This window comes from Ammospiza nelsoni, chromosome 6, assembly GCF_027579445.1.
Source record: "Ammospiza nelsoni isolate bAmmNel1 chromosome 6, bAmmNel1.pri, whole genome shotgun sequence".
Taxonomy (NCBI): Eukaryota; Metazoa; Chordata; class Aves; order Passeriformes; family Passerellidae; genus Ammospiza; species Ammospiza nelsoni.
In genome coordinates, this window is record NC_080638.1 from 7,192,217 (window position 1) to 7,458,123 (window position 265,907).

Sequence of the window (265,907 nt, forward strand, 5' to 3'; positions counted from 1 at the left end):
AAATGATAAATGTTAATGCAATTGGAAAATGCTGACTGTTATCATCCATCTGGGACTGATTGTGAAAAATAACAAATTCATTAATTTCCTCAGGATCTAGAGGGTAAAAGAAGCATAAAACAGACAAGGCTGTGCAGGTGGTGCAGTAACAGGGCTTGTAAGGTCACCTAAGCTGGAATCACATGTGAAATGAGGTCAGGATTCTCTGTGCTTATGATAAACATTTGTCCATGGCATCACCTCATTGTCTGGCACTGCTCTGCCCAGCTCTTTAATGAGCACCTAGAGGGCTGTAGCTCCCAGGGGGAGAGTGCCCCAGTTCCCTGTGCCACCCTGTGCCCTGGGCTGGGATGGCCAGTGTGCCCATCCAGTGTGGATATCCAGAGTGCCCATCCAGTGTGCCCATCCAGTGTGCCCATCCAGTGTGGATATCCAGAGTGCCCATCCAGTGTGCCCATCCAGAGTGGATATCCAGAGTGCCCATCCAGTGTGGCCATCCAGAGTGCCCATCCAGAGTGCCCATCCAGTGTGCCCATCCAGTGTGGATATCCAGGGTGCCCATCCAGAGTGGCCATCCAGAGTGCCCATCCAGTGTGGATATCCAGACTGGCCATCCAGAGTGCCCATCCAGTGTGGATATCCAGTGCGGATATCCAGGGTGCCCATCCAGAGTGCCCATCCAGAGTGCCCATCCAGTGTGGATATCCAGGGTGCCCATCCAGAGTGGCCATCCAGTGTGGATATCCAGAGTGCCCATCCAGTGTGGATATCCAGAGTGCCCATCCAGTGTGGATATCCAGACTGGCCATCCAGAGTGCCCATCCAGTGTGGATATCCAGGGTGCCCATCCAGAGTGCCCATCCAGTGTGGATATCCAGACTGGCCATCCAGAGTGCCCATCCGCAGCTCTCCTCCAGCCTGGGGGCCCTGCTCTTCCTGCAGGACTCTGCTTTGGGCACTGCTTCACCTCCATGGATCACTCCAAGCCCTGGCAGAGTGTCCTGGCTGGCTCTCCATGGCATGGAGCACATCATAGGCATAGGAGCAGAGAAGCCAGAACAGAGAGAGCATTTGCACTCAGGATTAGGCTTTGTAGCAGCCACTCTATCCATTGGAGCTCACAAAGCTGTAAAACCCGGAATTTTAAATGCATTAAAGAGTTGTTTTAATTTCCAGCGACACTGTCAGTCCAGTTAGTGTTTGTCATTTCAGGAACATGAGAGGAAAAGCAGTGAGAGAAGAGACATCTGATGCTGAAGTGGGAAGCGTTTATCCTGTTCTGATGATCCTGTCCAGCCAGCCCCAGTGGCTCCTGCATCTTCAGCTGACTCTGTTTCCACCCCTGTTTCTGAGCTGTCTTCCTGAATACTGGCTAGAGGAAAAGCATTTGAGGTTCCCCCTGGGAGGGAGGAGGAAAGGTCAGGATTTACATGCTGATATTTACTGCCACAGATTCTGTACCAGCCATTCCAGAATTGGGGCTCAGTGCTGCTCAGCCCTCTGAGTGAGCCCATCTAACTACATACCCACACACCATCAGGGTTTCCCAGCAGCTTTAGGTAATTTTTTCTTCTTTCATTACCAATCAACTGCAAATTACTCTTTGTAATTTTCCTACAAAAAAACCCATGTAAATCTGGCCTTCAAGGATTAGTTGCAGTAGGGAATGGGTTACCTCTCTTTAGATTTCCTTTTATACTCACTTGAACACCTAAAAAGTTGAGTCTAAGAGGAAATGGGAATATATTCTTGTAAGAGTCCCCTTCCTTTGCCTCTCCTCTCCCTCCTTCCCCCTTGGAAGTGCAAAGATTGAATCCTGCTAGTTTTGTGCTGCCTGAGAACTGGTGCTGTGCTCTCAGCTGCCCTGCCCTGCTCTGAACAAACCCTGAGCTGTTCAGCTGTCTGGAACAGGTTTGTGTTTTATTAGAGCAGAAGAAAACACACAGAGAAAAAAGAGAAGTGTGAGAAACTCGGGTACTCTTTGCAAGCCTCATGATGCAGATGGCATGGAAGACTGTGTGACAAGAGGACAGAAATCTTCTTATCTTCTGGCTTCTTCCTTCTTAGCACCATCACCCTTAACATCTCTGCAGGGCTCAGACCTTCTCACTTCTGTTTCCTCTACATTTTATTTACCATGTGTGGTTCTACCTGCAGCATGAGTGGAGAAATGGAAAAACCAGTGTAAAATAAGGATGACAACAGTATTCTGCTTGTGCCTTCAGTGTGCAGTCTATCCTACCTGGGGAAGCTGCCTGGCTGTTCCTGCAGTGAAACATCTTCCATTTCTTGTGTTGGGGTGGCAGAATGCCCCTGCCTGCAGAAGGCACCTGTGGAGTCACTTTGGTGAGCTGAGGGGATGCTTGGGAATGATCTTTTGCAGTAGATCTCACAGCAGATGGTGCTTTCAACTGCTCTGAAATATTCCCTGGATGTAGGTGTCAACCATGAGCCAAAGGAAGCCTCGAAGGGTACCTCAGTGGTTAAGGTAAGAATTAACCTTTGTTATTACTGTTACTGTTATTTTTATTGCCATTTCTACTATTATTATTATCATAGTGTCTAGGTAAGCATGAGGAATTCCCAGAATAGAACTCCCACCTAAAGCCCATTGAAACCAAAAGAATTAGGCACTTAGATACTGAAGAGGATTAAAAATTTCTGCACCTAACATCAAGCATCTAAACAGCATTAGAAATCTGGGCTGAAGGGAAGGGAGAGAACAAAATTTGCCATTTGCATATTAAGCAGGCTGAGAAATGCTCACAAACCTGAAATTTTTATAATCAAAGAGATACTTTGGGAATTTGAATGGGAATTTTTTCCCCTGTTTTGTTTTGTTTTGTTTTTTTCTCTCCCAGCACAGTAACAACACAAAATTTGTAGTGCAAAATATATTTTTGAAAGCCCAACCACACAAGTGGCTCTGGCAGCAATTTGTTTCAATCAGTGGCACTGGGAATTATTGCTGTCAGGAGAAGGAAGGGGCTGCTGTGCCTACATTGTTTGCTCTGAAGCAGGACCAGAGCCACCCCATTTTGGTGTTAGTGATTTCATCAATGGCACAAATACACAGCCCTGCACTCTGCTCATGCCATTTTAAAAAGCTCTCAGTTCACCTTTAGAAATAAGCACCCAGGATTGTCTGAAATTATATATTTCCACTCTCTGTACTATTTTAACTCAGTTGGGCTCTGAGGCCGTGGTTCTTGTCCTGGCTTCCTCTCGACTCAATTATTGTAATTCATTATGAAATTGTTATTTGTTTTCATTCTTTACGCTGTCTGCTGCTTTACAAAGCTCAGCAGCTAGATTTGTAATGTGGAGAGCTCTGTTCCATTACATTGCAGCCTCCCCACAGCATTGTTTTGCTGGCATGTTCAGCAGCACATTGATTTGGATATTTAATTCTTTGCACACTATGGATTAATCCTAATCTATGGACTGCTTTAAGCATTTCCTGGGATTAGCATTTTTCCTAATCTGAACTTCAATCCAAAGACAAAGTTTTAAAATTCTTGCATTGTTTGTAACCAAAACACTGAGCCCAAATGTTGTTGAGCTTTCAGGTTCATTCCAAGTCCAGAATGGGCTCTGGATCTAGAATTTGCAAAGTCCATCTTGTTTTCATCAGCCAGTGCTCTCTGGGCAGATGAGAGTTTACTTATTCCTAGAGTAAGCAAGGAATTCTGTTCACCCTGTGTCTTTGGGTGCTGCTTCATTCTCCTGGAGACCTAAAGCACCCTCTGGTTCTGGGTGGCAGGGTGAAATGTGTAAATAAATCATGTTCCCTGTTCCCAGTGCCCCCTGCTATCAGTGCCCTCATTAATAAAGACAGAAGTGGTTCCTACAGTGAAGCACAGTCCAGCCCTCACCTTATCTCCAAGCATGTTCACACTTGCCTCTGCCCCAGACTCAATAGGACTTGCACTCTAAGCAGTCTTCCACTGACAAATGCAAGACTTGATAGTGCTGCAAACCTTTATTCCCTAATTCTTTTGCTTGCCTTTTCTGTCCTCCCTTACCTTACTCCTTTCATGGTGAAGCTAATTCCCTTTCCTCACTGTTGTCTCCTGTTTCTGCTCATTCCTATTTTTTCTTCTCTTAAACTACAGTTTCCCTTGCTCTCCCAGCTGGTTTCCTTTCAGCTTTTCTTTCTGCCCCATCAATTCCTTTTCTTTTTCAACTTTTCCTTTCTCCATTTTATCACCCTTTAAAAACTTTCATTTTCTCTGTCTTCTGTCTGTAGTTTCAAAAATTATTCTCACTTTCTCTGTCTTTTCCCCCAGTCTCTCTCCCTGAAGTCCTTTTATTGGACTGTCTCTTGAATCCCATTCTTTCTCCTTCTTACCACATTTTCCCATATTCCCCACTTGTATGTCTCATTTCTAGCTGAGATAAGCATTTGTCCCCAGGAAATGCCCCTGCCTGGGCTTGTCCCAGTGTCCCTTTGTTTCCTGCAGCTTTTGTGATTCTCAGTGCACCTGTGTGCCTGAAGAAGCCATTCATCAATAAACAGAGGGCAGGCAATTCATCAAACTTCTGTCCATGAATGTGCTGCCAGTGTGCTTTCCTTCTCTATCCATTGAGCATCCAAAGCCTGCCCTGGCACGGGGACAGTGGCTGGACTCACATCAGGCTGCCTGATCCTGATGTTGTTTCACCTCGTCTCTACCATCTGTCAAAATGCACAGATCTCTCTCTCTCTCCCCAGTTCACCTCTTTTTTTTCCTGTCACAAAGTCATGGGCATTCCAGGTATGTGTTTTTTGAAGTGACTGCCAGTGTGGTGTGGCTTGACAGGATATTCTCCAGGGTTTGTGAGAGAGAGACCCGTGCTGGACAGAATTTCCCTCCCTCAGTGTTCAGAGGACGTGGGTTTTGTCTGGGGCTTGCTGGCTGTGCTTCCCAGGGGCTGAGGTTCAGTCACCACGCTGGTTTGCTGTTCCTCCTGGCCTCAGTTTTGGTGGTTTCCTTGGCATGTGCAGAGCCTGGGAGCAAGATGCTGCCAGGAGCCAGCCTGGAGCTGTAAACTGCATTGTGGATGAACCTCTACAAGGCTTCCAGTCTCCCCCAAGCATCTGGTTTTGCCTTTCTTCCACAGGAGAATTTCTTCCTCTGAAGGACACTAACAGAAAACTTCAGAACCCGGGAAATAGAACTGCCTGAGCCTTCCCTGCCGCTTGCAGTGAGGCATCAGGAAAATTTAATTATTATTCCACAATTCTTCTGAAATCTGAATTGCAAAAGTGAACTGTCTGTCTGCAGATACAGCAAACAGCTACAGCCTTGTTTGAGTCAGATTTGTGCTCATCCACAATGATGGCTGCAGAAGCAATTCTCTTTTTTGTTTTCTTTGCCACGAGGAAAGCATGATCCTGCAAAATTTGCATCACTTGCATTTGTGAGAACTGCTGTGGGTAAGAAGTTTCCAAACTCTATTTATCCATTGTCCAAAGATTTGCTGCTCTCCCTCCACATGTAGAGAGCTGTGATACCTTTTGGGCCCTGCACATGCATAGAATTTAAGAGTCACTATTCTTGGTACTTCCTCTAAAAGCCTTATGGGAAAAAAAGTCTCATATTTAAAGACATTTCTGTTTTTGCAGTGAGCATAGCAGAGGGAGTTTAAAGCCTAGTGACTAAAAAAAAAAATCTGTGTTATAGGTGTTGGGGGGCAATGTTTTGTCCCATTTTTCTGTTCCAACTTTGGAAAAGAGTTGGTAATCTTTAAGTGCACTCAGGAGACCATAGCTTTTGTGCAGACATCTGCAAAGTGATTGAATTTTACCAATTGTGCAGGCACTCAGACGCTTATTAGACAATATTGCCAGAGTTATTTGGAAAGAAGGAGTTGGAGAGAAAAGAAATTCTGCATGTGTGAAGGGGTTTCTTGCAGCCTGTTTTGGGGAAGAAATTTTTCAGCCAGTGTGGAATGGCGTGGGGGAAAAAAATTTCTCCTAAAATACATTTGATTTTGCATTCTCACAGTCCTTTGACCAAGACCCGCTCAGACTTTGGCTTTGTTTGGTATTGTTGCTTGTTGCAGACTTTTCTGCAGGGCTGTTTTGGCAGGTTTCGGTCAGTGTCATGTGTGTGACCAGCGGGAACCCTGCACCTTCTGCCCGTCACCCACACTCTGTGCCTGCTCTACAGAGGTACAAAACAGCTGCAGCTCCCTGTAAACTGCAATGTGAGCTTCAAGGGGCTCTGGGGTCAGCCACAGGCTGCAAGGATGTCTGTTAACAGCATGGCTGTCTCATGGGAGTGGGACTGGGAAAGCAGCGGGACAAGCACGCTCCTGGCATTCCCAGAATGACACGCTGGGCATCTCTTCTCAAAGTTGCAAAAAATTAATATGCAGGGCATTTATTGAGGATTCCACCAGCATGTCATGGACTTTGGTGCAGTGTGAGCATGTAAATGCTGCCTGGTGATGCCGACACATTGCTACTCTGAGGCTGGAACGTGATTTTTGTGATCGCTCCCAACGCGGTAGCCCTGCTGGGCAAACTTTCAAAGGTGGGTAGAAATGTGTGTTTGCACATCAAAGCAGGCAATTTATCTCACAAACACCAAGGTGTCCAGTTATCCCTTTTGCTTATGCAAATATGAATTGTCACAAGCACAACAGCTGTGCCTTCCCTGCAATTATTTCCATGAGGTAGTGGATTGTTCAGTGAAGGAGACGTGCCTGTGATGCTGCCTGGGGAGCGTTTCTGGGGGATGGGTTGCACAAGACAAGAGGGGTGCAGATAGTCCAGAGGCACTCAGGCTCACTCATTCGGAGTGGTGCAAAACTGGCATTGTGAAATCTGCATCTGGGGACAGTTTTGTGAGAAAGGTCAGGATTTGGATTGAGGGTGAAGACTGGACCCAAATTGTCCATGTCAATTTGGGGTGTGATGTCTTCTCATCCCATGCTGTGGGGCTCTGTTGGCGCTTTTGGACACAGACCCGCGTTCCTTCGGCTTTGCACAGGGCTTTGCATGGCACCCGGGGGTTGGATGTGAGCGTGTGTACACCGAGCATCCCCGAGGAGCCTCCCCGCTGTTTCCCCGGCCGGACCCCGCGCATCCCCCCGCATCCTTCGGGACTCCGTTCCGCAGCACCGCCCGCGCGTTGCGGACCCTGCCGGGGCGCCGGGGCTCCAGGGCGGGCGGGCCCGGCCCGGCGGTGCCCCCGAGCCGCGGTGGAGCCCCGGTGGAGCCGCGGAGCCCCGGCCGGGCCCCCTCCCGCGGGCTCCCCTATGAGGTCAGCGCGGCGCGGAGGCCCCGCCCGCGGCCCCGCCCGCCCGCCCGCGGCCGCAGGGGGCGGCGGGCCGCGCTCCGCCCCGCGGCCGCCCCGCTCCCGCGTTCATTTCATTCCTCCCCTCATTCCGCGCATTCCTCGCATCGCTGGCGCCGCGCAGCCCGGCCGGGAGCCCGGCCCGCCCCGCCGCCGGCCGGGCAGCAACTCATCCTCGGAGGGCTCCGTCCGCCGGCCCGCGGCAACCTACGGCCGCGGTATAAATAGCCGGGCGGCGGATTAAAAATAGGCGCGGGGCCATAAATAGCCGGGGCGGCCCGGGGGCGGCGGGCGAAGTTTTGCCGTCGGAGCGCGGCGCGCTGGCGGTGCGCGCAGGGGCCGCGGCGCGGAGGTAAGCGGGGCCGCGGGCGCTTTGTGCGGCGGGGCGGGGGGCCCGTCCCGGCCGGGGGCGGCCCGAGCGGGGCCCGGAGCCCCCGCAGGTGCCGGGGCGGGCCGGGCCGGGGGCCGCGGCGGGGGCAGAAGTTGCTCGGCGCGGAGTTGCGGCGCTGCGGGGCCGCGGCCGGAGCTGCAACAGGCGCTGCCGCCCGCCCCGCTCCGCTGCGCTCCCCCGCTCGCACTCCGTGGCCTGAGTCACCGCCCGGCACCGGGCGCGCTCGCACGCCGCTCGCACTCTCTCACTCTCTCTCACACACACACAGGCTCTCCCCCTCGCACACGCGCGCACCGATCCTTGGCATTTTTCACATATTTTGTTGTTTTTTTTTTCCCGCGGGGAAGCACGCACGCCGGGAGCAGCCCCGGGCCGGGCGCGGAGGCTCGCAGCGCTCAGCAGCCATCCCCGGCCTGGCGCGGAGCTCCCGGCGCTGCCTCCCTCCCTCCCCGCGCTTGTTTTCTTCCAAAAGATGAAAGAAGGAATGTCCTTTTTCGCTGCTGCTTCTCCTTCTCCAGAGCTGCTGCCGCTGCCACCGCCGCTGCTGGTTAATTGCACATTCAAGTGGAAAATTTTCGGGAGTCAGCAGAAACGTTGTATCCAAAAAAGACAAAGTCGCAGTTACAGCAACGCCGAGGAGATTGTCCCTGGAAAACTTCCTTTCGGTAGGAACCGCAAGTGTTTTTTGGTGGTTTTTTTGGTGGTTTTTTTTTGTTAATTTCTCGGCGAGGTTTTGAAGAGCTCCATCGCCCAGCTGGTGCGGAGGGCCGGTGGCAGCCTTTGTTCGCGGAGGAGCGCTTTCAAAGGAAGTACACTTCCAAGGGGGAGGGAAAACTTATACAGTGCGCCTTTTGTACCCAAATTAAAACAAAGCGGCCCCCTCCACACAACCAAACAAAAACAGCGAGGCGAAATAAAGCGAGACGAGGGGGGAAATATATCTGTTTTCACCAAGGAAAAAAGTTTGCGCTCCTGCCTCTGTGTCGAGCACGGTCCTAGTCGTGATTTTTCTCCTCTTGAAATCTGTTTTAAGTTGAACGGTGTTACCAGTATAAAAATATTTATGAAACAATGAAATACCAGCCACCCACGTTTCTCAGGAGAGTTGTTAACTTATTAGAAACAAGTGCCTGCCTTTGATATGGAGAAATGAAAAGTGACCTCCAGAAGTGCTGGAAAGTTAGGGAGCAGCTCTGCCCTGCGCTCTCTCAATGGAAATGGCTCCCAGGATTTTTTTAAACTGCTCCTTTCTAGGCAAGAAAGGGCAAGAAACATCCGATTGTACCGGTGTTTTCTGACTTAAAATAGCGTGTATAAGAAGAGTAAGCTGAAATGGCAGAGCCTCAGGGAGAAAAAGTCCATGTGCAGCTGTATTCCTGTATTAGCAGGAGCATATTTGCTTTCTCTTCGTGCTGATAAAGTTTGGAAATGCAATCGTGCAGGTTAGCGGTTCTGCAGGGCTGGGTAAGGGCTGACTTGGGAGCTGTGTGTGGATAACATGCCTGGCTGCATGCTCAGTTATTCTGCAGCACATCTAATATGGAAATCTCTGTGGGAATGCCTCTAACAGGAAAATACATGTAAATAACTACGTGCTACCTGCAATTGAATATGAAAACAAAAATGATTATAATTACATTAGGACTTAATTTAAAATTATGTAGGGTTCTTCTTACAACCCTAGATTGGGAATGTGTGTCTGTAACGTATGATGTATTCTACCTCTATAAATAGTTGGGGAATACCATTACAGAATATTAGATTGTATTGATGGTAAGATGGTGCTGTTAAAAATGACACAGACCTGGATATTGAATTACTTCTGGGGGTGGGAGGGAAGCTTGCATGTTTGTTTGTATGGGAACATATGTATTTTTATATACACACGTATACACACACACGCTTTATTTGGGAATAGAAATACAGGAATTAATACAGCAGATGTTCTTGAAACACAAAACTGAAGATTTTATATTTGAGTCTCGTTCTGAAGTTGCAAGTTTTTAAAATTCACTTTTTGAAATTATTTTCACAAAGGGTAAACATTTTAGAGGTGCATTTATTTTTTCACCTTTGTGGGAAAACACATCTTTTCACGCTGCCCTGGTGTTTAATTACATCATAAAGAGTTTCCTATACCAGTAGGGATAATTCTGCATTTTGTTTGCTCCAGGTTTTTATCAGCTGACCAAGCAGAAATTTTAGATGCAAAATTCTTTCCATTTTTCTTCTTAGCAATCTAGAAATACCTTTGGGAAGTTCTTTATTGCTAAACACATTCAATGTATTTTGAGCATCCATCCTGCTTACAAAGCTTTGGTGAAGTAAATATTATTGGCCCTTTCAGCCAGGAGAGTGGAGCAGCAGCTCTTGAGGTTCAAATTGTGGTTTTATATTCTCCACAGTTTCTTACTCTGTGCTGAGTGGGGTGTGCAGGAGCACTGAAGCCAAGGAGAAATGTTGATTTGACAGGAGTCTTAGTAAAGACAGAGTGTGCTTAAAGGAGTTTTAATTAAACAGGAGAAAAGAACAGCAGAAACTTAATTACGAAGCAGCCGCGGCCATGAGTGTCCAGCTGGGCAGTGATAGCGTGTGGGGATGTGTGAGCATGTGTGTGCTGTGTTTGGTGTCCCTTGGAACCACTGGGTTTTTGTTGTTGTTGCTGCTGCTGGATGCTGTAGTGGTTTTGGATATTGTTAAAGCGGTTTCTGGGCTTTGTTTGTCCATGCCTGAAAAAGTTAAGTTCAGTTGAGTCACATGCTGAGGGAAAAAAAATCCATTTCTTCCTTCTTTCTGTTTAAGCTGCCTTTGTGATAATGTTGTAAACAAACTTTCAAGGTACATTACAGGCAATACAGGAATAAAAGCTTCAGAATTATAGAGAAATACTGGCAACTTTCTTTAAAAAAAAGTGAAAGGTAAAGACCTGCAGTTGTGTATTATGATACAGCTGTCAGTTTTCAGTCTGTAAAGTAGGATGGTTACACTGCTGGAAGAATGTCACCAGGAGTAATCTCATTTTATTAGGAGGTGCCTAAGATTGTTCCCAAAACATGGAGATTTACCGTGCAGTTCTGGATGTGTGTGTTTGGGAGAAGGTTATCTTCAAACCTGTTATGAGCACTTGCTTTCTTACTGGGTACACACCATATATATATAAATATAAAAATATGCACATCACTCATTCTAGCTGGTATTTCTTCATGTCATTAATATTAACCCTGTACCCCTCTGGAGATGGTTTAAAAACTGTCTTTCTGTAGTGATTCCATTTATTTAAAAATAAAGTATTGGCTGGATCCAGTCCTTGCTCAGGTTAAAGTGACCAGGATGACTCATAGGAACAAACATTTGCTGGATCAAATACTGAGATATTTACAGCATGTGCTTTATGTCCATGGTTGGTGCGATGTTTGATGTGTAAAGAAGGACATCTTTGATTTAAAAGAATATTGATTTGACACACATACTTTTTCAAATTTCTGCTCGGGGCTTATGTTCTGCTTAACTTGTAATCTGCCTAAGACTGGAAGGCAAATTTCTATTAACAGCTGATCATTCATTCCATTTGGGCTCTTACTCATAGCATGTGCAAATATGAGGCGAGGGCTGACTTCTGAGAAATCTGGTCTAAATTCAGGCTAATTCCATCAACTTCATACGGCCTGTTGCTGGATTACATTGGCTGTAATGAGGGTGCAAATTGGCCCTTTAAAAATGATTTTGAAGTCTCCAGCTCATCAGAGGGCCCTACCTTTTCATGAGAGAAATAATCCTTTTTTCTGGGACCTGAGGTTTGATTTCTGCTGTGGTGCCGTGTTGTGCTCTGCCATTAGCGCTTGCCGCAAGTGGGGATGGTTTATATTCCTAAACTGCAGCCCTTTTCTGTTAAAGAATTGTTTGAATCTCAACAAAATTTTAGAACTTTCAGGAGGTAAATCATCTCCCTGCCAGCAAGGGCTGTTACAGGTTTTGTGGCAGTTTGTGCAAGTGCTCTGTAATTTAGATTGCATCCTGTGATGTATGAACAGATGAATGGCATTATTAATTGGAAAGCCAACTGACTCTAAGCTGTGCTGAAGACACAGTTTTAGGAAAAAAAATCTCTGCAATAAGTTCCCACTTTATGACCATATCTTGCTCTCTGTTCTTGGACAAAACTCCTTTTGACTTCTGCAAGTGGAACAAGGATGGAATAATATTTCCTGGAATAATTTTGTGTTTGGTTTAAATGGTTGCTCATTTCCAAAACAGAAGAGAGTGAAAAGTTGCAGACTTAAGTCCTTTGAGGCAGCAACTTCAAATTTGCTCCTCAGATCTGTCACATAATATTCAGCTAAGTGTTTTCTGATTTAATACAACAAACCTCTCGTTTTTGTGATCCCACTGCAGTCACTGTGAGTTTCATCTTGTCATTTGAAAAGCCAAAATTTCTGTCTGTGCTGATGCAGATTCAGCAACTTTTATACTGGATCAGGTTATTAATATTCAACCAGAATTACATTAATTTCGAAACACCGGGATTGAAAGTCAAAACCTGGCTCCTAACAACTAACTGGAGTTATTCCACCCAGGAAGTTCTCAAAGAGCAACCCACCACAGCTCCGTGCCCTGGTTGCTGGGGTGGATTTCGGTGCGCGGGGCCGGGACGCGGTGGAAATCCGCGAGTGTGGGAAGGGTGTGCGCTGCTTGCCCGGCTGGCGCAGGGCTCTGACCCCATTTCCTGGTCCCTCCAGCCTGTGCCTGCCTTGTCAGAGGCAGCCTGTGTTAGTCTGGCTCCTGTCCAGTGCGAGGTATCACCTACAACTTTTTGTTCTTTGTCTCCTGCTCGTTGTTTACTGGAGCGGCGTGATTATTGCCCTGCATCCTGCCGGACCTTGGCTGGCGTTTCCAGCTCTCCTTGGGCTTTCCCTGAGCCCGGGGCTCAGAGCCCCTCTGGGCGGCTGCAGGAGCACACGAGCACAGAATCCAAGTGTGTTTGCTAGCAGGTCGGGAGGTAGAATGTGAAATCTCCATGTGTGGGGAGGGGGAAGGGACCAAAGTTTGGGATTATGTGTAAAACTATTAAAATGCTATTGACTGGGAATCTAAAACAATGACGAGTGCTGTTGTTTTTACAGATACATGAACTGAAAACTGCTGCTAATGATGGGAAATGTTAATTATGTGAGAACATATTGAACTTATATTCTCTGGCATGAACTTTTTTAAATGCATCAACTGTGCTGCCTTTTATGCGCACAGCTTTCTAATTATCATAATTCAGTACAGCTCTGGCTTTTGGAAAGAGTTCAAGTGCAATCTCAACTTAACATGAAAGGAGTTTTTATTTTTTTTAACGGAGAATGTTCAAGAACAATTTGAAAAGATAATCTAAAAATGCTACATACTTAGCTGGGTATAAGTCAGAAAATAAATATGTTCCCATAACTGCCTATCAAAGCAGAACAGATTATTAGAACAGAAAGTTATCTATTTTTCTCATTATGTCTTTCACACTCCTACAGAACACAGCTAAAAGCACATTTTCATAATTGAATATCATAGACAGACCTACTATATATTGATTGACAGTCGTTTTTATTTTGTCAATTTTTATAATGATTGAGTAGATTGCTGCGCTCTTATGAAAAGATTATTTCTCCTCAAATACTAAGATTTATTTTTTTAGATGAATCAGGAAGACAACTTTCATGATACATTTGGTAATTATGTGTTTCTGTAACATATTCAAGTCCCCTTGCAAATGGTTGTTACTGGTCAGTTTTGCTTGTCTTTGTGGAACTTGAGGGGGTTGTAAATATCAGGTTTTCCTAAAGCACTCAGAAGTGGTTAGGGTTTTTTTTTTTGTTGTTGTTAGTTTTGTTTTGGTTGTGTTGGCTTGTTTGGTTTTTTTTGTTTTTTTTTTTTTTTTTGAGAAGGAAAAGTAAATTTCATGTAACTTGCGCCTTAATTGTCCTTTCAATTTTTTTTTTTTTGAATGTGATCAAATTGCTGTTTTCCACATCACACGCTCCCCACCAATTTTTGGTCTTTTCCGTTACTACAGTACATGCTACATTTCTGAAATGCAAAGAAAGCCCCAGTGAAACAAAATGACTTCATTTGAGCTGGCACTTAAGAGTAGAATTCACTTCCATAGTGCTGAAATAAAAGAAGCCAAGTGTTTTAAATAGCCACTCCCCCAGGCCAGAGTGTTTTTAGAAAAGCTCATTGTCTAGATTTGAGCTGTAGCAGTATGCCTGCCTCTGTTAAATCTCCCGATCCAGACAGCTCGATTTCTAAAGTCGACATCTGGTTTACTCTTTGTTCACCTGTTTAAAAAAAAAAAATGCAAATAGGCGAGTGTGCCATTGCCCTAGAGCTCTGCAAAAAAAATAAAAATGCTGTTGACAGTTTGTCAAATAGTGCTTCCAGTCTAAGACTGCAGTAGCCTATTGTTATGCCAGCAACAGGCAACAGAAGTTGTGGCACCATATGGCCAGTATATGCTTCAGATAAGCTATCTGTTAATTTAGCTTATCAGTGGTGGTTTGATATGCTTCGTGTTTGAATCGCCAACCAGTATGGCCTTGGGTACTTTTGGTGCCAAATTATTCCTTAACATTATAGACATCACAATTATTCCCATGGTGGAATCTCTCACCATTCATTCACCTCATGGTGCTGTGAACAGCAATGCTTATTTTTGGAATTAGTTGGCATGGTTTGTTTGGGGTTTTTGTTTTTGTTTTTTGTTTTTTTTTTTTTACATGGTTGTCTTTCTTATTGGGAGATTATAATTCAGGAATGACATTTTGGTTTTGAGGGGAGAAAATGTCAGAATAGCTTTTGGAAGAAAAGGTAAATTCATAGAGGTTTAGGGGATTAAAGCTTCTGTTATGTGTATATCAATTGAAAAAAAATATGATGATCTGGGACAATAGTTAATGGGAAAAAGGAAATTTTATTCACACCTAATCTATCACCAATATCAGTGCATACTTTTTTTTCTTGTCCTAAAGGTGGTTTACAGCTTAAAATAGAAAAACAAAACTGTAAACAGTTTCCACATCCCTGGTTTTACCTTCATTCTTTCAAAAAAATTAACCTTTAAAACCAGTCATGTCCCTATATCTGCTGCCAGCTGATCTTTGAAGATTTTTTTTTTTCCCCTGCTTTTTCCACAATCAACTGAAAGACAAGAAGACTGGAAGAGCCACTGGAAGCTCCTTCATCTTGCCCCTAGCCCTGCCTTTCTTTGGGAGTAATTATTTTGTAGCAGGAGGAGTTTCCAGCCATAAATAGAGTCTTCCATTCAGTTCTCTGTGCTGTCCTTAGGGCTGGATGTGCCTGTGCCGCTCTCTGACCTTGCAGCGCATTCCTGTCTCCTGCCTGTTCCTTGCAGGGCACCCCAGCTGTCCCTGGACCCTCCTCTTCCCTTGGGAACACATTCTTGCTCCTGGTTCAGCTCTCCTGCCCTTGGATCCCTGTGATTTTTTTGTGTCTCTCCTGCTGCAGTCAGGTGTGCCAGGTGCTCCTTGCCCCTGCCCTCTGCTGCTGCTCATGGTGTCCTGTGGGGTCCCTTTGCTGCTGCTCCCAGCCCGTCCTTGCCCTGGAGATTGGAAAGAAAGGGCCACTTGTGCTTGCCATGCCTTTCATGTCCAGGTCCTTAATGACCAAGAAAAGGACTTATATTCTCTCTCAAAGAAATTCACAATCATCTTCTGAACCTGTTTGCTGACACCACATTTTTTGTGGCAAAGAAAAGTAAATTTTTCTCCATTTGTGTGCAATGGAGTGTGAATATTTAAGAAAAGCATAAAGGGTTGAACGCTTTCCAGGTGTAAACACATTGGGACCAACATTGTACCAAACCTGAATCTGGCCCCATTAGTCTCCATTTGTGTGAAATGTGAGCAATTTGAGCAGTGGGCCACTCTTTACCATTTCACTGAAGTCCACCCAGATGAACTGCCTGGAAAAAGGCAGGAGCTGACCCAGGGGCCAGCTGGGTGGGCAGGGAAATGAGAGGTGATGCTCCCACCTTGCTGCTCTGCCTCCCTGCGCTTGGCTTGGCATCTGAGGCTGCTGCAGGGCTTCTGTTTTCTCTGCAGGGACATGAAATGTGTCTGTCCACTTTGGGCTGGTTTGGGCTTGCCCCCAAACTTTAAATCTGTTTTGAATTCAGATTTGGAGCTGAGGTCCATGGTGTGGCTCGTGCAGTCTGGTGGCAGCAGTGTTTTTTGGCTTCTGGGCATTGCAGGTTAGAGCTGTGATCTCTCATCCTGGTGTGACTGGGGGCCAGGTAAGCAAAGGGCCTGGGCAAGGAGGGCTGCTGAGCCTTTCAGCTCCCTGAGGCATGTGTGCATCTTCCCTGGGAGTTATTTCTGAGCGCCTAACTGTGAGAGGCAATTTTCAGTTCACTGATATATCCAGTTACCACCCATAATGGTTATGGCTGTCTTTGGAGTGCTGGCTCCCTGAAAACATAACAAATCTATGTTTATTTAGTACCATAGGACTCATCTTTGTGGGGGTTATTTTGATTAAACTCCAGAGCCTGTGAAGTTTTAGTTTATTTGGTATCTCCTCAACTTGGCTTTACTGGTGTTCCCTTGGTTTCAGCCACTGCTTTGTGATAGGAAACGCACAGCTCCAAATAATGTGTATTTTGCTCATTAAATTGACTATTACTTATGCACAGTAATTTCTTGCTTTGCTTCTTGGCATATTTTCTGTATGCTTACTGAGCAGCTGTAGATAAGCAGTTGAAGGGGCACATTTGGAAGACAGTATAAAATATGCAGCTTCCTATACAGATTCACTTTAGCCTCTAGCATTAGTAATTTTTTTGCTGGTGAAACAGTGACCCATAAATAACTTTATCATCCAGAATCTCTAAAAACAATATGAAGAAGTCCAAAGGGTAGCAGAATTATTATAGTTCTTGGTTGCTTGGAAAATTAACTAATATTCTGGCTTCTGAGATTTTGGAAACAAATTAAAGAACCCTTTTTTTTAGGTAGCAGGCTGCTTTTAATGGTTCTTCTGTATTAAGGAGAGTACAGTATTGTAGGTTATTTATTTCTGGGCATGCAGTACAGGGTGAAGAGCCTGCAATTCAGCTTGCAATGCCTCTGTGCCCTGAGGTAAACTCTATTTCACAAAGGGAATTTTGATTATGGTCTACTGCTCTGTAGCATAGTGGAGGCTTCAAGAGGCAAGTGGTAAATGCTACCAAAGAAAAGCTGGATTGGAGCCACTGACGTCATCTGAGTAAATCTGCTGTAGGACTATAGCCATAAAATGACTGCCAGCCACCGAGCGCACTTTGGCCTTTTCTTGTCAAGTGTTTTAACTGCTGCTTTTTTCTTTGCTTTGCTTTTTTATTTTCCTCTGAGCAAGATGCATTTTGGTTTTGTTTTTTTTTTTTCCCCCCCCTTTGCTGGTTGTGCACAGGGGTGAAATGCAGAAATGCCAACATCCCCCTCCGTCCCCAGCACGCTGCGAGCGGCTGCAGCTTGCAGCTCAAAAATTAAAAAGTAAACCAGTACTTTTCCATACATGAGCCTGGCAGAATTCAGCTTCCATCACCAGCTATTTTTTAGGTGCAAGAGCCTGGCAGTTCAAGTTACAGCATACTGATGAGATTTGTGTTGTGGGCAAAAAGGGTTTTGATGCTCTGGAAGGCGTGCTTTCCTCTGGAAGAGCTCAGTGCATAAAAACTGGGCTTGAATTCTGAATTAGCACAAAATGCAGGGGGGTGTGTGTGAGAGCACTTAAAATCCAGTGTTAGTCATTGCTGTAGGGTTGACCTCAGCAGTTTCAGTCACTCCTGGAACAAAACCTCCCTGGCTGTTTGTTACCAGCCAGTCTCTGACGGTACTCTGTGTCCACAGCTGAAGACACCAGGTGCATTAACAATGGCAGCTCTAGCTCTAATCATTGATTAGACTAGCTCTAGTCATTGATTAGGGTGTAGCAGCCATACCTGTACCTAAGGGTATCTCTAAAAATGCACTGATATCCCAGCTGCCCTCCACTTGGATTTCAGCTCTGTCAGGACTGCAATGAAAGTACTCAAGTTTTTGACAGTGGATTTTTAATTCAATTGTCAACATTCTCTTTAAATGAATTTCCAGGATGTTTAACACACCATTTTAAAAAAGCTGTAAAACACATTAATAATTATTAGCTTATTTGTCCCATGACAACATTTGTTTGCTTGATTGATGTACCTTTTTTTTTTTTTACTTTAAAATAAAAACTAAGCATCCCTGTTTTTGAAGTTTGAGTCTTATGATCAGAAATATATTAAAACCAGTATCTTATCCATGAATCATTAGATGAGTCAGTTCCTGAAACCACTACAAGCCTTGCCGTTCTTGGCTTGGGCTGAAAGCAGGAAATCCAGGCTTCAATAACTTCCTTTCCCAGTACTGGCTATAGCAGCCTTCGTGGTTAGTATATGCTGCTTTTGTAAGCAATAGGAAGATGTATGTCTGAGGAACAAAGGCTCTCGAGTCAATTTGCTGAAACTGTTTATAATTTGTGGTCTTGATTTGAATGTCAGGATGCACTGGCATATACTGCCTTCTGTGCTGCAGTACATTTTCCAGCAGTCATATTCAGCGTGTGAAATAAAGGGAACACATTATGGGACAATTCTTGGACAGAACCCATCTAATCAGTTTTCCCGAAAACGGGAAGATGTTTTTGTGAAATCATCCAACTCCTGAAGACTAATGGGAGTGAGAACTGAGCACATAGGAGTAAATTCAAAATGTTTATTTAGCAGTTACTTTGTTTTATGCTTGTGCAACAAGCTATTTTTATTCTGTTTCAGCACTCCAAAAGGGCTTGAAAAAAACCCAACCCCAACTTGGAACCTATAAAATAAAAACACATGATTTGTTCTCAGTCTCTTTTTTTTTTTTCTTTTTTGGTTTTTTTTTTTTTTTTTTTGGTGAAAACTGTTTGCCTCCTCATAATCAAGGACACATTGATTGTCTCTGTGTCAGTGGAGCATTGTTGGCTGCAGAGTCTGTCCTTTAAACTTGGAGTGCCTGTATGCTCTGACATCTGTGCAAGGGGATGAACTATTTGCCTTTTGGAGCTAATGGGGCCAGATTCAGGCTTGGTACAACGTTGGTCCTAATGTGTTTACACCTGGAAAGTGTTCAACCCTTTATGCTTTTCTTAAATATTATGAAAGATAGTTTGGTATCTTGTACTTATTATTTGGTTAATTAAACTCAAATTAATTAGCAGCACATAAAGGCCAAACCCACCTTCTTTAATTATTCTTTTTATTCTTCCCTCCAAAATACCATTTGTTTTTAACAAACCAGGAAGAATAAGAGTATTGAGAGCAACAGATTAGTAGGTACTACATTAAAAAAAGAAAGTCTACTTTTGACAGGGTTAGTTAACCTGTATATGCAGAATTGGTCAAAAACAAATGCAGAGCTCTTTTAAACAGGCAGAACTGGGATTTTTGACAAAGGCAGCATTCCTTCCCTGCTCTGGGCTGGTTCAGGGGGTGCTGGAGCCCCAGCTGTTGCTGCTCAAGGGAGGAGAAGCTCTCTCAGGTGTGTCCCCTGTGCCATGGAGGCAGATGCTGGTGCTCCAGGGATTGCAGTGCTGGGCATCACACAGCCCATTGTGGGTTTAGCTTGCTGCATTGTAATTAACTCCTTGTAATAACAATAATTATAATAATTAACTTACTACAATAACAAGGATGTTCTTCCCGCTGCTCCAGCTTGCTGATTTTGGGACAGAAATCTCACTTCTTCCCTGTTTTCTGCTTGAGGGAAACTGTAAGCGCTTGAGCAGTGGAGAACAGCAGTGGCTTTGCACAGCATCAAAGCAAATGTAAAAAGAATTGTTCGTGTTTGTGATCGTAAGAAGTGCAATTTTCTATTAATTAATGTTAAACAACAGATTGTTTAACACAGGGAAGGAGAACAAAGGGAGGAACCTTCAAGTGGAATTAGCATCTTAAGTTTAGAATCGGGTTATAGTTGTGCTTGATTTAATTTTTTCCCTTTGCAAAGAAATGTAAATGATTTAATATTGCTTTTCTAGTTGAACAGTCCTGAATTTGGGAATTGTAATGCATAAGATCTAGAGATACATTTTGATCAGGTTCATACACTTTAAATGTGTATGAACTGAACATCTTTGTGCTGCCATCGATCAGAGAGATGTCCTGTTGCTCTAATGTGGATTTTGGTTTTGGATTAGAAGCCTGGGGCTTTGAATTGCTTGCTGTCTGTAGACCAAGTCATCAGTGGCTAGTGATTGATTCATTAATTAAAATCAATTTAAATGGATTTGTAAGCCTCATGTAACAGATTATCTTATTAGCAGCATGAGAAAGGCACTGTGATCTGCAAGGAATCTGTCGCTTTAGACAAAATATAGCATGATTTTATGGGAGAAGGTAATGAATTGCTGCCGCTGTAAGTGATCTATGCAAATGGAAGAGCCTTGCTTAAATCCTACATTAAACGGACTCTTCCTGTTGAACATATTTTATTTTTTTAAACCTCCTCTGAAATACTTGACTTTAATTGTGTGTGTGTTTGTGTACATATTCATGGTCACAATGACACATTAAGTATTCTCAAGTTTCTGATATATTCTGATCTTGGAGATTTTTATTTTTTTTTTCTGTAACATCTCCCTTGTCTTATTGAAAAATATCCACAAGGAGAAAAATGATTTTCTAGATTAGTGGGAACAAACTGACAGAAAGAGCATGTAATGCTGTTTAATCCGTGCTCTGCCTGCTCAGCAGTGCTGTCTGCAGGGGACACTTTGGACAGCTGGAGGGGCAGGCGGGCAGAGGGCACTTCTGGCACAAGTGAAAGTGTTGGAGAGGTGGCAGCAGAAGCTTTCCTGGTGGGAGAGGGGGGCTTGTCTGTCATCTTTGTGCTCATTTTGTGACTTCTTTACATCGGGCTGTAGAACAAGTCATTGCAGGCACCTCTGTCTGCATTAATGTGCTCTGGGATCAGGCCTCAAGGATATCTAAGCCAAGGTGTCAGCAAAACCAACGGGAATTTTGGATTTGGTTTCAGAGCAGGGTTGTTGCCTCTGAACCATTGCCTTGCCCACAACTTTTCCGTAATCTCGGTACCATGTGTGCCTCATTCTGGTTTGCAACCCAGACTCCTTCAGGAAAGGAGATTTTTAATTGTGGGAGCTAGGTTGCAGCATCACTTTACACCTTCCTTCCTTAGCTTGTGCTCTCTGAACATTTGTGATTAGGGAGCAAAGTGAATTAAATTATGAGATCACTTTTCCATTACAATGAAGCTAGTTTCACTTCATTTCCTCTGCTGTATTGAAGAAATGGAAGAATCTATTATATCAACTGAAAAATTTTAATGAACTTTTTAGGAAAAAAAAAACCCTCACAACAAAATATCAACCTTCACAGAGCCCTGAATTGCCTTGCAGATATCATCCATTCCATGTGTAGGTGATCCTTCAAAGCAAACCAGTGTTGGTGAGCTTTGTTTGCTAGGTAATCTTACTGTCCCTGGCCACAGAGATTACAAATCTTTAACCAAAAAAGATGTGAAACTGGATTGATGTGGCAAACCCAGCTGTAGCTGCATTTTGGTGAAATGAACTGCATTGCCTGAGATGTGAGGAATTTGTCATGGCAGGAAGCATTTTTCATTGCTTGTGGAAAATCAAACAAGGTATTCAGTAAATATCACACTTCCATAAAATACTGCATGAGGTCTTGGCAGTGGCCTCCAGTTTGCTCCATGGTTATCTCTTGGTACTCTCTGGGGTTTGACTTTGGGGGATGGGTGCTTTGCCTCACTGTGCACTGCTGCCCATCAATCACTCCGGTAGGAAATTTGGATAACACTCGGAAGTGCACAGGGACAGTGCCAGCTATGAAACCAGCAGCTCTTGCACGTGTGCACCTTTGACAAAGCCTGAGACCCTGCCTGCACCATCCCTTTCCCTCCCTGAGCGTGCAGCAGGTGCAGATGTGTGAGAGTGGAGGTTTCTGGCTGGGTCACTCCAGCCTGGGAACTTGGAAGGCATTGCTGGAATTCTGGGCGTGATGAGTTATTTCATCCTGGACACAGCCCTTGAAACCAGGGAGAAAGTCCTGACTTCCACCAGGTCTTACATTAGCATGCCAGTTTGAAATTAGAGTAGTCATGCAACAGTTATTTATTTAGTGAACCCTTTGGTTTGGAAAGGAGCAAGGAGACTCCTGAGCTTTGAAGAAATGTGCTGAGCTGCAGCGTTTTCTTAGAAGAGAGTAAGGCAGATGTGCTGCTCTCGGCTGGGATGGAGTTAATTCTCTTGATCATGTTGGTGTGGGGCTGTTTTGGGTTTGTCAGCTGGGGCTGAGCCACAGCAACATGCCATAAGCAGGATGTAGCCCCCTCAAAGCAGCAAATTGGCAGAGAGGGAACTCCAAGGTGGCAAACCTGGGCCTAGCACTGTCAGGTGTGCCAGCGTGGTCCTGTCCTTCCTCTGCTTTGTCTTACACATCCAATCCCTCTGTTGTAGAACCACAATTTGAATTAATAGGTTTTCTTCAATTTATTCTCTACCATGGAGTTCGGGCTAATAGGAAGAAGACATTGGTGAATAGCTTTTAAATAGCATACTACATAACCCTGCCATTATGGCTTCGGGGAATATTTTCCATTCTGCTTTTGTCTATAACGTGAATCTTGGTAACATTTGTCTTGTATTAAGGCTGCAAATATTTTTTTTGTGTATGTTGTAAACCTTGTGAAATGTTTTTTATTCTGCAAATTATAAATAGTTCAGTTGGCTCAACTATCCCTTTTGTAAGCACATGATTTTTTTGGTAATAAGACATAGTTCTGTGGCAGTGTTGTATGACTCAAATTGAGTTGTACAGTAGTAAAATTTCCATGGTGTTCTGTGAAGGTCAGTGGTATGCAATTAATTGCTGGACCCATGACAGGTGCTGAGTAGGAAGTGTTGCTGTCCTAGACACTAAATATAATAATTAATCTCGTGGGTTAGTATTAAAAGCATGGAAGAGACATGATTCTCATTAACACGGAATTTGTGCTGATATTTGTTTTAACAATTCAATTTGTAGCTTCCATACTGGAGGGACGTGTCTGTTCTTAAGCTTGGAAGATGGAACCAAATTAAGAGGACTGTGTGCTGAAATTATTGCAGAATATTTTGGTGCATGGCAAGCCAGTCTTAGCCAGGAGAGTCTCTAATTGTCAGTATATTCAGAGGAGAGAGCTGTGTGCCTTTGAAGGCTTCCAGAGGCAGATCCTGATGCAGAAGGTTACCTGGGAGAGGGTAAAGCTGTCATTAGGGGTGAGGACTCATTCGGGTGAGGGTTTGAACGTCTCAGCCTTCTGAGTGGCCAGGCTATCTCTGAATGGTTTACCCTGTGGCTGCCCTCTGCCAGCCCAGTGGAAATATCCCTGGGCAAAGCAGGGGGAATGCTTTGCTGCGTAAGGAAGAATGGATGTTTGAGAACTGCCTCATTTGACTGCATCTGCAAATCCTTTGGTCTTTCAGGCTCAGCAAAGTATTTTCTGTTTTACTTTAAAATGTTTAGAACAACTACAAGAAACAGTCAAAACGCTAATGTTTATTTTGCCTTTAATTTATTTATTTATTTTACAAGGCAGTCCTGTGAATGCAGCCTGCCAGATCCCATTGTATTGGGTTCTGCTGCCATGCCATGAGGCTCACTTGGGGAAGTGGAGAGTATTTAAAATAAACTGTGGTGCATTACAGCGTGTGAAACACGCGTGTCAGGGTGTGATGCAAACAAGGCATAATTGCCACGAGCACAGACTGCATGTTCTGCTGGAATAGGCCACACTGAGCACAAAATGTCACAACTGTGAAGGCTGGGTGAGATCTTGGCTCCAGAGCAGTCAAAGTCATAAATGCACGGAGGCTCCTCCACTTGCATTTCCACATTTATTCTTTTGTAGAAGACTTTACTCGCTGGTAAACAGGGTAAAAAATTAGGGAAAAATCCAGTCTGTTCAATATCTCTCCCCAGTTTTAATTAGGTAGACTCACTTGAACTCGTAGCCCTCTTCAGACAAACTGCAAAAGATAGTTGCTCTGGTTTCAAATGTGCACATTTTATGGGAGGATCAGTTGGTAGTAATATAAAAAGGCCAGTTTGCCTTGGCTTAGTCCATCTTTGTAAGAGCCTTCACTTGGAAATTGGAGAATGGTTCCCTGTGGAATTCTGCTGTGTTGAAGGCATTGAAATGTGTTGTGAGTCCCTGTGGCTGAATGCTGTGGGAAATAGTGAATTAATGTTTCAGCAGAGGGTGTTCACAGATACTTCAATGTAAGAAAAACTTTTGAAGTGATGCTTTAGAGGATTTACCATTGCCCTTGTGGGAAAAGCTTCAGTGAATAAAATTGCTGTAGATTCAAAATAAATAGAAAGCTGTAAATAGTTTGTAGTATCGATATATTTATCTCTATCTATCTAATATATCAATTTTGATCTGTCTATCTAATATACCAATTTTGACCAACCCTTAAAATCATTGGATTAGAGTTCTTCTAATCTGGTGATTTTAACGTGCCTGGAGATTTTATTTTACTGCTTCTGGGAAGGAAGGTGATCATGTGATTAAGGCCCAAGTCAGGGAGCAGAGATTTGCACTTGGTTTCTGGGGCAGAGTTGAGAGAGGAAGCTGGGAGAAGTGATCCCAGCTCAGATTACTGGTGCAGGGACAGTTGGGAAAAATCAGAGAAAAATCCATCCTGATGCTTCAAGTCAATATTTGCTAAGTTGTCTTACATACCTGTGTGGAAATGTTGTCAGTGTAAGTGATTGTCTCCAAGACAGATTTCCCTGCTTCTGTACTTTACCCAATTTTCCATAATTGGCTTGGAGTGGTGAGATTGAATGTAATTAAGTCTCATAATTAATTAATATGAGCAAGCCTACGCAAAAGCAGAGTAAGTTTTTCGGATTCCATGATTTGTTCCCTTCTGTGAAATTGGAGTAATAATACCTTGTTACTTAATGCTCCAAGCAATAATTGGGTAACAGTTATAAACTGCTTTATTATGGAAATGCATGTGAAGAACCATTTTTAAGTGCAGAAATGACTGCATAGGTCTCAGTCCTTGCAGACAAGCTGATTCTCCTCTGAAGTAACATACTGACACTGGTGTGTCCCAGGACCAGAAAATATATCATGTCCATATTTAAGGCTGCTCAAAGAATGACCACAGCTTTTTTTGAAGTATGTTTTTTTTTCTGAGAATTGTCTTTTTAATTTTTTCCCCTCTTTAATTAAAATAATGGTTTAAAAATCCTTGGTTAGAGGTGTAACAACAACGATTTAGATTTCCCACCGCACTAAGTCACCAAACAGGCCAAACAATCATACACATAATTCAGGACATAAAATCTCAGAGACTGTTTTATGATGAACTGTTAATAGACTGCTTTCATCATATGCAGTGATTCCAGATCCATGAGAAGAAGGCAGCTTACAGAGCCCTGGATCCCTTCTGAGAATGACCCACACCAGCAACTTTTCTTTTTTGTTTTGTGTTGGTAGAATTGAGTGCAGGTGTTGGCCTGGGAATTCACCCACTGGTCAGACTCTGAATGTGAACCAAGGGCTGCTTGCAAAAGTCTGTCCAGCAGCCTGTGTGCAGCAAAACCCACTCGTGCTGCCTGTTGGGCAGACTTGTCCACAGGTGAGCAAAGTGAGGAGCAAGCAAAGTCAGCTGCCCAGGTGGGGCTGGGGAAACCAAGCAAAGGTCAGGGGGTCTGTGCTGAATGCTGTGTTTCTGGGAGTAATGCTTGGACTAGGGATGGGCCACCAAAAAGCTCATTCTGGCTGCTCCCTGAAAAGGTACAAAAAGCCATGACAGTTGGCCAGGACAGGCAGAGCTGGGGATTTTCAGTGAAACTGCAGAGGATGCGGTTGCTGAGCCAGGAAAAGGCAAGCTGTCCAAAGCCATGCCCAAGCCATACTTCTATCAGCTCCTTGGCTTTACTGCTCCAGCTGTGCAAAACTGAAGAAGTGCAGGGCATTCCCGAGCAGGAAGAACAAACTTTGAGTAATTATCCTCCCAACTGCACAGCAAAGGGTGTTTGTGCCCAGCATGAGGCCGAGCCATCAGCACAGGGGTGAGCACCTGGGAAGGGAGCTTGCTTCCAGCTCTCCCTGAAAGCCCTGTGCTCCTGGAGGATTCCCTGAGGGATCACTCATGGCCCTGCTCAGTGCTGGAGCTCTGCAGCACTCTGCTGTGAGTCACACTCCAGTTACCCTCCATGGGACTGTCCATCCTGGGGTGATCCATGTGCCTGCTGCTGAATTCCAAAGGAACCTCCAGAACTGACCATGGGCAGCATAGGAAGGCCACTTTGGGATGTGCCTCCTCCTTTGGGATGCAGCATGACTGAAATGTGAGTGGCATAAATGTAAGTTTTGGAAATGCATAATCTTGTAGGATGAAGTTTGGCAGAGAAATGCGTGGTTCTCCTTTATTGTTAGCTACATCCTTTTCCTGTGAGAGCTTAGGAGAATGTTTTCATACTTAACATGTTTCCTCTCTTCCCTGCAGTTCATCTGCCAATCTGACCCTCCCAAGGAAAGTAAGCTGGCTCTGATTGTGAGGCAGATGAAGGGAAAAGAGCAGGGAAATGTACAGCCTAACCCTTTCTGTGGGCTGGGCTTTGGCTGGGTGTAATGTAGAAGGTGAGAGTCAAAGGCCATCTGTGGATCTGCCCAGCACTGTAACAGACTCAGATAAATACACTGTCCCTTTTGTAAACTTGTGAAGAGAACTCCAGAGCGAGCTGTTGTTTATAATGGAGCAGCAGCAGCTGCTGCACAGCTCCATCTGCAAGTGAATTGCCAGAGTAGATGAGCCTCTTGGTGTGCCCCTCATAAAACTGCCCTGAAAGAAAGTCATATTTATCTCAAAAGTGGCAGCCTTGGCAGGATGCCCTGGTAACTTTTTGCCAAGCAAACCTAAAGTGAAACTGTCTCACCCTGACTCTGCTTGGTTTGGGTTCACCTATCCTCCTCTGAGAGAGGCTGCAAGAAAGGAGGGGTAGGGACAGAGGATTACATAGTTCTTTTAGATTTCCCTGGCACATTTCCACTACCCCACATGAAAGTGCTTTTTAAAATCACAGCGAAGCTTGAAATATATTTAATAATTAAATTAAGATTGTTCCTATTCAGTTTTGGCTTTGCTGAGTTTAATGCAGGAGTCAAATAACTGCTGCAGACAGAAGAAAAACAAATGCTTGGCACTTTTCCCTGCAAGGCTGAAAGTGAGTCAGTATCTAAGAAGGCTTCTCAATGGAAAATGAGAAAATAATCTTAATAAAAAATTCAAATTATTCAGATGAGCTGCTTGTAAATTATGCCCATAAATACAGTAGTTGCCACAATGAGAAACTTCTCTAACATTTTTGGCAGACATTAACTTGAAAATAAAGACCGAAAGATAATTATTATTATTATTACTACTACTGCTGTCATTTGGGTTTGTGCTGCATTAGCATTAAGAGGCTCAAATAAGCATCCAAAATCCACTGTTCCAGAATCTGCCCTGCTGCAAGGAGATATTCCCAGCTCAGGAAAACTTAGTTTTTAAAGACAAAGACCAGGATCAAGATAGGGTCTCAAGGCAAAGCAATTTAGGGGTCTTGCTGAAAGCCCCACAGGAACTTGTGGCAAAATCAGGGTTTAATCCTGATCTGCTCAATTCCAGCCCAGCCTTGTAACCAAAAGCTGCATCCCTGCTGTAAGCCTTTCAAATTCCTTAACAGGATGAGGCTTTACACTGCTGCAACATCAGGACAAGGTATTGACATCTTCTTAGGAAGGTTATACCAGATTCCAATTAAATAGATCTTCAGGAGGAAGTCATGTGACATCAGGACACTTCATGGGTTTTTTCCCCTCTCTTTTCCTTCCCCCCTCCCTTTTTTTTTTCTTTTTTTTAGAGAAAAAAAAACTAAGATCCACCAATTTAATTTGATTTTTTTTTTCCTGAGAGGCTACACCTCCTGCTCAGGACTTGTCACACGCTGTGGAGTATGGAAGTACAGCATCCAGAACCAAAAGAGGAAATGTGCTGATTTTGGCAGATGACCAAAATGACCTCATTTCTTTGCTATTGGAAGTTTGTGCACTTTTCTGGCAGGCAGCACAGTTAAAAATATGATTGCCTAGCTCCTAGCATGTCTTCATTGAAGAAAATGCTTGCCAGATACTTCAGTGCTTTATCCAAATCCCTCCTAGTAGCAGAATGTACCTGACAGGCAAGGGCAGCCTGCTCAGAGGGAGCAGGGATGGGGTTTGGGGGCAGAGGAAATGGGATGAGCTTCCTGGGCTCTGTGGGTGAGCTCTGGTGCTTTCAGGGCTCTGCTATGGGGGAGAGGAGCAGTGCAGTGGAGCAGCTGTGACCTCACACCTGGGGCTCCTGTGCCATCCCATCCTGCCAGGTTTGGGAAATGCTCCCTTCCTCTTCTCCAAAAGAAGCCTGGGACTGGAAAATCCTAGTGAGTGGTGCAGGTGGATCAATAAATGAGATTATTGTAGGCTTGTGCTCTGCCCAGAGGCTCTGCTGTGAATAAAACCCACTGTTGCAAAAGGCACAGCAGCCTGACAGTCTGCAAGGAAAATGGGAATTATTCAGAGTTGTAATTGAAGAGTCAGTTGGAAATGAAGTCTTCTCCTATGTTAAAAAAAAATCTGAAAGTGCTTAATTATTCCAGGAAGAGAAAGTAATAAAAATCTGCATGGAAAAATAGCTCTTTAGATCTGAATGGTGATTATGTGATTGTATCAGAGGCACAGATGCATGTGTACATCACAGTCTCCTAGAAATATGTAATCTTCCCAGAAGAACCTGACTGCAAATCACAGAAATCTTCTTTTACTACTTTCCACCCCTCCTGAAAATGTCTTGGGTGTGTCTTGTGCATCAGAAGGGGATGAGATTGTTGTTTGAAGGTTTGGCCTTGGAGAATGCAAGGGCCACTGAAATAGTTTGGCAGAGGAGTTGAGCAACAGCAAATGGCCTATTTCCTTTCACCAGGTTAGTTGTGTAAGAGCTTTCTTCTGCCCAGCATGATTGATTCTCTTTTTTTGATTTATTTTGTGAGGATTCAAGTTTTGGCAGCTCACTTGACTATTTTGGAGACTGAAAATAAAGTGACAAAAGCAAACCTGCTGCAAACCCACAGATGTATTGATGGACAATTACCTTGCAAGGAGCTTTTTCTGGGTAGACTCTCAGAATCTGTGGAAATACTTGAGAACTCCTGCATCAGGCTGAGTAGTCTGGAGTTAAATTATATCAGGCCCTTCCTTGTAAGGACACTGTGAAAAGGCATTGCTGCTTTTGGGACATGGAACAGCTAAGTCATGATGTTTGTTCCATCATAGATGCAAAACTTTCAATTCCAATCAAAGCTTTTTAAAGGTTGGCTAGATGTTAGCTGTTTAATCATACAATTTTAGGTGTAATGGTAAGCAGGTAAAAAACCTCAGTTAAGGATTCAGATATTTGAAATGCCAATCAATAAAAACCCTGTTCAAAGCTCCTTTCACATTAGCTGAGAGTGACCATGAAATTGTAAACTGCCTAGAAATAGCATATTTAAATAAGTCATTTATCATGTTGCATGTACCATACAATAGAGCTATGTGATGTTTTTGAAAGACAAGAATCAGATTATCTTTGACTGTGTCACCAGATGGTGTGTAATGGGCAATAGAATTATGGATTATGAGACATAACTTTCACTCCTAGGTAACCTGGCTGACAAAACCTTTCTGTCTTGTAAAAACAAGGCACTCAAGGACTGAGTGGATGACAGAATAATTTTTTCTACCTGCAAAAATTCCCCTTGACCAGGAAACAAGTTCATCCGTGTAGTCAGAGAAAGAAGCAGGCAATCAATTTAAAATATTCTCCCTCACTCTTATTACTGCATTTTTTTAACATTAAAACCAAAATTGTTCTTAAAAAGGCTCTCTCCCTATTAATGTAGTTAAATTTCATTAATTGCTGTAACTTGAACCTTGTGGTAAATAGAAACCTGTGGGGAAAAAGAATTGTAATCTTAGGATGGAAGGCCAAGCTGTGATTGGGACAAGTCTCTGGTTACCTGCATGGACTGGTGCAAGTTTTGATTCAGCAGAAGCTCTTGCAAGGACGAGCCAGGAACAGGGAAGGAGGGTGGGAGGGCCAGGAGCTCCTTCTCTGGGTGCTCTTGGGGGTGTCCAGGTGCTCTCCCGGAGTCAGGGGAGCTGCCAGCACCAGTGATTGAGCTGCCAGCCCGTGTTGGGTTTCAGTGTCTGCAGCAGCCGCAGGGGCTCAGCCCCACCTGCCTGGCACCCAGGCACAGCAAACCCAACCCCTGGCTCTCCCTGAGAGAGGGGGAATGGCAGGAGCCTCCCTGGCAGCCAGGAGGCCTAAGGATAGGCACATTTCTGACATGCATGCAAATGCGCATTCTGAACAGACACATTTGGTGGCCAGAGAAGAACTGCCTGCCTGGAGCAGCACTGTGCCTTTAAATTGATGCATTCACATTAAAGAGAGACATTTAAATAATGCAAAGGGGTAAACTAGCTTGAGTTATGTGTGGTTTGAGCTGGGTGACTCTTACTGCCTTTTATGGGAATCTCTCATCTCAAGTCCTGCACAATTATCCCCAAGGGCAAGTATTAACCCCATAAAAGAGAGGATATCACCAGTTATGCATCACTCATGGTGTATCTGTGTGATGGCTGTGGTTGGCTTTGGCTGGGGATGGAGCTTTCCTAGAGCTGGGTAACGGGAACCTGCCCTGGCTTCCTTTATTCATGGAGCAGAGGGAACTCCTTGGGCAGGGTGATTAACCCATAGCAGTAATTAGGTGCTCCTATCACTCTGCAGTAATGAGGTGTTGTTCATAAAGGAATGGGGAAAGAAAAGGACTCACAGTGGCCTCATTTTTGAGGGCCACGAGCCTGGCTGTGCTCTGTGGGGTGCAGGGTGCTCATGAAGGCCGTGGTGCTGGGCAGGGGCTGGGCTCTGTGCAGTGACAGTCACAGACTCTGTGTCACCTCCCTGCTGTGGCACTGCCATGGCCAGGTCAGGATGACATCCTCAGCACCCCCTGTGTCCCCCTGGCCGGGGCCAGGGGTGGGAGCTCTGACAGCAAGGTTTGGTGGCTGCTTGAGGGGCCCTTGGGGCTTGCAGAAGAGGCCCTGTAAGGAGGTGGTTGCAGGGGGCTGGTGAGAAAGTTGTTTATTGAGGGAAGCAGTGCACAGGGCAGTAGTTAGCTCTGCATTATCTGATGTGTGGCTGCTGCTCTCCCACGGGCTGGCTGCCCGTAGCCAGAGCTGCCAAACCTTCCTTGGATTTATTAATCAGGTGATGTCACGAGTCTGGGCCAGTGTGTCTGCACTGTCAAAACTGATCTCTGGAAAAAACCAAAGTGCATGTGCAGTGGCAGCAGGGAGCCCCAGCCTGCTCCAAGGTGTGCATCCGTGCCTCTGGTCACACCTCAGGAAAAGCACTGGCCTCTGCAGAGGGGGTTTGCAGCTTGTTTGGGAGCTGTGTCTGTGTGTGCAATACCACATTAGAGCTTCTAACATCAGGTAGCAGCAATGTGCTTCTCTCAGCCAGGAGGAGAAGGGAAATTTAAATGTCCCTGGCTGAAATGGAACTCCAGGAGGGATGGAGCTGGAATCTCTCTCAGCTCTCTCTAGCTTAGAGCTGTCCAGAGTGTCCCAGCCACATGGCCATGCCCTGCTGGACCCTGCCTGGGACCATAACAACTGCCTGGCCAAGGCACAGGGGCTGAAATCCTCTGTGGAGGGGTCACTGGGGCTTCAGGCAGGTGCTGTGCCTTGCCTTTCGCTCTGGCTTTTCCCAGCCCTGGGGACACAGGCCAGAGAGGCAGAGCAGCAGTAGCACACACTGCAGGTATTTTTGAACCCTCGTGCTTTATGTTAACTCTCTGCTCTCATTAATTAAAAAGTAATTTTCTGTGCTAGATTGAGCTCAGCTTCTCTCGTCCGTTCTTTTTTCTGCATTTTCTCTCTACAGCTTTTCTATTTTCAGGAGGTAAAAGCAGGAATACATAATTACAAAAAAAAATTCTTTGAACTTATAAAATGCAGGTTGCTTAAATTATGCAGTTAAAGGATAAAGAAAATCACAGAGCAATTTTAACAAATTGCCCTTAACTGTATTGCACAAACAAACCTCTCATAAGAAATCTTAGAAAGGTGTGTTTGAGGGTGTAATCTTAGCTTGTGGCTAAGTAGAGTTAAACTTGTTTTTCAAGTTGGTTGTGTATAACTTTCTCATGCTAAAGATTGTGAGCATTCCAGAAGGAAAACAGTTCATCTGTAGCAGAAGTTTGATGGTAAATGTTGATTATCCAGTAATTCTGGCCCCTGGTCCATGTACAGTGCTTTACTCAGTGGCTTCCCTTTTGATCTGTTTTCTCATTGTCTTGAGTTGCACAATACACCTGTGTGAATATTTTTATGAAATAACCCTGATGTTTGCAGGTAGTGCAGATTTTCATATTCTGAATTATAAACCTGAATGTAGCAGAGTGGACACAGTCCAGCTCACACTTCCAAATACACTTGCCACTCTTGTCAGATGCGGGACAATCTGTACATTTTGCCTATGTGCAATAGCGTCATATTCAAAAGTCTCTTTTTTAATAAACACTGCTACCTCACTCTTGGGTTCCAAAATCCTGTGCAGTCTCTGAATAGACCAACATCCCATACCCTTACTCCAACTTTAATGAGTTTTTTCCAGCATATACAGTTTTTGTTGGTGTTTCTGTAGTCTATGCAAGCTAATGTGAATAGCTGAAGAGTTGCCATGTACATTTGTAAGGATTCATGATACCTGCAAAACCTTTCTATACAACAGCCAAGCTTATGTACATAAGAGAACTTGTTGATGCTCTATTACAGTTTAATTTGTTAATGAAACAAGATGGACTGAGCTCCTACTACACCTCTCTGGATGTTTGAGGCTAGGCACAATTAATTTATTTGTACTGTCTGTGTAGGCGTATGCCAGCTAATGTACTGTAAGAGCTTTTATCTTTATGTTCATAATGAAGAGGGGCAGGTTTTTGGCAACGAGACAAGGATTTTCTGATGACTCATCCTCTCTGGATTGTAAAACACTTTCTTGTAAAATCAAAGAAGAAAAGTAGTTCCTTAGAAGTAGGCTCAACCAGAGTAGTTTGTCCTTCAAAATGGAGCTGCGAAGCAGAAAGGAGAAAGGCTTAGCTGCTTTTTATTTAGTTGTAATTGGACCTCTGCTGAAAATTAAATCATTATTTGGGAGGATGTTCTCATATAAGATATTAAAGCGTCCTTGGAGTAAAGGTGCTGTAGGTTGCATTGTCAAGTACCTGAGTTTATGCTGCTTTGTTGTTATATTGGTGTTTTGGTCATGCTGGCAATGCACTGGATGTTTAGTGAAATTGCAGTCCTTGTCAGTAAGTTGTACTGTTGGTTTGTGCTATTCACCTCCCTGCTCTCTAGGAAGAAATGTTGAGTCCAGGGTTTGGTAGAAGCTGGAAGAGAGGTTGGGTGTGGGTATCTGAGTGCAGAGCTAAATCCTTTCAGTACAGCATTTAGTACTGGTTTAGTATACATTATATACTATTTATACATTTATTATACATTTATACTGTTGGAGTGACACTGACTAAATGTCACTATCAGGCAGACAGAGTGTGCTTCATCTTCCTGCTGATGGACAAGTGTGAGCATGGACTGACCAAGGGATCTCAGTGCTAAACCAAGGAAGAGTAATTGGAATGCATGGGTAATTGCTTTATTTTGTGTGTGAGAGAGAAATCCTACTTTTAATGCAAAATTACCACCATTATTTTACCTCACAGTACCTGTGCATGTTTTTCCACATGCACACTCCTGTCCACACTTCTCCCACTCACACATTTGCTCTCTCTCTCTTTGGGCAAAATGGGAGAGTTTGGGCAGCACAGGGATGTCCATGAATGAACTTCTTCAGTCTCCTTTGTGCTTCATCACAGTTCTCTTCCTGAATGACTTGGGTGATGTAGCTACTGCTCTCTCTTATTAAGGTGGTGCTTATGCAATCCAGAGTGGATTAATTTAAATCCCTGATTTTAATCACAATTTAAATCAACAAGCAGAGCACTTTGATTTAAATAATTAAGTGTAATCTTGTTTTGCATTTTTGCTTTCCAGTTACTTTCCTAAACAAAGGCTCAGTTTTATTGGTCAATATAATTTGCTAGTCAGAGCTGCTTGTTATTCACAGTTGGGTTTCTCTAGGCACACGTGTGGACATTTACATTCTACATTTTTACACTCTCCTTTTGCTAGAAAACAGTGATTCGCATTTCTTAGTAGAAATAATAGATCTTTTTAGTCTCATGTGATTCATTCATAGTAATTTGAATTAAATTAAAATACTCAAGAGTGATGTTTCAAGACTGCTTTAGTGGTCTATGTTTGATGTTTCAGAATACAAGGTGAACATTTTTCCTGAAATATGTTGTGCTTTTAAAGCTGATCTGTTACATCAAGCTAATATCTACAGCTATGGCATTGGGCCCATTGGTTCTGAACACCAAGTGCCTCAAAATCTGTGAGCCACTTATGTAGTGTATAATTGCTCATCTCCATTTTATTCATGAATGCAAAGAGGAAAACAAATGTTCCTGCTTTTCTAATTGTTTTCCTAAGTTACAGTGAACTAATTATAAACTGAACTACCTGAAAATTAGGAGAGCTGTTGCTGTAACTTGCAGGAAAAAATACTGTTGAAAAAAACCCCCAGGGCAAAGCTTCAGTAAGCCGTTTTAGATGCCTAGGCAGTGAAAGGTGTCCACTCAGTGGCCTGGCTTTCTCCAGAGAAATTAAGAGTGAGCAGTGACACATGCATGAAATCATGTGATTTTTTTTAAAAAACAAGTTTAGGATAAGATAGAAGTGGTTTAGGTTACCATAACTTAATAGTTTAATTTGGAAAAACAAAAAAGTGCAGTGGATAGGAGGGTTGGTATTTTAATAATATATATTTAAACTTCTTTTACACTTCTTTTAATACAGGCTTTAATGTTCATGCTGGAACACTCCTCATCCATCCCTTAGAAACCAAGATTCCTATTGTAGGTATCTTCACACCTAATTTCATGGCAGCACTTTTGGCCACACGTTCCTGGCTGTGACAGTCCATCTTGCCCTAATGCTCAGCTCATTAGAAACATCCCAGTCTGTACTCTGAAATTACTGCCAGGGACTTGGGGGTGGAGTCAGAGAGCAAAAGATTAAAGGATTATCTACTCCTAGGTGCTGTCGTGGAGCACAAAAATGTTAACAGCTCCATTCACAGAAGGAGAGAAGGCTGGTTTAAGGATTTGACGCAAAGTATTTAAATTGTAAATTTAGACTCATTTTGCTCTAAATGAGAGAACAACAACCAAATCTAGATAATATGCACTCCAAAACATTATTTAAATGTTCCCTTCCACTGATTACTCATAAGAGGACTGTTAAGACAGCAAGTCTGTAATACTGCACATGGAAATTGCAGTATTTAGTATTATCAGGAAGTTGCACAGCAGAGATGGAAGCTTGCTCAGTTTAAGATGTCTGAATTTCCTTCTGTTTCTTCCCTAATTGTAGATTTTTCTCTTCTGATAGTGTAGCTAAGGAGTGGGAGGTTGATTAAATTTAATTCCCATTTATCTGTGTTCAGTCATGTTATCTCTTAAAATGTGTCTCTAAAGGTTAACAGTCCTTTGGCATTTTCATCTTTGCTTTCCTACCCTGAAGGAAAACTTAGTGGCTTGCACGCCTAGGAAGTTGAAGATAGCTGATTGTATTTTTCCATATCTACAAAGCAATATTATATCTGGATTCATATCAGCTCCTGGAAATTTTTTTAGGCTTAATGTTTAATTTCCATATGCTTAAAAGGGAAAGTTGTCCAATCCCAAGGGTTTCATTTCACTTCGCCTCCAGGCAACCTTTCAGTCCAGGCAAGGTCCAAAAGTGCTGCAGAGCCCCTTTTTTTGTGTTTTGCTTCCTGCCCCACGCGGTGTGGAATAAAAGCTGGGGACAAAAGGGTGTGGGTGGTGCCTTGGTGGGGGGACAGAGGGGGAGAGGTGATGGAGGCAGTGGGGATGGTGCTGCTGCTGTGCTGCCCACCCTGCCCTGTGCCCTGTGCCTGGCTGGGCACAGCCTCCTTCCCTGGCTCTCTGCTGAGCTCCAGTGATGGCAAACCCCAGCAATCCCAGCTGTGAGCTCCAGGGAATGTAATTAACCCCTGGGACTCTACTGGTACTCCAATATCTCTTAATCACCCTGTGCTCTCCCAGTTTGTGGGTTTTGCAGAAATACCAGGCATCTGCAACGTATTTTGAATGTATTTTTACCTGTTACAGAGGTTTTCTTTACCTGAAAAGAAAGAAAAGGGAAATGAACCGATTTTGGGGGCTCTTTTTTTCCTCTCCCAGATGAGAGGATCTGGTTTATTTCATAATGAGTTTTTTTAAAGTAGAATTCCACCAGACAAAATATTTCTGGAATGCAACACCTGTGCAAAGAAAATGAATTACCACGTGCCAAAATCCTTCAGTAAATGCTGTGTTGTGTGGGTAACTTGACAAAAGTTTTGCAGCAAACCATAAACATCTGCAAAACATTTGAAAATCTGGCCCAGACTTGGGGCTGCTTGAATTCTGTGGCATTTGTAATAATTTACTGTTCCACAATATGTAATTATTTGCATGCACCTTAGGACTAATTTTCTTGGCAAGACTAAAAAAAGGTCTACTTTATTAAAGATGTAAGAATGACTGATATCCTTTAGCTGTACAACTCCAGGTTTATCTTTTCCCTCTGGAATGCATGTACTTGTCCCTGTGCACTTGTCTGTGCAGGGTGGTGAGGGATGGGAGAGGGGCAGCAGGCTCACTCTGAGCTGCAGACACACGTTGGTTTTTTTTCCCTTTTTCCTTTGGAGAAGCACTGAGAGGATTGAAGTTACTCAGCCAACTTTGTTCAGCTGAGCTGAACTTTGAAAAAAAAAAAACCCCATGCCATGTGTGCTTTTAGTGACCTCTGGGCCGAACGCTGAATCTTTGGAGTTCAGTGACAGGTTCCAGTGCCCAAGGAGTGAATCATCCACGGGCTGTGCCACGGGGCATTGTCTCCTCGGCCCACTCGTGTCAATAATTACCCATGGGCTCACGCAGGGGGCTCAGCTCAGGCAGGGCCAGCTCTGCACGGAGCCCAGGGACCAGCAGAGCCTTTTTGTGTCACTTTTTCCCGGGAGGATCACCCAGGCCCAGCGGTTTCACCAGCCCAGCTTCCCGACACGCTCTCGATCTGCGCTCGCTGCCAGATTTCTACAGACCTCCGCTTCCTGGAAGGCACCTAAATAAGGGTCAGGTTTTGAAAAGAGCTTAGCATCCAGCCTGGGCAGCTTTTCAGAGAGTCTGGCAGTGAGTGTCAGAGCTGGGGCTCGCTGGGGATGCTGGAGGAGTGCGGCCTTCCCTCATGCCGGGCCTGCGCCATGTGCTTCGCGGGGCTCGCCCTCATAGCACGGCCCAGGAGAACCCACAGTGCCAGGGAAAAACACAGGACAGGGAAAGAACCCCCCCATGATGGGGGAAGAACTCCCCACAACAGGGAAAGAACCCCCCACGGCAGGGAAAGAACCCCCCACGACAGGAGAAAAACCCCACAACAGGGGAAAAACCCCCCACGGCAGGGAAAGAACCCCACAACAGGGGAAAAACCCCCCAGGGCAGGGAAAGAACCTCACAGCAGGAGAAAAACCCCACAACAGGGAAAGAACCCCCCATGGGAGGGAAAGAACCCTACAACAAGGAAATAAACCCCCCATGGTAGGGAAAGAAACCCACAACAGGGAAAGAACCCTACAACAAGGGAAGAAACCCCCCCATGGCAGGGAAAGAACCCCCACAACAGGGAAAAAACCCCACAACAGGGAAAGAACACCCCATGGCAAGGAAAGAACCCCACAACAGAGGAAAAACCCCACAATGGGGGAAAAAAACCCCCAACAGGGAAAGAACCCCCAGGCTCCGCTGGAACAGACCCCGGGGGTCAGGGCGGCCGGGCTCCTTTCCCTTTTTAAAGATTCAGTTCAGGCATTGTCCAAAGAAATAAACAAAGCAGCATCGTTTGAAAGCTTTGGGAACAATGGTCTCTTCCACTTCCCTTCCTCATTGTGGAGCCCTGGGCCCGGCTTTTGTTTATTTTGTGCTGCCAGCCTCATGGTGCCGGATTGGTCGGTGTCTGATTTCATTCCTATGGGTGATGTCAAAAGCTGACCCAGAAGTTCTGGGCAAGTTTGCTTTTAGCTTTCGGTTGTTGTTTTTGTGCGTGTATCCGTGTGCACAAGAGTACTTTTCAGTCCTAGGAGGATTCTGTTACAGGCTGAATATTATTCAGCTGCAAAACTAATAAGGAATAATATTTGTGCCAGGAATTGCGTGGCTTGTTTCCTACAAATACTAGGAATAGCAAGCAATTCAGGCATGGTGATATTGTGGAAGTTGTAATTAATAGTAATTACGGTTCTGGTATTACTCTAAGATATTAAAGTAAATTCAAAATCTGTATGAGAATTTTGTAACACAACTCAAATTTGTGATGATTAGCTAGAAGGCTGATTTCACATTCATATTTAACACTAATACCAATTTCCTTTTTATAGATGTATGAGAACTGTAATGCTACTCTTTTTTTTTTTACTGTTTTTTTTATTTGTTGTCAAACTGGCAATTTCAATATCAGGTTCTCACATAGGTGTGCATGCCACTGACAACAATATTCCATGGTTATTTTAATAGAAAAAACAAGCTGTGTTTAAAGGGGTTTTCTGTCTGCTCCATCCACAAATATTCCTATATTTGTGAAACTTTGTTTTCCATTTCTCTGGCCTTAACACTTTGGGGTTTTTTTTTCCTTCAGCAGCCTCTGACCTCTCTCCTGTGTTTCTTTTTGTTAGATAAGTAAAAGATGAGCATTACTTTATAAGGACATAGTTTCATACCCTTGTCCTCTCTTAGAGTACAGTCAAGTTGCTTGTATAAACATGGACAGTTTTGCTTACTTTTCAGTTTATTCGAATGCCAATTTAAGGCTCTTGAGCTGGGTGTCCTCACCTCTGCCCTGCTCTTGTCACCTCCTTGTCCCTTTGCCTCTTTGCTTTGTCCAACATCATACACAAATGTAGCAGTGGTACGTAACCAGCTCCAGACAGTACAATGTTATGGTCTGAGAGAATATTGTAAAATCACCTTCTCTGTCTCTCTCAATATGCACGTGCCTTTGATAAAGGTTCATTGTTGTGTGTCAGATTTCACAGCAAAGTATGTTGATCAGGATTTGATTTGAAGAGAATAAAACATCAGTGTTGTAAAATTGCATCCAGCAAAACATCCCTTGTTTTCCTGCCCGTGGTCTCTTTTAAAATTGTCAAGGCAAACAGAATTCTTGCCCTGAGATTCCTTGGAAGCAAGACACTTGGTGAAATTTGGATGCCTCAGAAATAGTCCAGTATAAAGCAGCAATGCTAGGCTGAAGTACTTTTCACCTAAAGATAATTGATTGCACAGATTCAAGCATGTTATTCCGATTCCCTCAGCCTGGTGTATGGCCATGGAGGATGCCATTCCCCCAGGGAAGGCTGTACGAGCCCACCGAGGCACCCAGGGGCTGGGATTCCAGAGGCTGTCCTCTGGATCTCGTGGTGTCCTCGCTCAGCCTCCTTTCCCTGGGTGGGAGCAGTTCCCAGCCAGGGCCTGGGGCTGAGCCTGCCTGGCCCAGCTCCAGCTGCATCCCAGCCTCGCCTCCCAGGTGCTCCGTTCTTTTAGGGTTGGCTGCTTTTAGGGACAGCCTCCCTCACTGTCCCTGTCCGAGAGCAAACCCAAATGTTAAGGAGGAAAAATGATTTTATCTGCATTCTGAGTCTGTTTTAAGTACTGTGCTTTTTATGATTTCCATATGATTCTTGGGGATTTTAACATCAAAAGACCCAGATTATCCTAATTGGTGTAAGAGGCTGGAAAGGTTTTCTTTATGCTGGACTTAAGTAGGATTCCTGCTTGGACGCTTTTGCACTGGCTTAGTCCTTTTGTGGCATGAAAGCCAATTGCAGTTAAGCAGATTCCCCCTTTCTTTCTTTTTTTTTTTTTTTTTTTTTGCTTATTAAACCGAAATAGCCATACTGTTAAGTATTAAAATGCAGAAGCATCATGCATTTTTAAAGCTTCCAGAAATAGCCTACAACGCATTGCAGAAATTAGTGAAGCCATACATGTAATGAAAAAAATTTGGTGATGGACTCTGGATTGCTTAGTGCCTGCTTTACTGCCCGTCCTGCGTTTCCCCTCCTCTCCATAAACCACCATTTACAGACAGCAGCAGCGAGCATTTCTTGGAAACTTTTTTTCTTCCGAGGGGAGCGGAGAACCCCTCAGATGTAAAAGTGCAGCAAGTGGCTTTGCACAGGCTGCTCCCGAGCGCTGCTTCCCCCGTTAATAGCGGGAATCCAGCCTTTCCTGCAGAAGGATCGTGCCTGGGTCGCTGCTCCCGCACAAAGGGGGCTCTGCAGGCACAGATGGCCCAGCCTGGGCTGGGACTGCCCCAGCTCAGCCCCGAGTGCCAGCGCTCAGGGATCGCTGCTGCCAAGCGTCCCAAAGTTTATTCGAATGCCAATTTAATGCTCTTGAGCTGCGTGTCCCTACCTCTGCCCTGCTCTTGTCACCTCCTTGTCCCTTTGCCTCTTTGCTTTGTACAGCATCATACACAAATGTAGCGGAGAAGGATCACGCAGGAGAGGGATCATGCTCCGGGGAAGGCCAAACCCACAGGGAAAGGTCCGGGTGTGTTGCGTGATAAAAACGAGAGCAGGCTCCCGGTACTAAAGGGATTTCAGCTTTTATTATAAGAAAAAGAAAGGCCTAAAGCAGGGGGGCTGGGCCGAGCAGGAGCATTCCCATCGAGGATGCTGCAAAGCCATCGCTCTTTCCAGCAGCAATGGAGCCATGTCCCCGATGGAGCAGCACATATTCAGTGGGTCAGAAGCCCCTTTTTATCCTGTTTTTTGTCCCTTTGGATTGGTTTCTGTTTGGATCCTTCATTTGCATGAAGGTTTAAGGCGCTGGATTGGCCCATTACAGTTCTGTCCAGGCTGGCTCATTTCACTGAGGGTGGTGCACTTCACTTAGTTGTAATATGGTATATTGAGTACCCTATTTCTTACAGCTACCCTTTTAACCCTTTTACAATATAATAACCACACTAACGATCTATCAGCTATTTTACAACAGTTTCTAACCTATTTTTAACACTGCATCTCTCCGTGTCCTGGCTCTGTGTGTCTGCACCTGGAGCAATGGCTGTGAGCTCCTCCCCAAATGCCCTCTGCTAATCTGATGTCTGGGCATGAGTGCCCATCTGAGAGGCCTGTTTGCTTCCTGCTGAGTTATTGGGTGAGCACTTGAGGTAAAATGATGCTCTGCTGTCCCCTCTGCTGTCCCAGCAGTTGCAGAGTCTCAAGACACAGATTTTTCCCCTTGGTGCCCTTTTGCACTTGGCCATACTTGCTGAAGGCAGTTTCAGTAAACTGTGTTTAGCCTGCTCACTACTGGCAACATCCTCTTAAAAAAACTGGGCACCAGAACTTGTTTTGGGGCTGTAGAGAATATCTTTGTGGTTTTGAATAAAATCCAAAACAAAAGAACAGAATAAAAAAGCCCAAAACAAAACCTTCCCCCCCCCAAAAAAGAAGATGCAGGGACAAAAGGAACATCTATGCACACAGGTCAAATTTTCAGCATTGAACTAAATACATGCTTTGCTGTGCTGTAGCTTCTAAACTATCTCTGTAAAACATTTACTTGATTTACTTGTCTGGCTTTAATCGTACGCTTTGCTGTTTGCTTTGCACGTGGAACAAAGCCTTCCTTAAGACTGCAGTGAAACCATTAGTTAGGTTTCATTTTCAAAACAGCAAAAGCCAAAATGAAGTTAAACATTCAATCATCAATCAAGAATTAAAATAATAGCAGAGTTTCTAATGTGGAGTTCTCAGTGGAAATCTTGAATAAAATCTGCAATGCTCTCTGCAGGTTTTTACTGATTTTGGCTTCTGTGACCACAGGCCTGAGGTCACAGCAGTCTCCTGATGTGTCTAACAAGTGACAGTTTTTATTATCTACATAATTCTTCTTATTTTTATTTCTGATTTCCATCTCACAGCATGTAGTTACTGGACTATTTCTGCAGTTATCTAGGCATTTACTTGCATATTTGAGACTTGCTCTTTCCTTCTTCCTCTTCACAGGAAAGTAAATAATTGAAAGGAAAAGTCTACCAGATAGATAATTTATAGAACAGAAAAAAAAAAATCAAAAATAATAATAAAAAATAGAATCCTGAAGACCTTTATGCAACAACCATCTTCAAGAATGGAAAAAAGAATGAAGTGGAAAAGCAATTGGAATTTATGTGAAACTCTCAGAGGGCTCATAGACATAGATAACAATTCAGTGCTAAATGCCTGGAAAGAACATTTCCTAATTTTTTGCCCAAAGAACTGTTGTTTGCAGAACATACAACATTAACATGGTGGGAGAAAGATTCTAGGAAGATGTGGAAGATACAGCAATCCAGATATTCTGATTTTTCTTTTTTTTAGGAAAGGTTTTCACTAAATAGCAAAATACCGTGCACACACTTTCAAGTACCTGGGAAAGAAATCTTGAAGTTTTACTGTGAGGCAGAAAAGACTGACACCATTTCTGCAGTCTGACTGAGCTTATAAAGCATGCCTGGGAAAGTCCCTCATGCAAATCATTCATAATCACGTTGGTCCAATTGTACAAGCCAAGCTCCCTGAAAATCAGAGCAACTTTGTTGGAATAGGATGTAGAAATTGAACCTTCTGTGCTTCACAACGAGTATGAAGTCACTGACAAGATCTGACACTTTCTTCACTTTGCAAGATTAAACTCATCTTTTCCAGCTGTGCATGAATGTGTCCATGGATTTGGTTTTTTCCTTTGTTTCCCACGAAATCACAGCACATGTTAAAGAGAGCTTTTGTGTGCTGCCAGGGCCATGTGCCCCCGTAGAGATCTCCCAGGTTGGGTGAGGCTGTGGAGTCCCCAGCACTGAGACCATCCCTGTGGAGTGCTGTGTCTCTGGGAGCTGCTTGCCAACAGTGTCCTGTCAGCTGCAGGGTTCACTCTGGGATGGGAAGGAGCCCCTGAGGACCAGCTCTCCATGCCCCAGCAGGCCAGGGACAGCCATGTCCTGTGCAGCTGTCCCAGAGCTGCGTGGCTGATGCCCTGAGCCCAGCATCCTGCAGGAGCTCCATTACCTGAGAGGAGGCCAGGCTGCAAGCCAAGGTGCCCTTCCCCTGCTTGGAATATGCTGAAAGCCTGAGAAAGCCAGAGGGGAAAGTTTTTTGCCAGCTCCTGACTGATGCAGTGGAGGGTGCAGGGCAACAAGAAACCACTTGTGGCTTCCTTCATCTGCATCCCCCAGTGCTGGTGTGGAGCTCTGCTCTGAGCTCTGGAGAGAAATCCTTCTCACCCTCAGCTGCTGGAGTGGAGCTTCTCTGCCTCTGGATCCCTCCTGGGCTGCCACCAGCTGCTGTGGGTGTTACAGCAGAGACAGGAGCCCCTGAAAATCTGGTTTAAATTACATTAAGTGTGGCAGATAGAAAGCACCCTCCTTGCCTCTGAGATTTCACCCTCTTTTTCTGGTACTTTCAGGCTTGAAGCCACCAGTGCCCATGTACTCATTGCTTTCCCCCCTGGCCTGCTGGAATATCTGAAATTATTTGAAGAAAGGAGCAGAAGATACAAGAATGACTTGAGGATTTTTTTCAAAATTTGCTATAAATTTGCTGTGGTAAAGTCTCAAACCATCCTCAAATCTTTTGCTTTTTACATCAATCCTGATGCTGCCTGGGAAGAGAGACCTATAATTCAAATTATTGTTCTGTCCTCCAAGGGTGTAAACCTTTTATTCCCGCTCTGCACAATATCTAGAAAGGAGTGTAATCTGGACATGAAGCAGTTTCCTCCTCAGATTTCTTCTTTAGCCGATCCATGGTGGTTTCTCTGCGGGAGAATCATCAGGATCTTCAAGAGGCATTCAGAGTTTCTGCAGGCCCTGTACATCATTCTTGTAGCCTGGCTCAAGGATTTTGCTCATTAGGAAGGAGAAGTCTGAAATACAGAGTATTTGTTGCTGACTTGTCTTCCTTTTTTTCCTCATATTTCAAGTGGCTGTGGCATAAAGAAGTTTGCAGAATCTCCATAAAACACAGAGGCTATGTTTGACAAGACCAAATCAGAGAAGATTAATTGTGCAATTCTAAGTAAACTTTTTTATTTTTTGCAGTAGCAAAATGGTTTTCTCACCCTTTTGTGCTGCGAAATGTATCCCCAATTTGTACTTTTACTCCAGAACAGTAGCTGGGCTGCCTGTTTGGGCTCCACAAGAAGAAGGCTGTGTGTGAGAGCCAACCCTCCACACACACTGAGCTCCCCTGTGCCTGCATCTGCTCCCTGGGGAGACCTGCCCATCTTCCTGTGTGAGCCGTCATCTGTTTGAGAAATAGAGAATGACCAGAAAGGGTTTGGTTCTGGTGGTATCAGACCTTTGCTCCTGTTCTGTGAGTTGTTTGTGAATTTACTAACGGGAACAAAATGATTTTGAAGCCCAGGACTCTGCTGATGCAGTCATCCCCACAGTGTGGTGCAATAAATAACCTTTCTTCCACATGGAAGAGGCTGATAATCAGTAGCTTGCTAGGTACTTCTGCCTTCCTAAAACAGCTGTGTGCCCTTGTGGGAATCTGGGCTTTCCATGCCCATTTTCTGTCAGATCTGGGAAGAGATTCTGTACCTCCTGTCAGCAAATCCACTTCTTGTTCTGAATTTGGGGCTGTGAGTCCCCTGTGGCACTGGGGGGCTCCAGGGGAACGTGTGGGGCCTGGCCCTTCCTGTGCCTGAGGGTCTGTGGTTTGTGGGCAAGGGTGAGCATGGGGTTCTGCTTTACAGGAGGTTCTGCTCAGGAGGTTCTGCTTCACAGGAGGTTCTGATCAAGAGGGTAAAATGCCATCAGAGGCATGTCCTGGGCTTACACATGAAGTCCTTTGGTGAACAGATGTGGATTTAAATGCGTGCTTTCCTGTTTGCTTCCTGCAAAATCTCCTTACAGGTGGTGGTCTGTGAAGCCCCCCAGTCTCCTGGGACCCGGTTTTCTGTCCTGGGAGTGGCCACTGTCACCCAGTGTGTGAGACTGGCTGGGATATGCTGCAGCCTGGCCTGTGGCACATGGCTGAAGGTGCAATTGTTTCTGCCTGGTTATAAATCGTTACCTGAGTTAAGTTTCCTAATGAAAAGCAGAAGGGCTCACAATGTTTACCCTCCATCTGCTGTCATTTATAATTAGGCTGCAAACTCCTCAGAGCAAGAATTTGCTGCCCTTCTGTGCACCTACAGTGCCAAACACACTGGGGTCTTGATATTAGCTTGAGCTGCCATTAATAATAAATAGAGAGTAAAAGGAGAATGTGTAAATGCATTCAGACGTGTAGTGAGGCTTTTAAGTACCATTGTTATCGCTGCAGATCTCTGTGGGGTTGGCAGCTGGGCTGCCCTGGAAGTGCAGCATCCCTGTAATTGGAGTGTGCACACCCTGCTGCTCCCCCAGTGCCCAGAGAGCCCCACCAGCACCCAGGGCATGGGTGCTCCTGAGCACAGACCAGGACAGGCTTTGCTTCAGCCCCCTTTCTGAGAGAATTTAGCTCATTACAGGGGGGATATGGCTGAAGGTTAAGTAACTTTTCAGTAATTAATACATAAACACAGGGCTATGGTTTCGTGCTTTGGATCCCTGTGGGGCACTAGGAAAGGGAAGCTCTGCTGGATGGGGCACAGCACCCAGCCCTCCTTCACATCTCTGCTGCTCTGGAGAGGGGAAGGAGCTGAGTGAGGGCAGGCTCCCTGGGTTTTCTGCATTATTTTACCCATTCATTTCATTTTGCTAGTCCTTGGTGTGTGCCCTTGTTCTCTGCTTCGGTCTGGTTTTCATTGTTTATTTGGATTGGTTTGCCTTTTGGATAATGTTTGTGCTACTGAGGTTCTCTGGTGCCAGTTTTAAAAGCAGTAGCACTGATTTTGAGAGTATTTGGGGCTTTATTTATGTAACTCAAGCAATTGCTGCTGATGGTAGTTAGTGCTGTAAATCCCAGAGGTGGGTAAATCTCATGGAAAAGAAGAGTTCCTGGTGTGCTGTAGTGACTACTGATGGTGGAATCAGAACTGAGAGTTTTAAAATTTTTCTTAGTTTGAACCTCTAGCGTTCAGGCTGTTCCCCCCACCCTCTGGTAAATTGTTCCCTTCAATTCTGGACATTGTATTCTTGCTCTGAGTGCTCTTTAATTTCACATTCCCAGAAAATTTGTGTTTTAGTTTGGATCAGCTGCAGGAAGAGAAGGAAAAGTGTGGAGTGAGAGCAAGAATAATTTGGTAGGCACAGCTGTGAAACAGAAATAAATCAAGGTGGCAGAAAGGTGAGCTAGAGGGGGAAAGAAAATTGAAGAGTTTGTTGCTGTAAATCCACATGGTTAGGAAACCCAACCATCAAATTGCAGCTGCAGTGTCAGAAAATTTGAATTACATTCCATTTTAAAAAGAAAAGTGTATTAATAAAACAGTGTGCAATACATGTTTCATGCACAGGAGAAATAAATCCATTTTTGAGCTCTGACTACAAATGTATTCATTGTAAAAGTAACACTCTTGTTGATCTAAAATCTCATACACTTATTTGCTGTCATATCTATCTGTGGTGCAGTGACATTGAGCCAGGAAATGCTGTTCAAAAAATAATTCACATGTGAAAAATAAGTCCTTGGATCTAAGTCATAATGTTTCTCTAGCAAGAGCCAAGCTTGCTTCTACTGTAATGTTCATCAGCATTTTTTAATGCTTTCAAATAAAATTTTAAAAATGTCATTTGAGGAAACCAACAGCTATTGTCAGGAAGAAAGCCAAAATAATTTCTTTTCTCTGGGTCATTTGCTGGCTCATTCCCTTTCTGGGTCATCCTTTTTTTGCCTGGATCACTCTCCCCTTCTTATTTGTATTCATTTAATATTAATAATAGCAAGAATAGTAAAATTAAATATATTTGCCCAAGATTTCCAAGGATTTAACTAGCAGTAAGGTTTGAGGCTACTGGATCACAGCCTGACTGAGCTTCTCAGTGAAGAGGATGTGACAAATGGTAAAGCACAGAAAGTTTTAAAGAACCACGCAGCAAATTGATGGCTGAGCAGAAGAACCAGGAGCACTCTAATGCTTTTCCTGAAGTGTTGGATTCACAGTTTAGGGTTGATGGTCAGATCTCCCATGCTGACATTTGCTTGCCCTGCAAGTTCAGAAAGTGTTGTGGCTTGAAGAGAGCCAGCCCTGCAAGGAACTGAAAAGATTGCAGCCTGAAATTTAAAAAGAAAAAAAAGTGCAGGGTTTTAGTGGTGTTTGGTGGTGGTGAATTAAATTGTGTAATTTGAAGTCTCAGCTGTCAACATGAAGCCACGCAGAACCTATAATTCCAAACATCCTGGAGAAGCCATGCTACAGGTGCTCAGTTTTCACTACAATAAATGGCCTTAAATCAACACTTGTGTATAGATTTTAGGAAAAACAGAGGTAATTTTGAAGAGCTAGTGTGATTGAACATAATTTAAATGTATAAATAATTGAGTTGGTCTTTTTCTGAGCTTGACTAAACATTTTGAATACAACTGTGTGCATGCATGAGCATTAACTGTTCTTCCTAAACAGATTTTGATAGTAACCTTCAGATACTTCATGGGACACCCAGGGCTGGAGTCAGAGCTGGGAGCCAGGAGCAGGGTCTGCTCCTGAGGCAGGTGATGATTGCCCATGGAAATGGGAATGGGGAGCGCAGGGGAGGAAGGGGTGCTGTGGCAGAAATGAGTGTGCTGAGAAATCACTGCTTCTGTTAAATTTGAGATTTTTAAAGTCCAGGAGGTAATTCTCTTCAGGATTAGTTCCTAGGCTTGTGCTTTTTGTTTGGTGATGTTCTGTTTTCTGCTGCCTGTTTTCTTCTTTAGCTCCACTGGCGTCTAGTGAATTCACGATTCTGGTGGTTGCCAGCAAAGTTATTTTTGTGGAAGACTGACACCCCCTGAAGCAGGATTAAACTACAGTGAACAAGGAGTTGAAATAGACTGGAAATATTAAGTCAGAGCTTAAGACAGAAATTGCTTCCTCAACAGGCAATAACTACAAGAGAAGTACAGAATAACTGCATAACTATTGTACTGAGTTTTGAAAAGGCTATAGCCTGTTATTGCAGGTTTTGCTTATGTCCAGCAATTAAAGATTGCCACAGTTTGGGATTGTTTCAGGATCTCAGCAGGAAAGTGTTTTCTGCTACTCCCTTGCAGAAGATGCAAGTTCTGCTGCATAACAGCATCCTAAATTCTCATCTTAAATGAGATGCTAGAAATAAATTTTCCATTATGGGCAAAGTGCAATCCACAGATCTGTCATTATCTCTGGGAAAGAGTCATATGGGCATTAGTGAGCCAATGCATTCCCCACCTGTGGGAGAACAGGTGGTGGAGGCAAGAGTGAGATGGAAGAAAGAAGCTGCAATGTAGAAGTGCTCTATTAGTAATGCTCATTTCCTTGCAGGGAAGGCTTCCTCTGTAATAGACAGACAAACAACTCAGACTTAAAATTAAATTTGGTGGGTAATTTGCCCAAAACACCACTGCTAGCAGTTGGGAAAACAAAATGAGTTAAAATACTTTTATTTGACAGTTATTGCACTTGCAAACAAAATTGTTGCTTTGATTTTTCTGTATACACAAAAACCCGAGGTGGGTTTTGCAGTGCTGGCGTGTGATGAAGGCTGTAGACGTGTTGTGACTGGCTGACGTGGACCCCAATCCTATCTGATCTCACATGCTGGTTTCTGAAATCCCTTTCTGTTTAGAATTGGTGAGGACAAGGCCAGAAAACTGGGATTAAATCTTAGCCTTGTGGAGGGCTGTGGCACTGAGATTTCACCCCTTCAGGATTTTTTGTTGGTTTTTTTTTGTCTTGCCGTTCTGTGTCCCATCACCAGAAAACCACAGCCTTTCCCAAAGTGAGCCTCCCAGTATTATCCCTCCTCTGTTTCCTCCAAGGCTGATAGGCAGGGCCTTTTTGCAGCCAAAACAATTGCTAATGGAGATGTGAGGAGCTTCATTAAACTTGGAGTGATTATTCATATGTATAAAATGGCTCTGTGTTGTCAGAATCAGAGCCCGGGGCTGTAGCTCAAGCAGTAACACCAAAGCAGAATAAAATGGTTTTCTCCTGGTGTTGCCTGGTACAAAACCAGCACAATCAGGTAAGCATGAGACATTCACAGGCTCTGCAGGAGCTTTAGAGGGTATAGAGCTCACAGAGAGTGCTTGGTAGAGTTTCTAAGCTTGTAAAATGAATTTCAGTGGCAATTTAGCTCTTCCAACAAATGTTTGAGAAGGTCTGTATGTGTGTGTGTGTGTTTGCACTTACACAGAGGAGTGTTTGTATAACATCTGCAAAGCAGAGAACAAGTGGGCTTGAGGGGTACAAGGTGCCAGCACTGGATTCCAGGGGTGGCTTTGGCCAATTGGAGGTTGCAGTTTGTCCAAAATTTGCTTTTCTCCTCCTTCATAAAGGGAGAAGGGACCTTCTTCAGCTTGGAATAGGGAAAGGGTTAATTTTGTGGCTGTTTCTTGTTTAAACAAATGCACCTGAGTAAATGAATGAACCTTTTACTTTACTGTGCCTTTTTTGTACCTGTTTAACAGAATACTTAAATCATTATATAAAATATTTTTTATATAGGTGACAGTTTTATGTTACATATGCACCAGTCAGATGTTGGACCACCCTTCAAATAGCATTGGTTTTCCCTTTCCTGACTGAACTTAGATAAAGTTGTTCAAGCAGGTGGTTTTCTGTCCCTTTCCCCACCTCACTCAGAGCTGTTAGAGTGAACTCTCATGTTTTTGCAGCCATTGTGGAAAAAAACCTTTCATCCTGAAAACAAGTCATTAACAAAAAAAAAAAAAAAAAAGAAAGAAAAGAGAAAAATCTAAAGCTGGAACACAAACCCAGTTAGTCATATGCCCGAAATAGAGTAAGAGAGCTATGAATGTGAAGGATTCCACCTGGTTTTGCAAATGTGTGACATGGGAACTCCAGCAAAACTAGTGAGGCTCAGGGAGTAAGGGGGAAAAATTGAGTTTCAGAGCTACATCTAGACAGAGCAACTTGCTGCCAAGTCCATCATTTCTGTGAGCCATGGTTCATATGTGGCCCCAAAAGGAAGCTAGTAACACACCAGAGATCAAGGGTGTACCTCTTTCTGGTGTTTATAACACTTGGTAGGTGGTGTTAATAGTTCCAGTTTGCCTTTTGGGGTACAAAATGAAAATAATTGCTCTGTGATGCCTGTGGGAAGGCAGTTACAGCAAACTACAAAGAAGAGATCCTCTGTTTGCCCATGTGAAAGCCATGGACTGTATTTGCATCATTCATCTACTCCCAGGTAGATGGGAAAAGCACCAGTAGATGCAGGAGATGGGTAGTTCCAATGGTGTTGAGTGTGTTTGTGCCTGGATCCAGGTCTGGATCCCAAAGCTGTGTGTATGGAGAGGTAGACAGAACTGGAGCTGAAGAAGGGCCAGTGTCTCTTTTCTTTGGGCTTTTATGCTGTGACTGGCCATTTGTGGAGCCACTGGGCAGGCACAGAGCCTCTGTGCACTCTGAACCCTGCCTCAACCTCCACGGGCTGACTGAACTTAAGGCGTCCAAGAAATAGAATTATTGCATGTAAGCAATAGAAAATAGAGTTATTGCACCTATTTTTCTGTCCCATTTCCCAGCTATTGTACACCAAAAAACCTTATTGTCCTGACAGTCACACATACCAGTTTTTATGGCAGCGGGATGGATCACAGTGCCCTGCCAAACACACATGACCCAAGCAAGCTGTGGCTGCAGACCTTGCCCTGAGGGACCTTCTGTCACCTCTACCTTTGAGTTTTGGGGCTGGGAATGTTTCTTACAGACCAGAGGACAGCCCTTGGCCAGCCCAAGCTTGTTTCACTTGCTCTGGGAGCAGAGCCCCCTGCCCCACACAGACAGACCCACCTCGGTCATGGACCATTCTCCTCAGAGCTGGATCACTGGTGCATGAGTGAAATCTTGGTAATCCCCACTGCACAGTCTGGCACCTTTTGCCATGAGAAAGGCCCAGCTGGAGCACAGCTGGGCTGAGCAGCCCATGGTGTTGCACTGGCCATGGATGTTGCTGCTCTCGAGCCGACCCGCTGGGTGACAGAGAGCGTGGTGACAGGAGCTGCACAGCAGCTGGGTTAGTGCAGGGAGAATGGCTTCTCCTTCTGAGGGCTGCTGAATGTTTTATCCTTTCCTTTGCTTTGTGCTGGCAATTAGCAGAAGCAAGGCAGACGTGGTGCTGCTCGCTGCTCTGCGTTCCACTGAGCGCTCAGAATAATCTTTGTTGGTTGGGACCACAGTGCGGTGTTGGAGCTGGGTTAAATCCCAGGAACACCCCGGATAGTTGACACCAGCTGGGTGTAAATGAGCACTAGCACCCAGGATCAGTGTGGCTGCCCCAGTGTCACATGGGCAAGGAGCAGCTGTGACCCTAATGAGATGGGGATTCACCAGTGGTATGCTGAGATTCACCTCCCCGTTATAATGTGGCAATCAGCAAGGACCATGGACCACAAGAGATGTGCAGCCACTTAGGAAGCACCTTGGCATGCTGGATTGCTGGTCACTAGCCCAATAACACATGGTTTGAAGCTGGAGCTGCCTGCAGAATGCAGAGCACAAAGCCTCCCGAGCCCGTGAGCGTGGTGTAGGCACAGTCAGAATCCTGTCATTTCCCCACTGAGGAGATGAACCATTTTATTAATGGTATGAAATTAAAACTAATGGACAAGAAAACTGGGTTGGAGCTAATGACTCAACATCCTTATGACAATAATTATATCTATCAACAAAAGCGGCCTTTGGAAAAATAAATAAATGAAGCTCTCAGAGTGGTACCAAATAGACTTTTCACTTGCATAAAGAGTGCAGAGATGAAAGCTGTTTCCAAAGGGAAAAATTCCCATGTATTAGCATCAACCCACTCTTTGCTGAGTAATCTGTTTCTATAAGCAAAAAAAAAAAAAAAAAAAAAAAAAAGAAGGCAATTCAAGCAGAGTGCATTGTTTCTCTTTATAAATAGTCCCTATAATCCTAATTTCACATTTAGGCCTATATGCTGCCTACTCTTGCTGGTCTAAGTCACCCTTTGTTCAGTAAGTTTCCTCATGGTTTGTGAAAGTACATGTGTAAATCTTCTCAGATGAGCAGGCTGCTGACTTCTGCTGAAAGAAAACCATCACTTTACTGATGTTAAGTTGCATGTTTTTGTTATTTTACACACTACCATGGCACTGTCCTCTCTACTACTTTTGTTTGTACCCTGAGTGTGGTAGTTGAGGAGAAGGAAGGGCATCCAAATTCACTGCATAATGCACTCACCTCAGGAAAAACCATCATGTGCCTTTCACAGGTGCTCTGTGGCTGTAGTTGGACTGATCATGTTATTCCTGCACAGATCCCAAAGACAAATCTGAAATAGGCAGCTGGCAGTTAATAAACAGCTTGAATCCCAAGCAAGAAATGGTAAATTCAGTCTTAGGGCAACATAGTTAGTTTATATGAATGTTAGGAAGGATGTGGAAGCACCACTGCATGCAAGTATTTGATCACCAGAAAAGCAAAGCATCAGAATTTCTTCCTGAAGGGTTCTCACAGTCAGAGAAAACCTCTTTTTTTTCATTTCAGTGGCAAATGCGAATGGCTGAATTAGTCTGAGTTTTAAAGGAATACTTTATCCTAGAAATGGGCTGCTTCTCTCTCCTGTGCTCTTTCTTCCTAAAGGGAATAATTGCTGATAAGTGGAACTTGTAACAAAAATACAATATGAAGTAATTTTAGTCTAATTATTTCACCATTGGATGCTCTGTAAATTATTTACATTTTTATTCTTTGTACTGTGCTATATCCATTCCTCATAAGTAGAAATTAGATATAAACTGTCTTAAATATAGTGTTTTCCTAAAAGTAATGCCATTTGAATGCCTTAGAGAATCATAAAAATCCATACACAGTTACACAGCTACAAAATCCACTCTGAATTTGTTTGTAAATAAAAAAGTAAGATGTGTGACTGTTGGGGGGTCAGAACAATCCCCCAAATGCCCAACTTTGCTGCAGCTCAAGTTCTTTGCTTCATGTCCTGTCCTTGGTAGGAATGGCTAAGAGCTGCTTCTCTGCTTTGCTCTTACCTTCTCCTTATTTGAAAGTGTTATCTTCTCACATCAGACTTCTCTAAATTTAAACAGACCCAATTCCTTTCCTGGTAGGTCATGTTTTCTAGATCTGATAACTTTCTTCCTCTGGATCCTCTCCAGAGCTTTGGCGCTCCAGCTGTGGATTTGCACTGCTGAACAAAGCAGAAGGAAAATCCCATGGGCCTGCAACTTTTCAGCCCTTCAGAGAAAATCTGCCATCTGCAAATTTAGAATTAGTTGGTTTGCACTCATCTGCTCATTACCATCTTAATGTTTATAAAAAGCTTGTTGGATTCCTCGTTCCATTGTTTTTACATAACTGAGGCTAAGAGGAGGTTGTTCATGAACTAAAAATATAATGTATTCTTAAAAATGTAATTTACCCCTTCAACACTCACAATCTCTACCTCAAGAATTAAGATTTTTTTCCTGAAAGACAGGTTTTAGAAGGATAGATCTGGCTGTAAGAATGATTTGGTAGCAATCTGCATCTATTTATAGTGAGAAGATCAGTGTGGATAACAACACTGGTGTTCAGTGTCAGAAACACCTGAACTTGATCCCCTTTAAGCACACACAGTTTAGAAGACTTGGGAGACATGATGGGCTTTTTCCTCAGACAGCTCACAGAATCAAGGCATGTTTTCAGTCATTCTTGAGTTCCTGCTGCAAAATCTGCGGAGCATTCATCGTTTTCCAGGCTGGAGTTGTCTGATGGTACAGAGAAGGCACCTGCACACTGAAATTCAAGGAAGTAAATTAATCAAACAGAGAAAACAAATTAACTTTTGGAAGACACTGTAAAGTAAGACCCAGCTCTAGTGACTTTTGAAAGAGAGCATTTCCATGTCAGTTCATTGTGCAGATATTGGAGGATACGAGAGTATCAAGGCCGTGGATCTGCACTTGTTGTACGCTCCTGTGAGGAGCCACTGATCTCAGGTGTTGGTGTGTGAGCAGCAGCTTTCTGGGCAAGTCCAGGTTTGCATTGCTCATAAAGTGAAAGGCATAAGAGAATGTTTTGTGTAGGTAAATGGTAGAAGCCATTCCCTTGAGAAGCAGTTGCAGCTGGTTTGAGTTAAACACTTTGGTTTGATGGGTTCTGACAACAGCTAGGCTGGTTTCTCTGAGATTTTAAAGTAATTTCTCAAGTTTCTGCAGTGAGTGAACACAATGACAGTAAGTCATATCTTACAGCTCACCAAGCTGTCTTGGATGGCCTGGCTATAAAACATGTTTATAAAATCCTCTGTTGCCCCTAATGGTTTCTCTGTGATACTGTGCTGTTTGACAGGGGGACATACCTCCATCACACAGAGAAAAAGTGTCTTGATGACTGCATGAGGAAAGCAGATATATTTAGAACTGACTTAACTGCACAGACTAGAAAGCAACTGCAAGACAGATGCATTTGATGTGCGGCTCAAAGAGTTTTATGCACAGGGGAAGCTGTCTTGAAATGTGTAAGTCTGGTGTTAAAAGAAAAACTCTGAAGAGAGACCATCAAAACTGCACCAGTGTGCTTTACTCTTAGAATGTACAAAAAGGTGAGCCAAAATCTTTTGGGTTTGGGTTGTTGTTTGTTTTTGTGGTTTTTTTTTTTCTCTACTTTTTGTGGGTTTGGGGCTTTTTTTTTTTTTTTTTTTTTTTGATTGGTTTTCTAGGTAGTGTTGATGTGTTTTAATTTTGTTAACAGAAAGTGCAAACGGGGAATTGGATCTCTGAAAGTTAACATGATAAAAAGCCAATACAGATCTCTTCAACTTGATCAGTCATGTGTACAATCTCTGATTTTGGCCAGGGGAGGTGGGGCTAATTGGCCCCAGGAGCTCAGCTCTTTCTCTGCTGAAGGCTGGCATTGCAAGAGTTGGAGTTTGCTAATACAAAGTAGGCTCACTTTTAAAAGTATTTTATAGTTTTAAATTGGATTGTAAATTGACATTTTTCATGTGAGATTTAGAGCTCATTAGAAATGTGCAAAAAAAGCTCATCTGTTGACAGCTTGTATTATTTTTGATAATCGTGTTGAACTCCAGCATAGCAGGTCTGAAGTTTTTTATCACAGCTGAATCCTCAGAATTCAAGCTGAGGAGGAGGTGGAATTGCCTTTTGATACATAGAACGGAGCTGGAAATTATTAACTGAGTTAGCTCATTTTTTTCCTGAATTAAGAGGGAGCCATTTAGCAGTTGTAATACAAGGTTTTTTCCTCCTTGGCCCTCTGGCTTGATCTGCAGTGTCAGCATTCACCAAAATGGAAATTGCTCCAAATAACCTTTAATATGAGAGGTTTTCTTCCACACCCCTATTGTAGAGATGTTCTGCAAGGAACACTTGGTTATCTTATATTTTAGAGGCTGGAATAATAGCTATGAGTGCCTCAAGATGATATCCAAGTAGGTAAAGAGGAATGGGAAGGGAGATAGCACCTAAGTGAAAATTCACCCGTAAACACCACGCAAGATATGACATGACTATCAAGTAACATTAATTACTTTAGAGCCTCACTGTGTTCCTTGTGCATTTTAATTATTATTTCAGCATAATGCAATAACAAGGGCTGGTTTGTGAGATGATAATGGGACTTGAGGCTATGACTGTGGCAGGTTTTGTAAGCAGAGGTGGTTGAGCTGGGCAGAAGCTGCCCGTGGCTGTGCTGTGCAATGCAGGGCTCAGGGAGGGGAAGGATTTCCTGCAGGAGTCACCTTTGGAAAGCGGAGCCAGTGATGTGTCCCACCCTCTGCTGTCTTCTGCTGAAGAGGTTGGGTCATGCACAAGTGCTCCTTGTGGTTGGGTCATGTGAGGCCAATGAATCCTCCAGCAGCCATTTTCCCCTGCACTATTGCAATAAAACTGACCCCTCCCCCTAATTATCCCCATCAACATTCAATTACCCCTCATTTACCAAAGATTCCCCTTCTCTGTGAAGGCTTAAGTGGATGTGATTGTTTTTGTCAGTTGTTTCCCAGTATCGCTGTGCTCATGCTTGGGTAAGTCTTGCATACAAAATTCAACTCTTCCAGGGCTTGAATCAACCCTTCAGCCTTCTGAGGATTATGAAGGATGGGGTTTCACTATTTTACCAAGGTTTACATCTCCCTTTGAGTGATAACAACTCAAAAATTTTGTGTCCTTTGGATTTCCTGGACAGTAAGTGGTGCATTTGGCCAGAGTTCTCACCCATTACATGTGTGTGGTTCCCTGTGAATCCATCTGCTCCCTCATTATCAGTTATTAAAAGGCATTTGAGACAATGATTAGCCTGGCTATTAGGGTGGGAAGGCACTAACATTTTCCTGAGCTGTGCTGAAATGTTCAAACCAATGCAAAGTCAAGCGATGCCTCTCTGTAGAGACAGGCAAACAGGGAAAATGGAGTTAATGGGAGCCCATTTCACACCTACTGATCCCTCTGAGCTCCGGGTAGAGCCTGGAGAAGTGGAAATTCCCTGTGCTCTGGATGTCAAACTGGTCCTGTTGGTTTGTGAGAGCCTGCTCCCAGGTTCCCCAGCTGCAGCTCTGTTTTTTTGCAAGACACCTTGGCCTCCAAGGGACCGGACCATCAGGTTTTGGTTATCTCCAGTGATTGGCTGCCTGCTGAGGGCTGCTGTAAATATTTCCCCTTTCAGGCAGTTCTCCAGCCCAAAGGTGTTTAGTCAGAGGTGTCATGGCCTTCCACGTGCACCTTCCCCTTCTTCCTCCGTGGGGTGAATGCTGTTCTGCTGCTTTTCACCTGTGCTGAGACCCCAGTGAGAGGCGTGGAGGATGGAGGTCTGTGCAAGGGAAAGCCCCTCTCTTCTGCCCTAGCAGAATAAAAATCTTATGGTTTAGGGGTTTTGGGTGTTTAGCCAGGGAACTGGATTTTTAACTGTGTTTGTAGCTCGTGCATGCATGTTTGAACACTCCCATCCATTTAGATCAGTTAGAGTCACCAAACTTCTTTTTTTCACAATAAAACTGCATTATGCCTAGACATGTTGAGCCAAATCTGTTCCTGGTGTTATTTCACTGACTTCCCGAAGAATTACACCAGAGGTGAACGTGGTCTGGTATAGCAGCTTTTTTGCCTGGAGCAAGTCTTTACAGCAGAGTTGTATTTCTCTCAAAAATATAAAAGGAACACTGACAGATCTGCAGCTCTGCTGGTGTGAGCAGGTGCAGCTATATTAAATTATTTCTTATTAAATTGATTCAGCAACTTGAAGCTTGTAATTTTTGTTCTGCTATGGTTCTGTGACAGGGACCTTTTAAATCAGGCAAAGCATATATCTTCTCTTGTAGTTCCTTGCTCTGGTATTATAATTTTAAAGGTTTCTTTTTGTATGTAGCTTGGATTATGATTGTATTATTTATTTGGGTAACATCTGAAAATTAAAGCTTTTTCCAGTTAATTGCATTGAGCTGTGGCCTCACTGCTATAATTCCATTTAATCCACTGACATCCGGATGAATGTGAACAATAGTTTTTGCTTTTTTTTTAGGTTCAAATGGTTTTAAGATCTGATGGTCACTCTGGCATAAACCAGTGTGCTCCCCTTCCAGCAGTGGCAGTATTCCGATTTCCCCCTGCCTGAGGATCTGGCAGGGGGAAATTTTTATTTTAAGGGTGTCAGTCTTCAGCCAGATGCAATGTGGCTGTAGAGTTTCCCCCCACTTCAACTATTTGTGAAAAATAATCTGATTCTCTATGCCCTCGTGTAATTACAACAGAAAATGCAGTAGAGCTGCCCTTCTAACAGCATTATTGCTCCACCTCAGCTCGTTTGAGGTAGCATAGTTATTAATTTTTCACTTTTCCTGGGTGCATCCCGTACTCGCCCTGCTGCCGTTACTGCTCAGCTGCTGCTCACTGTTAGCATCAGAAGCAGGCAGGAATGTTTGCCTGCAGTTCCATGCCTTTAATGCCTCTCTGGGTTGGTTGTTTGTGTTGCAGGTTTATTCCCTTGAAGACTCCAGGCTTAGGCTTGGAGACCCCAGCCATCACCATTGAGCCCAGCAGCTGGAGCGGCAGCGAGAGCCCTGCCGAGGACATTGAAAGAATGAGTGATTCTGCAGATAAACCTATTGACAACGATGCAGAAGGTGTCTGGAGCCCTGACATTGAACAGAGCTTCCAGGAGGCTCTAGCTATCTATCCACCGTGTGGGAGGAGGAAAATCATCTTATCAGATGAAGGCAAAATGTATGGTAAGTGGTGCACATTTAGCCTTTGGAAATAATTGTTCCAACATGAGAACTGTGAAGCCCAGCTTGTTTCTACACAATGTTCCTGGTTCTGGTTTTGGTGCCTTTGAAGTAAATCTGTGAAGCTGAGAGAGCTCAGCTGAGCTGGTGCTGTGTTCAGGACTGTCCAAGACATTTCCTCTCCGCTGGCACTAGGAAAGCAGCATTGATACAGAATTGTCCTATTTACCTCGTATAGCGGTGTGGCCAAATGTGAATATTTAAAAGAGGCATTTAATTGTGTCGCTCCTCGGGTGCACAAAAAAAATCAGGCATTTTTCTCTATTTTTCACTGAATAGTGAAGACAGGGAAGTGGGAAGTGCAGCCTGTGTGGTGGTGTGGCAGATTATGCAGTCCTGAACTGCAAAGTAATGAAGTTCTTGTTGCCTCATTCAGGAGCCTCCCTATGAATGAGGCAAGTTAGGGGTGCTTTTGTGTCTTTTCTCACCGGTTTTTCCCCCGTTCCCTGCGTGCAAACTGCTCTCAATCAGATGCCAACATTCGGTAAATAGCGGAGGGGTGCCGACATCTCCGTGTGACAGCTCTTGTGTGACATCTCTGTGTGACATCTCCCGACCGCTGCTCCGCGCTCTCTCTCGCCCCGTCCCTCCCTCGTTTCCATTTTCCAAACTCCTCCTTGGGGCCGGCAGGGCCCTTGCCCGTGTGCTCATGGCTGGGAATGGGTGGCCATGCCTGGAGATGGGTGGCAGTGCCCTGGGAATGGGTGGCCGTGCCCCAGAGGATGGGTGGCAGTGCCCTGGAGCTGGGTGACCGTAACCCAGCATGGGTGGCAGTGGCCGGGGATGGGTGGCAGTGCCCTGAGGATGGGTGGCCATGCTCTGGAGGTGGGTGACCGTGCCCCAGAGGTGGATGGCAGCACCCTGGGGGTGGGTGGCCGTGCCCAGGGGTGGGTGGCCGTGCCCAGGGGTGGGTGGCCGTGCCCTGGAGGTAGGTGGCCGTGCCCTGGGGGTGGGTGGCAATGCCCCAAGGATATACCCCCGTCACTCACCGCTACCTGATGGGGCAGATGGCCCCGGCCCCTGCCAGATGTTGCCGCAGCTGCCCCCAGCTGTGCCCGGCCACTGCCGGGTGCCCCGCTCGGTCCCTCCGCAGCTGCCGTGTCACCCCCGCGGCCACACCGGCGTCCTGTCCGGGTAAAAAAGGGTCGGGATGAAGCTCTCAGCTGCCCTCGGCAGAAAGTTCCCGGGCCGGGATTCCTGCTGGCTGCTCGCCTTCACCCTCCTCCTCCTCCCGCTCTCCCCTTGCCCCCTGGCCCGGAGGATGGAATCGCTGCCGTGCTCCCTGCCCGCCCCTCTCCCCCCGTTGGGATTGCTTCTCGGTGTTTCCTATGGAAAAGCTGCTATTTTTGGGCTATTCTCCTATGGAAAGGGCAGATGATTTGCCTAATTAGGAGGTTGTGCTCCTTCTAGGAGTGTATGAGCATGTATACACAAACAGGCTCATTGTGTATTTATGCTCTAAAGCCTTACGAAGGCTGGAACAACCCATCAGCCAAAGTAAGGGTGGTTGTATTGGTTTTTTTTTTAATCAGGATCCCTACAACCACACTAGTCACCCCTGAAATCTACATTTTGGTGATTTGAAGCATTTTTTGGTGCCATTGTATGCATTAAAGAAATTAACATATTTATCCATTCATTGCAACAATCTCTGGTTTCATTTAATGGTTCCTAATCCTTGAATGTTAACATTTGTTGAATTATATATATAAAACTATTTGTGCAAATCTAATTGCTGATTAATACTGATGGCTAGTAACACCATAAACATGGGTATATCTCTTATTCATGCTAATCCTAAATCAAATATAGTTAATTTTCAATCAAGAAAGGAGCAAGGCTTGCCTGATGCTGAAAACTTCACTTAAAGTGTTGCCCTGACTGAGCAGGAAGAAATGTGTCAGGAAGTGCAGGGGTACTGTATGAGCAGAATTTACATCCTGACTTTGCAGTGGATGAACTCATGTTTTCATTCTTCAAACTGAGTGACTGCTTTGTAGTGTTTCAGGATTTATTGAAACTATGCTAGGTTTCTGAGGACTTCCTAATAGAGTCTTATGGCCCTGAGAGCATAATTGTTCTCCAAGGATTTTGCAATCAAAACAGTGTAAGTGTTTTACATTCTGTGTGGCATAATGAAAATAATTTAATGCCTTTTAGTGGCATACCAAGTTTATTTCACTTACAAGAGAGACACTGCAATATGGCCAAGCTTCCACAGTGTTGGGGGATACTGTAATGTGTCAGTAATTCATGGGCCGCGTAAGACAGAAGGTCAAGAGAGCACCATTTCATTTTCTAACTGAAATTACCTTTAGATATGGGCACCAGAACAAATCTGATCTTTATGGAAGCAAATATAATGATCACTCGGTGTGGATTAAGTTAAGCAATTGTAGTTTTTGATCTTTGGAGGGGGACTTTGAGAAGGGCAGAGATTTTGCTTGAAGAAATATTTTAAGTCTCTGCCTTTGATTTAATGAGGGCTTTGCGACATTCATGTAAGCAAGCAGCCAGAGTTTCTTCACTGTTCTTTGTGGTGGTCTAAAAATCGTCCTTAAATTGGCGTTTCTAAGAGGTTTGTGTCCAGCTGGCTGCAGGGCACCCAGGGGATTGCTCAAGGAGGACTGGGAGCACTGGGATCTGTGGGTGAGGGGTGGCCAAGGGGCTCTCTGCCCCGGGTGAGAGCAGGGATGGGATAGGAGAGCTGCCCCAGTGGCACTGGGGACATCTGTGCCTCCTCCAGACAGCCTGAGTCACTTCACTGCTCCTCTGCAGCTGAGACCTCGGATGAAGGAGGGAAGGATGCTTCCCTCTCCCCGTGCCTTCCCGAAAATGTAACTTAGGACACAAGAGGATGACAAGAACAAAAGACTTTCGATCCTATCCCCACAGGAAAGGGTTGCAGGGGCCCCTGGCTGGGGAGAGAAAAGGGGATGTCCTAACATTTTAGTTCTTGCCTTGGGGCATCCTCAGGCTGCAAAGACAAAGCTGTGACCTCTGCAAGACCAGGAGCATTTCAGGCTGGCCCAGGGTTATGGCTCCTTGAAGGAACCCTCAAAACAAAATGAAAGCTTAAGGAAACTCTTGGTTTTAAATTTGTAGGAAATGATTGGGTAAGAAGCAAAGACACTTCTTTTGGTTTGGATGGACAAATTCCAGAAACTAGTTTATAAATTCTTGAGGGAGAAAGGGAGTACATGGTAAAGCCAAGGACATGTGATAAGTTTCCTGCAGGAAAACTCTATCCATCACTCCTTTTCCGTTTTCCTTTGAGAGGGAGGTTGTGAAGGTCTTATAGTGTTGGTTTTGCTCCTGGCACAGTATTGACTAAAAGTAAGTACAATTGAAAAACGGTGAGGAGGTATAAATGTGGAGGCTTGAAGGAGGATAGAGGAACACATCTATAAATTGATGCTCACACTCTTTGTGGAAGCAGTCCAGTGGAGGAGGAAAGACTGAGTCCTTAGACATATTTTCATCTGCCTTGCCAAGGCATTGGCAAGGTTTTTTTCATCTGCACTGTCTCAAGAGAAGTATTGATCAAACACAAATATCACCCTCTGGTGCAAGTAGGGCACCCTGTGCTTTGCCTTGTGCCTCAGAGATCCCTTCCAATGAATTTCCACGTCCTTGTTTATGCAGCTCATGGTGAAACTCCAGCCCATTAGAGGGCATTGGCTGTCCTGTGTTTGTGCTTGGTTCCCGTTGTTGGTCTGTTACTGCTGACAGTTTAGTAACCTGTAGCAATCCCTGTGAACTCACTTATTGGCAAGGTATTTGCCTGTGCTTGTCTTTGCTCCTGAGAGTGTTTTGGAAAAGATTACAGGAATGAAAGCTGCTGTGAAATGCAGCCCTACTTTTATCCCTGGTGTAACACTGAAGTCACTGGTGTTACCACGGGCTTGGATTTGGGATTTGGCTCTGTCTGCACTTTTTCTTTTTTTTTTTTTTTTTTTTTTTTTTTTTTTTTTTTTTTTAATTTAGATAGAGTAAGATGTGGCTTTAGCACAGCTCTAGGGACAATGCCAAAGTGCCATAAGTGCTAACAAGTGGAATATGCCCCCAGACATCTTGTTATCAGCACTGCTAAATTAGCCTCAATGTAGTAAAGGTGGCTTTTGCCTTTAAGACAAGAAAATAATTTCATAAAAAAATTTGAGACCTGTAAACTGCCTTTCAGTTGCAAATTTCCATTGAAGGTATTCATCTCTACAACAAAACTGCTTATGAGTATGTAGTGATTATTAAAAGGAAGTTTTTTTAGCATGTTTTGTAGTTTTACGGAAAAGAATGAGTACTAATTAATGTGAGAAATTGCACAGCAGCCTTTCAGGACTCTGTATGTTTATTAGGTTATATATAAAATGTCTTGGCATGCACTGTTAAGGGAAAAGGATACTTTCATAAAAATTTCTGCTCTGATAATAGAATTTTTGTATGCTGAGTAATAATAGTCTTCATTTCCAAAGCACCTTGTGCAAATTGGGTATTAAAATTGAACTTTGAACTAGAACATTGACAAAAGAAATCCTATTCTGTGGGCTTGCCTGATTCTCTATCTAACTGCCATTATTTGGTGTTTTTCTGGGTTTCTGTTAGGAAACTGTGAGGTAAATAGCTTTATGAAGCGTACAGTAACATGTTACAAATTATTTTTACTGTTATTTTAATTTTAAAACTTTAATTTTAAAGTTCCATGCAAGTTGCTGCCTCCATAAAGACATTGTACCTTATAAAGTTTCCACAGTGTTAAATATATTTGAATGTGAATAAGGTATTTGGAGTGATGAAATACCAGATGTGAAGTATCAGGTTTCATGTTTATTCATCTGTTCCTGCAATCATTGTACAAAGATACGCTCTTGTATTTATTTTTTTTTTTCCCCTTCCTTTTTTGTTCTCTCAGCAGCACGCACCCAATGAACGCAATGGAGATGGGACTCCTTTTCTGAAAGCCATTTTTTGGGTGTTTCAGGTTGTAAACAAAAGTGTCCAAAGCACTCTGGGCTTGCTCGGTGCCCGTGCTGAGCAGGGAAGCGCAGGAAGGGCCACAGAGAGGTGTCTGCTGGAGAAGTCACCACTGAAATTGCTTGGGTTGGGAGCAAATCTGCCTCAGATCGTTTCTGCAACATGCTGATGTTCTTGCAACATCAGCAGGCTGTGCAGGATCTGGTTTTGTGAGCCCAGCCCGTGCAAAGGAGGGGTTGTTGCTCGATCTCAAGGATTTCTGAAATGTGGGGGAACAGGGTTTAATCTTTCTCCGTGGGCTTTCAAGAGTAAATTGTCGGTGCTTTGAGATAAAGAGGCAGAGTCTTCATAAGACAGAGAATATTTTTTTCTTTTTTTTTTTCTTCCCTTTCTGCCATAACCTGCTATCCGAAGGAGAAAATCAAGGTGGGACAGTGAGAGCTGTGTGTGATGAGGGTCTCAACTCCTACCTGGGGAGCAGGCTGTGTAAGCAGCACAGCTGAAAGTGTCAGTAATGTTGTGGAAGGTACATGGCACAGCCATGGATTGAGTATTCCATTGGCTGTGTTGGGTTGGGAGGATGATGTATCCCAAAGGAAATGGGGAAGTATACTAAAAAGTTTTGCTGAAAAATTACGCATCAGAAAGAGCAGGACATCCTTTGAAAGTGATTTTTAGCACTTGGGCTTTGTCCTCTCTCTGCTAACCATGTTCACTTCAGTCACATATTTTAGAGGAAACTTAATGGCAGAAAGTTGTGTGTAGCCTGTTCATGGGAAAGACAGAAGTGGGGCTGCTGCCCCAGCCTGCCAGTGCTCAGTGGGCACTGCATGGACCTCCTGAAACTGAGTAGAAGCTACCAGGGCAGGTTCAGATCAGGCATTTGTCCACTTCAGAGTAATTTCATGGCTAATCCTATTTAAACAGCCATACAAAGCAGTGTAAGGCTGTGCCTTTCCTTTATGACATTGTTCCTTTGGTAATATCCTTGTTTAGAACTGACACACGTTAACATGAGAGCACTGAAGTGATGCAACCTCACTGGAACATCCAGGATACATTTAGGTAGTTGTCTAGTGTCATTTGTATTAGCTTGTTTTTCTCCCAGCAGTGGTTTCTCAAGGTGAACTTGTGATGCTGCCATTGCAGAAGGCAGAGTTTTGCAGCTTTAAGAAATAGCTGTCGTGCTAGGAGGTAGTTCAAACAGCCTTGATCAGGCTGATGGAGTGTGTTAGTTGGTTGCACAGTACTGAGAGATCAAGATAATTGAAAAGCCTGCATGTAGATAGCATGAAAGAAAATTGACTTGTTGATTTGATCTCATTCCTTGTAGAACTGGGTTTGCTCCTGGGGCAAACACCTTCTCATTGAGGAAATCTGGGGACAGCTTGAGTTGGACAAGTAAGGCCCACTTGGGCATTAATGGTGGGCTGTAAGGTTTGAATTCCTCTTCGTGGGGCTAGTATGAGACTGTGGTAGAAGTGTCTGCACTTCAAACACCAGCTGAGTTATGTCACTCAGTCCTGGAGCAGAGCAGTGAGTGACCCACATCCCCGCAAGGCCTGACTGTGGGAGCGATGGGGGTAGGATGGTCAGATGGACAGAGATGAGAGATCTCTGCAGCCAGCTCTGGAACTTGGGGTTTATTGCCAAGGGCCTGGAGGCAGGGCCCTGCTGGGATTTGGGGTTTATTGCCAAGGGCCTGGGTGCAGGAACTTGGGGTTTATTGCCGAGGGCCTGGGTGCAGGGCCCTGCTGAGAGCTGCCAGCCACAGCTCAGAGCAGGCCCCAGAGAACAGAGGACAGTGGTAAAGAGGATGAGAGAGAAAGAGAGGATGAGAGGATAGGAGAGTAAGAGTGTAAGAGAGCGAGGTCCCCTTTACAGTACCATAAATCATCATCTGTGTTGAATATTCTAATTCTCACTAACCAATCTAGTACAAGATAAAAATCCTATAGCATTTACACACAGCCTATAATAATCATTACATTACCATACTGTGTTACGTTTTAAACCCTTAAAACTCCTCTTTGGACCCCTTCTGCCAAGCTGTAGGGTCTGCTCTGAGCCTTGGGCCTGTCTGCAAGCAGAGGGTGTTGTTCCATCAAAAGGGGATTGCCTTCAGCCAGCCACACCATTGTTTTCCAGTTGTTCAGTAACTGAGGGATCTCAAAGCTTGCTTTTATTTCAATCTCACTTATAGTTTCTATATTCTCAAAATCTTTTGCCAGACAATCATATTTATAAGGCTTTCCTGTTTCATCTTCTCCAACACCTGATATGGGCATGGGGAGGGTAAGTTATGTCCATGCTGACACTCTTGTTCTGGGCCCTCTTGTGGAAGCAGAAGACGTGAAAAACTTAAATATTGGGGTTTCTAGTGAAGAGAGAGACTTGGACAGTGCAGGGAGCATTTCACATGACCAGCAAGAGAAAAAAGTTTTGATCAAAATTTGACTCCTTAGCTGCCAGCACCATCACCGTGGTTTACACCTGCACCTAAGAGTGCTGGATTTGGGCAGTCCTAGATGGCTGTTCAGGATGGACTAGGGGCCAGGGAGATGAGTGGTGAAAACCAGACATCTGAGCCATGCTGGAAGGGAAATTCCATCCTAATGTTCCCCCTGTTCCCTCAGGGGCTTTGCTCGGTAGTGTGATAACAAATAACACTGTGGGGAACAAGGAGCAGTGGGGACACAAAGAAATTTCACTGCATCTTTGGTTTTCTGGGGACATGCAGTCTCCTGAGAAGTGGGTTTGTGTCCCACCCCACACCCCACAGGGGGGATCCTGGGCTAATTCTTGGAGAGTAAATGCTGTGGTAGTTGTGACATGAGTCTTACGCAATTCCCCAAGGGCCTGCTATTCAAAATTTATATGTATCTTATCTGGGTCTTATGGGGATTTCCTAACAGATGCATGAAGGATTTTCTTCCTTTTTTTTTTGTGGTGCCCTTGAGAAGTTGCATTAATACCATTGTATGAATATTTTCCTATCCTACAAACAATTTCATGTGGGGCACTTGGTCTGGAACATCAGACAGAAACACTTCAGGCTCTGGGCTTCCAGAGGATTCAAGTCTGGAATTTGAGTCTAAGAAATTAGACACTAATGGATTAAGAGTTTACAGACTTTCAGTAGAAGTAATGGTTTAGTTAGTAGAAAAAGGCTCCTCAGCAATTTTTCTGGTTTTGTTCTAGGCATAAAAAGTGTTTACACTGTTTGACTAAGGAACATGTTTTTGTAAGCAAAAATAATACAAATTTGGGATATGAATGTGATAATTCCACTTCATGAATGCTCTTTTAAACACACAGAAGTGGGATGGCTTGTTAAAGCTAATGTAAAAGGGACAGCAACACATCCCAAATTCAGGAGGGAATTGGAGCCCTGAGAGGGCACTGTACACAGTGGGAGTTGCTGGGATGTCAGCCAAACACCAGCACAGTTTTACCTGCAGGGTGCTCAGGCACTGTGAGTGGGAACTGTGACCAACACACACCTTGTCTGGTGTCACCACTGCAACTGCACAATTCCAGCCTCCCCCCGCAGCCATCCCAGCTGGGCCAGGCCTCCCAAGCATTTCATGCTTTTATTGAGATTTCCTTTCTGCCTTGAAGGGGGCAGGCAGCTTGCCAGAGGTTTCCAGGTGTTTGGGCCTTCAAGGAAGATCAGGTCATCAATCCAAGTCCTTGTTTGGTTGCCCTCCTTGGAGGAAGGGACCCAACAGGCAGGGATGGATTTGGCTTGGGTTGGGTCTTGGTTTCTCTGTAGGCAACCACATCAGCCTTGATGCCTGACAGTTTTGGGGACAGCAGCACAAACAACATGCCTGGAGGTGTGAGGGAGCATATTCCAGTAATCTGAGTGGAAGTAGGTGAGGTAGAGTATGCTGAGTTTGCATATAACAAAGAAAATGCTTTTTCAGTTTCCCTGATCATTGCAGCAGAGCTAAAACATCTGAAGCTTACTTGCCTGAAGCTGCTTTGCTTTTTCTTACTTCTACCTTAATATAAACTGGTGTTTGGTTAACATGGAAAAGAAAAGGATTAATGAAATAAAAATCACAGTTTAAATTGTGTTTTTTGTCATGCCAGCAATGCAAGCGAGTAGGGAACACAGATGAGAAACTCATCTTCAGCTGTTTGGATTCAGCAGCAGTTTTACTCCTAAACTAGCAGGTAATGCTGCTCTCTTAGACATTGAGAACAGGAAAATGTTAGTCCAGCTGGGTCCCAATTTCAGGGACTTGGGGACAGCAGGCTGGATACAGTTGACAACTAATAATTTTCCACAGTGAAAGTAGTCTTTGGATCATTTTAGCAGGTGCCTTCATGTGGCCTGGTAACTTCAGCATTTAATTCTTTGAACAAGAATTGCATTTTCATTTCTTTAGTTCTTCCTTGGATGGGCTGTCAACAATAAACCTTTCAGTACAATTAATGGTGAAAGAAGCGTTTCCTAATAGCTGTATATAAATATATGCACATACTTATATGTGCAAATAGGTTTCTGTATGTGAATAAAAAGTGTTCCAGCCAATTAAAATGTATTTAGGAGTCTTCAAGCAGGAGGTGTATACACAAGGAATTGTCTACCTCTCAGCTGGGACCTTCCTTTGCTTTGGCAACTGAAAGCAGCCTCCCCCGAGAGCGCTCTGCGAAGAAATAGTGTGATTCACATTTGTAGCTGTTATTAGGTAGGCGTGTGGGCATATATTTAGATAGGTGAGGTATGCAGGCATACATTGTGTGATGCATATTTAGGCTGCAGGGGTATTTTTAGCTGCAGGAGGCCCAATCAGCAGCGTGCTGAGGAGAATTGCTGTAAGGGATCGCGCTCGCGGGAGCCGCCCGCAGAATTTTCCATCCTGCCAGGCAGCGAGCACAGGCCACCGGAGCTGCATAGCTGGGTGGCCAGAGGAGTGCCATTGACAGGTGGGACAGCTCAGAAAGCCCTCTGGCCTGGCTCTTGATCTCTCATGTGGGAGCAGTTGTCCCAGGTGCCACCTCCCCCTGAGCCGACACACGCAGGGCACGGCCTGAGCCTGGCACGGGGCGTCAGCAAAGTGGGCAATAATGGGGGAGATGCATTAGGGCTGGAAATGCTGAGCAAAAATTAAAATGAGGTGAAATAGCCATTAACAACCCACTTCTGTTAAAATCCCGAGACAGGAAATTTTACAAGTGCCCTTGCCCAATGAAGGAAAGCAGCCTAGAGGGACTGAATAACTTGTCTGATGTCATCAGGGGTTTTATAGCAGAGCTGGGAATTGAGCCCTCTTTCCCCCAGTGCCATCTAAGCTTTAATGCTGAAGGGGGTCCTTTCACAGCTTATCCAGTGACCCTTAGGGGGTGTAGGGCAACTGTGGCCAATCCATGTTCCTGCTCCACATCCTGTGTGGGGAGAGAGCTGCATTTCCTGAGAGTGCAACCTCTGCATTATGTGACCACAGGATGCCTTGCTCCTGGAATAAGGGACATGACTAAATGCCATTTTTATTATTATTAGACATTTGCTTAATACAGTAGTTCTTTGAAACCAAACAAGAAAAGGTCCTTGAGGTGCTGTATACTATGTTCAAATAAAGGAGAGCCACAAGGAGTCTAAATATGGAGAAGAGGGAGAGAAAGTGGATGGGAAACTGAGGCAATATTTAGCCCCATATTGATGCTCCCTGAGATGATGTGGTCCTTGTACAGAATAAGAGAGAGGCTGCTGAAAATAGGATGATTTAATTTGTTCATAACATGGTTATTCAAGGAACAAAAAAGTATGTAGCCTTATCCAAAGAAGTAACCTAAGAGGTCTTTACTCTGTGCCAAACTAAAATTCTGCTATTTAATTACCGATTTAGAAAATATCTTAGGCTCAATTTCCTCCTCAGTTGCACTGTTATAAATCTAATGGAATTGTTAAAGATTTATGGCAGTATAACTGAAGGCAGAATTGGGTCCCTTATGTTTGAAACTTAGTTTGCCACAGAAGTAATAATTCCTGTTTTCTAGGCAAGAGTTTAAGAATTTTGCAGACCTCTGTTTCTGTAAAAGAAATATGAACTACAGTAGTGTGGGTGAGTGATTAATGCTGGAGGGGATGTCTAGGGGCAATCCGAGTTGGCTGGTGTGGAAAATCCATGTGCAATTCAGATTTAGGATCTGTTTGCAGATGCCTCATAATTCAAAATGTCAAAAAAACCCCAAATCTTAGGCCTTCTTGTAGTAAATTAATATACTGTGTGTTCAGTGTGCAGCAGGCTTTGCTGAAGTAATACCCTCATATGAGGTGTGAACTCATCCCATTCCCTTTAGTAAGGACTTAAATTCAAAATTGAATGTGACTCTTTACAGCCTGACAGCATCTAAATCCTGTTAAAAAAAATAAAATCCCAGTTTTGGTTTTATTTAAATCATGTGTATAATGACTTAAAAAGGAAAAATACTGCCTTATTTATCCAGACCTAAAGAAATCTAGTGTTAGAGCAGATCTGTTTTATCCACTGGCTTGTCATCTCTAAAGGAAGGGTCTTTCTAATGGGCTCTTGATTGTTTTCCTCAGCTTCCCCTTAGGAGAAGAGCTGAGCTGTGGAGGATTTCAGGGGTGAGTTAGGCTGTGCTGGGTCCTGTTTGGAGGTGCCTGCTCTGGCACAGTGTGTGTGAGCAAACCCTCTCCCACCCCACAGGCTGAGCAGCTCGGGGGGCCCTGGTCCCTGCTGGGGGCTGCAGGAGATGCTGAGAGCAGGGGCAGCTTCCCCAGAAACACATTCTGGAGCTGCAGCTCTGCTGCTCTGGGATTTACAGCACTTCTGATGAGCTTATGCTTTTTCTAGAGGGCTGTAGTGCATTGTAGGCATCAAAAGGAGCTATGATAGAAAACTAAACCAGAATATGATCCCTTGAAAATGATGTTGTTCAGCATCTGTTCAGAATTGCCAGTCTTAATTTAAACACAGTATTTAGGTCTAAGGTACATTTTTAGGAGCTTTATTTAGGAATGGATTGAAGAGTTAATTATTGTAACTCTGCCCCCAGTTTCTCCACTTCCTCTTCCTCAGTGGTGCAGTGGGATGGGGCATGAGGGTTGTGATCAGTTCATCACACATCTTTGCTTTTGCTCCCTCCACCTCAGGGGCAGGCTCCTCATACTCTGCCCCTGCTCCATGGGACACAACTTCTCCACAGGGATTCCTTCCCACGGGCAGCAGTTCTTCCTGAACTTCCCCAGCCTATCCCTGGAGGATAGGCTGGGAAGAGTTCAGTCCTTCAGGATGGGCTGCTCCGGCATGGGGGGGTCACAAGTCCTGCCCACAAACCTGCTCCAGCATGGGCTTCTCCTGAGGTCACAGCCTCCTTCAGGCATCCACCTGCTCAGTGTCCATCCTCATGGTGGGTCTCAGCATCCCTGTGCCCTCCTTGTGCTCCCCCAGGGCTGCAGGGCAATCTCTGCATCCCTGTGCCCTCCCTGTGCTCCCCCAGGGCTCCAGGGCAATCTCAGCATCCCTGTGCCCTCCCTGTGCTCCCCCAGGGCTCCAGGGCAATCTCAGCATCCCTGTGCTCTCCCTCCCAAATCTGTTCTCTCAGGAGCAGCAGCACTGTCACTGGTGGTGCAGCAGTGCCAGTCTCACAGCTGGCATTGGCTCTGTGAGGTTTGAGGGCAGCTCCTGGCAGCTTCCCACAGCAGCCACCCCTGCAGCCCCTCAGTGCCCAACCTGGCCACGCAGACCCTGTGAAAACAGTAGCTCTGAATGAACATAAAACAGTTCAGTGTTTAGTGCAGTCCTGACTTGATGCGTTGATTCATGATACCTGTTACTTTTAAGTATGGGTTTTGTTTGTTTTTTTAAATAGTGGCAAGTCATTAACTAGCTAAAAATGAGTTGAAATTTAAAGGAATAAACCCCCCTCGTTTTCACTGAGGTATTTCGCAGCCTAAGCACAGGCTCAGGTATTCCAGATATGATAGATGTGCAGATTGCATAAGACATTATGCATTGCTCTCTCTAAGATACAGAGTCCTGCCTGCCCTTAAACCCTTTGTTCTCTTGGCTGAATGCAGTTAATTAGCAACAGTCTCCATAGCAACTGCCTCATAGTACAAAAACATTGTCTCGTTTTTGCAGTTTAGCTTATCACACTGTTTACCTGAAGGGCTTTTCACTGCGTTCTGTCTCATTTGAGTTGGCTACGTGCCTGCTCGTGGAAGTGAATTGTCAAGATAGAAAAACACCATGGCAGCAAGATGCTGAACAGGGCCCTCTGTGTGGAACCAAAAACATTGAATAAGTTCTGTGGAAACAAGAGTTGAAGTTTGCAATGATTTATGTCCAGTTTTAAGGCACGTGACTTGCCAGGAATACAGTGCATTTTGAGATACTGCTGTACCTGTGGGCCTGTTTCACAGACTGCCCTACAGGGTGTAACATCCTCTCAAACCCTCAGAGGCACAGCCCTTCATCAGGGCCATCAGGAAACTTGTCTTACTCCAAACCTGGGCCCTTCCAGGCTGCTCCAGCTTGTTCTTTAGGAGGATGCTGCTGTACCCTGGTCAGCTGTGTCCATCCGTTTTCCTTTATATTAGTAACAATTCAAGGGAAATCTGTGAGTGCTGGTTCCACATGATAAATTAGTTAGGAAGGGAAGATCTATTGTGGTCATATTACATGCTGGAGATTGAGATTTATTCATGCCAGCCATCGCAGTGGTGTTAAAATACCTGCTGTGTACTCCTGTGACTCAGGCAGCGACAATGGGCTCAGATTTGTACTAATACCACTTTGTTGGTGTAGGATGACGTGTTTAAATCGTGTTTGAACTTTAGACAGAGGTGTGCCCACATATTCACACCCCTCTCAAGAGGCTGCCTGGGAGGTGTGATGTGTCATTGAAATGGCAGTGCAATTTAAGTGGTGTCTCAATCCAGTATTTGTGTCTGGCCTCACACCAGGATGGTGCCGCACAAGAGGCCATGTGAGAAGAACTGTTTTCTTGCTCATTAATCCTTGATTTGTTGTGGTTTGTTTGTTGTCTTTTTTTTTTTTTTTTTTCCCTAAGTTGGCAGTGGGGTGGATGAGAGGCTGATCTAGACTGAGGTAATTCTCATTTTATCCTAGGCAGATCAGAAATCAGAACTTGTCCTTCAGCCACACCACCATGCACGGCCTCCCTTCCCTTCCCTTTCCCTCTCTGAAACAGTCTCTCCACAGACATGAGAAGGTATTTTGGGCTCTCTAGGGATAAAAAGCAGGAAGATTGCAGAGGCTGCCAGTACTGCTGGTGTAGTCCAGCAGTAATCCTTAATAATTTATTACTATTATTATTAGTATTAGTATTATTGTTGTTATTGTTAATGTTATTGTTATTATTGATAATAATAATAATAACAATAATAATTATTATTATTATTATTATTATTATTATTATTATTATTATTATTATTATTATTATTATTATTATTTCAATTTCTTATCTCCAGCTCACAGAGTGTGTTCCTGCTCAGCTTGTGGGGTGGGCAAGAGCTCACACACACTGTGCTTGGGCCACACCAGGCACCTCCAAACATTTAAATATTATATATAATAAAAATACTATTATTATTACTATTACTACTACTACTACTACTACTAATAATAATAATAATAACAGTCCAATAATCCTGTGGCGCTTCTGGTTGATAGAGGTTTATTCCCTGCTTGTGTTCATGTCCTGCTCATGCTGTTGCACATTCCCCATAGTTACTAGTGGGGTTTGAATTATAGCAGTGCTGGGAGTTGCAGGCAGGATAAAGGCTCCATTGTAGCAGGTCTTGTGCTCACAAGAAGAGACAATCTCTGCTCTGGCTGGTGACAATCTGTTTTAAGACCAGTCATGTTTAGCATAGGCGTAGCAGAGAGGGAGAGAAAATGCTACAAAGCACAGAACAGCCTTGGTCACGTTTTTGGAACTGCTCATTTTTGTATCTCAGGGACTTTGGAGGGTGTCTGTTACACTTGTAGCTGTAGAGTTGAAGATAAATGAAATGCTTTTATTTTTTGCTGCTCCTCCCCACAGGCAGCACCGTGGCCACAGGACACTGTGGGGCAGCAGGAGGGCTTGGGATGGGCAGGGGGGTGGGCAGAGGACCTGAGGAGGTGCCAGGCCAAAGGGTGGGTGAGGCTGGCCACAAAAGGGCTGCTGAAGTGGGGATAGAAATGCCCTGTGATAAATGGCCTCAAGTGTTTGTGCCTGCACGTCCAGGCTGCCACACAGGCTCTGCTGAGCCCTCCTGGTCACTGGCATGGTGAAACAGCAGATGCTTGGAGTCAATCCCCACTTCCTCTGAGTGTGTAAGGTTGTTTGCTCACATTCACAGATCCTCCACAAACTCTCTTTGTGTGCAAACCACAAAGAGTGTCCAAACTGTCAGGGTGTTTTCCAGCTTTTAGAACTGCTCTTAGCACTGTCAGCACCTTTGAATCCACATCTCAGTTCTCCTGAAGCCAGACTTGCTAGGTACCCTTAGGGGTCCAGAAATGGAAAACTCTAATGGCCTGAAAAAGCCTGCTAGAACTTGACGTTATTTAATTAGCTGAAAGTAGAGCTTGGCAGATGGCAAAACAGTGGAAAGGACCTCCCTTTATAAAAATATGGGCCACATCCTCAGCTTGTATAAACTGGCAGAGCTCCACTGAAATAGATGTTCAGCTTCTGGCAATTAGCAGGGAAGAGAAAAACTTCTGAAAACAGGAAAAACAGCTCTAAGACCACAGATATATCAGTGGGCTTCAGGTACAGAGTTGTTTTTAGTGCTTTAAAGGCTGATCCACTTCCAAAGCAACTCTGTCTTTTACAGTCTTGTATTTGTTGATGTGCCATTCAGAGAAAGAACTTGGCTGGCTTTGCCACAGCTGCATTAAGTCTGCAGATCTTGCAGTGGTGTGACGTACTCTGTGCTGGTTTCTGCAAGTCATTCACTTATGAAAGTGAGACATCAATAATTCATTCTAGTAAAGCCAGTCTCTAGAGTTGTGTAAATTTGTCTCTTACGTGACAACCCTGTCCAACTTCAACTAAGTTTTTTCAATGCACAGAACTTTGATTGAAAGTTGTGAGCTCACCTCAGTCTTTTCCAGCAAAAATTCTTGCTCAGATGAAATCTCCCATATGTTTAAAAGCTGTTGCATTCTTACATCCTAATGTTTCCCATTAATTGCTTGTATTCTGTTTTGTTTTGTTTTTAATTGGAAACATGAAAACAAAGCCTTACAACAAAGCTGACTGCTCACTTGTCCCATTTCATGGTATCGACCTGACAGATTCATTAAATCTATGAAAGAATCAGGTCAGAATTGGAAGTGAACTGAACTTGCTGAAAGCAATGCAATGTCCACAATCTGCTTTCAGGCTGGCTTTTCTGTACCTGCTCACTTTTCTTTGTATTAAACCATCTGTGTAATTTAAGGAGCTGCTGCAGGTTAACCCCATACCATAGAATACTGTGAGGCTCCAAGCTGCAGATTAGGTGCAGAAATAAAAGCAGCAAGAAGGAAAGCTAACTTTAAATACAGCAGTGAGAGGGATTTGAGATATTGTTACAGGCTGCTAAACGTGGGCTCTGCAGACTCTTGTGAAGTCCCATTTCTGGAGCTGTGCTGAGCCAGCCTGTCCTGCTCCCACCCACGGGGCACGTGGTGACTGGGGCACAGGCTGAAGGAGGAGAAAGTGGGAGAGGAATTGTGGCTGCTGGTGGGGCACAGCCAGCACCCCTGCCTGGCTGTGGCCAGGGCTGCCTTCTTCATTGTTTTCTATTTAGTTGGGATTTATTTTATGATTTCCTATAGCCACGTGACATTTCACGAATTCTTCGCATTCCATAAATCGTGTGATTTACGGTCAGTTACACTTTCTGTTCCTTGTGATGCTGCTACCTGCAGCTGTGGTTGCAGCTGGGAGCCTGGGTCTCACCAGGGGCACCTGGGCACCCCATCCTGCCACCTCCTCCTGCCCTGGTCCCATCCTGCCACCTCCTCCTGCCCTGTCCCATCCTGCCTCCTCTTCCTCCTGTCCCATCCTGCCACCTCCTCCTGCCCTGTCCCATCCTGCCACCTCCTGCCCTGTCCCATCCTGCCTCCTCCTCCTGCCCTGTCCCATCCTGCCTCCTCTTCCTCCTGTCCCATCCTGCCACCTCCTCCTGCCCTGTCCCATCCTGCCTCCTCCTGTCCTGGTCCCATCCTGCCTCCTCTTCCTCCTGTCCTGGTCCCATCCTGCCTCCTCCTGTCCTGGTCCCATCCTGCCTCCTCTTCCTCCTGTCCTGGTCCCATCCTGCCTCCTCCTGCCCTGTCCCATCCTGCCTCCTCTTCCTCCTGTCCTGGTCCCCTCCTGCTCTGTCCATCCTGCCACTTCCCCATGTCCAATCCTGCCTCCTCTTCCTCCTGCCCTGGTCCCCTCCTGCCACCTCCTCTTGCCCTGGTCCCATCCTGCCACCTCCTGCCCTGGTCCCTTCCTGCCACCATCTCCTCCTGCCCTGGTCCCTGCATCAGCGGGGCCTTGCTGCCCTGCAGTGGTGACTGAGGCCCCAGCCATTCCTGTCCCCTCCTGGGTCACCTTTAAGTCATTATTTCCTCAGCAGTAGATGTACACGAGGTGTGCTGTGGCCAGTCTGATCACCAGCAGTGACATCTGTCACTGTGACAAGTGTCCAAACCTGGGGCAGGGGGCTGACATGGATGAGCACAGTGGGAACTTTGGAACATTTCACCCCAGGACAGCCCAGCAAGGGGACGTGGGGGGAAAAGGTGAGGCACCCTCTTCTCACCTGCTGGAGGCAGAAGCCAGCAGGAGCAGAATCCAGCCCTGTGCCTCCAGCAGGCTGAGCTGGCTCCTTCCATTTTTCCCCTCAAGGAAGATTCATATATCCCTATTAATAAATTACAAACCATAGCAAATGACTTGAGAGCACTATTTAGTGGCTCTAGGGCTCTGCTGTTTATGAAACCATCCATTAAAATAATGTATTTTGCTCGTGTATCCTCGGAATTAGGGAAGGTTTGATGGGAGCCTGAGAGCTGGCATGTGTGCAAGCCAGGGAACATTTCTGTGATAAGAGTAATATGACAGCTTGGCCTATAGCATGTCTGTTATTGAAACATCTAAATGACCTGAGAATTCATGGTTAAATGAGTAGACTTTTGGTGCTGTGTGTAATTTCAGGTCTTATTATTTTTGCAGCACTAGACTTCATAATATGCACTGCAAAATACTTGCAATTGTCAAATTGCTTGTGAGAATTGAAAGTTGTGCTGGACAATCGAATGACTTGATGGGCTGGCTACCACAGGCAAAGCTTGATTTCTGAGGTTGTGTAGATTAAACTATAAAAGATAACCCAAGGTCATCGATATAAAGCCTAATAAGAGCTTTCCTTGTAGAAAATTGTCCTTACAGGCTGTTAAGAAGAATGGTGCTGAAATACAGAACAAAATTCTCTGGACAAAAACGTAATAGCAGGTTACACATGAAAAGCCAGATTCACCTGTGCAGCTCCCCAGAGTTTCTTCAGCACAGATGAGGTGAGGCTCTGGCCAGAAAAGCAGCTCCTCTGGGGAATTGCATCATGAAAAATCTGGCTTGTAGCCACTGTACTCAGGAGAGTGCTGACAAGGATTTTTTGCATATATTCTTCCTGTTCTGTTTTGGCAAGTCACAAGCCAGGATTTCACCTTGTCCTGAAAACTGTGAGGGTGGTTTATTTTATTTCACATGTAGAATATTAGAAAAAGACCACTCTGAGGCAGGGCTGTGTGGCCATGGAAGGCAGAACCGAGGTGATGGGTTATTTGCAATGGCATTCCATCCAAATCAGGTTGGTGGGTATGAGGGTGCTGCATGCATGAGCCCGCTCTGTGCAATTCAAATCAGAGTTTGAATTTGATTTTTGACACAGTGATCCTGTGTCTGGGTAGCTGCTGCTCTGCTGGAGTTCCCTTCAGGCAGCTGGGACTGAACACCTCTGCCACACATGGTTTAGCTGAAATACCCCTGGAAAACCCACACAAAATCAACAACCTGTTGAAAAGGGAGGCTCAAATCCATTTTTCTTGCCAAAGAAGTAACTGTTTGATGCAGGAGTTCAAAATTCCGTGCAGGGCTCTGAGATGCTGCCTTAAAAACAAAGGCACTGTGCCTAATGAAGAGGGTAGTGTGCCTGAGCACTCTGTGTGTGTTTGAACATTCATTGGGAGCTCTGGGAGGAATCAGCCAGGAGGAGACACATGGCTGGTGAATTTATTTTAATGCAAATCTGTGTATAGTAACAGAGAAATAAAAAAATAGAGGATGGAGGAGGAAATGTAATGGATTGTGACTTTATTTTTGTGCTGTAAGTAGAAGAGAGAGCGTGGAATGGTCATGAGGGAAATGTAAAGCATTTGGAGCTTAAGCAATGGAAATTTGGTGTTTGGTTATCCAGGCTGATACTAAACAGACAGAGGAAGATGTCCATAACACACAGAGTTGCTAGGTAAGGAAGCATATGAGTATTTGTAAGCAATGGAGTTCTTATATAAAAAATAATGTAATAATCAGATTTTTCATGAGCTGTATTCCTTAACCCTTTAAATCACAGTGAATATTTGCAGTAACAGCTAGATTCAGACCCAAAAGGCAAAATATCTATACAAAATTGCTTAAATTCAGACCTCTAAATCCATTAACAGGCAAGGAGGAAAAAGGACCTGCCTGACAAAGATGCTCACAGCACATTGCTGTGCCACCTCAGCAACCTGAGCTTTACAAACAGCTGCCTCATAGAAGGTTGGAGCTGAGGTCATTCCACATCCCAAAAGCCAGCCAGAAAACCTCCAAGCAACTAATGCTGGACATATTCTTGCATACTTTGCTGACCTGCAGTCTATCAAAACAAAGCACTGTTGTTGAGCTCCTGGTTTCACTGAAATCTGCAGCTTTGGAGGAGATTTCTTGTGTGTGTGAGGAAGCTGAGTGATGTTTGGTGTGTGCTTGGAGGATGGCTCAAGGTGGGGGCTTGTTCTGCAGCTGAGTTCAGTGGAAATTTGGCAGTGTCTGTGGTGGCACATGAGTTTCTGCAGCTCCTCCTGACCCTGCTCAAATCAGTGCAAGAACTGCTCTGAAGGGTGTGCTTTTCATGGCAAGCTTCTGAAAACGTACAGAAATGTATTCTCTACATTTGAGAATACATTTCTGTACGTTTTCAGAAGAAAAGAAACACTGAGTGGAGCTGAAAGCTCGGCAGGGTTTGCCATCCAGGTGTGGGTGGGAAATCCACCTGAATTGCCTTGCTCCAGCCCTGCCCAGGCCACGCTCCCCTTTCCTGCCTGGGAGCGGCAGGAGGACTGACACAGACTGACACAAACCTGCCCCTCTTGGGAAGGAAAGCAAGCAACTTCATTAGAGCTGCAATGTTTGCTTTAAGGACAAATTAAAGCAAATTACAGAATTATTTTGTTGCACAGGTGGGTTTCTCTTTGAATCCCTGCCCTTTCTGTAATTGTGGCTCTGAAGTTCAGCGGGACTACTTTTGAATAGTTGCTCCCTGAAGAAAGTCTGCTGCTGCCAGTGATGTTGGTGAGCTAAAGTGTTCTATCACGTTGCACATTTTTATTAAGCAGTGGGTTGAAAGGCAGCATCATTGGGAAGCCCTGTCATATGTTTGATAAATGCTTTCTAACACTGCTGTGATGTGCCCAGCTGTGGCAGAACCCATTAGAATGACACACATGTCAGCTGTCGCCCCTTTGGATCTGTGCACTCCAGGAAAAAGGCTGCAGGATGGCAAAACCCTCCACTGTAGGGTTTGGGTGCTGGGCCACTCATGGCAGATCCTGGCAGGATTTTTCTGCCTTGTTTTCACTGTGGGCTTTTCTATTCTATAGCGCTGTGGCAGGAGTAGGAGGCCCTGACAATTGGTGTATTTATTCATTTATTTATTCATTTTTTTTAAATAGCACAGCGAGGTTCTGCTCTTGGGTTTGGAATGGGGGTGCTATTTAATGTAAATAATAATCAGATAGGTATGTAACAGGTTTCTCAGTGCTAACATTCAGCTTAATGCAGCATCTTTTATTAATAATTTCCACAGCTCCTCTGCCAAGGAGAATTTATGTAGCAGGTTTTCTTTTGGCTGACTGAATTTAAATGTAGGCATTATTTGAAAGTACAGTGCCAGCTGCAAGACCCTATTGTGTAAGAATTATAAATGTGTAGTTAAAAGAACATTATTTTCCTCTCAAAATTATTAATTTTATAACTCCTAATAGTATTTATTTGTCACTCTTGGGGGAAGTCAGACAGAAACCCCACAGTTTCTCCCCTGTGCAGTCAATTTCTTATGGTGAAGAGCTTTTCACATAAGAAGAAACAAATTTGAATACACTTACAAATAATGCCATGGTAAGTCTGAAGTCTAAAAATACATCAGAAACTGGATTTAGTAAGTGAAGAGGGATGGTTAAAAATCAAAATGGATTTTGTCCCTTAAATGATAAGCAAAAAGTACAGTGTGAAATGCCATTGTGACAGGAGCTGACACTAAATTCAGCTCTGGATTGGACTTCATATGGCTTGAAGTAAAACAGAGATATTACTCTGACTAATTTTGCATTGTAATAATTATTTAATGCTTACAATGAAGCCTTGTCCTTAGGGTTTTGTGCTTTAGTTGTTTTGTACCCACGCCTTGTAGTTATTAAGTACAGACAAAGATGCCATTTTTTCAAATGGCATAATGTATATCAGTGTGTGTCAATGAAAAACATCAGAAATAGACATTTTCTGGTGGAATACATTAACTCTATGAAATCTGGAACAGTTTATCCAGCTTTGGGAGTTTCTTCAAGCAGTGCATAAGCCATAAGTAGATTTCTATAAGTACCAATGGCTGTAATTTCCAGAATTTACAGATCTTAATGTTTTCAGAAGTAGAATTTGCTCCATTTGTGTTCCCTTGTATGCTTTCAGTTAATTCCAAGCTTCTTCTCATACTAAAAACCTGATTTCACCCTATTGGCCAGGAAGAAGTTTGTAATGATTGTCTTGGTTTTATTAAACTATCGAAAATGCATTTATTTTGCATTTCTGTCCAAAAGAGTTTTCTTGACTCTGTGTTTGGTTTTGGCCACTTTTCCCAAGTGTGTAGTGGATGGCTAAATGCAGCACTGAAATAGAATTTTGAGGTAGATTGGGGTAGGTTTTTTTTATGTCAGGGCTGCAGCATTAGGCCTAAATACCCTGTATATCCTGGTGTTTGTGTAACAGGACAAGGAGCAAATCTGGTCACAATAAATAAATGTGTGACAATTCAGAATCTTAATGCTCAAAGGCAGGAATTGATGGTGCAACTGTAGCTCTCTGGGCCCTGGCTGGGGGCCTGAACATTTCATGGACAAGCTCACTTTGATCTGAATAATTCCATTTGAAGCTGAGGTCAGAATCATTCCTTCCTGAGGGTGGGAGAAGGCACGTGGGAGCTGCACAGTAATAATGCAGGGGAAATCATCTGCCCATGTGGAATAACGTCATGTTATGGGCTGCTTCTTGCCCTTGGGCACCAAGTCCTTACCCTTGGAAAAGAGCCAGGTGCTCACCTCATGTAAATCAGTGTGATTTTCACTGGCATGCATGAGTGCATGGCCATTTACACCGCAGGAGGATGGAAGCTGTTGGTTTTATTTATTTATTTATTTTTTTCTGAAGCTCCCTCTGGTTGTGTTTCTTGACGTGTACTGAGATACCATCTAAGTGCTGGCCCTGCCAGATATTGTATTGCATGTCAAAAGGCTCCTCCATCTCAGGTGGCAGCTGGCAGAGTGCACCAGGCTGGTTGGGCTGTGGTGAGACCCATGTGTGGATGTGATTTGTACGTGCAGAGCAAATACTTGTGACCTTTCCTGTGCTAACTTCTTGCAATTAGGAAAGCTCTCTGACTCAGGAAGTTAAGCAGTGTGGATGGCCAATATTTAGTAATTATGAATGAATTATAGATGATCAAGCAAAAGTGGAATTAATTTGAGGAAAAACTTCTTTTCACAAATATATGTAAGGTGGTATTAATATGAAAAAATAAACCCAAACCGAGCTCACAGCCTGTCAGTGATTTAATCGTTTTTCTAGCATTAGTATTGAACCTAGCTCCGTGAACTGGGTTGAAAGAGGAACATCCCCAGATGTTATTTAAAAACACCCATTCTAAGATCATAGATGCTGCATTTTTTTATGAAGTCCACAAAAGAAATCTATGCATTGACCTCTTCCCTGGGGGTTACCCATCTGTGTGTTCTGTTTAAAATGTTCCCCCCGTGTACTCATCCCACACTCACAATTTTAATGTACTATTTCTGTGGAGGTGAGTCCTTAATTTTAACTGTTCAATGTTTGGATCAGTTTAGGTATCCTTAGCTAATTATAAGGGCCCTGTAATTCTTTTGTGCTCAAGAAACTGCTAATAGGAGCGGATGCCCTGACAGATTGCCATTAATCTGTCAATAATGAGATTTTTTCGGTGTTATGCTTAGTTGTAAGCTCTTTGGGGAGAGGATCATCTCTGTGCTTTGTGCTGGCACAGTGGGGCTCTGCTCCCTCCTCTCCATCCCATCTGAGAAACAATCACGGTGATGTGAGGCAAGGTGAGGGGAGTGCTTTGTGTGAGGTAGCTCATTCTCTGAAGGCCAGACAGGCAGCTCCAATCTGGGATTTTCCTCCTGGAGGGGCCTGGCTGTTTTCCCTGCTGGTGTCCTATCAAAACAGAATGACTCCCATGGCAGAGAGGAACGATGAGGAGGACTCCATCTTATCAGAAGGCTAATTAATTACTTTATTATACTATACTATACGATACTATACTATACTATACACTATTATACTATACTATATTACACTATATATAATATAATATATTATACTATATTACACTATATTACATTACACCTAAACTGAATCTGCCAAGCGCTCAACCCTGCTCACAACTGCACTGCACCACACTGAAGGCTAATTAGTCAATTTATCAGAAGGCTAATTAATTACTATATTATTCTATACTATATTACACTATGTTACACTACATCTAAACTGAATCTGCCAAGCACTCACTGTGCTCACACTGCCCAGAATCTTGTGGCAATCTGGCCACACCAGGTGCCAGTATTCAAATCTGAGCACCCATTGGTTTGACCACAGCATCCCAAAAAACTCACTTCCTCTCAAACCAGGACAGGTGGCAAAACTCTGGAACAGATTGCCTAGAGAAGCTGTAGATGCTCCATACCTTGAAGGCCAGGTTGGACAGAGCAATCTAATCCAGTTTGAGAATCCCTTATTGCAGAGGGGTCTGACTAGATGGGCTTTGAAGGTGCTCTCTAGTCTAAACCCCTCTCTGATTGTTGTGCAGAGCTGGGATTCAGGCCCAGCACAGGAGCACAGTGAGTTTGGGAGGCACGAGAGGCTCTGAGAGCTCTCACTGACTGGGAGAGCTGACAGCCAGGGTGAGGAAGCCATTCACAGCCAGCATTATGTCATGTCTGCCTTACTGCTGCCAGGCCAGGTTGCTGTTAGAAAATAACTTAAAAGTTCAGAAAAGTTTAAAAAAAAAAAACCCAAACCCCAAAACAAAAACAGAAGCCACAAAGAAAACCCCCAACAGTTGGGCTCATTTGCATTCACAAAGAAAGATGTATTTGCTTTAAATTGCAGAAAGATTGAAAGTGCTGATAGCGGGAAAAATATCTTACCTATGGCACTTTCAGTTAGCTCAGAAAGTTCAGCCAGCGATTAGGCTGCTGAGAGGGAGGAGAGCACAGATTGCATTTCAAAGGAAAATCCAAGCAGTGCATTAACGATTATTAATGTGTGTTATTGTTAAAGCAATCATATTTATTATGGTCTAGCCTAGGGAGAAGCAGCAAAAATGGAAGTGTTGTTCTGGAGGCTGCAGAAACATGCACGCAGTAGGTGGTCCCTGGCCCTGCAGTCTAAATAGTCAGAGATGGAGAGGATAAAGCCCCAGCCCAACCGAGGAGAGAGCAGCAAGAAATGCTGTGGCTTTGCCTCTGCCCTGCGAGGGCCTGGATAGTATCTCTTGCCCAGTTCTCCTTCCAGGGTTTGCTATAGATAATGGGAGGGCTTCTGTGTGATCCTGACTGGGAAACAAACAAACAAACACCCAGATGGGAGGGTACGGAGTTATTGATGTGTTGCTGGTCTTGGCTCTCACAGACGTAGCAGAGGCCAGGGATGGGAGACAGGATAACAAGAGTGAGCCACAGGCTTGGTTCCTCACTGCTTTGCCTTAATAACAGAAGAATTTTACTCCCACTTGCACAGATAGAAACATCACCCATGATTAAAAGCAGCAGTTGTTTATTTGCCGCTCCAATATTTTTAGTTGTGCCTATTTTGATCGGCCTGCTCTGCTTGGAGGCTGGTGTCCACCAATGCTGGGTGCAGGAAAGGGTTACAGATGCCATCAGGAAGCAATTCCAGTTTCCTTGGTGGAAACTGTTTGGAAAAGCAACCAGACAAAACCAATCCAAACTGGAATCAGGACTGTGTTCCCTGTGCATCCAGCCATGCCTGCCATTACAAGCAGCTGTTTTTGCCTCATCTTACAAACTGGTGTTTCTAAATGTGTGCTCTTTGTTGTGCAGTCAGGATCACTGACCCCTAACACAGAATAAAGGTGGTGGAAGAGGTGTTGAGCAGCCTGGCTGGAGGAGCATCCCCGTGGCTCTCTCAGTCCATGCACACCAGGAGAGCTCTGCTGGGACACCGCGCTGGTAAGCCCTCACAGGGAATGCAGCTTGTTCTGGCACAGCAGGGCGTTTCCTGGAACCTGGTGCTCCTGATGCTTCTACTTCAGGAAAGATAGATCTGCTGTAGAGCTTTTTTATTTTTTTAAGTCCCTTTTTGCCAGTATTTGTGGCTTCATGAGATCCCATTTTGAGTCTAGCTCAGTTATGCAAAGTTGAGGTTTCTCCCTCTCCCCCTGTGGTCCCTTCCCCAGTCGCCCTTGATCCTCTGCCAGGGCTTCCCAGTGGCTGGCCCAGCTACCCTGGAAGCTGGGAGGATGTGTCAGCATCCATCCAGATGTTTCATACTTTTCATACAAAAGGTATGAAATCTGCAAGCAGGGAGCTCCTTGCTCCGGGGTGTGCTCCTGTGGCAGCCCAGCTCCAGCAGCTCTGTGAGCACAGGGCCAAGAGCATGGCTGGTGACAGAGCACAGCAGGAACGTGCAGCAGGGAGCTCTGGTGGCCCCTGGGTGAGGACAAAATACCAGTGCCACACACCCTGAGAGAGCTGAGGCTCAGGAAATCCTGGTTTTCGTGGTGCTTTGGTGGTGAGGGGCTGCTGTACGTGCAGAGGGATGGAGCTGGGCTGCCTGGGGCATTGTGCAAAGGGCTTGGGAGGCTCTTCCAGCCTCCCCAGCTGGTGAGCAGGGCAGGAAAACCAGCCCTGTGCCTCCTGCCTCCTCTTTTGTGCAGCAATTGCACTACAGAGAGCAGAGGCCCCTTTTCCTGCCTGTCTTCTTTGACTTACAATTCAAGCAGCTCTAATTATTAAAAAATAAACAAGCCTGTAACTGCTTAAGAGCCTTAAATCCCCTAAATGACAGGGAAATAGCCCCTGAACACCACCGAATTCTGTGTCTGCCTACCCCGGCAGCAGATACAAATCATCATTAGTTGGGTCACTCTGACACAGATCCCTTAATGTAAGTGCTACATTACATTAACAAGCAAGTCAACAATAATATTAGCAATAAATGAGAAATTAAATTCCTAGTAATTCATCCCTTTGGGTTTTCCAGCGTGTCTCTTGTGTTTTTCTTGTTTTGATCCTGAGCATTTTGAAACAAGAAGTGTCTTTATTTTGTGTCTTGTGGCGTGATCCCAGCCCATTAAAATGGATGACAGTACTGCTGTTGACTTCAGTTAGCAATTACTGTAGGAAGGAGCACATGGTGTGATTCAGAAATTAATAATAACCATATACACTAATTTTAAAGAGGGGACATAAAATTGAGTTTTCCTGCTGAACTGATTTTAATTCCAACTGGTTTTTTTTCCCAACAGTTTTTCCAGGAAAACAGATAAAAAACTAATTTGTGTTAAATTGGAATACTTTTACTTTTCTGAACCAAGAGTGGTGGCGAGGGAGTCACCACTGCTAAGCAACAATAAAAGATAATGTTTGTACACACTAAAAACTCTAAATGAGGAAGACTCCCAAGCAGAACTGGAGTTTTTGTCTGCGAAATTTAATGGAAGATGTGGCTAGACGCTCAAATTGCTCCACAGCCGAAATATTTAAGTTGCTTTGTCTGTGTTTCCCGTTGCTAGATGTAGACTGGAGCATCGTTTTGTTTGTTTTGTTCAGATTGCAGCAGTAGCTGAGTTCCAGTATGTGATGGAAAATTGCTTATTGGACTCTCCTGATCAGAAAGCATTGATTATGGGATATTAACTGTAGTGCTTTTATCATGAAGACTATTAAAGACTGAACCAAAAACCACAACCTCATTACTTTCAGAATTAATGCTCAGAGTAAACCTGCCCTGTTCCTGAAAGGTTAGTCTCCAGTGCATTCATTCTTTGGTTCCTTCTTGGCAGCTGTGTTCACTGAATTGCTCTGGTGGGCTGAGCATTTCTGATTTCACTGCCTCTTCACCCAAAGTGGGCCTGCAGAACCTTGCAGCTACAGCTGGGACAAATTGCATCTAATCACTTACGGAGCATTAAATATTGCTAACTAAAACAAGGAAAGAAAGGGGAAAACTCAGTGCTTTCAAGGTACTGGTGAAAACAAATGCTAAAAGTCTTACCATGTTCCTCCATTGTAGAGTTTGGGGACTTTGTTTGGATTGTTTTCCTTCACCCAACTTTCTCTCAGTATAAATTTATTTTCTGCAGCTTCCTTAGATCAACAAACAGTCTAAATAATGTAAAATGAATATTTATAAACTCTAGATACATAGACTGTGTCTTATTTAGTCTCTGCAGCCTTTCTCCCAAGGAGCTGGTATCCTGTGTGTTTGTCCACAATGTGGAGACTCAATCTTAATTTTTTTAATATTTTCATAGCCTCAGCATTTACTTATGAGTATCATACTAGCTTTTCAACTAGTGGAATCCATCTAAAAGCCTTTGCTAAAATACTGATAACTCTGTGTCTTTTAGTTTTAGCGTTGCTGTTGCAGTGAGGTCAGCATGACATTTTCTCTGTGGGTCACAGTTTGCTGACCATTGTGGAAATTTATGAATTGCTGAGATTGTGATGTCAGTTAGTAATAAATTCAAGCAAATGCTCAATTGTCATTCTTTCAGTCATAAAGAAGATGCAACTGAAATGGTTGCAGTTTATGATACAGAAAGTTAGGCAGGACTAGTTAGAAGCAGTAAAATAGTTAAATCCATAGGAATATATTGGCTTTGTCTCTTGTCCAGTGGTTCTGTCTTCATGGGTGATCCTTTGCAGCAGCAGCCTCAAGCCCTCCATTATGGGCATGCCATGCCATTTATCACCCAGGTTTGCAGCTTTTTGTTTCAGTACAATTGCTGACCCACTCTAGTCTTGCTTAAATTTACTGACTGTTCCTTACAGCTGTTCCAAGTTTTCCATGAGTCATAAAATACTGCACATAGGTCAGCTACTGTGAGAAAATCATTGCTGTTTGTTGGAATTTGCCCTGGAAGCCCAGGCACGAGGTGTCTCAGGGGCTTGGCCGTGTCCCTCATGCTGTGTGTGGGGGTCAGAGCCAGTTCAGCCCAAACTCCATGGCCGTGGGCTTTGCCCCCCATCCCCTGCAAGGTCTGGGGCACTGAACCCCTCCTGGGCACACACGTGTGAGCTGCAGCATGGGCAGTGAGCATCGTCAGCTGCTGTGCAGGTGGGTTTGGATGTGCACAGGGAATTCCTGAGCAGTCACTCGCACTGAGGAGGGCACTTTGAGTCAAACTTGTTTTGTCCCCCCGGCTCCTGTTTGGCTGTTTGCTGCAACACTGAGCAGCAGTGTCACTCAGCATGTGGTCTGTGCATGTCTGGCAGTCCATAAAACTTCAAAAGATCTTGTGAGAGGACTTCACATTTCAAAACCTGAAACGCTCCAGTCTATGCTAATGCTCCCATACTTGCAAGTAAATAAAGAAAAAAAAAAGTGAAGAAATAAAAGTGGCAAGTGATGATTTGATTTGTAGCCTTAAGTTTTATTAGGTGATAGAAATTAGAATCTTTGTGGCAGGACTGCAGAATTTCTTTTTGAGAAGCCTGGCTTTTCCTTGGTGCTGCAGGAGTGAGGGTTGGTGCTGTGTGGGAGCCAGGGCAGCCCTGCATGCTCTGTGCACTTCAATTCCTTCCCTCAAGAAGGAGAGCAGCAGACCTGGATGAGATTCAAAGAGTGTAACAAGGAGGATCAAAGAATTTGCCTGAGAACAGCTTCAGCCCAAGCAGTGACTCAGTGGACTGCAGCTCTTTGTCCAGGATGGTGACTCAGGGCAGGCAGGGCTGAAATCTGTAGAGCTGAGTTGCGCAGAGAAGGTGAATGAGGAGCAGCTGCTCACTGCTTCTTCTGCAGCAAGTTTGAGGTTTAGGTGAGAGGCTCAAAGCAAACAAAAGGCACGAGCTCTGGGGACAAGCTCTGGTGCAGCTGTGAATCCCTTTGAAAAATACAGTGGAAGCTGTATATTTATGTAGAAAGCAAAAACTCCCTGTTACATCCAGAGGTTTCTGACTCAGGACACAGTTGAGCTGCAACTTATTTGAACTCAGGAGAACTTTCTCGAGCTGCCCCTGCATTTACCCTGCTTTGGTGTGGGCTGAGATGCTGCCCTTGCTGGGCTTTGCTCAGGCCTGGCACCTTCTCTCTCTGGGACCATTTTGCTCTTCTCTACATCAGGGGTCTCCTTGCTGTTCTGCTCCTGATCATCCACCTGTCTTCCCTCAGGATCCTCTCCTTTCCTAGTTCCTTTCTCCCATCCTCTTTGTCAGAGATGAGGGGAGGAGGTGGCAGGACACGTTCCCTGTCCTTGGAGGCTGTGGAGTGTTTCAGAGGAAATTCAGTTTTTTCACAGAGAAGCTGCACACTGTATAGATGTCAATAGGGCTCTGGCAGTGTTTGAATTGCTTTGATTTGCCTGCCCCTACGTGTGCCAAAATTTATTTGAAGAGAGGGAAATACCAGTTACTTTATGTGGCACAGCTGCTGGGTTGCTCTTTCCTCTCTGCTGTGCCTTTCACCAGCCCATTACACCTACCTGTAGTCTCTGATTTTCTGTGCTAAGCCAGCTCTTTGAGAAACTGTGTTTTAAACAGCCTGTACCGTGGAACTGACACTTCAAAGTAACTGCAAATGTTGCAAATAATAAATAATGTTATAGCTGTGCAATTATAACATGATACTTAATTCCTTATAAGGGTCAGCCGGAGAATGTGCTGTGCCTGTGACCCGAGCAGTTCATTTTACAGCTGCTGTGTCATCGGGAGCTTTTGTGATTATGTTTACAGCAAAGGGAAACCCAACCCTAGAACAAACTGGTGATTATTGTATATTCTAATTTATGCCTTCTATTTCCAGTGTACTGACTGCAGTATTGATCTGAGCCTTTCCAAACCTGTTGTTTTGGGCTGGAATTTGCCTTTTTTGCTCAGAGTACTCTCAAGACCATTCATGTGAATCACAGTATGTGCAACCAAAGGCCTCTGAAGGGAGGTGCTGTGTATCCCACGTTCTGCTGGCTCCTCAGGTAGCTGGAGCACAGAAAATGTGACTGTTTTGCTGTAGTCTAAGCCCTATTTTTCATTATACTGGTCACTGCACCTCACAGGGAGGAGATGGTGCTCATTGAAAGAACTCACTGCTGCAAAGAACAGAGAGGGTTTGTATGACAGAAAAACAAGGGAAGGCAGAAGGGTTGGATGATGTGGAGTCACAACACCTGAACCCAGCAGAGATCCCACAGGGCTGGGCTGGCAGCATGGGGAGAACAGGGGCAAAGTCAGGGTGCTGGAGCAAGTCCCTGACTTCAGTCTCTGCTGCAGGTCTGTCAGAGTAAGAGCAGCAATTGTGGCCTTTCAGGGGCTATTTTGGGATTGAACCTATATTTTTCCATGTAGAATTTTCGTTTCATCCCCATAAATTCATAAAGGAGCTTTTAAGGGCTGGCCTGTTGCATTTGTGTGGCAGGAAAGGATAATGGGACCTGTCAAAAAAGGCATTGTTGCCTCCTCAAAATGGTGGTTGCTGCTCAGCAGAGGCTCAGCAAGATAAAAGCAGCCTTAGCAAATCAAAGATCTGCAGGGAACATGTCTGCAAACACAGTCATAAAATTTGCTGTAATGGTTCTTGGAAAACATGCTTGTCTGTTTTCTCTTACTTTTCACCTGACATTGGCTCTCACAGCAGCTGAGAGGTGGCAAAATTTCATCTGTCTTGAAAATTAGAATGTGCTTTGCTGTGACTTGCAATTGATCCGATTAGCCAAGTACGTTTGGGGTTTATAATTAAATTTGAAAAGCTGTGTTGCTCAGCAAATGGTATTGCACCTATAATTATGGATTATGGAAGTCACCTCTTCTGCATAAGCATAAAATCTGCATGAGTCCAAAAGTGGCTGGACTCATATTTCCATGAATAACCCAGGCAGATGATTTCATTGCCTTAGATAGAATTACCATAGGTTTCACTGAGGTACTCCTATCTAACATAGGAATATAATATTTATTATGCTAAGCCTAAATCACTGGGGCTGTACACAACTGTTTTGCAGTACATCATAAACATGGTGCAGCAATTCAACATCCTCACCAAAATCATTTGCAACTCGTTTGTTTAAATCTGGCACTGCCTTGTGAATAAAATAAGGATTAACCAGCGTTTGTAGACTGAGTGCATGATCTAAAGTAGAGAGGGTTCAGGATCAGTCATGTAGGAGCAGGAGTAACTTCCCAACTGATTTCAAAGCTACAGCATTTTGGACACAGGAGGTTCCACTTTTACCTTGCATGCTAGGTTTTAATTGTAAATAATCAGATACATTTTTGTGACTCTTCTAATTAAATGTTAGAGATAAAATTGATCACAAGATGGTTATGTTTAGTTTTTTATTGCTGTATGGCTACAATGGTTTTCCTGGTTCTGGTGTCTTTTCTGAGTGATCAGGGCCACTGAGGTGCTTCATTTTAGATAACAGCAGCACCACATCCAAGCAAAATTAAGAGATCGTGGTGAAATGCCAGTTTCTGCTTTGCAGCACTATGGGAGGGAAATTCTAGTTGAAGGCAAGTGTACAGAGTTGAGATTCTGCTTTTCAAACAAGTAATGTTAGAAACAAAATATTTAAATCCTTTTACTTGAGTGTATTTCTTTACATGGCAGAAATATGTTTGTAACACAATGAAAACTATAGTAATAATAACAGTAGGTATGAGAAATAATGGATTATGTGCAGCAGCAAGCTTGAGAATGTTGCCTTTATTTTCTTTGCTGATGTTCCTTTGGGTGTGGATGTGGAGACCTATTTGTTGGTTGTTGTTATAAGGGGAGCCCTTTGCTGCTGTAGGGGCTTGAGCGAAGAGGGAAGGGAAAACACAGGTTCCCTCTTTTGTCATCAAACTGTCACCAAGTCCTTTGAATTCAGTGAGCTCAAAGCAGTGTGAGATCAGGTGCAACATGTAGGTATTTCTGCCTGTGGTGTGACCCTCAAGCCCTGCCTTTATTGCAGAATTTGTCTGATTTTAACTGTATGCCCGAACTCAGTAAATCAGATTGTTACATTGCTGCTGACTTGAGGAGAAGTCACTAATTTCTGGGACAGGGATAACTGAGAGCCAGAGCCAAAATCCTCTCATGAAGTCCATGGGGACTTCTGGCCAGATATTGCTTCTTGTTGGCTGTGACATTCATGGGCTACTGTTGTCTTTAGGATTTGCTCAGTTTATTCAGCCAAGACCTGAAAATTCAATTCTAGCTTGACCAAAACCTTAGCTCATATTTATCTGCTAGAGAACTGCTGATTCCCTACTAAATTGTATTCGTGGGGTTTATAAATTATGTGTCCAAAATCTGTGAAATCTATAAATACTGTGAGATCTGATAAATACTGATAGATAAATACAGACAGACTGGAGTTTTACATCAGTATGACTTTGTTACAGTGTTTGATGAAATTGCTCCATATTTAAATCAGAAATAATCATATGAGCAGCTCAATGACTGTGTGTGAAGTGGCTTGGAGTTATTTTCCTGCTGTATGGTTTTTCCTTAAGGTCTTCAGAATTTTAAATATGGATTTTTTGTACACAAAATAAATACACACCACATATCTTTTTTGTATTATTATTTCTGGAGAAAAAAAAACTTTTCAAAGGTATCATGAGCCTTGTGTTTTTAGGCTTATTTAGTACACAGCTTTATATAGTTTATTCTTAATTATCAGTGACTTCTGTTGTGTTTGAGATCCAAGAGCAGTGTTTGAATTCCATGTTTGCAGAATGGGCTCTGACATAAAACTTCTCCCTTTTATCATTAGTGGAATTGATTGATGTCTTTGCTTAGCAGAAAGATTGCCACGTGGATACAAAGACAGCACGTTTCTTGCTCTGCTTGAAGTGCATGTCATGCCATTTTGCCTTTAAGCACATGGCTCAGAAGAGATGAAATGGGAAAGCCCCTGCATCCATCACCACTGCAGAGGTGTTCTCCTGGTGTTCCTCTGGCACAGGACTCACCAGGAGCTTTCAGACAGACCCAGCACCAGAGTTTCCTCCAGGCTGGTGAGATTTACTGAGTCAGAACCAGAAAGACTCTGAGATAAATCACGCTGTAAAAGCGGCATATCGGCTTCAGTCTGCAAAGACTGCCTCTGTTTACTCTGGTTCTGTGGAAACCACAACTCAGGGGCTGTTACAGAGGAAGTTAATGAAGATAATTCCTAGATGGGGAATAAAAAAAAGCCACTTTGTGAAGAGGAAAATCTGTTTCAGTGTGCAGGGAGGGGAGACGTTCGGGCAGGAGTGCGAGCTGGTGGCAGAGGTGAACCAGCCCCGCTTCTGCACTGTCTCAGCAGCTCGGGCAGAGAAAAATGTTACCAGCACTGACATCCAGTTTGCTGTCCTGCTGCCAGCACATCCTGCACTTGGACATGCAGCCACTGCAATTATGCATCGTGGGTCCCGTGGCGTCTGGCAGGAACAATCGCGGCGCTTGTTCCGCGCCCAGCACGCTGTGAGACAGCAGAGCCTGTCTGTCTGTCTGTCAGCACTGTCAGCGGGGCTGTGTGTCCCTCTGTCCTCCCTGCCCGTCAGTGTGTCCTTGCAGTCACACAGCAGAGTCTGTCAGCGGGGCTGTGTGTCCCTCTGTCCTCCCTGCCCGTCAGTGTGTCCTTGCTGTCACACAGCAGAGTGTCAGCACTGTCAGCGGGGCTGTGTGTCCCTCTGTCCTCCCTGCCCGTCAGTGTGTCCTTGCAGTCGCACAGCAGAGTGTTGGCATGGTCAGCGGGGCTGTGTGTCCCTCTGTCCTCCCTGCCCGTCAGTGTGTCCTTGCAGTCGCACAGCAGAGTGTTGGCATGGTCAGCGGGGCTGTGTGTCCCTCTGTCCTCCCTGCCCGTCAGTGTGTCCTTGCAGTCGCACAGCAGTGTCTGTCAGTGGGGCTGTGTGTCCCTCTGTCCTCCCTGCCCGTCAGTGTGTCCTTGCTGTCACACAGCAGAGTGTTGGCATGGTCAGCAGAGCTGTGTGTCCCTCACACAGTGCATAGGCAGAGGGGCTGGGCAAGGGAAAATCTATTGGCTGTGTGTCTTGGATGAAAAGGTTTATTTTTCCTGGGTTACTCTTCAAAAAATTCACTGTAACATTACTCCAATGAGTTCTTTCTCTTATTTATTTTTGCAATTAATGTGTGCCAATTCTGTAGGATGCTTTGTGCTCCCTGTGTTGTGTTCTCTGGCCTGGCACTGATGCTGGGTCTGCCTGCTCTGGACCTGCTCTCCCGTGGTGTGGAGCATGTCCCCCATGTTGTGCTAAATGCATTTCAAGAGAAAGGTCTTCTTGACAAATGTATTGCACAAATCAGACAAAGCTGCAGTGAGTTAGACACTGACAATAGATTATCTGGGCCAACCCTGAAACTGGGAAATCCATTTTGATTTTATTATTTTCATTATTTCACTTGACTTGGCACCATTCTTTTCCTGTGAAAAGGCTGAGAAATGAGAAATATCTCCTACTTCATCTGCAGCACCTAATGTAAAGATTTAAGAGGGTTTGCAGTTTCTTGAAGTTCGAGTGCTCTTTATTTTGGCTTGTATCAGTGAAGACTGCTCCTGTTATTTAAAAACAGCAGCTAGAGAGTTGCTGGTAATAATTTGTGTCACAGTGAGTCCCCAGGCTGACCATATGCTGGGCAAGGGGGCATTTCCCTGCTTTGTGTTCAGAGTGCTTCGAGGTCCTTTGGATGAAGATGCTTCAGACAGTTGAACCATCTCTCCAGTGTTGTAAACATTGTTATCTCCACAATTAAAGAACAATGTATATTAAAAGGAATGTCTCTATGCCTAGCAATTGTGAAAGAGGAGCTTCACCTACCTCTTCACTTGTCTGTGCCCATGAGGGGAAGTCCAACACTGGAGACAGTTCAAAGAATTCCTATGCCAGCCCAACACAGAGAGAAATGTACTCATGTTTGAAGCATAGGTGCCTTCTTCAGGCATTTTTCAGAAGTGTTTTGTCAAGTTTCCTCTTTCTAATTAACCATCAGGGCTTTCTTTTTGTTTTCCTAATAAATAATGCTGTAGTTTTGTAGCATGAAAAATGGTTCATGTTTTTGATCTGTTTGAAATAATTGACTTACACTGGGTGAGCACCATGGAAATAGCTTTCCCTGAGATCACATGTGTTTTCCCCAGGTACAATAGCATTACTTGCCAGTTTTCTGCTTCCACATCCCAGAGATTTTACTCTGCCCTGTCCAAGGTGTCCTTTTAAGGGTGTGCCTCCCTCACTCAAAATAAGGTGTATTTTTCAAACCCTGATTGTCAGGGTGCCTGGAGGTGCCTTTTTGTAAACCAATGCTAAGATGTAGCAGTTCATTTTTACACCTTTGTGTTAAAAATAAAGAATATGATGCCAATGCTTTAGGTCCTGCTACAGGCATCCTTAAGCCCAGGAGTGATAAATGAAATCAATTTGTGTAAGGTGGCTTTTTCTTTTTCTTTAATTGGTAAAGGATGGCTTGATGATCCAAATGTTCTCCTGCATGAAACAGAATAAATGTGAAGTTGTACCAAGGGTGTCAAGCTGCATTCCTGGTGAGACTTTTCTAAAGCAATCAAGGTTTCTTCTGCTTCTTGCACTAATCGTTAATAGCTATGCTGTTGTCACAGCTCAAAAACTTTCCTATTGACACTTCAATCATTTTTAAAGATCCTGAATGTTCAGCATGTATTAAAGTAACCTTTTGCACTCTATTAAAATTTAAGAACTGCTAGATTTTTAGTGAATGCCCAAGCAACTGGATCATGAAAGCATTACCTTGTGCCAAGGGCATGATGCAGAGCACTGATTCCTTTTTAACAAATAATAAGAAGTTTGGCTTTTCATTTACACATTCTGCCAATTGCTAACAAGTTTCCATCTTGTTCAAACACTGAATTGATCCCAAGAAATTGAAAATATTGATTTAACCCTCTGCCTGGTTTGTGCTGTGGGCACCTGCTAGTACAGTCTTAGCACATTACAATTGCTTGGCCGTAATTCCTCAGGGGACCACTAATAACTACCACATTTGTCTTTTCATCTTCTGAAATTATGCTAGCAGTTGTCCAAGTCAATTGTGATTCATTTGATACTGCTCTCCTTCAAGACATATTGCAACCAAATAGACTTGCTCACCAGTAATATATCTGATGACATAGTTAGTTCTAGTTAATTGACAGAATGATTCAGGCTTTTATGGATGGCATTAATTGGTCCCTGGTGTCCATGCAATAATTGACCAGACAGTGTAGGCTACATTAGCTTCTCATCCAGTCAGAGCAATGGTAAGATGAGGTAAATGTGGTACAAATGATAAAATGGCTATATTTTAAATCAAACATTTATAAACTATAGAAGTGGGAGATTGTGGCATCAGTAGGGTCTGAATAATGAGAATACATAAATGTCCACATTCAAGGGTTGTGTTTTCTTTTCTTTCCTCCCCACCCAATTAACACATGTGGTAAGTCACATTTAGATGCCTTAATGGGCTCTGCTTGAATCGTGGTTTAAGGTGTAAAGCGAAGTAGGTGGAAGGGCTGCTCGTGGTATTTCAGCTTCTCTGTGCTCATATGGTACAATTTTAAGCCTGGTGTTAAGTGTTCGAAGGAAGGTTAAAGGTTGCATTTACAGAAAGCTCTTATTTTATTTTATTTTTCCCTCCCTGAAAAGGAGATAACTTGTGGGATTATTTTTACATATTCCAGGTGTTCAAGAAATGCAAAGCCTGTGCTCAAATAAAAAGTGTAGTTTGTTAGAGAAAGTGAGATAAACAAGAAAAGTGACTCAAAACAATACTAGCTAGCCACAGCTCCTCTTGAAGAGCAATCATTCAGTGATTTATCAGCTGCTTTTCTAACTCTCTGTTTTGTGTAAGAAAACCATAAAGATAAGCCGGGAGGGTCTGCGGGGCGTGGCTCAGGTTCAGAGGAATGTGACTGAAAAGAGACAGAGTCAGGGAATGTTCTGAGTTCAATGGACCCATAAGGATGGTGGAGCTGAACTCCCTGCTCATCACAGCATGATCCAAACTGAACCACCTGAGCTGAGGCAAAGAACAGTGCTGGTGTCCTGGGGGTTCTGTTTGGAGTGGTTCAGGGGTATTTGTCACACAGTTCATGGTGTGCCTATCACCTGGGGCTGTGCTTGCAGGTTTTTAGGTCATACAGAAAGAAAATACCAAACATACATCTAGTGGGGGAAAAAAAGAATTGGTCAAACATTCCTTCTATCAGTGTATTTTCTATTTCTATCAGTATATTGCCAATTTAGTTTTTAGTGCCTTAGCATGGGATGTTCTTTGGAGCTTGTTTTAAATCTGGAAGGAAGGTATTTTCTTGCTTAAAGTTTAAATTTCGTTTTGTTAAGATCATTCCTCTGTGTTTATTCTCACAAAAAAAAAAAAAAAAAAACCAAAAAAACAACAAAACAACACCAACCAAAAAACCAGTTAAAAATCAGTTCCTCTCCTGTCTTTATGCAGCTCAGATGTCTTTCCTGCCCCTGCAGGCTGCAGCACTTTTCCCTGTGCCCACGAGGCAGCCCTGGCCCCCTGTGCTGCTCTCCCAGCCCATTTATCAGCCCCTTCCATTCCACCTGTAGCGTGTGCATGAGTGCAGTGCCCTGCCAGAGCTGCCCCACAGGCCTCCCCACATCCCCCTGTGGGTTACAGCTCTCTGCAGCACGGGAGAGGCGTCTCTGGGGATTTGTAGGGATTGAGGATGCCCATAACAGGTGGGCTCAGCTGCCCTGGGAACAGTCTCTACCCAAAACGCAGAGATTGCTGGGTTAGTAAAGAATGCCAGCCACCATCAGCTTGGATCACTTCATTCCCTGCTACAACCCCTTTTCACTGCCCTATCCCTTTTGCTTAAATCTTTCCAAATTGCAAAGTTGTCACAACATCCATCATGCATTCCTCCGGCGTCGCGCTCGTGGTGGGGACTGCCAAGAACAAACAATAAAACCAGTCGTTGCCCTGCTTTAATTTTTATGAATTGTTGAATGTCCTGAGCTCCCACTGATTTCAGCCTTCTGGTGGGAATTGAGGGCATTCAGGGATTGCTGGGAAACTCAGCCTTTGCACCATGTACATGCTGATTGCAATGTCTGCACTTCCTTGTAACTTCTTCACAAATCAATCTTTCCAATCTGCTAGTAATTTACTGCTCTCCCAGATGCCTTCAGCGTGCTGGTGTGTTTTTTTTTTTATTTTTGGAATTGATACCTGCATTTGTGTTGCAGGTTGAGTGGGTTGATACAGGAAAAGTGGAAAAATCTTGACTGAAGAAAGTCTTCTGGGAATTGATCCTTTTTCTTGTGAAATGGGCCCATTTCTCTGTTTTTACAGACTAAGCTACATTCAGATGAGGCTGTTCCTAGATGAAGTGGTGTGGTTTCTTTGTTCCTGAAAAAAACCCTGGGTGTTTATGGTCCTGCATGGCTCAGAGGGTGTGTCTGCCCTGTTGGATGTGAGCATCCTTTGGAAGGGAGATCTTCTTGGGCAGACAGGAGGTGTTGTATATCCCACAGGTCACATTATGATTATGATCCTTCAGAGCACTGATTTTGTGCAAAGGGATGTCATTTCTGGGTAAAGAACCCTGCCCACAGGTTAGGTCAAATTTAATGTGATCTGCTATTGGATTTTATGTTGAAGAAAGCAATGCTGAACTTTCAGGCCAATGATTTCTGCTGAGCCCAGTATTGAATGCTAGCTGGTTTTATTTCCCACATTTTAGGAAAAAAACAGGACATTTATGTGAAAGAACACAGAACTTTTTAAAAAGCGTACTTTATTTCATACAGCAGTGAAAATTAACCTACATTTAAAATCAAGGTTTTTATTTTACATACACCTTAAGATGTCACTGATGACAACTTCAATTTAGCTTTTCAAATACTAAGGAATGCAATTGACTTTAAGGAAGCTTAAGAACAGGGATTAAGTTTGCCTAATTTATATAATTTGCACTGGTTTAAAGCTTCTCAAATTAGAATAAGTTGTAATAGTTAATGCAATTTACTAATTTAGCTTAATGCAATTTACTAATTCCTAAAGCCAGGTAAATATTTATTTAACCTCAAAAGTCAACAATTTTACCAACTCAAATCTTTTAACCCATAAAGATTTTGCCATGGTAAAATATTAATAATTTCTGCTTAATCCCAAACTATTTTAAACCTAAGTTTAGTAAAATGTATGGATTGAGTATGAGCCATCAGCTATATAAAAGAATAGAGGTAGGAAGTAGGACAGAATTTTTTATTTTTGCCCTCTAATGTCTCCAGCATAAAGAGCTTTATTGCAGGTTTCTGTTGCCTCCTCTGTTCAAGCACAACCATGAAACTACAAGCTTAGAAGAGGAAAACTTCTTGATCCACTTTGGTCCCTGTTGTTCTTTTCCTGTGATCTTTACTGCTTGCCACAGGGACAGAGGATCTAGAGGGCTGAGATTAATTTTCTGAGCCCGCTGTTTGCATTCACGTTCAAATGCCATGAGCAGCTGGGCTTCAGATTCAAATTTGAATGCAGCAGTGAAACAAGACTCCCTTGCTTGGATTTTCCTTTTGCTTACAGCTCCAAAGTGTCCACAAGTGTCTGCCTGCCTGTTCCCCCCAGTCACTTCTGCAAATCCCTTTCAAACATTGACTGGAGGGGTGATGTGCTTTAGGAAACACCTTTAGAGACTTCTTGAAAGCAGGCAGGCAGATGGGGGAGAAACCCAACAAGGAGTTGACCCAGAGGTCTTCTTCTGTGGGGGTCTTGCTTAAGAATATACAGAAAGAAAAATGACTGAGATCTGATTTCTGTGGAGATTCACTCGCTCAGGTGCACGAGTCAAAGTGTTTCCAGTGCTCGGAGAATCAGCAAGTAATTCAGGCATAAAAGTTTGTGGTCTAACTTTATAGCTGCTAAGAGTATTTAGCTCATGTTCACTCTTGAATGAGCTTACTTATGCACACAGAAATGTCTGTCATCTTCACTTATTTTTTTTTATTATTCTGGAGAATAAAAAAGAGCCTTTTGTCCAGGTAAGAATAGGACAAGATGCAAACAAAAGCCTGCTGGAATGGCAGATGTTACAATAGAAAATAAGTGCTAGATCTGAGTTACTGAATTTTAAAATCTTTTATAAATTGGCTTACATATTAATTGAAGTCTTTCATTAATCTAGTGGAAATGAAAAGATGAAGGAGAAGCCAGGGTGATTGTTTCAAAAGCACTGTAATACACTTTTGTTTTCAATCTATGAACTTGTTTTTTTAACACAGTCAGAGTATCAAGCACTGACAGGTGCAGAAGACACTGTGGATGAGTTTTTTCCTGTGTGAGTGAGTGCCATGAAGTCTCAGGCAGATCAGCAAGGCAGTGATTCACCCTGTGCAGGTTTGAAAAGGGATTTGTCCATATTGGATTGTCCTAAGTTTCCTGAAATAATTGTGTTGGCTGTTTCTGTTCCATCACACATGCACACCCTGCACTGGAGCCTTCAGCAGCAGTTGCTATTGCAGAAATTCAGTTTTTCTGCAGTATTAATGTGGAGAGTGTGAGTTCCTGAGGGAACTCTCTTTTTGTTGCTCCGATCTATATTTCTCTCAGAAAATGCTATGTTATAACTTCAAGCCAAGCATCTGATGTGATCAGTGTGGCTTCAGGGACTTGTTTAGTGTTTCTAAGAGTGCCCTTTTGATAGCTGAGGCTTATGTTGTAAATACCCTCTTTGGGAGGACCATAAGAAAAGATTGTGAAGGCATGGGAGATGGTTCTGGCAGTGATGGATGAAAGGCTGTGTCATAAAAGAGGCTTCCAATCAGTCTGGTTGGCACTGGCACGGGGCTGTTCTGTGTCAGAATCAGGTGCCACTTGGTGCCCATGGCCTGTGGGACAGGGGGAGTTCTCCAGCTGCAGTGAGGGATTCCAGCATGCCCTCTTTCCTTAACTTTGGTTCATGCTTTAGCACACACATTTCTTTTTAACTTTCTTGATTCATTGTTTTGAGCAAAACCGTTCCAAACCGTGCTCCCCTCTTGTTGCTGGTGTGTTCCCAGATGTGACAGAAGGGTCGGCTCTGCTTTGAATTCAATATCTCCTGTTTAGTTTTCATTTTCAGCAAAAGATTCCAGTTAGCATCATGTAACAAAGAAGAAATCAGTGGGAACTGTATGGCATCAGCCTTCTGATATTTCCCCCTCCATCCTCTTTTCAGCATCGTTGTGCTGGACCGTCGCATGAATTCTGTGGTTCCTTTTTTAAAAACAATTCCACTTGGCAGCCAAATGTCACTGACAAGATTTTCTGCCTTTAATTCTCTTACCATTCTGCTAAGAGCTGGGAAGGTGATTGATTGCCAGGCATTTGTTTGCATTTATTGCCCCTTGAAAGCCTCACGTTTGTGTGCTGCAGTCCCAGACAGCCCTGGGAGAGATCCTTCTGTCCAGGTTTGCAGAAGCATCTGAAAGTCCTCTTGGCAGGGGATTCCCTTCTCTGTAGGTGTGAGGGTGGTCTGCTGTGCAGGCACCTGTCCCAGCTGCTCACTGGTGTCCATACAATTGGATTGTCCTAAGTTTCCTGAAATAATTGCCTACAATGGGACAGGTCCCTCAGCTGCCTGCTGCTGTGGCAAGTTTGGTTTGTAGGCACAGGAGAAACTTGAACGTGTTTTTCCTTTTATCTTCTTGTGGTCGGTTGAACCTGGCTGGATTCCAGGCACCTACCAAAGTCTATCACCCACCTCTGCAGCTGGACAGGGGAGAGAAAATATAACAAAGGGTTAATGAGTTGACATAAGGACTGGGAGGGATTGCTCCCCAGTTTCTGTCCTGGGCAAAACAGGCTCTAACATTTCTGCCCCTCCTTTGCCTTTCAGCAAGTGAAATGTTGGTGTTTAGCAGAAGCAGCTTTCTCTGTGACAGAGTGCCTCTCACTCTGGGTGCAGCCCAAAGTGTTGCTGTCAGCATGTCCTGGTTTGAAAAGGAAGTGAGTTTTTTGGGAGTCAAACCATGACACAGCATCAGTGTGGTCAGAACTGGGCCCCTGGCACTGCTGCACTGCCCTCTCCCATCTGGCTTAAAAAGAAAGCAAAGGAGAAGAAAAAACCCAAAATCTCTGAAGTCCAGGAAAGGCCACACATGTTTTAGTGACAGACACTTTTTAAAGCTTGTTTGTGTTTGGGTGATAATGTACTTCAGTATGGTAGGGGAAATGAGAAACTTCACACATGGCATCTGGAAATCCTTGTGGCTCACTACCCTCCTTGACAGCAATAATGTGGCTGTAAATTTCCCCCAGCAGAAAACATGTAACTGCATCAGCTGTACCAGAAACAACCTTTCATTTTCTTTTAAATGGATGTGTTGTTTTAAATCTCAGCTTTTTAATAGCTTCATATAAACGTTTGTGAGCCTCTGAGGTAAGTAAGTGTATTTTTACTTCTTGTTCTTATGTCATAGACTCACTGAATCAATTAGGTTAGAAAAGATCTCTAAGGTCATGGAGTCCAGCTGTTAACCTAACACTGCCATGTCCACCAGTCCTTATGGAAAATCAGTCTATAGCTCAATTTAGTGTCTGGAGTGGTGAGTCCTGACGTATTCATATGCATCTCACAAAGATGAAAGGGTGTCACTCTGGCAAACACTCTTGATAAGTCTCTGCAGCACTAATTTATTCTCTTTGTGCACATGTGATAGCTCAGCCTGGTGTCAGATGGAGTTTCTTTGCCTGACCCAATGCCCATTTCTTTGTCTTTTAGTAGCAAGAACCTTGTGGGTGCTAAAATGTTGATACTGGTGTCATAGCCAGGTTTGGGATGGATTTGCCAGCTGTCTCAGGGAAAATGCCTTTACAACCAAAACATATCAAGTTTAAAATACAGTGCAGTGCTTCGGAGTTTGTAAAACTAAGAAATTTGGTGCCATGTGGAGTTGGCAGAAGTTTAGGTACAGTGTAGTGGTCTGTACAGTGCCTGTGTTTTGGCAATATTTGGCTGAATCCAAATGTGGAATATTTAACACTTTAAAACCCTTTTTCATTTGTTGCTCTCAGCTGTGGTGAAGCTCAGGCCCTTTTCCTCACTGGAAACTGTTCTCCATGTGTCAGGATGCATCCAGCCAGCCTTGGCCAAGGCAGAAGTCAGGTGCAGGAGTCTTGGTCAGGGCTTTGCCCAGCAGACAGTAACACCCCCAAACCTTGCTGTGGTGTGGAGACTGCACACCATGGGCCAGGCAGAAGGGAAGGGCTCTTCCATGGTGAACCCATATGGAATGGAGGGTTATCCTGGAAAGAGCCAGGAAAGGGGAAGGATTGGTATTACTTGTCCTTACCATTGAAGAAGGGCTGGGGGAGGAGAAGGAGGGAGGGACACAGTAGGAGAGACAGCAGCACATTGAAAGGGGGAGGGAAGAATGCATAAAGTGCCAACAATTAGAAGAGAAATGAAATAATTTTATGCACCGGAGATTGCTGATTACCATACCAGCAGGTTAGACTAAACAGATGATAAAGTCTTATGAGCAAACTGGGAGCTTGGTAGGGGCAGAAATCTCTAAGCTACATTAATAGATGCTGACTTCAGTTCCAGATGTGTATGTGTGTGTGTGTGTGTGTGTGTGTGTGTGTGTATTTAAACATTGCTCCTCTGCTGTGTGAAGCTGCCCCTGCTCATGGCTCCTGCCAGTGTGACTGGAGATGCCAGCAGTGAGGCTGGGCTGGGGTGTGTGCCCCAATCCAGCCCTGAGGTCCTGGAAGTGTTCTAAAGGCACGTGGATGTGGCATTTGGGGACAAGATTTGGTGGTGAGCACAGCAGCACTGGGCTCAGGGGTCTCAGAGATCTTTTCCAGCCTTAATGAATCTGTGACTTTGTGATGGAATTGAAAAGCAAAATCCTTCTGCTCTTTGTGAAACGTCCATTGCTGCTGTCAGGATTAGAAACCAGTGGGGCTGCTCCATAGGAGAGCCATGGCTGTGGGTGGAGGGCAGGCAGCTCTCAGGGACCTTTTCACCAGCATATGTGGAGAGCTAAAGTCTGTAATAGGCAAAAAAACTGTGATGGGAGCACACAGTTACATCTGCAACAGAAAAAAAAAACTGTGAGGGGAACACACAGTTACATCTGTAACACACAAAACTGTGAGGGGAACACACAGTTACACCTGTAACACACAAACCTGTGATGGGAGCACACAGTAACATCTGTAACACAAAACTGTGATGGGAGCACACAGTTACATCTGTAACACACAAAACTGAGAGGGGAGCACACAGTTACATCTATAACAGGTAAAACTGTGAGGGGAACACACAGTTACATCTGTAACACACAAAACTGTGATGGCAGCACACAGTTACATCTGTAACACACAAAACTGTGATGGGAGCACACAGTTACACCTGTGACACACAAACCTGTGATGGGAGCACACAGTTAGACCTGGAACACACAAAACTGTGATGGGAGCACACAGTTACATCTATAACAGGTAAAACTGTGAGGGGAACACACAGTTACATCTGTAACACACAAACCTGTGATGGCAGCACACAGTTACACCTGTAACACACAAAACTGTGATGGGAGCACACAGTTACACCTGTAACACACAAAACTGAGAGGGGAGCACACAGTTACAACTGTGACACACAAAACTGTGATGGGAGCACACAGTTACATCTGTAACACACAAAACTGTGATGGGAGCACACAGTTACACCTGTAACACACAAACCTGTGATGGGAGCACACAGTTACAACTGTGACACACAAACCTGTGATGGGAGCACACAGTTACACCTGGAACACACAAAACTGTGATGGGAGCACACAGTTACACCTGTAACACACAAAACTGTGATGGGAGCACACAGTTACACCTGGAACACACAAAACTGTGATGGGGGCACACAGTTACAACTGTGACACACAAAACTGGGATGGGAGCGCACAGTTCCATCTGTAACACCCAAAACTGTGATGGGAGCACACAGTTACACCTGTAACACACAAAACTGGGATGGGAGCACACAGTTACACCTGGAACACACAAAACTGTGATGGGAGCACACAGTTACACCTGTAACACACAAAACTGAGAGGGGAGCACACAGTTCCATCTGTAACACACAAAACTGAGGGGAGCACAGGCACTGGGCAGAGCTGCAGTCTCCTCTACCAGCCCCATGTCCATGGCACAAAACAACCTGTAAAGTTTCTCTCCCTCTGCATCAGGCCTAAAGAAAGTCGGATTAGGAATTGAGAATTACGTGTGGAACTGTGTTTGCGCTTCATTACTCATTTATCCAAAACAAACAAAGAAAAGGTTTCCAAATGTACATGTTTTGAATAAATGTTATGTAAAGTTAAGCCATGAGCTGAGAAGCAAAAGAAAGCAGTGATTTACCATAGAAACAAACAAATGGTAAAAAGATTATAAATAACTGTGATTTTCTTTCTGTTTTCTGGCATGTCCTACCTCTTAAATTATTTTTCTTTAAAGAGCCCTCCCAATCAACCAAAGCATCCACTTTGACTAAAAGCAAAATGGTCACAAAGATTACAAATTTTAGGGTTCTAAAACATTTGGTGGCTGCACAAAGCAAAATTTTCTTACGATCCTCCAAGATGACCCTGCAGATTTTGAAAGGCATGAATGGGGGTTTTCAGTGATAATGAAATCAGCATCATGGTATTTACCCTGCTTGGGATGTGCAGTGGGATGCTGGAGCCTGGGGCAGAGAGGCAGGGAAAGCCAGGCAGGCATTTTTATCTCTGACAAATGGGTAGGTTATGAGGAACACTTCCAAACAAAATGCATTATGGTGCAGGATTATTTGATTATTCAGCTTTTCATTATTGTATCTCTTAGCTGGGCTTCAAAATAAGCAGTGATGTCTTCTGTTCTCTGACAGCTTGTGGTGTTCTGATACCCAAGTTTATGATGACATTAAGGTTTCTTTTTCTCCCCTTGGACTGGTGTCTTGGGAATCCTTCAGAAGTGCAGCAATGTTGCTCTCCTCCACTTTAGCTGGAACATCAGTGACCCAGTTGGGTTCTGCAGGAAGGCAGGAATGGGCAGCTGATCCAATGGAAAGGAGCTGTGGACAGGTCTTTCTTTTGGCTGAAAAAAAAAGGAGTTAAAGGAGTCTCAGTTTTAAACATGTTTTGAGACTGAGTTTGTAAGAAATGGCTTACCCTGTAACTTAAGTATGTTGTAGGTCTCTCTTGTGGGTTTGTAATTGGTGCAAAATGTTTATTGTACAGTGTTAGCTGTAAAATCTCCACAAAATGCTACCTTGTGCCTGTGAAATAACTTGGAAACCAAGGTTGGTGTTGGATGTGTCCCAAGCTCTTTCATATGCCGTTTCTCCACTTGGCCCATCTGGTGTCAGAAGCTGTCATCTAGCAGAAACCAAGGCCAAATACCCTGGACATAATGAAAATTTAAATACCTCTTTGCACCTGCTGTGAAAATAAAGCATCTTAACTGCGTGAGACACAGACACCACATAAGTCGTGAGCTAAACAAACACAATTTTGCAAAGAGTTGCATGAAATCCCAGTGCAGGGCTGAAAATGAAGGCAGCTCTCCGGGTGTTCTCTTGCCTGTGGATGCATGGAGCTGTGTGGCTGCAGGCTCTGAGACTGCCCTGTTTTAGACAGCCTCTGGATGTGGCCAGAACCCCATCACTGAGCGGGAGGAGTGCCCTGCTCTCTTAAAATCTCCTTACAGCCAGTGCTGAGCTGAGAAATCGTGTCACAGCTTTTGCTGTTGGTTGCTGCCATCTCGGGAAGAAACGTGCTGAATAATCCATTCTTTTGTGACATAGATGTGCCTCCTTGGTGCTCAGCTTTGCTGTCTGTTGGTGCTGCTGTGGGGCAGGGTGCAGGATCTCATGGTCTGGCTGCAGCTCACGGTGCAGCAGGCAGAGCTCAGCAGCGTATCTGGCACTGCACAGATGTGTGTTTTAGAAAGTGCTGGATTTTCTGGGGGCTCCTGGCTCTGAGAGCCTTGCAAGGAGCAGGACCTCCACAGCTGTGGTCTGACAGACAGACAGACAGACAGACAGGGCTTGGTTGCTCCCAGATGGTCCATGGGTGTTTCTGCAGTTCCTGCACCCGCTTGCCTGCCTGTGTGTGCCCGTTTGTCCGTACGGATTTCTCTGGTGGGTCTGTTGTATAAACAATATCATGCTGTTCTGCCAGGCCAGCCTTTCATTAGGCCTCTTTGTGCAGCCATCTCTGAGTCTTTTAAGTACCATCACTGTGTGCAATATGAATCTGGTCAAAAGGAATTTTTGTGATGCAGTGATTCAAGCATCTGCCTTTTATGGTTCCTGAGTCACATCCTCGTACTCAGGACCTCACTGAAGCATCACTACACAATTTAATGTAATTTTTTGGTATTTTTGATTATCTCTCCCTGAACTCAAACCACTTTTTTTGGGGTATATGCAGCTTAGAAGTGTGTAAGCATTAAGGAATATATAGAATTTAAAGTGGTTAGAACACTGAGGTTGTGTAATGCTCTAATAATAAACACGGGGAGAAAAGGATACTTTTGTGATAGTTAAAGTGTCTTTCTTAAAGAATAAACAATAGGAAGCAAACCAGCACCCAGAATTTCTTCTCTGCAAACAAGCGTTACTTAAACAGCCGTAATTCCTTTTAAAAATGAACTTCATTTTGCCTATGAGAGCAAACAGAACTGAAGCCACCTACTGAGAAATTCTATTTCGCTAATTTTTATCTATTTGAATGCAAATAGTGGTTTTAATCCCCTTAACTCATCCATCATGCATGACAGGTCAGCCAGCCCATTGTCTGTGTGTTTGAAGGATTCCTGTCCAAATCAGACTTTCTGCTCCTTTCTCGGGCTGCTCCTGTCCCTGAGAAATCTGAATGTCCCTGCAGCCACCTCGGAAAACAGCCCGGGAACTGCGCGTGGAATTCGCACAGGGTTTTTGCAGAGGTTTTACTGACAATTCCTATCAGAGCAGGGGAAAAAAAAACCCACAATGTCAGATTAAGGGCATCTAGGTTTTTGTATAATCTGCTAAACATCTGTAGCTGATCCAGAGATATGGCAAAGGTCAAAGTTTGAGGATTTTTTTTTTCTCCTGTGGGGATTTCTTTGTATATTCTGAAGCTTAAAAATTGCTATTTGTTTTGAAATGCATTTTTGGTTGCAGTAAAATACAGTTTATTGTAAGTGGAAAATTATTACTAGGGGCAAAAAAAAAAAAAGAGCCATGTATTTTTGTAGCATTTAAATTTTAATTAAATGGGTCTTAGAGTAAATTGTAAAACCTTCTTTTGTTGAGACAACTGACACTGACAAAATATTAATTAATGAATATTCAGAGAGCTCTCTGGATCACTCCTCTCTTTTTGAAATATGTTCTGCCTCGTTTTTAAAAAATCAGAAGAAAATTAATAAACATTGCTTGTGTGGAATATTTCCCAGTATGAAGACCTGCCAAACAGAATCTAATGCATTGCATTAATGTCAATGAACACTTTTGAACCAGATGTGTCTGTGGGTCTTTTTCATTGTTTTCTCTAAAACTGAAGCTGGGAAAAAACCCAAAGATTAAGACTTGACATGAGGAGAATATCTTTCTGTGCTACTATTAGGTCATTTCCCTTTTGCTGTGTAAATTAAATTGTGGTCTTGATTCAATCTGGGATCATTTTATTGTTGTTGGTTCTAATACAATGCACAAAAAGTTCTTTTCTTTGGAAGTATGATTATGATATAACTTAAATGAGTCATTGTAATTGTTCGCTCATTAGCATCTGAAGGGATTATTTCGGTTATTTTGTGTCTGGGATCTTTTCTTTCCCCTCTCCTCCTGGGCAGCCCAGTTAGGGTGTGCCTGGCAAGCAGTTAATTTGTGTATAATAATATTTAAGTGGGTTGTTGTAGTTTTGTGTGTGTGTGTGTGCATGCACACAGCCCTTACACTGAGGCAGCCTTTAAAACCTGTTTTAGGAACCCTTTGTCCCCTCCTGGTCCTGTCCTTGTGCAGCCACTTCTGTACATGATCCTTACCCAAATTCTGAGCCAGACCCTGGGCTCCCAAATGATCCAGAGCACCAGCAAGCTCCAGCAAGTCAAAGACACACAGTTAATTGTTTTTTGCTCCTATCCCATTCCCTGGGGACTGTGAGAGCTGCCTGTGTCCTGGGCCCCAGCCCTCTGACACTGCTGCTAAAAGAGGAGAAAAAAAATGAGGAAAAAAACAACAACAACAGAAAACAAACAAACAAAAAAAACCCCCCAGAAAAATAGAGGGAAAAATAAAAGAAAAAGCAAAGGTGTAGGGGGGGAGATCAAGGAAGTGTTTGCCTCGGCTCATTTGGCAATTAAAAATACATAAGTGAGAGAATTGCCATGAACTTGCCCGAAGGGCTATAATAAATAACATCCTGCCTAACTGGTACATAAAGGGTGCTCAATGGTTTTGAGTGAAATGACTGTGTTTGTTTTTAGGGTTGTTGGCTGGGGATTTTTCAGAATTATAACAGTTGGAATTCAAATAGGCTTATGTTTCTGTATTGGTGGTAAACACATTTTAAAAATCGCTGTTTGATCAGCTATAAATATTACCAGTTCAGAGGTTAAATGCTGTTGTTAAAGTCACTCAGGGAAATCCAGCAGAAGTGTAAATATGGCAGAAAAAGCTAAACAATATGGCAAAGGAATATTTGCTGACTTAAGAGTGCAGGATCAACACCAATATTTTTCCAGTGATGCTAAACCTCTTGTAACTGCTAAATTGGATTTGTAGTTGAATGAAGTATCAGCTGCTGTTGGACAAGCCCATAAAGGTCGGACGGCTGGCCTTTTGTAGGCAGGGCTTAGAGGACGATTGATATGTTTTAGCACTTTTGGGATTATTGTGATTAGGAGGAAGCCATTCTGAATGATAGAGAAAAGGATGTAAAAAACACAGCCCACAGCTGGTAAGCAGCATGTGTTTGCTATAAGGAGAGGTCATGACTAGTTGATCCTGCTGGTTCAGGCACTGATTGACAGTCAAGAAAACTTGATATTATGAAGCAGACCCTTCTGTTTTCTCCCCTTTTTCTTTAATCTCCTAAAGAAAAGATGTTTCTGTTGTGTTAAGTCAAAGTATTACAAAATCTGGAACACTCTCACTTGTTGCAAGCTAAATGTTCAGAGACTCAGCTGCAAGTTTGAAGTTGTTAAAATATCGTGTAGGAATTAGTATTCAACCCATATCGGTGAGAACAGTAAATAGAAGTTACAGAATTAGCTCTGGTGTTTCTGTGTTTGCCTTTTTCACATGTGTCAGTCTTAACAAAACTGCTCTTTGCCATCTACTAGAAAATTTATGCTAAGTATGAGGAAATTTCAAGTCTGCTGAACTTGTTGACTATTATGTGCCTGGTATATCCAAGATTTTTAGCCAGGAATAATAGGTGTAAAAATACTTTACCAGCCAGAAAACAGCTTTATAATTTTATTTCTATTAACCACCTGCCTCAGAGGAGGTGTAGGTTATTTTCTCTTATCTCTGCTATCCACTTAGAAATGTAGAGCTGGTTTTTTTTCTCCCTTTTTTTTCTGTGAGCAGCCATCCGAAAGCTCGCATATGCACATTTAAATAGTTGTATCTCTGACTCTTTTTAGTGGGGCTGTACCTCTTTCAAAATTTGAGTTTAGCATACCACACAGGAAAGAACACAAGCTTGCCAACTCCCGCTGAGCGTTTTTTCAAGCCTGTGAAAAGAATGAATTATTCAGCAGTAAGCATGCTTACAGCTGGCCATTTGGGAGCTTTGATGTGCGAATCAGGCGGTTGCATGAATGCCCTTATTGTCATGTTATGTGTACACAGTGTGTGAATTATTGAAAATAGTGAGGCCTGAGCCTCATCTGGTAGAGATTACAGTGCAGGCATGCTGGGTGAAGGTCTGTAATTGAAAATCCCCAGATGCTGTTTATTTGGCCTCTGTCACGTGGCCCTCCTGCAGAAAGCCTGGCTGAACAAAATGCTGCCCGCCTGGGAAGCGGCGCCCGGCCCAGCCCTGTGCCCACCACTTAAACACCTGCCCATAATATTTTTAAAAGCTTAAATTAGATTTGCCTATAACGTTTAAATAGAGGATGCCTTACTTAGAGGTTTAAACTGCTTAGCCAGTTGTTGACTCGCAGAACTCTTTTATCTACAAGAGGCTTTTTGTTAGCCCGTTTAGCCGTGAGGCGCCTTCGGGAAGCGGCGCTGCCGAATTTGAGGCGAGGTCTCCCAAACCTGGATATTTCTCTGGCAAAACACAGTGGAAAACTGCTGGGGCTGAGCACCATGAAGAGCAGCTTTCCCCACACAGGCTGTGAGCTCTGCTGCCCAAGGGCTCTGTGCCCACTTTCTGATGCAGAGAGGGTTCAAAGCAGCACATCCCCATTGACGGTGTCCATGCCCAGGCTGGGATCTGCATCCAGCTCCTGCTTGGTACCTAGACAAAGATCTGGGTGCTGCTCCCAGGAGAGCACTCACAGCTGCTTCCTCATGGAGCAAAAGTCCCACCAGCTCTCCAAATTTGGCCCCCAGGCACATGGGCAGCACTGTGCATTCAGCAGGCCAAGCAGAAGTGGAGCTGACCAAAACTGGCTGAACAAACCTGTGTTATGGTGTAAACATGGCTGTGAGAATGACTGGGAGATGAAATTGTGCAGGTCTGTCCTCAGAATTCTCAGTCAGCATGGGAGATACCTGTTCTGAGCCACGGTCTTGTCAAATTTGAAGAGATTAATACTGTTTCATTATCTGAAAAAAGTAATCTTTTCTACTTGGTCATAACTTGAATTATGTGGCTGAGTATGAAAACTTTTTAAAATTAGCCGTTCATTTTCAAGTTGCTAGCTGGCTTTATTTCCCGCACTTGCCTATTTTTATCCCATTTGGATAGTGCCTATTACTGGGAGCTGGGAGGGCAGAGGTTTAATTTGTGCCATTAATGTTCTAAATAAAGATGTCCACTGGCCTCACGGCTGCTCAGGGACGTGATGCACCAGCTCCCTGCCCTGTTGCCTGGCTTTGAGCACTGATGCTCAGACAGGAGGGACACAGTGTGGCCAGGAGCATGTCACAGCTGTGCAGGTGCTGGTAGAGCTGCCTGTGGTGCTCTGGTGCTGGTGCTGTTTCTGGCCCATGAAGCAGCCAGCTATGCCTTCCTCAGGCAGGGGTGGATTTTCACCTTCAGGGCCTTGCTGGTGCTGGGTGAGGGGGACAAACACACCATTGGCATCAAGGGCGAGGCCAGGAGCCTGACGCAGACCTCTGTGGGGGCTGATGCTTGGCTGCTTTGGGCTGTTCTTGGAGACAGCCTTGCTGGGGGAGGCTCCCTGCACAAGGGCCCTCTGTTAGAGCAACAACTGCCTCCCCCGGGCAGAGACAGCGGGAGGGGAGCTGCCCCACTCTGCAGCTGCTCCCACTTGTTCAGAGCAAGAGGAGCAGAATGTCAGCTCCCTGCTGCCTGGGAGGTGTCCAGGATCTCCACATGCTGCCCTGCTGAGGGTGCTCAGGGATGGGGCAGGGGATTGGGAAGGTGGAGGGAGCCTGTGTGCCAAGGCTTGGCTGGAGCAGGGCTGCGCCCTTGGAGGGGCCACAGTGGAGCTCTGAGAGCTTTGGCTGTCCACAAAGCCTCGCAAGTTTTTAGCATCTGCATTGTTTTCTAGCTGAACTCGCATTTTACTCAATGCCATGATTAAAAAAGATGTTCCTTTGGACAAAATGCCTCTTCCACTGCATCAGTCCAGGGAGAATTATTGTTTGCAATGCACTGATGACACAGAAAGACATGACAGATAAAGCCTGAATTAACAGGGAAAAAAGAAAACTCTAAGCAGCAGCCTGTGTAAAATATTTGTTGTGGTCCTCTCTCAATCTTTTCAAGATCCTTGGAAAAGATTCCTCTGCTGTGAAGATGTTTTATCTAACCAGGCACCTCCCCATGCCTCTCTTTGATACCCGAACCAAAACATTCAAAGCAGGAGACTGTCACAGCAAAGGACAGGAAAAAAGAGCTGAAAATTTACAGTTCATAAATCTGACCTCTTCTCTTCTGCCAGGCAATTTCCCAGGTCTATATGACAAGGAGACAGAGGGAGGGTGTGTATGGAAAGTATTTCCACAGCTGAGCTCTTCTAGAGGAAACAGATCTATTTATTAATGAGCATTTTTCACCCTAAGTTTTCTAATGGCCAGTTAAAGAAGTTCCATGAGCCTCCTTTTGTTTCAGACTCTTCTCATTCCCAAGAACAGGAAAGGATGTTTTTAGGATTATTAATCTTTCCTTTCTTTAAAATCCTCTTTGGACTTCAGTTGATCTGGAGATAAGATCATTTCTGTCCCTATCTGTCAGAGCTGCTAAAGAAGAGCACCAGTGTTTGGTAGATAACATTAAGGCTATAAACTTTTAGTTGAGGGCATCTATCTTGTTTATATCAGGCAGTGCTTCTGTTTGTGTTTATGGCTTTTGGTAGCCCAAGAAGGAATTTGTGTCTTTTCAGATTGCTGTGGCCAGGGAGAAGGTATTTAGTGAGCCTTCAGTAGCTCCTGCTCTGGCTAAACCTGATGCTTGTGTCTTTGCTGTGTTGAAAACATGATGGTAAGGAAAACATGGCTTGGGCTTTACCTCTGCCACTTCTTATGGCTCCTGGTGGAGTTCCCCCCTCCTGCAAGTTAAGGCAAATTATTCCACCCTGTTGACTCTCGTGGAGTTAGGCTCTGGGTAGCCTTCAGCTCAAGGGAAGCAGGCACTTGCCAAAGCTGCAGGCCTGTTAGTCACAGCCCTGGCCAGCCAGACAATGGCTACAGAAACCCCCTGTGAATATTTCATAGGTGGACTGGGGCTCAACCAGAGACAGCACTCAAATAATACAGTCTGGATTTTCAGCGCTTGGTGTTTTTAATAAAGATGCTTTTCCTGTCAAATGGCTGCCTGGGAACCTGAGCTTTCCTTTAAAAGCAGCTTTTTAGCTCTCTTGTCTGGGAGAAGGGCTGTGAAACACCTCAGCTGTGGCCAGGGATTGCATAGGGCTGCCTTAATGGGCACGGGGTGGCTGGAGTGACCTGTGCTGTGCCCAGGTATCTGAAACATCTGCAGCACAGGCAGAGGGACAAGAGATGGCATTGCATCCTTTACATCACCTTACAGCATCACTGACCTGGCACAGTCACCTGCTGCTGATCAGAACAGCCTGACAATATTGTTGCAGCAAAAAAAGCCCATTCTGGGTATTAATGTGTGCACATACTTAAACATGTGCAAAGCAGGTACTTTCTGGATGGGAGGCATTCCCCAATTAAATCAAAATGTACATTTAGAAATAGGAAAATGCCCATATCACCTATCACACTGGTGATTGCAGGAATGTGGTGATCTCTGCGTCTCAGCAGGCCACAGAGGGCTGCCCTTGCAAGCAGGCTTCTGTTTGGGTTATGGGAAAGAGCACGAGACCAGGGAGATACAGAGGTGGAGCTTGCCCTGGTTTCACCCCATGAACACAAAGGCATGTGCTCACTACAAATGGCAAGGATTCTGTGAGCACAACAGGCTGCAGAACTCGTGTTCAGCCTAAAGACAAGGCCTTTGCATGAAATTAGGTAACTACCTGCTCGTCTGTTTGCATACGGAAATCCCTCATTTGTGTGCAGAAATGTGGCTGGTTTGTGTAACTGTTTGCTCACGCAAAATTTACCTCCTGAAGTTTGTCCTGAAGAGACCTGCTGGAGAGCTCCAAACCAGTGGCATGTTGTGGGAAACGTGGCACACAGTCCAGACCAAAACAAAAACGCAGCTCTGCTCTGAGCTGCTATTTCATGTTCTGGTACCCATTTGGCAAACATGGAAGAGACAGGAGCCATGAGGCATTTGATACAAAATAAGGCTTACAGGGGGAGACAGAAGAAAAAGTCTAGTTTGATTAAATGTGTTCAGTCTTTCAGTCGACAAAATACACTTCAAACATATTCAGGCTACTTCAAAACGTCCCCGTCTCTCCCCCACAACATTAAAGCTCTAAGGGTTTGAAGCCCTGGCTGATAAAATAATTTTCTGCATTCCCCAGCTGTGTACTCATCCACTTCAAAATAGCTTGGTGGGTGACAAGTTATTTTCTTAACCTCCCCATTTTCAGCTCACTGCTAAATCAGTTTTCTCATTTTCTACACACGGGCTGCTTTTCCCCTGTGCTGAATGCAAATAGCTCTGTAACTTAGAACTTGTTGAACAAGTATATTTAAGTTATTACAACCCATAGAGAAGAAACATAATATGCAGTGAAAATAAACAGGACACCACATAAAACTCATGTTATCTTCCATGTCAGCAATACTTGGGAAGGAAATTATTTGGATAGAAAATGTTAGTTTGCATTAGGTAGCATAATGTGTGACTGAAGAAGAGTCAAATAGCCATTTTAGAGACTTGGAAGTATTTCACATTTCCAAGAGAAACAGAGCTCTGAATAACAAACCACCGTGTTCATGGGCCCTGCTCCCACAGGAGCATCAGCACTGCAGGGCAGCCGCTCTGTGAGTTATTGATTGATAACTGCTGGACTGGGACAGTGATTTCCATCTCTGGAGGAGCCCTTCTGGCAGGAAGGACAGGTTTTGCTGTCCTCCTTGCAGAATTAGAACTTGGAGAAGAGCTGGCACATCTGGGTGATTTGCACAGGCTCAGGTAGCACACGACCTTCTCAGGAGCAGCCTCTCCTCCTCACAGGGACAAAAAACACCTGGAGGAGCCCAGACCTTGTGTCAGCCCCAGGATGGGAGTTCTCCAGTGAGAGATCATGCTGGGCACTGCTGCTGGCCAAGGAGGTGCCTCTGCCTGTAAAGGGCTGCAGGGCTTGGGTGGGCAGGCACTGAACTCGTGGTGCTCTGCACAGTTCCTGTGGCACGGGGAGAGATGGAAGGGAAATACTGGTGAACAATGAGAAATACTGCAAATGTAAGGGAGAGAAAGGAGATGGAAGGAGAAGGAGATGGGAGAGAAATACTGGTGAATAATGAGAAATACTGGCAAATTGTTTGCACAGAAAAGTGGAGTACATGTAAGACAACAAACCCGATGTGCATGGAGCTCGTGTGTTCAGATGAGGTTTTTGGTGACTGTGATGCTGCTTGTCCCTTACCATGAATTTCTCTTTGTTTCAGGTAGGAATGAATTGATAGCCAGATACATCAAACTTAGGACAGGGAAGACACGGACCAGGAAGCAGGTAAAATAACCCAGTGGGGAAGTATGCATGTCAATGAATGACAAAACCTGGCATTTTTGGCTGCAGTGGCTGTCTGTGCTTCAGCTCTGATGGGATGATGTATTGACTTCACTATTCAGATTAAACACATGCTGCTTAAAGAATATTTAACACTCTGGGGTTTATGTTGTGATGGTGTGAGGATTCATTTTTTATTAATCTGTCTGTAAATGAAGCTATTATCCCCCCATATTTCATAAAGAAAATTTAAAAAGTTGAAGCAAAACCATAAAGCATTGTGCCTTATTTCTTCTATATAATATTATAATGTAATGATTATTTTGAGATGGTAAATAATGGAACTTCTTAAAAGTTAAGAGAATTTGGTTGTACAATAGAGATTATGATTCTTGGATATGAGAGGTAAATATATAAAAATGAATGAATCATAATCATGCTCTCCAGTTATGGCCTGTAGTTGCCATAAAATAAATAAATGAAATAATAATTAAAATTATTTAAGATATAAAATAATAAAAATAAATAATTTAAAATAAATAAAAATATAAAATAATAATCAAATAAATAATTTAAAAATTTCCCTAAGAGCCCTCAGGCTCCTGGTCTTTGACCATGGTAAGATTTCATTCATGTAAGAGTCTGAATAAACCTTAAAACTACCTTAAGTTTGTTTTACATGACTACCACATAACCATTAATTTATCTCCTATTACTAAATCCTTTAATTAATAATACAGCAATCAGCAGCCTTGCAGAGAGCACAGTTTGTGTGCAGTTTGTGCAGTGGTTACTCCACAAATGGCAGAGGTCCCTGGCTTTAGGGTCAGGTGTGGGATTCCCCTTGTGGTGTGTGACAAAGGGCAGGCAGAGGCTGGCCCATGGCACGCTGTGCATGTCCTGCAGGGCAGAGGAAGGTGGCACTGGGTCACACAGAGCTGCCAGCACTTGGGTTTGAAGCACTTTGGGTGCTGCTTTGCCCTGGGGGGTGTCCCTTGTCAGCCAGGAGGAAAGCATGTATGCAAGGGATGGGGAAAAGCATCAGAAAGGAGGAGAACTGCAGCACGTGGAAAAGGAGCAAACCAAAGGCTGGCACAGAAACCACAGACTAAAGGCAGAGTCCCCACTTCTGCCCTGCTTTGCCCATGCAAGCTCCAGGAGCTGGAAGTTATGCTGGGATCACAAAGTTGTCTCAGGAGTCAAAATGCAGAGCTTGGGGTTAGATCCTTGGCCAGCATGTACCAAGAAAGCAGGAGGGCTGTGATGTGTGCAGTGTCTGCCTCCATGCTTGTACATCCCTCTGTAGTGAGGCATAAATCACTTTAAACTGACTGCTTACAAAAGTTGGTTTGTGGCTGCTCTGGAGTTTTAACAGAGTGATTAAATGTTAATGATTGTTCTTCTTGTATAATCTTTAACACCACTAATATTCCACTGAAAGCAAAACAAATGAACCTGTGTGAATACTCAGTCAAGGTGTTTGGCTGCAAAATTGCTCAGTAAGCAGCAGTATAATTCTGAATTGCTGCAAGCTGGTTCCTGAGCTGCTTCTCGAAGGTGGCCTTCAGGGACTGTGCTCATTGATGCATTGTGGTTTGCTTCCCTACTAAAATATAGGCTTTTTGATACTATTGTCACACAATAGTCTTACAGAGGAGGAAATCATTGTTTCTCCTTTTCTTTTGCTTTGTTCTTTCCCAGACAGGAATTGTAACTAATGTAGGAAAAATGTGCACCACCTGATATGGTATGTCCGGGGTCAGAGGAGAATCAGAGATTTCCCTTTAGTGGTTTTTGCCATCACTACAGGTTTTAAACCTTCACACAGAAGGATGAAGGATGCTGAGTGCTCCCAAGTGTTGCTGGGCAGCATCATTAAACCCTCAGCAACAGCAGAATGGATTTGAGTATGTCCCTGGGTAAACAGGAATGCAGATTTGGGCCCAGGCCCTTCACAGCACAGGCAGCAACATCTGACCAGTAACTGGTGTAGGGTAGGACTGGGTTTGCACAAATTTCTGAGCAACACAGCCATGGGCCAAGCCTGGGCATCACTCAAGCTGATGTCAAGTTGCTGGTCCCCAGTTACACAAATGTTTTGTGGGCAGACTTGATGCTGAGATTACCAAGGAAACCAGCAGGGGTTCAGGGACCTGTGTTGTGCCAGTATTTTGTCATTTGTGCCAGAATTTAAAATGTTTCAGTGGGCTCAAAATGCAGCCTGAATCTCCTCACTGGAGCTGCAGAGCACAATAAATAATGGATAAAATTTCTTAGTGCCAAGTTACATCTCAAGCCTAGTGGTCAGAGTGGGCTTCTGCATCCCCAGCAATGGGGTGGAAATCCTATGGGCTCCCCACATGAGAGCTCAGGGCCTGGGCATGGATGGGATCAGTACCAAAGCACATGGGCTGCTGCGTCCAGCTGTGAGCTATGTCTTCTGTCTTGTAGCTGAATGCACAACCTGGTGGGTTACATTTCTTTTTTTTCCTTTCTCTTTTTTTTTTTTTAATTTCCTTAATCAAGTCACTGCACTGACTTGACCTGTATTGTTAAGCCTTGGTGCTAAGAGCTTGGTATCTGGCTGGGAATGTGGTATCTTTAACAGCAGAGCTTACTGAAGGTGCAAATAACTTCCTCCCCTCAGAAAAGTTTCTTTTTTTTTTTTCTTTTTTTTTTTTAAAGAAAAAAATAGACATTTAAAATTTGATTTGCTTTTTTGTTTTTCTTTTGTTTGTTGTTTTTTTTTTCCCCCCCTATAAACCTGAACAATGTAGGTGTCTAGTCACATACAGGTCTTAGCAAGAAAGAAAGTTCGAGAAATTCAAGCCGCCATTAAGGTACGTTTGGCTTGCCCAGTTGTAGGGGGCTTTTCATCTCCATGGTTACAGGCTTTTCCTTTGTTTCCTCCCTTCCCCTACCCTGCAGGTGTCTAGTCACATTCAGGTTCTTGCCAGAAGGAAATCTCGTGATTTTCATTCCAAGCTGAAGGTATGCGCTTTTCTGCTTTTGGGCTTGTGGTTGCTATGCCTGTCCCTCCTCCTCCTCCCGCGGTGATGGGCGAGCTGGGGCTGCTGTGCGTAACCTCCTTCTCCTGCTTGTGGGAGCTCTCTGTGTCTCTTTGTGTTTAACCCCCGGGTTCTGCACTAGCATCCACATTAAAAACGTTGTTTTAACACTGTCCAAATGCCGAGTGAACTCCTCTTTGTAACAGCTCAGCACCTAAACCTCATTTTTAACCCCTTAGTCCCTTTTTTTGTTTTGCTTTTTAACGGTCCTAGCAGTGTATTTAAGTACACAGGAGTTTTGCATAGCTGTGTAGATGCTTTTTAGCTTTTTTTTTTTTTTTTTTTTTTGCTTTTTCCAGAGGAGTAATTGGGGTAATTGTTTTCCATTCCCAAATGTTTTTTGTCTGTGCTTCTGAACTGATATCAGGAATACTTAAACCAGATCATTTATTCCAAGTGCCAGAGAGCACAGCTTATCCAGATTGCTCTATGGTGTTTCTAGACTACAAACTAGTATCACCTCAAGTTACACACTATTTACAAGATTCCCTGAAATTTAATTTTTTTTTAAAGTAAATTATTGACATTTAATCTTTGGAAAGCCTCAGTCAGTCCTGTTCAGGGAATATTAAGTATGTTTGCTTAATCTGACATGATGAATTGTACATGTCCCCGTTTTCTCTGCCTTCCATAAAATATATTCTAAGGCTGAAAAGAACCTCTTGGAAATGCTTAATAGGGGTTTCTTGGATTGCTTGTTTTTTCAAGTTTTTCAGCAGAGATCTTGAGATTTTTTTGGGTTTTCTTCCCACACCATTTAAAACTGGAAGAGGGAGTTTTGCAGTTTTTTTGCTGTCAATTTTTTTAAATAAAAAGTGAAAGAGCTTATAAATCTCTTACTTCCCTCCCTTTTTTTTTTTTTTTTTCTCCTTTTAATGTGAGTGGATTTTTTTTTTTTCTTCACCCAGATATGAGAACAAATCACATTTTTGTTCTGGCTGGAAAGCAGAACGTTTCGGGCTGAGCTTTCCAGGCCCTGAGCGGTGAGCGCTGCGGATGCTCACCCCCATCCTGGAAGTGCAGAGTAGGAATAACAGCCTGCCTTTGTAACAGGCCTCCCTGACAGAAGCACTGGGTTTTTCATGGGCAGCATGCTGGCAAGCTTGTCTGGCTGTTGGTGGCTGGCTTTTTAGCTGCACTGGCTGAGCAGTTGGGTTTCGTAAAGAACGACTAAGACAACTTAAACGTACTGCTTCTTAACCCAGGGTGCAATAATACAGAGATATGTAGCATTTTAAGCTCAAATTGTCAAGCCTTGATGCCTAAAATTAAGTATGTAAGTAGGTGGCCCTACTTTCAGAGGTGCTCAGCACCAGCAGCTCCTGGAGTTTTAGAGGACTGGCGAGAGCTCAGGGCTGCAAAAATCAGGAAGCCCACGTAGGTACCAAATACAGGCCTAGGAGTCAAACACAATTATTGGATTTACTGCTCTAAAATGTTTCCCTTTCTGAATGCCCAAAATACCTTAAAATGTGAAGACACTTACAAAGCATTAAAAAACATTTTAAATACTGCACCTGCTGTAGTTTTATTGAAGCTTTCCAAAGAACAGAGAGGTAGCCAACTCTTAAGAACATTTCATCTAGTCTAGGTGGCATTTTCAGTAAATAGAGATCTGGGAGGAATTTTCATTTTAAGGAGTCGCCTGAAGAAGGGAAGATCTGTTTGGACAACAAGATATTTTGTAAGGGCTTCATACCTGGTTGCCCTTTTCCCACCTGCCCATGGGCTGCTGAGTGGAAAGCGGAGCAGCTGCCCTGTCACTGCTGGGACTGATGGCCTCAGGAAGATCCCCAGCTCCAGGCCCCGGCGCTCTGCAGGGCCATTTGCTTCACCTCTCTGCCACACCACAGTGGGGACAGACTGCACACAGGTGACAGAGCTTTGCTGGCCCCTGTCCTTGCTGACAAAAGCCACTCCAGGCCTCCCTGGCGGGGCTGGTGGGCCCGTGGGTGCTGAGCTGCCTGTCCTAGCTGAGTGTCCATGAGCTCCCTCAGAGCCCTGACACCTCCCCAGATACTCCTGCACAGCCCCAGCCCAGCTGAGGAGTGCCCAGCAAGCGTGAAGGAGCCAGGCCCTCCCCACCTGCCTCTTCTCAGCCTTGCCAGTGCTGGTCCCAGTGAACAGGAGCCATGGCATGGCCACTGTCCCCTGCTCTGGGCCCTCTTGGAGAAGGGACAGCCTCCAACAGGCCTTGTCCTCCCACACGGAAGAGGTGAAACTTTGATGAAGGAAGGTGCCATAAGGGAGCTGCCTTAGGAAGAAGAGAGCTCTCCTTCCCCTTGCCGCCTGCAATTGCTCCCTGGAGGTGGCAGAAGCCGCTGGTTTTGAACCTGAGATGGAACCTCGCTTCTTCAGACATTTTGTTTGTGCTACTGCCCCTTTTGCTTACTATTTCTGTGTTGAACCACCTGCATGGCCCACTGTCACTCAGAATCACCTGGAATCACGGACTATTTAGGATTGAAAGCACCTCTGGAGATCATTTAGCCCAACTCCCCTCTGCCAAAGCAGTTTGCAGAGGACTTCAAAAGCTGCCTGAGAAGGACATCACTGGTGCAAAAGGAAGGCAAGGTGGACACATTCCAGCGCCTCTGAGTGCTCATTGTTTCAACAGGGACCAATTTTGGCAGCAGCCTGAAGAGCCCCATCAATGTCCTTGGAAAGATGATGGGCTCTTGCTGTCCTGGAGTGGGTGCTGTCTGCATTCCCTGGTGAAGGGGTGACCAAGGAGAAGATTAAATGCACAGTTTTTTACAGTTGTGATTTTTTTATGCAAGCATGTACTGACAGGACAAGGAGGAATGGCTTCAAACTGAAAGAGAATAGGTTTACATTAGATGTTAGGAGAAAAAAATTACTGTGAGGGTGGTGAGGCTCTGGAAGAGGTTGCTCAGAGAAGCTGTGGTTGCCTCAGCCCTGGCAGTCTTCAAGGCCGGGCTGGCTGGTGCTTGAAGCCACTGGTCTAGTGGGAGGTGACCTTTTAAAAAAGTCCCACTAGCAGTGGGCTTGGAACTAGATGATTTTTCAGGTCCCTTCCAACCCAAACCACTCTATGATCCTATGCTTCCCACCCAGGCCAACTCACCCTTTTAACAGTGAGCTGCCACTTTTAAATTCTGTGATTGGTGGCATCCAGGGAAGCAGTTACTACTTTAAAAAAAAATCCCCTATGGATCTGGTGTCAGCTTTCTTTTGGGATGTGTCTGATCCAATCTGTCCCATTTGCCCCTGCTCCTGTCCTCTCAGTTTGATAGTGTTTATACAAATAACCCTTTTCCACAAGTAGCTGCTGAGTTTATTTTGTACCAAGAGACCTTACTGTCCTGCCTGGGTCTGAAACCTGCTCTTGGAGAGGAGAGGATTCAGGCAAATCTTCTTGTGTTAATCTTCTGCAAAAATCCAGAAGGATGGAAGGATCTCAGAGCTATCTGCACACATGGCATTGGAAGCTGTCCTGAGAGGCAGCAATCTCACCTGCATGCCATCAACTCTGCTTGGTCCAGCAAAAAGTCCCTTTTCTTCAATGAGAAGTGCCTGCAATCACTGAGGAAGGATGGAAGGATGGATCCTTAGCCTGCAAGGAAGTGAAGTTTCACCCATAAATGCTATTGCTGCTTTTCAAGACCACCAGTAAAGAATGTCCCCCAGCCCTTCCAGGGATGTCACACATTTTAATTCTCTTTGCGGCTTGAAAACACACCTATTTTAGAGATTTTAATCCTAATATACTGAGGTCATTAGAATCTTCCTGAAGTTACAGAAATTCAATCTCATGAAAACGGGAAGAGAGGCGGAGATAAAGTTGTCCTTGGAGACAGATCTGAAAGGCAGCTCCTCTTCATGGAATTTCCTCTCAGGCAGAGGCTGCAGCAGGCAAAGCAGAGGTTTCACACTCCAGTGCTGTGTTTCTGTGTCAAATACACCAGTCCACAGCGTCAGCTCACAGCATTCCCACCTTTGCACTGACAGGGAGCCAAAGTCACCTCTGTCCACTCAGGACAAAAGATGGATTGGAAGTTGTACATAAACAGAGAGTAAAGGTGTTCACAGCAGGATGTGCATCTATCTTAGGCTTTCATATCAGATTTTCTTCATAGTGCAAGATTAATTAGACAGAGACAAAAAATTGACACATTAACATGCCTACAGTTCACATCTATTACATGTTTTTAAATCTATTATTCTACATTCCACATTTAGGGATAAAAAGAAAATATTGTCAATTATAAAATGCTAAAGATAGCTCTATACTTTTTTAAATGAACAATGATAAAAGCCTTGAAAAATTCCCTTTGATGTGAATGGAGTCTTCAGCATTTTGAAATACAATAAGATGGATTAATTGCTACTCATTAGGCAGCAAGTTGGGACAGCTTTGAATGCGCATTCTCTTCTTGGCATTAGCTATTGCCTGGCTGAAATAGCCAGCTTTTGTATTTACTCCTGTCTTCTCTAATAATAAGCAAATTGGAGATCAGGGCTAGAAACACTGAAGTGCTCTCTATCTTTTGTCGGGAACAATTGTATATTGTCATGATTTGTTTATCTTTTTTGAGCTACAGCTAATTATTGTAAAGGTTATTTGAATCAATACGAGATCTGAGCAGAAATAACATCTGCAAAATTGCTTATTAGGAAGCTATTTTATGCTAGTGTTACTGTAACATCCATTTTGTGAACAAATTGTTGTTTCTTATGTCTTTTTTTCTTTCTTACATGAAAAGTTTTGCATTTTAAATACTGGTACAGGTTTTAGGGCTTCTTGAATTAATACTGCTCTGTTGTGCTTACTTTTCCTCATACTGTCTTAGATTTTTTTTTTTTACTGCCAAAGTCATAGATAACATGGTATTCAAAGCCCCATGTATCATTCTAGGATAATAGTTTTTATTTTTTTGTTTAAGAACTTGTTTGAACTGATTGATTGAATTATTCTTCTGTTTATGTTGGATTAAAAGAAAGTCAAGCGCAAATCCTTTTGTGCTTGTTATGTAAAACTCTTGTTTCATGCAGGGCTTTTGTAGATATTAAGATTTATAAATTAATTATACTGGGGAATTATTATTATCTAATTTAACTAGGTATTTTGCATTCCAAAATGAATTGTGAAAAGCAAACCTCAAGGGCCTGATTCATTAAAAGTTGTAGTCTTCTTGCATTATATGCTTAGAGCTTGCATCTTCCAAAAGCAAAGTGTGTGCAACTGCAGCCAGAAGCAGTCAGCTAAACCACGAGGCACATCCTGGTCTCCCCTGCAGAGAAGATATTTTAGGGATTTAGTGGAACTAGACCAGTTTTCCACTGACTGGACTCTAAACCCACCCTGGTAACATTCATTACTCATTATGCACCACAGTGCAGAAGACTTTTACAAGAGGAGGGCAAGGCAGGGTGTGAGTGCAGCCTGTTGCTCACTCCAGTGTCATTCCTGGGCAGCAGCAATCCCATCAATTAGGTAGGGTCAAACCAGGTCAGGGCCAGATGGGACCTATCCAAGGAATACCTTAAGCTCCAGCAGGATTTAATGATCCAGTAGGAGATGCTGTCCCCCCAAGCCTCTGCTGAATCTCAGCACGGGACTGCAGCTTGCTGGGCCAAACTTTTATTTTACTACATCAGTGTAAACCACATTGGGCTGAAAGAAATTATTCCAGCTTTACAAACCAGCACAAGTGACAGCAAAACAAACTCCTTTCTGGACAAGATAGGAAATCAAAATCCTAACTATTTGCAGTCATTAAAAATCCCACAACGTTCCTGTTTTAGAGTAGGGGTGTTAACCCAGTTGTCCTGGCCAAATTCCAACCTGGGTAATTACTGTAATCTGCCTGTGTAAATTACCCCTGCCGTTTTAATTGGATATATTCCTTCTCTTGCTGCCTGAAGTGTGATGTAATACCATTGTGTGTTATTAATCAGTTACCAGCTTTCATCCCAGAAGTGACGGGTAGAGAGCCTCATTCCCTCCTGGTTACGAGTGCTCTCTATTACAGCATGAAAATCCCCAACATACACTTGTTTTTTAAGTGGCAGACAAGCTGATGTTGCAATCTAAATAATCAGTTTTAAAATGTGGCTATCCCATTTATTTTTGAAGACCATGAAGTCTGCTTGATTATGCAAGCACAGGCAGCTTGCAGCTCTCCAAGTGAACCTGGAGCTGAAGGTGCTTTTTTGCCAGTGCAACTCAGGACCTCAAAAGTGTCTGTGTTTGACTTTGAATTTGATTTCTGTAATGTTTTAATGTAAAGTTTCTTTGGGAAAAGCTGATCTTTCCACTGTGCAAAGATTCCTAAGCCTACAAAAGGTGAAACTTCCCGTTGGAGTGTACTGGCCTGATGTACCAGATCAGATTTGTCACCAGTGGGAAACTCTGTGGGAGTTGTTGAAACACCTCAAAACCAGCCCGGTTGCAAGGATTGCCTTTCTGAGCTGTCATTCTAAAGGTTTTTCCCTATCTCTCCACCCTCCTGAAAATGTAATCAGCCAAAGAGGATGAGAGGAATGGCCCCACAAAACACAGATCATTCTAGGGTGAAAAGCAGCAATTGGTAAGAAGGAAGGCGCGTACCATTTTGTGTCACAAAAGAAAAGAATGTTTTCTCCCTCCAAAAATCGCTGTCACTGTCCCTAAAATTCAGGATCAGCAGGTTCACTGTAATGGTGACTAAGAGCTCCCCAGAAGATTTTGAAGGAAGTGTAAATCTTCAGTAATTTTTCTTAGTTCACCTGTTAGGGTGGGATTTGCCTGCTGTAACTGTTGCTGAGTGGCCAGGCTCCCGTTCTAGTCCTTGGATGGCAATAACATTGCAGAAGGTAATGCACTTTAGTTGGTTTCAGTGCCTCACAAGGCAGAAACAAATGCAGCTCCTTCTGGACTGCACTAACACCAGCAGAGAAATAGCCAGAGACTTTGGAGGGATAAAGCAAGGCAAGAAGAACAATTTCATAGACATAACCTACCTCAAGCTTTTACTTTTAAATTCTCCTTTAGTTTAGCTCCATCTGCTAGTGGATCCAGAAGAGTCTGTCCCCTTGGCAAAGCACAGGCACATCCTGATGTGGTGGCACAGGCATGGCTGAGGCAGGCAGGAGGCAGAGCAGGAGGGGAGCCTGCAGTGCCCCAGCAGGTCTGGAGAACAACAAGGTAGGGACAAAAGCAGCTTCACATGGTGTTGGAGATTGCTAGGAGCCAGAAGCACAGTTCTCCTGTGTCATTTATTTTACACACAGGACACAGATCCCCTGAATGTTGTTTTTTGGTAGGATTCAGCAGGCTGTGTGAGACTCTCATGGTTTGGCATTTCCAAGCCAGCTCTGCTTACACAAAAAGGGTGGAACAGAGAAATCTGGTAGGGCTAGATCTCCATATTGCTTCAGGAAATCTCCCTTCCATCTTTTCATGATGGAGGGTCCTTCTTGCTGTGCAAGAGTGTAGAGGGGTCTGGGGAGCTGCATGAACCTCAGGATTCTGCCACTTCTTAGCACCCAGCTAACATCTCTTTAGCCTGCAGACATCCAAAGGCAGCCAGTAAAACATGCCATGCATAAACCTCCTGTGCACACCTTCCCACCTGGGGCAGGCAGGGCTGAGAGCCAGGGCTGAGCTCCAGCTCTTAGCCAGAGAGCTGCTTCCTGTGCTTCTGTTGGAAAGCTGCAAGCTTTGTGAAAGGACTGAGTTGGTCCCTGCACTGAGAGATGGGTCCCTGAGCACAGGTGAGCCCAGGGGTCAGAGCTGCTCAGGCAGCTGAGCACAGGGCTGTCCTGCAGGCTCACACCCTGCAGGGTGCACTGGGAATGATACTGAGCACAGGGAATGGTGCTGGGCACAGGGAATGATGCTGAGCACAGAGAATGTGCTGGGCACAGGGATCACACCCTGCAGGATGCACAGGGAATGGTGCTGGGCACAGGGCTGTCCTGCAGGGAGCACAGGGAATGGTGCTGGGCACAGGGCTGTCCTGCAGGATGCACAGGGAATGTGCTGGGCACAGGGAATGTGCTGGGCACAGGGCTCACACCCTGCAGGATGCACAGGGAATGGTGCTGAGCACAGGGCTGTCCTGCAGGGAGCACAGGGAATGGTGCTGGGCACAGGGAATGATGCTGAGCACAGGGAATGATGCTGAGCACAGGGAATGGTGCTGGGCACAGGGCTCACACCCTGCAGGATGCACAGGGAATGGTGCTGAGCACAGGGCTGTCCTGCAGGGAGCACAGGGAATGGTGCTGGGCACAGGGAATGGTGCTGAGCACAGGGAATGATGCTGAGCACAGGGAATGGTGCTGGGCACAGGGCTGTCCTGCAGGGAGCACAGGGAATGATGCTGGGCACAGGGAATGTGCTGGGCACAGGGCTCACACCCTGCAGGGTGCACAGGGAATGATGCTGAGCACAGGGAATGGTGCTGGGCACAGGGCTCACACCCTGCAGGGAGCACAGGGAATGATGCTGGGCATAGGGAATGTGCTGGGCACAGGGCTCACACCCTGCAGGGTGCACAGGGAATGATGCTGGGCACAGGGAATGTGCTGGGCACAGGGCTCACACCCTGCAGGGAGCACAGGGAATGATGCTGGGCACAGGGAATGATGCTGGGCACAGGGAATGGTGCTGGGCACAGGGCTGTCCTGCAGGGAGCACAGGGAATGGTGCTGGGCACAGGGAATGTGCTGGGCACAGGGCTCACACCCTGCAGGGTGCACAGGGAATGATGCTGGGCACAGGGAATGGTGCTGGGCACAGGGCTGTCCTGCAGGGAGCACAGGGAATGGTGCTGAGCACAGGGGATGGTGCTGAGCACAGGGAATGTGCTGGGCACAGGGCTCACACCCTGCAGGATGCACAGGAAATGATGCTGGAGCAGCTCCTGCCCTGCTCCACCTGCTGCTCTCCAGACTGTGTCCCACAGGGGCTCCTTGCACAGCTCAGGGAAACACACTCAGCAACAATCCCTCTCCTCCAGTATCCACAGCTTTCACACAGGCAGCTGGGAGTTGTTTCTCCCCAGGGCTTTGCTGTTTTTTTTTTTTCTTTTTAAACCATTTTTCCCCCCTTTTAATGAATCAGACCCTGGGTGAAAATAATGCATTTGTTTAAAGCTGATATTTAATGTTGAGCAAACTGCTCTTCCTTTGTCTCTTACTATTTTGTTCATATTTTGCTAAGAGTCTGCTATTCTACACAAGCATTTTAATAAACTGTTTGTTGTTGTATCCAGGTAACAAGCATGGTAAGTATTTTGACTAAACCAAGTATTATGTACCTTAGCTGTGCTTGGCAGAATTTTTTGGCTAGCTTTTCCTGTACTTTCAGCCTGTGCTGTTTCTAAAGGAGCTATTCAAAGGAAGAAACTGCTCACCTATAGTACTACTACATACAAGCTTTGGAGGGAGCATATGTGCAAAGTCATATATCGTACATAAGAGCATGCATCTCTTGCCAGCATGCTTGCTACTTTGCTTGTAAAATAAAAGCAGAAAAAAAAAAAAACCAACCCAAAACATCCTTGCCTAATACTGCTTGTGTTCCTTCATTCCAAGTGACACACCTAAATATTGGTGGTTATTAATCCAGTACTTCTGGATGAGGAACCCTGCTGTACCAGGCGTAGCGGTCTGTTGTTTGCTCATCTCCCCTGAGCTAAGGCATCCCCCTGGTTAACTCTGTTGCATTAAGAGGCCGTCCCTTTCTGTCCTGTGACGATCCCTGACTGGCAGTGGCTGGACTCCAAGTGCTGCTCTAACACAAGTAGCTGATAACAGCCCACCTTTTCCTAAACTCCTTCCTGTGTGCTGCAAAAGAGCAGGAATTTTATGGCTGGTAGCTCTCTGTGGCAACACTGTAAATCAGTAAAACACCACAACTCAACATTTAAGATGTCATTTACATGTTTGTGACCTAACTTTGGAAATGCTTGTTGTAAAGCTGAATCCAAAATGTCCCTAAGCATGAAGAAAGCTGTCCCTGTTTGCGAGTCAGCCGCAGTTCTGTGTTCTCCTTTTACAGGACAATACAAAAGGCAGACTTCTCTTAGATGGAAATGACAGAGCTCAAATCTCAGTGCTCCCTGTCCTGCAGGCAGAGCTGAGCCTCAGGAGCACGCCCTGCTTAGCCCAGCCTGATTTAAAATCAGAATTTGCCCAGATAAACAACTGGGCAGTAGTTTGCTGTGCCAGAGCTTCCTGTGTGTTGGCAGAGCAGACTGTGAGAATTCAGGTCTACCCTGCATGTCTGAGAGGAGGTTTTGCCTTGAGGTAGTTTGAGTGTTAGCCTCCGTGCTGTATTTTTTTTTTTTTTCCTGCATGGTTTGCTATTTTTGCATTTTCTGTGTGGCTTTTTAAGTTTTTAGTTTCGTGCTTGTAGCTGCAGTTATTTAATGCCATTTGTTGTGCCAAACGTTTTAAGACTCCGTGTAATTGTCATATTAAAGGATCAGACAGCAAAGGACAAAGCACTCCAGCACATGGCAGCAATGTCATCAGCTCAGATAGTCTCAGCTACTGCTATTCACAACAAGCTGGGCCTGCCAGGAATTCCCCGTCCTACATTTCCTGGGGCACCTGGGGTAAGTCCCAAAAAAATCCCTGTATTCCCTAACAATGTTCAGTAGAACACTAAGATGGAATGAGTGGATTAATGCTTTGACTTGAGTTTGCAAAAGAAATCGTGCTTGTTCAAAAATACCCCAAGTCCTTCCAACAAAGAGAACAACTGTGGCCCTGTTTGTTTGTTTTTCCTCTTTCAGTTTTGGCCCGGCATGATCCAAACGGGGCAGCCTGGATCCTCGCAAGAGTAAGTCTGAAAATTCCAAAGTGCTTTTTCTCTGTGCAGTGTGAAGGGTGGCTTGTGCACTCTGGGAGATCAGCAAAGCAAGAACTTGCAAATTTTTCCAAAAAGGAGGTGAAGACAGTTTCAGGGAAAGAAAGAGCCTTTATAGGGATGTGGACTCACTTTCAAAAAGTTATAAGGGATCCCAAACCTCAAAACTGAGGCTGAATGCCAGATGGGCACCCTCCTTTGTGTCCTCTGGGAGTCCCAGCAGTGCCCACCCCTGGCTGTAATTCTCACCCCCTCTATTCCCTCTGTGCTGTCTGTCTGTTAAATGTGCTCTGCAAGGAAGAGATATGTTTGTGGGTAAGGTCATCAGGCACCTATTCTCCTATACTGTGTGTCTCTGATGGAATTTCCTGTGGGTGGCACAGTGTGTGATTTTTGTGCATCTCTTTTTTGCAGTGTCAAGCCATTCGTTCAGCAGGCCTATCCTATACAGCCATCAGTCACAGCTCCCATCTCAGGTAATCCTCCCTTTTATCCTCTGCCTTAAAAATACTTGAATTTTGTACTGAATGTGATTTATTAACTTCTGCCCTGGGCAGAGCCACTGCTCAGGATCTCATGTGTCCTCCAGCCAAAGGAAGCATCAATCCCAGTGTCCTATTATTATATATATATATATATATATATATATATATATATATATAGTGTCCTATATTATATCTTAGGGGAAATCATTGTGTTTGGGCTTTTTTTTAGGTAGGAAGCACTAATGCATATGCAAGGAGTTGTGATGTGTGATTTCCAGTCAGCGCTCTGTATTGTAGGAATTATTGTAAAAAATGGGTAATAGGATGAATGTTTCCTTTAGAATAGCTCTGTAACAAGAATACACCTTAATTTATTTTAAACTGAGCCTAAAACCCCTCCCAATATCATATACACTTAGCCATAAGTGTAAAACTTCTCTATGTATCAGGTTGTTTATAACTCATCCCCTCCTGGAGGTCCTGCTTTGCCTGGTACCACTTTGATAAGTACCTAATTTTATTCTGAATTTCATTGCTCAAATTGATCAAGCCTTTCCCATGGCTACTTCCCTGCTACTTTTCCCAGGTTCTTTCCATGCCTGACTTCATGAAAGCTCATTATTTCTTTGCAGATGATTTCTCATGTTATGTCTCCCTTGCCGAATGACCCCAATGCTTCTGACTCTGTGTAGCAAGTTTTTGACTCTTACCCAATTCTTTATGATTTTCTAACTTGCTGCTATTTAATGCTTTGAACTAAAGCTATTTTTCTGCATTCATGAGAATGCTCTTTTCTTGACATCCCTAATTTATAACATTATTTTCTAAGACAGGTATTTTCTATTGTCTTCATTTAGCCATCCATGTTTTCTCTCAGAATTAGGAGCATCAGTATTTCTAAATCAAACAAAATTTGTGCATGAGTTTTTGCTCCATTAGAATTCCTGTTCATGTCTAGCCAGTGACTTTTGTAATTCCCTGTTTTGCACAAGCCTCACACCTTCATTGCCTGAATTTGAGGGTTGGGGTCAGGTACCACATTCCCTTTATGGGATATGTTCACACACTGCCTCTGACCTCTCCCCGCTTCTCAGCCTAGTCCAGGATAATCTTTATTCTCATACTTTTGGTGCCTCTCCCCTGCCTTTCTTGTGCCTGTGTGTCTCCAAGATGAGTTTTGCCTGTGAGCTGCTGCCTTTTCCTCTTCCTTTACAGTTTTCTGTCCTTCTTGTCCAATTTTCTACAATGAGGACCAAGAGAGAGCAATTATTCCTTCTCTTGAGGTGAATTAGAGAGGGTGGTTAACATCCCTTCTCTATCTAGATCATGTCATTCTCTCTTTATTATCAATTTGAAACAGTTTTTTTCTTTTTAGGGTATGATTCAGCTCTCTACAGTAATTATTTATTATTAGCTGTATCATAATGATGCCTAAAAGCTCCAAAAGAAGTCAAGACCCAATGTGCAAATACGTAGTAAGAGACAGTCCCTGCCTTGGAGAGCTTGTGCTCTAAATAGGAGAGGGGAATTGAGAGTGGCAGCAGAAACAGGCAAAAAGAGGGGTGATTTACCTGTACCATGTGGCACATTAGGAGCCAGAAATGGAGTTGGTTCTCTTGCCTCCCAAGGCAGGAATGTCTCCTGTGAGCCTTCCAAGGAAGGATGCAGCTGTAGGTCCAGGTGAAGTCTCTATAAATCTCTGTAATCTAATATATAATTTAAACAAAAATTCTACAGTGAGTTACAGCCCCAAGGAAGCAAAGTAGTAGTAGTAGTTTTCTTTCTGCCACTATTAGATTGCTGGGCTGCCACCTCTTTTTCTACACATTACCCTGAGTTTTTCCAATTTTAACTCATCCTGAATTAATTACTTGCTAAAATTAATATAAATATCCAAGGGCCCCATGCATAATTCCCAATTATTTTTAATTGAGCAGATATGAGCTGAGGAAGTGTCAGCTTCCTGATGCAGATGTTTCCTGTGTTGCAGGCTTTGAGCCCACATCAGCTCCAGCGCCCTCCGTGCCTGCGTGGCAGGGCCGGTCCATCGGTACGACCAAGCTCAGGCTGGTGGAGTTTTCAGCTTTCCTTGAGCAGCAGAGGGACCCTGAATCAGTGAGTATTTATTGCCCTTGTGTCCACTGATCCTCAGCTTTGCTCCTCTACTCCTGATCTCCAGCTTTTCTCCTTTGCTCCCCACCCTCTGGGCACGCCTTCCATCATGTCTGGTGGAATACTCCTGTATCTCTGTGCTCACTGCTGCTCTGTGCAGTATTCCTCTCACCCCAGGACTGTGTTTTCCTCTCTTGCCCTCCTTTTCCCCATTTGCAGCAGCCAGGGCCCTCTGTGAAAGCAGGCAGGGTTTGCTCTGGCGCCTGTCTCGCTGCTGACCTAGTTTAGCAGGTGTACCAAATTGCATTGTGTTCTTGGCAAGAATTCAGTGCTTGAACTCTAAGTTAAAGCCTAATCTGTTTCCTAACCAAAACAAAATTAAGGACTTGCCCAGAAAGCATGCATATTGCATTTTTTTTTTTTTAATGAAGTTTTAAATTTTCTTTTAATTTTTAGTCTGTATACTGTAGGGTATATTAAGGGTAGTTTCTGAAGTTGGCTGTAATGTGTCATTACTCCAGTAAGCCTTGAACCTTGACATTAATCCACATATATTTACCAAGAGCTAGGTAGCCTAGCACTGATTCTACTGCATTGCAAATAAATGGAAAGAACTTCTTTCAGCTGGAACCTGAGAAGTTTTTCAAGATAATTTCTGAAAAACAAATACTGTCCTGAATGGGTGATATGGACAGGCCATTTTTGTTCAGATTCCTGGCAAAATACAGTAGCCTGGAGAAGAGAGAAGCTAACATTTTGCTTTTATAATCCAGCACTGGAAACCATAGCATTAATGGGCTCTGGTGTTATCCAAGGAGTGTTTACCCTGCGCTGTGGGGATTGGAGACATAGCCCAGAAACCTTACAACAGAGGAATGCTGCTGGCAGGGCCAGATCCCTGTGAAAACACACCCTGTCTCAGCTGTCCATGCACCCACCACGTGGCAGGGTGCTGCTTTGCTGAGTGGCAGCTTTGCCAGCCTGCGTGGGCTTTGAGGGCAGCAAATGTTTGGCAGCAGGTACAGTTCTCTCAGTGCTCACCTGAATTTCCAGGGTTTCCCTGGAATCCCTTTGCCTTCCCATGGTCTCATGGCAGCCCTGCCTCTGGTGGGCTTCACCTCAGAGTGCTCCAGGCCCCTCTGGAGCACCCCCTCCACCCCAGCCCTGAGTCCCTCTGGGCAGAGGTTTGGATTTCTGGGTACCACATCCAGGTCTCCCCAGCAGTCACCCTTATCCATGCACGGATTCCCCAGCTCTTGCTGACCCCATGGAACGTGTCCTGCTGATTTCTGGGCTCTGCCATCCCCAGCCTGCCCCACACCAGCGTGTGTGTGTGTGTGTGTGTGTGTGTGTGTGTGTGTGTGTGTGTGTGTGCGCTCCAGGTTACTGGGAAAACACGATGTGGCCACGTGATGCTCAGCCTTGCTGTCTGTGTGTGAATGAAATCTTCCTTCTGTGCAGTCTCATTGGCTGTTTTGCCACAGTTATCCCTTTTCTGGAGGTTTCTATAACATAAATCCATATACAAAGCTCCTGTGCTGATGTGGTGGGGTGCCTCTGTATCTGGGTGTTTGTGTCAGAGGGAGCAAACAGGGCTGGGCAGCTGAGACAGTGGAGGTGTGAACAGAAGCATGGTTACCCAGGATGGCCCCACAAGCACTGTGAAGCCTTCTTTGGAGCAAACTGATATTATTTGAAATTCCTGAGGGTGCAGAGGCCCACTGGGTCTTGTCCCAGCTTGCAAGAAGCCTGCTGAGAAACGCATCCTTCAAATGCATTTATGCAGGAGGGTTTACAGGACAAGCAGGAGCATCAAACTACCCAGACTTGTTTTAAAAAAAGCAGTTACTTGTGTGCTGTAACACTGTAAAAATGAGACTCTAGGCAAAGTCAATTCCCAGTTTAGCTCATCAAGGTGGGGCAGGGCTCTGCATGGGGACAGCCTGCAGCATCCATGGGCACCCAAAGGATGAGCCCCTGTGGCACTGAGTGAGCATCACTGCCTGGGAAAGGGCAGTCAGCAGCAGGAGAAGGGTTCCTTACACTGAATTCAGTAAATGTGGTTATTTGGCATTGAAAGGGCATTGGGAAGAGCCCCCAGAGCAGTGTGGGCAGCTCCCAGGGTGCTTGCTGGAGAGGCTCTGGTGTGCAGGGGCAGCTCTGTGCTGCTGCCAGCCTGCCCTGTCTCCAGTGCTCAGAGCTCTCCAACAAGCACCAAGAGCTCTCCTTGGAGGTGAGAGCAACCCCAGCCTCCTGTGGTGCCACTGCAGAAATGTGAATTCCTCCTGCAGCTTTACACACCTTTCTTTGTGGGGCTGTTTTACTGCAGGTACAGTTTGCACAGCAGAGGAAAAATGGGGGTTTATTACTTTTCACGTGGAATCAGCGAGGCAGGTGACCTGAGTGTGTTTCCACATTGTGCTCATGAAGTCCTGCAGGCATGTGCTGTGATTGCAGCATCTCCTTTGTGCCTCTGCTGGCCTCAGAAATGAATGTGTTTGTGTGCTGCTACAGGAGACATGTGAGGGAGTTCTCCTCTATCTTCTGAAAAAGGACACTTAGAGATTCATTGCATTGCTGACTTCTCACAGAAAATTACATAAATTAGCATCTTCATCAAATGTGCTTCCAACATTTCATTAAACAAAGGTGACCCTTCCTCCCTCTCTCCCCCAACCCAAAATCAGGCCAGAAAGCCTCATAGCGCTAGAGGCAAATAGACCAATTCCACCTCAAACTGTAGCCTGGAAGTTTATTGAACTTCTATTGTTCATTTTATTTGGTTTATTGGGATCAGGACTTGATCCTGGCAGACCCCTTGCAGTCCCTATTCCTGGCCAGAAATGAGAAATTTGGGTTTGTCAGCTGTGGTGCCTCCCACAGCCTGCACTGGGGCTGTGCATGGGCACGAAGGTCCAACCACAGGGAATAATTCCTGGTGGGAGTGGGGCCTGCAGCATTTCTGTGGCTCTTCCAATGGCAAATGCTGTTTAAAAGCTTTCTAATAAGCTCAATGCCAGGCACTTTCAGAGGTTAGTTTAGATTGGGCATTCTGAAGGGTTGGAAATGAGCTCCATAGAGTCCTCTCACTTGTGGACAGCTGTTGATCTGTTCATCTTTTTCCTTGTTTAGACACAAAATTATTCCATTTGCAAAAGAGAAAAATATAGAAAGGAAACAATAAGGAACCCTCACTGTAACTCTGCATGGCAGAAGATAGTCTGGGAAACACAAGATGGCAAAATATTGGAACACTGACTCTGCAGTGAGGATGGGTAAAATTGCTCCACCTTTTCCATGAAAATCAATGCTGTTTACAAATGTCAAGCTGTATTTTGTTTTTGTGGCATTTTGTGCTTAAGTACAATTCCTAAATGGTGCATAGGAGTTTCCCTTGCAGGCCCAAGCAGCAGCATTTCAGCCACCTTTGATTATTCCCTGTCCTGTATAACTCTGTTCTCAGCAGATGGAGCAGTTTTTGTGCCCATCTGTTGCTTCCAAGACAGGTTTTCCTTAATGGGGGCTTTCCATTTTTATTCCAGTGGTTCTGTGAAAGTTCAGGACAAATGCTTAAACCTAGCAATCCCATGTTTCCTAACAAATATAAACTGAGCATGCAGGCAAGTTAGAAAGGATCTAAGCAACTGACTGCTACACAAGTAGATATAAAATTCAAAGACTATAACTGAAATAAAAAAAATTCAAAATCTTTATATCTATATATATATACATATGCACACATAGTCAAGCTTGATTTTCAATCAGAGAAAAAAGCCCTATCACTACCCAACAAAAAAAGCCCTTTCTTTATTTTTGAGGCTTCTTGCTCTTGCTGTCACATTTATTTAAATTGTGAGCACTTCAGACAACTTTATATTTAAAATATCTATATAGGGCTATACAGAACATGGCTGATGGACATTTTCAGTATAAGTCCACCCATCCAAACTGTCAGATTGTGTTAGGTCCAAATTTCAAAATGTATTTTAAAAAGTGGTGAAGAAATAAAACATTCTTTATGTTTTAATTCAGATTTTATTGTTGTTGTAAAAAGACTTTGTGAGCCCGGGGAGAATTGTGCCTGAGAACCAGAAAGGGAAAGCAATTGCTCAAGGGCCATAAAAACAGCCTGCCATCATTAGCCAAATGCAGTAAAACTCACCAAAGTTAATCAAACCACCTAAGTGATGAAAAATAAATGAGATCTTTTCAAAAGAAGCCCTCCATCCTTGAACAATATCCATTGTTGCAAGGATTGTTTATCCTTTCTGTACTCCCTATGAACAGTAGAAAAAGCAGTCCAGCATTTCAGTCACAAGGAAGTCCTTGGTTTAGTGTCTTTGTGATGTGAAAGGACAAGAAAGCAAACTCACATTAGGATGAATGTCTCAGAGCTGCAGACTCTGCATTGGAGGTCATTTTAATCTGGAATCAGAAAGTTTTGCTGAGCACAAGGCTCATTTATTTTGCCATGCTGGAGAGCTGCTGGTTGGCCGTAGGATGCAAGTGTTCATCTCTGTGAAATGCTCATTTTTGGGTCTCCATAGCTAGAAGTCCCAAGAAAGCACTTTGAAGAGGTCCAGTGTTGACACATGGCGCAGTTGTGAAGCTGTGGCATGGCAGGAGATTTCCCATCCAGCAGGATTCCTGGGGCACCCCATGGATGCCTGTTGGAATGCCAGGGCAGCCTCCCCAGCCCGGCTGTGGCAGGACATGGGCTCTCCAGGGAGGGTCCTGGGGCCAGGGCGGGGTCAGGGGTGCTGGGAGCCCAGCACCATTCATCCCCAAAGCCCTCAGCTGGAAAGGCTGCTGGCACCTGGCTCTGCTCTCCCTGCTGCCTCCAAGGGCCTCTCCTCCTTTCCAGGGAGATCTCCCAGCAAAACTGGAACTGCAGGGGACACGTGGGGTGGGCTGTGGCTGTGAATTCCCCACTCTGCCTGCCCCCAGCAGCTGTCCTGGCTCGCCCCAAGGGCTTTGCAGCTGCCTGTGCCTCTGCCCTGCATGTCCCCAACTCGTCCTACAGCTTCCCCTGCACCCACCCCTAAACTGGCTCCCACCAGTTGGGCAATATCCCCTGCTCTGCTCGGCTCTGCTCTGCTCTGCAGAGAGCAGATAATGACATGCTCACGTGCTCATTTGTTCCTCTGCTGCATTCAGGGGAGATGTAGATGGCCCTTCTCTGATAAGCAACTATTCAGTAGTTTGTTTTCTTCTGCTGTTGAAATGCGTGGCCCCGTGCCCTGCTCGCTGTGCACTGTCTAACCTCCCTTCCAAATGGAATTAATAATTCCCTCCATTTGCATTTCACAGATGTGCTAGTGCAGTCTTTTTGGATGAAGGAGCATTATTACTCACAATTGACAAACCAAGAAGTTCAGGTGCAAAAGAATGAATGGGCCACTGATTTTGAGGGTCCCCTTTGATTTGTCATGAGCTTGATTTTGCAGAATACTTAACATTATTGAGAACTTCCTATAGTCAGGCATAATTTTCCCATCTGAGCACTCAGCACTTCTGGAACTGGGGCTGCAGGGTCTTAAATCAGGCAGGCCAGAGCTGAAAGATTCATCTTCCATGTTGCAGAAAAGCTGATGGAAACATTGTGTAAGCACCTTGCCCAATTACAGTCCCAATTTCACACTGGGAAGTGCTGGGCAACATTGAGGTGTCAGGGAACTGCCTTCCCTCATCACCTACCTCTCCACTTCTGCAACCATAAAGTCACCCCAAACCCTCTTTTACTTCACATTTCTGATTCAATCCCTGAGCAGGTCCAGGCAGGAGTCTGAATGCAGGGAGGTGCATGAAAAACCAGGTTGCCCATGCAGCTGTGTGGTAGCATACATCACAGAAAGTTCAGTTAACATTTCACAGGAATGTGTTAAAAACCTTAACAACAGAACTTGGTACAAACTCCAGTTACAGCATTAAAATGTCATGTTTATAACTCCCAATCTGCTTCAGTGGAGGACAACAGCAGCAGGAATTAAATATTCAGTTACTAGTGTGTTTTGGTAGAAATAAGAAAACTTGTTGGCAGACCAAGTGATTTTCTTACATCAGCAGGAAATTAAAGCATTTCAGATTTATGAGATACAGCAGCAGAGCAGAGGCTGGGCAGGGTTTGGGTTAGAGCTGCACACAGGCTGCTGATACCCCAGTGCCTGGCTCCCCCCAGGAGCACAGTCCCTGCCAGGGCAGGTGTGCCAGTGGGATTTGGAAGCATTAAAGCACCCTTGCACTCAGCTGCTGTGCCCATGAGCAAGGTCATCCCCACAGAACCAGCTGCCCCCTGCCTTCCTCCCTGCTCAGCATCTACATCACCCTGTGCATGGGGAGCCATTCACCCCCCCATGTGCTGATCTGTGTGCTTGTGCCAGGATATAAGGGCAAAACTGGTGAGGAGCTTTTGCAAGTACACGTGCTGGCTGATAGAGCAGGTGTAGGTGGTTTGTCTTTGTTCTGCACCAGCTTAAATGCTTGCATCCCCTGCCATTGGCAATTTGTCTTGGTTCTTTTAAATTCCTAAGTGGATTATAATTTTTCTCGTGGTGAAATTTGACAACAGTCATATTTCATGGCTTTACTGCATTCTTTGGATAGTTGGAATTTTTCTAAGGGAAGGAGCTCAGCTTTAAGAGGCGGCCATCTCCAGGGCATGTCGTGTAATGCAGACACAGGAGACAGAGCTGCAAATGTTCTTCCTATTCTTGTGTACTTAGAAAATATAGGATTTGACTTGTGCTGGTTTATGGCATCTAAAGCACATTATTGCCCCTATGCCAGATGCAAATCCTTTAAATGCTTCGGTGTGAGTAAATTCCTCAGCAACTAATGCACTTCAATGACTCTGGAATACTCAGTCTAAATCAACAGTGAATTATCAATATAACGAGGATGTTTTTAAGCTTTTCAGACACTAGTGGGCTCAAAAATATAGGCAGAAAACTTTGCTCCTTTGCCTTTATCCATGCCTCAGTTGCTGTCGTGTTTGTCTAAAAGCGATAGGGATCATTTCAGTACCCATTTACCCTGCTCCAGTACTGCATTATCATTTGTTAGTTTGCAGAAATATGCCGTGTCTAATTAGCTTAGTAATGATTGTACTTAGCATAGGAATTGCAGCAACATAAGGAGAAAATAATCACACATTGCAATATCAAAATAAACATTTCTGTCCTAAGAATGTTGTCAGGTGATGTCATACCATCTGTCCTACTGTACCCGCTCAGAAATTTTGCTGCAGCAGCATCTGGTGCTTTGGCGAGCTCTGCAGACAACTGTGGCAGCTTTGCAGCTGCCTCCAACTCTGTTTTTATATTTAAAGAGTATTAAGACTTCATGCTCCATGCCCCTATAAATGTGTTTGCTTTTACTGAAGTTTGGATCCTGAGCAATTTGTATATTTGCCTGGCTTGCAGAATAAGGCACAGTGTGTGAATTGTCTTGGGGGTTTGCAGTGGCCAAACGGTAAAATGCAGCTCTCCCTTCCCCCTTGCCTCCCCAGCCATCTTTGGGCTGGGAGAGAGACACCCTTTTGGGGAGGAGGACAATTTACAGGAGAATCTGAGCCCTTGATTCTGTTTCCATAAAAATGTGGTTATTTATACAACCTGGAACAACTCCAGCAGAGAAGACTGAGAGGAAACAATCCCCAGGGTTTTTTTGCTTGTGGAAATGCCTTAATGAGATGTTATGTTTTCCTTTTTCCTTCTACAAAATTTAGAAAGAAATACAACCCTGCGAGAAAACACAGGCTGTATCTCGTTTTTGGCCCCATACCCAGATGAGTGTTCTCTGGTTCTAAATTCAGATTGCACTGTGCTAGATGATTTTTAATAGATTTCAATTTCATTTCCTAAGTGCAGAAATCCAGCCAGTCCATTTCCTTTTCCCCAGAGTTTTGGACATCTGCTAGGGAAGACTTTGCTCACACCGAAGGAAGGCTCTGAGTGGTTGCCCAATTCATTTAGATTTGTCACTTCAATTTGTTCATTCAGCAGGTACATTGTAAACAAAATAGCTTAAATGAGGTTTGCTTTGGGGCTTTAAATATTTTATTTGTGCCTAGCTTTTGGGAATTGCCCCTTATGTACAGCATCTGTTCAGTGTGACAGGGTTCTCTAGTGTTCATTGACTGCATGTCAGCTTTCCCTTAACTGAGTTAGCAAAATGTTTTGTGATCTGCGTGGGGAAAGCCCCAGTGTTTAAACCTGCCATTCTGGAGCTCCTTCACTCTGCTCCGGTGGCCCTGGGAGGTGCTGACTGACTGCTGGAGGGTCTTTCCTGGTGTTCATCCTTCCAGTTTCGTTTTGGGTGCTGAAAGGTTCTCTTGGGGGAATGGCAGCCCCTAAAAGATCATGTTGTGCTCCTTTGGGGTGGACTTCACTGGGCCAAGGGTGTCCCCCAGGCAGGAGAGGCACTGCCAAGGTGATTGCTGTGGTTATAGTGAGGTGTGATGGGATGAAGTTAAGAAATGGGAAATTGAGGCCAAATGTGTTTTGGCAGGGATGGTCCTCTACAGAGCTGGCTCCTGAGGGAAGGGGGAAAAGTTGGGCTCTTGAATATTACATGGGTTGAAATACACGAGGACAATGTCTGTAGGAACAGCAGTGCAGAGAAACTGGCCTTCTTGTCATCCTGCAGTCAAAAGGAAATTCCCTCCATCTCTTTTTAGTTGAGATAGAGGTTTGCAATGTGCAGGAGCGGGCTCTGTGGCACCAGCAGAAATTCAGGCTCTGAGGACACAGGCCATTAAAACTCACTGTTTAAAGGAGCAAAAATAAACTTTCCTCTTGAGCAATTCATCTTTTTATGCTCAGTGAAGGGCTCTTTATCACCGTGCTGCCGCTGGGCCTTGCAGTGTAAATGACCCCCTTGCAGAGGCTTTGGGGCTTGCAGTGGGGACACAGGGGTTTTTATTGATGTTGACCCTCGTTCACAAGGGTGTGTGCCACAATCAGCGAAGCTGTTCCTGCCAACCATGCTGCAGAAAATCCCAGTGCCAGGAGGGAGTGATGCAGTCCATGGGAGCACAGCTCCGTTCCTCTGGCTGATTTCCCTGTTTCTCCCCTGCAGTACAACAAACACCTCTTCGTGCACATCGGACATGCCAACCATTCTTACAGCGACCCCTTGCTGGAGTCGGTGGACATCCGCCAGATCTACGACAAATTCCCCGAGAAGAAGGGCGGCCTGAAGGAGCTCTTTGGGAAGGGGCCGCAGAACGCTTTCTTCCTCGTCAAATTCTGGGTGAGTCCGCTGGGAAAAACGCCAAGCGCTTGTTTTGAAAAGTTTAGTAGTAATAAAATGGTTATAAAAATAGTAATACAATTAGGGTAATAATAATTTGGACAATTTGAATTAGGACAATATGAGACAATAGAGACAAAGAGTTATAGATGGTCCAGGTACCTTTTCTGGGCACAATAAGCCCAAAAAAGGACCCACGTTAACAGAGGATTAACCCTTAAAAGCAGCAGCCTGTTACATATTCATACACCTCATACATGATGCATAAATTCCATTCAAACACAGGATTCTGTCTGGGCAGTGTCAGCTTCTTCCTCTGAATCCTCACAGCATCTTCGAGGCAGGAAGAAGTTCATTTCCTCTGATTATGGAGCAATAAATTCTCTTTCTCTGAAAGATTCAGGTGTCCTGTGGCTGCTATCTCGCTGCAAGTCCTTTCTTTAAAAAAAGTATCTTCCATAGCACAGTTTCTATTTTAACATTTTTTATAACCTAAAACTATATTTAACACACTACTTAAGAGCCTTAATACAGCATTACTTCCTAACACAACACATATAATATTCATTTCAATATTTGCAAAAAGCCAATCATAAAATACATGCATTTTTCACATAAGGCGTGGAGGGAAGGACCCTGCTGCCCAGCAGGGCTGTGGGAGGTGTTTCCCCCTCTGTTACCATGCAGGGCTGTTTTCCCTTCCCTGGCACAGAGCTGGCAGCTCCCAGCAGCCAGGGCAGATGTGCCCCAGCTGTGCCTGGCCCTGCACTGCTGGGCAGCAGCCAGCAGGTACCCAGAGCCCGTTTGGAGATGGGAACTGCCATCTAGTGGTCCAGGGAAAGGCAGGGAATGGAGGCTGCTTTGGGTATTTCCGAGGTGCAGCTGCTGCCAGGTGCAGGGTGTGAGGGTCAGCCCTGCCATCAGCCCCTGCTTGTGCAGAGGCATCCAAGCTGAGGCAGCTCTGGGCCTGGGAGGCTCTCAGAGCTGCTTTCTTGAAGCACATCTGCTTTCTCCTTGCCTTTTTGTTAGTCAGCCACAGGATTCTGCTCCACAGCTTGTCATGTTCAGAGCAAGGGTGAAAGAATAATTGGAATGGAGGGCTGGGATGCTGCATATTGATCGAGTAGTGATGAATTTCATTGATAAGCCAGGTTTTTCTTATTGTATTTGCAAATGATCATGTTAGTGACATAATCATAAAATAATTTAGGCTGGAAAAGGTCCCAGATCATTGAGTTCAACCATCAGCCAAGTCCACCACTAAACTACTAAAAGGTTCATCCAAAAGGATCAGCAAATCTGCAGGCTGAGCCTCATGCTTATACTAAAGCTTTTTATGCTCACTAATTTGTTGGGGTATTTTTTGTGGCATGCTCATTTTCCTAGCAGCAGTTAGCATCTGAGCATTTACATTTTTTTTTTTAGAACTTCACTAAAAGGGGCATATTTAGGGTTTAATTACAGGGTGGACAGGTTGAGGCTGAAACCAGAAGAGGTTGATCTGGAACCACTGCTTATGATCAGATTTCCTTGAGCTTATCTATGGGATTTGAAATACTCTACACCTCATAAATGCCCCAGACTTTATATCTTTCCAAGAGCTTCTGTGGCACCAGATTTAGGAGTGGAAACTGGAATGAGGGAAACTCTTTTTTTACTCAAATCTGGATGTAGAAGGACTAAGCCACTGAGCAGAAGCTGTGTTGGACTGCAGAAGAAACCCATTGAGAAATTCACAGGGCTTAAAACTAGGCCTGTGAGCTGTAGACCGAGTGTTTGAGGGCTGGCTGAGCAAAGAGGCCAGAAAGAGCAAAGAACAGAGCAGAGGGAGCTGAAACACAGTGATACCCGTGGTCTGGAACAGGCAGGTGAGAATGTGGGGTCAAAAAGAGGGAGGCAGTGGGAAGAGGGAGCATTTGGGATAAGGAAACACAGGGACGAAGAACGGCAAAGAAAGTTTCTGGGAGGTGAGAAAAGGACAAACATAACAGCAGGAGAAATCTGGCTGCAGTGGAGCAGAGCTGGGAGTTAAGGGTCTGTGACCACTAAATACATTTCCTTGAGAAATTTGGCTTGAGCTGAGGCCATCATCTCACCAATCCACTCTATGTAATAAATATTTGCAGAGCACACTGGCAAAAATGAATGTCACTTCACATGCCTGTTCTCATTTCCCACAGAGGATGATAAGCCTCAGACTTTATACTAGATGTGGATGCAGCAGAGATTTATGATATGGTAACTGAGGAATTGTATGTTCTGCTTTTTCTCCATGTGGAAATTGATTTTTCAGGCACACTGAATGCTCAAAGGTGTACCTAAAGCCAGTAGAGACCTTCTTTGGGTCATTGGGGTCTGTGGTGCTCTCCTGACTTTGGAAATCCCAGTGCCAGCCTTCTGTGCTCTGTCTGCTCCCAGCAGTGCTCCCCTTGAACACTCCTGTCCCAGCCCCACATCTGTGACACGTCTGGGGGGCTGACACCCCCCCTTCTCCCCAAGTGCTCACTGACACATCAGACTCAGGCTGCTGTGAGGCCTCGAGGTGATGCTGTGAAATAAACCTCTGTGGAATGTGCAATTCTGTGCTCAGCACGGGTCCTGAGGAGCTCAGGAAGCAGCACAGGGAACAGCAGAGACAAAGAAAGGTTGTGAGAATGTTCCCAGGGTGGCTGTGCAGCTGTGTAGCTAAAGCCTGTGACATGACACAGTTCAGCAGTCAGGATGTGCAGGCAACTTCAATCCAACATTTCCTAACCTCACTGTGCCTTCCAACATAATGGCCTTTTAACACAATTTTGTGCTGTATTAACTTAGAGATTAAAAAACATACAGTGCTAACATCCTTCTGAGTTATACATTAAAAACATGGTGAGAACACTTTCCTGAGCCATGATCTTAAAATAAACCAGTGGATTTTCTCTCTCATCAAGTGAGTGAGGCAGAGAGAAGGTGCCTGGGGTGGTGTTTGAGTGTTGCAAGAGTCACAAGGAATGCTCTTCTAGGAAAAACTTCACACCAGTGGCCCCCAGTCCTAAACATGTGTAGGAATATGTCCAGGAAAACCAGAAGATAGCTAGTAATGAGAATTAGATCCTACGCTGTCAGCTCACTGTCCTTTATTACTCTCACCCCAACAGGGCATTTCTTCAGGAAAAAAGGATGCTGTTCCCTTTTTTATGGGGAGTGTTAAAAAACTCTTTTAACCAGTCATAATATTACCAGGAAAAAGCTGGCACAGGTTGCTGACAGTGGTTTTTGACCCTATAAGTAATCTCAAATATATTCATATGGAGAGAGATTAATTTTGGCTGAATTAAGTATCTGGTTCTGAATTAGTATCTACTCTCTCATCATCTGCTACTCCTCCTACTCTGTAAGTTCAGCTCCTCCCTGCTTCAGTTCATGATGTGTGGTTATTGCCTAGTCCCAATACTCTGTCTCACCATTTATTTCCCACTTCCCATCCTTTGTGCTGTCTCCCTCCCTCATTCCCATGTAGCCATCAGTCATTTGCTCAGCACTGTAAGCTGCTGCATCCCAGGTGATCGTGGCACCCCTTGTTTGGGTGGGCAAAAGAGGAAGGTGAATTTTGGTTGGGCACATAATTACAGGTGTGAAAGCACTCTGAGGAGAGTCAGTGAACAAAAGGCAGGGTCTGAGTGAAAGAAGTCAAAGCAAACCAGAGAAGGGGAGCTGGAGAGTGAGAAGGTTGGAAGTGAAGGTGAAGATTGGGTGCCAGGAGGAATGGTGACCCTGCAAATGGATTTAAGGGGAGTCAGCATGCTACTGGAGGCAGCACAAAGGGTGTTTTGTTATACATTAATCGTGCTGTGGAATGGGAATAGGGGAAGCAGGAAGACCACAGATGAGTACTTGTGCTGAGGATGACTAAGGCAGAAAGCAGCTGAGCTCTGGTAGCTGGAAAGAAAACTCCTCTGGCTCTTTCCCCTTTAGTTCTGCTTCAGGCTGCTCACCAGCACAGCTTTCCCTGCTGTCCTGATTTCAGTAATAAGGTTTGACTGCAAAAAAGGTGGGAGGGAAAGGTCTGAGATCCTGCAAGAAGACATCTGCCAGTTGTGGATTTGACCTACCCAGGCAGCACTGGGATGGAGTACAAAGCAAAGTTTGCTTTGCTTTGCAGAGCTTTATTGGTTAGTGCAGATTGTATCTCACAGGAAACACAGACTGATGCTGGGAATGGATGAGCTCCTGGCCCTGGTGACACATCTGGATGTCACACTTTTGGGCCTCTTCCTACATAGCAGTGCAGGAGGTACAAAAGGAAGAGACTCCTCCTCCTACACCACCTCAAACAACCTGCAGTGCAATGCCCTGGTCCTTGCCTTGCGCCTGGAATGCAGTGACTTTCTTCCTCTGCTTTATCCCAGAGAGCCACTGGGAACCCCAGAGTTCAGGACAGTTGCCACAGAGACAGATTTTTACACTAATGAGGGGGGTTCACTTGGCGTGCTGTAAATAAGGAGCAATGTCCTGATGGTGTGGCACAGGAAGTTTGTGTGACAGGGGTATGAGACTGGAGATTACTGGGTTATAGAATTAAAACAATAAAGGTGGCTGAACAAATGTAAAAGCTGTCCTAGAACACTGATGCAGAATTCAGACAAGGCTGAAGAGTATCTGTGGAGGAAACCCTTCCCTGGGTGCAGGTTAATTGCACAATCCTGCTTCTCTCACCTTATGGGACTAGGCCCAATCTGTGCAAACCAACCAGGAATGATTTGTGCCATCTAACCTTAATCTGAGTGTGGTCAATGTTCCTGGTGGTCAGTTTGTATTTAAACTGCTTTTGTGACTTGGGAATAGCCCCAGAGTTTTCTGCTCTTTGAAGTTCCAGTCAGCCTGTCTAAAAGCTCAGTCAGCACAGGGTGCCTGTGCTGGTTTCTTTTATTGGTTCTATCCATGTTCATATTAGTGCTAGCCCCACTGATTGCTCACTACTATCCCTAAATTCTCTAATTGTAAGCAATACACTTAGGCCTCCTAGACTAAATTGTGCTGCTGTAACTTTGTTATTTCTCTCTCAGGTTTTGCCTCAACCCCAAGTGCAAATTTTGAGGCAAATTTTGCATTACTTTTCCATGTAACCTGCAGCATTGTGCAGTGGGTCCTGCCTCGACAGGGATCCTCAGTGCTGGTGTAAGCACACCTTGCAATAAAGTGCTGGGATTTTGTGTCTCTCACTCTGCCAAATGCTCTGTGCCAGCCTGAACTCTGATTTCTGCAGCTACAGGGACAGGTTTGGGAAGCAAATGTGTCTGAAAGGAGAATGGTTGTTCTCTCATTGGTGACATAGGAAAAAAACAACTGATATAAATTAATGTTGGCCTGTCAGGCTTTCGATGGATCTCATCCACTGACTTAATTTTGTGTTTGCAGTAGCTTGAACTATTCTTCTAACTGAGGAAAGCTTATCCAGAGCTCACTGCAACTCTGAAACCAAGACCCAAACTCATCTGAAGATGCGTGGATGATATTAATTGATGTTTAAAATGAATGCCTCTATTTGCAGGAATCTGCAATGCAAACTAGGAGTTTTAGAAAGTAATGCATATTATAATTAGGGCAAGCTTTTAAAGATGCTTTGAAGTCCTAAACATTTTTGAAATTCAAATGTGGGATGGAAATAAAGGAATCTACACAATAAAGAGGCATTAAATTATGTCTCCCAAAATTTCACTGTTTTATAGATGTAAATATATGCCATAATTAGTGGTAAGTAACATGAGGAGGATAGTTAAGTTTATTCCTATTCTTATTCAAAACAGCTGTGCCATGAAAAATAATGCTCCTTCTCTTTGTGATACACTGGAACAAACAATTTACCCATGTAATCAGTGTTCAGAAATGGCTTGTGCCTGTGGTCTCCTCCCACCCCCTCTGAATTTATCCCCATGTGCCTCCAGCCATCTTAAAAGGTGCAGAGATTCTTTGTGCCCTTCATTCACACACACAATCAGGGCTCTTTTTCTCTTTTCTTTCTCTTTCTTTCTTTCTTTCTTTCTTTCTTTCTTTCTTTCTTTCTTTCTTTCTTTCTTTCTTTCTTTCTTTCTTTCTTTCTTTCTTTCTTTCTTTCTTTCTTTCTTTCTTTCTTTCTTTCTTTCTTTCTTTCTTTCTCTCTCTCTCTCTTTCTCTCTTTCTCTCTTTCTTCTCTTTCTTTCTTTTCTTTCTTTTCTTTCTTTCTCTTTTTGCTCTTTCTTTCTCTCATCCTTTCTTTCTTGCTTGCTTTCTTTCCTTTTCTTTCTCTCTTCTTTTCTTTCCTTTCTTTCTTGTAATTTATATTGCATAATCCAGAATCTGGGACTTCCCTCCACACACACACTCACAGCATGACTGCCAAATTATCTACACTCACGACTGGGGCCTGTAACAACAATGTTTCCAAGGCCAGCATGCAAATGCTTGCAAAACAAACGAGATATGGAAGAAAGCAGCCCTGGCACAGGGAGGAGGACCCCGAGCAGGGTGGCAGCAGAAGGGGCAGGGTCAGAGCAGCTCCGTTTGTCCATCACAAACCCAGCCCTGGACAAGGGGCAGGGTCAGAGCAGCTCGGTTTGTCCATCACAAACCCAGCCCTGGACACCATTCCTGAGCTGCACAGCAGCGTGCCGACGGCCCAGATGCTCCCTCTGGAAAAAATTGCTTCACAGTTTGGAATGACTGCTCTTTGGTGGAGCTCTGGAGAGGAGGAGGGTGCTGGGTAATGCACCTGCCCGCTCGGAGCAGCTGCTCAGCCCTAGGTGCTGTAATTAGTGCCCTTATTAATGTGCCCCATGTGAGTGCTGAGTGCCACTGCAAACTGCCCTGGCCCTCCTCAGCTCCCACTGCTTCCAGTAGGTGCTGGTTTCCTTCTACTCAGCAGGATGGAGTTAGGCTCTTCTCAGCAATTTTTGCTGGAGTTGCTTTTGTGTTAGCCAAAACAGTTATTATTCCACAAGCACTCTGCCTGTAGCACAGAGCCTGAGAGCTCTGGGGAAAGGAATGGGGTTTTTAATTTATTTTAAATTTACTTTTACTCTTTATTTTGGTTGCAGCCATCTCTCTTTGGGTGCAATCTCCAGCACACTGGCAGAGACTTCTCCATTCAGTGTGTTGAACGCTTGGTGCTCTTAATATGCAATATTTCCAGTGCTACCCATTGACAAGCTGTGCTTTATTAATGAATTAATCATGCTCTTGCACTGGAGATAGGGTGCCAGAAATCTGAGTGCCTCTTCCACCTCCAAGTGTATTCATATAAAACTCAGTGCCCAGAAATAAATCTGAATTAGAGTTTTACTCTTGAAAGGGAAAAAAAAAATTAGAAATTCCATTTGTGGTTTTGGGCTTTTTCCTCCCTAAACTGTATTGATCTTTAAAACTCAATGAGTAAATGGGCTCCTGCTCATTAGTGTGATCATCCCATAATGTTTGACATGCCATAGTATTTGAACCCACACCAATATATTTGAAGTCACAGCACTCCAGAGGCTTGGCTGTTGTCTCCTTTTTCACAAGGATCATTGAAACAGGAAATTATAAGGAGAAGACTAATAAGATAAACTTTGGTATTTCAATTTTGTTATTATATTTATGTAGCCCTACCTGCCGTAGGTGGCTCAAGCAGTGAACCTCTCTAAGTAATGTTTGCCTTTGGACAGTACCAAGCTACTCAAACCAGAGCATCCCTGTCAGATCCTCAGCTGGTGAAAAAAGACCCCAAGGTGATTTCTCCTCATCTGAGAATCATTCCAGCATTCCATGGCCATCAGGGTTATCAGCCCCTGCCTTGTTTCTCATTTTGCTTTTGCTTAGCTTTAGCTTTCTGCCTTTTAATGCTCTTTTCTGCAAGATTTAATCTAGGAGAAGGCTCTTCCCCATGTAGCAACTTGTAGGCTATGACAAGGTTGTGGAAAAACTTCCCTTGGAAAAAGTAAGTAGATGGAGTTTCATTAGTCATTCACTACAAAGGATGTTTTCCAGACCTGAAATCATTCTTGTAGCTCTTTGCTGAACACTTTCCAATTTTCCAACATCCCTTTTAAAATGTAGACAAGAGGCCTGGAATCAATGCTGTAGTTAGGAGCTAAAGCTGAATACCAGGGCATTCATTTATGACACATCACCTTGTTCTCACATCTACAACTCTCACAGCCACATGGGTACTCATAACCTTTTGGAGAAGGGAAAAAAAACAGCAAAAAAATTATTTTAATTTCATCAGTTTGAAAAATACAATTTAGCTTTCAGATGTATATGTTTAGACAAATCCCTTGCTATTTAAGCCATAATAATATTCTTAAGTCCTTAAAGTTGTTATAGTGCTAAAAGAGGTTTTGGTGAAGCCTTCATTTAAAAGCATTTTCTTGCCAACTCCTATGATTTTTTAATGCTGGTATTAGACTGTTTTGAAGAGTGTTCAGCTCTCAGCAATCTCAGCAATTAGATTAATATGAAAACTGTTTACAAAGAGAATTCTTTCCTTCCTTGAAAACACCTTTACTGTGTGCTAGACTGAAAAAAAAAATCCTAGAGCAAACAAGTAAATAAAGGTAATTCTCATCTAAATGATCATCATCATGGGACTTTGGCAACCATGTTGTGATTGCATAAGGGTAAATCATGAAAACTGAGTGAAAGCTTCAGGTGTTCCTCACTGCAACATCAGGCCCCAGCCTGGATGTGCTGTGTACACAGAACTCCCAGTGATCTCAGCAAGGGCTGGAGGAGATGTGGGAGTGAACAACAGGGTGGCAGATGGCCACATGTGTTACTTCCCCAGGTTAAATGTCAGCATGTAAATAGAACAATTCGGTGCTTTTTTCAGCAGGCTTCAAAATCAAAAGAAGGTAGCAGATAAAATGTTATCCTTTTTTAACTGTAAACATTTGCTAGTGCAGCTCGAAATGCAAGGTCTGTGCAGTTGGTTTTTGACAACTGTGAGGGGTGGTTTAGTTATGATTTCTCAAATGTTTTGCTCATATCTGAAACGAAAGAAAAGGCATTGCTAGTAAAACTGCAATTGTGGTAGCAGCAGGAATAAGTGCATGCTAAGAGATTACTTCTACTACTACTACTGCTATGATTATTATTATTAATAACAATAATGATGATGATGACGATAATGATAATTGCAGCAGTGCAACTGTTTCAGGAGCAGTCCCTCTCCTTCAGGAATTCTGGCGGAGCAGCGGTGGCTGCTGCACTTCTCCACGTTGAGATGTTTGCCATGCTTTGATTGCAGGCCAGCTGTGATGGCAAATTGCTAATTTGCTATGGTAAATGTGACAAGTTCCTCTCAGCTCCCTGTGCATTAGATGCACATTAAACATTAACTGCTGGCCTGGCACGAGGCAGGAGCGAGGAGCAAGGTGGAACAGCAATAGGATTTCTTCCTCCTGTACAAAATACCTGACTGTGGGCCGCTTGTGTGTAAACCTCAGGAGGTTGCTCCACTGGTTAATTTACAGAGCCAGCCCCAAGTAATCCTAGCCCTGTGTCTTCTGTGTACCACAGATTAGCTCAGTGTGTGCTGTTATCAGAGCATTGCCTCACAAGGCCGCACCACAAATGAGGATTGCAGACACTAAGGAGGATTAATGAGTTGTTGCCAAGTTAAAAATTAAGTAGCAGTTACAAATGACCTGAACTGTGGTGAGTGCTCCACACTTGAATTGTAGAATGGTTTGGTCATAAGGAGCCTTAGAGGTCACCAAAATCCAACACCTTCCACCAGACCTGGTTACTCAAAGCCCCATTCCCTCTGGCCTTGAACACTTCCAGGGATGGGGCATAGGTAAGCACACCTGTAAATAAGGTTTTTAAAAAGTCTGAGGGTAAACATGAAGGTACCTGTCAAGTATTATTTCTATATTAGGAATAGAACCAAGCAGAGCTAGACTTGCAAGTGAAGCAGCTGCAGAAGTGCATTTCCCTGCTGAAATGCTCACCTTGGCCTAACTTTCCAGTTCAGGTGATTCTTTGCTGTCATGCTGCAGTAGCTGATCAGCTGTTTCCACATAAAAGGAAAACCCTGCCCACTCTCTCCCTGGGCATCAAAGATGTCAGTGGAGCTATTGCCTGAATCAACAAATCCAGCTGTGCACACCCCTAGGGTCTGCCTGTACCCATATCAGTGTGCTTTCAAGTGGAGGGCTCTGAAATGAGCAGGAATGGGTCTGTGATGTCAAAGAGCAGGTGGCAGAACAGCTCCAGCCCAGGGAGGCTGGATTCAGCAGGTGACCCGTGTGCTTGCTTTGTAGCCAAATTAATCCTGCTGTGCACAGGGCTTGGATAATGAATAATTCAAGGTAGAGCTGCTCCTCACTTGATCCTGCGAGCCTTGGTCTCTGATGCTGCCTATCAAAGGCAGCTGGATGCTTTCTGAGGCTGCAGGGAAATGCTGGGAGCCAGCAGAGCCTTGCAGCAGTGTTTGCTGGGCATGGCACACAGAAAACCTGGGGCTTGTGCCAGCCTCTCCCTGGAGCCCAGTGCTCTGCTGAACCAGTGCCATATGGCCTGGCAGAGCCTTATCAGAGACACGTCCTCTATTGCCCAGCTGTCTCCTCTGCCATGAGGATTTCATTGCTTTAAGACAAGAGAAAGTGAGCTGTGGCGTCTCTGGAGTGGGGTGGCTGGGCTGAATTTGAATCTGAAGGCAGGTTCACTTCAGAGGGGCTGGCTCTGGAGCCAGGCTCCTCTCAGGTGATCATCCCTCTGCTCCAGGGATTTCATCAGCCATCTGCCAGGCAAGAATGTCACCTGTAGCTCACAGAAATACTGGGACATCTTTTATTGTCTAAAATTTGAATAAATTGTTGATTTCCTAAGGTTTTTACTGCAACAGTTAGGCAGCTACTTCCCTGACAGACTTTTTCCACTGTCACTGTCATCACCATTGAGCTCCCCCTGTTATTTCTGAGAAGAATGGTGAGCTAGTGACAGCTTATGCTATTCACACTGTCAAATAAAAAATCAAATTTTCACCTTTTTCCCCACAGGCTGACTTGAACTGCAACATCCAAGATGATACAGGGGCGTTTTATGGAGTCACCAGTCAGTACGAGAGCTCGGAAAACATGACAATCACCTGCTCCACCAAAGTCTGCTCCTTTGGAAAGCAAGTAGTAGAAAAAGTAGAGGTGGGTGTCGAGATGGGATGTGTGCCTTTAGTCATTTCTTGCCTTTCCCATGCACAGATCTGTGGGATGTGTTCAGTCTATGGTTGGTTTGGTGCACAGTGATGTTGCAGCTCAGGGCTAAGCCCCAGACCCACATCTGTCGTGTACAAAACAGTTTGGGGGGGGAATTTTAGCCTAGAGTTGAAGGTTGAGCTTTTACAGGTGTCCTGGTCACTGTTTATGTCCTTCTTAAACTAAGTATGTTTTCTGACCATAACAAAAAAGGTTTTAATAATTTCTATTGTTCCAAGCTTAGAGAAAGCCAAAAATCCTCAGAAACCACCATGTGAACGATTGGTAGCTGGACAGCACAAGTCTGAGAGTCACAGCCTTACCCTCCCTCAGCAGCCTAAGTCTGTCTGCTTTTCTTCCAGCTGTAGTCCTACATCTTTCTCTAGTTCATAAATTGCCTATTAAGTCATGCAATAATATATCTATGTTTGTATGTTGTCCTGGTTCAGGGAAAATTTGGGAGAGAACGCCCAAAGGGGCTCCTCTAGGAAAGCAGATTCATTTGGCCCCTCCTCCCAACTGGTGCGGGAAAAATACCTCCTTGGAGAAAAGTGGGAGAAACCTGTTTATTAAACAATAAAACCTAAACAATATTAAACAATAAAACTTCTTGCTGCTCCAAAAGAGATGACAAACAAAACCTGTGCAGAGAAACCCAGGACATATGTGCACACTTAAGTGCAAATATATTTGCTTATTTTTGCTGTTCCCTTTGCAGACAGGTGCCTCAAAATTCCTGTAAAATCTGGAATTATCTCAGTTCTTAATTAATTTCTAGTCAGTTTGGGACTTTATAATCCTCATCTATTCAGTTTGCTATTTTGCAGTTTAGAGAACAGGTAGTGGTATTATAATTATTGATAATTAAGATGCCTTGCATTTTTAGCAAGGCATAGCACAGGTAAGGCATGTGAGTGTGTCTGAGCCTCTTGTCTTTTTCCTGACTACACAAAAAAGAAAAAAAAAAGCAAAACAGATTTACCATCACGTTTTTCCTGTCTCTGAATGATCACATTCTAAATGGTTTTTCTGTTTTTTAGACTGAATATGCAAGGTTTGAGAATGGCCGGTTTGTGTACAGGATAAACCGCTCTCCCATGTGTGAATACATGATCAACTTCATACACAAGCTGAAGCATTTACCAGAGAAATACATGATGAACAGCGTCTTGGAAAACTTCACAATTTTATTGGTATGGACTGCCTGTTTTATTTTTCCACTTCTAAGATACTCTCAGGCTTTGTATGGCTTGCTCAGCTGGTAGGGTTGGGAACCAGTTTCCAAATCCCTTAGTCATTGCTGCTTACCAAAGCAACCATCCCACTGACTTCAGAATAATTCTCCTGGAACTGGGCGCTAAAGACGCTCAGGATGAAAAGGCTCAGCTGGCTGTGAGTGTGAACAAACATCTTTGTTATTCTCCACAAATTTCAGCTTACTTCTGTTTTTTCCAGTCGAGTCTGGGGTTTGCAGAGAGCCTGAGGCAGTAACTTTGAACCTCTGCGTTCATCCGATGTGTCCGTGCGGGGCTGGGTTACAGTGCTGCAGGGGTTAGTGGCATTAATTAGTTCTTGGGCAGGGAAAACAGGCAGCAAACGCCCAACAGGTGACCTAAAGCACAGAGGATGGGCCACGTGGTGGCCTTTGAGCCAGTTTCACCAAGTGCCCCAGCTTGCTTTCCCTGTGGCTCTGTGGTGTCACCCCAGCCAAGCTCTCAGAGCCACGTGCTGCTGCCGCCAGGGGATTCGGGCAGGACCGAGGTGACACGGGTCACTCCTTGCTTCAGACCTGGGGCACTCACATTTTCTTAAAAAATCCCTTCGCCCAGGATTTTTCTCCTGGGAAGCTGAGGAGCCTCAGAGAAATGGAAACAATTCTTATCTCATTTGCTTCTCCTGTGTTTTGCTTATATGGAATGTGTTTGGAGATTGTTTCATTGGTTTCATGTGAGTTGTTTTGACTCTTTGGCCAATCAGTGCCAAGCTGTGTCGGGACTCTGGAAAGAGTCAGGAGTTTTCATTATTATCTTTTTAGCCTTCTGTAAGTATCCTTTCTGTATTTTTTAGTATAGTATTCTTTAACATAATATAGTATCATAAAATAATAGATTAGCCTTCTGAGAACATGGGATCAGATTCATCATTCCTGCCTGCCACGGGGCACCCTGCAAATACAATACAGCCCTGCAGTTTTCAGGTGTGTGATGTTCTGTCTGCCTCTCCTTTCCCCACACAGGTGGTAACAAACAGGGATACACAAGAAACCCTGCTCTGCATGGCTTGTGTATTCGAGGTGTCGAACAGCGAACATGGAGCACAGCATCACATCTACAGGCTTGTAAAGGACTGAGCAGTTATTTATATATACACTTCATTTCACTTCTTTATCAAAACACAGACTGTAAACCTCAACACTAAGTGGCAGTGCCTCTGGCCCAACTTTCACCCACATTTTTCTAAATCCTGTTTTAGTGAAGTCATTTTTAATGTGTTCATATATAATTGTAGCTGTGAAATTCTGGTACAGTTGTAAAAATTATTTCTAAAACTAAGTGTTCTTCAAATTTGTAAACCACAGTTCTTTGGGAAGACTGTATTTAAGAACCTAATGCCTCTGTCTGTGGAGGCCTATTTTTAATTCTGATAGAAAAATGTATGACAGAGCATTTGCCATGGGGAAAAACTGACAGCATTTATAAGAATTTATTTTGGGTTTTTTTCCAACATGAAATACTTGTTTTACAATGCAAGTGAAATTGAAACAAATCTTTAGCTATAACTGTAAATGAGTACACAAAGTTAATAATCTTTATAGAATTATCTTTGTAACTAATTAGGGTGGAAGATATGGACGAATGTAATTCACTAAATTATTTTTTAAAATGAAACATTTTTCTGTTTGAAACCAAATGAAAAATATAGCCTTAAGAAATGCCTGATAGAAACAGACAGGTCCTAAAATTAGGCAAATTTTGTATTTTTTTCTCAACGCTAAAACTAATCTTCTAATCCATTAAACTTTCAAACAGGTATTGCAGAGAAAGCAAACATCACCCCTTACCCTTAACATATCTAGTGTATTTTAAAAGAATATAAAGTTGTATTGTACTAATATGAAAATTTGATTATTTAATGAAAAAGATGGCTCATTTTGCAATAAGTAGGTAAATACTGAAGATTTAGACTTGCATTATATGTAGTCTTGTGTGTGCGGTTATATTTTATATGGACAACTATGTTTTCTAATAAGTTGAGCAAAAAACTTGCAACTCTGAAATCAAGAGATGAATGGAAACAGCTGACATTGCAACAGCATCGAGTCACTCAAAACAGAGAGCAAAACACTGATGTGTTTGAAAGAAGAGTGTGTACACCTCTGAAAGGATCAGCAGCTTTAATATCTGTGAGACGCTAGAGAATCACAACCAGCATCAGGCAAAGAAGGTTGGAAAGTGGAGAATTTAATTTTTTTCCTCCTTTTCCTCTTAATCATGGTGCTCTTACACCTCTCCCAGTTGTGTCTCCAGGTCTGGCGAAGACCTTATCTGAAACAAACACGCACCTACCACGTGGGGTCTGCTGTCCTCTTGGAAAGCGTTCATCCAGGTGGTAGCGTTCATCCTTCTGACAAATTCAGGGAAGACTCCAGGCAGTGAAGCACAGCTGGAGATATTTAACGCTGTAAGGCCTGTGAGCGTTTGTCTGGGGTGTGCACAGGTGAGAGCAGCAGCCTCAGCCCTCCCGCTCGGGACAGGGCGTGTTGCTCAGCTCCTCTCATCCTGCTGCCCCTCGCTGCCCAAGCCGGAGTTGTTTGGGCAGGTGCTGGGCCAGCAGAGGCTTCTCAGGCAGAGCATGTGTCTGAAAGGCTGAGGGCTGCCTGGCCAAGCACAAGCCACCTTAGGGAGCAGTGATGAGTTATCAGCAAAGAGGGTTCTTGGGGGAGTTTTCTGCAGTCCTGACTCAAAGGTCAGGCTTCGCAGGCCCCTCCTCCCTACCCCTTGGGATTTGTTCCTGTAACCAGTTCTCATGCACAGTCTAAGCATCAAATTCACTCCCAGGCCCAGCAAACAAGCAACTCTATTCCTTTTCTTTAAATTATATATTCCTGCATAGTCCATTCTGTTAGAATGGCCCACTGCTGGAATGTCTGGACTAGACTGGAGCCTAGGTGAGGTCAGAGCAGGACCATCCCTAAGGCTGGGGAGCTCTGGGGCTCCAACATCACCCAGGGGAAGGGAGACTGCTTCAACCCCTCAGCCTGGTCTGGCTGCATGAGATGCACACTTTGGATGGTTGCTGTGATGCCTAGCTGTCACCTGCTTGTGGATATTAGGGCTGATGATCTTTCAGTTGATACTCTGTGAAGTGGACAGAGGAACGTGTCCATGGCAAGGTCTCTTTTAACGCTCATTTTTAACACTAACAATCACATCAGGAAAAGCACTGCATTGTAACAGCCTAACGGTAGCCCTTTATTCTAAGCACTTGGTGTTACAAGTCAAAAACTACTTTTTTGGTTTTTGTTCTAAAGTTGTCTTTTATTTAGGGTTTGAATTGTGGGTTTGGTGATTTTTATTTTTTTTTTAATAACAAGCAAACTCTTTAAGGCATATAAAGTATGTAAGTCAATTTGCAAATCCAGGTACAGTTTGTTTTTTTTTTTAGTAGGATCTGGCACATTACATACGCCATAACTATAGGGTATAAACAGTCACAATGTTTATTGGTGTTCACATATGTAACGTTAGGGAAACTACTTCCATCGTCTTTTCTTTACAATTCTGTAAATGATCCATACCCTGTATATGTTAATTCTTAAAAGCCTTAATCCTTCAACTGTTGAGTGTGGGGTGTGTAGTCCAACAGGCTGCCTGTAAACTGTGAGCTCTTTTGTAAGCTGGAAGTACTTATCTTGTTACTGTTACTTTTTTGTAGGAACCTTTTAATTGAGAGCTGCCAAAGCATTACAATATGCAGTGCCTTAGCATTATATTAGAAGTAACTTTTAGCCTCTTAACATTAAATTTTATACATTGTTTTCTTAATTGGTTCCATTTTTAAAATATCCGTATTTTTCCCTGCAGAAAATGCTCTTTGACTGCTTGGTGTGAACCAGCTGTCTGTACAAGTCAGTCCCATTGCAGTGAGATGCCTATACCAAAAGGAAAGGTTACAGATCCCTGGTTCTCCGTGAAAAGTGAATTGTATTAATGAATGCTGCCTTTTTAAATTTCATGACCAAATAATTAATTGTGACTCTTCTGCACTCTAGCATGAAAGTGCCTTTGGTTTGAAATTCCAGCTTAGAAAAGTGCTGCCATAATAATGACAATTTGTAGAGAGACCAAAAATATTTAGTTATCACCGTAATGCCTTTGGTTTATTGGAATAAGTTCAATCTACAGGCCTCCATTCACAAAAGAGCACCATTCATAGCAAAGGGATTTTGCTAATGATCAGCCTGCTGAAGAAAAATCTACTGTTTGCCATTTCTGACAGCATTGCAAACCAGCAACTGATTCGTCTGTGATATAAAAATGAAAATATTCCCATTTATATTCTCTTCATCCAGTCACGCGTCTGCATAATGAGAGATCCATATCCTACAGAATTCCAGTGGACAAGCATGGCTTCGTTGACCTCCTCTAACAATATTTTGGTATCTGTGGAGATGCTTTGCTCAGACAGCAGATTTTGTTTACAAAGTTGTGCATGCTGGAGGTCAGATGCACAGAGCAAGAGGAGCAGGAGAGCTGAGCAAGCGAGGGTGAATGCGATGGTGTGGGTTCAAGCATTGGAATGTTGAGGGTGAGCATTGCGCATGAAGGTGCTGCTGGGGGAACTCTGGCCAGCACGACTCAAACACAGGGTTGTTTTGTGTTGTTTTCCTCCCAGTTGATGTCTTGGGGGGAAAAGAAAAATTAGCTCCTCTTAATAATGTGTCTGTTTTTGATACCTTCTGTGAACGGGGGCCATATCTCCACCACAACTGAAATCAATGGGAAGAGGAGCAACATTTTAGAAAGAACAAATATCAGCAAAACCAAAAGCTGTCAGAGGGATTATATAGTTGTGAATACATTGTTAACTTGATTTTTAAAGTATTTGATGAAAACTAAGATTAACTTTTTATATAGAGAAATATTGTGACACTGTGTGGTAAATATTGTGATAATTCAAATTCCCTTTCTCTAAAATATTATTTTTGTTATTCCTTCAAGGTCTAAATCTCACTTACCTCTATAAGACAAATAATCCTGTTGAACTCAATGAGACTGAGGTGGGGCAAAGAACAGAGACAAGCAGAACATACTTTTTCAGTCATTGCCAAACATTTTGGCTCTACTAGTCAATGTTTGTGACAAGCTACTCCTCTTTCTCACTCAAACAAGCATAATGGTACCATTAGGGGCTGTTAAAAATTGCTACTAACAAATGTAGTTTTACTTACTTGAATTCCAAACTGATTTTGTTTAGGTACTGCACCACTATTTTGAAGGAATCGCAGATCCAATGCCCGTTTCTCTCTTTCCCTCTCCACCACAGCTGCAGCTCAGCGTGGCAGTGGCTTGTCCCACGGGGCCCCCACGGGATGGGCTCCTGGGCCTAATGAAGGGTGTACATTACTGTTGAATGTAAGGAACCGGCCAGTCCAAGGCAGATAGGACGTTTGATGTGCTAACCCATAGCTATTTATTTTCCCACTGCGAGTCCCGGGGCGTGCCTGCAGCCCGAAGCAGCAGCCCTGGGGGTTTCCTGGAGGCCTCAGTCAGTCCCACTGGGAGCCCTGGGGCTGTCCCCCCTTTCCTTTCCCGTGAGGATACGTGTGCCCGGGCACACACAGGCGGGCGTGAGGAGCGGAGCCCGGCTTGGTCCTTTGCTCAGGATGATCTCCTTTCCCCTCTTATCTTTCATAACCAGATGTTTAGCCCCCCCCCCCCCCCCAAGAAAGATTGAGGCTGGATAAGTCAAAGTACAAGAAACACTCTGGACATCTTCATCTTTTAACTTTTCAGGTCATTCTTGCTGAGGTCATGTAATTAGTTTTAGTGTGTGAATTAAATCTTAAATGCACTCAGTTGACTAAAAGGAGATGGATCCCTGTTACCTCCTTACAGAATATGTGTTTTTGTTTTTGTTTTGTTTTGTTTTATGGGCCTCTGATTCAGGCTCATGACTGCAGACAAAAAATACAATATGTGCCTGAAAAAAAAAAAAGACAAAAGAATTTTATAACATTGAAAACCTGAATAGCCTTTAATTCTTCAGTACATTTTATGTAAAACAGGTTGGGTTTTTGTTTTGTTTTGGGGTTTTTTTGCCATGTGCATTTGTTCACATTTGTAAATGACTTAATGGAATTCTCACTTTATGTTTATTTGTGTAATGTGTATAAAATGGGTTTGTGACTTAAGCATATTCATATATGGTCAGTGGTTACTTTAATATTGTACTGCTGCTGGTAACTTTTGATGTAGAACTTGCCTTTTGATGATAAAGTACCTCTAGGTTAGACAGTGAGGGAAGGCTCTTGGAAAAAACTGAATGTTCTCCAATGTTTTCTTAACATATTTGCAGAAGCTTTCAAAAGGAGTTTCAGTCAAACCTCTTGGCAGTACAGTATTCTTGTATTTGTTATTGTCTGTGTGTAGGTACTGGTACCTTTTTTTTTTTTGTTTAAAATGTTTTAAGTGTTGGCTTTAAAGTGAATTTATCTTTAGTATGATAGTAATATGAAAATTATAGGTTTTGTGTGCAGAGAATTTTTTTATAAAGTGCTTTGTAAAAAAAAAAAATGTATTCTAGCTTTCGCGGTACATATGTGTGATAACTTTAATATCCATGACAGTTAAGTGCAATTATTTCATCACTCTAAAAATGCTATTTTTGTGTCGGTTACTGCAGGTGTTTTCATGTCTTTGCAAAGTGACACATTTTGATGCCTTCTTGATAAAGTGGTAGAATTTTTGTAGCTTTCTAGAAACTTTGTATTCATACAGTATCAATTGAAAATAAAGAAAATGAAAGTGTTTTGTGCATTTGTCGTAATCTCTTACCTCAGTCTCTTCTTAATGTTGGGTGTAGCTTTCAGAACCTTTTTCCAAAATAGCACAAGGCCAGGCTTGCAGAGATGCCTGTGCACCTTCCTCAAGGAGTGAGGGAGCTCCAGCAGGATCTGCAGAGGCCTGGAGGGCTGGCACTCGAGGCTGGCACATCTGGAAGAACACATCTGGTGTTCCATCATCCTAATCCTTGCCTGTGTGTCTTCCTAAAAAAAAGGTGGTGGATTTTTGTGAAACACCCTTTAAACCACACCATGACAATGGGAAAAGCCACCCATCTCTCTGAATTGCAGAAGCAGGAATGACCTGTTCAAAATGTGACAGAATAAATGGTACAAAGACATCATTAACTGAGTGATGAACATGGGAGTCAGCTGAGGTTGTTTATTCCGGGACACTGAGCTCTGGGGGAACTGAGGTCCTAAAAATGTGCCATGTTTTCAAAAGACTCACTTCTTGTTTTTCTTAAACCACCTGCCCCTCAGCTGACAGCTGTACCTGGTATGGTGGGAGGGTGGAACAGGATCAATTTGCCTCTGGCATTCACAAACTGAAACCACCTAGCTAGGGGGAAAAAAAAAATAAAAGGGATATCCTGGATCAAATGAAATCAATGGGAAAAAGACCAGGACTTGGTAGAGGGAAAAAAAGTACATCTGGCTCATCTTCTGCTTCCATGGGGGAGCAGAATTTATTTTTTGAATGAACATATGCCCCTCCCACACTCTCCAATTCTCCTTTGGGTGGCAGATGTTCCACTGCTCTTTTTAAAATGTCAGCAGAGCACCCCCTGTGTGCAAGATGAATGGGGTGAGAACAAGGCTCAGATATGGTCTGTTTTGACCCTGTTTTCTCTTCTTTGTTCCCATTACGTGTATGGCTTCAGCCCTTTGAAGTGTGCTGGCTGTTTCAGAAGCAACCTGCTTCTTAATTAAGGTTCTGCTTCTCAATTAATTTAGCTTGAGCCCATAAATCTTGCACCTTTGGGAAGATGCCACGCGCATTTCGGGCTGGGTGTCCCCAGCAGTGTCCCCATCAGTTTACTGAAGGGCTGGTGTCAGTGGGAGCCACGGCCCCTCCCTGGCAGAGCGTGGGGCTGGGCTGGTTTGCTTGGGCAGGGAACGAGGAGGCCAGGCCAGTCACCCCGTGCCTTTTTATGGAGCACAGAATCCATGTGTGCTCCGTGGACTTTCCTGTGGGTTTTAGTTTTTCTTGAACATCCAGCCTGTTTGACCCCGCAGATCCAGGAGGCATTTCATGCTGACAGACCCTAAAAGGAGGGCTCAGAGCTCAGCAATGTGTTAGCAGATGTCTGCAGTCCCCACTCCCAGCTCTGGCTGTTCATCCCAGCCCTGACCTTTTGCAGCCTCACTATTGTTGTGGGGGGCCCCTTGAGCAGGAGCAGCTGAACAATCTGTTACCCCGAGCAGAGGCAGCTCCAAAATGCTCATAAATAATTCCCTGCCTTGTAGGGAGGTGTGGCACTGAACTGGTTAATGGCTGTGAATTATTGTCCTGTGATTTCTGAGGTTCCCTCAGAGCTGGAGCTCTGCTGGGGACACTGGAAGGTGGGAAAGGCAGGAAAAGGAAAAGGAAAATCATACAAAACCAGAGTGCAAGTGACTGTGAGAAAATGAATAGCAAGGCATTGCTTTTCAAAGAAAATGCAAAGCTGAAGACAGCACAAAATAGGAGGAAAAGGATAATTTAGAGACTACCACGGTCCATCAGAAGAAGGCAGGAGAACCAGAGTAAAATAAAAGCTACAACAAAACAGATAAACATCCACCTAGGTAAAAATAATTTGCTGCTTTTCAGTTTGGGTTCCCCCCCCTCCTGTGTTACTTTTTATTATCAGCCTTTTCTAATTTGGGACATGTCCTCTTTAAGCTTAAGGGAAAGGGGTGCTGGAGACTCCATTTGTGTGTGCTTCACTGGAGAGATTGAATAAAGCCCAAAAAGCTCTGCAAGGTACTCTGTAGCCTCCCTGACAGACAAACAGCTGTCATCTCCATTTCGGGGAGAGAGAAAGAGCAAAATGAGCAATGGCCAGAAGAGTATCTGAAACAAAGACACGAGTGAAAGTGAGTGGTCCCAATTTACCCATCACTGGGGATTTCTCAAGCCACCTTCTTCCCACAGATGTGTGGATTTGAGTGCATGCACAGAGCCCATTACAGGTTTAGGTTGATGAATTTCAAAAATACTGTTTTCCATCCCCCTCACTATCCTGGAGCTGAGCATAAAAGTGTAACTTTGATGTTATCAAATGGAAGCAGTAAGCCAAAAAACAAATGTTTTTTTTTCATAAATCTGCCTTTAAACCTCTTTATCAGCTTTAAAAGGTGTCCACACACACTGGTTTGGCATCATGGCTGTCTCCCAGCTCTGTTAAAGGCAGTGTCCCACTATGGATAGTGGTTGGGGCCATCAAGGAAAAGGTGCAGGAGCTGTGATTGATATGTGAGTCCCTTTTGATTGCTCTTACTTGTACAGGTCAGTGAGAGGATTAGTCCTTGCCTTGCAGTGCCCCTCAGTGCAGAGCAGACAGGCTCTGGCAGCAGCTTCAAACCAGAGCTCTGAGCTGCATGAGCAGCTGACTGTGCAGGGGCCTGACAAACTGCAAACTGATTCTTTTTCCTGCCCCAAGCACTAAATTTATTAGCCACATTTAAAGGTACTTCTCCATTTTTTTTTTTTCTGCTGGCAGATACCAAAGAATAAGGTGGGTTTTTTTCTCAGCTTCTAAAAATTCCTTTCAGCTTAAATCACATATTCTCTGCAGGGTTATCAGAGATGTAATTTTTTTTCCAGGATGCTTGTCTTTCCTCATCCTTTCACCTGTGATGTTGGACTTTCTAGTGTGCAAATGTTCCTACTTGGCAAAATGGACAAGAACAGCATCCAGGTTATAACCACTTCCTTTTTGACACAGCTTTATGTTGACTGGAGGAGATGCGGGGAGGAATATGATCTTCTTATTGTTTGGCCCTTCCATTAGGTTTAACATGAACCCACACTAAAAACTCAGACACTGCACACACATCACAGCATTCCACAGCACAGAGAACCTGATGGCTTCTTTGTGAAATATCTGTATTGATTTTACTATGATTACACGATATTTTTGATTAATATCAAAAGGGTTTATTGCCAGAACACCGCGGTGGGTGGAAACTTCTCCCAGGAGTAAGTTGGGAGACAGAGCAGCAGTCTCAGCAGGGCTCACTCTGCCTATCTCCTGCAGTGATCTGCTGGAGGGAGGAGGTGCTGAGCAATACCTGGGAGGTGCCCCAGACTCCCAGGCACAGGCTCTGGGTAAGGGGGGAAATGGTGGGGCAGGAATGATCACCAAACTTCCTCCAAACCCTTGTTTTCCTGGCCTGTTTTCACACATTTCCCAGATGACAAAGGACACAGTGTCCTGTGAGCAGGAATTACATGAGAGGGGTGTCTTGAGGCCTTAGACAGCCCCACCTCATTCTTGCAGAATCTTCCTCTGCAGCTGGGCCCTTCTCTGCAAGGCTGTTCCTTGAGCACCAGGCTCCACAGTTCCTCTGCACTGCAGTGCTTGCAGAGCACTCAGACAGAGCTGTGCCATCAGCTCAGCATTTCTTTTATCCCATGCAAACAAAAACAACTTCCCATGAAGAACATCAGTGCTGGAAATGGTCCAAAGATGACAGGAACTCCGAGAGAGGAAGGCTAAGGGCTCAGGAGGAGCCACACAGGTGGCCAGGAAGGCTCCCCATGTGTCCTGCTCTGGGCCAGTGCAGTTTCTCAGCTGGGGAGGAGGTGGAAGGAGAGCCCTCTGCCCCTGCAACCTGCAGCATCCAGGGAATAAGTGCAAGCACAATGGAGGAAATTGGCTTGAAGGTACTGGAGCAGTAATGGGAAGGAAGAATTAGCCATAGGGATTAGCCATGCTCTGAAGACGAAGCTGATGAAGCAGGAGATAGGGTAAAGGCTGTTCCAGGGAGCTGCAAAGAAGTGTTTTCCACCACTTCTGGTCAGAGGCATGAAAAGGCAGAGCCAAAGTCAGTATTGGTCAGCTGGAAATGTATCTGAGGAAGAGGAATGAACCCAGAGGAAAGAGTACAGGGTGCTCATTGTTATGAATTAACATGTGTATGGCCAAGGAGCTGTTAGGCAACCACTGAGTGGTGCAAGGGGAGAAGAACATCAGAGAACACCTGAAATGCTGAGGGAACAGGTGCAGAGCTCTCTGGGTGTGGGCAGGTGGATCCTTGCAAGTGACCACTGCCAACACCACAACTCTCTGCACAAATTGGGCTTTGGTGGGTGTGTCTGTGCATGGGAAAGCTGTGAATGCAGCAGCAGACAGATGTACAGATAAGAGAGGTCTGGGAGGGGGTGGATGTGCCCAGCTTCTTTAACAAATAGAAATAGAGGAATTCTGTATAATATTTAAGCTTTTTTTGTTCAAAGGTGAAACACTAAGGTGCTGTTCAGCCATTAGAAAAGTACCCAAGGAGAAGCTGGAACTCTGGACTCTGAGCATGTGCTGCTCAGCTCTGCTGAAAACTAGGAAACAGCCCTGGTGTTGAGAGAGTGCACAGCCCCACACCAGGGAAAATATGGGAAATATGTAAGAAAATATAGTATAGAAAATACTAAGCATAGAGAGGTCTTGGCAAGAGCCAAAGGAGTAGAAACTTCTCTGCCAGCAAGTGAATGAAAAAGCTTGAAAGTCAGAACAAGAAACAAGCCAAAATGTCTTTAAAAGAAACATCCATTCTTCCATCCTTCCATTTCAAGATTGTATCAATCCCTGTAACACCTGGATCTCTCTCTCCATGTGATAACCAAGTCAAGGTTTGTGCTTTTATGAAGTACCAGTACCACAGACATCTTTTATAAAAAATCCTTTCCTTAGGATTTTTCCTCCTGAGAAGATGGGAGACTTCAGGAACAGAATGTAAACAATGGTTATCTGCTGCTGTGGAATGCAACAGGTGCAGCTGGGATTGGTCTCATGGGGTTGTTTGTAATTAATGGCCAATCACAGTCAGCTGGCTCGGGCTCTCTGTCCGAGACAGAGCCTTTGTTATCATTCCTTTTCTATTCTTAGCCAGCCTTCTGATGAAATCATTTCTTCTATTCTTTCAGTATAGTTTTAATATAATATATATCATAAAATAATAAATCAGCCTTCTGAAACATGGAGTCAGGTCCTCATCTCTTCCCTCATCCTCCGACCCCTGTGAACAGCGTCACACACCAGCTTGTGATCTGAACATCTGAGGAGCCCAGAAGGCTCCACATTTTCTCCTCAGCCCTTCCACTGAAGAAGCGCAGATATTTGGGGATGCCCAAGGACAGGATGAGCAGCTGTGCCCCAAGGACTGTGCTGTGTGCTCTGTGTCAGGGGGGGCACGGGGTGGCACTGAGGCTCATCAGGCCCTGCTGTGCTCATTTCAGAATGGCTCAATCCATTTACCTGCAAGCAGCAGGTATAACCAGGTTAGACTGGAGCATTACCACCATGTGTAACCTTTGGACTTTGGCTTGAGGCTTCTCCTTCCCTTCTGGAGAGAACACGTCGTATTTCACTGTCTGCTTTATTTCTTTCTCCTTTATTGCAGCTGTGCTCACCACCCCACACAGATCGATTTTCCTGGAGGCACAAACAAGCAGATAGAATCCAGAGGAGGCTTAAATAAAGGGAATCATTGTAAATGGTCTTTGAATTAATAAATATATATAAAGATAAATAAGAGGCATAGAGATATATAGGACATATAAATTGTACAAACAAGTCATGACCCATCTGTTCAGCGTGCCCTCAGTGCTGGGATATCCTGGAAAGCAATAGGCTTTTCTGGGCACACTCGTGATCTCAGCTGGGACACAGGAAATTTGCCACAATATCAAGTCATTGGGTCCCAAGACAATAAAGCATGTCCAATAGGAAGAGTTTACCCTAAAAAGAATACCTAAAAGGCACAGTCTACCTTCTCAGCTAAATAAATTCAGGCTGACAGAATATGCACTTCCACTGTAGCCACTAGTAATTAGCAGAAGAGAAAAGAACTACTAATTTAGAGATGCTTGTGACCGGTAGGCAGAGGCAGTCACTGGTTTTTAAGAGATTCCAAAATTCTCACCTTTCTTCCCCCCTCCCACACTCCTGCCAGCCACTGACCTCCCTTTGATCTGCTGTAAACCTGGACATTTGTCTCCCTTCTCCTCTCAGATCTGTGCTCAGGAAGAAGAGCTGCAGCATTCATCATGGATAACTGTGCACAGCAGCCCCTGCTGAGTCTCCTTTGGAGAGGGACTTACCCCTCCCTGCCTAATTAAGAGAATATCAAGCAGGACTCTGGACAAAAAAGATTTGGTACAATTTTTTTTAAGATTTTTGGACTTCTCAGTCTTCTCTGGTGCACAGTCTGAATACATAAAGTAGAAATTCATCCATCCATTCCAATCCCCAAGATTGGAATGATTTGATTCACCTAAACAAAAAGTACAAAAAAGCCTGTTTGTACTCCCCTTTCTTGCTGTCATCTGCTCAGAAACTCAGTTTGGTACTTGGGAACAGCTTGTATCTGGTACCCCAGTCTATACATATTTTTAGGAAGATACCAATATAAGTAAATGCAATACATTGTCTTTTCCATCCTCTTGCAAAACTCTCCTCTGCACCATCAGCACCCTCCCTGTCACTTTCAGTTGCTAAATCAACAAAACATTCAGCTCTGCTGAAAAGAGGGAAAACTGTACCAGTTACCATAACATCTTGACTTCTGCTGATTCTATTTCAGGTCAATTGCTTTTGTCTCTGTGTTTCTTCACTGCCAGTACAGCAATCTGAGTCCTCTGCCACCTGGCCTGTGTGGTACCCTGTGCACATAAAATGACAGAGGCTCTGCCTCTCCTGGAGACCTCCATGAATAGAAAGAAATTTAAAGCGCCAGTTTTACTCCCAGCTGCTGGTGAAGTCAGGTCACTGCAGGAGACTGACCCCAATTTGAGCCAGACTGCCCTTGTACCCCTCCAAGATCAAGGCCAAGTGCCACAGACACTGGTTCTGCAAGAGATGCTCCAGTGGCTTTGCCAGCCTGGGAATACAGCTGTGCATGAGATGGTTTAACAGCTGAGTGAGGCACCTCAATTGAATTACACAGTTCAAGGGAAACCAGGACTGCCAAGCATACAGAAACCATCTCACTCTCCACAGAAATGTTATTACTCAAAAGGTTTTTGTGCTTACCAAATAATCTGATCTCTGTTTCATGCAGAAGGGTTTTGCTTTCTCTTTGAACTCAGTTTCAATGTGTCCTTGCATGAAGAGCATAATGAATTACATGCCTGCAGCAAGGGCTGTTTGAAGCAGTGTCCTTTATTCCTAGAGCCATTTCCAGGGCAGGTGAAACTGCAGTGCAGAGCACCTCTGGTTCTACCACAGATCCCCTCTGCTGTGCCACTTTTTGCTCAGGAGATGACACTTGGGTGGGCAGGATTTCCCATGAGCACAGCCCAGTGGATGTCCCTTCTCTCAGCCAGGCACTGGGAGTTGTGTCTCACTGGAAGACAGCATGGCAGAGCCTGTCACATGAAGGCAGAGCACAACTGTGAGGCACAAATCCAAATATCAATTCCTTCAGCTCCCAAAGGTGTGCAAAGATAAACACCAAAGAGACAGATCCCACTGTTGGTGTCAATGCTGCAGAAATAAAACTGTCCAGATTAAACCACAGAAGCTTATGGGGACTTACGAAAACAATCCCACCCTCAGGGAAGTGGGGCATTGGAAAGATTGAAAGATTATCAGGCATGATAAGATTGAAAGATTTGAAGATTATCAGGCATGCAGCTCATTTGCAGCGGCTGGCGACTCACACTGGGCATAGCTCGTGCAGCCCCAAGACGGCCTCACAGCAAAATATAAAGTTTTTGTCATTTTGGCTCTTTTTGGGGTGCCATCCAGGAAGGGCCCCTCGTGTGCACGTCTCCCAAATTCCTGACTGAGAGGGGCAGGAAGCCTTGCAGGCCACTCAGAGCAGGGGGCAGCAGCATGGGCAGCCTGTGCAGGGTCAGGCTCCTGCCACATCTCTGTCACCAGTGGGAGATCTCTGCCACTCCACCCTGAGGCCCAGGGAAGCATCACTGTTTTTCCAGCTCTGCCTTTACTGAACAACTCAGCTAATAGCATCAGATGAAGCAGTGATTTTCTGATGTTGGGCCAAGCTGTTAACATTGTCATTCTAGCACATTTTAACAAGTACAGGCAGGTCTGGGCATTAGTCATATTTCTACAAACATGGTGGAGTTTTTTTTCCCTTTTTTCTTTTCTAACTTAGCCATTTTATTGGGCTTCAAAGCCATCACTGGAAACAGATGTGTGAATGTTATAAAATTAAGCTGCTACATCAGGGTTTTTTATGGCTTTGTACAAGTCGTATGTCAAAAGACACTTCAGGCCAGAGGGCCAAGTGCTTTGCATTGAGAGAAGTTAGCATAAGGAATTACAGCCTGTGAAACCAGCACCCAGTTTTACCTATATTAAAAAAAGTAAATAAAGAATTAAATAAATACTAAAATAAAACTCCCTACCCTGATTTAATTTCAGTTCCATGTGCACACACACCGTTCTACAGTCTCCCAAGGGATGCTGGTGGGGTTGGTGGCATCTGAAGGCACAGAACTTCAGTTCTTCAGTACTTTATCACATCCTCACTGCTCAGCAGGTGGCCCTGGTGCCATTTACTGTATCCTGAGCAGGCCTTTGTGGGATGTGAGTCCTTCAGGAGCAGGTGTTTATTTTCCTGGGGCTCCTCTGAGCAGCAGCAATCCCCAGCAGGGCTTGGTGGCCTGTCCACCAAGTGGCAAGTGCCACTCCAAGGCTTGCAGGAGAGAAATTCACAGTGCAGGCAATTTCAATGCCTCCTAGGCTTGAACTGAAGGATTTCTAAAGGAAGTCCTGCAGTGAGCCCTATTTTTGGGAAAAATATTGCACCACTCTTCACCTCACCTATATCAGCTGTTTGCATAGGATGTGATTCACGTGACTTAAGGCAATACCCCATTCCTTCCCATTTTGGAAGTCCAAGTGACTCTCAGCTGGTGATGCAAAAGCAAACACAGACAGAGCTCCTCGAGGCCATGGCAGGATTAGTGACGGGCTGTGAAAAACGCCAACCACTTGTTTTGAAAATTTTAAAAGTTTAATAGTAATAAAATAGTTATAAAACAGCAATATAATTAGAGTAATAAAAATTTTGGACAATTTGGATTAGGACAATATGAGACATTAGAAACAAAGAGTTACGGACAGTCCGGGTACCTTTTTCTGTGCAAAATTAGTCTGAAAAAGGCGCCACGTTAACAGAGGATTAACCCTTAAAAGCAACAGCCTGTTGCATATTCATACACCTCATACATGATGCATAAATTCCATTCAAACACAGGATTCTGTGTGGCCAGTGCCAGCTTCTTCCTCTGAATCCTCACAGCATCTTCAGGGCTGAGTGAAGCAGGAAGTTCATTTCTTCTGATAAAGGAGCAATAAATTCTCTTTCTCTGAAAGATTCAGGTGTCCTGTGGCTGCTACCTCACTGCGAGTCCTCTCTTAAAAAAAAGTATCTTACATAGCATAGATCCTATTTTAACATTTTGTTATAACCTAAAACTATATTGGACACATTACTTAAGAAAATTAATACAGCATCACTTTCTAACACAACACATAAAATATTCATTTTAATATTTGCGAAAAGCCAATCATAAAATAGGCATTTTTCCCGCGGGCTGAGGCTGTAGCGCGCAGTTTGCTCTCTCTGAGCGCGGTCCCGGTCCCTCCCGGTCCTTTCGGGGCTGCGCAATCCGGGCCGGGCCGTGCCGGGCTGCTCGGGGCTGGGCTCGGGGCTGGCGGAGCGCAGCCTTTGTGCGGGACAGCGAGCCGCAGGGAGCGCCGCGCCCCCGAACATGTGCGGAGCACAGCGACATATGGCAATTGGTGACTGCCCGCCCGGCGCAGATGCCGGGGCGCTTTGTCTGGCCCGGAGCGGGTCCAGCGGCGCGGCTGCCAGCAGCGCTCCCCACCCGGCCCCGGGAGCCGCGGCTGTCCTCGGAGCTGAGAAATGGGCTTCATTTAGTGGGAAAAACGCGCGTTCTATGATTGGCTGTTCGCAAATGTTGAAATGAGTATTATATGTGTTGTGTTAGAAAGTGATGCTGTATTAATTGCCTTAAGTAGTGTGTTAAATATAGTTTTAGGCTATAACATAATGTTAAAATAGAAACTATGCTATGTAAAATACTTTTTTTTTTTAAAAAAGAAAGGATTCACACTGAGATAGCAGCCACAGGACACCTGAATCTTTCAGAGAAAGAGAATTTATTGCTCCATTAGGAGAAGAAATGAACTTCTTCCTGCCTCACTCAGCCCTGAAGACACCATCAGGATTATGAGGAAGAAGCTGACACTGCCCAGACAGAATCTTGTGTTTGAATGGAATTTATGCATCATGTATGAGGTGTATGAACATGCAACAGGCTGTTGCTTTTAATGGTTAATCCTCTGTTAACGTGGGTCCTTTTTTGGACTTATTTTGCCCAGAAAAATGTACCTGGATCATCAATAACTCTTTGTTTCTATTGTCTCATTTTGTCCTAATCCAAATTGTCCAAATTTTGATTACTGTAATTGTATTACTATTCTTATAACCATTTTATTACTATTAAACTTTTAAAATTTTAAAAACAAGTGATTGGTGTTTGGCATGGTTTGATGCTGGAGCAATGCCAGTGGCCCCATGAAAATACCTTCTCCCTGGTGTCTGCTGTGAGATGTGACCAGGAATAAGCAAAGCAGGCTCCCACTCAGAAATAAAGAAAAAAAAAACAAACACTTTATTAACTAAACTACAACTCTAAGTAAAAAGGAAACACACAGGGAAAACGAAACATTTAGCAATGAGCCCAAGGTGCACTCCTGTTTCAACTCCTTTGCATTTGGTTTTCTATTCACATATATGTAGGAAAGGCATTAAGTGCTGTTCCTGTGAGCCAGGGAAGGCTTCCTAAAGATAAGGGAAGCCCCAGATCTCTGTCGAGGAAGACACCAAGGCTATCCCCATGACAATGTGATGGAAGAGAGAAAGTTAAAAGATATGGACTTTAGCTGGCTCACAGAGTGACGTGGCTCCTTGTTCACCTATTGAGAACCTTGTTTCTTTCTTATGACCAATGGGCAGTGAGCGTGTCTGTTAAGTAAATGTAAACATCTTGAAAAACTGTAAAGGCAACATGTTGCTATAATAAATCTCTCTTATGCACCTTTCTGATGGAGTCTTGGTGCTTTGTGCCGTGTCATGCTCTAGAGCAACACATATATATAAAATACCACAGCTTGAAACAAACTACTCCTAAAATGTTTGCTTTTCCAATAAAAGCTTTGTTGTCAATAGTTTCTTGCTATTAATGATATAAAGAGAAAACTAGATGGTGATAAATAGTAACATGTATATTATTTTCTCAACCCTTTTAAGCAAAAGTTTAAGCTGAGGTTAAAAAGAGCAATACAAAATGATGATTTTCTGGCCGTGGGACTAAGACAAAATGGAAAAGAGGTTCTATCAGCTTGCTTGTGCAGGAAAAACATGAGGGAAGGTTTTGAAATGCCAGCATGGGTCGCAGCTACGCTCACCTGTGCAGAGCCATGAGAAAAACACACTCTGGGAACTCCAGCACAGGGCTGGGGCTGAGATACGGAGATCTGCTCTTATCTCTGCCACAGAAATCCCTTCAGCCCAACATGAAATAAAGACATGTGCACAGTTTGCAAAGGGCTGCTGGCTGTGGGGCAGACCATGACCTTACAACACTGACTCCTTCCACGTGGGCCACAGGAGCCTCACCAAACAGGAACAGCATCCTCCAAGCTGAGGACAAAATCTTTGCATTTTATTCCCTCTTGCTGTCGCTATCAGTCTTTGCTCACTTGTCATTTTATGTGTTTCCATGGTGAAGAGGAATCCGAGCCCACATGGACTGAAAACACTTTGCACACAGACACACAGGTAGGGGCCAAGCAGCCAAAGCCAGAGGAAAACTAAGCTCTGCTTTGTGCCATGGGCTGGGACCTGGTACAGACTCTTGCCCTGCACAGGTTTCTGCTTGAGCAGAGCCCAAGATGCAGAACTGGGACATGGAGCTGGCAGCCACCACCACCCCCAGGAGAGCAGCTTGAGAGCAGCCCAGCTGAGAGCAGTTTTCTCTGCTTTCTGCTTGTCCTAGGGTGACGTTATGATGCTTGTATCCCCATTCATGTGTTCTGTTAACGTTGGATATTATGTTCTGTACCTTTAAGACTGGATCTGAAGAGTGAAAGTTTTGTTTTGATTTTCTTATCAGCCTGGCTGGGACACAGAGACTGCAGCTTTTGCTTTCGCTGCTTTTGCTTTTCGCTTTGCTCTCTTGCTCTCACTTCTACTCTGCTTCTGCTTGCTTTTGCTTCTGCTTATTAGCTAGTTTAGCTAAACAGTCCAAATTCTTCCTGGACTCTTTCTCCTTTCTTTTTTTCGACCATCTCGAGCCTGCTCCGCACTGGGCCCTGGGAACACCGAGAGTTTGCACCGTGTGGCCTAGTGGGGCCTACTCTGGGCAGCAGCCGCCCAGCGCCGGAGAGACTGATAATAGAGCAACCACCCCCAAGAGAGACTTTCTGAATTTGTCATCTTTTTCAGAGCGGTGACAGAGTGGTGTCACCTGGTATTGTTCATTCTGTGTGCTAGGGGTTGCTGTGCCTGTTAAACAAACAGGTTCTTTCCACTTCTCTCCAAGGAATTCTTCCCGAACCGGTTGGGGGAAGGGGACGTGTGGGTTTGCTTTCTGGAAGGGCCCTCCTTTGGAAATTCTCTACCAAATTTGCCATAAACCAGGACACTGCTCCTTTTGCTCTTTTAGAGCTAGCGAAGCAAACACATTGCCCCAGACTGGGGCTGTGGAGCAGCCAGCCCGAAGTCAAGGGACACAAAGCAAGTTGCTGCCACCATGTTGTAGAGGAAGAAGCAAAGCAGAAACCATGGGGCTGCCCAGAGGGCTGAGCTGTGCTGGCTCTGGGATCCCAAACTAACCAGCCACTGTGGCCCTCGTGGGTCTCTGAGTTGCTGCATTTGCCCTCGGAGGGTCGAGCACACGCGGTAGGTCTGAGTAGCTCTGACTCCATCGTGCTGGGCCAGCTCCAGCCATCTGTGCAGCAACTGTCGAACCCAGCCAAAGCTGCTCCAGACCCTCTGGACCTGCACTGTGTGCTGGTGCTTACATTGCAGAGCTCAGCCAATACGTCTGGCTGACTGGCTCATCACTCAAAACTGCTGTTTCACCCCCTCCTTCACTGCAAAATCCCACACAAACAGCCTCAGCCTCCAAATTCGGCCTGCAAAACAGTTGGGTGGGGAAAAAGACACACAGTTTCAGGGGAAACTAGATTTTCAGTAGTTTCTGCGACATTGAGAACAACCAGCCAGGGAAAGGAGGAAGAGCTTTACCTGGAGACTGGCTCCCTCTGCAGCCGGATCTCAGCATCCCGAATATGGCATGTCTTTTTAGACACTTGTTTCACTGCTACTCATAGTGGGAAAACCTGGGAATGAATGGACTAAGCATAGGAAATCCGTGCTCCCCATCAGGTCATTAGCTCGTCTTATGCTTGACAATATCACAGGGATGATGGATAAACTACCCCAGTGAAAAAGCGGACGGACTTTCAAATTAAAGTCACGTCACTGGAAAAAAAGCCACACCAAAATCTCCTGAGCAGGTGGTAAAAAAAGAAGCAATTTATGAGTGTCCTGGAATAACGGAGAGCAGACAGATCTTTACCAAACAGACCGTCCAAAACCTTTGAAGCGCTTCCCAGTTCTTCAAAACCTTCCTGCAGGGCGCTTGTCCACAGCGGGAACGGCGGAGCGGGAGTGGCAGAGCGGAGCGCGGCCGAGCGCATTTGCCACAGCTCCCGCATGTCCTGCATGTCCCTCAAGTCCCGCAGATCCTGCAACTCCCTCATGTCCCGCATGTCCCTCATGTCCTGCATGTCCCGCATCTCCCGCAGCTCCCTCATGTCCCGCCGCTCCTGCATGTCCGCATGTCCCTCATGTCCTTCATGTCCCGCATGTCCTGCATCTCCCGCATGTCCCGCATGTCCCTCATGTCCCGCATTTCCCGCAGCTCCCTCATATCCCGCATGTCTCTCATGTCCCGCATGTCCTGCATATCCCGTATTTCCCGCAGCTCCCGCATGCCCCGCATCTCCCGCAGCTCCCTCATGTCCCGCATCTCTCGCGGCTCCCACAGCTTCCGCATATCCCGCAGCTCCTGCATGTCCTGCATCTCCCGCATGATCCTCATGTCCTTCATGTCCCGCACGTTCCTCATCTCCCTCCTGTCCCGCATGTCCCTCATGTCCCGCATGTTCCACATGTCTTGCATCTCCTGCATGTCCCTCATGTTCCTGATCTCCCTCATATCCCGCATCTCCTGCATTTCCCGCAGCTCCCGCATGTACCTTATGTCCCTCATATCCTCCATGTCCCGCATGTCCCGCATGTCCCGCATGTCCCTCATATCCTCCATGTCCCGCATGTCCCGCATGTCCCACAGCTCCCCCATGTCCCGCATATCCCCCATGTCCCCCATGACCCTCATATCCCCGATGTCCCTCCTGTCCCGCAGCTCGGCGGCCCCGCAGTGACACCGCACGGGGACAGTCCCGCAGCCCCGCGCTGTCCGCGGCCGACGGGACCCACGGGGGAGCGCCGCCGCTGGAAGTGTGGGAATTGCCACTGCCGGACCCATCTCACGGGCGTGCTCTCGCTGGCATCGAGGGAGAGCACGGGACAGGGGTTAAACCATGGAAACTGCACAGTCTGTACTACAGGGAAATCAGATTATCGCTGAGATGCTACAGGGCTCAGAGCTGTGAATCGGCCGGCAGGTTTATAGCTGCTGCACCTCCTTTCCCGAGAGTGGAACCCTCGCTGCGTGCCCCACGGACCTGTTTTAGGGGCTCACTTTCTTTATCACACAGCACCCTGCGCCCACTGCCGGCCACCCTGCTCAGTCCTTATCCCCCTGGCACGCACTGCAGGGTGAGAAGAGGAGTTAACAAATTCCCTCCGGCTGTGGCAGTGCTTTCCACACCAGACCAGCGGGCAGGACACTTCTCCCCGTGTCCCTTCTGCCCCCAAAGCCCTCACATCCAGCAGCCCCCACAGTTTGTGCTGAGCAGAAGCTGCAGCTGCCGTGGGGTGGGGCCAGTACACTTTTAGCATTGACAACACCCTCTGGCAGGAATGCTCACAAGTGTACCCATGCTGCTTTTGAAAAAGCATGTCTGAATTTCTTTCAGGTTTGCCACATATTTCTTGAAATATGAGAAATCCTAAATTATGTTTTTCTAATCACATTCTCTGCTCCATTCATGATTTTTGTACTATTTTATCTCATGCCCATTCAGTTGGTTTTTTGCTAAGGTAAAAGCTTCATGTAATGGTCAGCCCAGAAAGCCAGTGAGCCCAGAGCAGCACGGAGGAGCCTGAGCTGCTGGGTCTGTGCTCTGAGCACAGCACAGTGGAGCTCAGAGCTGCAGGCACTGCCAAGGCGGGCTCTGCCTTTGCCACAGTTTCACTGGAAACAGATGAGTGAAGCTTTGTCAACTTCAACCCGCCACAAACCATCTCATGCACCCCAAAAAACATGTGTTGGAATTTTTCAAAAGAAAAAATTCAAGGAAAACTTTGCTGTTACCTTTTTGGTGCTTCCAAACCACTGTACCCCATAATGGAAAACATCCCATTTTACATTTATAACCAAATGACTTCTACACATCCCACACAGCATCCCAGGCCTGGCTCTTAGGCCAGTGCTAAATATTGAGCCATATCATAAAACTGTGGGAATTGGCAGCACTGAATAGAGTGAACATTTACGGAGACAAATAGCCCCATGCAGGCAGACACAAACAAGCCCCTTTCTTTGCTGGGCAGCAGCCAGTCCATTGGTGAGTGCCTCTTCCAAGCTCTAGATTCAGTGTTGAGAGCCCAAAAATCCATCAGCCCAGAGCAATAGTCAGAGTACAATGTGTCAGTGCAAGCAGGACAGCTAGAGCACTTAGAAGGAGATGCCACATTTACTTGGCTGCCTGAAGAGTTCAGGGCTCATCTATTCCTGAAAAAAAACCATGTTTTTCTCTGTTTGCTCTCTTCAGGATTTGTGTCTGGATATTTCAACAGTCACTCATAGCAGCTGGATGAATGGATGGATAGTTATTATACACAGGAAACTTCAGCTAGCTAAGAGTCAGAAGAAAACCTGAGTAATGGTTCTGAAGGTTCAAAACACTGCTCACAAAGTGAAAAGGCTGCATCGTGTCCCCACAAAAGGAAAAAAACCAACCCTGCCTAGTAGCATAAATTGCTTATTTGCTGTAGAAAAATAAAATCCAAACTGGTGTAATTCAAAGCCTAGTTCTGAACACATCACCTCTTTATCTGCTGCCAACTATCAATATTGTAAATTGGCTTCAGCCATCACACCTCTCATCTGTGTTTCATCTGTAGACACACTTATTAAAGCCAGGTGAAAAAAGCCAGGCCCTTTCAGTGCCTCCCATGGGAGTAAAAGCTCATTAGCAACACTGTGACAACAGCAGTTTGCACAGACCACCTTTCCAGGTGGGAGCAAGGCTGGAGGAAGGCTGAAGGACAAAACAAGCTGAGTTTTGACATCAAGCTGCAAATTGGCACCAGCACACCCAAAGTGTCCTGTCCGAGCTTGGCAGCTGAAAACTGCAAATGGACAGTTAGGAGATTCCAGTATAGGCTCCCTGTGTGCCAACTACTTGCCAGAAGATCCCATTCTCCCACAGTTCACCTTCAAAGGACAGTTGGAAGGAGGCCTGACCATCTGGAGAAATTGTTCATAATGTTCTATGACATCAAAAAATAAAGCAAACGGCCTGGCAAAATACAAACCTGCTATCATGCTAATTCCCACTTGTCTTCCCTTTTGTGGAGCTGCATGTGAGCCTCCAAAAAACGTTGGGATAAAGCAGCAGGTTTGGCTCCTCCAGCCCGGCCATCCCCAGCTCCAGGTGGCCAGCAGGGAGCTCTCAGCCACCTGGCTTTGGGGCTCTGGGGACAAAAATCCCATCTGCTGGCTCGGGTGGCAGCCTCCCCCTGCCACGGTGGCCTGCAGCACACACAGAGCACACACCTGGGCTGGCAGCACCTGTGCCACCCTCCCGACAGCTCCACCCAGCAGCACAAAGCAGGAGACACCTGCACCACCAACCTGAGTGCATGTGGTCCAGGCTGAAAGGCACAACCTAAACTGTGTGTTCGTAAGCAATGGAAACTCTAACGTCCTGAGACATTGATCTACCACTTTCCTGCTTTTGCAGGAGTTCCATGGGATGGTGGTATCATCCCAAGAAAGGGTCTCACCACGTGGATTGCAGAATTCAAGGCAGCTGGTACTGAAAGAAAGCATTCTGTTCACTGAGTTGTGGATTTATGTCCTTCCCTGCTCACAGGGGAGCATGGGATTACATTTCTGTTAACAAGGATCTGAACCTGTCAATGCTCTGGAGTGCATCTGTGAAGGAGAATTACACCCAGAAGATGCAGTGACTAAAGTTTTCAGGTTTCTGACTATTTTAATTTTTTCCTTCTTCTTTATTATTCTAGCCTCATTCTTTGAAGTTTATCTATCCTCTGTTGCTTGTGAATCTTTTGAAGGGATCTTCCTGTTCTGCAAACAATTTATTTTCATGCAGAGAGAGCAGCAGACCACCCTCAACTGAGAATGCACACTTCTTCTTCTAAACATGTCAGTAACTGGTTTAATATCTTAATGAAGAGAGAGATGAAAATAAAATCATTAGGTTTGGGCTTCAAATGTGCATCACAGGTCTGCTGTTCTCAAGGGTGGGTAAATCCACACATGGACACAAACATCCAAAGAATCTCACTTTTGAGTTTGAAGTTTGATATTTTAATTTCAGATATTTTGATTTGAATTTTTATGTGCTTCAGAATAAAATGAAGACACTCTAAGCCAAACCAGAAGACTAAACAATCCCCTGAATAAACTTCATGAGTGAATCCTAAGTATATTTTTAGGACCTGTTCCACTGGTGGTAGCCGTGCCCTTCAGTGTACAACAAGTAAGAATGATCAAGAGCATTTTTTCCCCCATAAGAATTTGCTACAAAATAGATAAAAGATTCAGCAAGTATGACTTCAGACTGAGACACGAGATGTAAATTTATATTTCCAAATCAGTTTCCTGCTAGGAGCTACTAAATCAAAATAGAGCTAAGAGAGTGGAGCTGTGGTTAACAGAGAAGACACTCAGCACTTGAATGAAAAATGCAAAAAAGAAGCTTCAAAGGAAAAAGGAGGGAACAGTAGGGCATCAATCCCTTGCCTTTCCCCAGGGTTTCTTTGCATGTCCTGATTTTATTGACACTATCATCTCCCTCTGTGTTCTTAAAGCTCAGCTGTGGTGTGAGGCAGGTCCTGCAGCACTGCCAATCCTGTGAACTGAACCAAGCACTTCTTGCAGGATTGGCCTGGGGCCACTGATTTCAATGGGAGCTGCTGGATGCCCAGCATGACTGACAGCTAGGCTCTTTGTGGATCAAAAATCAGAATAATTTTGTTCCATCTGGCATTTTTCATGATCCCCACTGTGCCCAATATTGCAGTCACAACACCTCGCTTTTTAAAAACCACCACTCAGCCAAAGGCATAAAATGCAACAAGCACTCGAACAAGTGAAATAGTGGCAGCAACAAAATTCTTGCATATTATTTACCATTATAGCAATGGCACTTAGTAAGTGGTTGGAAACTCCTTAAACAAACCTACTTTGTCAGGGAGGGAATGTTCCAATTGCTCTTTAAGGTGCCTCATTCTTAACCCCCAAATCACTGGTAACTAGAAAATGTAGAAGGGTGTCAAGCTGATAAAATCTTTTCTAGGTCTTTTCGAGGTCTCACAGTAAGGATTTACTGCAGGCCAAAAAATTAATCTCTGAGGAGGACCTAAAGAAGTAGAAAATAGCAGAGGTAGGCAGGATGGCAGAGAACACAGCCTGATAGGTGGAAAAACCAAGGAGAGTGATAGAAAAAACATGAGACATAGAGAAAAGAAGCTGACTTGAAGGAAGTGAAGCTTTAGACTAGAAACATAAGAATTGCTGGACTTTACAGCAGGTACAGTGCAGTATCCTGTCTCAGCAGGGCTGAATGTATGGAAGAGTAAGAAAACAGAAGTTCATACACTTTTCCCCGACAAAATCTTTCTGTTTTAAGATACACAGGATAATAACCTCAGGACCAGAGATGGTAACAAGCGTATTTCACAGCTTTTGGTGGAGTTTGCTTCTGTAAACAGGTCTAGTCTGAATCCAGGTACACTTTTAGCACTGACAACACCCTCTGGCAGGAATGCTCACAAGTGTACCCATGCTGCTTTTGAAAAAGCATGTCTGAATTTCTTTCAGGTTTGCCACATATTTCTTGAAATATGAGAAATCCTAAATGATGTTTTTCTAATCACATTCTCTGGTCCATTCATGATTTTTATACTATTTTATCTCATGCCCATTCAGTTGGTTTTTTCCTAAGGTAAAACTTCATGTAATGGTCAGCCCAGAAAAGGGGGGGAAATCTTTTACTACTCCATCTGCCTGTATCTTTTCTAGCTCTACAATCTTTCTTTGGAGGTGTAATCATGTCAATAACACAGCAATAAAGGAACCTCAATTTATTTCCTCACATTCCTTTGAATGCTTCTGAAAAGCAGTTCCTTGAAACCAAATAGCAGAAGATTTAGCAAATCACCACACTTTTATGTTTCTGGAAGTGTTTTCAGAAGCACAGTGACCTCCTCCCCATCCCACATACAAAGTGAGAGCCTAGGATAAGCATCAGGTTCTGCAATATACAAACAAAAGCACGGACGTCAACCCAGAAATGGCCTTATTATAGGCTGCCTTATGGCTTATGAACACTGTCCAATGCAGGGAGCACTGTGGAGTGCACATTGCACAAGCCCTGCTCTCTCAGAGGTGGGAAGTCAGAGTTTTTATTAGCTCTGAATTACTTGGGGCAACAAACAACCCCTATCAAGGTTGTTGTTGGCATAAAAAAAGCAAATTGGAGGTATTTCCAAGCTGCAAGGAAAATACTGAAAATTCACAAAGAGGCAAAAGCAGGAAGAATCTGGAAAAAGAGAACGATCTCCAGATGGAGGAGAGGGGAATGCCAAAAGTCTTGAAGACGTTTTATTTTAATCCCAATTCCCTAAACATTGGCTGTTGTTTATAACACAAAAATTGCTTGTATTGTTTGTATGTTGCTGCTTGATTTCTAAAGTGATGAAACAAGCTGTGGAAGCCACAGCAGGGTTCCCTTTTAAACATTAAATCAATGCACTACATCTGTTGAAATCCTGGAGAGCCTGAGGCAGCAGTGCCAAATTCCAGAGTCTGTCCTCAGCAGGAGCCGTGTGGAAAACGTCTGCATTTGGGTTCCAGCTTTGGCCTGTGAGCTCTCAGCCTCTCCAAACTCTTTGGAGGCTCTTCAGTCGAAGTGCTGGGACTGGGAGTTCTTCCCTCCCACCCCCAGCAACTTTTCTGATAGAGCTGAGGCTGTGAAGAGGCCTGAAGCGTGCAGGGGAGGACAGTGAGGGGGCTGGAGTGAGCCCTGTGGTTACTGCAGGGCTTGATGGAGGAACCAGCAAAGATGGTGTTTTAATGTTTCTCCAGAGAAAGGTTTTCCACCTTTTTCTCTGTGCTGAAAGATGGGAAGTTCTCTGAGCTGACCGAAATGCACCAACACAGCAGACTTCAGTGGAGTCAGGAAGCTGTGAAAAGCTCCCAACACACACATAGAGGTACGCCTAATATACAAAAAATTAAAAAAAAAAAAAAAAACCACAAAATTAAGAACTTACTGTACTGAACTCCCCAAAGGCCTGAGGTCTGTCTGTCCTCCCACTGTTTATGCGCACAGGCATCAACCAAGCAGGGAACAGAAACAAAAAATTCCATGGAAGCCCTGCAGAATGCTGGACTACTATCATGGAAGCCCTGCAGAATGCTGGAATACTATCATGGAAGCCCTGCAGAATGCTGTGTCCAGCCCTGTGTGACTGAGGCTGCTCCCAGCACTGCCCCCTCAGACCTTGCAGCAGCACACTTCAGCCTGTTTATTCCAGGGCTCTGCTTAGGAGCAATTAAATCCTCAGGTTGGGGCCTCTTGCTAAAGCACCCTGTCCCTTCTGCAGACTGTCTGGGTGAGCACCCAGAGAAGGGTTAGAAGCACATTCCTGGCTCCTAAGCCTGAGATGCTGCAGGTTTCCAGTGGGCAGCATCCTCTGAGGTGCTGAAGCCTGCCTGTCTCCCTCAGTGCCTTTGTTCCCAGGAGGGAAATCACATCTGCTTGTCAAGTGTGGGTGTTGAAAGAATCTCTAGCCAGTCCTTGCTGTGTTCTGGGAATGAATGGGAAAACCACATCAGGAGCCCTGTGCTGCAGAGCAGTTTCCCTCTGAGGTGGTGCTGACAGTAGCACGAAGCAATGAGCACAACATGCGCCCTCCTGCACTCTGAGCCCTCACTCCAAAGTGACAGTGGGGATTGTCAGACATCTCACATGGCATAGCCTTCTCTGACTGTGATGTGAAATCCCAAATCTGACCTGAAATGCCAAATGGGATGCATCATTCTTCTTTTGCCACAGCAATTGCCTGCTGATCTGGATGCTCACTTTCCTGGTGTGCCCGGCACCTCTGCAAACTCACAGCTGCAGGGACACAGCACAAACAGACTGCTCAGGTGCACAGCTCTGCACAGCTCTGCACAGCTGGCCTGCTCACAAACCATGAGGCTGCAGAGGTGTCGTACCCACAGCTCCCAAAAACTTCACAGCCAGCATGCCCGAGGTGTTACATGGAAGCATTTGGCTCATAGTTAAATCTAACTTAATATTAGGTGCTGGAACATGGTTGTACCACCCAGGAGTTTTACTGGTTGAGTCCAAGTGTTACAGACAGTAGATTTCATCTCAAAATGCAGTGAAATTGAAAATCACTTGGGCTGTGATGGGTAATTAGCTAAATACAGGCTGTTACATATTTCTTCCACATTAGAAATACATTACAGCTTTCTTCAGAAAGTATAAACCTTTGGAAAAGCACACCAGCATTTATGACTTAATCTCGTTACAAATGATAAATTAAAAATAGGCCCTATTTTCTAATAGAGATGGGGTAGTAAAAAGAAAAATAAAAAGATACTGGGCTCTGATGAGGTGCAGTGTCAGAACAAACACATAGGAGGTATTCTTTCCTTTAAGATATTTAGGTCTTTTATGGCAAATTTAACTTTTTTTTTCCCTTTTAAAGAAAGATTATGTTATTTAGTAAGTTTAATTTCACAATGCCCAATTTCTGCTTCAAATCCCCCAACGAACAAAACAGAAAAGGAGTTTTATATGAACGTGCAGCAGTAACAGCCTCAATGAAATTGTATCTGCCTTAAGGTATAACAATTTGCTCCCATGGTAATTACAAGGCAGCCCTCGAAGAGTGTGTTTATTAGACTTTTCTCTGGTGACACCAAACCAAAGCAACTTACCCTCAGTTTTGTCACCTTTGTGCCCTGAATACCAAGACAAGGGTGGGAGTTTTTTTGGCAGAGCAGATTGCTAAACCTGTCATGCAAATATTTTGACTGCAGCTCCTATTCTGGTGAAGTGTCTAGAAACTGATCCCCATGTCTTGGTGGGAGGAGAAAAGAAGGGGTTGGAAATAGAAAAAGAATGGATTGGTTACCAGCAATAGGAATTAATAATGTTTATAAAGTGCTTTCAGATGAGAAGAATTACATGAGCCTAAATAGCATCAAATAATTGAAACTCTAGAAGTGGGGCAGATCATGGAATAAGACAGGGATTTTTGTTGTCTGTGTGTCTGACTATTAAGCCTGTTTTGCTTGTGTCTGAACACTCATGAGATAGTCATGAAAAACCACTCAACAGAGTAACCAACAAAAGCAGAGAATAAGAACTCTTGAAAAGGCTGTAGGCACAAGTGTGGGAGCTCCGCCTCACGTCCAAAGCTGTTTCAGGTCAAAGATACTGTAAAATTCACAGGAAATAAACACTTGTGCACCAGGGGATTAAATTCTGACCTGACACCAATGTCAGTTCCTAAAAACTCCATCAGCCTTGAAGTGCATCATTGTGAGTCTCATTGGAATCTCACACTGCAGTGAAATTCCCTTCAGTGCAGGATGAGCCACAGAGGAACGAAGCCAGGGCAGCACCAGTAGCCCCCAGAGTTACTCCAGACAGCTGCAAAACATCAGCAAAACCGAGAGCCAAAATTTACAAATCCTCCAGCAGAGACTGCTCTGAGCAATGGACAGTGTGCACTTGTGGAGAAATTCTGTTGCACAAACTTCAGTTCTACTGGAACTGCAGAATCAGTGGGCGCAGAGAAAAGGACAGGCTCATGAGCTGGGGTTTTATTGAGGCATTTCCTGCAGCAACTCCCTGCTGTACTCAGCTCAAGCTGCCTCAGACACAAGCAGTCAGAGGATGGAAAATTGGCAGAAGCTCCATAAACAAAGGATAATGATCAGCAGGGAAGTGTTAGAGGAGGTGAGAGTCTAATGCAGCCCAGCAGGGACTGCTAGCGCCTGTCTCAGTTAGAAAACCTAAAATAAATAAAATTAATAGAGGTACAAAGCAGGGAAAGGGCCAGCTAAAGGAAGGGGCACTCCCTGGCCACGTGGAGTGCTACATCTAAATAGTTACCACACAATTTGCTCAGTTCTGTGTTTCTCCATACGGACATATGGAACAGGAGTGTGGTGTTTATGAGGTCCCCAGGACAAGGTGAGAGATGAGAATTTGACTCCATGTTCTCAGAAGGCCGATTTATTATTTGATGATATTATTTTATAGAATGCGATACTAAAACTATACTAAAGAAAGAGAAAGACACATCAGAAGGCTTCACAAGAATGAATAATAAAAACTCATGACAGACTCAGAGTCTGACACAGCTGGACCATGATTGGTCATTAATTAAAAACAATTCACATGGAACCAATCAAACACTCACCTGTTGGTAAACAATGCCCAAACCACATTCCAAAGCAGCAAACACAGGAGCAGCAATCAGATAATTATTGTTTTCATTCCTCTCTGAGGCTTCTCAGCTTCCCAGGAGAAAAAATCCTGGGCAAAGAGGATTTTTCAGAAAATATCATGGCGACACAGGAGAGGTTAATTTTGTGTGACGAGTCCACTGTCAAGTGTTACAAACTGCCACAAAATAAGATGGGTTTGGAAGCAGATGAAAGTCTGTGTGCACAAAGGAAATTATCTACACCATAGATAATGACCGTGAGAGAAATATTCCACTATCTGGGAGAGGTACCAGAGTATAAATCTTTAACTGCAGACAGAAAGTCACTTCATACATCCTTGCAGGCATCAATTCCTGTCCTTTTCCTAGTTAAGATCCTAAACAGAGTTTCTTAGAATGTTGTGTTTGATTTGAAGAAGGAATAGGAAACATATTCTGTAACAAAATAAAGATTTTTATGATCCTTCTCCATTTAACAGTTCCAAGAAGCATCCTGTCATCACTTTGTTGTACCCAGCTTTTACACAGAGATATTTCTCAAAATTCTTTTGACTCCTACCATATAGGACTCCCTAGAGACAAAAAGCTTGGAGCTACATAAAAATTATTGTCCATCTGCTATAGGTCAGAGAGGATAAGAAGAATGAGTGAGAGATATGATTAGGAGAGTAAAAGCACTTCCTTTAACCATCATGAGCTCTAAGAAGCACAGAGTTCACTTCCAACACATAGAAAATACCCACTGATGCTGAACAGAAAACCACAAAAACTGGCTGCCTGTCAAAACAATTGACCAAATCCTTAACCTTAAATATGCAATTCACAAATTTCAAAAGCCTGCTTTGATTTGCAGGTGACACATTGTAAAGTAAGAAGCAGCTTATTGTCAAAGCAGCGTGCAACTGAGCTGACCATCCTCAGAGGAAAACACAAGGAAAACTAAATGAGAAATGGATCTGCTTCACTTCTCTACTTTCATGAATAAATTCTCTCTTGCAATCATATTTACCACCCTTAACTTCTTTTCCTGTTTGTACATCCTATTTCATTTCACTTCATTACCAATAAAATTTATGCAAATCTCCCTGCTGCCAGCTGTTTCTGATGGAGCTGCGGGGACCTGCAGGTGATTTGCTGCTGATCCAGGTTCTGGGATCAGGCAGGGCTGGGATGTGCCCTAATAACTCTCCTGGCCCTCCCTTGTCACCTGCAGCCTGTCACCCATCCTTGCAAGGTCTCAGAATAAACTCCTTTGGTGAAGAGGCAAGAGTTTGGATCAAAATGTGCAGGCTGAGCTCTTTAGTTAAACCTTGTGGCACTCGCAGCTGCTACCTGGTGCCAGAAGGTGACATGAACCATGATGTGGTTCATGCTCAGAGTTAATTCTCAGTGACATGAAGATAAACTGAAGACAAAACACTTCCAGAGCTTTCTCCAGGCTGGGTTACAGGGGGAAACTCTAGCATGGCAGAAAGCCTCCCGAGCCAACACGAACCCTTTGGGGTCCTGTGATGGGGCTCAGTTTGGAACTCTCCCAGCACAAGCAGGAGCTGTTCTTGTCAGGTCAGCTCTTCCCTTGGCCATCGGCTCATCCCCTGCCTTTCTCAGCCTGGAAAAAGACACCAAGGAAGCAGCATTCTGAACTCTGGGGACCCTGCTAGGAAAAACCCTCCCTGAGCCATCAGGAGGCGACTTTTCCTGCCGCTGTTGCCCGGCTGTGAGCGCTGTGGAGGCCCGGGCGGGTGCGGACCAGCCCCGGCGCCGGGCGGGCGGAGCGGGCAGGGCGCAGCCCCGGGTACAACGGGGGCACGGCGGGCAGGAGATTTGGTTTTCCTGCCGCTGGGCAGGGATTGCCCGCTTTGTACCCTCGTGGAGGAGCCGAGGAGGCACAACCAGGCGGCAGCGGAGCCTGCAGTGCCCGGCAGGGGCCGACAGAGACCGCAGGGCCTGGTGGGGACCGGCAGAGGCCGCAGGGCCCGAGCGGCGGCGGGGTCGCGATGCTGCTGTCGCGACAGGCGGGCACTGCCAGCTCAGGCAGGGCATGCAGCACCCGCAGCACCAGGGACATGGCTAGTCCGGGCTGGAAGGGACATCACCCCGATGTGTCCCTCTGCAAGGACAGGGACACCTCCTGCTATCCCGGGCTGCTCAGAGCCCCAGCGTCCAGCCTGGGCCTGGGCACTCCCTGGGGCAGCCACAGCTGCTCTGGGTCTGGGCACCGCTGCTGCTCACAGTGACCCCAGATAAGTTAGAAAGTCTCTTTTCCCAGCCCGGCAGTCGAAGAACGAGTCAGAGCTCTTCATTTCTCATTCTCAAGGCTGTTTATTGTTTCTTATCTATAAAATTCTTTCTCTGGCCTGCCGCGGTCCGTTCAGCAGGTCAGACAGTGGCACACTGACGCCATCAGGGCGGTGTTGTGAAAAACGCCAATCATATGTTTTTAAAATTCTAAAAGTTTAATAGTAATAAAATGGTTATAAAAATCGTAATAAGAGTAATAATAATTTGGACAATTTGGATTAGGACAATACGAGACAATAGAAACAAAGAGTTACGGAGAGTCTGGGTACCTTTTCTGGGCAGCACAAGCCCGAAAAAGGACCCAAGTTAACAGAGGATTAACCCTTAACAGCAACACCCTGTTGCATATTCATACACCTCATCCATGATGCATAAATTCCATTCAAACACAGGATTCTGTCTGGTCATCGCCAATTTCTTCCTCTGAATCCTGACGGCATCATCATAGCTAAGTGAGGCAGGAAGAAGTTCATTTCTTCTGCTAATGGAGCAATAAATTCTCTTTCTCTGAAAGATTCAGGTGTCCTGTGGCTGTTATCTCACTGCGAGTCCCCTCTTTAAAAAAGGTATCTTACATAGCACAGTTTCTATTTTAACATTACGTTATAACCTAAAACTATATTTACCACGTACTTAAGATAATTAATACAGCATCACTTTCTAACACAACACATATAATATTCATTTTATTATTTGCAAAAAGCCAACCATAAAATACACATTTTTCACAGGTGTTATCTTTTTATACTAAAAACTACATGTACATTATTTACAATTACTTCCCAGTACCTATCACTTATGTTAGACACCTATGTGTGTAGGGAACTACATGTGTACAGGGTTAGTGACTCTAAGGAGCTGCAGGCAGGAGACACAAAGCTCTGAAATCGGAGGTGCAGTGATCCAGCCAACAGCAGTGTCAAAAGGACACTGAGCCAGTTAAGGCTTGGTGGGACACCACTCCTGGGAGGGCAGCTCCCACACACACCTGTATGGAATGTATTTCGCCAAACTGGCAAAAATCCCTCTGAGCAGAGGCTCAGAGCAACCTGTTGGCTGATGGTGTTAGAAGGGGCTGGAGAACAGCAGCAGCCAGAGCTGATGTGTCACTGCAGGACACGAAATAACACCACACACACACACACTGCTGTTCTCAAGGTAAAAAAGGGAAGTTTATGTTCTGACTCCAACATTTATAGATTTCCAAAAGTGGCAGTGGATTGGAGGGTGACAGTACCACCTCTCCAATGACACTGGACAAACCAACAGTCCATCAAATTTCTCTTCTTCCATAAAAGAATGCAGAATAATAAGTTATTTACAGAAAGTGTGTGAGAAAGTTCATCACAAGAATGTAAACCTCAGAAGGCTTAGAAAATCTTAAAAAATCAGGGTGACACTGCTGCCTCCTGTCCTGGGAGGGAGACATGCCAGTGCCACCCACACTGCTGTGGTGCCCTACAGCTGGCTGGGGGGACACAACAGGAAAATTAGTGGGAGTGAGGTACACTGGAGTCATCCCAGTGTAGTTCATAAGCAATTACAAGCATTTCATGTACTTTGAAACACAAACCTCAGAACTGATGCATTAATTCCACAGCAAGAGGGAGATTGTGGATCCAAGCATCCCCAGACTTGCAGTGACCACACTGGGCTTTGGAGCAGGCTTGGGGAGAGATCAATACCCTCTGGGAGCCATGGAGTGACACCACTCCCTCCACTTGCTCTGACACCTGAAATGGAACAGATTGTGCCAATTTTTAACTCACACTAAACCAAAGTGAAAAAACATCTGTAAGGCAACAGGAGCTGCAGTGGTAGGTTGAAGAAAGAGCTAAACACTACGGAGCAGAGCAAGGTGGGATGAAGGTGCCAAAATGGAAGGGAAGATGAGGGAAATGCTCCCCCAGTACCTGTTAGAAAGGAGATCCTATTACTGTGGGCCTAAATCTTAGCCCAACCAGTGCAGGCAGCTGTTCAAATTAGAAGGAGCTCTAATTATGGAAGAGACTTGCAGAAAAATTACTTTGATGGAAACAGTGGTAGCAGAGGTACTGATGGAAAGTGGAATAAGGAAATCAGCTTTCCAGGAGGAAGGACTGTTGAGTTACATTGCCACGTTTTGTCACTACAAATACACTTGAGCAAAACTAACTGGAAAGATCAAATAACTCATGCAAAAATAGTTAACCAACAGTGCATACACACTGCTCAGCAGAAGATCATAGTCCAAATTCCCAAGCAGCAATATCCCTTTCTCTCCCTTTTTTTCTCTTTCTCTGTGGACTCTTCACTTTTCTCTTATGATTATCTCTTACAAAACCTCAAATAATCTTAGAATTATCCCTTACAAGATCTCAGAGACAGGATCACACTGTGCTAGACAGGCTGCTCATTCCCTGGCTGGCCATCTCTTTCACTCACAAAGCTCTCCTGGGCTCTGGCACGTTGCTTTTCCCAGAGCCAAACCTGAGCTCAGCCTTCCTGCTGGAGTGTGAGACAAGCCCAGAGGGGAGCCCAGCGCTGAGCACAGGCTGGTGAGGGCAGCAGAGGGAGAACAGAAGCACCAGGCTGCACAGCAAACTGCTCTGTGCCCCACTGCTGCTCCCTGCTGCTGCATCCCTAGAGAGGATTGCACCAGCTGAAGGGGGAAATGAATGGGGACTCAGAATCACTGGCCACAGCTCTGCAGGTGTGCACCATGCAGAATAAATGAGACCCTGCTCAGAGCTGCAGCTGCCTGAATCTCTTCAGCAATCTCCAAGCCCCTGGGAAATGGGAGCGTTCACCAGCCCAAAGGATTGCAGGATCTGCACTTTGACAGGATAATGCTGCAGTCAGGGGCAGGATCTCTCAAAGAATTCACCCTTCAAATCTGTGGGGATCTTCTGTCTCAAGGAGTGAAACGTTGGTGAAGAGGAAATGGCCGAGGAGGTTCCTGGGTTTGGGATTTGCTTCTTGCCTCCACTGTTTCCTTTGGTCCTATGGAAACAGTCACTAAATCTGCATCAGCTCCCAGTTCCTGTAGCCTGTAAATCAGCCAGAACTCCCCTTGACCTTGGTGGGAGGCTTACATGATTAAAGCCAGCAGAAGAGAGACAGCAATGAAAAATCACATACAAGAGCCTTTCTTTTCTTCTCTTCCTTTTTTTTTTTTTTTTTTTTTTTTTTTTTTTAAGAAAAGGGAAGTATTTCTAGCCATCTTTTCTGCTCCTAAGGGCAAACTTTGAAAGTGAAGTAACTGTTACACGCATATACCCTATTATTTGTTAGCAGGTTTCACACAGGTAACTTGCTCAAATCACTTTGAAAACATTTCCTTTAATATAGGAACACAGGAGATAGATTAAAAGCATGCAGGACTCCTGCTGAATGCCAGAGGCTCTGGAACGCTGAACTCAGCACTTTGTAAAATTATCTCCCTTCAAACAAACTTTCTACTGTGCTGATTGAAAAGGAGAAGGGAGGTGGGAGCCAAATCATGCTAGAGAAAATTCAAGTCAATTTTCTGCCTACACAGCCTGACAGGACCCCAGCCCAGAGTTCTGCTTACCGGAAGACCTCCAACCCCCCATTTGGAAACAATGATTAGCCCTATTAGTGAATAAAGAGAACTAAATCTAACAGAGTGTTTAAGAATTGAGCAAATCCTGCACTCAGGTTTCATATCAATCCTCGGATTAAAAGTTTTCATCCAAATCCACTCTAATTAAAGATGGTGGGAGCTTTGTGGACATCCAGATATTTCTACCACACCAACCAGCTGCTCCACTCCCCAGGATTTAGTCTGCTGTACTTCAGGGCCCTGCCTGTCAAACATGCTGATCTAGGATTTCAGCTTCCAGCCAAGAGGCTCCATATCACTGACTCGGGCTGCAGGATGAGTAAGCAGGGATTTAACAAGGGAAAGATGGAGCTGGAACTGTCCTGGGATGAGAAGATTCCAGGATTGTGCCCTCCAGCTCTGAGCATTCTAACAAGGCAAAGATGGGACTGGAACTGTCCTGGGATGAGAAGATTCCAGGATTGTGCCCTCCAGCTCTGAGCATTCTAACAAGGCAAAGATGGGACTGGAACTGTCCTGGGATGAGAAGATTCCAGGATTGTGCCCTCCAGCTCTGAGCACCTCCAGCTTTCCTTGACACCTGTGGCAGCAACCCAAGATCAAGTCTTCACTTATTCAGAGTGTAATTCTCTCAGGATTTTCAGTAAGGTCTATTTTTCACTTCTGACACTGCTTCTATGCTACTAATGTCAGAGTTTCTGCCAAATATTTGTGGCTTCTTTCTTTTTATCCTCCTTTTCCTTTCAAAAAACCCAAACCTCACAGTGAAGGCTTCAGTTTTCCCTTTTTTTCTTTTCTCTTTTTTAATGGATTGGTTTGCTTTGTTGATTTTGCATTGCACCTTCCCCAGTCCCCAGGAGGGGAGAGTTGGGGGAGCTGGATGATGCACAGCAGTGGCTGCACAGCATGTTCTGAGACTGGACACCCAAAGCAGAGCTCTGAGGCCATAAACAACTCCACAAGGCTGAGGTCGTGCCTCTGAGCAGAACACTGAACACTGACAAGTTCCTTAGGAAAAACAGGCCTTGAGCTGTCAAGAGTTCTAAAACACTAAGATGGAGAAAAATCACTTAATTTTCCTGCTCAAAGGTTAAGAAACACTGCCAAAACCAATGACTGATGTTGGCACAAGGAGGATAGAGATGAAATGCAGGAATGAAAGGCTGAAAAGAATAGAGAACTTGTCATAACAATGAGGGATTTAAGTTTCGAAGTCAAGAATTTTTTAGTCTCAGTTTAGACAGTGCCCCTTACTTAAAAACAATGAGCTGATCAAGTTTTGGAGTGAAAATTACATTTTCTCATGATAGAATTAAATTTCCTTGCTAAAACAAAGTCTATGGGATTCAAAAGTTGCCATGAATTACAACAAAACACTGAAGGCAGTACAGCTTCAAAAAGATGCCTGAACCAAAGCTTAGGCTGATGTAAGCCATCACAGCTTTAAGAAGTTAATTGACTTTAAGCTACTAAAAATCTGATTTATGATGAATATTCCTAGTAGAAGTAGCAGACTCATTTGTTTTCTGCATATAAAACACACCCAAATTAACTTTATTTATTATTTCATGCACTCATTAGTGACACATCTGTCTCAAGTCCACACTGGATGTAAAATATATATACAGGCCATTACAACAGCAGCCTTTGCAGATGGCACATATTAAATCATTACAAAATTACTGCTCTTCAGTCATTAATGGCCAGGAAACACCATAAATGTGGCCTTATGGGGCTATTTTTCCCACTGAAGAGTCAGCTTTTGACAAGTGGCTTTCTAAGCACTGAGGAGAAATGCATGCAAGGCATGCAGAGCAATCAGCTGCCAGCAGAACCTGCACCCACCTCAGCAGCCCCACGGGACTCCCTGGAATTGTTTGTAAAGTAAAGGCTGAGGCTGGAGGCTCCTCACAGTAACAAGGGAAGGACAATGCAGAGACCAAGGAGCTCTGCATTGGATGGAGCATCGTTCTTTCCCCAGTGACAAGGGAATGAGCTAGACACAACCTTACCTTTGATGCCATTGTCAATCCATAAGCTCAGCTGAAAAGACCCTTGTGCAAAAAGCCCAGCATTGCACAGAAAGGCAGGCACAGTGATAATCAGTCTCTTCTTCACTCGTTGCAGGTAATATCTGCATTGTTTTATGAGGATTTGCCATTGCAGACACTCAGGCTCTCGATCTGGTCCCCATTGCTGCCAAGATCATTCACTATATTCTACAGTGCTGTGTCAATTCTTTTTCCTGTCAATGTTGCTGTCACTTCCTTTAAAACAAATCTCTAGAAAGTGTCAGAGCAGACTGATTTTCTTGACATCCCCTGAATCTCTCTTTTCGTATTTTCCTTGCATTGCATTTGATGTCATTTCTCCCTCACTTCCACTGCAATTTCATACATACACCTTAGCTGGGGTTCACACTGTCTTACTAAGCTGAAGGAAAAGGAGAAAGCAAAATATTTTTTAATTCTAAATAACAATGCAACAGGTTCTAAACAATTCAGGTGTCCCTTCCAATGTTCCTGTTCAGACCTGTGCTGGGCCATCCTGAGGGAAATCCATAATTTCCTGAGATCTCACCATCCTCTTAGGGCTCTCAGGAAAGCCAGGCTCCAAGGAATAACACAGCTCATTTTCCCTGCTGCATGCACCCAACTCCAGGGCTTTTCCCATATGACTTTAACTTAGGTTCCTTTCTCACATTCCATATTACCACTCATGTTTTTTCACCACCTTGAACTGCCCCTCATTTTATTTTCTGCCATTCAGGACATATTTGCTCAAGGGAAAGAAAGGCACCATAGAAATCTTGCTTTCTAAAAAGACTTCTGGTCTCTGGACCTAATTCTGTTGCCACTGCCAGTGTCAGGATGGGGTCAGTGAATATACACTGTCTATATCCAGTTCACACTCTCTTTAAATCCTTTTGCATTATGTTTTGCTGAAATTTTTTTACAGCATATGTATTTATTAACCTATACATTTCATTTACTCATTTGAACTCCCCATAGAGGTTTGATTCAAGGGCAGCATGGTGATCTACCATGAATACAAAAGAAAAGTATTTAGAAATGGGTCGAAGATAAAAATGTCATGAAGAAATAATACAGAAGTTCAGAAGAAAGGCTTTGGGAATGTTTTCTGCAAAGAGTTAGAAGATCACAACTGGAGAGAATGAGGCTGGAGAAGATAATAACTACACAGTCTTAATCCAGTTAGGATTTCATTATAACTGAAAAGTAAATTACACCTCTTACCTGTGGATTCATAGCTGACCTTATCTAAATACAGCTCTGTGCTACAAAAGCTGAAATCAACTACTGATCATAAAAGCAGAACAGGTAAAACAGATTGCCTGCTCAGTACATTTATAGGACAGACTTCAAACAGTTTTGTGGCAATACTGGCAATACTGAAAGTTCTGTTCATTCAAGCACTGAGAATTCATGTGTCCTCATTCCAATCGGCCAAAACATCCTACTGCAATAATGCATCCTGCTTGTACCATAACTCACTTCAGGGAGGTGTCTGAACTTCTAGAAAATATTTCTAAAAATATATTATAGTGAGATATTTCTCTGGAGAAAAAGATGTCGCTAATCTAAACACAAGGGAGGTCCCCAGCTGATAGAGAAATAGGGCCCCATTTGCTGACAGAGCTTTTGATTCTTACAGATTTCCAGGTGAACGTGTTTGTGGGGTGATAGGATGAGCACACCCATTCCATAGCCACAGACAGGAACCCACGTCACTGACTGTTCTCCAGCTCAAATAATATGTCATTAAACCCAAACCCTCTCTTTGTGCCTGCAGGAATTGCCTCACAGAAGGCAGTGCACAGAGCCTGCCTGTGAGCACACGCGAACTGGACACGTTTGCCAAGACCTGATGCCAAGGCTGATCTCTTCCTCCGTGGCAGGGATGCTCAGGAACCACATCACTCACACTGCCAGCACGAAAAGAGATGTTTGCTCATGCCTAACTGATGGTTCCAACCCCCAGCACTCCAGGGCCAGCTCCCAGCAAAGCCTAAAGCCAAAGGTGAAGAGCTTTGTCATTGATCCCTGCAGAGAGCAGCTCCTCTAGCCAGCCTCTACAGAAAAAACAGGAGAACTCTTCACTAACCATCACCCCCATTAAGGGCAGAAAGCTCCAGTCCCTTCCACAAATGTAAAAACGATCTGAAAAAGAGTTCATCTGAGTATGGGAAACTCTGTATCCTCTGTGCTGCTGGGAACACAGAGTTTCCTTACTCAGAAGACAAGGTGGACTCCAAAGGAAATTCACAAGTTGGCTTGGGGAGAATCCACAAGAGTATTTGGAGTAGTTAAAAGCCTTCATGATAAATCTCAAGAAGATAATGAATGACCTAGTTCATCTCTCAAGAAAGAAGCACTTGAGAAGTGAGACACTTGAACGTGTTCTCAAGGGATTAGAGAACCTTTTAACGTTAAAGCAAAGTTACAAGTGCTAAATAATTACCATATTTGCACTGAGTATTTCAGAATTGTAGACTGTTTTGGGTGGGACAAAACCTTATAGATCATCTAATTCCAACATTTCTGCCATGAGTAGAAGACCTCTAGACCAGATTGCTCAAAACTTCACCCAAGCTGGCCATGAACACTTCCAGGAATGACGCAACCACAGCTTCTCTGGGCAATCTGTGCCAGTGCTGCACCACTGTCAGAGTGCAGAGCCTCTTCTGTACATCTAAAACTACTCTCTTTCTGTTTAAAGCCATTACTCCATGTCCTGCATGACCTTGTAAGAAGTCCCTCTCCAGCTCTCTTGTAGCTCTTTAGGCCTGGAAGATGCTATAAGGTCTCCCTGGAGTCTTCTCTTCTCCAGGCTGAAGAGCCCCAGCTCTCCCAGCCTGTCTCCACAGCAGAGGTGCTCCAGCCCTCTGAGCACCATCATCACCCTCCTCTGGACTTGCTCCAACAGGTCCATGTCCTTGTGTCTGAGACCCCAGAGCTGGGGCAGTGTTCCAGCTGGGATCTCAGCAGAGCAGAGGGGCAGGATCTTTCTTGTATTTTCCCCCAAAGCTTACTGGTGCAGCTCTGCTGACTTCCTTAGGATCAAAGCTTTGTGTACCTATTATGCACATGAGAAGGAAAAAGTTTTATGCTCCGTTTAACTATTTCTGTCCTCTTCATTTATATCAAAAGAAAATCTGAAACAGAAGGTGTGAAGGGAGAAGGATTCTTTTCTGTCCCAAGAGTATATATAACAAAGAAACAAACACAAATTGCCAAAGATTCTGTTCAAAGATGAGAAGCTGGAAACCTGGATTCGTAGCACTGATCTCTGCTGTGCCCCCACCCTGCTGCAGGACATCGGCTGAGCCTTCAAGGCAGGGATAGTCTCCTCCTATGCATTTACATCACATCTAGCCCATCAAGACTGCCAGGCTGCACTTTAATATAAATATACGTCTTGACAATTTTCTTTAATGGCAGTCTATAGACATACCTGCCCTTTGAAAGCACTGCAGAGGGATTTACCCATGCAGCCAGCCCCCACTGATTTCACTGGAGATAGTTTCCTTCTGACATACCTGTTTGTACTCTGGGTGTGTGCACATGAAAACAGAAGATGTTGGGCCAAGCAGTCAAAGCAATATAACCCAGTATCAGCTGCCATTATGCAAAAGGGCCACACCACAGTCTTCCCAAAAGGATGGAGGTACCACCAGCCATGTGAGGCAAGGAATGACTCCAGATTTCCAGATATGTCACCTGTACTGGTTGTACGGGTAGAATTCAGAAGCAGGACAGCGCCCATCAGCCGCCAGGAACTGAAGGAAACAGGTCAGGAGGTCACAGAGCTTATTGCTTACAGAAGCTCTTCAGCTGTTCATTGCACAAGTCATCTTTAACAAAAGCGCCACTTTTACCTGAAAGTAAAAAGCCCTCTGCAGTCTAAAGCTGCTCAGATACAAACTGAACAACTTTCTCCCAAGTCAAAGTCTAAGATTACCAACTGCTTTGACTGGAGTCTGCATACTGCTGCTAACACAGGGGCAGTTTTTCAAGTGTTTCATTCTGTGCATGCTAACTAGGGATGATTTGGTTATTCACAGTATGATTTGGTTATTCAGCTTTATACCACAAGGAAAAACTGGGTGCAAAAGAGAAAAGCAGCTGTGAGAGAGTGACCTGCAAGCTGAAGCAGCCCCTTCCCTGTTCATCCATCTGTAAAGGTCAGCAGCCACTGCAGAACCTTGTAACACTCCCAGTCAGATTCTGTCCCAGGACTTCATCCATGTTTATTGGGGCAAAATGTTAGAAAGCAACAAATAAAAGAGACTGAGAGGTAAACCTCCCAAAATGAGATGAGCAGGAACAGAGGAAGAGGAGCTGGGAAAGCAGTGTGGCTGCTCAGCATCACAACAAAGAGCAGCTTCTCCAGACAGTGATGGCTCAAAAGATTACCAGTTCCAGCCTGCCTTTGCTCATCCACCTAGGCTGTATTCTTTTGAACTGTAACCTCAGGAAAAATAAGTAAATTGTCCTGAGAGTGATCTAAAAAGTAAAAGCAACTTCACTGTGGAAAAAAAGAAAAAATACCCTGAATGTGACTCCGTAGCCTTTCTCCATTTAAATGCATAAAAAAAAAAAATTAATTCTGTGTCTCAAACAGAGGGTTCTAAGACTTCCTCCTCATTCCTGCTATATGAATTATGGAAGAAGAAAGTACATTTGTATTTATTTAGTTTAGTTGCAAAGAATTAAAGATGAGGTCTTGTATAATTTTATTTAAAAAATCAGGGCTGCAATTTCATTGTGATAGTTCAGCTCAAATTAAAAAAAAAAAGCCAACAAACCAGAAACAGACACCTCACCATCCAGCCCCCTAATAGGAATGCTGTTCTTGTCATAAAATACTTGGAAAGTTAATTGCACACCTCAATGAAAAGGAAAGAATAGAAAGAATGTCACGTGAAATGCCAAAATATATCTGATTTCTCATCCCTTGGCCTTGGAATTCTCCTGTAGTTCATAAAAATAAACTAGTCTATACCTGGACTTGAACTTTTCAATACAGCCTAAAGTATTAAGCTCAAAAATCTCCTTTTTGGGCTTAGGCAGCTCTTAAGAGTATCATCAACTTTGATTTTTTGCAATTTATAAAACAAACCAAAAACATACAGGCCATGAAGAAAGTTCTGGATAGCATTCTGCCAAGGAAGTTTGTGCTTCTGAAAAAGAGCTGTCAGCTGTGCATTGATAGGGCAGCACAGAAACAACCTCTGCATTTCAGGAGACCACAGCTACTACGTTTTAAATTTTAATTATGTGATATGCTTGTTGCAGAAGCTATAGAAGACCTCGTGCATCACTGCTCAGTGGGGAAGGGAGTGGAGAGGGGAACAGCAGTCCTTCTCTCTCTCCAATTTGCTATTCCAGTGGTGCTGTTGAGTGGTGCTGGTCTGCAGGCACAGCCAGCTGGAGGAGATTTGCCTCCACCAGGGAGGAGATGTTGGAAGGAGCCCCGGTGCCACCTTCTCCCATTGCTTCACCAGAGGGAGATACTGTCTGCTGAGCTTGGGCTTTGGTTCTGTCACCATCTGCAGCTGTTGAACTAATACAATCCTCCACACCTCCCTTTCTAGTGGAGGAGGAGAGGATGGAGTTCAGTGCCTAATGGTGCAGAGTGAAGGAACCTGATTTGCTTCACAGCACTGCCACTGCCTTGCTGTACAACCTCAGGCAAGGCTCTCGGGTCCTTCATGCCAGAACATTCTTATATTTAAAATCAGAGCTGCACCTTCCTCTGCAGGATGATCTGAGATCCTGGGAGGAAAGGCAAAAGGTTGCCTGCCTTCAGCTGCCTTTTGGGATTCAGCACAGCAGGGCCCAAACTTTGCTTCAGATACAGCACTACAAACTTTTGAAGCTCTGCCAGCAGTTCCCTGAGTTTGCAGACAGACTAAACCCAAATTCCCGAGGGTCAAACTTGAGGTGCAGCAACGTGAATTTTGAATGCCATCTTTTTAACCATGGACCATACACACACAAATCTAACCAAAATCAAGTGTTTGCCTCCTTAATCTTAATTGTACTGTGCTGTTTCCAACCAAACTGCCAACATCATCCTCTCTCTGGCAATGCTGCCTTGGGGGCTTCAGTGGGGAGGCAGAGGCAGCTTTCCATCCACAGAAATGTGGTCATGGAAAGATGGAATGATCATCTTGCAATTTCATTGCACAAAGCCAGGCTTGGATACCGGATAGATACAGGCAGTCAGACTAGTTGGAGCAGCCTGACCTGTGGGGAGCATAAGATGCCTCTTCACATCACAACCTGCTCTTCCTGTACTGTTCTTTGCCAAAAGAAAATAGGTACAAAGACATTCTCATAGAAAACACATGTAAAACAAGATCAAAACTAAATGAGAAAGGCAAGGAACAGCTGGTAAAGGAGTTGGACAGTTTCTCACTGCCTCATGAATCCCTTTGCTGCACCTGAATCTTCAGAAGACAACAAGGAATGGTCTGTTCTTCCAACTTTCTACCAGCCTGATGAAAGCAACAAGGCTTCTTCTCCTACTCTCCTGAAGGGTTTTTAAAAATTTTGAACCTCCCAGAGTCAAAGCTGAATGACAGTGTCCTGTTTCACATCCCCTTCCTGCTTAACACCCTATTATTCTGGGGCAGTGTGAGCTGTCAGGGGTGTCCCAGAGTCCTGACAACCCCCTTTGTTAAGGTCATTTTGTTCTCTTACAGCACTGCCACTGCTGGACCCACCTTCCTGTGAGCCAGAGGGGATGATGCTTTTAGCCATAACCACCCCACTGAACACAGAACCTGCACACCTTGGGAATACCCTGCCATCAGCAAACACTCCTCTGCCCAAAGCACAGCCATCCAGCAGTTCTGACACATCCTGACAGCAAAACACCTTGCCCTTGGAACTGGCAGTGCCAGGCTCTGCCGTGGGACAGGAATATGCAGCTGTAAGGCAAGGTGGCTGTGGTCAGGAAGCAAATCCAGCCTGTTGCCATCACCCCTATCTCACGTGCCCTCATTGCAACATGCAGTGGCCAGCTGGGTTTGGGATCCTCTGACCTGCAGCAGCGCAGGAAAGGGATGCTGGCAGCAGGATCCCTGTGATTGGAGCTGCAGGAATGCTGGCGGTCGGTGGTCCCTCAGCCCACTTCCTTGGGGACAGGAGGCTGCACGTCACACACCAGCACCGCAATTAGCTGGATGACACAGCCAGAGCAGGGCAGGATTCCTTCCCCAGGACTGGTCCTTCCGTGGCACTGCCCACAGCGAGCCTGTTACTTTAGGGGAAAAGAGGGCATTAGGCTACATAACTGCTGCCTCGCTGTTTGGGGTGCCCCAGCTCCGCTGTTTCCTACAGCAGAATGACAGGAGTTAGGCTGCAATGCCAGGACTCCGTTCTGTTCCACTGACTGGAGCACAAACCTTGTCCAGGCAAAAACCTCCACCGATTTTATTGGCTCTGAAACTCCTTCGGAAGGTACAGATCAGCCTTCAGGTCTGAGACAGTTCTCTTTCTTTGCCCATTGTAGTACTTTTTTAATCACTTAGAAAAGCCTAAGTCCGTGAACCCTGTGATGCAATCAGTGAAAATCAGTGCCAAAACCCTGTGTTTTATTACTACTTTTCCCATCTTCTAATTTTAATCAGCACTCCGAGAGCGATCCCGTTCCCATCAAAGTACACAGCAAGCTCCCATTAAAATCTGGCTCAGCTAGTATTTTAATAACACTTAGACATTCCCGTCCTTTGCATATTTCATCTGCAAAGTGCTTCACAAACATGAATTTCCTAATTACAGGCGGATGATTTACTAAAACTGGAAATTCCTCACTAGTTCTGGCTTTCCCTTTGAAGCTCCAGGATTCGCTCTTGTCCCTCGGCACTTTGGAAGGTCCCCGACGCCTCTCGCTCGTTCGCTCGCTCGTTCGCGGCACAGGCAGGGCACGGAGAAGGAGTGAGGGCACGGAGAAGGAGGGAGGGCACGGAGAAGCACGGAGGACACGGAACCTGCCCCGAAGTGTCCGTACCGGCGGATCTCTGCGCGGGCCGCGGGCCGTGAGCCGCGGGGCGCCCACGCGGGGACCGCGAATCCCGGGGGCACCGCGGCGGCTCCCGGAGCACCGGGCCGGCCCCCCCGCCCCCGGCGGCCCCCCCGCCCCCGGCGGCCCCGCCGCACCGGGCAGGAAGGGGTGGAGCGGCCGGCGGAGCGCACGGGCGGGGTGTCGCGGGCGGGGAGGGGACGGCAAGGCATCCCGGCCGCTGCGAGCCGGGCGCACGGGCAGCGCCGCGCCTCCGCCGAGCGCGCCCCATGGAGCGGCTGCCCGGCCAGCGCTGAGCCCGCGGCCCCGGCCGCCCGCCCGCCCCCGATGGAGCCCGAGGAGAGGAAGATCTCGGTGTGGATCTGCCAGGAGGAGAAGCTGATCTCCGGGCTCTCCCGGCGGACCACCTGCTCGGACGTGGTGCGGGTGCTGCTGGAGGACAGCCACCACCGGCGGCAGCGCCCCGCGCCGCCCGAGCCCGCCGGCGGGATGCTGTCGGGGCCGCCGCACTCCTACTGCATCGTGGAGAAGTGGCGCGGCTTCGAGAGGATCCTGCCCAACAAGACGAAGATCCTGCGGCTCTGGGTGGCGTGGGGGGACGAGCAGGAGAACGTGCGCTTCGTGCTGGTGCGCAGCGAGGCTTCGCTGCCCAACGCCGGGCCGCGCAGCGCCGAGGCGCGGGTGGTGCTGAGCAAGGAGCGCCCCGGCCGCGGCCTGGGGGCGGCCCGCGCCAGCCTGGCGCTCACGCAGGAGCGGCAGCGGCGGGTGGTGCGGAAAGCCTTCCGCAAGCTGGCCAAGATCAACAAGAAGCGGCAGCAGCCGCTGGCCCGGGAGGCCTCGTCGGCGGAGAGGATGGAGACGCTGGTGCACCTGGTGCTCTCGCAGGACCACACCATCCGACAGCAGATCCAGCGGCTCCGCGAGCTGGACCGCGAGATCGACAGGTACGAGGCCAAGATCCACCTGGACCGCATGAAGCGGCACGGCGTCAACTACGTGCAGGACACCTACCTGGTGGGCACGGGCGAGCCCGAGCCGGGCCGGGAGCCGGGCCAGCCCGCCGCCGGCCGCCCCGAGGAGGACTACGCCAGGAAGTGCGAGGAGGTGCTGCAGCTGCAGGAGCAGCGGGCGCAGCAGGAGGAGCTGCTGGAGCACCTGGCCGCCGAGATCCAGGAGGAGCTCAACGAGCGCTGGATGAAGCGGCGGCGGGAGGAGCTGGAGCTGGCGGCGGGGCCCGGTCTGGCCGACACGGACTGCGACACCACGGAGCTGAGCGGCGGCGAGGGCGAGCTGCACCTGGAGCACGAGCGGGTCAAGACCCAGCTGAGCACCAGCCTCTACATCGGCCTCAAGCTGAGCACGGACCTGGAGGCCGTCAAGAGCGACCTGGACTGCACGCAGCGGGCGTGGGAGGACAAGGAGCGGGAGCTGCAGCGGCTGCTGGAGACGCTGGGCACGCTGGACGTGGCGGAGGCGGCGGCGGAGCCGCGCGGGGCGGCGGGCGGGGGGCGGCCGGCGGCGGCGGGGGGCGGCTGGGTGGAGCAGGCGCGGGCGCTGCGCAAGGACCGCGCCGACAACGACGAGGACTCGGACACGGGGCTGAGCTCCATGCACAGCCAGGACTCGGACTCGCTGCCCGTGTGCGAGTCGCTGGTGTAGCGCCCGCCCCGCCGCAGCCACCCCGGGCGGGGTGCCGGGCACAGGGCGGCGGAGCAGGTGTGGGGCAGCTGCGGAACCTCCCGGCGCGGGAGGCAGTCACACAGAGGAAACATTTTAATTTGAGCTCTGCAGTTTGAACTTGTTCTGACTAGTCGTCCGCGGGCAGCACCGAGGCTGGCTCGCCGGTACTTTTATCTAAGGAAGAGAAAACCCACAGCGTGTTTGTGTTTCATTCACGTCTGGGATTGCTCGCTCCTTAAACCCTGCCGCTTGCTTCCCTCCGAAGCTTCTCTTGCCGGGCCCTTTAATCCTCCGGCTGCCCGCGATCTGCCCGCCGTAGCCCAGCGGTGCTCCGGGTCAGCCCTTCCCGAGGCAAGGGCCGGGACACGCTCCCGAGCGGGGATCAGCATCTCCCGGACGGGTTCTCGGCATTGCAGGGACACATGGCGCCTTGGGGGGGGGTTGTACTGGGCTCTACTGGCCGTCACAAATCCACCCGGCTCCTCTACAGGCAAAAAGTCGCTACACCAAAGCTGCTGATCATTTAAACGCTACGGAGGGAAAGAGGCGTCGGTTCTTCTGACACTGGGATCTCCCAGGGCGCCAGCTTTTGGATGGTACTGCAGTTCCTTTTGGCAACGAAAAGGGGTGATAAATCACTTCCTTTTTTTCTTTTTCTGAACAACAGACTAAATCAAGATATAGGTTAACATGTATTAACTCTGCTCCGCGTAGTGCTTTTCCTTATGCATAGATAAGAGTGCTTTGTTTAAAGGCATACTAAGAAATCTGTTAGTATCTGTAGTCGTTTGACAGTCATGGAAGGCAATTAGCAGTGCCTGTATGTACACAGCCTTCAACTACATTTTTTCACTAGGCTAGCTGATCTTTGGCTGAGCTTGGTTGTAGATAAACAAAGTACAGAATCAGGTTGAGCTACCGTTTTTAATAACATAGTTCATATCAGGCCAAGAGATGCAACGATAAAAGCATGACTCAAGCCCTACCTGCACTACAGCTTCATCTTTTCAGTTAGTCCAATAAAACAAAAAAGCAGCCATCAGCTGTAACATGCATTTCACTTAACTGCCAGATCTTCCTCTGCAGCTTAACTCTTGCCCAAAATATATGGTCTGCTCTTGCAATAAGAGACATTCAGGATTCTTGTATTACAGAATAATTGCAGAATTACTTTAAGCGGTGAGAGACCAGAGAATGTTGAGTCAGGTCCCACTGATGGTGTGAACTTTTTAAAACTTCTGAGATTATTATTTATGTAAGATTATTTATAAAAGTTTTCATTTAACAATAAGAAATGATATAAAAAAGGGGTACACCAATAGACCAGTTCTTTATTTTCATTAAAAACCTCGCAGCCTTCTCACCCAAAGACTGCGTTCCATGCTTGCAGTGTTCTTGTTGGTAAGAATTCTGATGGACATCAAAAAATTAGGTTCAGGAGCTGCTCAGTTTGAAAGCAAGCAGAGAAATACTGTCTGTGGATTTGCAGAGGCTGTTCAATTTTCTATATGCTATGACTCTTGATAAATGTTGTTCCACTGAATGGGTCTCAGTTGTAACAAACTGTGGTTTATTTTAAACGCTGATTATATAATTGTTTTTCATATTTAGTCAACCTTGGAAAATATTTAAGAACCTATTTTTAGAGCTAATAAAACTCTTAATAAGGCTAAACAAGTGTTCTCAGTTGAGTGTGATTTAAAAATTGTGCCAGGACAGATTCTGTGGTGTTACCCTGTGTGCAAAGCGAGTAGAAAGGGATGATGGCATCGTCCCTTCACTTTCTGATGGCACAAGGGGCTCCCTCAGGCACAAGCAGCAGTGCACTGTCCTCAGCTCTGGCCACTGCAGAGGCAGTGCAGTGGCATTTGGAAGCATCAGCACACGTCCAGAGCGAGGAATTTGGATTTTTGTGGAAGCAGAGCCAAAGAACAACTGGGGGCAGGGGGGCCCCACTGCTGTAAGGGCTGGGTGGGTGGTGCAAGGACCTGCTCACAGCTTCCCCAGGCTCTGATGTGAGCAATAAACCCCAGCTGGCTTTGTGCAAGTCCTCCATTGCCACACTGAGCCCATAAAAAGTGAGCAGCTGTAGAAATGAGCTGCACGAGGCTGCACGTCACTGAGCTGCTGCTAGAGGAGGCAGCAGGCAGCACCTCTGTGCAGCACGAGGGGAAGGCAGGCAGGGAATCAAAGTTGTAAAGCAGAGTCTGCCTACTCATCCTCAGCTGGGAAAATCCACCAAATCAGGACAAACCCAGGTTTGCTGTAGGCTGCTGAGGGCCAGGCTTGTGGGCACCGTGTAGTGCTTGCTCTTGGCTTCTCCTTAGCCCGGGTAAGATGATGGCCCTGCAGAGCTGCTGGCCCTGCCCCACTGTGAGGACAGGGCTGAGGACACTGCAGGTGGCACTGCAGTCTCAGGGGCTGGGTGGGAGCTACAGTGAATTCTTAGGGGCACCTCTTGGACTGTGTTCTTGCAGGTGAAATCTGGTAAATTTATTTCATGTTCAAACAGTTGCAAGTGCAAGATGCTCACAGATTGAGCTCCAGCATTCTCACAATTCCCCATCACTCTCAAACCATTATTAAAACATTAGCGTAGAGGAGGAAATCACTGTTTGCCTTGGACCAGGCACTTCTCCCTTCCCTTCATCTGGGCTTGTATATCCTCACTCAGATAATAGAGACAAACCACAGGATGCTTGTCGGGGAATTTGACTCTAGGGTTTTGCTGGGCACATAGCCAAGGGTTAGGAGAGCTGATTCAGAATCACAGGTAGAAGGGCAGAATTTTTATCTCCTTTGCAGTTCAGACAGAATGGGAGAGGGAGATAGCAGCAGAAAAAACCCCTGACCAACACCATGGGGGAAATCTATGTTCCAGCACCATCAAGAGAGATCCAACAAACACAGGCTTGGGGATATTTGAATACCATTCTCTTCTGTCTTTCAGAGTTGATTCCAACCTAATCTTTCTCTGTTCCTAAGACAGATATAGATAGCCATGAATTAAATAAAAACCTAACAGCACTACAAATGGTGGATGGTATCAGGTTGCCCTATCTATTCAACAGCCTGCTTCTCAAAGGAATCATCGTGGACTGAGGCCAACAGGCTTTTCTCAGACAAAAGCTCCAGAAATCAAAACTTTTGTCCAGGAGATATAAATCACAGCACCATCCGGCCTTAGTTCCAGGCACCCTTTTACCAAGAATTACAAAGCACTCCTACACAGGTCCCGTGTGTTTGCTGCCCTTGGCCATGTTTTTTCTGACCCTACATGGCACTTTCTGTTGTGCCTGTACAGGAGTTCATGGGACCAGGTAGTGAAAAAAAAAGATGAACTTTAATTGAGGTGAGGCTCTGATGGGGCTCAATGCACAGTCACACAAATGTTTTTGGCAACGACAAGGTAGGGTGGTAAAAATGAGAAATTGAAGGCCCTTGGAAAGGTGGAGCTGATCCTTTCAGCAATGGGCACTGTTTTATGCTGACTTGCACGCTGGCAAATCTTCCTTCAGGCTGTAAATATGCCCCACTCACAGTCTAAGTGAAGGTTTGGAAAGTGGAAAACTGAGGCTGGAGCTGAAACTTCTTTGACATCAATTACACTCACCTACATTAAACTCAAAATAAGCCAAACAGCACAGCTCTTAGCCTTGACCTTGTTTCAAAAATCCACTATCAAGCAATATTATCAGAATGAAAACTCCATGTCGAATTTGATATATTTCTAGTTCTTAGCCTGTGTAAGAGATCTGCCAGTTTGAATAAGCACTTTGTGGGAATATCATTTGATGCCTTCAGGAGGGGAGGAAAATACATTTACTGTAATGAACACCACTGACATGCAAAATGAATGACCTATTAATTATTGCCATAGATTCCAAAGCAGCATGTAGGCAGCCAAATCACAGCCTGGTTGTTCTATGGTGACAGATCCTTTTCCAAAGAACCTATGGTCCAGGTTTCAGACAAGATACAGTTAGAGGAGGGAAGCAGGTAGGTGGGTGTGAGAAAAGGAAAACATGTAATTAAACTTTATTATTAACTCTTTGCATGAAATATACATTCCAGGTTTACTTTAAAAATAATCTGTGTTCCTATGTTTGGAGACACATGTGCAGAAATCAGCCTCCCTCCCAAGTTCTACACAACTTCAGGATTTTTTCTCCCCTCTTTAATTTTCACTGAGCTGGGAATGTAGCTTGGTGCATGAAAAGAGCAGCAGAGGCCTTGAAATAACAGGTCTGGTGAGCTGTGCTGGTTAGCAAGTTGAAATACAAGCCATTGTGGACTGTTGGGAGCAGTTGTCCTTTGAAGTCACTTGATATTATTGCTCCTGAGCTGGCACACAAAGTTTAGAGAAATGAGCAAGGCAAAGTGTAGGGAGCCTTACACTCCTTTTCTATAAACTCTCATTGCTAAATGAACTTGGAAGCCTAACAGAAAGGAAAAAATTATTGAACTCAAAGCAAATCTTGGCTCTGTGTGCAAATTAACCAACTATCTTCAAGCAGAATTGTCAAATGGTATTCTGAGAAACACTGTTCACATAATTTACTACATCACTTTTGTAAATGCACCAGAGCAGAGCCTTCCATGTAGGGTGGATTGTCACACGCTGTCACATGCTGAATGACACACAGAGCTGGCCACTGATTCCTTAGAGTGTCACAGCTCTAATTCTGCTGGGGCAGTACAGTGTACCCTTAAAATACAACTTGTGCAGCCTTTATACACTCCCTTCATATCAGCTTGGTTACACTTCAAGCTTTATTTAGAAAGTTTTATTACCATCCCCTTTCTTCAGTGTCAAAAATGTTCCAGAAAGTCATTGATGTTCCATGGAAAAACAGTTTCCACTCCCAATAACTTCTTTCCTCCTTCCTGCCAACCTGCTCCTCCCCTGTTCATCAGCACCTGCTCTGAATTTCATGAATAGCTTTGTTCAAATTGCTGGGACTCCACAGGCTCAGAATTAGGAAGGAAGGAAGGAAGGAAGGAAGGAAGGAAGGAAGGAAGGAAGGAAGGAAGGAAGGAAGGAAGGAAGGAAGGAAGGAAGGAAGGAAGGAAGGAAGGAAGGAAGGAAGGAAGGAAGGAAGGAAGGAAGGAAGGAAGGAAGGAAGGAAGGAAGGAAGGAAGGAAGGAAGGAAGGAAGGAAGGAAGGAAGGAAGGAAGGAAGGAAGGAAGGAAGGAAGGAAGGAAGGAAGGAAGGAAGGAAGGAAGGAAGGAAGGAAGGAAGGAAGGAAGGAAGGAAGGAAGGAAGGAAGGAAGGAAGGTCTTTCTGTGTCTTGGCAAAAGCTCTGTATTTGCGTAGTACCTGGCAAGCTCAGCAGTGTTTTTGTAGTTGCCATATGGATTAAGGACACCCTCCCACCAGCTCTTTGGTGCTTGCTCTTGCTCAACTTCCTTGTCCTCTCTCCCCCCACCTTTTATTTTATCTCCTTTTAACTTGTTTCCAAGCTCCCTTTGGAATTTCGCCCTTCTCCTCCTTGGAGGCAAGCACAGAGGAGGGGAGCACCACAGGTGACACTGTGGGTGACACTGCTGCGGAGCTTTGGGCTGGGAAGATCCAGTTTCTATTGAGGAATAACCTGAGCAGGGAGTGGTGTCCGATTTCCCTGGCAGAGTGAGCTTTTGATGCAGGTATTTCCTGTGGGATCCTGCACCACCTGGCAGGAGGAGGCCTCGCCTGCCCAAGGCCTCCTGGCTACTTTCTGTAATAAAAACACGGAACAATGTCAGTCTGCTGTGCCTCACTGCAGTGTGTGCTCTCCTCCCCTTCTCTGAGCGCTTACAAGCAGCCTTTCCCATTTATTTGCTGAGTGGAAGCGCTGCAGAGTGATCTCAGAACACATCCTGCTAAGGCAGTCTCAGGATTTTATAGACTTGAAAAAGAAAACAACAAAAAACCTAAACAAAAATCTGTGACTCATGGAAAGAGCACTTACGTGTCTGAAACATACTATCATCAGCTTACTAGTGCTGCACTTCACATGGCTTAATTATGTGATTATTTAGTCTATTATCTCCAAAAGAGCTTATTTTCATCAGTCAAATTGTGCTTATGAGCAGGTCTTTGGATAATGTGTTAAAAGCCTCTAGGAAAAATATTTAATCCTTGTTTCAATTTAATGTAATCCCCTTGTTTTAATCTCTTACAGTGTCGTTTTTTACATGTAAGCAGGCTATTAGTTTATGCATTTAATTATCAGGGTAGCCTTATATGGTTATTTTCTGCCTTCCACCGAATCTCCCCTTGACAGACATATCTTAAGAACAGATGAAAAGTAACTTTGGAAATTAAGAGACATGGATCACCTTCTGAAAACATTGGTGCCTATATTCCTACCACAAGCATAGAAGAAAAGTATTTGGTTTTAATGATAGATATCTTGTATTTCTGTTTCTCTTTCTTTCACACTGAAGGTTTTCTTTGTAATTCTGTTACTGGTTTCCTTTTGGAGTGACCAATGACAGGAATCACAAGTCACCAGCAGGTTAAAAGTTTCAAACCAGGTTGTCATCTTTTTCTATAATTCAGTTCCTGCACATTTTCTGTGTCCCCTATTTTCTGTCCTTCATTTCAAAAAGCATTACCCTGGCCAGGAAATAGAGTCAGGCACTCAGATTTTGCCATCCTCCACAGGAAGATGCAGCACAGGGAGCTTCAGGTGTCCTGAATGCTCCATACAGCTGTGCCCATCCACAGGATTGAGCTGACCAGAAATGCCTTTTCTCAGCTCATACAGCAAAAGACAGGTTTGAAGCCACTGTATTGTAAATTGCTCACTCTTAGCCCCAGCAGGGATGGTTCAGGCTCTTCAGCAGGTGATTCCAATGTGAAATAAAGTAACCTAACCATCTGAATATTTGGAATTAATTGTGACAGAGTCTCTGATTTCACAGTGTGGATTTTTAATAACAGCATCCCCTGCTCCCTACCTGTCAGGTGTACACTTAGAAAAGAAAATGGCATTCTGGCTTAGAGGGATTTATGAACAGTCAGTGTAGTAATGAGCATGGGCCTTGATGCTTTCTGTTCTGGTGGGGAGTGAAAGCTTTCCTGCCTCTGCACTGTCTGAGTGAAGAGGAGATGGACAGACACCAGAGTGTGGAGAGTTTGTTACAAGAATGGAAACATCAGAAGGCTTAGAAAAACTTTAAAAATCAGGGCAACTACTCCTGTGTCTTCCTGAGGTTCTCTTCACCCAGTTGTAAAGGCCAGGGGCTACAGATTTTGCAACACACAGGTGTGCTGAGAATTTGAGGATGTCATTCTCAATTTTTTTTTCTTTCAAGTTATACTTGGTAAATGTGGAGGAATGAGTGTTTCCCTAGATGGTGCATAGTTTATATCATCAGTTTCTCTGCAATACACTCCTTTCCTAGAGCTGCTGCTTTTGTAACCTGGGATGTTGTGTTGCTCTGCTTCTCTACATGATTTGTCAAAAATCTGTGGCACAAAGAAAATGGGTGATTTTACCTTAATTTAATAGGCAAGCTTAAGGAAAAGTCAAATCCAGATCATTACTCCAGTTTACACAAGCCAGATTAGAAACCATTGCACGTGGTTTGCAAGTATGTTTTGTTAACCAGTTTGTGTGCAACAAACCAGCTGAGTGAGACTGAAATTTCAGTTGTTTAAAGTCTCTCATCATGTGTCACCAGGGTGATTCACATGTAGACCACTTAATCTAGTGAATGAACACAATTACTATTTTTGACAATATTAATTAATAATTAATATTCCTTTCTGTATTTTACCTTAATAACCACCTCCATAATTAGCAACTCCTGTAGCTTTAGTATGCCTAAAGGAACAGTTTACTTTTATAGAATGTATATTTCAGTATTAACTTCTCTGTGATTTCCCTTCCCTCCAATACCTTTCCCCCCAATACCTTTCCCCCCAGAATTTTCAAGCCTTTCTCTTCTCCTGCAGTGATCAGAAATTGGGCTTCATCATTGCAATTAACAAAAATTTTTGATTCATTTACATGTTAGTGGCATAAATCGCTGCTGTATCTATAAACAGGTTTCATTCTCCTTTTCCTGGACATCTGCATTTCTTTCTGCAGTAAAGAAAACCACACATACTGTAAAGATCTGTCCACAAGCAAAATTTTCCAACATTTTTTTTTTCCTATTACTGTTAGGTGTATTTTCATTTTCCTATTTGACAAAAGTGAAACACTTTGTGAAAGTGGCTCTGACAAAGATGCTTCACCCATGGGCAGGTAGTGCGCCAAAACCTGCCTGGCTTCCTCACAGGTGAGCTCTCCAGCCACTGCTGCCTGCCTGGGACACTCTGCCAGCATGAAAAGATTCTCCTTTTCCATGTGCCATACCTGGCAATTTCAGGTGAGGAGGTCTAGGGCACTTTAGATTATTTCTTTGTTTTGTTTAGATATTTTATTTCCCTTTTTATTTAGATTATTGCCAGTAGAGCATTTTGACCTGAGCTCAGTCCTGAGGTTTTCATCTTTACTTCAAAAAAGCCATATAAACAGAGTGGTTTAGATTACTGAAGGAAAATGCTATGGAGATCTGTATTGCCACAAAAAGCTTTATTACACAAATATTTGATGCTGAGAAAGAATGTATCTTTCATTAGGGCTCAAAAGGAACAGCTCCAAAGACATTTTATCATGTATTTTTTGATCTGCCTAGATGAAAGCCCTAACCATTATGGAGCACAAGTGAACATTAGGCCTGGTTCTGTTGTCTAGAATCCCACTGTGATTAGTGCTCCACAAGTTCCAAAAAGTTTGGTCCCTCATCAAAAGCTTGTACGTGGGAAGGTAGCTGTGATACAAAGTATGTAATTAACCTGAGAAATTTACATTTCATTCAAATTGCTAATGAGCAAAATAACATCAGACACAAGAATGGAAAGTAAAAAACCTGGTGTCTAAGTCTGAAAGTATTTTAGATATTGAATTATGAGCTTTAATAGGAGCAGGCCCTGAATAGTTACTGACTGGATGGAAAAGCAGAAATAATGGAAGTCATGGGAAAATGGTGCAATTGGAACTTGCTTTCAACATTTCACATGACTTTATAAATATTTAGCACCTGACATGCATATGCCCTTCTCCTACTGCTTTGTGTCTCTTCTTACAGCACAGACACTGCCTAAAACAGATTAGGGCCTTGCAAAATCTTTATTAATTATTAGTCTCAAATACAAGAAATGTATCTGAATCTTGATTAACAGAACATGATCATTAATATAGCTATTCATATTAATCATGATGTAGTCAATTATCGAGCAAAAGAACTAAAATCATGCTCAATCATGAGTTGAGATGCAATGAAAAGAATATCTTCTTTTTATACTTTCCTTTAAATTTGAGAGGTCGTCAAATATTTTTTAGAAGTCAAGAATTTCTTTGCATGGGAACATGCACTTCAAATTGCAGAAAGAGGTTTCTAAAGCACCTCACAATTCTCAACAAATTCTTTCAACAGTGTAATGTTTGCAAAAAATCAGAACACATGTTCATAATCTACTCAGGTAAACACAAGATGACTAAGGTTAATTTGATTTTTCTTCCCGATGTCATAATTAAAGTATGAATATCATTTAGACATCAGTAGATAAAAAGTATGTCAATGAAGGACAAGCAAAAATTCAAATTACTAAGGAGCAAAATTAACTTAATTTCAGAGTGGAACGTTTGTAAGTAGTGTGTAATCAGTCTTCAGTTTAAATGACTCTTAATTAAATAATCTATTATTATGTGCACTGGGAAATCGAGCCTAAACATGTACAAGTGCAAAAGCTAAAAGATCCAGCTCCAGTCAGCATTCAATTGCAAAGAACTTTTAGTACAGTAACACTGGCCAGAAATATTTTATTTCTGGGGGAGCTTTTTGGGGGGAGTTGTTTTATATTTTTAAAAACCCCTGTTGGCATGAAACGCAGCTGAACGACCCACTGCATGTTTCCCTAGGTGTAAAGAGGGTCAAACTTGAACCCAAGGTACAAACTTGAAATGCTGATGACACTGATGAGTGTCATGGGTTGGTGTTTGAGCACGGTGTATCCATGAGCAAACACAAGCCTGCAAGGCCACGTTCTGCGATGCTCTGTGAGGAGCCCGCTGCTCACTTGTCACTTGGGCACACCCATGCCCAATTTTCTTTTCAGCAAGCAGCATGATCCTCCGTACCCCCCACTCCGAGGCAATTACTCATTATTATTGCTGGAAGGAAACAACAGCACGGCAATCCCTGAGAGCACGTTCGGCCGCGGCGCTGAGCAAACATCGTCACTCGCGCCGTCCTGCCTCGGCTTGGCCCTGCTTCTGGAACAGCACCAGCACCAGCCAACCAGTCTGGCAGCACTGAGAGACATTGCCTTCTCATCAAACATCTCCTCCACCCCAGAACGTGCCCGCAGGGGCTTCCTCCGCAGCATTTGTGAGGGAGAGAGGGCGTGGGTGAGGCACGGAGAGCCACCTCGTGTTCGGGAGCCCAAGTCCTGCTGGCAGAAGGGGCACAGCTTTAAGTGTCTGTGGCTTCCAGTCAGAACTGTCCCTGCTGCTTTTGAAAATCACACATGGACACGGGCCAAAAAATCACTTAGACTCTTCTTGGAAATTGTACAGAATTCAAATGTTATGTCTTTGATACTTAAAGCTGTAAACTAATAAGAAGGGAAGCATATGGGTTTATACCAGGACAAAACTTTTGCAATTTCATGCACTGAAACCTGCCCAGAGTTACCACTGGTGCAGTCAAAGAAGGGCTCTTTCCTTAGGCCCAGCTTTTCTAGGTCATAGCAATACATGGGTAGAAAGTGAATTAACCCAGCACTGTCCCATTGAACTGTCTGTCCCAGGCTCACATCCATGACACTGACACTGTCCCACTGAACTGTCTGTTCAAGGCTCACATCCATGACACTGACACTGTCCCACTGAACTGTCTGTCCCAGGCTCACATCCATGACACTGACACTGTCCCAGGCTCACATCCATGACACTGACAGTGTCCCACTGAACTGTCTGTCCCAGGCTCACATCCATGACACTGACACTGTCCCAGGCTCACATCCATGACACTGACAGTGTCCCATTGAACTGTCTGTTCAAGGCTCACATCCATGACACTGTAGCATTCTCCTGGCTGAGCATCCACATCTCATGTCAGATCTGAGCTGCTCCACTAATTGAGCAAGACAATATTGAAGACTTATTGTGAAAGCCTAAATTTCCACAAACACAGCTACCTGACCTAGCTGTTGCTCAGCTGATGTGAAATTTGCAGGAAGGAAAAAACCCCAGCAATTGTCACAGCTGCTGACCTCCTTCTAGGAAGTTCTTCTGCATCCAACTTACTTCCACAGAATGAAACCAAGTCAAGAGCTGCCAAGACTAACTGAGGGCATCTCTAATGCTCCAATAGAATGAGCATGAGACATCCCCAAAGGAGGCTGGAGGCAGCAGCACTGCACAGGAGCCCTCAGCTGCTGCTTCCCCAGCTTTGGAAACCTATCGCTGCCTTGGATCAAGGAAGAAACCTCAGGTCTGCAATCTTGCATTCAGGCTTGCTCTGGTTTTAACCTGCTGCAATTAGCATCACTCAGTGCTGGTGCTGATAACAGAATTGCTGCTGTGGTGTAGGAAGATCCATCCTCCCTGACAGAGTGAGATCAGGAATGGATCCCCAGGACAGCCACACATCCCTGCCAGAGCAACCTGGCTTTGTAGAATCATGCTATGTGGTGTGCCGCTTTTATCTTGGTCATCATTTTTGTCCTGACTTAACTGCACTGCATAAAATCTGCATAGTAGAAATGCACACAGAGATCTCTAAGATTTGCTACATTGATAGTTTGGAGATGCTTATGGTGTTAAATGTTTATAGTAAGCCTTGACATTAATCTTATGCTGGTAAATTATGCTAGAGGGAAGAAATTGCACTCAGATGTAAGGCATTGATTTCAATCTCCTTTTTGTTTTCTTTTTCTTATATCATTTGACAAAAGGAAGAGAAGAATCTTAGTCATTATTGCTGGGTGGACTTCTAGCCAAAACTGATTGCTAGAAACATAAAAAAAAATCCCTCTTAGCTCAGAAAAAAATATCACAGAAGAAAAAACGCTGCCAAAAGTTTATGTCAGCAAGTTTAAAGAGGCAAAACCATATCACCACTAATTCATATATTAAAAAATGTTCAATTTTATGTATACTGACAACTCGTATATCCTCATCTGCAGCACGATCAGCAAACATTTATAGCCTGAAAACAAACATTCAGGGAGTGTCGCAGACATCTTTTCATGAAAATCCTGTCCTTAGGATTTTTCCTCCTGAGAAGCTGAGAGAGGCCTCAGGAACAAAATGCAAACAATGGTTATCTGCTGCTGTGGAATGCAACAGGTGCAGCTGTGATTGCTCTCATGTGGTTGTTTGTAATTAATGGCCAATCACAGTCAGCTGGCTCGGACAGAGAGTCTGGGACAGCTACGTTTGTTATTAATTCTTTTCTATTCTTAGCCAGCATTCTGATGAGAACTTTTTCTTCTATTCTTTTAGGATAGTTTTAATGTAATATATATCATAACATAATAAATCAGCCTTCTGAAACATGGAGTCAGATCCTCATCTCTTCCCTCATCTGAAACCCCTGTGAACATGGTCACACAGGGAGTGTCCAGCCTGGCCTTTCTCAACAGCAAACACTTCAGGTGAAACTGCCCTGCAAACCTGCCCAAACCCAGGCTGTGCTTCATTCCCTTGGGCTGAGAGGAGAACTGAGGCTGAGTGCAGAAGGTCTGGGGAGCCTGCAGAACATGCATTGCCCTAGGAAAAGCCACAAGGGGAGAAATGGGGCTTCATAGCAGCAAAGCAAAGGGCACAAGGGTACAAAAGGCACACAGCCAGCAGGTACAGTGGCACTTGCTGCTCTCTTCCTGTGCAACTGCGCCACGGCAATGTGGAGATGGAGCATCGCGGAGCAGGGTTTGCAGCAGCAGTTCTGATGTGTTCCAAATGATTCCTTCCTCATTAGGAGTCTCATCAGCTAATTGTTCCAGTGCCTGGAAATGTCCTGGCTTTTCTGACAAGAGGCAGCTGCTGTAACCAGCACCCCAAGCAGCCTGCCCAAGGTTTTCCTCCTCCTGCCCAGCACAGAGCAGCCAGCAGGCCAACTGTTCCATCATGAGCGTGTTACACTGACAGCTGCCCTCCTCCTCCTCATCTCCTTTCTGCAGGGAAGCCAAGGCAAGGCATGAAGGAGCTGCAGCATCTTGGCAAAGGCCCTTATTAGGCAAAAAAACCTGATATTAACCTTTTATGTAAAACATCCACTGTGGTGCAGGCAACTCTGACATGGGTTTGGGGGCTGTGATGGTTCCCTACAAGATATGATCTCCACTGAGCAATGGAATCTGCTCATCCAGCACCCTGCCATAGGGATAACATCTGCTGCCTTCACATGGCTGCATCTTTTCCTTGCAGCTGCATTACTCTGCAGGTCTCTCCCTCCTACATTTATTCCCTTTCTGCCTTTGGCCCCTGCTTTTCCAGCCCTTCTCCAGTTCCCCCAGCATGTCTCGGGGTGCCAGTGGCCCTGGGGGGCTGGGAGCAAGGAGAAAGAGGCAGGAAACCTGTGGGAAGGTGAGCAGCAGGAGGAGGAAATCCTTCCGCCAGAATTCTGGGTTTCTTCAGGAATTCAAGGCCTTGGAACAGCACAGTGCAAATGCCAGAGCAATATTTCTTCTTCTGAATAGAGACTCCCCGCCTAGGAGATTCCACCTTTATGGGAGCATGTAAATTATTCATTCAGATGCTTTTTAGCTCCACTTTGTTGCTGTTAAACCAGGAACAGAACCACATAACTGAGCAATTTACCAGGCACTTAATTGAGCTCCAGACCTGGAGCAGTGCTGTCTGCAGCTCAGTCTCATGACTTAATTCCTGCAAGGGCTGAGAGAGAAACCACAGGAAACTACAAAGATGATATAACATGTTTTGGTGAGCATTTTTCAAATACACCACCTCAGGAAAAGCAAGATTTAGGAGTATTACTGAATCTTCTAATGATTTAGCTTATGGCTTTAGCCAAAATTCCTTTTTTATTCTCTCTCCTTCACCAAAAAGTTATGACCCTTTCTTTCACAGGATGAACAATGGTTGCTAACTACAACATAATACAAAGCTCTTAAACCAATCACAAAGGTTCAGCTAGAAAAAGGAACTCAGTAGCAAAGTGCTGTCACTGGCACTACTCCCAATCAATCTCGAGGATATATCTGAGGTGCAATTTATGGTCCATAAACCAATCCATAATTCTAACTTGGTTTTATTCCAGCACAGCAGCTTAAATATTTATGTAGCTTAAATGAAAGTGGCAAGTGGCTAGATATATCCTGGACTCTGGTAGTGCCTTCCCTTCCCCTTTCCTTTCCTTCCCTTCCCCTTTCCTTCCCCTTTCCTTTCCTTTCCTTTCCTTTCCTTTCCTTTCCTTTCCTTTCCTTTCCTTTCCTTTCCTTTCCTTTCCTTTCCTTTCCTTTCCTTTCCTTTCCTTTCCTTTCCTTTCCTTTCCTTTCCTTTCCTTTCCGACATTTCCTTTCCGACATTTCCTTTCCGACATTTCCTTTCCTTTCCGACATTTCTTTTCCTTTCCTTTCCGACATTTCCTTTCCTTTCCTGACATTTCCTTTCCTTTCCTTTCCTTGAAATTTCCTTTCCTTGAAATTTCCTTTCCTTTCCTTTCCTTGAAATTTCCTTTCCTTTCCTTGAAATTTCCTTCCCCTTCCCCTTCCCCTTCCCCTTCCCCTTCCCCTTCCCCTTCCCCTTCCCCTTCCCCTTCCCCTTCCCCTTTCCCCGGCACAGCTTGGATTGGTATTTTTGGGGTGTGCTATTTTGCAAGCCATGAAAAGCAGAGAGATGAAAAGAGGTGGATGTGCAAGCCAGTTATGTTGGCTTTTCACAACAGTCTGGGTAAATTAATGCCAAGAAGTTTTTTTCACACCGGAGACCATCAACAAACAGAACTCCAAGGAGAAGAAGGAGGAATCAGCCTCTCCCTAGCTTGCTGTACAGCAATCCCTGCCCGTCCCCTCCCTGAGCAGGGCAGGGAATCAGTGCCTGGCCTTTGGGTGGGATCTGTGTGACACTGGCTGTGCATGGCTGTGGCTGCTCTGCCCCAGACATACTTTGATGTTATGATCAAAACACGCTCTCATTTGGAGCATTTGCATCCCTGCCATGCCCAGGTGAGCTCTAGCCATGCAAAAGGGCTGTGTTTGCAGCATTATGCAAAACATCCCTGAGGATTATACAGGAGTTTCCAGGACTTGAGAGAAGTAACAGCAAGAAAAGCTCAAGGAGGAACAACTCCTTTTATTAAGCAGTTTATTGTGTTACTGTCTGCTCCTACCTGGGGAAAAGGCTGGAAACCTGTTCAGAGGCCCAGCAGTGAATTATATGCAACTTGTACAATAACTGTGTGGCTCTTGACAATAGAAATCAGAAGAATGTTCCACAATTAACTGCTGACTTCTGATTTTAGGAGGATGGGTGTGAAGGGAAAAAAATCTCTTTTCCTCCCTATGTACTTCTTTTCATAAGAATAAAAATAGAGCCTTGCTGTGGTGTAATTAAGGTTATATATTTGAACTACTTGCTAGAGAAATATATACCTTACTGCTTTTATTTCTTAAAAAGCTGCAATTTGAAATTTCTTAGGCCATAGGAAAGTTCAAACAAACTACTGTTTGGAAAGCACTCTTAGGTCTTCACATGAAAAGCCTAAAAGGTGCAAAATATCTGCTAGAACAGCTGTGCCATGAGTTAAATGTCATGGTTTAGCCAATTTTAGTGTCATAAGTTTTCACCCAGTGCCCCATCCAAAGCATTCAGTATTCAGACCTACATTAACTCTGTGCTCAGAGCAAAGGCCTGGCTGCATTTCCTTTGCCATGCTGGCATTGGCAGCCTGAGATTGTGGGTTCCACTTGAACAACAAGGTACTCAAATCCACATCTCTGTGTGGATAAAATATGCCAAAAAGTCAAAATGCTTTGTTTGCGTAGGTGCTTCACAAGAAATGCTCATTCTTCTGAGACCTTGGGAAGCGGAGAAGTTCTGCTTGTCTCACATCTTTGTCACTGCAGAAGAGGATGCTTGAAGGGTGCTTTAATACTGTGCTGACAGCAATGAAATTTATTTTTCCCAACTTGTCCATGCCCAGCTGCCAGGCTGGCATCCTGTTTGGCCAGGCCAGCCCCAGCCACCTCCTCCAGGACTCTGGGACATGCTCAGCCTGCCCCAAGGAGCAGAAGCACAGGGCAGCTTCTGGGAGGCCTGGAAGGAGGGAAGGCCAGGGTGGTTCCTGGAGGAGCTGGTGTGGGCACAGCCTCAGCAGGAAGGGTGGAGGTGACTGCCACCCAGGAGCACAGAGATCAGGGAGCTCCACAGGGAGTGGGAGCAGTGGGTTTGGATCCCCTCAGGCACAGGAGGGCCCTAAACCTGGGTAACCTGCTTCTGGATGAGACTTCAAAGCTGGGACTGCTCCTGCTCTCCCACTCACACGCCCTGAGGTGTGGTTTTACCCACACCCCTCACACAGGGCCTTCTGATGGCTCTTCATAAGGGCTGTGCACAGGACTGATCATTCATGGGGTGGCTCTGTCCCCACACTGTCCCCAGGTGCCCTCACACCTCTGCTCCAGAGCCCTGCATTCTGCAGCTCACCCCAAGGGCCCTTTCTGTGAAGGGGAAATGGCCCTTCCTTCACTGAACCTTGCTTGGTTTTACCCACACCCCTCACACAGGGCCTCATGATGGCTCTTCCTAAGGGCTGTGCATGGGGCTGATCATCCCTGGGGTGGCTCTGTCCCCAAGATGTCCCCAGGTGCCCTCACAACCCCCCTCCAGACCCTGGATTCTGCAGGGCCTCAGGACCCTGCTAACAAAGGGAAATGGCCCTTCCTTCGCTGAACCAGCAAGGTTTTCTGGAGGTAAAATACCTTAAGGCCTGTCAGAGCCTGAAAACAGACAAATATTGCCAGGGATGCTGGATTGAGAGAAACAAGAGTGCCCCACATGGCACCTCCAAGCCAGCCTGGCTCTGAGCAGAGGTGCCAGAAGAGATCTGCCACAGGCTACAGGGAACCTTCCTTGGAGCTGCCATCCTTGCAGGGATCCCAGCCCACAGAGTTAATTGCATCCAGTCTTATGGGGGGAAGAGAAAAGCAACTCTCAGGTTACAGGCAGGGTGCTGGGAGCGCCTCTGAGGGCATTGAATTGCACAGGCTGGTTATTCTCTGTGCCAATATGCTTTGCTGAATGCAAAATTAAGGCAGCTGATTAGTATAAGTTCAGTTTACATTAGCCACAGTCTATTTAAGTGATATGATTGCAACAAGGAAGCCCACAAAATGTTTGGGACAAGAAAATAGAAGAGCTTTCCTTTGGATATATTACATTTCTCCAATTTGTTTTGAAAAAGTCTGGTTAAGGGTTAAGTACCACTAATGGGCTCAGTGCTTATTCTTTAGCTCTGCTTAGCATAATAAAATAATAATAAATACAATCATAATAAAATACAGGTATTATGAGATATTACTTTCTATTTTTAAAATCTTTTGAAAACTTCAGGAATATATTTCACTCATTGAACTTCTCCTAGTTTAGTAAAACCATCAAATCTACTTATCTGCTCTAATAGTTACTGGTACTAATCTGTTCCCACTGAAATCAATGGCAAAATTATTGTTAGTGAGTTCAGGCCCATGTGGATATAAAAAGCTACCACAAAAAAAAAAAAAAAAAAAAAAAAAAACAAACCAAAAAACCCAAAAAAACAAACCCAAAAGACATTTTGAATAAGATGTTTCAATCTCAATGTAAACCAATTTCTCGCAGTAGATTCAGTACTTTTCCTCTCAAGGATTTGTGTTTTGGAAATCAAAAGGTGGGTTTTATTCCTTTGTAGTACTCTGTTGTTAATGCCCATAAACAAATATGTTAAAAGGCTCAAAAGATTTATTACTCAGTCTGAATGACACAGCCATGTAGATGAACTCTCTAGCAAGCTTCTTTCTTGCTGTACTTAAAAGATTAGTGACAAAGGAGAAAACACAAAATTTGAATTGCAGGAGCTTAGTGCGTTTCTGCAGCTGACAAAGGGAAGAGGATGAATCCCTTCCCTCCCACCCAGAGAACAGATATTCCATTGTTCCTCTGCTTGGTAGCTGTCCACAACTTGTCTGAATACCTCTCCTTTGGTAATGGCCAGGAGCTGAAATCTTACCATCTGACATGGCAGAAGGACAAGATGGTTCTGAATAGAGGAGCAAGGGAAAGGGTTTTAAACAGACAACCACCCTTTCAGCAGCTACAATGGGGCAGGCTCAGAGGCAGAAACGTCCTGCACAGGACACTGAGCTGACATTCAGATCCCAGAGCAATCTGGAGAATAAAGCAGCAGGGTAATGAAGATCAGCTTCCAGCAGTGAGAATTCACAAACAGAGTAGTAGAGACCTGCTTGAAAAAATTACCTCCAGAAGAAATCCAAAGAACTGACAACTTATTCCCTCTCCCATCTCCAGTTTAAAACCTTACAAAACTGAGCTTGAAACAGCTCTCATCCAGAGATCAATGTTTTGCCATAGTGTGCCTGATTTTATCTTGCTTTCAGACTGCTTTGATTGATTATATTGTTGAGTATTAATCACAAAGTATTTTGGATCTTACACACCCAGATTTCATGCACCTACTTTTCCAGATCAGAACAAATTCTATGTGAGGGCTTCCAAAATATAGGAGAAATCTTTCAAATCAGTCCTAGGCAAAACTAAAGCCTTCTCTCTTCTGAACCTGGAGGATGCATTTATTTGAATTTACATCATTGTCACAAAAGTGTTTGTTTGCTATGCTTCAAAAGTCACTGACACAAATACACTGATGTGCAGTATTTAAAATCCATTTGTATCAGAACATTTCAAACCATATAGTCTCATTTTTCATATCTTTAAGATGCTTGCATGGACAAGACAAACCTGGTAAAGAGAAGTAGTGGGTACAAGAAGCTGAAGCAATGCAATCATAATTGAGTTCCTTGAATGAGCAAGGCATTGTCAAATGGAAAATCAGGAAAAACAGAATCAAGAGCAGAGATGAGTGGCTGCTGAGCTAATTTAAGAGCAGCAGACAGTGTCCCAGATTCCTTACTGGATCGTTATGTTTTCCCTCATTACTCAGTCTTTGTATGGCTATTAAAAAATACAACAGAAATTATTTCTTTGCACTGAATGAACCCCTTCACACCCTGGAACTGGATATCTTCCCACAAAATCATTTCCAAGCCTTTCTTTTTAAAAAAACCCACCTTTCTTGTGGGTGTTTTCATTTGCAGCACTAGCAGGTATGTGAAACCCATGTTAAATTAAAGCACTCTGTAGTGGGGGAGTTTCAAAATTGGAATAAAAATATCAGATGCATGGTACAGTCTCAGACAAATAAAGTGACACTCTTCAGGCATCACTTGTCATGTGTCAGTCCCCCAAAAAGGAAAAAAAATGCTGGTCAGAATCCAGGGAATCCAGGAAAACCTTCTCCAAGGGCAGGCCCAGATTTCAGGACAAGACCCCTAAAACCTCCCGAGATGAATTCATTCAGTGCTGCTCAGATCTTTGGTGCTGCAGCATCCAGCAGACAGCAAAAATCTCCTTTTCACCTTGAGTGTAAGGAAAAATTGATATATTGGAATAACTTCTTGTGCGCTGATGTTAGGAAAAAAGCAATTGATAACATTTTGGCTTGGAATTTCTGCAGATTCTGGAAATAAACAGGAGACAAATGGCTGTACCTGCAATGAAAGAAACTGGGAAAAAACAAAAGAGATGAATAAATGAGAATGCCAAGTAACATGCAAAGGAAATAAAAGTCCTGTTATATGCAGAACACAACTGCAAATTCTGTAATATTAATTCTGCCAATTTTGCCAATTCTGACAAAAATATTCCATTTGAAATACAAAACAAAAAAAAAAAAAACCCAGCTTGGCAAAGTGCAAAGGGTTTTTTTGGGAGGGGATTTTTTTAAAAGAGCAAGAAATTTCTGATTTATTTTTCCAGCAGAAAACAGCTACTTTTAACCCTTTCAGCACCGTGAAATGCACTACATTGCAGTCTGATGAAGGAGGTCTTTGTACATTGTTCTTCTGCTGCCCTGGTTGTTACAAAGGGTGCTCTTCACATCAGAGAGGGGAACGTGGCTCTGGTGGCCTTGGTGGTGGCCAGCATCACGTAGGGAAATTCTGCTCCAGCTTGTGCCAAACCCTTGGCTGAGCTTAAATGGAAACAGCAATGGAGATGTCACAGTCAGGGGTGTGACAAGGCTCATGGCTGTGGGAAATGAAGTAGGAAATCAGTTCATTAATTTCAGTTGTTGTGAGATGTTTTCACACAGCATTTTGCTTAAACCCTGCAAGAATTAATGTTTTCCATAAGTATAAATATTCTTTGGATTACAACAGCTGTAAAGATTGATAAGCTTTCATTTCATTTGATCAGCTCCTGAAAAATAGTGACAAAACTAGAAGTAGGGGCTGATTTTGATATTTGAATCTTGCTGATTCTGTGTGAAACAAAGCCTGTGAATCTGGAGGAAATGGAAAAGGGCAATAAGCAAGAACACCAAGAAACATGTGTAAACACCTCAGGAACAGAAAATGAGAGAATGCAAACAGTCTTTTCTACTTTGGTCTGAAACTTTTCATCTACATTTGCTAAATTTGGTGTTCTCTGGTATATCACTCAAAAAGAAATAGCAATAGGTGCAGTGCATGAGCTGAAAGCACCACAAACAACTGGTAATGAGCAAGCTGGGAAATGCTGGGTTTCAGTGAAATGTGAACAGGCTCTGGCTGCCTCTGCTGAATGACTTGTATTGTTGGATGGTTCTGGCATTTTAATATTGCTCAATAGAGCATTAAATGGCACACATGAACACAAAGATGCAACAAAAGCTCAGCATGAAACAGGAAATTTTGAATTATAGACACAACATTGACTGTATAATTTATGCATCATTTTTACACACTAAAGAACCTTTTTTAATGCATGAAGCTCAATATAAGAATGGTGCTTGCAGCAACTTCACTAGTAGGTTATGAGTTCATTAGCACATTGAATGGCATTTTAATTGCAATATTTGCTAAAATTGGTGGAGCTGTGTTGTCTGAGTCTGTAGATAATTTCCAGCAGTTGGTGCCCCATTTTTTAGCAGCTGTAGAGAAGGGATGGCCACTCAGAGAGGAGTGAAAGCCCTGCACTGTCAGGGGAACCACGACTAACCAAGCAGAGTGAATGTCATGCTTGTTGTAGAGCAGCGAGGATTTAATGAACAGCAGTAGGAGCTGCTGGTTGGCTACCTCAGGAAGGCCAGTGCTTTGTCACAACTGATCACCCAACAGCCAAGATTAGTCTAAAAACATCCTTCAGACTCCAGTCAGCACTTCCTCAGCAGAACAGTATATTCTCTTCAACCCTGTGGGTTTCAGGTTGTGTAATTCAGGCAATCTAGTACTGAAGGGAGGTTGTGACACATCTTTGCATGCAGATCAGCAGTGAACTGGCACAGAAATTCTGCCCATTGTAACAAAAAGATCCCTGCCAGTAGCCCTCATCACTTAGCAGCAGGGATTGCAAGAGATAGGAAGGAAAATCTCTGCCACAAATACTTCAAAATCAGGCCAAAATTATGAACTAAGACAAAGCAATAGGTCTTAGAGGATTCATCTTTCCTGGTGTAGTCTGTGGAAGAGACCAGTGTCACACCCAGGCCTTTTGAGTGACAGAGTGATGATAAACAGATAACATTTCATGCAGCTCTTTTTAGTCTTTCACATTTTAGAGTGTTTTCTAGGTAGCCCTGCAAACAGCAGCTGTGCAATGTCCTACCTATGGTTCTGCACTGCCACTGAGGGAGACCCAGGAGTATGAACTTCAGAGCAGGATTTGGTAATGGAGAAAAGCAGATTTGCATTGTTTTCTAGTGTTTCTACCTGAAACCTGCCTCTGTCCAGCCCTGCTAACCTGTGAAGTCAGTCCCACCACCACTGCTGGGTGTGCTTGTGGGGGAAAAGCTGCACTGACATCAGCATCAGCTGTTCTCAGCTCTCCTCTGCACATCCCAGCAGATTCTGGCAGGGTCAGATTCCCCCTCTCCTGTCTGTCACTGGCAGAGTGGCACAGAGAGGTGCCCAGGGTCACTCTCTGCCCAGCACCCCAGGCTGCCATGGCCACAGCTGCCCCAGAAGGGACTGACCCCTCTTGCCTCCTGCAGAGACCCCAGTGAGAGCCAGAAAATGCCCAGGATGAGTTTCCTCTGGTGAGCCTTCCCCCAGATGCATCTTCCTACAACAACTTCTGTCGCAGACATCTTTCATGAAAAATCCTTTCCTTAGGATTTTTCCTCCTGAGAAGCTGAGAGCCCTCAGGAACACAATGTACACAATGGTCATTTGCTGCTGTGGAATGCAACAGGTGCATCTGGGATTGGTCTCATGTGGTTGTTTGTAATTAATGGCCAACCACAGTCAGCTGGCTTGGACTCTCTGTCTGAGCCACAAACCTTTGTTATTCATTCCTTCTTTTTCCATTCTTAGCCAGCCTTCTGATGAAATCCTTTCTTCTATTCTTTTAGTATAGTTTTAATGTAATATGTATAACAAAATAATAAATCAAGCCTTCTGAAACATGGAGTCAGATCCTCATCTCTTCTCTCATCCTCAGACCCCTGTGAGCACCGTCACAACTTGTGAGGATCTGCAGAACAAACCCCTCTGCAGGCACACGTGGGAGTGGGGATGGGTTGAGCTTTTATCTCCCTGTCAGTGCAGGAGTGCCAGGGTGGTGACGAACCAACAGCCCCTGCAGGAGATTGCATTGAGACCTGCAGAGCCTGTGTCTGGCACTCCTGGGGCACTGAGCAGCACCCAGCCAGCGAGCCCTGCTCCTTTCTCTGCAGGACAAACAAGAATTGCAGCCACATTTGTTTGCTGGGCTGCCAGAGCTGCTCCAGCTCCTGCTGATCCTTCCTGGTGCTCCTTTGCAGCAAACAACAGCCCGAGTTCAACAGTGGGATACTAACTCTGCTAAAAACCCAGACTAGAAACCACAGTAATAGCCAACATTTAAATGAACAAGAGAACTATTTTAAAATTGACTCATCCCTTAGAATGTGGGGCATATATTAATTTAAATATTAATTTAATTCATCTGACTGAAACAGAGAAGGACTGTCCAATTTACAAAGTTTTTCAGGTCACATTGGGTCTTCTCTGCTATAATTTTGGAAATAACTGGAGTGGTGTCAGAGGTCACACATCAGATCTCTAATCAGATAAAACTCACAGCATAATGATTTGAGTACTTGATCTAATTAGGTGGAGAATGGGACTGCTGTGGACAGAGAGGATTTCTTGATATAAAGAGATGGAGTTCTTATAGACACTCCATAATTAGTGTTCATGTTTATTTCTCTTTAAAATTAAGGCCACGGTCTGGTTTTCATATCTTAATTTAAAACACTCCAGAATTATGTTGTTATGATTTTATCTTCATTGGAATTAACTCAAAACACTTGGAAAGAAGAATCACCACCTATTTTCTTTCTTTTTTCATGGGTTATGTAAATGAAGCATTTGCTCTTGGAGAAGTATTATGAATAATATATTAAATATCAAAGAGCTCCATTTCTGGAAAGATATTTAAACAGATGAACTACTTGGAGCAAAGACAACAAATCAATCCTAAGCTTTGCATGCAAGCAGGACAATTTATTTATATACATATATATATATATAAATTCATGCTTTAAACACCAATCAAAAGTCTCCAGACCTTATGCTGGCAAGACTGCCTACAAAATCTTGAACTGGAAACACAGCATCTGGCCAGAGACATATTTTCCACAGAACAATCACTACATTTATTTTTATGTGAGAAAGAACAAACTGAAGTTAGTAATTCTTCCCTAAAATTAATGGCTTTTTTTTTTCCCAAGACACAGAAGCAAGCAAGGAGGTGAAAATTTTGTTCCAAGTCTTCTCACTTTGAACATCATATTCTTGTGAATAAAATCAAATCAGAATCTTAGCTGTATAATAATATTTTCTAATACCACTAGCATGGGTTTATTAAAACTAAAATGCTGAAAAAACACTCCCATTTCCCATGTTCATTCATTATTTTTGTACTTTATTCTGTTAAGACAACAAGACAAGTGTTTTCCTGCTCCCACCTCCTAGACCAAGGACACAAAATGCCTTGAGATTTTGAGATATTTTACAGCCTTTTAGAGATATTTTACAGACACCAAAACTTTTCTGCCTTCACTAAAAACTTTTGAAAAACATTACCAGCACTAGGAGAGCAAATAACAAATCAACACACTCCATCCCAAATCTGCAAAATAGCTTTGATGAGTTGGAAAGGACCCATCAGGATCATGGAGTCTGACTCCTGGTATAAAATAATAATAGTGTTAATAGAAGTAATATTAATAACGCTAAAAATGCTAATGCTAATAATGCTAATGCTAATAATAATAATAATAAACAGATATGGCACTCAGTGCTCTGGGCTGGGTGACAATGTGGGGATCAGTCACAGGCTGGACTCAATGATCTTGGAGGTCTTTTCCAACTTCAGTGATTTTGTGATAAATATAATAAAATATAATATTTAAACATAATAAATATAATATATAGAATAAATATAATAAATTTTAAATAACAATAAAACAGTATAGCTCGATATATAGATAATATAAAAATACTCTATTATTTATAAATAATATTAAAATACAATAAACCAGCAATATTAACCCTTTCCTTATAGTGACATTATTTTGTAAGTGGCCACCTAAGGAGCTTAAATAGAGGCCCAGAGCAGCTCCCCACTGTGAGGCAGCTGCTGCTCTCCCTGCCAGGCTCCTGCTCTCACAGGAGCAGATCAATGGAGCGCCTGATAATCCCCCTGCAGCTCCCTCCTTCCAATAAACATTCAGGCAAAAGGAAACTTTAGGCAAACAGCATTTATTCCCTCGTCCTCACTGCTCTGCAGCAATCAAAGCATTGAAAGGATTCCTGCCCGTAAGCATTTATGATTGCTGGGTAAATTACAGCTCCCCTGCAAGAGGCATCCTCCAAACTTGCTCTCAAATTATCAAGAAATACAGCTTGGCTGTAATACATGAGCCATTTAAAGAAATGCCCTCAGCCACTCAGAATTAAAATATAGGCTTTGCTTTTGGCCTCCAACTGCTGACATCTCCAATCTTCAAAAATAATGCGGGTAGAAGGAACCTGCATTTTTAACTGGATCTGTTGAAGCAATTCTTCCCTAGAGTTCAACAACAATATACTTTTTCTTATTTGCCTTTTAAGAGTGATCTTCACAGCCTTCCAGGTCAATCCAGTAAGACTTAAAGGACTGACAGCTCTTTAAGGCCTTCAACAGAGCAAATTCAGCCTGTCAGATTTAAGGGCACCTGAACCATCTCTTGCAGTATCTCCAAGTGTTTTTAAGACACTTACTACCACATATCACTTCACAGTCTAGATTTTTCAAGCAGCTACTTAAAGGAAAAGTTGTTTTGAGTTGGTTTGGTACTGCAAGCCTGGCTTTAGCAGCAGAAACTAGAATCATGACAACAATAATTTATTCCTTTTTCATAAAGTCAAAATTGCACTGTAAAAGCATGTGCAAAAGCCTAGTTCCAGACAGATGGAAAACACCAGCTGCTTAATTCCTTCTCAAATAGAAAGAGAATGGAATGAGACTAGGACCTCTGCCAGGTTCTGTCCCCAGTCCTACAGCACATTATTTACTCACAGCAATTCAGCCCAACATCATTGATTGGGTCCATCACTGACCCAGAGTAAGGATGCAAAGGAAACATCATTTTAACTTTCTAACATTGCTGGTAACAAGGAAAGGACAGCAAACCATTTGTTCTTGGGGGCAAAGCTCCCTCTTCTTGAAGCTTGGGAAACATCTTCCACAGCTTCTGGGTGAAGCATTCCAACCATGCTGCCATGCAAGGGGGATCCCTCTCATGGTGGCAGCAAGAGGAGAGGGAAGCAGTGACTGCACCCAACATCAGAGCACCTGACACCCAGAGCCTCGAAGATCAAGGGAACAAAAATATAATTAGTAACCTGCAATTTTCCAGGCTGCTTCAGAATATCAGGCAGCTGAAGCAGCAGTGGGGCTGAACAAGTGCACTTTGCTGCTTTTTTTTCTCCAGAACATTGACATCCCTTATAGATTTCAATATTCCTGCCTTGGTCCAGACAGCTCTGTTGCTGAACTCTGCACATCATGACTCCTAACACATAAATCATTATTCCAGAACACTAAAGGAAATGTAAACCTTGCCACTTGTGTCTGAAAACACTCAGCTCCTTTTGATTAGGAATGCTGCACCCATCTTGGCTGCAGTAATGATTGTAATGTCACTAGTAACAATTAGAATGTCTCTAATCATGATATCATGTGTGAGGAAGCCCTTCAGATCTTTGGTATTCTCATTTTTCGTGCTTAGCTGTACAAGTCAGAGGACCTGAGGTCTGCTAAGAGCCTTTTTAGAAGGTTTGAGGAGACCATATTAATATATATAAGCATTACCTCTGGAATAACTCCACACAAAAATACATCAGTATTTTATGTGCTTTTCTGAGGTACTTAAATTTTCCTTCCCGTCTTTGGAAACAAGCACTGGCAAAGATATGATGGAGTGAGAAGCACCTCTACTAGAACCAGGTGTGTTTCACCAATCTACCTAGAAAGCCTTTCAATATTTAAGTTTCTTTCAGATGGCTTTTTACAAAGTGATAGACTTTTCCAGATATTGGCCCTCATCAGCGTTGAGGCAAAACATCCTGATAAGAAGGGCAGTGTTGAAACCTGGAGATGTCAACACTGTAAAGTATCAAACCCCAGGGCTCCAAGAACAGTAAAATTCCTTCCCACTTAGAAGAAAACAAGTTTTGTGTCTGCTTTGCCTGTCCCCTCCCACCACTCCAACTCCACTAATAACAAAGCAGATAAATTACTTACATGTAAACAGCTGGAGCAAGAACAGCTTCAGGCAACGTGGGCAGTATCCAGCTGGCAGCACTGGCCAGGAGAAGAAAGGGTTATTATTTTCCATGCAGCATTCAATATCTGTCTTGTAAAATATGAATTGTATGTATAACAATTTGTTATGTGTACTGAGTACTGGTGCTCTGTACTCTCAGCAGCTTCACTGAGCAGCAGCAATGAAACCACCAACAACTTGCAGTTGTGGTGTCCTCCAAGACATGACTTGAAGTTATGTTACTTTCATAGATGAGAGTAAGAGTCTGATTCCCACTCACTTTGATTTGAGTTTGGGGTCAAACGACTCGGCTTTCAAAGGCTGCTGCCTCCCCTGCTCTAGAAAACAACAATATTAGTCACTAAATAAGGAGAGAATCGGCCTTGATTTGTGGTTTAAATTCTGCTTTTCAGCATGACCTCAACAAGGAGTGGATTTCCTCGTGTTGAAGAGAGAGTCAGGAGCAGGAGGCAGTGGTGTGGAGCAGGGGGAGCATTGCTGCCCTGCTGCTCTGGCTGGGTTTGCCAGGGATGGGGGAGCCCATCCCAGCGGGTCGGGATGCGCTTACGCAAGAGCCAGAGAAATTCCATTCATCCTTCTCTTCCCCCATCGTGCTCCTCTGCCCCACTCAAAGGCACCAGCCTGCCTGCACAAGTTCGGTCCTGCTGTCGTTTTACAGCAAGCTGGAAATCTGAAAGGGGTGGTAGGGGAAATCAAACTGGAGAAAGTTTCTCAGCTCTTCAGTGCTACCAGTTCTGCAGGTCATTCCACTGAGGTGGAGGTGACTTCTGTGGTGGGAGCTTTCATCCAGCCACAGGGATCTCTAAAATCTGGAAATAAATTGGATTCACTCACTATAATGACTTGGGAAAGGTTAAAATGCAGACTTCACAGAAATATTCCTGACAGAAAAGGTGTTACATTTCCAGCCTAAAAACCAGGTGTAAAACACACCTATAGGATCAACAGATGGGAAGACCATGAACTAATAAAAATAAATCTGAAAACCAAAACGCTTATTGGTTCAATTTCTATTGGGTTTCAAAGACTTTTCTAAAATACATTTAATTGTAATAATTTTCAGATATTGTTAGAGTAGACAGTACTTGATGGTTTTGTAAATCAAGATTGATGATTTTGTAAAGCCAGAAATTGATGATTTTTTAAAGCAAGATTGAAGGCTGGTTGGTTTGGTTGGGGTTTTTCTGTGGAGTATGTTTGGGTTTTGTCTGTTGGTTGTGGCGTGTCTTGGCAGTGGTGTTTTTCTTTGTTGATTTTTGGTCTTTTTTAAAAATATGCATCAAATCAGGGCTAGTGGTTTTAATACCAGAGGAGAAGCTGTGGGAACCTAACCTTCAATTTTATTTATAGAGTACATTCTGAACATGGCCATCAGCAAACCACCTGAATTGTTGATCTTGGTTTCCCTCTATTTAAAAGAGAAATAATTATAACATTTCTGAATGACACTGCAAGAATCAGTTAATGAAGCTTAATTTAGCTGATGAATTAATCAAGAACCACTAAATTAAGCATAACTGATAGTAAGTAACGTTTTGATATTTGAAAATGTATTCACTAACATGAAGTATATTTAATTGTTAGTGATAATTTCTCTGGGGCAGTTTGGTAAAAACGATTCATCTGAATGAACTACTACTTGTTCCAAAAATCACCATTTCTGCAATGTAGACCTTCTGGTGTGCTGCCTCTGTGGTTCTCTAAACTGGAACAGACATTCTGTTGTGGTTTAAAATTGCATCTTTAAAATTGAGTGCGACTTGCCTGGAACCTCAAGGTAGCTTTCAGCATTGAAAAAAGCCAGTAATTGTAAAAAAAACCCTTGGCTAGGTTCCTTTACTGCTGGGGGGATGTTGGGAAGAGACTAAACCATGATGGGCTTTGGTTTTGTCATGCTGCCCTTCCTCAGCACGACAGCAATACCTGTCTGTCCCCATCGAGTGTTGTGTTCCACTTTAAACACTGGGCAGGAAAAGGAGCCTGTTTGTGTCCTAGAAAGCTGCTTGGAATATTCCCACCATCAACCACATCCCACCAGAGCTGCAAGAATCTCTGTGGCTTCAGGTTTGCTTATTCTCAAAACTGCCTCTTTTAATCCAGCTCCTCGCTGCTGATCTCCATGGACATACTCATGAAATGTGCTTATTCACATGCTTGGATAAGCCACCCCTAAAACCCATGGCCAGCACCATCACATTGTGTACATTAAAAAAAACCAAACAACAAAAAAACCCTTAAAAATTAGATAAATAAAATACTTGCTTTGAAAGTTACATTGCTTGATCTAGAAGTTTTTCTGAATGAATGAAATAAAGGAAAGAAACGAAACCTCAAATCCCCTGACTGTCAGCTCCCATTGGGTTTTTCCCATTAGAAATTAACCATAAGGGTCAATAAACTATAAGAAATTTCTTCATGAATTTTCCCTGGTTTGCTTTCCTTAGGTTTTTCATACTGTGAATCAAGGCTACCTCAATGGTGATAAAGATGATGAAATTTGACATTTTAAATATGTATCAGATACTATGAAAGTACAGGGATAAGAAGAACAAAAAACCACTGAAAGACCTTAAATTTTGTAGCAAAAATGAAAAGGGAAACAGTCCTGTGGTTTAGAATTATTTTGCAAATATGACTTAAGCAATTTAATTTTGTTTAATCTCTTGCCAAAGCATTGCATACCAGCTGAATTTCCACTTTTGCTAGAGGAAATGTCTGGCCTTCCAAAGCAGTTCATTACAGTTCCAGTGCACAGAAAGTAAAGCTGATTGTACTGGTACAAGTATTTAATTTTACATCTCGACCCAGGCTTCTAATTAATCATTTAAACCCTAGGAAATGGTGTCATCCTAAACTTCCTAACAACTGACATAATGCAGCAAAGTATTACCTGATGTAACCTGGATGGAAGCAGTCCAAAGGTCTGCTTTCTCCAGGTCATACCCATGGGTTGTTTTATTTGGTTTTTAGAACTCAATGTGTATCAGCATGTCCGCAGGTAATTATTAGGGGATTAGGAGTTCTTTGAAACAATGTCTATAAAATAATCCATAATTCATGGCCTGGGTTGTGGGGAAGGTTGGGAGAGTGCAGTAGGGACACAATGGCAAACGAGCTCGTGCAACTCCACCTAAAAACCTGACACACAGCCAGGGAAGAGTTTTTGTTAAACTTTATTAAACCCAACTCTGTCAAACCTTGTTAAATACAATTTGCTAGCAGTTACCCTTCCCAGGCACAAGACAGAGCTCCAGAGACAGCTCTGACATGTCAGCTCCCACCCAGCCAGATTTTCACATCTTGGCCTTCCTCGTATTCTTTCCTTACAAGGATCTTTGCTTGAGTTTCTTGGTTGATATTAGAGATATGAAGTGAAAACATCTCAGAAGGTCCTCACTGTTTAATTAGCCCTTTGAAAGGACATTTTCCCCTGCATTATCCGGGAGGCATGAAATTACAGTTTAAAGCTACAATTTATTTGATGGTATTTCACAGAACTGTCGACGCTGGAAGAGACCTTCAGTCACAGAATAGCCTGAGTTGGAAGGGATCCCCAAGGACCATCAAAGTCCAACCCTTGGCCCTGCACAGGACAGCACAGGAGTCACACCCTGTGCCTGAGAGCATTGTCCAAACCTCTCCTGAGCTCTGTCAGGCTTGGTGCTGTGACCACTGCCCAGCCATCCTCTGGGGGAAGAACCTGTGCCTGATACCCAACCTAAACCTCCCCTGACACAACTTCAGTGCTGCTCTGTTGAAACACCTGAGAATTTACACTTGAGATAGCAAAAATACAAGAAAATTTCTTTTCCTTTCCCACAGGAACTAGACACAGAATCACACCTTCCTCAGAATGTAGTAAACCTCAGTTATCTGGAATATATTCCACTGTGTTAAGAAAATCCCCACTTCAGACCTGATTTTGTTTTACTTCCAACTTTACCCAAAACAAACATCACGCCCCAGAAAAAAATGTGATTGTTGGTGGAGCCACAGAGGATCCCCTTGGCAGGTTCACAGAATTCACAGGACCTATAAAAGAACTTTTGTACCATGATGAACTGAGCCATGAACAAAATACACCCAGCTTGTACAGTGCAGAGTCAGTACATATATATATATATATATATATATATATATATATATATATATATATATATATATATATATGTATATGCAATCCAAGGTGTGCAGGCCTGTCATTCCTCAGAAATGTTCCCAGGCAGTGTTACTGAATGGAAGTGTCAGAATAGCAGTGCCTTCTGGCAATGCAGGCAGCATTCCCACTGTGCCTCCTGCTGAAATCACAAATCACCAGGCTGAGCACACACAGTGGATTAAACGGGAGCTCCACAGCAGGGTTTCCATACCTGTGTGTGAATGATACCCAGAATCACAGAAGACAGGGATGAAGGAGGCTTAAATCTTCAATTGGGCTGCCCCCACCCTTTCTTTTCAGGTGCAGACAGCTCACACCTGGCTAGAGAAAACCCAACATGTTCTGGAGCTCTGCAGGGGAAGCTGCACAGCCTGGCAATCACTCCAGCAGCACACTGCTCCCAGCATCAACAGAAACCTCTCCTCATGTTTAACCTCCTCCTGGCTTAGCCACCTGGGGCTAACATCAGCAAACAGCAGCTCAGATGAAAGTGTAAGAGCAAGAAATGGAGGGGAAGATTACTTGACATCTGCTACAAATGAGTAGTTTACTTAAAAAATCCCTGCTCGTAATTTTTACAAAAAAATATGTTAAACACTGTTTGCATCACAATCAACCAGAAGCTCTAGCAATTTTTAATGCTTTTTTCTTCAAAACAACCATCTAGCTGGTCCTAAGGGCATAACCTTTTTTCTTAATAATTTTCTTTTTCTCAATGTTATTTTACAACACAGTTTTCCAAGCTGTTCCTGTTCTTCCAATTGCTTGTAGCATAGTGCCCCGTGTAAATTTAATATGCTACCATCCCTATCACCAAGGAAATAATGGAATTGTGCAAGAACCAAAAGGGAAATCCTGCAGAAATGCCATTAAAACAACTTTCTCATTTGGCAAAGGATCACTGACAGCAAACTCTTGACCATGCTTTGCCAGCCAAGCAGGATGTGCATTTCAGAGTCACCTCAGCAAGTCCAGGTGACAAATGAGATGGTGCCTGAGAAGGATGCAAGGCAGAGTAAAAAACCTTCCCTGGTATTGAGAGGAGCTCTGCTCTCCATGTCACCCCTACATTTCCCCAGAGAATGTCAAGCTGGTTTCCAATTATTAGTTTGGATTTCAAATTATTAGTATCTGCTGGGTCATTATTAGTAGTCAGTCTCAGAATTCAAATCTATCTGCCTAAAAAGCCTCAAAAAACCCATTTGCCACACTTCCCCCCCCTCCACTGATTTGTCATTCTTCTGTCAGTTCATGCTCCTGCTGACAAACATATGTCCTGATTTGTTTCTTAGTACAAGAAGGTGAGAAAAATGTAGAAAATTACACATAATTAGGTAAAAATATTTTGCCTGTGGGGGGAAATTAATTAAACCTGCACTCATCCACACCTTAAAGAGTGTGACAGTAATTAATTAGACCTACTTTGTAATGAACCATGAGCTGACAAAAAGCACTCCATATGAACCTAAATATTTTTTGCAATAGTAATATTACCCTGCAACGATGGGGGACTTATAGTAATTAATTCCTCAGAACTGCAAATCAAACACTACTCTGGCTTTTGACAGCCAAAACTACCTGCTCTTGGTACAGCAGGAAAATTCAGAGTGGCTGAACCCACATCACCCACAAACCTGCACTGAAACCCCATTTCCAGTAAAGCTTTTGTTACCCCTCTCCTGTGCAGCCAACCCCAGCTCTATAAATGAATATTTGCTGTCAGGTTTGCAGTGTTCTCTGGAATTTTTAACCTCTTGGTGTCCCAGTTCATGGTGCCACGACTGAAAATTGGCATTTCCACCCAGATTTTCCATGAACTATGTAAATAATCAGTGATAGAGGCATGAAAGCAAGTGAGCTGGGGGAAAGGAGAATTCCTCAGTTTGTTCTTTTACACAAGTAACTTCATACAGCTTTAAAAAAAAAGCCCAAAACTGTAGGAGAAAGACTGGAATAATGTACTTTGTCTTTTGCTTGCAGAGATGTTTCACAAGCAGCAATAAAAAACTTCCAGGAACAAGAAACCTCCCAAAGCATTATTTGAAACTAAACTGAAACATTTTAAAATTAAATAAATGTGCAGGGAGCCACAGGGAGTAGCCAAATATCTGGAGCTGGCAATAAGCATTGTTTAAGAGCTTAAGCTTGGTCATTAAATCATTGAATTACTTTAGGATTTTTTTTTTTTGAGGCAGAAATTATGTATTTCCTCATAAAATATGAGGAAATTTGGGTTTCACAAAAGGTCAGTCCATCAATGGCCCTGGAATCCTGTTAAATATGGCTTGATGAAATTGCAAAATATTATGTTTCTAGTAACCTGCAGGGTCACTTCTTTCCCCTTTTACAAAGGGCCTGTACTAGACATCATTTAAATCCTACTTAAGACATTAAAACAGGATTTAAGTGGGATTTTAAAGATTAATAAACCTCATGTAGGTCTTTTAAAGCAGGATGAATTTAATCTGCAATTCCCAGCAGCACATCAGGACAAGCTCACTGCAGTTTTTCTGTATTTGCCCTGGGAGTAGAGAATTCAACAAGCAGGGAGGGAAAACATCTGTGATTCCCACAACTGTTAATTCAGGCACACTGTCCAGACAACCAGGGAATCCAGTTATTTCCAGTCTGCTTCAGCACATTCATCAAATAAAGGGAAAAAACAATGGAAAGCACCAGGAAGCCACCCTCCAACCACAGTGCCCTAGCACAACAAGCTGTAACATCAACAAGTATTTTAAAATAAATTATATTAGGGGTTGAATGTATTCCTACATACTGAAAGTGGGTTCGTGTATTCCAAAAAAAATGTGGGAGCACTCTCAATGTGGTGAATTTTCCATTCATTCACCCAAGTCCTGTGCTACTGGTATCTATCAATTATTTTCTGTAAAGTTTACCAGGGACCAAAAAAAAACTCCTGCTGGGTGAGATTTGCACAGAGCCAGCAGCAAGCACATTCAGTTATGGCAGTGTTTGTTTAACTGCACAATGAAACAGGACCATGAAGTGGGGCTCTGTCTCAAGGAAATACTTGTACAAAATGCACCCAGCTTCTTTTTCTCCCTGTTTTGTAGAATGAAGTGCAAAAAGCTGCAACTGGCAGCAATTTCAGCCTCTTGGTGGCTCAGGAAATGTGGAGCCCCACTCTTACATAACGGATTGAGAATAGATTTAACTTGTCTGTGTAAAGCAAAGTAATCTCTAGGTATTCTTGCACTGACTGAGGGTCAGGTTTGGTTTTTCATTTAACTGCCCACCCTGGCTATATAATAAATCTTACATAAACAAACCCAGACAGCAGGATTAAAGGATAAACATAACTAATGCTCAGATCCAGAGACTGGGATGAATGAGAGAAAAAAAGCCAAGCAAACCCCAAAAGATGCACCATGCACAAACACTGACTTTAATTTTCCAACCTGACTAAAGTGTATCTTTTTTCCCTAAACATTAACTTATAGTTAAATACACTTCAGCTGATTTTGGACTTGTTAGGTTATTTTCTGCTATTATCACCTAATAGGTTTTTTTTTTTTTTTCCTGATATAGCTGTATTGAAGATTATTAACAGTAAATGCCTATGAGAATTCATGATTTTATAGATTTGTGTTCAAGACTGCTGGGAAAAACCATTCTGGTGTTTGCTGAGCATGATGAAAGGGGGACCTTCATTTAAGGCACTTGCAAAACATATTTATGCTATTTTATGCTATTCCAATTTTCTATTATTCCAATAATACCAATAATAGAATACATATTTCCAATTGCATTACAGCAAGCAATTTGTGATAAAAACACTTAATATCTGGAAATACTAAACAGAGGAAATAGTGAGAAAATCTAATCTCAAAAACATACACAGAGGAAGAGTTTCTCATGATGTAAGAAACACATTCTTGGTTCCTTTCAAACCACTGATGTTTGCATTATAATAAAAAAAATTCTCTCTCCTAAAGAACCCATTAAGAGCTCACTCATCTCACTTTCACAACTGAAATAACCTAAACATCACAAAGCCCTTCTGTATTTTTATAAGCCATTCATGAACCTGAATAGAAATTATTTGACTTAAGGTTGTATTTTATGAATAGTTTCTTTTGCAATTAATTGCATTTGGTTGTCACATTGATTATCTCATTACCAGTTTATTTTTGATGGCAGTGCTTCTGTCACTGCAGTCCCAATCTTTCAAGTCCTTAATTTATTTTGTTTTTATATTTATCCTTCTTCTCAAAGAAGTACGAATAACTTCGGGAAAGCATTTGCACCACAAAACTGAGAAGTTTCACAAGAGAAATGAAGCTATTCATTCTCCACTTTGCAAAATCAAAGCTGTGGTAAATTTTCTCAGTTATCAACTTATGGACCCCACACTTTCTCATACAGTGACAAGCACTAGAAAGCATGATCTGAATGTCTATGCAGATATAATTTACTCTCGGAGAAGAGCTAAAATATGTGACCTCCAGGGAAAAAGACAATAGTGAACCAACATAATTTTAAAAAGATATTAAAAAACAGATTAAAATATTTCCATATATGAGAAATAGAAAACCATTTTTGGAAGCATGCCAAAGTCCTAGCATAAAAATAATCAGAGTTCTTCCAATGAGAACACCACCAGATTCCACACATGGCCTTCCCATACTTCACAAAAGAAAATTTGTGCATTCAAATGAAATTTTTTTATTCCCCAGGTCCCCAGAACAAGTTTTGAAATACCCAGTGACTTTTTACTGACTGGAAGAAAATGTCTTGCCATACATCAGCTCTAGAAAAGCATTTTCTAAATGGAGACAGTGTCCCACAATTCCACATCTTATATCCAGTGGGAAGTCACCAGGTAGCCAGAAATGTGAATTTACAGCCACACCACCTGTCTGTAAGGCCGGGCCATTTTCCTGAATAGAATTTGTTTGAATGTAACTCGTTCTCCTGATGCAAGAGAACAGCTTTGCTGCCAAAAAATTCAGTTGATTCAGATGTGCAAGCCATGTGTTCTTCTGTTGGGGAGCAGCTATCTGAAGGGCAGAGCATGAGTACAGCTGGAAATACAACAAACAAAAAGGATTCAAAATTACCCTCATAAAAATAAATAAAAATTACACGTTGCAGTAGTTGTTGTGATAGTAAAACACCCTTTCACCCTATAAAAACCTGCATTCTGCATCTCTGCTCAAGTGAGAGTGCCCAAGTTTGCTAGCACAGGGCTCAAATGGGACTATTAGATGCAAGACCACTCTTTTCTACTTGCTGTTAACTGCTCTGTACCTCCTCAAAACACCAGTTTTGGAAGCATTTGATAAACAGCAGGTGCTTTTTGTTTAAATTCACTTTGTTGCTATAAATCGAATTACACTACCCCTTTTAACACAGAACTTTAGAAAAGACCTCCAAGATCAGCGAGCCCAACCTTTGGCACCAACAGATAAAAGAATTTTGTCTGTGGGATGTGAGCAATAAGATAATGCAGTAATCCTTTGTCTTGCTGCACTTGTATTTATTTTTTAACAGCAATTGTAGCCAGTGATTTAATCTTTCCATACCTTGTATACGCCACCCTGAAAGAAAACACTTATTTTTCCCTGATGTAAGGATCACCACAGAAATACCTGGCTCAGGTAGCTGGAGCTGTTGGCACTTGTCTCAGGTGGCTGGGTACAATCAGCTTCTGTGTGCCTCCCTCTTCCCCCTGCACTTTTCAGGTAATTTTCACCCTGTCCTTCAGGGCAATGCTGAAACCCAGCGAGGAGAGCAGTGAATATGCTCTTTGAAGAGCTGGGGTTTTCCCTGTGGTTCTTGTTACAAATGGTTGGAGTGATAACCAAGCACAGCCCCTCCAGGGGATTGCCTTGCACGGCTCCTTATTCAGTATATTGCTGAAAAGTGCCAGAGCCCATATTGATTTCAGCTGATGGGAGGGCATGCTCTGGAATTCCTGTGTGCTGTGCAGAGCCTGGGTTATTCACCTGAAACTGGGGCTCCAGGGCATGGCACAGCTGCTGCTCAGCACTCAGGCAGCCACACACTGCACCAGGGACACCTGAGCACATTCTGTGCTTTGTTTGCACTCATCTCAGTGATAATAGGAGGTTTCTTTTAATTCAGCAGGTACTGAGCACACCTTGAACCATTCCTTTAATTCAGCAGGAACTGAGCCCCCATGAACCATTCCTTTAATTCAGCAGGAACTGAGCCCCCATGAACCATTCCTTTAATTCAGCAGGAACTGAGCCCCCATGAACCATTCCTTTAATTCAGCAGGAACTGAGCCCACCTTGAACCATTCCTTTAATTCAGCAGGAACTGAGCCCACCTTGAACCATTCCTCCTTTTTCCACCCTCCTGCAGGATAAACAGGAGCAAAAAGTGAAATTGTGTTGATAAACTCAGAGCAGAGAGTGGTAACCTGGCATTACAGCCCACAGCTCTCTGAAGGTAATGTCCCTGAAATTATACTCCACAATCCAAAAAGACATGTAGAAAAGGCAAAGCTTCTTTGCTACTAAATGCCATGGACTAAACTGTGCTATCAGAATGTTTTAAAAATGAACAAGGGCAACATTCAGACATTTTCTCACTGTTAGTCCATTGTCTGAAGCTAAAGTTAAGTCAACTTGTTAATGCTTTTGAATATATTCAGAAAGCTATTATAGTATTTCAGGTGCCTTTTTCATTTACTCATGAATTTTTATGTCCCCAAAATCAAATCAATACTAAATTCACCAAAAATTCTTTTAGGGATGAAAACTTTTCATATCCAAATTCTCCATGTTATAGGAAGGAAAATAATTGTCAACAACAGAGATGAAAATTCTGAAATCTTTACAGCTTTGTGAGTGGGGCTGGAGGAGCATCATCTTCTGACTCTAAGATTCTGGAAAGCAAAGTGATATTTTGCCTTAGGGCTGATGTGGGTATTTTTGTGTGAGGTGACAAAGTAAAAATCCATATTTTGCACAAAATGAAACTACAACCACCCAGGTGGAAAAGAATCTCACTGAGGGATGAAGCTGAGTAGTTCTTAAAATAAAAAAAACCTAAAAAGAGTATGATGTCTCCAACTAATCCTAAAAAAATTGCAGTAATAAGAAAAATTTCTTTACAGCATCTCTGATCAAAATGGGCTGAAAAGCTGGTCCATCCAACAGCCAGTTACAAGTGGAAGCCACTTCCCCATCAGTGGTCACTCACATGTCCCCAGTGTTTTGGAGCACATCTGAAATCTGGCATTTGTATTAATTATAGTAAAAGAGAAAGGGGGAATAAATCATATGCTGCTACTCTCTTCTACAGGCATATAAAGATACTAAAGGTTTGTGGGAGAAGAAGGAATAAATCACTTTAATTAAATTTATTCAGTCTCAAGTGCAAAATTATCTCCGTGCCCAATTTCCCGCCGACAGCTCTCCCCATGTACGAGCACCTGGAACTGAGGACAAGCTAAAACATCTACTTACCCTCTTCTAATTTTCCCTCTGTTTAACAACCTTTCAGACAAGGTCTCCCCACATTTACACAACAGCCACCTGGATCTGCTTTCCTCCCAACAAGTTTCCACTTGTGGAAGTTTTACCAGGGAGCAGCTTCGCCCAAGCCCTCGTCAGGGAGCTGGAACTTTCCTCAGAAGGTCTTGGAACTCCATGGAGGTCTTGTCCTGCATCCCTTGTGCAGGCTCTGCTGTGCTCACCAGCAGGCGTGGTATCAATATACCCATAAACATCACCCCAAAAAAGAAATAATCAACATTCTTTGCAGAAAAAAAAGAGCCAGGCTCTCATAACCACATCTGTCAGCACTTGGCTTGTAAACAGCAACCAATTCAAATGAAAAATGAACACTGGCACCTCTCTGAAACCAACAGGCTGTGAGCTTATGAGAAATGCAGAGCAAATTAAGGATGAGATCAAGCCCAATAATACTTGCAAGGAGAAATGAATCACTGAAAAACCCCACAGCAGGAAGAAAAACCAGAGCAACACTTTTTCATGAGGGTGAGTAACTGAGGGAGGTTCTGATAGTGTTACCAACTTCTGCAGCAAGAAATGCTAGGTCATGTTAGGAGAGCCCACTAAAGAAGAAATTGTATCCTGAAGGAGCAAAGGTGTTTGTCTAAAAATATTATCTGTAAGAGGAGGAGGAGTACAATCTCCAAGAAAAACGCTGTGAGATCTACTATTGAAAAATAAGCTGCTTTGGTTTATGTATCCCTGTCACATCCTTCCATAATATTCAGCAAAAATGGCAGCAGCAGAGTTTTGCATAGCACAGAATGTTGGGTTATTGCTGGTTTATTACTGGTTTTTGTTTCTCAGTTCCTCACAGATCTGACTTCTTGTTCTTCTTGCACGTAAAGAGATTTGTTTCCTGAAAAGTCTTCAGAAAGCAGGCTAATTGAAAAGAGCTTGCATAAGTCCAAGGAAAACTACAGGCAATTACAGAAAATTGCAACTGGTCATTCAGCCCATAACAAAACCAGATATTAAACCAGTCAGCCCAAACCAGTTATTATCCCTCTTATTGAAATATCCTGCAGCAAAGTCTATGAAATAACACCCTGGTGGTGCCAGCACTTTATGATGCCATCTATAGAGACCAAGGAGGTGGGATATTGGATTTTCTCACTGCCTACATGCTCTGGAGAGCAAGGCACGAGGCTGCTCACCCCAACTCCTGAAGGAGAGGAAAAGACAAAAAACCCCTGTTCCTACACGGGCTGCATTGCCCTGGGCTGATCCACAAGCTCGTGGAGTTTCCCTCCTTCCTCCCTCTGCTCCTAGAGCTCCCAGCTATTGTATTTACACAGTTCATGGCAGCTGGGAAGGGACCACTGCCTTGGAGGAAGCAGAAAAGCCAGGAACTCGTTTCACAGGAACCTCTGAGCCAGCACACAGCAAAATCTTCTCGGTAGACACAGAGGAATGACAAGAGTTGGGGGAAAAAGAACGGGGCAGAAAGATTTTAGAGGCAAGACATCAAAAATTAAGAAAACAGAGTAAAAAAGCAATATAAATGTAGAAAAAAAGATTCACATTTCAAAGCACAACACAAAAAGAAAAATGCATTGTGTTACAAGGAAGCTCAGCCTAGTCTGTGAAAATACAAGTTGCTGTGCTCACATCATCACAATGATGAGATTGACTGACTCTAAGCCACTGAACACAGTAAACTCCCACTGTTCTAATTTTCTGTTTTAACCAGTTTCCATCACTCTCAGAGAGATTTCTGCTCTCTTCACATCCTGTTTATGAGTAGATGAAATTGTTTGTGCAGTTCAGTGTGTAAATAAACTCCCTTGAAGTGTTGGAGAGCAACTAAAACTGTATTTCCACTTATACATGTGGTGTATTTACTGAGGTTAAATGTGGGTATTTCCAGCCTTTCAGGATTGCAAGACAAGGGACACAGGATTGTGCATATTTATGCTTATATTTATTATCCCTGCTTAAAAACAGTGTCCTAAGAGCCTGACAGGTTTATTAGCTGTTCCTGTGTTCTTAGCACAGCCAAAGTGCTTCATGACAGGCAGAGAGCCGACCTGTTGTTTTGAGGAAGGGATTGAACAGGTTAAAATGGACAGGTTAACATCACTGTCTCTGTGACAAACAGACAAAACTAGCCCTTGAAACCAAAGACACTTCTTTTTCCCACAAGGAAAAGTATTTTAAGAAACAAATGCAACCATGGGACACACCACATAAGAGCTATCACCATCCCGACTGGCCAACAAAATAAAGCTCAAAACACAGCAACAGACCACAAAGTGGGAGTTTACACAGGACTTGACAAAACATTTATAATCCTCTGCCTGCAAAATAAAACTCAACAAAACAAAATAGAACTCAACAAAACAAAATCGAACCCAACAAAATAAAACTCAAAACACAGAACAGACCACAAAGTGGGAGTTTACACAGGACTTGACAAAACATTTATAATCCTCTGCCTGCAAAATAAAACTCAACAAAACAAAATAAAACTCAACAAAACAAAATCGAACCCAACAAAATAAAACTCAAAACACAGAACAGACCACAAAGTGGGAGTTTACACAGGACTTGACAAAACATTTATAATCCTCTGCCTGCCAGCTGCTAAGAAGTTACTTTGAAAACTTCTCCCTTCCCTGTGCCTGAGAAAGAACAAAGCCCCCAAAACACCAAACCAAGGCCAAAATGAAGCCCAGCTCTGTTTAAAGCAGTGCTAACCCTGCTGTTCCCGGCATTGTGTGACCTGCCCAGAGATCAGCAGGCAGCAGCACCCGAGGATGTAACGGGAGCAGAGAGAAGCTGTGCACAAAGCAGGATCAGGGAGAGTGACTAAAACCCATGAGCTGAGCAATTAAAATGTTGACGGAGACCTAAATCCCCCTAGCACCTTTCTCCTTTCCCATATCGCTCTTTCTCAACAGAGAACGTTTCAGCTAATCATCAGGGAGATTTTGTTGTTAAGGCTTCAGCTGTCATGTTAAAAGTTAAGCCTTTTCAACTTACTTCATGATGTCAGTGACATTCCAACAGGAACATGAAATGCCATAAATGTTAAGTTTAATCTCATCACAAAACACACAACGTAATCCTTGTTCCTGCCATTGGTTTACTGCCAAATAAAAAACCTTTGCAAAGAGTACAAGTGAATGAAATAATCTGAAAGATTCTCACTGTAGTTAGTGCTGAAATTCCAGGTATCACCTGTCTAGTTAAGAAAAATGAATTTTCAGACTCAAAACTCAATTTGAAAACTGTGAGGTGCCTACTTTTCTAGCCAGTCAGCTTAAGAACTAGCATTTTATGTAATTGACGTTTCCTTTCTCAAAAAGGCAGAAGGATGCCAATGTTATATACAACAAATATACACTTAATTTTCACATCTCTCTTTCAGGCTTAATTTCCTCCATCCAGATTCTGCTGCAAAGGAAAGAGGAGAAAGGAAAACTGTAGGAAACCTATCCCTGCTGGCTCTAAGTCTGGTTCATTGAGGAGCTCTTAAAGACTTCATACCAAAGCTTCCTGATCTTGTCTCACTTATTCTCAGTAGCTGCTGCTAGAACCCAGATCTGCATTCCTTCAAGTAACTTTTGTCAAAAACACATCACCCAGTAAGCTCAGGCTGCCTAAAGCAGAGTGTTCCCACAGAGGCACTTCAGCATCAGAATGCTCCTCACAAGTATTGAATCTTCCCCAGGGTTTATCCTGAACTGTGTGAAACAACCTCTCTGTGCTCCCAGAGGTGCTGCATTCCCTTGAAGAGCAGGGAATTGTCACCCAAAGGCTGCAGGAGCTTTGTCATTGTCACAGTTTGAGAATAAGTGAGTTTTTTGAGATTTAAGTCATGATGAGAAGCAGAGCTCTGGGAGGTGAGGGAGGCTGAGAACAAACAAACTCCACAATAGAATGTACAGAGTAGAAATCAGTGTTGGTTTCAGGTAGGATATATACAGGATAAAGGGGAAAACATCAGGTTTTAAATGGAATTGTTAAACAGCAGAAAATTTCTTGGTGGTATCTGATCTTTCTAGGAAGAAGATGCTATTCAGCACCACATTTGCAGAATGACACTTTGGAGCACAACAATCCAAGTAATGCTCTTTGCACAGACCCTTCTTCCTAAGGGCAGGAGTATTCCACAAACGCTGCAGGAGGCTTCAGGGTTTCACCTTTTTGTATTAAAATCTTAGCACAAACTTGCAAAAATGACGATCACCTCTGATTAGAGATACAGAAACTGTGATTCTTCCAAATGATAGAAAATTGCTTTTGCTGTCCAGTGATTTTCCAAGGCCCAAATACATCATTTATTGTACCATTCCCAAGAGGTATCATACTTGGCACACGACCATGCTAGAGTGGAAATTTCCTGACACACGAGATTGTATCAACACAATTTGTCATTGAGCAATAATTCTCTGCATGCAAATATCTGGATAGATTCCAATCAAAACTGTAAAATGCTAAACTACAAACAATTTAATCTTGCAGGCTGATGTGGAATGTTTGACTCCTGGCTGAGGCCTCCTTCCTCGCCATGTGCATTGCAAGCTGTTTGCCTGTTGCTGTGCCACATTCATCATTAATGTTGTAAGGAGAGGGAAAAACCAGAAGTTTTTATAAGATCTGTTTATCTAAAAGGAATAAGACAAAAACAAGCACCACCAACAAAACCCAAACCAAAAACACTACTTCAAGTTTTCATGGCCATAGCCCTAGATATATGGCAAATCCACAGCTGTTGAATTTATCCCTGCATTCTCTCCAGCTGAACATGTGTTTTCAATCTGAGCTTGAAACATTTCCTTTCTCTTTTTTTACAGCTGTAAAACAATTCTTTCTAATCAGAAGATGGTGGTAGACAAGATATTCTATTTTTAAGACACTCTGGGAAAGTGAATTGGCTCAATCATCTGAGAGCACTGCCAGTGGTGCAATCCAAGATGACAGCTCCAGTGTCAAAGTGTAAAATTGCTCACAACAACTTTTAGCTAAGAATCTGGTTTATACCACCATCTCAATTTTTTCCATCTTCTTTTTAGACGCTAAAACATCAATCATGACAGCTTCTTATTTAGAAAATGTTAAAGTTAAAATTTTTACATCTCCCTACATGTGGGAACATCGTCAAGAAAAAAAAAAATTAGATGATACAGAATTACAGCATCAATTGCTTATTTACCACTTCATCTTCTCATTAAGGTCTTTCATATGTAACTACATAGCTGGCCTCATCCAAAGCCCTGAAAATCTGTAATTCCTTGCATGTGAACTGGGGACTGGCTCACTGGGGTCTCTTTCCACTGCAGCTTTAAAATAAGGATGTTGAATTTGTGGGCACTGTGACAGTGTTCACAGGGGTTCTTGGATTGGGGAAGAGATGAGGACGCTGACCCCATGTTTCAGAAGGCTTGATTTATTATTTCATTATATATATTACATTACAACTATACTAAAAGAATAGAAGAAAGGATTTCATCAGAAGGCTGGCTAAGAATGGAAAAAGAAGGAATGATAACAAAGGTTTGTGGGCTGTGATTGCCCTTTAATTAGAAACAGCCACATGAGCCCAATCACAGATGCACCTGTTGCATTCCACAGCAGCAGATAACCATTGCTTACATTTTGTTCCTGAGGCCTTTCAGCTTCTCAGGAGTAAAAATCCTAAGGAAAGGATTTTCTCTAAAAGATGTCTGTGACAGGCACTGAACTGCATCAGTACCAAAGGGGAGCTGAGGTCCCTGCAGCTCCACCTGGAACTGACTCCTGGATAAATTTAGATTTTCCTGGCAGGATTCAGTGCTGCCCTGGCTGTGCCACAGGATGAGGGAGAGATGTGGGGAGCAGAGAGGGAAAGAAATCCCAAGGGGTTTCTGGGGATGTGTGGGGAAGAGAGGAGCAGCAGCTGGGCAGGAGAGCAAGGACAGACCTGGCTGCAGATCCAGGTGTGGAAGGGCAGCTGGGGGACAGCAGGAAGGGATTCCTCACACCAAGGAGTCAGAAAGAAGAGCTGGGAGGTTGGTGCAAGGAGTGCTAGACAGGGAGGAAGGAAATCTCTCTTCCCCTGGCTCACTATTTCATGGGTTACTGTCATAACTAAAGGAAGCAGAGAAAGAACAATTCTGAAATTATGAAGTGCTTCCCCGATTAATTAACTTTCATATACCACTTAAAGGTGTATATTCTTATCCAGAACTTAAAGATCAGAGTAATTCATAGTAATGGGCATTTACAGTAAGGAAGATGAACATTTATTGCAACTGATTTTTAAAAATACATGAAGTGTATGTTTGAATAGTGGGTTGGATTTCTTTTCTCTATCACATCATCTCACACGGAAGCCCAAAGCCTACCCAAGAAGAAAGCAAGAAAAAACTCACAGTCTCTCTCTTCAGCTGAGAACTTCCTGAGATAAAGCCCATTACCTTCCCCCTTAACACATGCGTGACGGTTCCCTTTCCTTCCCTCAGAAGCAGCAAGCGTCAGGTGGGCACTCCCCCTGCCAGCCCTTGTGTCCCCTTGTGCCAGGGCTGTGTGACAGATGGCATGTCTGGCACCTCATATGTCCCCAGGCCTGGCAGGCACAGCTCTCTGATGGGGAACAGCATTTTCTGTTTCTCTCCTGGGTTTCCAGGGGCTGGGGAGTCTCTGCAGGGCTGTTTGTTGGCTTTTGTGTTTGGGTTTTTTTTTCCTTTGTTTGCTTTTCTTTTTCAAACCTATCAGTATTTATTCAGTATAAGCTCTAAATTGCTTGCTTTGCTTGCTTCACCCCCCTTCTCCTCCCCTTTTTTAGTATGCCTCTAGAGGCAACAAGCCAAAAAAGAATGATCATTAGCTGTGCAACAATGTCATGCCTTAACATGCTTTTCTGTAATTTACAGTTTAACCACCAGTCCTGTAGCCTATTCTTAAATCAGCCTTTCCTCTGCCAAAAAAAAAAGTAATTTTTTTCCTTTTTAATTGTAAAATTTCTATTAGTTTTTAATATCTGCTCAGAAATTTTATTGGATTTAGCTTTATCAAAATAAAAAAAGATTATAAAAACAAAGATGCTTATAATGTCGTCCCTTACATAATTATACAGGACAAAATCTATAAAAATACTTTGTTCTTATTTTCAAGTGAACAGTCACAGGGTCAATAAAGAAAAAGACATTGTAACTTCCTTGGCACTTTAGCTTAGATGTCAGAAGAGCTCTTCTGAACCCAATGAGAATCTGAGCAGAAACTCCATCTGTTGTTATAGCCAGACTCAGAATTAAATACCCCAGAATTCTGTCCACAATTAATATATAATCACCACTGATTCATACTGCCTGCATTAAAATAAACATGATTTCCCTCTATGGGAGTGTAACACCTTTCATGTGCAGACTTCACTACTTTGTCAGAGGCTGGGCCATTGAAGAGGAGACAATCCCTGCTGGTGTTGTGCCCCTTGGTTTTACCAACCTAGCTCAAATTAATTACCTGGGCTCCTTCACAGGACACCCAGCAGGCTGTCAGACAAAGAGAATGCTAAAAAAATTGCCACTTTTCCTATTAGAACTCTCCCCCTGACAAGGTTTGTATACTAGGATTACTTCAACTGGTTCTTATTAGTCATGAATTTATTGAGTGGCAGGATCTTCAAAACAAAATCCCAGAAAGCTTTACCTTCTGTAGAAAACCCAAACAAAAACCCCCCAAAGAGGTAAAAAAACCCCCCAAAAGTACATTTTATGTCCCTATGTTCTCATGGTGAGCTGTCAGCTCTGTTTGGGCACTGAGAGTCACCCCAGGACAAGGTAATGGCTCTTTTCTCAAAACTGTCCCATGGCAGGAAAATTGTATTTACACACATGATTAAGGAGGAGGAAACAATGTTTCTGACAGTCTCAATACACAGAAAAGCATGGCAAATCCAAATTCTTCACAGGAAAGCAGCAATTTGAACTGTCCTCTCCTCACTGATACATTTCAAACAAACACAAGGAAACATCAGACTCAAACTACCCCAAGGAAGAATAAAACTGCTTGTTACTTGCTTCCCAAAAATCATTTTGCTTGAAGCCTTGAATCCAAGGCTTCTCCAGTGTTTATGGGCATCACATCATGGTTTCAGCAGTGCAGTGATGTCAGTGTCTTTGCAAGTGCTTATTAAGCAGGTTTTATCAATGGGTTAAGGAGCAGCTCAGCTGCCAAATAGAGCAAAATAAATTTTAGATCAAAGCATTTAATCAACAGACATAACAGGTGAGTCAGTACCACTGTCAGCATCTCATTCCATGACACAGAGGGGTATGGATATAAAAACAACAGTGCAGACATTTTATACTTCCTCCCTCTTTTATTTTTATTTTTTACTCGTATAATCAGCTAGTGTCAGAGTTGAGCATGTGCCAGATAAATTAAGCCAGCCAGGGGCTAATACACAATACAGGCCAATATTTCTTTTAAAATATTTGCATTCCTGAACTGGTGTGGCTTCTCTCAGTGCATGGCGGTGCTGACTTTTCTGGAAGCCTCTGGTTTAGGCTTGTGCTGAAGGAATTGCTATTCCACCCAAAGTCAGTCAGTTTGATTATTACAGATGCCAAATTGTTCTCTTTTATTTAAACTAGTGATAGAAGAGCAATTTAGTGTAATTTCCAAAATAAATAACATGAAAAGTAAGTGCAAATTTTCAGGCTTTAGTGGGTAATAAAGATAAATCACTCGGCACACACTTGACATAAAAAAATGCTATAGTTGCATAAAATCTTCTATTTAACTCATCTTGCAGATTAGAAAAGAAAATATATCTAAAATGGGAAACAATAACAACTGTGTGAGTTGTTGCCAGAAGCATGAAGGGTTTACTCCTTCTCCTCCAGCAGGGCATTCCCACACAGGAGAGTTCTGATGTTTCTCAGCAACATCAGCCCCCAAACCCAGCAGCTCTCTGGACTGGGCAAGACTCCAAGGCAGTTTTATTCCTGAAAATCCTCAGTTTCATCCCAAACTGGGGGAGCACAAATACTCTTTTCTAGCCCAAATATTCTTTTCTAGCCCAAAACTGATTAACAGCCACCTCCTGAGCAAATCCCCCTGTCTGCTCTCCAGGCCAGCAGGACACCTCTGAAAATCCTGCTCGAGGGTGTTCTGGAGCACGTTATGGCATGGACCCAATGGGGAGTCAAGATTCAGGCAAGAGTAGGAAAAATACTGCTAGCTTCACCCTTGTGAGGTGTTCATACAAGAAAATATGAGTCCAAGTCCACCACAGCAACATGTTACTCTGCAGGAAGGGAAATGAAAGAAGAAAAAGCAACTCTAGCTTGTGGTAGGCAGTAAGATTTCTTTTTCCCCCAGGACCTTGGTCACCTCAAGCTCTTAGCTGTGTGGCTGAGGAGTTTTCTGAGCTACCTCTGTCCTTTTGTGCAAGGTGAGCTCAGGTGTTTGAGCTCAGGTGTTGTTTGAACTCAGGAGTTTGAGCTCAGGAGTTTGAGCTCAGGTGTTGTTTAAGCTCAGGTGTTGTTTGAGCTCAGGTGTTGTTTGAGCTCAGGAGTTTGAGCTCAGGTGTTTGAGCTCAGGTGTTGTTTGAGCTCAGGTGTTGTTTGAGCTCAGGTGTTGTTTGAGCTCAGGTGTTGTTTGAGCTCAGGTGTTGTTTGAGCTCAGGTGTTGTTTGAGCTCAGGTGTTTGAGCTCAGGAGTTTGAGCTCAGGTGTTGTTGGAGCTCAGGTGTTTGAGCTCAGGAGTTTGAGCTCAGGTGTTGTTTGAGCTCAGGTGTTGTTGGAGCTCAGGTGTTTGAGCTCAGGTGTTGTTTGAGCTCAGGTGTTGTTGGAGCTCAGGAGTTTGAGCTCAGGTGTTGTTGGAGATCAGGAGTTTGAGCTCAGGTGTTTTCTCCCAACCACCTCTCCTCAATTTTCTCTTGTCACGACGGTCTCTTGGCCTTACAGACAAGTACGCAAAAATTCATATTTTTATTAACAGAGAAGGAGGCAATATTTCATCAAGGTGCACAAGACTTTCACAAGAGGATACACCCAGGTGGGAAAAGACACCAGAATTTCGTGTGGAGGGCAAAAATTGAGCTGCTTTTGTTCTGCAGGGGGAAGCTGTCAGAGGGTTCAGTTCCCGCTGCTTAGGAGCTTCACTTTGGGCTTTGGAAGGGTTGAGGGAAGATGTGAAATGGATGAAGAAGGCAGAGGGCATTTCATTGTTCTAAGACAAAAAATCGTGGTAGGAAAAGCAAAGAGTGGCAAAAATTCAGAACAGAATGTTCCCATCAAAATGCAAAGCCACAACAGGAGGGCTGGAGGAAGTTTCCTACTCAAATGTGAAAATCTCACTATAATTTTTGGGTTTGGATCAGTCCAATAAAAAAAATAATCTCTCCCATATATCTGGTCATTTACTGTGGCTGACATTATAATGTGCATTATTATCTCAATTAACTTTTTTGGTTTTAATAATCTTATTGCAGTTTTACTCCCTGAAAAAAAATTAATCTTCAGAAATTTACAGCAAATTTACCAATACACTTGCAGGTAAATTTCCAATATTTACTCTACAGTGAACAACATATTCTGCTAATTATAAATTTCCCCAACCCCCAAGAGTTCCTTTCAAAACAAATTAACCTATTTTCTGACCTAAAATAGAGTGAAATTGTAAAAGAATACCAAAAGAGTCAAAATTCTTCAAGCTGTTGGTCTACCTAAGAAATCTTGGTTACCAAAGGTAGAAGAACTCAAACTTCTGGAGCTGGCAATAAATATAGAAAGTCAAGTAATTTACATTTCTTATGGTCTATACTAACCTAAGATGATCTATGATATTTTTCACTCTATATTCACTCAGGCTACTGATCTACTACAGAAGACTGAGATGTAAAAGTCCAGCCTGCAAATTCAAAAAATCAGATTTCACATCCATAACTTAACCCCCACTCTTACAAAACAGCTTTTTACTCCACTCATGAACACTTCACTGGTCCCTCCTCGGGCCCAGAGGATGTTTTAAACTCCAAATTTATCCTCTCCTGACCTGGATTAATTGCTGTGGGAGCTTGCAAGTCTTCCTGAACATCCTTGTATTGTATTTGCTGGGAATGTCTCAACGAAGGCAGGAATGATGGATCTGACTCCGTGTTCTCAGAAGGCTAATTTATTACTTTATGATACTATATTAAATTAAAGAATACTACACTAAATTCCATTCTAATCACAGAGAAGGCAGTAAGAACAAATCACTTTTCCCCACCAAAGCAGTAAGTGTTCAGAAAACCAGATATCCTTGCTGTAATCTGAATTTTCTGGAGGCACTGCGGGCATCCCTCTGCTCTCAAGCAATCCTTTTATGCCAGGTGCCAAGCACAAGAGAACACGTGCAGCTCTCCAGCTGCTTGGGGTGAGGACACACAAGAGCTCTTGTCACCCCTTTCCCATCTTCACTCTTTTCTACAACAGCCAGAGCCACACAAAAGTACTGAGGGCATCTAATTCTCCAGTGAGAATCTTTAATTCTTAGAAGACTTCCAGCTTCCAAGTACAAAAGTAAAATCTTGTACAAGAAAAATTGCAATTAGCCCTATATGAATAATTATACTAGAAAGGAACATTTTAAGCCAAAACCAAGTAAAATTGCAACTAGCCCTATATGAATAATTATATTAGAAAGGAGCATTTTAAGCTGAAACCATGTTGCTGCATATAATTTTATAAAGCATTAAATTTTAAAAACATCAAAATTTTAATTTTAAAAACATTAAAACATACCATGTCCATTAAAAACATCCCAGCCAGCACTCAGAATAGCTGAAAGTCTTCTGGGTGATGTAAATATAACTTTAAAAAGAAAATAAAAATAGAGCACATGTTAAAAATAAAAATCAATAATATTACCATAGAAATAAGCAATTTGCAAATGCCAACATTTTATTCTGTTGGATTTTCAGAGCATGTATGGCAAAGTGTTACTTCAAAACCAGTGTCTTTGTAAGGTTTGCTTGCCTGGATGGTTCAGTGCCTACAGCTCCTGTGTGGTGCAACTGCTGCTTTAAATAAAAAAAAAATGCAAGATCTCAGATGGCCTTTTTGATCTTGCAAATGTCAGACTTCAGGGCAGTTTGTTTTATGGCCCTACAACTATGATTTATTTGAGGTTTTGATATCACTTATCAGCTGAGCAGAGGAGAGCTGGTGGCAATCATGTTCTCAGCAGTGCTATCTCCACTCCAACTGCTGCCTCCGTTGTTTGCAAAACCACAATTCTCCCCAAATTTGTAACATCCTCTGCCAGCTTCCTCGGCTGGGTAACTACAAACACGACTGGCTCCAAGTGCTAAAAATTCCTGCTCCCGTTGAAGCCATGGGGCATTCTGCATCTGCGTGCTCCTAACCCAGCCAAGAAACAGGCAGGAATTATAAAATTGTAACACTTTAAAATGAAATTTTAGGCCAACAGCTTTGTTCTAAAAGGGAGCAAAAAATTTTTCTGTTTTTTTTTTTTTTTAAACAAAATACGCGTTGCTTTTTAGCCTGAAAGGTGAATTTTGTGTATTCCCACTTCAGAATAATTAAATTTTCTATTCTGACTTAGCCCTTGAGTGAATATTAGTCCATAAATCAGAGGACTCTGTCCAAAAAGAAGCACAACAGAGAAGAGTGTCCAGTGTTCCTGGCAGTGCTGACCCTGAGGACACTCACTGCAGTTACCAATTTGGCTGCTGCCCTTTCTCACTCACAAAAACAAAAAAAAAAAAAATTCTTCCTTTCACATTTAAAAGGACTAAAAACCTAACTCTGAGCATTGTTGTTACTTGACCTCTGACAAAATTTCCCCAATGAGCTCACAAGGAAACAGACTTTCCCCACAGCTCACTGTGCCAAACAGCATAAGGAAGCTTTGATTGTTTTTTTTTTTTTTCCTGTGCAAAAGAAAAGAGTTACATTTCCAGAAGCACTGATGGCACACACAGGATCACCACTGGAGATGCCAAAAGTCAAATAAATCTCTGCAATGTGATGATTGAGACAGGCATTGGGCTGTCCTGGCTGACACACGTTGCTCCCTGCTGGCAGCAGCCAAGGGCTGGGTTCAAGCCCTGTGATCTGGAATTTGTTCTTTCTTTCACAGATGATGGGCTCGATTCCTTTACTCTCGTTCACACTGAGCACTACTCTTATTCTTCCAGGGATTATTTGTAAACCAAGAAGGACAAAGGAATCAGAGTCACTAGATGGCACAGACAGAAAAGGCATTTCAAAATGTGAGTTTTCTACGAGTAGTTAAACTCAAACACAAGGATTTTTGGCCCCAAAGACAGTCCAGACAATAGCTTTGGTAATTATTAATTGCATCTTTCATGTGGAAGTGAACTCTGAAAACTAAACAGCAATTTAAATGTAAAAATTAAGTATTCCACTCTAGATAAGATCTTACTAGAGGGGGACTGGTTGACTTCTTGCTCTAATCTTTCTTCTGTTTAACCAAGCCAGCCAAACTCTCTTAAGTGTTCAACACTGCTGCTTTTTATAAAAAATAAACCAGTCTTGTTATCAGCATAGCAATGCTCCCAAGACAAATTGCACCACTAATCATCCCATGCCAGGAAAACTTCCTGCCGCAGAGGTTCAATTAATCAGAGCAGGAGCTCTGCCCAGCCTGTGAGATGAAGTATTTTATGTGTGGTTACCCTGTGCACAGCAGCTTGGGGCTGTTCAGCACCAAACCCAGGAGAATCAGCTCTGTCCCAGGTATTTGGCCCTGTTGGAATCTCCTCCCTCCACGGGGCATTCACCACAAACCCCTTTGCAGAAAGGAGCAGGAACGAGGGGTTTAAAACACTGATTTGAAATGGGTCTCATACACATGGCAGGATCAGGGCAATAAATGAGAAGTATCTTACTCTCCTTTATATCTTTATATCTACTACTTCCTTTCACAATAAATATTTTCTAACAATATAAACGATGGAGTTATATGTGTTTTGGGGTGCGTGTTTTTGTTTTATTTCCTAGTAACTTTGGTTTGGAATAATATTCAGCATACACCTTCTGAAAATCCACAGATTTCTGAAGAATGCCCCGGGACACCAGGGTGATTTCATTTTGCTCACTGAGCAATCTCAAACTGCATAAAAAACGTGCAATTTCCCCAAAGCAGATCTGCTCTCCAGCCCTCAGAAAGAAGCAAGCACTCTCCAATTCCAGCCAAGAAACGAATCACAAGGAATGCAGAAAGCCCAAAACAAACACAAATTCTGAGCACACACACTGACTGCTCAACATACCTTGCAAGCACCCTAACAATCCTCATTTTCTGGCGCTGGCAGAATCCCCAGCGCTGCTGCTGCCTCTCTGGGACTGTTGTAACTTGCTCTGTAATTCTGTGCCAAGAGCAGCACCGTGGTAATGACATTGAATGGGTAATTAGTAACTATTAGAGCAGTATACAAACTAGGGCGTCGCCGAGGTGTGAGCATCTGCCTGAGCCTCCTGGAGGGATTTGGCTCCCTAACAAAGCACCAGAGATGGTGGTGCCTCTGTAAAAGTTTCTGTAAATCACTCGCACGGGCTATCAAAGGGTGAAAAAAACCGGAATTTCATGTTAAATCCTATCGCAACAAAAATGAGAAAAATTTTATAGCCTTACTGCCCCTTAAAAAAACCCCACTGACAAAGCCACACACAGCAAAATGTGACACCACTGTGGATGGAGTTTCAAGGAAAATGGGCTTAGCAGCCTCTTTTGGTTTTTTAATGGATTTGAGGTGTTCTGTAGGCTTTTCCAGGAGGAGTGGATAAAGTGGTATTTGTGTGTCCCCACAGACACTCAAAGCTTTGCTGCCCTGAGCAGCAGAGCCAGCCCAACCCCAGAGCCATCAGCTGCTTTTTGTTTCACTCCTTCCTGCCAGCAGCTGCTGCAAAAGCAGAATTCCACCTTCTTCCTCCTCCTCCACAGTAGTGGAATTTGCTTTGCTTCTCCCCAGCTCAAAGCAGGATGAGGGAGAGGTGACAAACTTTTGTGAGCACAACTCAACATTTATGTGATATTAGAAGTGATAATTATCATGTTAGTAGAGGACTGGTAACCCATGAATCCACCTCTGGTACCAAACACTCCCAGAAAGGAAATTTCCAGAGCTTGGTCATACTGGAGAATCTTTCTGTGAAACTTGAAGTAAGTTTGGAGACACAGGATTTCTCGAGGAGTAATAACAAAGCAAAGTAGCAAAATACATTCATTGTTTCAATCAGATGGAGACAAACCCAGACAGGCCTCGGAGCCTGAACCTTTCCCCTGGATGCCAATTATGGATCCCAGAGCCTGCCCTTGATCCCCAGGCACGTCCCTGCCCATCAGGGTAAGATCAGCAAACCAGCGAGGCAGGCCTTCCCAGGACTCTGGATCCAAAGGATGCAAAATAAATCGAGCAGAGAGCTTTATCTGTTTGGGGTTCGAGGGAGGGAGCCCTGCAGGAGCCAGGAGGGCACAGAGCCAGGCAGGGAGGGCACAGGTTACCCAGCGAGGCTGTGGCCCCAGCACACAGATGTCCCCAGGCTGCTGCAAAGAGAAACATCAAAAATGCCAATGCTCAGTTATCACACACATGGAAAGATGAGGAGGGTACAACAATCTGGGCAGGTAAAGCACTCAGAAATTTATTCTGCGGTGACTCATGGACAAACACTCGAGAATTCTCCAAAACAAAGTCAGGGCTTGTTACCCCACACAAACTTTTTAGCACTACCATTTCCTGCACAGCAGATTTTGGAGTTTGTTTTGAACTCTTTATGGCCCAGAAGTTATTCTAAAATGTACCTGAACAATCACAGCTCTACTACAGATCAACTACTGGTTTCTCACCAGCTGTTTAACTTTGTGGCCCATTCCTTGTTTAATATAGTGCAGGCAATTATTCCAAAGAGTATCTATCCATGCATTAACACTTCACACAGGAGCAGGTCTGTGCTTGCACCTGAGCAGCTCTGGGGAGGCCATTTCCATGGAGCAAAGGGAAATCTCCTACACAGTTACTCAGGGCTGGCTCTGGAACACCTCAGCACTCCCAGAGATCCCAAAAACCTCCAGCTCTTCTCTAGGGCAGGCACATAAAGATACCAAAAGTATCTTTAACAAGCAACTTGTTATATTAACAAGTATCTTTAACTAGCAACTCACACCCAGGAAAAGGAAAATCCTACTGCTTTAATTATTTCTAGTTCTCTTCTTGATGGACTAACTACAGCAAAGGGCAAGAGCACAAATATATATAATATATATAAAATATATATAATATATAATATATAATATACATTATATATTATATATGTTCTATATAATATAATATATATATTATATATAAAATCTATAACACATAATATGATATAATATAATATAATATAATATAAATTATATTATATAATATTATATATATTGTATATATCATATATTATATATTATATATTATATATATTATGTGTATTATATATTATATATAATAATATAATATATATATACACATCGATATATATTCAGAATATATATATATGTATGTATATATGTATGTATATATGTATATGTATATGTATATGTATATGTATATGTATATGTATATGTATATGTATGTATGTATATATATATATTCTGACCACAAAAGCAGGCAGAGGATCACAGTCAGCTTTGCTGATAATGATGATTGGAGCTAAGCACAAGCAGGAATATCGTCAAGAACCCTTTTCCCTTATAAATGAGGCTCACTTTAGTTTCAAGTTTCGAAGATGCAATTGAATTTTCCTACAAGGGCAATAATTATTTACATTAATAAGTTCATAGGCAGCTTTTCATCACAGCATATTTTACACAGACATACAGCTTTTCCTTTTTTTTTTTTTTTCCCACCAGAAGATGACAAAACAGTTCAAAATTATTCTGATTACACAATGTAAAGAGCCAGTAGGCCAGACAGCTCAAGCCAATTTCCCAGGGCTGCACAGAACCCCAGCAGCCAGGATCAGACCATGAGTCCCATTTCTGCTTCCTGCCCTCTCTGCAAGTTTTGCTGCCTACAATATTAATAAGAAATGCCAGTTACAAAACACATTATCCTCTTTGGCAGATGGCAGATGCAGAGGGACCCTTTCCTTAGCAGCTGTGATGCAAACAGTGGGTCTATTTGAAACACCTTCAATGCTCCTTCACACAGGCATTATCCTGCTTCAACAGTTCATAAATGTTTCGGAAACCAGACGTGCTTCCTGAGCACACTGGCAGGTATAAAATGCAGTGTGTCAATAGTCTGTTGCTGTGTCGGTCTTGGGGGCATTTTCCAAAGCCAGGGTAGCTGGGATCCCATATGGCATAGCCCTTGTAAGGCACAAAAGCTGCTGCCAAAACACCCTGATCTAATGTACCACCAGCAGGTAGGCTCCAGCACCTATTACAAACCTGTCAGAAAAAGAAACTGTGATCCTGTTTTTCCCTAACTGCTTTGAGACCCTGGACTGATTCTCTCTGCCAGAAAAAGCTGAGTTTCCTCATCCATTAATGCTGCAATGCCAGTTTTGATGCTGTTTCCCATGCTGCAGAGCCCTGACACGTGGAAAACAAATGGTTTAGTACACACAGAGGATAACATGCTTGGACAGTGACAAGTAACATCATGAAGGGGCTGGCTCTCCTCCTGTTCATGTGGCACTGAGCAAAGCCCAGCAGATTTTCCCTCTCCTTACAACAGCAAATTGTGTCCTTGCTGGCTGCTGCCCACACCTTAAGGAGTGGGATTAGCAGGAGTGAGGGGATTCAGGAGATCTAGGGTCCCTGATGGCTCTGAGTGATGCTGTGTGCACAAAAACCCTTCCAGGCCCTTGCTCTGCCTTTACCCTGCCCTCTCCTGGGAGTTCCTTCCCACCCCTACTTGCTTTCTGTCAGGTGGATTTTAAAATGGAAAAATGGTCATTCCTAATTAAACTAGCGAGGCTAAAATGGGAATGCAGTCAGAGCAGAGCTGCTGTGGAATTAGAGAATTCCTGCCACAAACTTCTGCTCTCTGTGCATTGAGCCTCATGCACTGCCCTGGCTGCTGTCTCCTGGATCATTAACAGAGCTGTTAATTATGCCCCAGGTCTGCAAGCAGCACGAAGCAGTTTTTGTGACTGGTCCCTACATCCTGCCTGAAGTCTCTTTACCACTGAAGGCTGCCCAGCCTTGACTCCCAGTAACCAGAACAAGTTTGCAGAGCTGGTGGATAAAGAGCTTTTATGTGAAATTTGTAATCTGGAAGCAACACTCTGCATTGACAGAGGGCTTTAAAAAAAAAAAAAAAAAGGTCACAGAAAGGTCACTTTTCTAAAATGGAATCACACATATTCAAAGTGGAAAGGAATGGCTCAGTGGGAACTTCTCCAGGAACAAGACCATGGGTCACACAAGTACTGAAAAAAGGTTATGCATACAAGTAAGCCACAACATATCAGCTGTCTGCTGTTCCCACTGCATGGGCAACATAAAAATAATTACACCCAAGGGCACAAATTGACAGGGTTCCTTTTGCAGGTGTTCATGGAACTACTTTATTTGCTACTTCCTCTGGAGTATTTCAAACACAATGTAAACTTACGACCAGAATTATAAATTTTGCCTGAAGATTTCGAAGGGCACACAGCAGTTTTACTGATTGCACATGCTTTTCCAGAATGTCAAGAATGGACAGCAACACCTATCCCGTAACCCATTCATATCTCCTTGAAGAGATAATTGATTCATGTCTTGGCAAACATTTACAGAGTGTAAACTACGTGCCAGTTGGAAGCTATTAAACACCAGAGCAGATGTGTCCTTCTCAAAGGTGTGGGACTGCAAATGAGGTCTCTCTTGCCTTCCTGAGTCCAACACAGAGCTGAGAAGTGTTTTTGGAGTAAAACACAACACACTGCTGCCCCTGTGCACAACAGCAGATGACTTATTGTCATCAAATACCATGTTTCATATTGGCTTCAAATTTCTCAGCTTTCAACTCAAAAATGTAAGGTGAAGCATAAATCAGTGTGGTCAGTGAAATAAGGAAAGAAGGGAGGCAGTTGGACATGGCATATTGACCAGAAATGATTTATTTGGGGAAGAAATGAGGGAGATTTGGGCAATGGATGAGGAGCCAGCAGCAGGAATATGTTCCTGATAATGGGAAGAGAGATGGATACAGAGACAGATGAAACATTGCTAATTATTGCAGGTTCCAGCATTGAATCATAAAAGACGCCCACAATTTAGTACTTAAGGGTAGGACAACAGCACCAATTGCAGGCATATTTCACAAACAATTTCAAATTAATACAAATTGAGGCATTTCCTCCAAGCAATGTGTGCATTCATAAACAGGCACGTGTCTACACAGTTTCTGTGCTTCTCTACAGCTACAAACAACAGCACTGTTCAGAAATTCACCTTTCTGGCATGCAAAAAGTTTGTGTTCCAACATGTAGAATTCCAACTTTCAGAAAACAAATTTATGATTAATCTGAGAATACATGCACAAGATATACATCTACATTAAATCAACTATGCTTCTAATGGAAAGATTTAGCTTAAAAATGTAATTAAAATGCTGCTTCACAAGGGATTTCCCCCAAATTAGTCAATAGGAATGAAAAACATCCAAAGTAGTAGTTCCTGCTCACTTACACTTCTGATATCATTACACAGAAGGGGAATGGCTACTGACTACATCAAACTTCATTTTTTCCCCATAACTTGTGCCAGAACATACCTTGGACTTAATGCTTTTCTTTCCTATGTCTGTGTGCATTTCTCATGGGCTTTTACCTAAATTACCAAATTATCCAGGCTCATTTACTATTTGCGTATTTGTCATTTTGTTTACAACAATGCAGAAGACCAGGATGTCTCTTCTTGTATGATTAGAAGAGGATCAAATAATATTCTTATTTCTCTTCTTGGCAGAAATAACGTGAACAGATATGGAATGGTAAACAGTGGATTAATCTCTAATTCCAGAAAAAGTGCTAGAGCAAAATTACACATGCAATTGACAAAAAGAACATTAAATAACAGTAAAAAAGGAAAATAAGTTTAAAAATTTTCTTTCTGTTAAAGATTACAATTGTTAAAAGGTATTTTAGGGATTTAATCAAAAACCTTCCTAATGGGACAAATGAAAAAACTAAGAATAAAAAATAAATTCCTATCCAGAATTATGAGGCAAAGAAAAAAACATGCCTGAGAGAATATCAATAAACAGAGAAGAGGTAAAGTTCATTAAAAGTTTGATGCTTTTGAATATATACACTCCATCCTGATTTACATTGTGAGAAATTACTATATTTTATTCATTTAAAATATATTTCAAAAGATCGATGGAGAGATACCAACAATTTTCCTTAACTTCTCTACAGTGCAGTAATTAGTTAAAAATGCAGAAATTTAGTTAGAAAAAGTAGTCACAATTAAAATTTTGATGGCAGCTTTTCTTAAATGTTTGCCCTATTTTACCAAGAATCATTTCTGTGTTTAAAGTATTTATTTTCAGTTTTAAAATTAGATCCAGCCCCTCCTACTACAAACTTGTTATAAAAGTTCCAGTTGAAATAAACAATTATTAAATGAAATTAGCTGTAATATGGCAGGAATATGAAGAAAGGACTCTTTCATTATCTGTAAATTCTTCACATTGCAAAAAAAAGTTTCAAGGAAGGTATTAATGTACTTTATCCTAAATAAGGTACAATTCAATGCACATTCAATTTACGTGTTGTAATATGCTCACGTGTTTGGCAGATATAGCATAAGATTTCCTAAATTCATGTAACATTTCCAGCTCCTGATAGCCAGGATAATTTCATTACTCTTTTGGTTCAAGCTGTTGTGTGTCACAAAATGCTGCTGGTCATCCCTGGTCTAATTCAGCCCTCAGGTGCTCAGAAAGGCAGGAGAGCAAAGAGCATCATTAGGAAATATTTTAATATTGCAAATACATCACACTTGTTTGCAAGACACTTGGAATTACCTTGGAGCCCAATAAAGGGACTAAAAGGGGTTAATAGACTAAAAGACACCAAATCTTTGGAGCTTTACACTTCCTTAAACTTCTCAGCTGACAAATGTTGACAGAAATTAAGACATCTATACCCTTATCTTCTATTCCCCTTTCCAAAACAATTATATTTTCTTTCTAGAAAATAGAAAAGTGTTATGAACATGTATAAAAGCATTCTAAAACACTTTTCTCTCCTAATGGACAAACTTTTCTGCTGGCTTCTGTTTGACTCTTATTTTGTCCAATACCTGCTCTTAATATCCACTGCATAAAGTGCATTTGTATCATTACATGGCTTGAGCAGCGTAGCTGTACAAATATTCAAAGAATAGATTGAAAAACTTACTGAGCTTTATAACAGGGCTTTTCTTGAAAAAAAAAAATAAAGCAGATTATACAGAAAGCCTCTCCCCAGGAAGCCCAGAAGAGGCCCTGTGGTGTTTCCACACCCAGTCAATTAAAGGATTACCACTATTAAAAAACCAAGTCTTTCCTTGGGTCTATAGGTTTAAGCGCATTATCTGAAATTGGTAGGGATCATCTTTGCTTGTAAAATGCCAGTTGCTTTACTGAGGACAAATTTTGAGTTAGGCATCTTGGAGAGCAGCACAAAAAGCTTCAGTGGCTTCCATAATAAACCAAACCAGACCTCATGCCAGCTTCCACAGGAGCAGAAAATATAATTCCTGTATTTTGGGTTGTCTTTTGATAGGATCATTTATCAGCAAAAAACCTCTTCCATTTTCTCTTCAATGACTAAGGACTCGTGTCCAAACTGGAAAATAGATCTCATTTGTTGTGCCTGAGGCAATTTTTCCATAGAAAAAGAAGCATTTATTTGACTATCAAAACTATGTGGGCAGAGCACAAAATATGAGGGGGTTTTTTGCTGGTTTGATTTTCCATAAGTCCAACACTGACACTAATTAAAAACCAGCAAGGTGTCCACTGTTCTGTATTACAGACTGGTGCAAGTGCTCTGGTAGCTAGAGGTCAGCAAATCAAGCAGGTTTGGTCAGAACAGAACAAATATTGTGTGCATTGCCCAGTGTGGCTCAGGGCTGCCGTGGCTGTGACCATCACGAGGACTGGAAAAGCAGAAAATAGGGGAACACATGAGGAGGGATTTTTATATAGAAAACATGTAAAAGATCAACACCAGATACAGGCACGGGCACACTTGAGGCCCTCAGTGACATTAACCCAATCCACAGCAACTTTTGGGCTCAGTTTGAGCACTGTGGCTCACAAACTGGCGAGCCACAAACCAAATTGCTCTGAGAGATGGTGCAATTTCTGTCTGCAGCCACCTCTGCATTAAGCACTGTTTTAGGGCTCTCACAACCCTAATTTACTTAAGGACTATTGCAAAAGCTGACAAATATGGTGGCATTTGGCCTCTAACTGTCCATCATTCATTATTTCCTCCCAAAGGTCAGAACTGAGGCTTTATACCCAAAAACAGCTGCAAGCAAAACATTTTTGGGGGTGGGAAGTTTCAGAGACAGGTTTTACAAGCTTTACCTGAATGAATTGGTCCTGCACTTCTCCAGCTGGAGCAGACACTCAGATACGGGTTGTCCTAAAGATACTCCCATGATATCAGGAAGGTAACAGGAAAGCAAGGAAAACATACTAAAACAAAGAGATAGATACATTTTGGGCAAAGAAATCAAGGGTCAGGGATTATTCATGAACATACCTCTCTCTCTGCTAAATGTGTTCAGTAACTGACAGGCTCAAAAGTATCTGTGATCTGAATGTGCCAAAGAAAGAAAAAAGAGAAGAGAAGAGAAGAGAAGAGAAGAGAAGAGAAGAGAAGAGGAAGAGAAGAGAAGAGAAAGAAGAGAAAGAAGAGAAGAGAAGAGAAGAGAGAAGAGAAGAGAAGAGAAGAGAAGAAGAGAAGAGAAGAGAAGAGAAGAGAAGAGAAGAGAAGAGAAGAGAAGAGAAGAGAAGAGAAGAGAAGAGAAGAGAAGAGAAGAGAAGAGAAGAGAAGAGAAGAGAAAATAAAAGAAAAAGAAAAAAGAAAGAAAAGAAAAGAAAAGAAAAGAAAAGAAAAGAAAAGAAAAGAAAAGAAAGAAAAGAAAGAAAAGAAAAGAAAAGAAAGAAAAGAAAGAAAAGAAAAGAAAAGAAAAGAAAAGAGAAAAAAGAAAAGGAGCAGATGGATGAAACAAAGTGTTTAAGCAGCTTACTTTACAGTAATACTAAATTTTTTCACTTGATGAGCAAGTACCTGGATTAGTTATGAGTCTTGCCATGGCAGGTGGAACCTACAGCATTGAAAATATATTTAACTATACCTGAAAAGCCTCAGATAAAATAAAAAAGTCAATTACAAAGGCTGGGACATATTTAGAGCCAATTTTAACTACAGGTTTTTTAAAAATGGATGCACGTAGGCTTAAGATTATTAAAAATTAGAATGATTTGATCAGAAAGGTATTGATTTTATATTAGAGATGAAATATCTCAATGTTGATTTTATATACAGAGATTAAATATCTCAATGTTTATTATTAAAGGTAAGTTCTTTTTAGAATATATTTTATCATCCTCTATCCCATAGCAGGGTTTTTCTACTTATGCTTTTGAAGTACTTTTATCTTGATTACAGAATACAGAACCACAAAGCAAGCACTTTGCTCCAGAAATACACAAATTTTAATGTGTTAAAGAAGTCAAAATTCTTTAGTAAAGCTCACTGAAGAGAAGGAGATACAAGGCAAAAGGTGGGATTTAAAATTCTTCAATGACCCACATAGTCCTAATACCTTTAATTTTCCTGATCAGCTTCAGACTGACAAGATCTAAATAACATTCAGGAGAGTCATTGTTCCTGCCCATGCTGGACACAGCTGCCCATGCAAAAGACACAGGATCAAAGATTTGTGTCATGAGAAAATCTCACACTTTACTAATGGGGCAGTTTTGGAACCTTTTCATCTAAAAATCCGGGAGTTCCTCACATGATTCACCAACCTGCACAGGCCAAGCTCAGCAGCTAAGAAAGCAACAAATTGTTATCTTCACCTCAGCTGGGCTGAGCTCTGAACAAATGTCTGGTTCTGTCAGCAGCCTCATTTGTTAGAAACAGAAACAGGGTGGGCCATGAGGAAATCCTGTGGTGCTGACCTTGACCAGGCACCTGAAACCCCCAACCACCACCCAGCCCTGCTCCCCATCACTTCTCTCTGAAGGCATGCACACACAGCCTGCTTCTCCTGGGCAAGGAATTGTGAACAGGAATCTGAGAACCTCCCTGCAAAACAAAACGATGAAACAAACTGTGTGTGAATCTTCTTCCTGTGCTAGTGCAGAATTAACCCAGAGGGTTTTAGTGGGAAGCAGAGTCCAGCTAAGCACTGCCAGAGGTACCTGTGCTCCAGCACACCAAACTCTGTGCCATGCACACTGAAATAACCTGCTGTGCTCCAGCACACCAAACTCTGTGCCACGCACACTGAAATAGCCTCCTGTGCTCCAGCACACCAAACTCTGTGCCACACACACTGAAATAACCTCCTGTGCTCCAGCACACCAAACTCTGTGCCACACACACTGAAATAACCTGCTGTGCTCCAGCACACCAAACTCTGTGCCACACACACTGAAATAACCTGCTGTGCTCCAGCACACCAAACTCTGTGCCATGCACACTGAAATAACCTGCTGTGCTCCAGCACACCAAACTCTGTGCCACGCACACTGAAATAGCCTCCTGTGCTCCAGCACACCAAACTCTGTGCCATGCACACTGAAATAACCTGCTGTGCTCCAGCACACCAAGCTCTGTGCCATGCACACTAAAATAACCTGCTGTGCTCCAGCACACCAAACTCTGTGCCACGCACACTGAAATAACCTGCTGTGCTCCAGCACACCAAACTCTGTGCATGCACACTGAAATAACCTGCT

At 43.9% G+C, this 265,907-nt stretch overlaps 2 protein-coding genes across 8 annotated transcripts; both read left to right on the forward strand.

Moving 5' to 3' along the window:
• The first annotated feature begins 7,485 nt into the window (after positions 1–7,485).
• Positions 7,486–160,376, forward strand: TEAD1 (TEA domain transcription factor 1). 7 transcript variants are annotated; one of them, XR_009418594.1, is made up of 15 exons: positions 7,486–7,638; positions 8,196–8,342; positions 58,129–58,382; positions 115,345–115,409; positions 118,184–118,246; positions 127,699–127,710; positions 128,911–129,045; positions 129,226–129,272; positions 129,714–129,775; positions 131,775–131,899; positions 140,975–141,148; positions 152,146–152,286; positions 153,378–153,530; positions 154,574–155,781; positions 157,422–160,376. XR_009418594.1 is itself a non-coding variant. In XM_059473921.1 (14 exons), exons 3-14 carry the CDS (start codon positions 58,235–58,237, stop codon positions 154,685–154,687), a joined length of 1,290 nt encoding a protein of 429 aa, XP_059329904.1. In that variant the 5' UTR covers positions 7,486–7,638; positions 8,196–8,342; positions 58,129–58,234; the 3' UTR covers positions 154,688–160,376. The 7 variants fall into 7 exon arrangements, 6 of the variants coding, with proteins under 6 accessions (XP_059329904.1, XP_059329898.1, XP_059329900.1 ...); XM_059473921.1 differs by lacking the exon at positions 127,699–127,710 and adding an exon at positions 118,335–118,397 and having other exon boundaries at positions 154,574–160,376; XM_059473915.1 differs by having other exon boundaries at positions 154,574–160,376.
• A 40,461-nt stretch (positions 160,377–200,837) lies between these two features.
• RASSF10 (Ras association domain family member 10) lies at positions 200,838–203,867 on the forward strand. Its single transcript, XM_059474535.1, has one exon. The coding sequence runs from the start codon at positions 200,838–200,840 to the stop codon at positions 202,167–202,169; it is 1,332 nt and encodes a 443-aa protein (XP_059330518.1). The 3' UTR covers positions 202,170–203,867.
• Positions 203,868–265,907: the final 62,040 nt, after the last annotated feature.

What these genes read in the sequence shown, in the direction of transcription:
- TEAD1 (XM_059473921.1), top strand. Translation starts at nt 58,235, where the DNA reads ATGAGTGATTCTGCAGATAAACCTATTGACAACGATGCAGAAGGTGTC. An exon ending in ATTTTCATTCCAAGCTGAAG is followed by an intron (nt 118,398 to 128,910) that starts GTATGCGCTTTT and finishes GTCATATTAAAG; the next exon opens with GATCAGACAGCAAAGGACAA. An exon ending in TCTTCCTCGTCAAATTCTGG is followed by an intron (nt 141,149 to 152,145) that starts GTGAGTCCGCTG and finishes TTTTCCCCACAG; the next exon opens with GCTGACTTGAACTGCAACAT.
- RASSF10 (XM_059474535.1), top strand. Translation starts at nt 200,838, where the DNA reads ATGGAGCCCGAGGAGAGGAAGATCTCGGTGTGGATCTGCCAGGAGGAG.